The 280,740-nt window shown below is 49.9% G+C and overlaps 13 protein-coding genes across 39 annotated transcripts in view; 5 read left to right on the top strand and 8 right to left on the bottom strand.

Annotated features, from left to right (window-relative positions):
• NCF4 (neutrophil cytosolic factor 4) overlaps positions 1–1,217 on the top strand; it is an 18,265-nt gene extending 17,048 nt beyond the window's left edge. The window contains exon 11 of the mRNA XM_084643484.1: positions 1,029–1,217. The gene's annotated coding sequence lies outside the window, so the exon portion shown is untranslated. The remainder of the gene's footprint in view (positions 1–1,028) is intronic.
• A 3,961-nt stretch (positions 1,218–5,178) lies between these two features.
• Positions 5,179–29,194, bottom strand: CSF2RB (colony stimulating factor 2 receptor subunit beta; the record flags this gene model as incomplete). Its single annotated transcript, XM_084626086.1, is given in 14 exon segments — positions 5,179–5,346; positions 5,354–5,942; positions 8,845–8,948; positions 14,203–14,272; positions 15,689–15,779; positions 17,210–17,381; positions 17,480–17,625; positions 18,025–18,185; positions 18,276–18,411; positions 19,064–19,235; positions 19,668–19,810; positions 22,294–22,475; positions 25,841–25,970; positions 29,131–29,194. Coding segments are annotated over 14 exon segments (2,328 nt in total).
• A 16,308-nt stretch (positions 29,195–45,502) lies between these two features.
• LOC311521511 (cytokine receptor common subunit beta-like) lies at positions 45,503–82,934 on the top strand. The gene is made up of 15 exons (XM_084629839.1): positions 45,503–45,651; positions 51,506–51,636; positions 52,620–52,789; positions 55,924–56,053; positions 58,436–58,620; positions 59,279–59,436; positions 59,873–60,044; positions 65,559–65,694; positions 65,785–65,945; positions 66,345–66,490; positions 66,589–66,760; positions 76,123–76,213; positions 76,495–76,564; positions 78,043–78,146; positions 79,597–82,934. Exons 3-15 carry the CDS (start codon positions 52,720–52,722, stop codon positions 80,852–80,854), a joined length of 2,853 nt encoding a protein of 950 aa, XP_084485965.1. The 5' UTR covers positions 45,503–45,651; positions 51,506–51,636; positions 52,620–52,719; the 3' UTR covers positions 80,855–82,934.
• Positions 82,935–83,962: 1,028 nt separating this feature from the next.
• Positions 83,963–116,580, bottom strand: CIMIP4 (ciliary microtubule inner protein 4). Of its 4 annotated transcripts, none has more exons than XM_084617109.1 (7): positions 115,819–116,580; positions 92,613–92,759; positions 90,523–90,598; positions 89,264–89,916; positions 88,416–88,566; positions 87,059–87,169; positions 83,963–86,838 (listed from the first exon to the last, which is right to left on the bottom strand). In XM_084617109.1, the coding sequence occupies exons 2-7, from the start codon at positions 92,619–92,621 to the stop codon at positions 86,747–86,749; spliced, it is 1,092 nt and encodes a 363-aa protein (XP_084473235.1). In that variant the 5' UTR covers positions 92,622–92,759; positions 115,819–116,580; the 3' UTR covers positions 83,963–86,746. The 4 variants fall into 4 exon arrangements, with proteins under 4 accessions (XP_084473235.1, XP_084473234.1, XP_084473236.1 ...); XM_084617108.1 differs by lacking the exon at positions 115,819–116,580 and adding an exon at positions 103,176–104,291; XM_084617110.1 differs by lacking the exon at positions 115,819–116,580 and adding an exon at positions 93,087–93,141.
• Positions 93,327–99,888, bottom strand: TST (thiosulfate sulfurtransferase). The gene is made up of 2 exons (XM_084616888.1): positions 99,192–99,888; positions 93,327–93,830 (listed from the first exon to the last, which is right to left on the bottom strand). Exons 1-2 carry the CDS (start codon positions 99,784–99,786, stop codon positions 93,532–93,534), a joined length of 894 nt encoding a protein of 297 aa, XP_084473014.1. The 5' UTR covers positions 99,787–99,888; the 3' UTR covers positions 93,327–93,531.
• MPST (mercaptopyruvate sulfurtransferase) lies at positions 106,668–115,190 on the top strand. 6 transcript variants are annotated; one of them, XM_084617114.1, is made up of 3 exons: positions 106,668–106,713; positions 108,783–109,420; positions 114,406–115,190. In XM_084617114.1, the coding sequence occupies exons 2-3, from the start codon at positions 108,826–108,828 to the stop codon at positions 114,702–114,704; spliced, it is 894 nt and encodes a 297-aa protein (XP_084473240.1). In that variant the 5' UTR covers positions 106,668–106,713; positions 108,783–108,825; the 3' UTR covers positions 114,705–115,190. The 6 variants fall into 6 exon arrangements, with proteins under 6 accessions (XP_084473240.1, XP_084473242.1, XP_084473239.1 ...); XM_084617116.1 differs by lacking the exon at positions 106,668–106,713 and adding an exon at positions 106,826–106,850; XM_084617113.1 differs by lacking the exon at positions 106,668–106,713 and adding an exon at positions 107,028–107,231.
• A 2,115-nt stretch (positions 116,581–118,695) lies between the features above and the next one.
• KCTD17 (potassium channel tetramerization domain containing 17) lies at positions 118,696–129,640 on the top strand. Of its 10 annotated transcripts, none has more exons than XM_084641725.1 (7): positions 118,765–119,040; positions 121,120–121,228; positions 123,071–123,162; positions 124,931–125,026; positions 126,279–126,404; positions 127,156–127,219; positions 128,732–129,640. In XM_084641725.1, the coding sequence occupies exons 1-7, from the start codon at positions 118,822–118,824 to the stop codon at positions 128,797–128,799; spliced, it is 774 nt and encodes a 257-aa protein (XP_084497851.1). In that variant the 5' UTR covers positions 118,765–118,821; the 3' UTR covers positions 128,800–129,640. The 10 variants fall into 10 exon arrangements, 7 of the variants coding, with proteins under 7 accessions (XP_084497852.1, XP_084497849.1, XP_084497853.1 ...); XM_084641728.1 differs by lacking the exon at positions 128,732–129,640 and adding an exon at positions 127,461–127,587 and having other exon boundaries at positions 118,770–119,040; XR_014713373.1 differs by having other exon boundaries at positions 118,773–119,040; positions 127,156–127,287; positions 128,822–129,640.
• A 769-nt stretch (positions 129,641–130,409) lies between these two features.
• Positions 130,410–166,050, bottom strand: TMPRSS6 (transmembrane serine protease 6). 7 transcript variants are annotated; one of them, XM_084641648.1, is made up of 19 exons: positions 165,650–165,713; positions 164,202–164,269; positions 162,902–163,058; positions 162,533–162,675; positions 162,274–162,341; positions 160,801–160,985; positions 157,388–157,429; positions 156,405–156,609; positions 154,462–154,598; positions 153,246–153,358; positions 152,183–152,292; positions 150,184–150,329; positions 149,145–149,243; positions 139,936–140,049; positions 139,354–139,470; positions 138,678–138,846; positions 136,194–136,465; positions 132,401–132,537; positions 130,410–131,455 (listed from the first exon to the last, which is right to left on the bottom strand). In XM_084641648.1, exons 1-19 carry the CDS (start codon positions 165,690–165,692, stop codon positions 131,297–131,299), a joined length of 2,484 nt encoding a protein of 827 aa, XP_084497774.1. In that variant the 5' UTR covers positions 165,693–165,713; the 3' UTR covers positions 130,410–131,296. The 7 variants fall into 7 exon arrangements, with proteins under 7 accessions (XP_084497774.1, XP_084497773.1, XP_084497777.1 ...); XM_084641647.1 differs by having other exon boundaries at positions 136,194–136,468; XM_084641651.1 differs by lacking the exon at positions 165,650–165,713 and adding an exon at positions 165,529–165,615 and having other exon boundaries at positions 136,194–136,468.
• Positions 166,051–169,314: 3,264 nt separating this feature from the next.
• Positions 169,315–183,453, bottom strand: IL2RB (interleukin 2 receptor subunit beta). The gene is made up of 10 exons (XM_084641711.1): positions 183,026–183,453; positions 181,715–181,823; positions 181,215–181,335; positions 180,174–180,249; positions 179,296–179,404; positions 178,229–178,377; positions 177,537–177,705; positions 175,116–175,227; positions 173,100–173,184; positions 169,315–172,311 (listed from the first exon to the last, which is right to left on the bottom strand). The coding sequence occupies exons 2-10, from the start codon at positions 181,794–181,796 to the stop codon at positions 171,481–171,483; spliced, it is 1,734 nt and encodes a 577-aa protein (XP_084497837.1). The 5' UTR covers positions 181,797–181,823; positions 183,026–183,453; the 3' UTR covers positions 169,315–171,480.
• A 19,081-nt stretch (positions 183,454–202,534) lies between these two features.
• On the bottom strand, positions 202,535–211,491 carry C1QTNF6 (C1q and TNF related 6). Of its 4 annotated transcripts, none has more exons than XM_084646019.1 (3): positions 211,329–211,491; positions 206,643–206,892; positions 202,535–205,281 (listed from the first exon to the last, which is right to left on the bottom strand). In XM_084646019.1, the coding sequence occupies exons 2-3, from the start codon at positions 206,884–206,886 to the stop codon at positions 204,734–204,736; spliced, it is 792 nt and encodes a 263-aa protein (XP_084502145.1). In that variant the 5' UTR covers positions 206,887–206,892; positions 211,329–211,491; the 3' UTR covers positions 202,535–204,733. The 4 variants fall into 4 exon arrangements, with proteins under 4 accessions (XP_084502145.1, XP_084502148.1, XP_084502146.1 ...); XM_084646022.1 differs by lacking the exon at positions 211,329–211,491 and adding an exon at positions 208,365–208,540; XM_084646020.1 differs by lacking the exon at positions 211,329–211,491 and adding an exon at positions 207,818–208,253.
• Positions 211,492–213,710: 2,219 nt separating this feature from the next.
• Positions 213,711–224,241, bottom strand: SSTR3 (somatostatin receptor 3). Its single transcript, XM_084609849.1, has 2 exons — positions 223,740–224,241; positions 213,711–220,320 (listed from the first exon to the last, which is right to left on the bottom strand). The coding sequence occupies exon 2, from the start codon at positions 220,281–220,283 to the stop codon at positions 219,063–219,065; it is 1,221 nt and encodes a 406-aa protein (XP_084465975.1). The 5' UTR covers positions 220,284–220,320; positions 223,740–224,241; the 3' UTR covers positions 213,711–219,062.
• Positions 224,242–227,671: 3,430 nt separating this feature from the next.
• On the bottom strand, positions 227,672–237,900 carry RAC2 (Rac family small GTPase 2). Its single transcript, XM_084633303.1, has 7 exons — positions 237,687–237,900; positions 234,532–234,603; positions 232,607–232,724; positions 231,158–231,220; positions 230,131–230,290; positions 228,622–228,754; positions 227,672–227,916 (listed from the first exon to the last, which is right to left on the bottom strand). The coding sequence occupies exons 1-6, from the start codon at positions 237,719–237,721 to the stop codon at positions 228,624–228,626; spliced, it is 579 nt and encodes a 192-aa protein (XP_084489429.1). The 5' UTR covers positions 237,722–237,900; the 3' UTR covers positions 227,672–227,916; positions 228,622–228,623.
• Positions 237,901–245,101: 7,201 nt separating this feature from the next.
• On the top strand, positions 245,102–276,093 carry CYTH4 (cytohesin 4). The gene is made up of 13 exons (XM_084618022.1): positions 245,102–245,207; positions 251,744–251,826; positions 255,909–255,973; positions 256,469–256,535; positions 259,183–259,301; positions 259,793–259,873; positions 260,855–260,967; positions 263,356–263,504; positions 267,756–267,867; positions 268,218–268,294; positions 268,684–268,755; positions 274,230–274,384; positions 274,937–276,093. Exons 1-13 carry the CDS (start codon positions 245,189–245,191, stop codon positions 275,007–275,009), a joined length of 1,185 nt encoding a protein of 394 aa, XP_084474148.1. The 5' UTR covers positions 245,102–245,188; the 3' UTR covers positions 275,010–276,093.
• The last annotated feature ends 4,647 nt before the right edge of the window (positions 276,094–280,740 follow it).

Raw genomic sequence — 280,740 nt, forward strand, 5'->3', positions numbered from 1 at the left:
TGGAAAATACAGAAGATGTTTTTATACACACAGACCATGAAAAAATGGGTGTTTATCACTACAAAAGGTTTTCTCTCCTCCCACCCCACTCTCCTTCTGGTAATAGAGAAAACCTTTTGTAGTGATAAACACCCATTTTTTCATGGTCTGTGTGTATAAAAACATCTGTATTTTCCACGATATGCATCCGATGAAGTGAGCTTTAGCTCACGAAAGCTTACGCTCAAATAAATTGGTTAGTATCTAAGGTGCCACAAGTACTCCTTTTCTTTTTTCCAAATGGGAATGAATCCCTCAGAAGGGAGGAGATGAACCGTGGCTGGCGAGGGGGCATCACACAGTAACACTGTCCACTGGCTGGGGGTGCACTGGTGGTTTAGGATCTGCTCATGACTGTCCTGTCTGACATGGCTCCTCAGGGAACCCAAGGGCTTCTAGTGTTTGTTCCTTCCTGCTGGCCCTACACAGATCATCTACTTGCCACAGTTTGCAAGGGGAGAGTGTGACGTTCTGTACCTCATGGGAACACCTTACACCCCCATGTTCATCCTTATAATATGATTGTGTGGTATCTAATGCAAAGTTTGTCATGTCGGGTGTCTTTGGAAGGCTCATGGTGTACTGAGCATTGTTGTTATGGTAATGTTATAGTAATGTGATAGGTTGTAATTTCATGTATATAGTTATGAGGCTGTAACTGTGTCCTCATGGCTTAAAGCAAGCCAAGGCAAAAACTCTCCAAGAGCAGAGGGGCAGTTCACACCTTATCAGGGCTGAATGGGACAAACCCAGCCCAGCCTCACAGGAACAAAGGACACTGGCCTAGGCAACAACAAAGGATCTATTGGACTCTTGAGTGAGTCACCCCCCTTCCTTTGGTCAGTTTGGGATTGCAATGAGGTAATGCTCACCTGACTCTGAAGGGTGGGGGGGGGGGCAGGGGGGCAAAGCCAAGAGGGAAGAAAGAACATGATAAAAAGAAGAGACGTTTGCCATGCTCTTCCTCTCTCTTCCACCTCCATCTACAGACATGACCACCAAGCGACTGAAGTGCTGCTCAAAAGAAAGAGCCTGGACGAAGGTCAACCAGCCAGCCTGTGGTGAGAAGCATCTAAGTTTGTAAGGGCATTGAAAGTGTTAAGATCAGCTTAAAATGCGTTTTGCTTTTATTTCATTTGACCAAATCCGATTTATTGTGTTTTGACTTATAATCACTTAAAATCTATCCTTGTAGTTAATAAATCTGTTTGTTTATTTTACCTGAAGCAGTGCGTTTGGTTTGAAGCATAAGAGACTCCCCTTGGGATGACAAGCCTGGTACTTATCAATTTCTTCGTTAAATTGACAATCTCATATAAGCTTGCAGCGTCCAGCGGGCATAACTGGACACTACAAGACGGAGGTTCCTAAGGTTGTGTCTGGGACCAGAGATATTGGCTAGTGTCATTCGGTTGCACAATCCAAGGAGCACCTTACATGCCAGAGGCTGTGCGTGAACAGCCCAGGAGTGGGGGTTCTCACAGCAGAGCAGGGTAAAGCTGGCTCCCAGAGCCAAGGATTGGGGTGACCTAGCAGATCACCGGTCCAGATAACACCAGAGGGGAACATCACAAAAGAGAGGGACTCTCTCTTTCCCCAGCTGCCCCAGCTCCACCCCCAATTGATTATTTTGCCCGCAGATGTGAACTGATTCTGGGTATGAATTAGGGCTGTTTCCCCACTATCTGTCCTTGGGATTAGGTCAGAATGAGCTGACTGCAGAGGAATGCCAGGGGTTTGAAAGTAGAAGAGGTTAAAATGTAATCAGTGGTAACTATGGGAGGATTATCTCCCACCCTCAATAATTAACCATTACAGGTTCTGAGGTTCCAGGGTACACGGTGTGGGGTAAAAATAATTACTCACTGACTAAAAAGGGGGGGACCAAGACGCAGGTCACAGAGATCTCCTACTGGGCTTTCTTCTGCTTCAGTACGGAGTGCACAGGTCTCAGCATGCAGCGCGCCATCTCCAGCCAAGTAGCAAGGCACTGTATGTGTATGTACAGCGCCGAGGCCAGTGGGGCGCCCTTTAGGTGCTACCGCAATACAAGTAACAATGACAATGTGAACAGCTCTGAGGAGCAAAGTGGGGAGGTGCAACCACCCAAAGTTAGTGCTAGGGCTCTTGGGGGTTTCAAAGAATGAACGATTTGGGCCCATTGGCCTGGCACTGGTTTGTTGCTGTGCCAAGATGACATGTTTCTGTGCTCCTGAAGAGATCTATTTGCATCACTAATTGGGCCTCATGCAAAACACATGGAACTCAGTGGAAAGACTCCCATTGACTTCATTGGGCACTATGATCAGGCTCACAGAGATTATCTGGGATAAAGAAAACAGGGCAGCTCGGGGGCGCAACAAATTGATACACATCCAGGCATCTGGGTACATGGGCTGAGTTAATACATGGTGTTTTTGTGGTCTCATTCTAATGCCTACATAGACACATAACAAAACCACAGCACAGACTGGCACATGTGGCCTTCTCTATTCATTCAAGGCCTGGGACTGGATTAGAAAGTGAGGAATGAGTTGGGCTGGGAATGCTTGGATGGCACCTATCTCCACTTTGGTCGGCCTGAGGCAGTGCTGTCAGTCCCTTGCTTTCAAGAGCAATGAATTCACTTTTCACATGTTTAAAACTAATGAGTTTATCAGAAATTAAAATATTCAAAAGAAGAATTGCAGTGCACAATGCAGGCCTGGCAGTGTCTGATTATCATAGTGGAAAAAACAGAAACATACTCTCAAACTGCCCTTTCCTCACCTCATCAGCCTTGTCACATGATGCCCCAAACAAGTGAGACTCCAACATCCCACCTGGTAGGTGACACATCTAAATCAATCAGTAATGGAGCTGACCAATGGATTGAGAGCTGACTTTTACCAGGTGTGATCATTGGTTACAGCTCTGAGCAAATATTTTTTCCTTGCAATAGAGGAACTGGAAAGAACTGGCTTCTTTTTGTTTGGCACAGTTCATACCTTACAAGAAACTGCTCAGATCTTCACCAAAGCACCAGCTTGATGTTACCATCTTCCACAAACAGCCAATGCACTGGAAAGCCAGCAAATCGTAGTATTTTAGCAATCATACATTCATAGATTCCAAGGCCAGAAGGGACCATTGTGATCATCTAATCTGACCTCCTATATAGCACAGGCCAGAGAACTCCCCCAAAATAGTTCCTAGAATAGATTTTTGGGAAAACATCCAATCCTGACTGAAAAATTGTCAATGCTGGAGAATCTACCATGACCCTCAGTAAATTGTTTCAGTGCTTAATTACCCTCGTTGACAAAAACGCCTTATTTAAGGTACGCCTTATTTCGAGTTTGAATTTGTCTAGCTTCAACTTTCTGTCATTGGATTGCATTACACCTTTCTCTGCTAGACTGAAAAGCCCATTATTAAATATCTGTTCCCCATGTAGGTACTTATAGATTGTGACCAAGTCACCCCTTAACTTTCTCTTTGTTAAGCAAAAAAGCTTGAGCTCCTTAAGTCTGTCACTGTCATGCGTGTTTTCCAGTCTTTTAATCATTCTCATGGCTCTTGTCTGAACCCTCTCCAATTTACCAACAGCCTCGAATTGTGGTCACCATAACTGGATACAGTATTCCAGCAGTGGTCATACCAGTGCCAAATACAGAGGTAAAATAACCTCTCTACTTCTACCCAAGATTCCCCTGTCCCTGTTTATGCATCCAAGATTTGAATGAGCCCTTCTGGGTCCTGCATCACACTGGGAGCTCATGTTCAGCTGATTAACCACCATGACAAATCTTTTTCAGAGTCATTGCTTCCCAGGATAGAGTCCCCCATCCTGTAAGTATGGCCTGCATTCTTTTGTCCCAGATGTATACATTTACATTTAACTGTATTAAAGCACATATTGTTTGCTTGCTCCCAGTTTAACAAGCAATCCAGATTGCTCTGAATTAGAGATAGAAGAGACCAATGAAATCGTAGCTTGTCCATCTTAAAAGCCTCTTCTCCCCTAGCTTTCCCTGCAATAATGTATATTTTCCATTGTTTTCTCTGATCTAGTTTTTGTCTCCTATGATGGGTTTTCCACTGCTTTAAGGACATTTAAGGACACTGCTAATAAGGACGTTATTCCACAGGATAGTAGATGTCACAATTAGGAAAGGTTTCCTGATCCCAGCCAAATTTCCCTGTTTCTGTTTCAGCCCTTATTCCGACGCACTTTGTCCCATACTCAACCATTCCAATCCTTCCTTGGTATCTACACCCTTCCAATACCAATTCTTCTGGATGAGTATTATCTCTCTAAATAAACTAGACTGTTTAAAGAATGTGAGGCATTTCATTCCAGGTGCTTGTGACAGAATCTTATCTGTGACATGACGTTTGATCATTCATGCCGTGAAGTTTGCATTGAACTCAACGTTATGTTCTGCACCAAAACCATAGCAAGACGAACATGGTAGTGGCAGAGGGATTAGAGTGTGTGTAATGAGCAGGTCTCTCCAATGGGGATATATTTTCTGGTTTCTGTATCCAAATATATAATACAGCTGAGGAGGACATGGTGCTAATTGATGTCTTTTACCCCCTTTGAGAGTGGAGAAGGCTGGAAAGAAGAATTGCAATTTTTGTTTCCCTGTGTAAGAGGGGTGGGGAACAGTGGGGAAAACAATAGTGATGACATGCTTTGAATGGTGGAATTTTCATCCAATCACTAGCTCTCTTGTCTTCACCAGTCCTCTTGCAGAGTTAGCAGAGTTCCCTGGCCCTGACAACTGGTTCCCGTCGTTCCCATAGTGGCAATGCAAAGTAAGCGTCACACTTTAGAGTTCTGATGAGCTGAATGGCCTGCGTGTGGATTTGAGGCTAGGAAAGAAGCAGTATTCCTCCATCTTGTGTAGAAAAACTGGCCCAGTGTCATCGGGGTTGAACATGACCATGTTACTCTCGTGCACAGGCTCTGCTTTAGAAGTATCAACCCCCTCTGACAGGAACGATCAGGAAACACTGATGGGTTCTGAGGTGCCTTGGGGGGCCTTGAGGAACGTTACATGACTCCCAAATGCATGCTGGTGCGCTCCAGAGGGAGTGGCTAATGCTGGAGATGGAACTGGGACTGCGACATCAGTTGTCTCAGGGCCCAATTCAGGGCTTGGGGTGCCCTCTGTGGCCTGGGCCGTCAGGGTTGGACGTCAAGACGGCGGCAGCAGTGAGCATCCCCTCTTGCGGGGCCAGTGCAGGGGACAGATGGGCAGAGTCTCTTGTCGGCATCAGTGACAGACCTTCCGAGGTGACGTATCCCACTGGCCATTTCCTATCATCCCGACTGACCAGAGTTGTTTAAGATGGCAGCAGTTGGTGATCTCTGACCTTCGGTGTCCCCTTGCGCCACTTCCCCACCTGCTGGCTGGCCTTGTGGCCCTTCTTGCCCTCCAGCAAGTGGCTGCTTCATCTCTTTCTCAGCAGGAAGCGAGATGAGGTGGAGCTGAGCTGCTCCTCTCTCCTCCCCCACCAGCAAGGTCTGGGAAGGGGCCCCCTGGGGTAGGGACAAGTTCTTCAGGGATGCTGGACTCCCCTTCGTTCCCAGTGGGGCAGCTTCCTGGTCCTGATGAATGTCAGGCAGGGAGCACCCCTGGGGGTAGTGCAAGTATGGACCATTAAAGTCAAAGCAGGACATGGGTGCCTGAGAAGCAGTGACCTTAGCACTGCTCCTCCAGGGGAGCGTGGCTGGTGACAAGGACTGACTGGTGCTCTGACTCGAACGGCAGCTAGCCGGGGCTGCAGGATGTGGAGCTGGAGTTGTCATTTCAAGAGCCTGATATGGGTTCTCTGGGTCCAGTGCACCAAGGAAGCACATCATCCTCTCGGCCACAGCTGCAGGGAGCTCTGCTGAACTAACTTTCATTGGTCTGCAAGGGGGAAACAAGAGTAATCAGAGATGGCACCCTGCAGAGAACATCACATATGGACAGGGAGCGGAGCTGAGGGCCCCCTGGGAGAAAGGTCTCTTGTGGGTTAGAAGGAATCTTTCCCTGGTGGAAGATTATCCCATAATTGCCTATAGCAGAGTTTCTTGCTCCTTTCTCTGGAGCAGCTGGCACTGGCATCTGCTCCTGGCAGGATCCTGGATTAGATGGACCATTGGCTGGACCCAGTCTGGCAATTTCTGTGTTTCTGGAGTCTAAGGGCCCAAGCAGCACATCACCCTTCAGAGACCGTGATCACCACCACCCACATTATATAGCACCAGATCTTTGCCTGGCACTTGGCAGAGATTGTAAAAAGACATGGCCCCTGCCCCAAGGAGCTTACAGCCACTGAGGTAGAAGCTAGCGAAAGGGAGGGGACAGGCAAGGAGTGATGGGGGTTCAAAGCAAATACAAATAATGGCCTGCACTTTCCAAAAGTGACCAGTGATGGCTGGGCACCCACCCATGGGTGGTGGGTATCAAAGGCCAGGGGAGACTAAGCCAGAGAAGGGGTACAGCTATAAGTGTCTCCAAGTTGGGACTCAGGCTATTCTAACTGAATACGGCCTTCCTCAGGCTACTCTTCTTAACCCAGAATCCCTCACAGCATAGAGCATGATGGGTACCCTGCCTCAGCACAACCTCCCTATACCAGGAGCTGTGAGGAGGGCAGTCTTGGGCTTCTTACATTGGCCCCACACTTCTCTTGCACTGGGGGAATTATCCTCTGGCCTATTGCAACTCCTACTGGCTCTTGTATGCTGCCAGAGCCAGAATCAGCCCCAAGAGTGGTGAGGGCCTCACTTCCAGATGACAGGAAAATAGGGCGTGTAGGGAAGGGGGCATGTATGCATCTTTGTGCAGGGAGTGCTTATCCACCTCCATTTCCAGGTTGGAAAATCAAGGGCATTGAGGCAAGCCCATTTCCAGGAGCCCCTAAACTGAGTGGATCTCAGTTTCAGTCAACTGCAGAGGGGTGTGGCCCAACCTCAGGGTCTGTGCTGAAGCTGACTGGAGTGTCTAACTCAGCAAGACAGGAGTGGAGGGGTGCCTGTTCTGGCAGGAGGGGGTTCCCTGTGGTATCCCAGCTCATCAAGTGACAGTCTCAAGGGAAGACAAATGGAAATTGATGCGCAATTTGCCCGGAAAAGGCTGCCATGAAGGCAGAAGCAGCCAAACAAAGGGCTGCACACCAGCAAGTACTGGACTTAAAAGACAAAGAGATTGAAGCACAGAAAGATGCTCAGGAGGAGAAGAAAAGAGAACTGGGTAGCAAATGCCCTGTCCAAAAAAAAAAGGGAATTTTAGATGTACTGTCTCCACCATGGTCAGTGTCGAAGTCTCTGGCAGTAAGTTCAGGAAGAGGGTGTGATGCTGCACTCCATATGATTTTATGAAAATATGCTAATGAGTGTGAATATAATGTAACTGGAATATGCTTCATGCAAAAGGTCTCTTGTAAGGTATCATTACAAAACTTATAATCTACTGAGTGTGGTCATCCTATTTGTATAAATGTATCATTCTTGTATCTGAAACTAGAAATATGAAATATAACTCTGAGGTCCTATTGTAATTATGCAAATTGTGGGCCATTGATGGTGGTTTGGAATCTTGATGGTTCCCATCAACTAGGACAATTGGTTGTAAACGACTCTGTTTACTTGCAAGCCTTCCTGTGAGTCAGGCCAGGAAGAATGAAGGCTTGGGTTCTCACAGGACATGTGACCATGGCACCTGGTACTGGAATCCATCTTTCACCTGGTGCTTTTCCATTTAGAAGGAGGGGTGGGACGCCAGAGAGAGACAAAGGATTCCTGCCTTGTGCCAAAGCTATAAAAGGGGGTGGAACAGAAGAAAGGGGGCTGCAGTCATGAGAAATCCCCTAGCTACCACCTGAGCTGGAACAAGGACTGTACCAGGGGAAAGGATTGGGACCAGACTAGAAAGGAGTCTAGTCTGTGAAAGAAGCTTATTGGAACATCTCTGAGGGTGAGATTTATCTGTATTCAGTTTCTTAACTGTATTAGGCTTAGACTTGTGTGTTTTGTTTTATTTTGCTTGGTAACTTACTTTGTTCTGTCTGTTATTATGTGGAACCACTTAAATCCTGCTTTTTATATTTAACAAAATCACTTTTGCTTATTAATTAACCCAGAGTAAGCAATTAATACCTGGGGCAGCAAACAGCTGTGCATATCTCTCTATCAGTATTATAAGGGGTGGACAATTTATGAATTTACCATGTTTTAGCTTTATTCAGAGTAAAACAGATTTATTTGGGATTTGCATCTCATTGGGAGCTGCGTGTCTGGGTGCTAGAGACAGGAGCACTTGCTAAGCCATTTTCAGTTAAGTCTGCAGCTTTGGGGGTGTGGGACAGACCCTGGGTCTGTGTTGCAGCAGATTAGCATATCTGGCTTAACAAGTCAGGTTTCTGGAGTCCCACGCTGGCATGACAAATGGGCTAAGAGGTAATCTCAGCACATCAGGTGACAGTCCCAAGAGGGTTTCTGTGACCCAGCCTGTCACACACCTCCATTTCCAGATTGGGAAATCAAGGGCATTGAGGCAAGCCCATTTCTAGAAGGAGAGATCAGGGAGAAAGGGCTCAGGGTTTGGGACTGGTGTTTCCAGGGAGCCAGGGAGAGCAGGGGCTGCAAGTCCATCCATTGACATTTCCAGATGGTCATGTGGAGGATGTGCCAAGGTTTATCATTCACACCAGTTACATTTGCCATCCGTCCCTGATGGGATCAGCCACCCAGAGGAACTGAGATGCCACCATCACCAAGCAACGTCTCAGAGAGTATCACCACTGAGCAGTGCACTGACCACTCACCCATCCAGCACTTGGATGCAGCTGGCCAGGTCCATCTTCTCGGAAGGGCTCTGCTTGCCAAAGTCCAGCTGGCTGCTCGGCAGCGGAATCCCAAGTGCTACTTTCTGAAAAGAGACAAGGGCAGATAGCACTCCTGGCAGACAGAGGGTGATTCCTTGAGGGCAGAGGGGAGCCAGAAGCCCCATAGTGGAGATACCACAGTGTGTGGTAGCACTTTAACCCCTCTTGGAAGCAACATTGCTCCTGGGGACTGATGGTTTGATGGGGGGAATAGGTCTGGAGGCCTCCTGCTGGAGGCCTTGTGGCCCTGCCTCATCACACCCCAGAAAAGAGCAGAGGAGAAGTCCTCCAGGCAATCTAGAGTGGCTGCAGGGGAGCAGCTGCTGGAGTGACCAGTCAGGGGGCAGAAGGGCCATATAAAAGGAAGCAGCAGGGACACAGCAGTCAGTTGCTGCCTGGAGCTTGAAGAGGGAGAAGTGGGTGCATGGCTGGCTGGAAGAGCAGCAGGACCATTGACAGCTCATTGCAGGCAGGACTGAGCCCAGGGAAGGCTGCTGAAGACCAGGTGCCTGGCTGGCAGGAAGAGCAGCAGGACCATGGCCAGCTCAGTGTGGGCAGGCTGAGCCCAGAACCTAGCCAGACTGGAAAAGGGTACCATGGTGGGCTCTGCTGATCTGGTTGAAGACTGAGCCCAGGGAGGGCTGCGGAAAGGACACCGACTGAGGGTACTGAGGTGGGCCCCTTTTGGGCCATTAAAGAAGGCAGCACCTCCGGGGGAAACCTTGATGCTACAGCCCCATACCAGGGCCATGAGCAAGACCTAGAGACTGTACACCCCGGAAGGGGGAACAATGTGTATGATTCAGCTGGAGGGCTGAGCCATTGAAGAACCACCAAAAGAACCATTGGCTGAGGGCGTGCTCACGAGAGGCAGGTGCCACCCTGTTGTAAGAACTGAAAGAAAACCAGGCTCACACCCGACCAGGAAGGGGGCACCCACAAGAGGTGGGTGCTGCCCCGTTCAAAACTGAGTGTGATTGCAGGCACGTATCGGCCAGAGAGGCTCACAAGACATGGATGTTGACATTACAGGTGAGGTTTATTTTGTTCTCCCTAGGCCTTTCATTTCCCCAGTGCTGATCTCTCTCATTTAACTCCGCCCTTCGTCAGGTAGTGCCAGGTGTGTCATGGCAGCTCTGCCCAAGGAGTAAACGGCAACAGTGTGGGCAGGTGCAGGAGGGCAGCAAATCAACCATTGTGCGTAATGTCAGCCCTGCCCTGGAAGACTATGGGGATGCTGTAGGCAGGGACAAGGCCCAGGAAATCAGCCTGTGTCTATAGCATGAGAGCTCTGCCATCTCAGGGTGAGCTGGGGCACACCATTTCCTGGGATTTCCAGACACCTTTGGATCAGACACCTAATGAAACGTGACAGACACTTAAAACCATGGGGTAAGGAACAGAGTCCAACTGTGGATTGAAAACCAGCTGTACGACTGGGAACAAAGAGCTATTGGGAATGGCTGCTCCTCAGGGCGCAGAGAGCTCATTACTGAGCTGTCCTGGGGCCAGCCCTGGGAGCTGTGTGCATTATGGATTTGGACAGAGCACTGGGCAGCAGGCTGGTGACGTTTGTCAGTGACACAAGATTGTTTCAGTTAGAACTAGAGAGACTTGATAGCATCTCCGGGTGGATGTGACCCCTTTGAGGGAATGAGCAACACGATAGTAGGTGCAGTTCAGCTTGCACAAGATTAAGCTAAAACACAGTGTCAAAAATACTATCACCTGGGCTTCTCCTATGCACTGATGGGCAGGGTCCTCGGAGGACAATGTGTGATGTTATCTGATTAAGATAGGACCATATAGATCATTGTTGCAACCTCTGTTCTATATTTGCAACAAATCTCATACAAAATGTGGCATGTAAGATACCTATGAAAAGGTTATGATTTGCTGGTTCTGACTATGCTATCTGTATGCATGTTTCATTTTTTGTATTTGAAGTTCTAAGTATTGGCTCTATACCCCAGGAGCAAGCATTTGAAATCCAGGTAACTCCCACAAGGTAGTTAGCCAGCACATCTTGGAGGGATTATTCAAATTAAGTGGCTCATCAAAAAACACTTACTGGAAAATAGACCATGGGAGATGCTCATCTACACTGAAAGAACTGTCCTGCAAAGGTGCTCTTTGAGGTATAGGTGGTGGCTTCTTGTAGCGGGGTGGTCACCCCGCTCCGGTTAAGAAAGGGTTAAAGGCAGCCAAGGGAGGCTGGTTGGGTAAACAGCCACAGGTGTGGCCACACCCAATTAGGGTCCAGTTGACCCTGATGGGTCACTGAGGCGTGGTGGGCCATGGGGATTGGGGTTCCCCAGAGAGGGCTATAAGTGGTGGAGATCAGGAAGACACTGGCCAGCAAGAGGCGCTCCAAGGCTGGAACTGAGCTAATTCCTGGATGTCCAGCAGGAGATGCTGCAGTGGTGAGTGCCTGCCATGCTACACTTCTTCTGTGTCCAAACCTTCATGCATGGACATGTGACTTGCCCATGTGACTCCAAACACTCTCTTGTCACCTGTAATTTTCCAGTAGCTGTGCTGAGAGCTTTGTGTGAAATGATAGGTTCCCTCCACATGGCAGAAGATCTAAAAGGCCCTGGAAAGCCCTCCATTTTGCCTCTTTCCTGCCCAAAGCTCTGGACTATGAACTTCTATTAATGGAAGCATTCTAATGAAGGAATTGAGGACCTTTCAATGATTTGGAAGCAGCCAGAGACTTGACTTAAGCCAGTAGTTTATTCCATCACTGCTACAAGCCTGAACCAAGAACTTTGCAATTACTGTATGTATTTGATTCCTTTGAGCAATTTTAACTCTCACCTTTCTTTTTATAAATAAGCCTTTAGATTCTAGATACTCAAGGATTGGCATCAGCATGATTTTGGGGTAAGATCTGAGATACATATTGACCTAGGTGTGTGGATGGTCCTTTGGGATCAGAAGAACCTTTTCATTTTTTTTGAGACTGGTTGTAAAGAACCACTCCTCTCTAAATCCAGCGTTTTCGGTGGTGGTATAAGAACTGGAATGTCTAAGGAAACTGCTTTTATGACTTCTTGATAGCCAGGGTGGTGAATCAGAAGTTTACTTTTGTTTCTGGTTTGGTATATCTTATGGAAGAATACCCACCAGTTTTGGGCTGTGTTTGCCCTGTTTCTCAGCAGTTTGGCATTCTCAGTTGTGACCCCCTGTGGCACAGTTACACAATGTAATGGGGTATTTACTCTACAGGTGCTGTGAAAGGGTAAAGGCTTGAGAGGCCAGTTAACCTGCCTTCTTGAACTTGGAGGATGGGCCAGGACTAATTAGAAATAAAGCCCAGGTGGGGAAGAGAAGGGCTTGTGGCCACAAAGAGCTGAGTGAGCCTCGTGGGAGGAAGGAGACCCAGGGGAGAGGAGGTGGGAAGTGACCTGAGAGAAGGCTGAGAGGGAGGAGGCAGAGCAGATAGGCTACTCCAGGGGTGAGTGGGAAGCCTGACTGGAGACGTGGACCCTGAAGAGCAGTAGCTTGCCTGAGCCCCTGAGAGAGGGGAGGAGCGTGCCAGCCCCTGGACAGCGGGGCTGTTGAAAGCACAAGACCTGGAAACAAGCTGTGGGGATAAGCTACAGTGAATGAGGCAGGCCTGTGGCCACCTGAGCCCAGCCAGGCTGAGGGTTTTGTTTTGTTTACAGTTCTATCGGACTTGGTAAAGGAATCTGTTGGCCAGAAGGGGCAGGACTCTGTCAAGTCATCTGACTGGAGAGCCAGGGAACTCTTAATGGCTGGAGCAGGCCAAAGATTAGTAGGGGAAAACTAAGACAAAAGTTGCTGTACTGCTCCACCCAGCCAGGAGCAGGTGTGCTGTGGTGGCTACTTGCCACAGCCAAGCCTTCAGGAACAGAACAATGGAGTTGTCTGTCCAGTGGGGGGCAAAGCTGTGAAAGCTGATAGGTTGCATGGGAGCATTAAAAATGGAATGGAAATAGTGCCCTTCTGTCAGACCGAGGGAAGGGGGGGAGATGCTCTCCTTGGAGCACTACATTTCTGATCACCTCCCAGGATGGAGGATGTAGCTGAGATTGAAGAGCTTCAGAGAGGGCCAGTGGAGGTGGGTCAAGGTCTGGGCAGCAGTGACAGGACAGAAAAAGAGTGACAGATTTATTGAATGTCCTATTTAAGGACAAGGGGGGGGGGAATGGTGGCTAGTGTCAGGCATGGAAGATCTGGGGTTAAGTTTCTGTTTCTCTACAGAGTTTGTGCATGACCTTGGGCAAGCCATTTAACCTCCTTGCCTCAGTTTTCTAGCTGTAAAATGGGATAATAGTTCTGCCCTGCCTCATAAGGGCATCATAAGGAGAAATACACTAAAGGTTATGAGGCACCCCATACTGTGCTGATAGGAGCCATGGAGGAACCTGGCATAGATTTGGCTGAGGTCTTTAGGAATTGTGTTGTTGGGGAGCGCCACCACTTCAGGGTGGGTTGGGGATGAACTGTGTCCCCTTGAGGGGGACCTAGGCAGGGGCCACCACCCTGTACGGTGATTAAACCTGCTCACCGGGGTGCAGTTGGTACAGAGGTGGGACAGGACCATGACTCAGCCTCCTGCCTTCCCCTTCCCCAGCCTTTGGGGGCACAAGGAGGGAGCAGGCCCTGCGCTGCTGCAAATCAAACACTGTGACTGGCCCTCACATGGAAATGCATGTAGCTGGGACTTGCCCTGGAAGATCATTACTAAGGGGACTGGGCAGACTGGGTGGCGACTCCTTTTTTTCCCTTCTCCTATATCAAGAGAGGGTCACTCAATACAAGTAACAGCTGATAACATTAGGGGGAGGGGAGAGAAGAAATAGATCTTCCCACACTGTATTGGAAATCTCCCTGCCTCCGAAGGGCAGAGAGCTGTGGCTTTATAAAGAATCATCTAATGGCATGGCTCATAACATGGGAAGTGGTGCAAGTTACACAGGTAGTAACCGAATCTCAATCATAGGGCCAGGAAGTAATTTCCCTATGCAGAATGTTGCACTCTTGACCACATGCATTCTGGTCAGGAGCTGGTTTACTTCTGGAGCATCAGGTTTTGGCCACTGAAGCAGGATAACAGATGGGAGAGACAAATGGCCTAATCTGCCATTTCCACTTTACTCGTAGTGCTCCCATCATCCCCCAGGCGGAGGCAGTGGTTTGATCAGTATGTACAGGTTCCACCTGGGCAGCTACACACTCAACAATAAACCCCAGGGCAGCATTTCCCCTTTCTCTGACCCATGCAGAGCTTCCACTTCCACTTCTCCACGGTCAGCAGTTCTCTCTTACCTGGAGGTAGCTCTGGAGCAGCTGACTCTTGCCGGGATTTGGAATCTTTTCCTCCCATTTTTTCTTCTTGCTGTAACAAGACAGAGTTTGCAGGGTCACTTCTCTTGGGAGGAGGCTACACCAGACACACAGCCTTACCCTGGGCCCCCTTGTCAACCCAGAGGTCCTGAAACTCCATGGCCCTACACTCAAGCTGCAGCCCAGGCATATCCCCAGCTGGACTAAGCCCTAGATCATGGATAGGGGTGTGCCCATGCAGCACCTCCCCCTTGTTTCTCTGCCCCTCCCTGCGCTCACACGATCCATTGTCTACAGCCAAGCTCTACGATACAACCGCATTTGCTCCAACCCCTCAGACAGAGACAAACACCTACAAGATCTCTATCTATCAAGCATTCTTAAAACTACAATACCCACCTGCTGCAGTGAAAAAACAGATTGACAGAGCCAGAAGAGTACCCAGAAGTCACCTACTACAGGACAGGCCCAACAAAGAAAATAACAGAACACCACTAGCCGTCACCTTCATCCCCCAAATAAAACCTCTCCAGCGCATCATCAAAGATCTACAACCTATCCTGAAAAATGATCCCCCACTCTCACAGATCTTGGGAGACAGACCCAGTCCTCGCTTACAGATAGCCCCCCAACCTGAAGCAAATACTCTCCAGCAACCACACACCACACAACAAAAACACTAACCCAGGAACCTATCCTTGCAACAAAGTCTGATGCCAATTCTGTCCACAAATTTATTCAAGTGACACCATCATAGGACCTAATCACATTAGCCACGCCATCAGGGGCTCGTTCACCCGCACATCCACCAATGTGATATATGCCATCATGTGCCAGCAATGCCCCTCTGCCATGTACATTGGCCAAACCAGACAGTCTCTATGCAAAAGAATAAATGGACACAAATCTGACATCAGGAATCATAGCATTCAAAAACCAGTAGGAGAACACTTCAACCTCTCTAGTCACTCAGTAACAGATTTAAAGGTGGCAATTTTGCAACAGAAAAGCTTCAAGAACAGACTCCAACGAGAAACTGCTGAACTAGAATTAATTTGCAAACTAGATACCATTAACTTGGGCTTGAATAGAGACTGGGAGTGGCTGGGTCATTACACATATTGAATCTATTTCCCCATGTTAAGTATTCTCACACCTTCTTGTCAACTGTTTGAAATGGGCCATCTTGATTATCTCTACAAAAGTTTTTTTCTCCTGCTGATAATAGCTCATCTTAATTAATTAGCCTTAGAGTTGGTATGGCAACTTCCACCTTTTCATGTTCTCTGTATGTATATATATCTTCTTACTATAAGTTCCATTCTATGCATCTGATGAAGTGGGCTGTAGCCCATGAAAGCTTATGCTCAAATAAATTTGTTAGTCTCTAAGGTGCCACAAGTACTCCTTTTCTTTTTGCACTCTACCAATGCATCTGGAGAATCTCCCACTCCCAGTGCAGACTTACCTGAGTAAGCCTCTATAACCGCACCAGCCAAATGCTATCAGCACGATGGTGAAGACTGGGACCAGCAGCGGGAGAATCAGTGGTGACCAGACTGAGACAGATAAATGAGAGAGAGAGAACAGCAACAGAAAATGGCTTCATTCTATATCAAACCTTATGTTGTGGATGCTCTTGAGGGAAGATATTGAGGTCAGGAAAATGTAGGTTGCCTATCAAGTCACATGTCCTAACTGACAGTTCTGTTCAACCATAGAATAGTTGCCCATGTGGGATAGACTAAATGTGACCTAATCAGGACAATGAATCTGTGAACACGTTTGCTAAATCCAACTCGTGATTTGATCTAGCCATGCCTGACCCCTTTCTGTTGGGTTTTCCATGACCATCTAGACAACCAGTTTACTTTTTTGCAAACATCTGGGGACGAGCTTGTATTTGTGTTTTTTAAAAAAAATGAAGAAATTCCCAGAGCAAAGAACTTTGTTAAAGTGAAGTTCAGACTGAGAGAACAGATCAGCAACTTCAGGGTGAAGATCCTTATGAGAACATGGCAGATATCAACAAAAAAAGAAAAACACCCAGTCATTAGAAATGCCAGGAGACTTGCAGTTGAGCGTGAATTTACAGGAAACATTAACATTTGAGTCTGTAAATTCACAATTAAGGCCTATTCAGTCACCTCTCCTGTTGGTACAGGTTCAGGAAGCCAATCGGAGACCAAGAACCGCACCATCAGACCTAGTGACCAACCGCACAGTCTGAATTCCAAATGCTGAACAACACATCCATGAAGCAATGCTTCTCTGAATGACCAGAGAAACCCATGTAAACTCCAACAGATTTGCTTAAAATCAGTTGCAAAGAGCCCATCTTTTCATTATTTCACAAACATGAAAATGTTGTTCAGAATGAACAGTTCACCCAGCTCCACTGATTGATCCCTTTCTACCTTCTAGCATGGATCGTTCCTTCCCTTTTCCAGCCCTCCACGTAGATCCATGAACTTCTCACACTGGCTTTCAGCCCCATTTTCATCCTGAACATGCCCAGTGGGATCCAGTCTGCCTGGTTCCTCTTAAAGGTAGTAACCTGGACACCTCAAAGCTGGCAGTGCAGAGATACTACATGTAGGGGAAGATTACAGTCATTTTCCTGGGAATCATGGAACTAAAACCTCTGTATGACACTCTGATAACGTAGGCAGTTCATGCTTTTAAGCCTCCTTGTGGAGGCCCCGTTCTCTTCTCACCTAGTGCATCCACTTCCAACTCCTGATTTTCATACTGTTTCCTTGTTGCCATGGAAAATGGCAGCCCTGGGCTCCCATTCAGATAAGCCAATTATATTCCTTCTCTGTGAACTGAAGCATGCAGCCAGGTATCAAGGGGACCCCGGTCAGGCTCTTTGCTTAATTAACTGTATGAAACCCCAGTTCCCCTGAAACCCCAGCTAAAGGACCAGTTTCTCTAGGGAGGGAACTGACCCCCAACCCCCCAAGCCAGTAGCCCAGCTGGGATGTACCACTCTCAGTTTCCCAGGTGCACTCCTCACTCCACTCGCTCCAGGGCCCCAGGTAGCCATCCATGTGCACCCTTGCCCGCATTTTCCCCCTATAGTGTGTGGAGGGCTCCAGCATCTGAAGGGTGAAGATGAGGGGAGGCTCGTCATTGCTGATGTTTACACCCTGGGCATTCTGGGAAGAGAAAAGATGGAGGAGGGGTGAGGAACTCTCTGTCCCATCCACCCACCTCCCCAGCAGAGTCCTGGGCTCCCAGCAGTACCATCACCTACCTCCAAGGAGTCACCAGTCTTCCAATACAAGAATTCATATCTCTGGCCTATATAGGCATAGCTTAGGATCTGTTTTGTCCATCTCAGCTCATACTCCTTATCTTTCCTCTTTGTCATTGTCACGTTGACAGGCGCAAGCGGCTTGACTAGAACACAAACAACACGTTAGGAATATGCATCCATCTCCCAGCTTATCTTCCTGCCCATTCCCTTTCCCACTCTGGGCTGTGGGCAGGACTAAGGATATGCTGGTGCGAAACTTGTTGCCTGAGCAGACTAGCACCAAGGACGGCTAATAGCAGTGTCCCCGTCTGACACATCTCATCTCCACATGCCCATTCTGTACCTCCGCGCAGCAGTGCTCTGTCGGTGCCAGTCAGGAGCTCCAGTGCTGGGAGCTTCCTTTACCAGCCATCTGTTCCACCCATGCATCACTGTCTAGCTCTCTTGTTAACCATTCCACCTCTCTGCCAACCCAAGCATTTCCTAAGCTGGAGGAGAAACCTCCAGATAACCCTGGGCAGAGGATCCAAATGGGCTCTCACTGTTTTTGTTGGCTTTAATCAGTTTCTCCTCCTTCTTGGGCCGGACAGTTATGAGGTACTGGCTCAGCCTGCTGGGGTTGGTGACATTGATCTCACAGCAGTGGAACAGGTAGTGGCTGCCAGGCAATTCCTCCTCATGGACTGGAGAGCATTCTGTCTCTCTGGGGAAGAGAGCAGCCAGGCCTGAGTGAGCAGGAGGGATGGCCAGATACAGGAGGACAGAAATACGCTGCCATGGGCAGGTCACTTACTCTGATGCTGGTGGGGTTCTGTAGAAGAGCGTGAACAAGACAGAGCTGGTGACCTCTCTCCTCACTTCCCAGCTGCACGTTAGCCGATCAACCCCATTGAAGAGGCAGCAAAGGTTCTTGGGCTGAGCCTCATCCCCTAGTGAGGAGCCAGTGGTTAGTGCAGCTCTGGGAGGGGCAGGGTTGGGAGGGATGGGGAGGACAGTGGAGCGGGGACTGATTGTGACCGTTGGAGGGAGGAAGGGAAAACTTTTACTTTCAGGGTTCTCTAGGGCAGTCCAGAGCATTATGCTGGTCCACTCATCCAATCAATACAATCCACGTATTGTGAGAGACAGAGACTGGCCTCTCCTGAGCTCATATACCAAAACCCACCATCTCTACTGGCACTCACTGGCCCTTTAGCTGAGAGGCCGGATACTGAGCACAGCTCTGACTTCTAGAAGGGCCCCATCAAGGCTAGGGGTTTGAGATGCAGTGGCAGGGGAAGAGTGCGTAAGGACCCTGTACTGCCCCTACCAGTGCTGCACTGGGACTGGTGTCGTGCTCCTGGGCCGAGCAACTAAGCAGAGTGCTGCAGTCTCTGTGGCTCCTGCTCTGCTACCTGTCAGTGACAGCAAATTCACTTCAAATAAGAGAGCAACAGTGAAACGGGACCATTTTCATCAAATTCCGGAGATTCTCCAATGTCATCAGCTCAGCCCCCGAATCCTCTGGAAGCGAAGCACAATATCCTTTTGCTGCCAGCATGTCCCTACTTCCCCTCACAACCCTTCAGCCTCCAGAATTACCTTCCTGGGACCTCCAGGACACGGCAGTGCTCCATTTGTTGGACTGCCCAGACCAACCAGCGCCCTGGCTTGGCTTGGATCGCACACGAGCAACATAGGTGCTGCTTGACACAAGGGCATCACGCCTCAGCAGACAGGGGGAGGAGCTTGCGACTGACACCGAGGAAGATTTCTGTCAGTGGGGATGAGATAGCGAGAGGTGAGGGAAGGTGGAGGGAGAGAGAGAGACTTGTCAGAGAGGTGGGGGAAGGACCCTTTCCTTGGGAAATTCAGCTCAGCCAAGCACAGCCAGCGCTGTGATCCCTGGGTAAGGAGGAGCCAGATGCTCCTTGTGCAGGGCTCATTGTTCTTATAGCGCACAGGCTGCTTTTTAATTGCTAGATCTCTGGTCTTAACCAGCCAAGGCGATGGCTGGATGGCACAGGACTTCTAAGATGCACACACAGCTAGCTGCAGCGTGCACGGACCCACGGTCTAGGCCATTCAGGTTTCAGAGGATTGGCTGGGTTCAGCGGTAGCCAAGCAGGTTTCAGAGGATTGCAAAGGGTTGTCTTCTGCAACCAAGAACAGCACATGCCAATGCCTAAGCATATCTCATGCCTACCTCCCAGGATTCACACTCCCACTGGTAAGTCATGTCAAGCTCCAGTGCATTGTGCAGCCAGTGTCTTCCCTTTCTCCCTCCAGCTGCTTCCCAGGCTACTTCTGTGACATTGATCCAATGCTTCTGAGGTGGGAGGGTCTGGACTGGAAATGGGAAGGGACAACATGGGCTGTGGTTATTAGTGGATGGGGAGAGGGCAGAGGGTTTTTCCAAGTTTTATTTCCATAAGGAAGGACCCAGATCTGCCTAACATCAGGCTTTTGTGTGATTTCTCAGGACTGCTGCAAAAAATAAATAAATAAATAAATAAAAAAATCTAAGGTCTGTTGGCACTTGGCAGTGAAAGAAATGAAGTTGCCAAGGCCTTACAGAAAATAGCGATGAACAGAACAGAAGGAGAATAGGGAGGTGAGTGTTGTCAGGTAGACCCATAGCAGCCAGCATTCATTTAAAGATGGAGACATATTACTGTGTATTTTTCTGAGTGAAAAGGTTTGTTTGACATCAGTTTTTTCCTAATAGCAGAGAAACCCAGGTATAGCAAGGGTGTGGGTCAGTTGGGAGGAGTACATCCGCCTTTTCCATTGTAGGCAGGTAAGGAAGGAATCTATTTATCTATCTATCTAGAATCTTGTAAGTGAGAAGCTATTAAACAGGTGTCACAATGAAAATGAAACTCAGTTCCTAGCAGAATTATAGCTGATATGCAGAAGCAAGGTGAAGGGTTAGGGACAGGGTGAAAAATCAATTTTTAAATTAAAATTATTTTTTATTGAAATCATTTTTTTAGTTTTAATCAAATACAGCCTTTTTTTAAAAAAAAAGCCGATTTAAAATTAAATGTAAAATTATGACAACTATCTTAAAGCCTAAATTTACCATAATCTATTATAATCGCTTGAAGGATAACTCAGTGGTTTGAGCTTTGGCCTGCTTAAACCCAGGGTTATGAGTTCAATCCTTGAGGGGGCCATTTAGGGATCTGGGGCAAAAATTGGGGATTGGTCCTGCTTTGAGCAGGGGGTTGGACTAGATGACCTCCAGAGGTCCCTTCCAATCCTATGATTCTTTTAAGCAATACATATTTGCTGCAAGTTTTAAAGACTGTGAGACTGAACTGGTGGAAGTCACTGGCTAAGCACCTGGATTCAGAATTTGTTACAGTGCTAAAAGCAGCTTTTGACAGCAGTAACCTCTTCTGTTGGTGTTTAGAGAATATTTTCTTCATTTCTGTTTATTCAACTAGTTCATTCCACATTAAGAAACCAACTGGAGTTGAAAAAATAGGAAAGCTTGTTTTGCTCTTCCAATCTCTGTATAAAAATTAGGTGTGAGAAGACGAGATCTACTAGTTTTAAAATCTTGAAGAATGTGGGGATCCGAAACAATGAATTAAAGTCACTTACTACTTCCTTTGTTTAACAATTCTGTTAATTTTAAATGCAAAACATGTTTTGACAAACATTTTTTCTTATGTATCCAGCACACATAAAGTAGTTTTATTTAACTAATTATAGTAATCCTAATACAAACTAAAATGCTGGTTTTGTGCCTTTTTAATTGAATCTGAATTTCTATCCAAATTGAGCCTAATACCAATCACAAGTAAAAATGAAACGTAACCTAGTAAGTAAGAAATGTATCATTCACCTTTTTGTAACCTAATACAAAAAAGTAAAAAGGAGGAATCTGAATAAATGTGTTAGGCTATATAAATGCTTTTAAAACATGTATAGGTATTGTGATGCTGGTAAACCAGCTGCCAGCTCCTGTAAAGTCTGTAAGCATCAGCTGAGCACTGACAAATTCATAGCTGGAAACCAGACCAGCTCACTTATAAGTTAGTAGTGTTCAAGATAGGTGTTAGACTTGTAAGGATGTGTTTAGACTATAAAATGCTTGTAAGTTGCTGCATACATTAATCTTACTTGTAATGTCTGTATTCCATGCTACAAGGTATATTTATAAAAATGCTCACTCTGAACTAATGCACTCAGATGAGAAGGGTAGCTCCCCCCACCTATCCAGGTGGACTATCAAAATTAAGTGGACCGTTGTAGCACAAAATTTGTTGATTGCCCCATCCACTCATAGAGAAGAATGTGCAGAAGGCCTTGTCCCATCGGTTTGAATGCTGGAAGAGGGAAATCAAGATAGTGGACATGAAGATTTTTCATCTCTGCTGTTTGGACTCTGACAAGGGCTGGAGCTAAGAAACAAAAGCCGAGGTCCCTAGGGTCAACCTTGGATTAGCCCTGAAAGACATTCAGTGCTGATCGATTACTACATCTGTCACCTTTTGAAAGGCTATATTTAGTTGCAAAGCAACCTGTGTTAATGGTTACCAACCAATGAAAATCAACATCTCTTTAGAAAAATAACTAAAAAAGTACAAACACAAAACAAAATTAAAATCAAGCATTTAAATCAAGGCTTGCTGCTTGCTGATTTTAATCATGATTAAAATGGAAATTGTTTTGATTTAAACCAATCCACTCTGATTGGGGATCAGGAGTCTTGGTTAGGGTTGGGGGACCTGCACAGAGGAAAAAGTATTCATTTCAGAGAATCAAAAATATTCCTGGAGAGAAGAAATGTGGAGAGAAGGGTGGTGTCTCGCCCTTACCATTCTGGAAGAGGCTGACGTTCAGCTCAGCCTGCAGCAACCGATCAGGTTTGAAAGTGTAATGGTCGTGCACCCCTAATCCAAAATCGGTGCTGTTCCTGTGGCAGCTCCAGAAGACACAGGAGTCCTGGCAGAACAGCAACCCCTCAGGTCCCTGAGACTCACATGGGATCTGTATGCTTCTCCTATGTGCAGAGAAAGAGGGTGAGGAGGTGATGTAGATACAGATAGCTAATCCAAAATAGGTTCCTGAAATCTTCCCCACATCTATTCTATTCTAATCAATATAAGTTCTTTTACTGCACTCATTGCTGTAGTATCTGAGCACCTTCCAATAAAGCCTTAAGAAATGTGAATATGTCTCTGCTACAGTTATTATCTTACCCTAGCCTCAGGGGGAGAGCATATACACATATTGCTTTGCATTTATATTATATTTGTATTAGAGAAGGCCGGTCAAAGAAATGAGCCTTGTAGTTGGTACAGTAGGTGGTGAGCCAGAGGTGATGCACAGGGGGGCATGTGGGGTCATGTGTCCCCCACCATTCCTGGGTCACATGGTGCAGCCAGGCCCTCTCCCTGCAGGGCAGCTGAGCCGGGGAGCTGTGAGCTGCACCTGTCAGGGAGAGCAGAGGCAGGAGGAACAGCTGGGAGCTGCAGGGAGGGGCCACTGCTTTCCAGGAGGAAGAGCTGCCGGAAGCAGAGGATGACTTGAGGTTTTTCTGGGGTTGTGCTACCCATTATCAGCAGGCATGGGCCGTCTCTGGCATGAGCTCAGCAATACTGGCTGAGGTAAACATATCAGACCTCTCCTCAGCTCTATACACTGGCTTTCCATAAAATGTCAAATAAAGTTCAAGGTCTTGGACCCTATCTTCATGGCACCCCATGGCCTGAGCCCAGGGTATCTAACAGATCATCTAAAACTCCAGGATGAAGGTCAACAAATCTACTCCTCGGGCACACAGGCAGGGCCGGCTCTAGGCACCAGCAAAACAAGCAGGTGCTTGGGGCAGCACATTTCTAGGGGCGGCATTCCGGCACCGGCCACGCCACCCCTAGAAATGTGCTCCCGCCACCCCAGCTCGCCTCCGCCCGCTCTCCTGAGCGCGCTGCCACGGCTCCGCTTCTCCTCCCTCCCTCCCTCCCTCCCAGGCTTGCCACGTGCCAAACAGCTGTTTCGCGCGGCAAGCCTGGGAGGGAGGAGAAGCCGAGTGGCGGCGCGCTCGGCGGAGGCAGTGGTGGTGGAGCAGAGGCGCGCTGGGGCGGAGAGCGGTTCCTCTACTCCCCCCGTTACTTCCTGTGCTCCCCCCACCCTCGCTCACCTCCGCGCCGCCTGCTCCCCTGAACGCACTGCCTCTCCCTCGCCTGAGAGGGAGGGGGGAGAAGCGGAGCGGCAGCGTGTTCAGGGGAAAGGGCGGAGCGGAGGTGAGCCAGGGCGGGGGTTGCAGGGTGGGGGGGAGCTGCAGGAAGCAAGGGGGTGGGGGAATGCGGCACGCCTGGGGGAGGAGGCGGGGCTGGGGATTTGGGGAAGGGGTGGAGTTGGGGTGGGAGCCGGGGGGGGGAATGAAAAAAAGCAGGGGCAGACAAAATTTTTTTTGCTTGGGGTGGCAAAAATCCTAGAGGTGGGCCTACAGGAAGGGTAAAGTTGACCTGGGCAGAAGACCTTTCTCTGGCGCTACTGAGGCTGTGGAATGAACTCCCCCAAGAACTAAGGACCATCCCAAACCACATCACCTTCCACTCCAAGTGCAAGGTGAATTTCTTTGACTTACCTTCTCTAATACAAATACAGAGCAACATTTGTATATTAACACCCCTCCTCCCCCAAACAAAAAATGACTCAAACTGCACTGCACATGCTTCTCCCCCTGGGGGAAAGGATCAGAGAGCTAACCATGTGTTACAGATGTGTAGTCATGTTGGTTAAACGCGCTCCTGGAAGGCACTCAGATATGACAGTGATGAGGGAAGTGCAAAAACCCACATAGAACAGAATGCTTCCATTGACCCTGCTGCAAAGAAGGGAGGTGTGGAAGGTCTGTGAGAGCAGAGCCAGCGCTCACTCCTCTGCTGATGAATGAACCTCAACCCAGCTGTATTCTAATGCCTCTTTCTCCACTCCAGGTGCAGTAAGCTAACAGGCCCTGCCATCACTCACACCTGGGATCCCCCAGAAAAATCAAGGGAGAGTGACAGAAAAGGTAATAAGAAAAGGAGGACTTGCGGCACCTTAGAGACTAACAAATTGATTTGAGCATAAGCTTTCGTGAGCTACAGCTCACTTCATCGGATGCATTCAGTGGCAATGAATGTAATGAAAATAAACTGAGTAACGCACCCTCCTGCATCTCCCCATCCTCCCAATGCAGACCTAAAAGAGTCTCCAACTTCCACCTCCCAGCAGGGCCAGCACAGGTGTCCACGTGCGCCTCAAAGCCTGGTTGTCAACTTGGATCCCTTTCCCGCCTCCCATTCCCACCTCTGAGGTTCAGGAGCCACAGGCTTCCTGTGTCCTTCTGCAGCAGAATCATAGAATCATAGAATATCAGGGTTGGAAGGGACCTCAGGAGGTCATCTAGTCCAACCCCCTGCTCAAAAGCAGGACCAATCCCCAATTAAATCATCCCAGCCAGGGCTTTGTCAAGCCTGACCTTAAAAAATTCTAAGGAAGGAGATTCCACCACCTCCCTAGGCAACGCATTCCAGTGTTTCACCACCTTCCTAGTGAAAAGGTTTTTCCTAATATCCAACCTAAATCTCCCCCACTGCGACTTGAGACCATTACTCCTTGTTCTGTCATCTGCTACCACTGAGAACAGTCTAGAGCCACCCTCTTTGAAACGCCCTTTCAGGTAGTTGAAAGCAGCTATCAAATCCCCCCTCATTCTTCTCTTCCGTAGACTAAACACCCCCAGTTTCCTCAGCCTCTCCTCATAACCCATGTGTTCCAGTCTCCTAATCATTTTTGTTGCCCTCCGCTGGACTCTTTCCAATTTTTCCACATCCTTCTTGTAGTGTGGGACCCAAAACTGGATACAGTACTCCAGATGAGGCCTCACCAATGTCGAATAGAGGGGAACGATCACGTCCCTCAATCTGCTGGCAATGCCCCTACTTATACATCCCAAAATGCCATTGGCCTTCTTGGCAACAAGGGCACACTGTTGACTCATATCCAGCTTCTCTTCCACTGTAACCCCTAGGTCCTTTTCTGCAGAACTGCTGCCGAGCCATTCGGTCGCTAGTCTGTAGCGGTGCACGGGATTCTTCCGTCCCAAGTGCAGGACTCTGCACTTGTCCTTGTTGAACCTCATCAGATTTCTTTTGGCCCAATCCTCCAATTTGTCTAGGGCCCTCTGTATCCTATCCCTGCCCTCCACCGTATCTACCACTCCTCCCAGTTTAGTATCATCCGCAAATTTGCTAGAGTGCAATCCACACCATCCTCCAGATCATTTATGAAGATATTGAACAAAACCAGCCCCAGGACTGACCCCTTGGGGCACTCCACTTGACACCGGCTGAACAGGGCTCAGGCACTTACTTGTCTATATTGTCCTCATAGTGAAGAGTCACACTGAGGAAGCGACGTGCCTCTGTGCACTCCTGCCATGTGCAGGTCGTCTGGGAGGTGTAGTCATTGTAGCAGCGTAGGCTCTGCATCGGGAGGCTCTCTGCAGGGCGAAGGAAAGCACAACGCTGCCGATGGGTCATAGAGATGGGCAGTGAGGAATAACGGGATGTGCACACCGGTGCCATGGCGGGAAGGGCAAAGATGGGGGAAGGAGGCGCGAAAGGGTAAACTCTCCCGGGAGTCCCTCGCATGTCAGTTAGCTCACGTGTCAGGGATGGCATGGACAAAAATCTCCCCCTCCCCGACGCTCACAATCCAGAGGCTGGAAAAGAGAGATTTACTTACCAGGAGCTGTGGTAATGAGAGAATTGTCCCTGTGCATTCACAGTCTGGCTAACTTGTGTGAGTCTCTCATGCGTGTTGGGCTACTGAGTGTTTTTCTTAAAGCCCCAACGTCTGCATTGAGGTTATTATCCGAGAATCTCACTTTTCATGTACAAAAAATAAGTGTCTGATCTACATGGTTGGGAAGAGAAGCTTGAAGGATGAGCCCTAAATGCACCAATGACAAACGACAAATCACGCCCCTCCCCCCCCGCAACTGTATTCTCATTCAAATCTCATGATGTTGAAGTCACTCTCAGGATTTTTTGGGCCTGACCCTTGATTTCTGAACGCTGGGGGTTGGCAGTTCTGATTCGCATTGTGGGAGTTGTCCTGGTGGTGAGCACACACAACCCTCGTTGAAAGCCATGTCTGTGGGGGATGCATGAGCATCCTCACAGTGTCACGGGTCAGATGACCTCCGCTGCATACAGGAGTGCACCCACCAACCACCTTCATTCCTTCTCCTGAACCACACAGTCCTGATGTCCAAGGCCAGCTACGGCGCTGCAGGTGTGCTAGTGGAGGAAGATCTTATCCATGCAGGAACCTGCACTTTCCCAAAGGTGTAACATAGCCCTATGCACCTCTTCACCCACGGAGAATGTGTCTGTTTTGAGAGGTTTTTTTGACATCTTTCCCAGAGAGCTACAAATGTCTGTTTGGCTTTCTAACACAATGTCTAAGGTGTGCATACATGTTTCCTTGGGAGGGGAATGGGATCTAGGGAAGAATACAGTGAAGGAGATAGACTGTTTGTGATGGAAATCAGACACTGCCTTGTATTTAGCTGTGCCACTCTGAGTCCCTTTCCCAGCCCTGAAGAAGAGCGCTGTGTAGCTCAAGAGCTTCTCTCTCTCTCCCCAGCCGAAGTTGGTCCCATGAAAGATATTACCTCTCCCACCTTGTCTCTCTAATTCCCTTAGGCATGACATTCAACTGGGGCCTCACAATCATTTTGTCTTTGTGGATTGCTGGATAGGGTGGAGTGGAGATTATTGCTTGGAGTTCACTGGCCCTCCTAGCCGAGGCTATGGCAAATCGAAAGGCAGTTTTAAGAGATTTAAGGGAATGTGTGGGGTGAGAGAAACATTGATAAGGCCTTTTAAAAATCTAGCAAATGGAATGGGAAAATATAGTTCTCCCTTCCTGGTGCTGATGGGGAACAGAGATAGGTACTTGGTTCATTTTCTGAGAAGGTGCAGACGGTCCAGAGATCTCACAGGCAGCAGATAATCTACAATTGCTGGAATTCCAGTTTGAGATGCAATCAGTTCCTTATTAGTGGCTCAGGAGGGAAATCTTGTCCCTTCTGGTGTGTAAAATTTCCAGGTAGACACCACCCTTGATTGGAGTAAAATTGTCTGTGCTGTCTGTGAGCAGGGATAAAGCTGGGCCACACATGGAATTCCCATTGCATGGGACAGTTCAACATTACAAAATTGGGTTTCCTTCTAAACTGAAACGAAACCAAAGGCTTTTAAATTACTCAGCAATGGAAATTCTGAAGAGTTTGTTTTGCACATGTAGTACAAGAAAAATTTCAAAATTTTATTTTAAAACAAACTTTGCATTGAGAAACGTGTTTTGTTTTGTCACTGTTGTATTCTTTTTATTATTGTTACATTATTTCAGGAGGTGTCGCTGGCAGTAATGCACTGTAGGACATGTCACATGATGTCAAGCCATGCCACAAAATGCCTCTAAGGCCCAAGTGAAGGACTCGGCAATGAAGAGGGCTGTCCTGGTGTGAGCATGGGATTTGGACCTGAGAATAGATCACATAGCTTAATAGCCTCAGAGGTCAGATAGGCCTGGAGACTTGGGTGTCTTTCCCTGAGCGTGTGAGAGATGAAAGCCCTGCCAATAGCACATTGGGCTGGGGAGTGTGATTGCCCCAGCACATCAGACATCAGACATTCACATCCACCTCTGGAAAGAGAGATGTGCATGAGGCACCTCCTCTGAAACCCGTTTTAGGGTCTGTATGGGGTCTGGGCTTGGTGCAGAGCTGGGGCAGCAGGGGCTCAGAGGAAACATTGAGGAATTTGTAGAAATTCCTCCCTCTCTAAAGTACACTGACCTAGAAGAAAGCAACAAACAACTAGCTCTAACAGTGCGCAGATGGGAGATTAAACCTAGAAACAGGAGCAGTCAATGGACATGACAGAGGGTCCTGTTTGTTCTCTGCAGTGGTAAAGAAGGAATTAAGGCGGTTCAGAGGGATGGACACTCCTAGACATGGGCCTTTGACACTGACACTGGTGACTTACTCTGTCTCCCTGCCCCTCACATATTCCCCCCTCCTCTCTCTCACACACACCTCACACAGAGTCATCCTCCCATTTGTCCACATCTCCAAATGGATATTTGTTCACTTACACTCCCACCTGAATCTATGTGTCATTCTATCCCTCCATGCTCCTTCAGTGGTCTGTCTATCCCTGCACTGCTCCTCCAGTTCACCCACCTACTCACCAGCCAGCTTGTTCACACATTTGCACAATAGCCCACCTGTCCATTCATCCATCTACTCACTCTCCTGCTCTTCCATCCATCCATCCATCCATCCACTTCTCCATTCACCTACTTCTCCATTCAGCCATTTCTCCATTCAGCCATGCACCCTCCCACCTGTAAGTCCATCCACATTTCCATCCACTTACCATACCATCCATTCACATAAACAATCACCCTCTTGCCTGTCAGTCTAGTCACCAACATACTCATCTGGAATGGCAGAGGGAGCAGTCGAGCAGAGGAAAGGGGGAAAGAAGGAAAGGGAATGGAGGAGAGTAAAGGGACTGGAAGGAGGGGAGGGAAGATGATAAAAAGGGCAGGGAAGAAAAAGAAGCGGAAAAGAAACTGAAACTGACCTCGAGATTCTCCGACCCTGAAAGCCCAGCACAGAGCCAGCAGAGCACTCCAGAACGCCTTCATGTTCATGCCAGCCTGAGCCCACCAGCTCAGTCCCACTCCCTGTGCTCTGGGCTGGTCTCCGGCCTGGGGTTCTTGCACTCACACTTGTTCACTGCTTCTTTGTCACCTGTTAAATGCGGAAGCCAAGCTGTGATGGTCAGGTGGGGGAGGTAGGGAGCTTCTGTGGGATACAAAACTTCCCCTCCCTGCACTGAGGGGACCTTTCACTGATCCATCAAGGCCACAAGGGACCATTAGGTCACCTAGTCAGACCTCCTGTAGGAGGGAGGATGGAGAATAAAATTTCCTTTGCAGGACCAATTAATTGCAGAGCAAGGTCCCCATCTCCTTACTGCGGCGTTGCTGAATGCCCAGAGAACTGAGAGGCAGTTGTGATCTATTTGACTAACAGGCATTGTCCCTATTAACCTCATCAGCAAGAAACAGTCCTAGGCTATGGAGTGAGGGGAATTCAGTCTCCATGTTCATTCGTTCCCCGGACTTCCCCCAAACACAGAGACACACACCCACACTTCCCACATTGGTTCCCAAGCCTAGCCTGGAGACACACCATCCTACCCTACCCCGCCCCATCTCCCCCACTCATATACATCTCCCCTCTCTTGGGATGAGATGGGGATTCAGTCTTCATGTTCCTTCAGTTCTGGGCTTCTACCCCATCTGCTTCTCCTCCAGCAAGCCCGCAGGTGAGAATTGCTTTGAAGTGATTCCAACTGGCAGTTTGCAGCCAGCTCCCCGGGAATTGCTTTGGGACGCTGACCCACAGGCATAATCCCAAAGGAGCTTTAGTGTCTCTTTTTGTGGGATCTAGCATTGAATTCAGTGGTGCAAAGAGCATGGCCAAATTCTCCATGGGGGTAACTCAACGGAAGTTAGAGTTGCACCACTGGAGAATGTGCCCCCATATTACTGCTTTCTAAAGAGCATGACAGACGCCCCCTGCCTTGGCCCCAGCCACAGAGCCATGCCTCTGTGCTCTGGCGATGTCTGATCAGTGGCTTTTTCCCACTTTGCGGGAGCATGGAGATGGGGAGCCATCCAGAACAACCCCCAGCTTCCTAAATGCCATTTCCTTTGATAGAATCTGGTGTGCTAGACAAGTGAACATTCACCACAGAGAAGAGATCCCACTGTGACTGATGGCTCCAGAGCTCGTGAGCCCTTGTCTGTCTGGGGACAGGCTCTCTTTGCCACGTACCCTTCCCCCAGTAAAGGCGGAGTTTCCTCACCTGAGCCAAGAGCTGCCGGTGGGACAGCCGCCTCACAGCAGGTGGATCGCTGGCCCGCTCAGTTCTCAGTTCCTGGCAGCTGGAGCGCCTTTACGCATACAGGAATCAGCAATGACCACGGCTGTCCAAAACTGGAATGGATCCCCATGGGAAATAATGAACCTGGGATGGACATTTTGCCCTCTGAGGGCTTCCACACCCCCATCTGCCTCCCTTCAAGGAGCAGATACAGCCCTGAACACCATGGAGCTGAAGTGAGACTCAGACTCTGAACTTCCTATTTTTGGTGTGTTTCACACCCACTGGGTCCCTGCCACTGAGACAGCTCTTAAAACCTGGGAGGGGAAGGAAATAGGTCTCATTTCATTGTGACTTTTCACTGATTCTTATTAACCGGTTTGGAGGAATCAGGACACATTGTTTTCTAGGAATCAAGAGGCTGGCCTTTGCTTCCCATCTCCTTGCCTCCATACCCAGTGAGACAGTTACGAAGAAGAGAGAAGGAAAAGGGAAGTAGCGCTTGCAACAGGAGTTCTGTATTTCTCTCCCGCCCCCCCCTGCCCTGCCGTATCTTACCATAACCTCAACTGTAAGATTTTGGGGGCAGTGACTGCTTTTCACGACATGTGTGTACAGCACCTTGCCCCCTGGGCTCTCAGTGATTTCAATCAGCTTTGGATCATGCCTCCAATAGGAACTCACTACTGCTTATTTCCCTCCCTTCTAAAACTTGCAGACAGTGTCTCCTACGCCTCTTTAGCATGTGTCCATCTGGAATGACAACATCACTGATGTCTGCGACCATTGTCGTCTATCAGAGATATGCACAGTGCCATTTTCACAAAGTGGTTGCAGCTCCCAGGCCCCCAAATTATATTGATTTTTTTCATTTTGCCTTATTTGTCTCTATGCTTCTCCAATCCCCAGTTATTCTGACATCAGTGTCTAGCAATGCAGGAATTCTTGTTTTTAGTTTCCTGTTTAACAAAATAGCATCAGGTGACAGCCTATGCTTCAGTGGTTTCATTCTGTAATTAAACAGTTCTAAGTAGGATCAGAGTCTGACTCTGCAGCCTTTTTCTAGAGGCACTTTACTATTTTGACTCAGTTTGCCACCAGCCCATTGGATTGGGGATAATAAGGAGGCAGTCACCTGCCAAATCCCCCTACCTTATTGCAAACTACTTAAACTCATGCCTACTAAACTTGGCACATGGCTGTATAATACTGTCAGATATATCCATGTCGAGCAAAAATGGAGTTGACATGCACCATCACCTGTTTAGCTGTAGTATCTTCTTGTAGGGCTGTCTCAGGGATGTGAGAATAATAGTCTAGGACAAGTGGATAGTTTTTCCCCCCTGCCAATAGAAACATATCTATGCTTTCCTGATGGTTCCAGATCTCAGTGTGCAGCTCAGTAGCAGGGATCTGCATGGGCAGTATACTCCAAGAATGCGAGCTACAGGGAAGTAACCTCTTTTCTGTTTGGAAGCAGAACAGGAAAACAGGATGCAGTTGTAAACCCTGAGTTTATTGTGTAAATGTTGGTTGTTTCCCCGGGGCACTGTTAGACTTTCCTGGAATCAGTACAGTGGAGCTGACTTCAAGAAGGGAAAGTTGATCTATCTATGCAGCAGGATCAACAGAGACTCGAGGTGAGACTGCGTTTGGATCACAAAGCTGTTGGGGTACATAAGACATTAACCTACTAGGGACTAAGCCTCCATCTTCAAATTCCAGGGTTCTTAGCCCTGGTCTACACTACGACTTTAGGTCGAATTTAGCAGCGTTAAATCGATGTAAACCTGCACCCGTCCACACGATGAAGCCCTTTTTTTCGACTCAAAGGGCTCTTAAAATCAATTTCCTTACTCCACCCCTGACAAGTGGATTAGCGCTTAAATCGGCCTTGCCGGGTTGAATTTGGGGTACTGTGGACACAATTCGACGGTATTGGCCACCGGGAGCTATCCCAGAGTGCTCCATTGTGACCACTCTGGACAGCACTCTCAACTCAGATGCACTGGCCAGGTAGACAGGAAAAGAACCGCGAACTTTTGAATCTCATTTCCTGTTTGGCCAGCGTGGCAAGCTGCAGGTGACCAAGCAGAGCTCATCAGCAGAGGTGACCATGATGGAGTCCCAGAATCGCAAAAGAGCTCCAGCATGGACTGAACGGGAGGTATGGGATCTGATCGCTGTATGGGGAGAGGAATCTGTGCTATCAGAATTCCGTTCCAGTTTTCGAAATGCCAAAACCTTTGTCAAAATCTTCCAGGGCATGAAGGACAGAGGCCATAACAGGGACCCGAAGCAGTGCTGCGTGAAACTTAAGGAGCTGAGGCAAGCCAACCAGAAAACCAGAGAGGCGAATGGCCGCTCCGGGTCAGAGCCCCAAACATGCCGCTTCTATGATGAGCTGCATGCCATTTTAGGGGGTTCAGCCACCACTACCCCAGCCGTGTTGTTTGACTCCTTCAATGGAGATGGAGGCAACACAGAAGCAGGTTTTGGGGACGAAGAAGATGATGATGATGATGAGGTTGTAGATAGCTCACAGCAAGCAAGTGGAGAAACCAGTTTTCCAGACAGCCAGGAACTGTTTCTCACCCTAGACCTGGAGCCAGTACCCCCCGAACCCACCCACGGCTGCCTCCTGGACCCGGCAGGCAGAGAAGGGACCTCCGGTGAGTGTACCTTTTAAAATACTATATATGGTTTAAAAGCAAGCATGTGAAAGGATTAATTTGCCCTGGCATTCACGGCTCTCCTGGATGTACTCCCAAAGCCTTTGCAAAAGGTTTCTGGGGAAGGCAGCCTTATTGCGTCCTCCATGGTAGGACACTTTACCACTCCAGGCCAGTAGCACGTACTTGGGAATCATTGTACAACAAAACATTGCAGTGTATGTTTGCTGGCGTTCAAACAACATCCGTTCTTTATCTCTCTGTGTTATCCTCAGGAGAGTGAGATATCATTCATGGTCACCTGGTTGAAATAGGGTGCTTTTCTTCAGGGGACACTCAGAGATGCCCGTTCCTGCTGGGCTGTTTGCCTGTGGCTGAACAGAAATGCTCCCCGCTGTTAGCCACGGGGAGGGGGGAGGGTTGAGGGAGTAGCCACGCAGTGGGGGGAGGCAAAATGCGACCTTGTAACGAAAGCACATGTGCTATGTATGTAATGTTAACAGCAAGGTTTACCCTGAAAGAGTATAGCCATTGTTTTATAAAATGTGTCTTTTTAAATACCGCTGTCCCTTTTTTTTTCTCCCCAGCTGCATGTGTTTCAATGATCACAGGATCTTCTCCTTCCCAGAGGCTAGTGAAGATTAGAAAGAAAAAAAACACACTTGTGATGAAATGTTCTCTGAGCTCATGCTGTCCTCCCACACTGACAGAGCACAGACGAATGTGTGGAGGCAAATAATGTCAGAGTGCAGGAAAGCACAATATGACCGGGAGAAGAGGTGGTGGGCTGAAGAGAATAAGTGGCGGGCTGAAGACAGGGCTGAAGCTCAAATGTGCGGCAGCATGATGAGAGGAGGCAGGATTCAATGCTTAGGCTGCTGGACGATCAAACCAGTATGCTCCAGTGTATGGTTGAGCTGCAGCAAAGGCAGTAGGAGCACAGAGTGCTGCTACAGCCCCTGTGTAACCAACCATCCTCCTCCCCAAGTTCCATAGCCTCCTCACCCAGACGCCCAAGAATGTGGTGGGGGGGCCTCCGGCCAACCAGCCACTCCACCACAGAGGATTGCCCAAAAAACAGAAGGCTGGCATTCAATAAGTTTTAAAGTTGTAAACTTTTAAAGTGCTGTGTGGCATTTTCCTTCCCTCCTCCACCACCCCTCCTGGGCTACCTTGGTAGTCATCCCCCTATTTGTGTGATGAATGAATAAAGAATGCATGAATGTGAAGCAACAATGACTTTATTGCCTCTGCAAGTGGTGATCGAAGAGAGGAGGGGAGGGTGGTTAGCTTACAGGGAAGTAGAGTGAACCAAGAGGTGGGGGGTTTCATCAAGGAGAAACAAACAGAACTTTAACACCATAGCCTGTCCAGTCATGAAACTGGTTTTCAAAGCTTCTCTGATGCGTACCACGCCCTCCTGTGCTCTTCTAACCGCCCTGGTGTCTGACTGCGCGTAACCAGCAGTCAGGCGATTTGCCTCAACCTCCCACCCCGCCATAAACGTCTCCCCCTTACTCTCACAGATATTGTGGAGCGCCCAGCAAGCAGTAATAACAGTGGGAATATTGGTTTCGCTGAGGTCTAACCGAGTCAGTGAACTGCGCCAGCGTGCCTTTAAACGTCCAAATGCACATTCTACCACCATTCTGCACTTGCTCAGCCTGTAGTTGAACAGCTCCTGACTACTGTCCAGGCTGCCTGTGTACGACTTCATGAGCCATGGCATTAAGGGGTAGGCTGGGTCCCCAAGGATAACTATAGGCATTTCAACATCCCCAACAGTTATTTTCTGGTCTGGGAATAAAGTCCCTTCCTGCAGTTTTTGAAACAGACCAGAGTTCCTGACGATGCGAGCGTCATGTACCTTTCCCGGTCATCCCACGTTGATGTTGGTGAAACATCCCTTGTGATCCACCAGAGCTTGCAGCACTATTGAAAAGTACCCCTTGCGGTTTATGTACTCGCTGGCTTGGTGCTCCGGTGCCAAAATAGGGATATGGGTTCCATCTCTGGCCCCACCACAATTAGGGAATCCCATTGCAGCAAAGCCATCCACTATGACCTGCACATTTCCCAGGGTCACTACCCTTGATATCAGCAGATCTTTGATTGCGTGGGCTACTTGCATCACAGCAGCCCCCACAGTAGGTTTGCCCACTCCAAATTGGTTCCCAACTGACCGGTAGCTGTCTGGCATTGCAAGCTTCCACAAGGCTATCGCCACTCGCTTCTCAACTGTGAGGGCTGCTCTCATCTTGGTATTCATGTGCTTCAGGGCAGGGGAAAGCAAGTCACAAAGTTCCATGAAAGTGCCCTTACGCATGCGAAAGTTTCGCAGCCACTGGGAATCTTCCCAGACCTGCAACACTATGCGGTCCCACCAGTCTGTGCTTGTTTCCCAAGCCCAGAATCAGTGTTCCACTGCATGAACCTGCCCCATTAGCACCATGATGCATGCATTGTCAGGGCCCATGCTTTCAGAGAAATCTGTGTCCATGTCCTGATCACTTACGTGACCGCGCTGACATTGCCTCCTCGCCCGGTATCGCTCTGCCAGGTTCTGGTGCTGCATATACTGCTGGATAATGCGTGTGGTGTTTAATGTGCTCCTAATTGCCAAAGTGAGCTGAGTGGCCTCCATGCTTGCCTTGGTATGGCCTCCGCACAGAAAAAAGGCGCAGAACGATTGTCTGCCATTGCTCTGACGGAGGGAGGGGCGACTGATGACATGGCTTACAGGGTTGGCTTACAGGGAATTAAAATCAACAAAGGGGGTGGCTTTACATCAAGGAGTATTTCAGGCAGGACTTCATGGAGGGTTCCAATAAGAAATGGTGCACCTAAGTTATTGTTCTTATTGGAACAAGCTGGTTGGTCTGGCCTCTGATTGATACATGGCTAGATTTACTTCACTGCACCTTCTCTGTGAGTGACTGCAGTGTGACCTAGAGGAATGAGTCCCCTAGACGGGGGTGGGGGCGGGGAGGGGAGAGAAGCAAATGAGTACAAAACAAATCTGGTCTATTTCTTGTTTTGATCCACTCCATCTACCTTTTACATCTTTGGCTGGCAGCAGACGGTGCAGAAGGACTGCAAGCCATCCACATCTCATGGCTGCTCAGCAGAAGATGGTACAATAGGACTGCTAGCAATCCATATCACCTGCCTGCTCACCATAAGATGGTTCAATAGGACTGACTGCAGAACTAAAGAGAATGACCTGGTCAAGTCACCCCAAATTTAGTCCCTGCACCCATGTCTGCCCAGGCGCTCCTGATCAACCTCACAGAGGTGACCAGGAGCACCTCAGACATGACGATGACGGCTACCAGTACTACTGTACCGTCTGCTGCCACAAGGCAATGGGTTGCTGCTGCTGTGTAGCAATGCAGTACCACGTCTGCCAGCACCCAGGAGACATAGGGTGACGGTTACCTGAGCAGGCTCCATGCTTGCTGTGGTATGGCATCTGCACAGGGAACTCAAGAAAAAAGGCGCGAAACGATTGTCTGCTGCTGCTTTCACGGAGGGAGGGAGGGAATGGGGTCCTGACGATATGTACCCAGAACCACCCGCGACAATGTTTTAGCCCCATCAGGCACTGGGATCTCAACCCAGAATTCCAATGGGCAGCGGAGACTGCAGGAACTGTGGGATAGCCACCCACAGTGCAACACTCCGGAAGTCGACGCTTGCCTCGGTACAGTGGAAGCACTCCGCCGAGTTAATGCACTTAGAGCATTTTCTGTGGGACACACACACTCAAATATATAAAAACGATTTCTAAAAAAACCGACTTCTATAAATTCGACCTAATTTCGTAGTGTAGACATACCCTTACTTTCTGGGCTGTTTGAATTTCAGGTTTTCTCTTCTCTGGCATTTGGTTTCACTTGTACTCCTTTCCTGTAATACCATCTGGATTTTGTAGAAGTGAGTAACACAGAAAGCAGAAGGAAACTCCTGTTTAGATGTTTTTTAGATTGCTTCTGTTTACGTGGCTTGGTATGTGCCGTACTTCATCCACTCTCACACCACCTTATCTAAAAGGGGACTTGGGCAATTCCGGAAGATTGTGGAAATGGGCTGAGGGTGCATGCAAGCTGATTGCTGATATAGTATCTCTGTTATGTGAAAGAAAACAGCCTCTGAGCCTATGAGTACTTGTGTATATGAGACACTGCCCCAGTTCTTCTGCAGCTGACTACCCCATCCAGTAGTCCTGTTACAGGGATGGCATGAAGTCACTTCCATTGTACTCTTCTCCTTATGTGATCATCGTCACAGATCCAGTCAAAAACCTCCTCTTAGCTGCCCTCCAGATTGGTGTGAGGGGAATTCAAGCCTTTGAATCTCTGGCTATTAAGCCTCCCTGAGATCGAATGGAGTCCAGGCCCTGTCCCTGTCTTGGGGCCTTGTGACAGTGACTCATCCACCTGGCTGGGCACAGGGGTTTTCCCTCCTTTTGTTGCCTTGCCAACCAGCCATTCAGGCTTGCTGCTGGTGGTCCCCTCTGTCTTGCAACTCAGCCTCCTCCAGCCAGATCACACTCTGTCTTACCCCGAAGGGGTGGGACTGAGTCCAGTCCAAAACAGTAACTCCCAGGACAGCGTTTTCTGAACTGGGCATCTTCCTTTTTAAGGCTCCTCCCCTAAGAATGACATACCTAACAGGTGCAGTGGGGTGGGGCTGCCCAAGCATCAAACTGCTCTTAACACCTTCTTGCCTAGGGTGGGGTTTGCATGCCCTGACACAGGTCCATAGGTGCTCCTTTTGGGGTGCAGACTCTGTGTTATCCCTTCCTGAGAGCTTAGATTTCCCCCTTCCCATCCATGGCTAGCTACTTACCCTCTGGGCTCATGCTGACCCTTCAGACTCTGCTGTAGCTTAAACACATCCTCTCCCAGAATCCCACCAAAGATATGAGCCTTCTGGGTTACCGTTAAGCATTCTCAGGGGCCCTGTGGTAGGTGCAGCATGAAACACACACACTTTGCACAGGTATAGCACCTTAATACTCTTTGTTTAGTAGCACAAGATATACACATACATACAAAATAACAGCCCTACTTGCGTTTCACTGCCTTACATTCTTCACCACTGCAGAGTATCCTTTGGGCTAGGGTCAGAGCCGTCTGAAGCAGTTGAGGTCCTGCTGCTGCAGAGCATGGCTTGGATTCCTGGAACACGGAGACTTCTTCAACCCCCTGCCACACCACCCAGCTTGTGTCCTGTGACCTTGGTCTGTCCACTCCCTTCCTCTTGCCCCAACTCCCTGTATGCTTCACCCCTAACCTCTCTGTGGCTCTGTGTCCACCTACCAACACCTGGCTTTCTTTGTTCTGTTACGGTATCTTTCCACTGCTCCCAGAAAACCCTTCCCTCAGTTTCCTAGGATGCAGTTACTCTTTTGAATGACTATGGTCCACTTTAAGTATTCCCCTTTGTCCTCAGTCAGGGGAAGACATGCTTTCAGGCTTGTGGGACATGCTAGATTCATCTATGGAAGGGCATTCATGATACAGAGGTTTCATAAGAGCAATTCCATAATATTAACTACAATTTATTAAATTATACAGAAAGATCCTCAATCATCACAGTCAAACCTGGGGAGTTCTGGCAGTCATCTCCATGGAAATGACTCACATTTCCACAGCAGACCACATGTAGCCAAAATAGTGCCCTCTTTGTCATTCTCTTCTTTCCACTTGTCCCAGGGAACCGTCCACGAGGCCACTGGAATCTTCCCATGTGCTTTTGTGAAGATCATTCAAGACTTACCCCCGGAGGAGGGCACTATCAATTGGCTGCGCTGCTATTACCAGGATGACGCTGTCGGCAGCATCAGGTAAGGAGACGATGCTTTCAGGTGATGCTGGAGAGATGCCCGCGCTCCTGCAGCCCCGTCAGGGAACTGCTCTGATCATGTGAGATGACGATATCTTTTCCCTCTTCTAGGGACATATCAGTGGAAAAGGACCTGAGCAGCACCCCATTGTTCAAGCACCTCATGGCATTAATGAGGTACAGCACAGGCAGATGGAGGTGCAGGTGCTACTGGATGCAGAGAGTCACTCCCAGGCATATTTCCTGAGTTCCTCCCGCTCCTGGCTGTGTTAGGTCTCTCCAGCCACCCCAGTGTTCTGGGCCTGACATACTCCTCCCTATTAACCTGGAGAGTTGGCAGTTGTCACAACCTGGCCCAGGACCAGCCTGTATGGTCCCTAGTCTGTTGTGAATGGACCCAATGACTGGGTCCCATGTGCTTCCAAGCCAAGTGGGCCTGGGCAGAGTCTAGTCATTGCTTCTAGCTGTTGGACTCTAGGATACACTCCCAGGCTCAGGTCTCTTGTCTGACACCCTTGGGATGTGCGGGACCAGTGTCTAGCCACCCTAGACCCTGAAACTGGTGTCTGAGACCTCCTGAACACCCCAGTCATTTATTCCTGCTCCCCAGATCTCCTCCGAGATTGTGGGTCACTCAGGGATTCTAGTTTAACCCCTTAGGGGAAATGTGGCAGGAAAGCGAGGAACGCAGACTTAGCAGAGGAATTTCTTAACCACAGAGACTTTCTTCTTAAAGGACTCAAGAGTTACAGCTCTCAGAAAACAAAAGTCCTGAGACGCCTCTTCCCCGGTGTGAGCTCGCCTCTGCTGGGAATCTGAGGTTTGTGACAGTTTCAGGTGGAGCCGAGACCTACCTGCTCTCCCCTCCTTTGGTTGTGTGTGTGCAGCGATGATTGGCCCTCCTGTACAGAGCAGCATCCTGCTCTTACATAGATCTCTGTCTCTCTGCCCTGTGCTCCACTGGGAAGCTCCAGTCCCCCTAAATTCTTAAGCACAAGACTCAGCTTTTGAAGGAAATCTTTGTTTATCCTGGGGGTCCAAACCACTTTATTTCGGAGCCTCTTGCAGACAGAGACCTCCTCAGTGCCCAGCTGCAGGCTAGCCTCTTCTCGTAGCAGCAGCATTTACTCCCTCTGCACACCCAGTGCCCAGTGCAAATTTTGGTGTTTTTTACAATCACATTTTCCTGGGGTTTTTTTTAATGGCTTTTTTCTCTTGTTGCTGGGTGTAAAAGCCACACTAACAGGGGAAACTGATTAACTGACTAATAAGCTAATTCACTGTGCTTCCACATTAGGCTTAAAGGGACAGCTGCTATGTTGCTTATTATATATGCCTTGGTTGCAATCCCTCGGAAGGTTGTTACTATTCCTGTCACCGGGGGATGGCTAGGAACTCAGAGCTGCTCCTGGAAGCATTGAGGAAAATGTATTGTGCCAGTGCAGAGACTGCAAAGGCATTTTCCTTCCTCCTCTCTCCAGGCCAAAATATTTTAAGTTCCCTATCATAAAACCAGAGATCGTCAAGTTTCCTCCTTGAATGTGTTAAATCCCATGGCTTTCTGTAACTCTCACCACTTTTAGGAAATGGGGCGCATGATGATTGATGATAATTTCCATGACGTAGTTGCTCGATCAAATTTCACTCCTTCTCTGGCTTCCTCCTTTTTTAAGCAACTTTCGCAGCCTCACATGACAGAGCTACCAGCAAATTGCTACTATATCAAATCCTGCAATAGTTAAGAGTGGAAGCTCTAACTCCCTTTTCTCAGTCTCTTGTAACTTTCTGAAACTTTTACTTACGGGGCTGAAATTTCCCAAGCTTGGTCTTTGCCTGAAAGCGTACATTTTTTTTTGGAAAGCTTGAGCAAAATCAGTTTAGCCATTTTTAGCAGGAGGAATTTGGATGGAAGAAAACACTTTTATAAACATTTTCTTGCAATAATTGGTTTTCAGTTGCAGGGCTGTTCAAACAACAACAACAACAAACAACCATCCAAGAAAGTCATGTACTGCTCCTAACAAGGGCTACAAGGGCTAACAAGGATATATTTGAAAAATACTGTGCAGACCTGTAATTGAAGATGGTACTGTAATGTGCTTGCACCAGTGGGCAGCATGCAGCTTATGTGTGTAATTTTAAAGGGATGCCATGAATTTGAAATCTACGCCATTTGTAAAAACCCCAAACAAGTAAGAGTGGGTTCAGATACTTCACCAGCCCTTGAATCCCCTGCAAATTTTGGTGTTTTTTACAATCACATTTTCCTGGGGTTTTTTTTAATGGCTTTTTTCTCTTGTTGCTGGGTGTAAAAGCCACACTAACAGGGGAAACTGATTAACTGACTAATAGCTGGATGAAAAATTTCACATTTTCCCCGGCAAAAAAATGCAGATTCTGTCACACCAAAATCTTTGACAAATTTATGTCAATTTCACTGAATTATTTCAGTGGCGGAGGGTGGGGGGATTTTTAAAGAAATCCCCTCAAATCAAAATAAAATGTTTTGACATTTTTGAAACTAACTGCTTTGGGTTTTGTTTGAAACAATTGTTTCCAAATTCCCTCTAAGTTTATTTTTAAGAGGATAGATCAAAATGAAACATTTCAGTCTTGTCAAAATGTTTCATTTGACCCCAAAACAATTTTTTTTCAGCATTACCAATGAACCAAAATACCCCGTAATCACCCAGCTCTCTTGATTATACAGGGGAAACAGGAAAACAGACCACACACAAACTGGAGAAAAAAAGTAGGCAAGCTATTGCGTTCTCTAGTCTCTTTGTGTTCTTAGGTATTACTTGTAACAATGGGATATGCCCTTTCAACTAGGGCATTTCCTGACTTGTGCAGACAACTTTGGAGCTTGAATGTTCCATTAGACCCTGGTCCAGCAACGCACTTCAGCATGTGCTTAACTGCAAGCATGTGAGTAGTCCCATGGAAACCAAAGGGCTAACTCATGTGCTTAAAGTTAAGCAGGTGCTGAAGTGCTTTGCTCAATCAGGGCCTATATGTAGCTTTTTGTATGGGATTTTTCTATATTAACTGTACAGTGCCATCAGTGTGCTAGGTGCTGCTGGGCAGACAATATAAACATAGAAATGCAGGGCTGGAAGGGACCTTGACAGGTCATCTAGTCCAGCCCCCTGCTCTGAGGCAGTACTAAATATTATCTAGACCAGTGTTCTTCATTGCAAGGCCCGCAAGCCAGTTGCAGCTCCCATTGACCCTAAGTGTGGCTCCCTGTTGATTGCTAAGAGGCAGGGCAGGGGCAGGGACTTTGGGGAAGGGATGGAATGGGGGCGGGGTGAGGGCAGTGCAGGAGTGGGGCCAGGGGCGGGAGGGGGTCAAGCACCCACCGGGCAGAGGGGAAGTCGGCGCCTATGCAACCTGCAGCCTCTCGGGGCAAGCCCCCTATAGTGCCTCCTGCACCCCAAGCCACTGCCCCAGCCCTGAGCCCCCTCCCAGAGCCAGGCAAAGAAAAGACAAAGGTACGTGCTTTGGAAGATGAAAATTAAAAGTTTCAAGTCAACTGATGCATTTTTCTTTGTGCTTAATTAAACATGCATGCAACTTAGAATGCCATGACACAACAGCACAAAATTGCCCACCTGGAAGTAACCTAATGTAAGGGGACTGTTGTCCCCTTACTAGAACTTACTGGGGGTGTTTTGATTGCTAGCTCCCCGTACTCAAAGGGGAAGGGTCGATGGGAAATCAGGACCCTGAGACTGACAGTCCCCAGGAACAACGGGGAGAGGCCAATGCTGCAGGTCAGCCTGATTGACAGGGCGGGCAGGCTAATCAGGGAGTCAGGAGACCAGGGGGGTCCCGTCCTCTGTGAGAGCTGGAATTGCCTGGATCAGACAGAGTGGGGCCGAGCTAAGGAGAAAGCAGGGGCCCCGAGCTGAGCTGGGGAGCAGAGCTGTGCCAGCCAGAGGGGCCAGAGAAGCAGCCCAGGAAGCAGGTCAGTGCTGGGAGCAGCGTCACAGAAGAGGCCACTGAGCAGACCTGTGCTGGGAGCAGAGCTGCAGCAACCAGGGCCAGAGGGGCCAGAGAAGCAGCCCAGGGAGCTGGAGGCAGAGCAGCAGCAGCAACAGTGGTGCTGAGATAGAGTGATAGAGCTGGGCCTGGAGCAGTCTGGAGCCGGGTGCTGTGAGCAGCTGGCGAGAACAAGGGGGACCCTGGGCAGCGGGCCCAGCGCAGGGAGATGCCCCCAACCAAGAAGCCCTACAGGCCAGAATTGGAGGGGAATCGTAACCCCGACAGGGCGGGGGCAATGCTGGGAAGAAGGGTCCTGCCACCTAGAGCGTGTGGCCACGGCCAGAGCAAGTGTCCGACCCGCAGCATCCCTGCAGCACAGCCGGGGCCTGAGAAGGAGGCCTGGGACGTGTGAGGAACAGACTGTGAACTGCCCGGACATTCCAGAGACCTGGTTGTGGCGTCCCCGTGCCACAGAGCGGGTGACGTGTTTTCCTTTAACCTTTCCCATTTCTTCCTTATTTTTTTTTAATTGATTGCTACTTAATAAATTGTGACAGGTTTCAGAGTAACAGCCGTGTTAGTCTGTATTCGCAAAAAGAAAAGGAGGACTTGTGGCACCTTAGAGACTAACCAATTTATTAGAGCATGAGCTTTCGTGAGCTGGAAGTGAGCTGTAGCTCACGAAAGCTTATGCTCTAATAAATTGGTTAGTCTCTAAGGTGCCACAAGTCCTCCTTTTCTTTTTAATAAATTGTATTTGCTTTGAACTGTATGTAATGATCAGTGGGTCAGGGAAACATCCAGTGCAGAGAGAGCACCCCAGAGTGGGGACACCCTAGCCCCTACCTAAGTGACCACAACAAGGTTGGGGGTCGAGCCCCCCAGGAATCCTGGGCCCAGTCTTGTTGGGGTTATGAGGGCTCTGTCATACGGGAGAGTGGAAGGGGAGCCCTGGGTAAAGGAAGTGGGAGCGAGGGCTCAGATCCTTTCGCTAGCCCATTTCACCGGGGTGGTGTATAAGCCAGGAGAGTTCCCTACAATAGGGGGACCATTCCCCTCCCCACTTACACTAAGAAAAAGTAAAATTGAACAACTTGCTGTTTCACTAAAAGGCCAGCAAACAATAATACAGAGATCAAGGTCCATTGCAGGATGTTTGACAGGCGCATCTTGTGAAATCGCATGGATTTTAGCAAGACATAAAAAGGCATTTACTGACACAGAGGTCATTAAAGAGTGTTTTCTGGCTTCTGCAGAAATCCTGTATGCTGATTTCAATAAAAAAAATGCAATCCTAAAGCAAATAAAAGGGCTGCAAACTGTCTGACACAACCATAATGAGTAGGATGGAGGAAGTCAGAAAAGAAATCTGACAACAGTTAACCGCCAATATTTTGTCAGCACCCTGTTTTAGCATAGCAGTGGATGAAAATACAGATATATGTGATGTCACACAATTGTGTGTCTGGGTTTGTTTCCCCAAAGAAGAATTATTCCGGGAAGAACTGCTGTGTTTAATACCTTTGAAAGGTCTAACAAAAGGGGAAAACATTTTGACTGCCCTACTCGATTTTTTTGCTGAGAATAACTTGGACTGTGTACAGACAGTGCACCAAATATGCAAGGGAAGGAGAATGGATTGATTGGCCTGAAGAGGGAACAAAAGGAAATACCCTAATCGCCGTGTTTCATTGCATTATACACCAAGAAGCAATTGTGGGTAAACTAAAAAATAGTGAAATGCAAAGTGTCATGCAGTTGGTTGCAAAGGTGGTCAATTTTATTGTTTCAAGAGTGCTGAATCACTGGCAGTTTTGAGCATTACTGGAAGAATATAAGACAGAGTATTGTGACCTACTGATGCACAATCAAGTGAGATGGTTATCTTGTGGCAGGGTCCTTGAAAGATTTTTGTGTCTCCTTCTTCAGATTCATGAATTCCTTGAAAGCAAGGAGAAGAAGGAGAAAGACTTAGAAAATCCAGAGTGGATAATTAAGCTGGCATTATTGACTGACATCACTTGCCATCTGAATGCACTAAATCTCCAGTTGCAAGGGAAACAGAAACTTCCTAGTAACATGCTGCGTTTCGTAACTGCTTTTCAAAACAAGATTACGACATTATTCATTCCCGACACACAGTTTGTTCACTTTCCAAAACTCAGAGCAGTTACCTCAGAAAATCCCGAGCTTTTGAAACATTTCAATTACAATTCATTTGTACAAGTAGTGGGAGAATTGAGGGTGGAATTAGAGTCTCGATTCAAAGACGTAATGGAGTACAAGGAGTTTTTTCATTTAATTGAGAACCCCTTCCATGTGTCAGTGACATCTCTGTCACCAGTTATCATAGACATTTGTTCTGACTGTGCTAAACTGGGGAGTGAAATTGTGGAACTTCAGACAAATGACAACATGAAGTCTGAATTTAAGACAGGTGTTTATCATTTCTGGAACATGGTTCCTGATACACAATATCCATCTCTGAAACATCGTGTGCAAAAAATGCTGTCATTTTTTGTCTGTATGTATACCTGCAAATCCACATTTTCAACAATGAATATTATGAAAAGAAAACAGGGGAACAAATTGACCACGGAACATTTGGACTGTCTTACTAGGATTGCGATGACAGATTACAAATACCGCATGAACGAAGTCAAAGAAGAACAAGCGCACTTTCGCTCATCCAGTTTTTAAAGTAAGTTTTGCATTATTCTGCTCTTAAAAAGTTTACTAGCATAGGTGCCTTTTTAATTCCATATATTTTCCTGGTTATTATTTTATAAAAGGAATATCGTTTTATTGTACAAGTAGATTTTGTTTTAGTTACACGAGTGGCTCTGTAACATTACATCATTAAGGAGTAGCAAGCAGTGTGTTAATTTAGCAGTTGATGTGGCTCTCACATTGAAGGTTTTTTGCCAGAGTGGCCCCCACTTCAAAAATCGTGAAGAGCATTGCTCTAGCCCCTCCCTGACAGGTGTTTGTCTAGCCTGTTCTTAAAAATCTCCAATGAGGGAGACTCCACAACCTCCCTAGGTAATTTGTTCCAGTGTTTAACCATCCTGACAGTTAGGAAGCTTTTCCTAATGTCCAACCTAAACATCCCTTGCAGCAATTTAAACCCATTACTACTTGTCCTGTCCTCAGTGGTTAAGGAGCACACTTTATCACCTTCATCTTTATAACAGTCTTTTGCATACTTGAAGACTGTTATCATGTCCCCCTTTAGTCTTCTCTTTTCCAGACTAAACAAACCCAATTTTTTCATTCTTTTCTCCTGGGTCATGTATGTTTACTCATTTTTGTTGCTCTCCTCTGGACTTTCTCAATTTTTCCACATCTTTCCTGAAGTGTGGTGCCAGAAACTGGACACAGTACTGCAGTGGAAGCCTCATCCATGCTGAGTAGAGTGGAAGAATTACTACTTGTGTCTTGCTTACAACACTCCTGCTAATACATCCCAGCATGACGTTTGGTTTTCTTTCTTTCTTTCTTTCTTTCTTTCTTTCTTTCTTTCTTTCTTTCTTTCTTTCTTTCTTTCTTTCTTTCTTTCTTTCTTTCTTTCTTTCTTTCTTTCTTTCCAAGAGTATTACTTGTTGACTCATTTAGTTGATGATCCACTATAAGTCCCAGCTCCTTTTCTGCAATACTCCTTGCTAGGCAGTCATTTCCCATTTTGTATCTGTACAGTTAATTATTCCTCCCAAAGTGTAGTGCTTTGCATTTTTCATCCTATTTATTTCAGATCATTTCTCCAGTATGCCAAGATCATTTTGAATTCCAATCCTGTTCTCCAAAGTGCTTGCAATCTCTCCCAGCTTGGTCTTGTCCACTAATTTTATAAGTCTGCTCTCTATGTCATTAGCCAACTCATTAATGAAGATATTAAATAGAACCAGACCAGGACAGATCCCTGCAGGCAATGGCGCCGGAATCTATGTAGAAGTTGGGGGCCAAGGCCAAAGTACCCCTTCCTCTCTGGTTGGCGGTTTTGGTGGTGAGCCAGCTGCCCTCTCCTCTGTCACCACAGCAGCTCCTGGTGAGCCAAAGGTGTAATTGTAGCATCTCCCCTGCAGAATCTATTATTCTTGCAGGACCCCACTCGGTATGCCTTTCCAGCTAAACTGTGAACCATTGATAACTACTTACCGGGTATACTTTTCCAACCAATTGTGCACCCACCTTCTAGTAAGTTTGTCTAGGTTATATTTCTCTAATTTGTTTATGAGACGGTCATGTGAGACAGTATTATAAGCCTTAATAAAGCTGAGCATCCCTGCTCCAAAGGCTTGTTGCTTTGAATTATAAACACTTATTTCTCTTCTCTGAAGTTGGTCCATTGTGCAGTGGGGGAAGGGAAGAGAACTTCTGCTAATTAGAACAGCCTGGGGAGGGGCCATGGCAGATTGTGCTGGAAGTCTCTTCTTTGTTCCAACTTGCCAAGTGTGAAGGCGTTCAGCTGAAGGATCCAAGCACATCTGATTCCACAACCAATTAGCGTACACCCAGCCTGGACACAGGTGATGTCTTGTATTTTTCACGGACTGAAAGCGTGATGGAGATTGTGTCTTTTACAAAACTAAATCCAACTTCCACTTTCCAGGCCTTGCAGGGTTGGAGCGGGGAGGGGAAAGAAGAGGACTGAAATAACACGGGATGCGGTAATTGATTGGCTCACAATTTGTCCTCTGGGTGAGACAAGGGACCAGCCAGCCATCTGAAAGCTGATTGACGGGCCCAGGTTACAAAGCCCCCTAGAGGCTTAGGAGCTTTGTGCTGGATCACCTGTCACTTAGCCCTGGAGTTTACTTGAGCAAAGGAAACCTGAAGGTTTTTTTTGACTAGAAGAGACACATCCCTCCACCACCAATCTTGCAAGCCAATTCTGTGAATGCGGGGTTGTTTTGCAGGGGAAGGAAAGGGAGGGAGAATGACCTCTGGCAAACAGGAAACCTGTATCTGGCAAAAATCACCCTGGACTGTGGAGAATCATTTGATTCTGCAGTGTGATACAAAGCAAACCCTTCTTCTTCTGCATACGCTTCCACTCTGCTCCTTGCTCACATGCTTTCCTATACACACGCCCTCACTGCCTGGTCACAGACCCTTCTCCCTCCCCCTGTTCTCACTACAGTGAGGAACTCCTGTGAAATCTTTGCTACAGTACTGAAATTCCATGGACAGACGTCCCAACAATGGTACGGGTCTATTACTAGACAGCAATGGTAGAATTGTCAGTAGTACAGAAATGGCAGATGTTTTCTATGACTAGGGCTCTACCAAATTCACGGTCCATTTTGGTCAATTTTACAGTCATAGGATTTAAAGAATAGTAAATGTCATGATTTCAGCTATTTAAATCTGAAATTTCATGATGTTATAATTGTAGGGGTCCTGACCCAAAAAGGAGGGGTGGAGGGTCGCAAGGTCATTGTAGGGGGGGTTGCGGTGCTGCTACTCTTACTTCTGTGCTGTTGCTGGCGGCGGCGCTGCCTTCAGAGCCGGGCAGCTGGAGAGCGGCGGCTGCCGGCCGGGAGCCCAGCTCTGAAGGCAGCGCCGCCGCCAGCAGCAGCGCAGAAGGAAGGATGGCATGGTGTGGTATTCCCACCCTTACTTCTGTGCTGCTGCCTGCAGAGCTGGGCCCTCAGTCAGCAGCCGCCACTCTCTGGCCGCCCAGCTCTGCATGCAGCAGCACAGAAGTAGCGGTGGCATGGCATGGTATTGCCACACTTACTTCTGCGCTGCTGCTAATGGGGCACTGCCTTCAGAGCTGGGCGCCATGCCAACAGCTGCCTCTCTCTGGCCACCCAGCTCTGAAGGCAGCACAGAAGTAAGGGTGGCAATACCACGACCCCCCCTAAAATAACCTTGCGACCTCCCTACAACTCCCTTTTGGGTCAGGAGTCCCAACTGGAGAAATGCTGGTCTCCCCTGTGAAATCTGTATAGTATAGGGTAAAAGCACACAAAAGACCAGATTTCACGGGGTGAGACCAGATTTCACGGGTCCGTGATGTGTTTTTCATGGCCGTGAATTTGGTAAGGCCTTATCTATGACCATTTCTGTTCTGTATTTCTGGGGGGGGGGGGAAGGCAGGGTGATGTATTCATATTGTATGATGAAGATGAAAGACTCTCCATTCTAATAGTAACTGAGAAGGATGTTAAACAGCAGCTACTAGACCATAGGTGCCAGCTTCCTCCAGGCCCAGGGGGTTCTCAACCCCCGGCTCTGCCCCAGGCCCCTCCCCCACCCGACCCGTTCCCCCCACCCCCCACCCCTTCCCTACCTCTTCCCGCCCCACATCTTTCCCACCCAGTTCTTCCCCTCCCTCCATCATGCCCCATCCCCACTCTTCCCCCTCACTCCCAGAGCCTCCTGCATGCTGCGAAACAGCTGATTGCGGCAGGCAGTAGATGCTTGGAGGGAGGGGGAGGTGCAGGGGCAAGAGGGGGAGCTGGCTGCCAGTGAGTGCTAAGCACCCACTAATTTTTATCCATGGGTGCTCCAGCTCTGGAGCACCCACAGAGTCAGTGCCTATGAGTTAGATATCTTTAAATCAGCAGGTCCAGGAATTTACAAGAGGTGCTTGAGGACGTCTGGGCTGTTAATGTTGAATTTCAGTAAGTCTTAGAACACTGGAAAAGTTCCGGAAGACAGGAAGTAACCTAATGTTGTGTCAATACTTTAAAAAGGTAAACAGGATGACCTGGATATTATAGGCCTGTCAATCTGACATTGATCCCAGGTAAATTAATGGAGCAGCTGAGATGGAACTCAATTAGTAAAGAATTAAATGTGAGTAATATAATTAATACCAATCAACATGGGTTCATGGCAAATCAATCTTGTCAGATTCGATATTTTTTATGAGATTACTAGTTTGGCTGATGAAGCTCTAGTGTAGATATAATATACTTTGCTTTCTGTAAGGCATTTGAATTGGTACTGCCGGATATTTTGATTAAGAAACTAGACTGATTCAAAATCAACACGACACATTAAATGGATTAAAAGCTGACTAATGGATAGGTCTCAGAAAGTAACTGTAAATGGGAAATCATCACTGTACTGCAAGTGGGGTCCATAGGGATTTGTTGTTGGCCCTACACTATTTAACATTTTTATCAGTGAACAATTTAGCAAGGGCTGTGGCGGATTTGCCATTACTGGAAATGTTAAAATCAACATTGGCTGTTTTTCTAAAAGAGCTGCACTAGTTCATGGAGGAATTTAATTCAGGGAAGTCCTATGGCCTGAGTTAGGCAGTCAAACTAGATGATCACAAAAGTCCCTTCTGATAAGCTATGCAGGGAACGATTCCCAGGGTCTTGTTCCCATATACTTTCACTGTGCCTAGGGTCTTGGATGGGTACGTACTGGGGGCTGCTAGCTCTTCCCATTGCTCACACTGGTGTCGGTATTGTCTTTTAAACTAGCATTAGTATGTCTCCTGGAACTGGGAATCACACCCCAGCTTGAAGTGCAGATGTACCCTGTAGCAAATGGAGCTCTACACTTGGGTCTGACTCATTCTGGCCCCTTGCAGCCTGTCTCATGGGGCTGCTGGACTACAGTGCGTCCTAACACTCAGTCTGATATAACCTTTTATAGCCTGCCATTGTCGCCAGTAACCCCACGCCGTGCCCCTTACACACAGTCTCCCTGGGCACTGCACTGCAGAGTGCCCCATCCGTGGCCTATAAATGCCTTTACAACCAACCTCAGAGGAATGGTGGCCCCCAGTCTGCCTTCATGCCCCACCTTGACCCTTATAACCATGCCAAAGGGCTGCTAGGCTTTAGAGGGCCCCATCTTTGACACTCACAACTCTCCATAGCCCACTTCATGGGCCTCTAGGTTGAAGGCTAATTGGTAGTTACAGGAAGTTGTATTTAAAACCATGTGGGATTCTTGGGTGAGTTATCCTACATTTCCACCCTCTAATTTTCTTCTAGCTCCTCTTGTGCTCTCTTTATTATTTAAAGTATGATCCAAAGCTCACTGAATTCACTGGGACTCCAGGGGTCAATGTAGTAAAGAGTAATCCCTTCCCCCAAAGATCTACAATCTAGGTTATGGGAAGATACAGCAGGTGGATGAAACAAACAGGGGACAAGAAGGGAGGGAACGACTTCCCTTTTCCTTCTGTCTTCTTCCCAAGGGTCTGAGGGGGTGGCGGGAGGGGGCAAGGAGGTAGGAAGCAAGGGCTAGCCTCTGTTAGCAGCATATTACTCTTGATTTCAAGAAAACCATGTCCCCTGATTCCTGGAAACTGTTTAATCAGAAACAATACAATATAACAATGAAAAGAGAAATACTTCCTTCCCCGCCCAGATTTTAAGAACTGCATCAGTAGGCGCTCCGAGGGTATGAAACAAACTGCAAAAATAGGAAGTTCAGAGTCTGAGTCTCACCCTCCAAATCCAGAGTGCTCAGGACTGTGTCTACTCCCTGAAAGGAGGCAGATAGGGGTGTGGAAGCCCTCAGAGGGCAAAAGGCGTGGGGAATACCCCAGGTTCATTATTTCCCATGGGGATCCATTCCAGTTTTGGACAGCCGTGGTCATTGCTGATTCCTGTATGCGTAAAGTCGCTCCAGCTGCCAGGAACTGAGAACTGAGCGGGCCAGCGATCCACCTGCTGTGAGGCGGCTGTCCCACCGGCAACTCTTGGCTCAGGTGAGGAAACTCCGCCTTTACTGGGGGAAGGGTACGTGGCAAAGAGAGCCTGTCCCCAGACAGACAAGGGCTCACGAGCTCTGGAGCCATCAGTCACAGTGGGATCTCTTCTCTGTGGTGAATGTTCACTTGTCTAGCACACCAGATTCTATCAAAGGAAATGGCATTTAGGAAGCTGGGGGTTGTTCTGGATGGCTCCCCAACTCCATGCTCCCGCAAAGTGGGAAAAAGCCACTGATCAGACATCGCCAGAGCACAGAGGCGTGGCTCTGTGGCTGGGGCCAAGGCAGGGGGCGTCTGTCATGCTCTTTAGAAAGCAGTAATATGGGGGCACATTCTCCAGTGGTGCAATTCTAACTTCCGTTGAGTTACCCCCATGGAGAATTTGGCCATGCTCTTTGCACCACTGAATTCAATGCTAGATCCCACAAAAAGAGACACTAAAGCTCCTTTGGGATTATGCCTGTGGGTCAGGGTCCCAAAGCAATTCCCGGGGAGCTGGCTGCAAACTGCCAGTTGGAATCACTTCAAAGCAATTCTCACCTGCGGGCTTGCTGGAGGAGAAGCAGATGGGGTAGAAGCCCAGAACTGAAGGAACATGAAGACTGAATCCCCATCTCATCCCAAGAGAGGGGAGATGTATATGAGTGGGGGAGATGGGGTGGGGTAGGGTAGGATGGTGAGTCTCTAGGGCAGGCTTGAGAACAAATGAGGGAGATGTGTATATGTGTGGGGAAAGCCCAGTGGTGAATGAACATGGAGACTGAATTCCCCTCTATCCTGCAATGAATCGGTCCTGGAAGTAAATTCTATTCTCCAGCCTGTGTCCTACAGGTGGTCTGACTAGGTGACCTAATGGTTCCTTGTGGCCTTGATGGATCAGTGAAAGGTCCCCTCAGTGCAGGGAGGGGAGGTTTTGTATCTCATAGAAGGTCCCAACCTCCCCCACCTGACCATCACAGCTTGGCTTCCACATTTAACAGGTGACAAAGAAGCAGTGAACAAGTGTGAGTACAAGAACCCCAGGCCGGCGACCAGCCCAGAGCACAGGGAGTAGGACTGAGCTGGTGGGCTCAGGCTGGCATGAACATGAAGGCGTTCTGGAGTGCTCTGCTGGCTCTGTGCTGGGCTTTCAGGTTCGGAGAATCTCGAGGTGAGTTTCAGTTTCTTTTCAGCTTCTTTTTCTTCCCTGCCCTTTTTGTCATTTTCCCTCCCCTCCTTCCAGTCCCTTTACTCTCCTCCATTCCCTTTCCTTCTTTCCCCCTTTCCTCTGCTCGACTGCTCCCTCTGCCATTCCAGATGTATCTGTTGGTGACTAGATTGACAGGCAAGAGGGCGATTGTTTATGTGAATGGATGGTATGGTAAGTGCATGGAAATGTGGATGGACTTACAGGTGGGAGGGTGCATGGCTGAATGGAGAAATGGCCGAATGGAGAAGTAGATGAATGGAGAAGTGGATGGATGGAAGTGCAGGAGAGTGAGTAGATGGATGGATGGACAGGTGGGCTATTGTGCAAATGTGTGAACAAGCCGGCTGGTGAGTAGGTGGATGAACTGGAGGTGCAGTGCAGGGATAGACAGACCTCTGAAGGAGCGTGGAGGGATAGAATGACATGTAGATTCAGGTGGGAGTGTAAGTGAACGAATAACCATTTGGAGGTGTGGACAAATGGGAGGATGACTCTGTGTGAGGTGTGTGTGAGAGAGAGACAGAGAGGAGGGGGGAATATGTGAGGGGCAGGGAGACAGAGTAAGTCACCAGTGTCAGTGTCAAAGGCCCATGTCTAGGAGTGTCCATCCCTCTGAACTGCCTTAGTTCCTTCTTTACCACTGCAGAGAACAAACAGGACCCTCTGTCATGTCCATTGACTGCTCCTGTTTCTAGGTTTAATCCCCCATCTGTGCACAGTTAGAGCTAGTTCAGGGGTGGGCAAACTTTTTGGCCCAAGGGCCACATCTGGGTATGGAAATTGTATGGCAGGCCATGAATGCTCACAAAATTGGGGGTTGGGGTGTGGGAGGGGGTGAGGGCTCTGGCTGGGCGTGCGGGCTCTGGGGTGGGGACAGAAATGAGGAATTCAGGGTGCAGGAGGGAGTTCCGGGCTGGGGGAGGGGGTTGAGGGCTCTGGGGTGGGGCTGGGCATGAGGAGTTGTGGGTGCAGGAGGGTGCTCTGGGCTCGGACCAAAGGGTTCGGAGGGTGGGAGGGGGATCAGGGCTGGGGCAGCGGATTAGGGCGTGGAGGGTGTCAGGGGTGCAGTCTCCAGGTGGCGCTTATCTGAAGCAGCTCCTGGAAGCAGCGGCATGTCCACTCTCCAGCTCCTATGCGGAGGCACAGCAAGGCTGCTCTGTGCGCTGCCCCGTCCGCAGGTGCCGACCCTACAGCTCCCATTGGCCGTGGTTCCTGGCCAATGGGAGCTGTGGGTGTGGCGCTTGGGGCAGGGGCAGCGTACAGAGCCCCCTGGCTGCCCCTACACGTAGGAGCCGGAGAGGGGACATGCCACTGCTTCCAGGAGGCACACAGAACTGGATTAATACATCTGAAGGGCCGGATGCGGCCCACGGGCCGTAGTTTGCCCACCACTGTTAGAGCTAGTTGTTTGTTGCTTTGTTCTAGGTCAGTGTACCTTAGAGAGGGAGGAATTTCTACAAATTCCTCAATGTTCCCTCTGAGCCCCTGCTGCCCCAGCTCTGCACCAAGCCCAGACCCCGTACAGACCCTAAAACGGGTTTCAGAGGAGGTGCCTCATGCACATCACATGCACATGCACACCTTTCCAGAGGTGGATGTGCATGTCTGATGTCTGATGTGCTGGGGCAATCACACTCCCTAGCCCAATGTGCTATTGGCAGGGCTTTCATCTCTCACATGCTCAGGGAAAGACACCCAAGTCTCCAGGCCTATCTGACCTCTGAGGCTATTAAGCTATGTGATCTATTCTCAGGTCCAAATCCCATGCTCACACCAGGACAGCCCACTTCATTGCCGAGTCCTTCACTTGGGCATTTTATGGCATGACTTGACATCATGTGACGTCATATAGTGCATTACTGCTAGCGACACCTTCTGAAATAATTCAACAATAATAAAGCAGTTCAGGAGAAGGAATGGAGGCGGTTGGTGGGCACACTCCAGTATGCAGAGGAGGTCGTCTGACCCATGACACTCTGAGGATGCTCATGCATCCCCCACAGACATGGCTTTCAACGAGGGTTGTGTGTGCTCACCACCAGGACAACTCCCACAATGCGAATCAGAACTGCCAACCCCCAGTGTTCAGAAATCAAGGGTCAGGCCTAAAAAATCCTGAGAGTGACTTAAATTTCATGAGATTTGAATGAGAATACAGTTGCGGGGGTACAGGTGGGGATGATTTGTCGTTTGTCATTGGTGTATTTAGGGCTCATCCTTCAAGCTTCTCTTCCCAACCGTGTAGGTCAGACACTTACTTTTTGTACATGAAAAGTGAGATTCTCGGGTAATAACCTCAGTGCAGATGTTGGGGCTTTAAGAAAAACACTCAGTAGCCCGACACTCATAGATACATAGATACTAAGGTCAGAAGGGACCATTATGATCATCTGGTCTGACCTCCTGCACAACGCAGGCCACAGAATCTCACCCACCTACTCCTGTGACCTCTCACCTATGTCTGAGCTATTGAAGTCCTCAAATCATGGTTTAAAGACTTCAAGGAGCAAAGAATCCTCCAACAAGTGACCCATGCCCCATGCTACAGAGGAAGGCGAAAAACCTCCAGGGCCTCTTCCAATCTGCCCTGGAGGAAAATTCCTTCCCAACCCCAAATATGGCGATCAGCTAAACCCTGAGCAAATGGGCAAGATTCACCAGCCAGATACTACAGAAAATTCTTCCCTGGGTAACTTAGATCCCACCCCATTTAACATCCCATCACAGGCCATTAGGCCTATTTACCATGAATATTTAAAGATCAATTAATTACCGAAATCATGAGAGACCCACACAAGTTAGCCAGACTGTGAATGCACAGGGACAATTCTCTCATTACCACAGCTTCTGGTAAGTAAACCTCTCTTTTCCAGCCTCTGGATTGTGAGCGTCGGGGAGGGGGAGGTTTTTGTCCATGCCATCCCTGACACGTGAGCTAACTGACATGCGAGAGACTCCCGGGAGAGTTTACCCTTTCGCGCCTCCTTCCCCCATCTTTGCCCTTCCCGCCATGGCACCGGTGTGCACATCCCGTTATTCCTCACTGCCCATCTCTATGACCCACCGGAAGCGGTGTGCTTTCCTTCACCCTGCAGAGAGCCTCCCGATGCAGAGCCTACGCTGCTACAATGACTACACCTCCCAGACGACCTGCACATGGCAGGAGTGCACAGAGGCACGTCGCTTCCTCAATGTGACTCTTCACTATGAGGACAATATAGACAAGTAAGTGCCTGAGCCCTGCTCTGCTGCAGAAGGACATAAGAGGCCTGTGGCTGCTGAACCTAAGAGTTGGGAATGGGAGGAAGGAAAGGGATCCAAGTTGGCAGCCGGCTTTGAGGCGCATGTGGACACCTGTGCTGGCCTTGCTGGGGGGTGGAATTTGGAGACTCTTTTAGGTCTGCATTGGAAGGATGGGGAGATACAGGAAGGTGCGCTGACCAGTTTATTTTCATTACCTTTTCTATCACTCTCCCTTGATTTTTCTGGGGGATCCCAGTTGTGAGTGATGGCAGGGCCTGTTAGCTTACTGCACCTGGAGTGGAGAAAGAGGCATTAGAATACAGTTGGGTTGAGGTTCATTCATCAGCAGAAGAGAGAGGGATGGTTCCCTGCTCCCAAACTTTCCCCTGGCTCTTCTTTGTTGCAGCGTCAGAAGGAACATAGCTCTGGTGAGGTCATGTCTGCAAAATAAGGATGGGTGGAGAGGCTGTGAAAAGAGAAGTGGTTATGCCTAGTTATGCAATTGGGTTTCCTCCCAGAGTGACTGGGCTGTGTACCTCAGCATCTGCCCACCACATCTGTTTCCTTCTGAGAGGGGAACTGAGCCATCAGGCCCCGAGTGATGTGGTGGGCAGAAAGGGAGAGGGACAGAAAGGGGATGTGTGGAAAGCAAGAGATGGGGAGATAAGGAAAATAGAGGTCAGGGTTTAGGAGTGGGGGGAAGTGGTGGGGAATAGGAAGGTATCATCTCTATTGTCTTTTGGGGAAGAGATGCTGAAATCATTAGTGGCTTGATCCTATGCCTATTGAAGTCAGTGGAGGGACTCCCGCTGACTTCACTGGGCTTTGGATTGGGACCTAAGTGAGCCCATCACCTCTGGAAAAAGAACCCGCACAAGGACTTGACCTTGGAGAGAATGCTCTGGAGTCCAATCAGAAGATGAGCTGTGAGGATGGATCCTGGGATGAGTGTGAACTAGTCAGACAACATGGACACTAGTGCCAGCAATATGCCAATGAAACACAGCTCACTACTTACCCTTCACCGCACACAAGCACACCACTACCACCAAGACGTCCCAGTGCTTGGATGAGACCAGCTCATGGGTGAAGAACAGCTGGCTGAAGCTGGACCAGAGCAAGATAGAGGTGATGCTGGTGGGCAGAGGAAAGCATTTTGAAGAGTTTGCGCCCACAGTGCAGTCTCTTTTGGCTGAAGTCACATACCCACAATCGGTCAGTTCTGTCCATTGTTAAGGAGTACTCTTGGATTCCTTGCCGACCCTAAGCTCCCACATAGCAGCGCCAGTAAGTAACGCTTTTTATCATCTCTGGTTGGCTGGGAGACTCGGTCCCATCCTAGAGGACCTGGCTTCAGTTATTCACCCCTCTGTCACTTCTCAGCTGGACCACAGCAAGGCAAAGTACCTGGGCATGAAACCTTCAGTGTGTAGGAAACTCCAGCTAGTACAGACACTGCAATGTGTCTCCTCAGGCTACCAGGAACTCACCACCACTGTCCTCCGCTCTCTACACTGGCTTCCCACAGAATTTCAAATCAAGTTAAAAGAAAAGGCGTACTTGTGGCACCTTAGAGACTAACCAATTTATTTGAGCATGAGCTTTCGTGAGCTAGAGCTCACTTCATCGGATGCATACTGTGGAAAATACAGAAGATGTTTTTATATACACAGACCATGAAAAAATGGATGTTTATCACTACAAAAGGTTTTTTCTCCCCCCACCCCACTTTCCTGCTGGTAATAGCTTATCTAAAGTGATCACTCTCCTTACAGTGTGTAAATCAAGTTAAAGGTCTCGTCCTTATCTTCAAGGCTCTCCAGGGTTGGGGCGCAAGCCATCTAATGGGCCATCTAATGTTCTCGAACAAAAATTGTGGTTGACAACTCTGCTCCTCTGGCACAATGGAACTCTTGTCACTGAGAGTAATGCTCATCTGTGCTGGAGACAAAGCTTTCTCAGGGGCCAGTCTGAGACTGTGGAATCAACTTCTGTGGAAACTTAACAACAGTCACAACCTCACCTTCCACTCCAAGTGCGAGACTATCTCTTTGACATGCCTTCTTTAATATAAATACATAGCAACATGTGTATATTTAAAAAAAAATCCCTACCAACACAAGACACTGCACTTCACATGCTTTCCCCCCTGGGGAGAGGATGAGAGACCCAGCCACAGATGACAGAGGTGAAGTCACATTGCTTAATGATCTACTTGAAGGCGCTCAGATGCTACGATGATGAGTGCAGCAGAAGAATCTATATAGACTAGAACAGAATGTGGGGAAAGTCTCAGGAGCCTAATTTTGGATTTTCTATCTGTACCTAAATCAGCTTCTCCTAGGTCTCTCTTTTTACACACAGGAAAAGCATACAGATCCCATGTGAGCCTCAGGGAGCCAAGAGGCTGCCTGTCGGCCAGGACTTTTGTGTCGGCTGGAGCTGCTACAGGAACAGCACCCTTTTCGCTGTTGGAGTGCATGACAGTTACACTTTCAAACCTGATCGGTTGCTGCAGGCCAAGCTGAACATCAGCCTCTTCCAGAATGGTAAGGGCGAGACACCCACCGCTCTCTTCTCCCCAGGAATATTTGAGATCCTTTGAAATTAATACTTCTTCCTCTGCCTGATCCCCTAACCCTAGTCAAGAATCCTGATCTCTAACTTTGAACCTTACTTCTGTACGTCAGCCTATTATCTTGCCAGGAATAGTTTCATTTCCATTGTGAGGCCCGTGTTCCCATTTCTCACTTAGAGGATGATGGATGGACGGATTCCTTCCTTGCCTGCCTACAATGGAAAAGGCAGATGTATTCCTCCCAGTTGACCCACCTTCTTGCACTGGCTGAGTGTCTCTGCCATTAGGAAAAAACTGATCTCAAACAAACCTTTTTACTCAGAAAAATATTCATTAATATGACTTCACCTTTAAATGAATACAGCACTCAATTCCCTATTACCCTTCTGTTCCGCTCACCACCATTTTCACTATGGCCTTGGCAATTCTACTTGTTGCACTGCCAAGTGCCAACAGGCCTTAGATTTTTTTTTTTTTTGTTGCAGCAGTCCTGATAAATCCCACAAAAGCCTGAAGTTAGGCAGATCTGGGTCCTTCCTTACGGAGATAAGAACTAGACAGGCCCTCTGCCCACTCCCCATCCCCATCTACTAATAACTGCAACCCATGTTGTCCCTTCTCATTTCCAGTCCAGCCCCTCCCACCTCAGAAGCTCTGGATCAACGTCACAGAAGCAGGCAACTTCTTGCTGGCCTGGGAAGCAGCTGGAGAGAGAAAGGGAAGCCACTGGGTATATGATGCATTGGAGTTTGAAGTGACCTACAAGCGGGAGTGGGAATCCTGGGAGGTAGGCATGAGATATGCTTAAGCATTGGCATGTGTTGTTCTTGGTTGCAGAAGACAACCCTTTGCAATCCTCTGAAACCTGCTCGGCTGCTGCTGAACCCAGCCGATCCTCTGAAACCTGAATGGCCCAGACCGTGGGTCCGTGCATGTTGCAGCTAGCTGTGTGTGCATCTTAGAAGTCCTGTACCGTCCAGCCATGGCCTTGGCTGGTTAAGACCAGAGATCTAGCAATTAAAAAGCAGCCTGTGTGCTATAAGAGCAATGAGCCCTGCACAAGGAGCATCTGGCTCCTCCTTACCCAGGGATCACAGTGCTGGCTGTGCTTGGCTGAGCAGAATTGCCAAGAAATGGATCCTCCCATGCCTCTCTAACATGTCTCTCTCTCTCTTTCTCTCTTCACCGCCCCTGACTCCTCGCTATCTCTTCCCCATTGACAGAAATCTTCCTCGGTGTCAGTCGCAAGTGCCTCCCACTGCCTGCTGAGGCGTGATGCCCTTGTGCCGGGCAGCACCTATGTTGCTCGTGTGCGATCCAAGCCGAGCCAGGGCGCTGGTTGGTCTGGGCAGTCCAGCGAATGGAGCACTGCTGTGTCCTGGAGGTCCCAGGAAGGTAATTCTGGAGGCTGAGGGGCCATGGGGGGAAGGAGGGACGTGATGAGATGCTGGCAGCAGAGGGATATTGTGTTTTGCTTCCAAAGGATTTGGGGGCTGAACTGATGACATTGGAAAATCTCTGGAATTTGATGAAAATGGTCCCGTTTCACTGGTGCTCTCTTATATTAAGTGAATTTGATGTCACTGACAGGTAGCAGAGCAGGAGCTGTGGAAACTTCAGCTCTCTGGTTAGTCCCACGGCACAGGTACCAGTCCCAGTGCAGCACTCGCAGGGGCAGTAGAAGCTCCTTATACACACTTCCCCTGCCATTGCACCTCAAACCCCTCGCTTTGATGGGACCCTTCTAGGTGTGCTCAGTATCCAGCCTCTCAGCAACAGGGCCAGTGTGTGCCAATGGAGATGGTGGGTTTTGGAATGTGGGCTCAGGAGAGGCCGGTCTCTCTGTGTATTGCAATACGTGGATTGTATCTTTTGGATGAATGGACCAGCTTAATGCTCTGGGCTCCTATAGAAAACCCTGAAACAGAGGGCATCTCTATACTACTAAATTATGTTGATCGAAGTTACGTTGGCATACAGCCTCCGCAGTAATTAAATCATTTGTGTGTGTCCACACTATGCTCTTTGTGTTGGTGGTGCGCATCCTCATCAGATGCAGAGAGCAGTGCACCATGGGTAGCTATTGTGATGAGCGTTGTGAGCACACGGCGCTTGATCTTGCAATGTTTGCAGAGCTGCCAGAGGAGCCGTGGGGAAACATAGAATCACAGGGTTAGAAGGGACCGCAAGGGTCATCTAGTTTAACCTACTGCCAAGATGCAGGATTTCTTGTATCTAAACCATCCAAGACAGATGGCTATCCAGCCTGCTTTGAAAACCTTCAGAGAATGAGCTTCCATTACCTCTCTAGGTATCTGTTCCATTGTCCTACTGTTTTTACAGTTTTTCCTGAGATTTAAACTAAATCTGCTATGCTATAGTTTGAACCCATTGCCTCTTGTCCAGCTTTTTGTAGCAAGAGAGGACAACCTTTCTTCATATTTTATGGCAGCCTTTCAAGTATTGAAGACCACTATCATGTCCCCCCTTATTCTCTTTTCAAATCTGAACATACCCAGTTCCTTCAGCCTTTGCTCATAGAGCTTGCATTCTATCTCTTTGGTCTTTGTTGCCTGCCTCTGGCTCCTTTCCAGTTTCTCTCCATCCTTTCTATACATTGGTGACCAAAATTGGACATAATACTCTAGCTGAGGCCTAACCAGCACCAAGTAGAGCAGAACTATCACCTTCCTTGACTAACATGCTACGCCTCTGTTAATGCAACCTTTTTCTGCAGCAGCTTCACGTTGCTCACTCATGTTGAGGCTGTGCTCCACCACAATTCCTTCTCAGCAGTACTGCTGCCAAGCCGGTTATCCCCAAGTCTGTATTTGTACATTTTCCCCCCTTCCTTATGTGTAGCACTTTACATTGTCTTTGTTAAATTTCATTTTGTTGTCTATTGCCCAATTCTCCAATTTATCAGGATTCCTCTGCATCTTAACTCTATCCTCCAAAGTGCTTGCAACTCCCCCAGCTTTTATGTCATCTGCAAATTTGATCACTATGCTCTCTATTCCTACATCCAGGTCATGTAAAAAGATGTTAAATAACACCAGACCCAGAACAGATCCTCGTGGAACCCTATTTGAGACCCCCTTCCAATCTGACATCATTCCATTAATTGTTACTCTTTGTGGTTATTTAACCAATTATGCATGCACTTAATGGTAGTTCCGCTGAGTCCACATTTCTCCAGCTTACTTATCAGAATGTCATGTGGGACTGTGTCCAAAACTTTGCTGAAGTCCAGGTATATTATGTCCACTGCATTCCCCCATTCACCAAACCAGTTACCCTGTCAAAGAAGGAAATCAGGCTGGTTTGGCATGATTTGTTCTTAGTAAATCCATGCTGGCTGCCAGTGATCACCCTTCATCCTCCAGGTATTCAGAAACTGAATGTTTTAAATATTGCTCTAGTAGCTTCCCAAGAATTGAGGTCAGGCTGACTGGTCGATGGTTCCCAGCTCCTCTTTTTAAAGGTGGGCACTATGTTAGCCCTTCTCCAGTCTTCCGGGACCTCTCCTGTCATCCATGAGTTTGCAAATATTATCACAAGTGGCTCCTAGATTTCTTCAGCTAATTCCTACAGCACCTTGGGGTGAATAGCATCTGGCCCTGCTGACGTGAATTCATTCAAATTAGTCAAAAGATCTCTGATGTGTTCTTTATTCTGATCTGCATCCCTTCCTCTTTATTATGTATGGTAACTACACTAGTCATCCAGTCACATGTTATTTTCTGTGAAAGACTGAAACAAAGGAAGGCATAGCTGCTCAGTGCCTACTATCTTCTGTTACCAGCTCACCTTCTCCATTGAACAGCAGCTCACATCATCCCTGATTTTTCTGACACATTTGTAGAACTCTTTCTTGTTGTCTCTAACATTCCTTGCCAGATGCCATTCTTGCCTTGGCTTTCTTGATTTTGTCCCTACACACTCACACTATTCCCATGTGTGACCCTCCTTGGTGACACGCCCCTCCTTCCATTGCCTGGATGTGTCCCATTTGGTTCTTAGATAGGTAAAAAACTGCTTGTGCAGCCACATTGGCCTCCTGTGACTCGTCTTATCTTTCTTCTGCATTAGAATAGCTGGATGTTGAGCCTCTAATATTACATCTTTTAGGAACCGCCAGCCCACTTTGGCTCCTTTTCTTCCTAATTGGTCTTTCCATGGGACCTTGCCTACTATTTCTCCAAGTTGGTTGAAATCTATCTTTCTGAAGTCCAGTGTTCTTTTTAGGCTGTTCTCATGTCCTCCTTTCCTTAGGATCTTGAATTCTATCAGATCATGATCACTTCCTCCCAAGTTCCCGGCCACCTTCATGTTCACAACTAATTCATCCCTTTTGGTCAATACCAGGCCCAAAATGGATGACCCCCTAGTTGTTACTTCAACTTTCTGAATCAGAAAGTTGTCCCCTACACATGCTAAGATTTCGAAGGACATATTATGTTTTGCTGTAATAGTCTGCCAGCAGATATCAGGGGAGTTAAAATCCCCCATTAATATTAGCTCATGTGTGTTAGCTAATCTTGTTACCTGCTTGTAGAATGCCTCATCCACTTCCTCTTCTTGATTTGGTGCTGTATAATAGACCCCCACCATAACATTGCTACTATGCTTTTCCATTTTTATCCTCGCCCAGAAACTCTCAGTATGTGTGCCATTCACTTCCTCTTGGACCTCAGAGCAAGTGTCTACATTCTTGATGTACAGCACAATGCTGCCTCCTTTTTTCCCCCTACCTATCCTTCTGGAACAAACTATATCCCTCTAATCATGAGAGGTGTCCTACCAAGTCTCTGTAATGCCAATTAAGTCATAATTTTCTTCACATACCATGACTTCCAGTCCATCCTGCTTATTCCCCATACTCCTTGCATTGGTATACAGACACTGAAGATATTTTGCAGACCGCCCTGTTGCTTTTCTTCTTGCCTTTTTAATGCAGTTGTGGTTTCTATGATGATTCCTTGGAGGCTAGATTACTGTGGGACATAGAAAGAAACAATTCAAAGTTGTTGGTGCCATTTACGGAGCAGCTGCATATGATGGAGAGCTGGTTCTGGGCCTGAGAAATAAGCACTGACTGGTGGGATCACATTGTCATGCGTGTTTGGGATGATGTGCAGTGGCTGCAGAACTTTCGGATGTGCAAGGCCATATGCCTGGATTTGTGTACAGAGCTCGCCCCAGCCCTCCAACTCAGAGACACCAAAATGAGATCTTCATTGACAGTGGAGAATAGGGTGACCAGATGTCCCAATTTTATAGGGACAATTCCAATATTCAAGGCTTTGTCTTATATAGGCACCTATTGCCCTGCACTCCATCCCAATTTTTCACACTTGCTATCTGCTCACTCTAGTGGAGAAGTGAGTCATTTCAGTGAAAAAAATCCCAATGGTTATAGCTGCCTGCTGTGTTCTGCATAACATCCGTGTAGCAAAGAAGGGAAAGTTTCCACCGGGGAAGGGCGGAGATGGAATAGATGTCTGTTGAGTGGTGTGGGAAAATGTCCTACCATGGTGGAAGAAATAAGGCAGCCCTCCCCAGAAACCTTCAGCAGGGGATTGCAGACTACCTCCAGTAAAGTTTCCTTAAGATCTCTATGAAGGATTCCTGGGACATCCTGGTGCACATAAACAAACTGTTCTGTGGGGACGCTTCTGCCTAACTCTACAGGGGAATGAAAAGCAGATAGCAACACTACTTCTATTGGTTACTTCACTACCTCTTCTAACCTAAGTAAAAAAGGAGTAAATCAACAGATATGTCCTGCTACTTTGGGGGTTCCATCCCTCTAATTTCAAAGCAAACTGCAGCCTTACCAGAGGTTCCTTCCCCTGCATCAGACTCGCCTGTGCTGGACTGTAGGGACTGGCTGGACTGCCCAGGACTCAAAAACAGGTCCTGGCTCACTGTGAGGCTGGAACCACCAGTCGCCTGTCCCCCATTCTCCTCCTTCTCTTCTTCCTCCACCTCGTCTTCACTGTTCATGGCAGGGGCCTGTGACTAGGGCTCCTCTGAAATATCCATGGGGCTCTTTGGGGTGGTTGTGGGGTCTCCACTGAGGATGGCATGCAGCTCTTTGTAAAAATGTCCGGTCTGCGGCTACACACCAGAGTGATTTTAGCCTCCCTGCCACAGCTCCTTGGCTTTCACATGGTGCTGCTGCTGGTCCCTCCTGTAGCCCTTCTCCTCCATGCTCCAAGTGATCTTCTCCCAGATGTTGACATTTCTACGGCTGGATCAGAGCTGCGCCTGCACAGCCTCTTCTCCTGACAGACCCAAGAGATCCGACCCACCCCCCTGCATCCCAGTGTACTCCAGGCAGGAGCGTGTCTGCAGCATGTAGCCAGCATGGTCAGCGGGGTAGTTGCTAGGCATGCTCGAGAGTTGCTAGGTGATCTCTCCAAGCCGGGCAAACAGGAGAAGGAACTTCAAAAATTCACAGGGCTTTAAAGGGGAGGGGTGGCTTCCTGTGTACCTGGCTGCTAAGCAATGGAGTTAAAAATGGTGACCAGAGTGGTCAAAATGGAGCATTGCGGGATACCTCCTGGAGGCCACTAACAGCCGATGTAAGTAACGCAGTGTCTACACTGACACTGCTTTGACCGAACTACATCGACCTAAATTCTATGCTGCTCATGGAGGTGGAGATATTAAGTCAGCATAGCAGGTGCTTTAAATCAGCAGGAATGAAATTTTAGTGTAGACACTTATTTACTTAGGTCAATGTAAGCAGACTTACATCAACCTAACTCTGTAGTGTAGACTACGTCTAAAAGTTTTCCCTTTTTCCCTCAATGGTCACAATCAGTCCCAGCTCCACTGTTCTCCCCATCCCTCCCAGCCCTGCCCCTCCCAGAGGTACACTAACCACTGTCTCCTCGATAGAGGATGAGGCTCAGCCCAAGAATCTTCGCTGCCTCTTCAATGGGGTTGATCGGCTAACGTGCAGCTGGGAAGTGAGGAGAGAGGTCACCAGCTCTGTCTTGTTCACGCTCTTCTACAGAACCCCACCAGCATCAGAGTAAGTGACCTGCCCATGGCAGCGTATTCCTGTCCTCCTATATCTGACCATCCCTCCTGCTCACTCAGGCCTGGCTGCTCTCTTCCCCAGAGAGACAGAATGCTCTCCAGTCCATGAGGAGGAATTGCCTGGCAGCCACTACCTGTTCCACAGCTGTGAGATCAATGTCACCAACCCCAGCAGGCTGAGCCAGTACCTCATAACTGTCCGGCCCAAGAAGGAGGAGAAACTGATTAAAGCCTACAAAAACAGTGAGAGCCCATTTGGATCCTCTGCCCAGGGTTATCTGGAGGTTTCTCCTCCAGCTTAGGAAATGCTTGGGTTGGCAGAGAGGTGGAATGGTTAACAAGAGAGCTAGACAGTGATGCATGGGTGGGACAGATGGCTGGTAAAGGAAGCTCCCAGCACTGGAGCTCCTGACTGGCACCAACAGAGCACTGCTGCGCGGAGGTACAGAATGGGCATGTGGAGATGAGATGTGTCAGATGGGGACACTGCTATTAGCCGTCCTTGGTGCTAGTCTGCTCAGGCAACAAGTTTCGCACCAGCGTATCCTTAGTCCTGCCCACAGCCCAGAGTGGGAAAGGGAATGGGCAGGAAGATAAGCTGGGAGATGGATGCATATTCCTAACGTGTTGTTTGTGTTCTAGTCAAGCCACGTGCGCCTGTCAACGTGACAATGACAAAGAGGAAAGAGCAGGAGTATGAGCTGAGATGGACAAAACAGATCCTAAGCTATGCCTATATAGGCCAGAGATATGAATTCTTGTATTGGAAGACTGGTGACTCGTTGGAGGTAGGTGACGGTACTGCTGGGAGCCCAGGACTCTGCTGGGGATGTGGGTGGATGGGACAGAGAGTTCCTCACCCCTTCTCCATCTCTTCTCTTCCCAGAATGCCCAGGGTGTAAACATCAGCAATGACGAGCCTCCCCTCATCTTCACCCTGCAGATGCTGGAGCCCTCCACACACTATAGGGGGAAAATGCGGGCAAGGGTGCACATGGATGGCTACCAGGGGCCCTGGAGCGAGTGGAGTGAGGAGTGCACCTGGGAAACTGAGATTGGTACATCCCAGCTGGGCTACTGGCTTGGGGGGGAGGGGGTCAGTTCTCTCCCTAGAGAAACTGATCCTTTAGCTGGGGTTTCAGGGGAACTGGGGTTTCATACAGTTAATTAAGCAAAGAGCCTGACCAGGGTCCCCTTGATACCTGGCTTCATGCTTCAGTTCACAGAGAAGGAGTATAATTGGCTTATCTGAATGGGAGCCCAGGGCTGCCATTCTCCATGGTGTGAAAGTAGAATGAATTATTTTGAAATTATAATTCATTAAAGAAATGCTACTTGAAGAGTTTGTTGAAATATAGTTGTCAGGAAGAGAAACATTAAGGAGTGTGAGACAATGGGTCCTCAAACTAATTAACTTAGAGCTCCTACTGAGCTAGGAGATTGGTTAACGTTAGTATGCAAATAAGATATGTATGTATATTTGTCAGTTTCTGCTTCCTTTTGTCTCTTATGTTAAATTGGCTTTGGCTTAATTGTATAAATAAGTTAGCATGAGCCTCAGAGAGGGGCTCACATATATCTGGGTGCATCGGCAAAGCGCTTTGCGAATAAACAGGGTGGTCTGACAAATTCTGTGAGCCTTGAATCTGACTTTGACAATTGGAACAAGAAAACTGTATGAAAATCAGGGGTTGGAACTGGATGCACTAGGTGAGGAGGGAAGGGGGCCTCTACAAGGAGGCTTAGAAGCATGAACTGCCTACATTGTCAGAGTGTTTTACAGAGGTTTTAGTTCCATGATTCCCAGGAAAATTAGAGGGGGAGATGTGACATTCCTCTCTGGTGGTATCTGGACCGATAATCTGCTAGGTCACCCCAATCCTTGACTCTTGGAGTCAGCCTTACCCTGCTCTGCTGTGAGAACCCCCACTCCTGGGCTGTTCACGCATGGCCTATAGCATGTAAGCTGCTCCCAGCTACTTGCAACCAAATGACACTAGCCAATATCTCCGGTCCCAGAAACAACCCCAGGAACCTCCGACTTGTAGTGTCCAGTTATGCCCACTGGATGCTGCAAGCTTATATGAGATTGTCAATTTAACAAAGAAATTGATATGTACCAGACTTGTTATTCCAAGGGGAGTCTCTGCCACACTTCAAACCAAACACACTGCTTCAGGTAGAATAAACAAACAGATTTATTAATTACGGAGATAAATTTTAAGTGATTATAAGTCAAAGCATAACAAGTCAATTTGGTCAAATGAAATAAAAGCAAAATGCATTCTAAGCTGATCTTAACACTTTCAATGCCCTTACAAACTTAGATGCTTCTCACTACAGGCTGGCTGGTTGCTCTGGAGCTAAAATGGGGGGCCCACCATCCTGTCTTAGTTACAGCAGAGACCATCCCCTCCTTTCCGACATGCGAAACATCGTGTAGCAGGGCAGCCAGAGACGGGTAGCGTGAAAAGGGGTCTACAAAGGCGTCAGTAGAGGATCAGGATGTAGAGAGCAACCTTGGGCAACCCAGGATTCTTTCTCGGTTTCTGGGGCAGAGTCTTGGAGCAGGGTGAGGTCAGTGAGGGACGGCGGCGGTATAGAAACAGAAAGGGAACCTAGAAATGCATCTGGGGAAGGTTCTATGGCAGCAGCATGTTTAGCAGAGGCATCAGCAAATGTGTTACCCTTAGCAACATCAGTATCCGCCACTGAGTGGCCAGGGCACTTAACAATAGCTAGGGCAGACGGAAGTAAAACTGCATACAGGAGGGCAGCGATGTAGGGCCCATTTTTAATAGGGGTACTGGCAGAGGTAAGGAAACCCCGAGTTTGCCAGAGAGTACCAAAGTCATGTACAACTCCAAAAGTGTAGCGGGAGTCAGTGTAAATGGTGGCGGAGCGTCCCTCCGCCAAAAAGCAGGCACGGGTGAGGGCAACTAATTCAGCAACTTGTGCTGAGGTTACAGAAGGTAAAGGTGCAGCTTCCAGGGTTTCAGAGAGTGAAACTACAGCGTATCCTGCAAGGAGACGACCTTGGTCATCTCGAAAACAGGAACCATCAGTAAATAAAACAAGGTAAGAGTTAAGGAGAGGGACATCAGAAAGGTCAAAGCGCGGGACGGTGACAGCAGAGACAGTTGCAAGGCAGTCGTGGGGATCACCGTCATTAGACAAAGGAAGGAGAGTGGCAGGGTTTAACTGAGAACAATGCTTTATGGTGATATATGAAGCTGATAGTAGTAAAAATTCGTACCTGGTAAGGCAGACAGAGGAGAGGTGGCCTGTGTTACGTTGTAGCAGGAGAGTTTCTACAGAGTAAGGGACCAGGAGGGTAAGAGGAGAGCGGAGAACAAGGGCATCAGACATTTCGACTAGGTGCGCTGCAGCAGCCACAGCACGCAGGCAGGCGGGTAAGCCTTGGGCAACAGGGTCTAACGTGGCAGAGAAATAAGCCACTGGGCGGTTCTTTTCTCCGTGCGTCTGAGTGAGAACTCCAAGTGCACACCCAGATTGTTCGTGGCAGAAAATGGTAAAAGGCTTAGAATGGTCAGGCAGCCCTAAGGCAGGGGCAGAAGCCAAACCCTGTTTGAGGGAAATGAAGGCAGAATTGGCCTCAGGGGGCCATGACATGGGGTCAGGCACAGAGAATCGAGTGAGTTCCTGGAGAGGTTTTGCAAGGGAGGCATATTGGGGAATCCATTGTCTGCAAAATCTAGCCATGCCTAAAAACTTCCGGACCTGGTGTGGGGAGCGGGGTCGGGGAAAGCTAATGATAGCTTGGACGCGGGTGGGAGAAAGTGCACGGGAACCCTGGGAGAGGAGAAAGCTAAGGTATGTGACAGAAGCTTGACAGAGTTGTAGTTTAGAGCGAAAAGCTTTGTGACCCTTATTTGCTAGGGCAGTAAGGAGCACTAAAGGATCAGTTTCAGAGGCGGACAATGAAGGGGAACAGAGGAGTAGATCATCTACATATTGGACTAGTGTGGACCTGGACGGGAAAACAAGGTCAGCAAGGTCTCGGGCTAATGCTTGGGAAAAATATGATGGGCTTTCAGTATACCTCTGGGGCAGTGTGGTCCATGTGTTCTGTTACCCCTTGTAAGAAAAGGCAAACAGGAACTGGGAGTCACGGGGAACCGGGACAGAAAAGAAAGCAGAGCACAAATCAACAACAGTAAAATGAGTTGCATCTGGTGGGATAGAAGCCAGAATCGTCGCTGGGTTAGGGACAACGGGAAAGGCAGGTATGACAATGCGGTTAATGGCCCAAAGATCCTGAACAAACCGCCACGATTTACCATCAGCTTTTCGAACTGGGAGGATAGGGGTGGTACAGGGGCTGGAGCAGGGGATAATAATGCCTTGTTCCTGCAGGGCGGTCATGACTGGAGCAATTCCAGCCTCTGCTTTGGGGTTTAAAGGGTATTGAGAGAGGCGAGACAGAGGTTTGGAGGAATCAACAATAATGTAGACGGGGTCAGTATGTAAACGGCTCACTTCAGACGGGTGGGTTGGCCACAGAGAGGATGGGACCTGTGAAATTAGGTGTTCAAGGGACAGGACCAATGGGCAGCAGGGGACCGGAGTGGAAAGGGGAGTTTCAGACAGCAGGGAGGCTACAGAATCACACAGAGAGGACTGGGGGATTTGTAAGTAGACACCATCCGGGGAACAGTAGATGGTACAGCCAAGTTTACATAACAGGTCCCGACCCAAAAAGTTCACTGGAGTGGAATCCGAGAGGAGGAATGCATGGTCCGCGGAAAGGGGACCAACCTGAACTGGTAGAAGTTTTGAAAGGGGATAAGGGGTTGGGAGTCCCGTAATGCCCACAGCGTATATGGTTTTTTCGGAGCGGGGAACCTCAGGCAGGTCGGCAGTACGAACCGCAGAGAGCGAAGCTCCCGTATCAACAAGGAAAGGGAGAGAAAGATCATTAATAGTCAAAACACATTCACCCGTGGGAGTGAGAGGTAGTAAAGGAGCTAAAATTTCCCGAGGTTCCCTGGTGTTCTGTTATTGCTGTGGGACAAAGTAAGTCTGGGGACTGTCGGGCTATGCCGACAGGGGGTCTAGCTGGTTGTTTACAGAGCTATTAGGCCGGCGCGGACACTCGTTTTTCCAATGTCCGAGTTGTTTACAGTAATTACAAACACCCCCAAAACCCGAAAATCCAGTTCCACGTCCCCTCCCGTGACCACGTCCCCCTCCCCGGTACTGTTTATCTTGCCCTGAATAATGCTGTATTTGCAGGGCCATTAACTTTTGGGAAGATTGTTCCTCCTTTCCCTTTAGAGTGTGATGGCAGTGTTCTGCCACTGATTGCAATTTATCCATGGTTTCCGTTTCCCACCCAACACTTATTCGCTTTAGCATATTGCCAATAGCAGGTAGGAGGCCATTAACAAACGCATGAGCCAGGGCACCCTTCCCATTTTCACCCGGTTGCTGTATACCAGAATGTTGCAGAAAAACGTCAGTCAGTCGGGTGCGATCGTCACCCGGACTTTCTCCCTGTCGCTGTTTACAGCAATGTATGTATGGCTGTCCAGTTTGTTTTTGGAGTCCATACTTGAGGGATGGCCTCATGTAGGTTTTTAGTTCGGTCTTTACACTTTTTCCGGTATTCAGTGTCAGGACCGGTGTCTGGTAGAGTTGAATGGCGCTCACTGATGGGCCAGTTGGCTGCTGTGAGCCATTTTCCATGCTCGCTAGGGGTTACAAGTAGCTTGCACAGCTGCAGGAGGTCTGCCTCAGAGGGTTCATAGGTGTCGCACACTAACAAAAACTCCTCTGCAAATGTGGTAGGATTTTCCAGGGGTTTTGGAAAGCCTTTTACAATTGAAAGGAGCTCTGTATGAGTCCAGGGTTTATAGCTCCAAGTGGGACTCTTTTGTTGGCCCCCAGTATGCAGGATTCAGAGGGGAGCCTGGACAGGTTTAGAGCCAGAGCGTAAGTGTTGGGCCCAATCAGTGTCCAGGCTATCTTCGTATGTATGGGGAAAAACAGAGGAGTCAGGCAGACTGGAGGGTTTTGGGGGAACGGGGGGTGGGTTTCTTTGTGGGTCTGAGTGGTACCGGAGGAATGGGCCTGGGCGGTATTGGACAATCCGGACTGGTCTGAACTGGAGACCCCTGGGAGTTGTTGTGACCGCCTGTTGATCCGATGCAAGGATGCCAAGCCAATTAATGCATCTTCCTCATCGTCATCCCCAGAATTTAACAAGGGGTTTTCTTCGTCCTTTCCCACAATGAGATGGGAGTATGAAGGTGGATGGGATCGATCCTGGTTTTCTCGGAGAACGGGATAAAGGGGAGCGCTCGGTCTGGCAGCAGGAGAGGAGGCTTCTAATAAAGCTTTTAACTTATTATTTGAATCTTTGAGAAGGCAAGTTTTGATTCTGTCCACCAATGATTTGCCCACCACTGCATGAAACAACCAACCTTTCCTTTTGCCAATTTAGTTTTAGGTTGGCCGAGTTTATCTTTTAAGACATCTACTTGGTCTTTGTCCCAAGACCCTAACAGTGGCCACTGAATTTTGGGATTCTCCTGAGTTAGCCTAGACCATTTTTCCAGAAATTTACAGGAGTCCAGACCCTTCTTAAAATACATAAAATGAGCTGGTGTTCCTTTAGGGAACTGTCCCGACTTAGACATCTGGTTACCCATACAGGAGGACTTTACACACCAATCACACAAGAAGGAAAGTCGGGTTCGTCAGAGCGATACCCCGTGCAACACACAAAAGGAGCCCACAGGCTACTGCCTCCATCGCCCTTGCTTTCACACCAAGGGTTTTACCCAAGGCGCTGTGTGGCTGTGATTGTGCAGATTTCACTCACTCAGACCGTGGGGACAGGAACCCTTTGGTCAGCCGATCCCCGGACGAAGACGGCACCCAGACTCAGACACACCACAGGGAGGACAGATAGACACAGAGACAAGACAGTCCTCAGTCCGGACAAAACATAGAAATAATCACCTGACCAGATTCCTGATGTCAGATCCCGGGATCCCTACCAGAACAGAGTGGGAACCAACAGGTTCGATGGCGTAGACTTCACTGTGCTCATGCACACTTCCATTCTGGTGGAGGACCGCTCGGGCCAAATGCCCAGGTGCCGGCTTGCTACGGCCATCCTAAGAACGGTCAGGAGTCACATGGCCCCAGTGAAGACGGTTGCCATCTCGGTGGAACCTTCAAATTGTCAAAGTCAAATTCAAGACTCACTGAATTTGTCAGACCACTCTGTTTATTAGCAAAGCGCTTTGCCAATGCACCCAGATATGTGAGCCTCCTGCAAAAGCTCAAGCTAACTTATTTAAACAGATAAGGGAAAGCCAATTTAACATAAGAGACAAAAGGAAGCAGAAACTGACAAATATACATACATGTCTTATTTGCATACTAACGTTAACCAATCTCCTAGCTCAGTAGGAGCTCTAAGTTAATTAGTTTGAGGACCCATTGTCTCACACTCCTTAATGTTTCTCTTCCTGACAACTATATTTCAACAAACCCTTCAAGCTGCATTTCTTTAATGAATTATAATTTCAATATAATTCATTCTACTTTCACACAAACTTAGATGCTTCTCACTACAGGCTGGCTGGTTGCTCTTCAGTCAGGCTCTCCCCTTTGATCAGTGCTTCAGTTGCTTGGTGTGGTATCTGTGGATGTAGGTGGAAGAGAGAGGAAGAGCATGGCAAATATCTCTCCCTTTTATCATGTCCTTTCTCCCCTCTTGTCTTTGCCCCCTGCCCCCCGCTTCAGAGTCAGGTGAGCATTACTTAGTCTCTCCAAGCAAGGTTGAGCAATTCTCTTGGGTGTGGCCTCATGCAGGTGAGTCATTGCATTGTAGCTCCCTTGCTGAATAATGGCTGTTGATGGTTTTTTTGACACCCTGCCCAGGCGTTGGTTACTTTCCTTGCTGTTGCCTCTGGGGAGCTAATATTTGGCTGATTCCCCCAACTTACAGCATGTTTTAGTGACAACCATACTACACAATTCTCATAACTTCATATGCATTAATGATACACATCTATGGCTAGAGAAATGACTTTCAGCAGATCATAACCTTTCCCTGATACATTACAAGGCATGCTTTATACGTAAGATCACAATTATACAAAAATGAGGAATATGGGGGTTACAGCACGCTTCCCCAATGTATAGAATTTCACAGGAGGGTCACATGACTGTAATCTTCCCCTACACATAGTATCTCTGCACTGCAGCCTTTGAGGTGTCCAGGTTACTACCTTTAAGAGGAACCAGGCAGACTGGATCCCACTGGACGTGGTCAGGCTGAAAATGGGGCTGGAGGCCAGTGTGAGAAGTTCATGGATCTAAGTGGAGGTCTGGAGAAGGGAAGGAATGATCCATGCTAGAAGGTAGAAAGGGATTAATCAGTGGAGCTGGTTGAACTGTTCATTCTGAACAACATTTTCATGTTTGTGAAATAATGAAAAGATGGGCTCTTTGCAACTGATTTTAAGCAAATCCATCAGAGCCTACATGGGTTTCTCTGGTCATTCAGAGAAGCATTGCTTCATGGGAGTGTTGTTCAGTATTTGGAATTCAGTCTGTGTGATTGGTCACTAGGTCTCATGATGGAATTCCTGGTCTCTGATTGGCTTCCTGAACCTGTACAAACAGGAGAGGTGACTGAATAAGCCTTAATTGTGAATTTCTAGACTCTCAAATGTTTGTGTTTCCTGTACATTTACACTTAACTGCAAGTCTTTTTTTGTTGCTATCTGCAGTGTTCTTGTAAGGATCTTCACCCTGAAGTTACTGATCTGTTCTTGGAGGGTTGGTCTACACTAAAGCTGTAAGTCGACCTCAGTTACGTTACTTCAGTTACATAAATTATGTAAATTAAGTAACTGAAGTTGATGAAACTTAGGTCAACTTACAGCAGTGTCTACACCATAGAATTATAGGACTGGAAGGGACCTCGAGAGGTCATCTCTTCCAGTCCCCTGCACTCATGGCAGGACTAAGTATTATCTAGGCCATTCCTGATAGGTGTTTGTCTAACCTGCTCTTAAAAATCTCCAGTGATAGAGATTCCACAATCTCCCTAGGCAATTTATTCCAGTGCTTAACCTGTGCTTCCTAACCTGACAGTTAGAAAGTTTTTCCTTATGTCCAACTTAAACTGCCCTTCCTGCAATTTAAGCCCATTGCTTCTCGTCCTATCCTCAGAAGTTAAGAAGAACAATTCTTATCCTGCCTCCTTGTAACAACCTTTTATGTACTTGAAAACTGTTTTCATGTCCCCTCTCAGTCTTCTCTTTTGCAGACTAAACACACCCAATTTTTTCAATATTCCATCATAGGTCATGTTTTCTAGACCATTCATAATTTTTGTTGCTCTTCTCTGGACTTTCTCCAATTTGTCCACACCTTTCCTGAAATGTGGCACCTAGAACTGGACACAATACTCCAGTTGAGGTCTGATCAGCGCGGAGTAGAGCAGAAGAATTACTTCTTGTGTCTTGCTTACAACACTCCTGCTTATACATCCCAGAATGACGTTTGCTTTTTTTCGCAACAATGTTACACTGTTTACTCATATTTAGCTTGTGGTCCACTATGACCCTCAGATCCCCATGCTGTGTTGATGGGAGACGCTCTCTGGCCAATTTACCTTCTGCCTCCCAGGGAGGCGGAGTACAGATGTCGACGGGAGAGTGCTTTCCCATCGACTTAGTGTATCTTCACCAGACCCACTAAATTGACACTGCTGCACTGATCGCAACAAGGCCGATTTAGCCATAAGTACAGATAAGCCCTCAGTCTGAACTTCACTTTAACAAAGTTATTTGCTTTGGGAATTTCTTTAGTTTTTTTTAAATAGTCCTAACATGGGACTGGGGAGAACAGGGGCTTGAGGACTATATCCCATTTGGGGTTGACCTAATGAGATCTGTAGAGGAGAACCCCATTTCCACAGTACCTCCTGGGAGACCCTGTCCCTTGGAGTTATGCAGGAGAGGGAATTCTTTCTTGGAAACGTATGAGGTCTGTGAGCATATGAAGACTCACACAAATACAAGCTCGTCCCCAGGTGTTTGCACAAACAAACTGGTTGTCCAGATGTTCATGAAAAACCCAAAGAAGGGGCTCAGACCAAATCAAGAGTTGGATTTAGCAAATGTGTTGACCAATTCATTCTCCTGGTACTTTGCCCAGCTCTCCTGATTAGGTCACATCTAGTCTATCCCAAGTGGGTGAGTATTCCATGGTCTAACACACCTGTCAGTTAGGACTCGTGACTTGACAGGCAACCTACATTTTCCTGACCTCAATATCATCCCAAAAGAGCATCCAGAATGTAAGTTTCGATACAGAATGAAGCCATTTTCTGTTGCTGTCTATATCTCTCTCTCTCATTTATCTGCCTCAGCCGGGTCACCACTGATTCTCCCACTGCTGATCCCAGTCTTCACCATCGTGCTGATAGCATTTGGCTGGTGTGGTTATAGATGCCTACTCAGGTAAGTCTGCACTGGGAGTTGGAGATTTACCAGACACACCAATAGAGTGAGTGCAGGGAGGTGCTGCGTGGGCACATCCCTATCGTGGATCTAGGGCTTAGTTGAGCTGGAGATATGCCTGGGGTGCAGCGCAGAGCTCTCTCCATGTCAGACAGCAGCTTGAGTGTAGGGCCATGGAGTTTCAGGACCTCTGGGTTGACAAGGGGGCCCAGGGTAAGGCTGTATATCTGCTGTAGCCTCCTCCCAAGAGAAGTGACCCTGCAAACTCTGTCTTGTTACAGCAAGAAGAAAAAATGGGAGGAAAAGATTCCAAATCCCGGCAGGAGTCAGCTGCTCCAGAGCTACCTCCAGGTAAGAGAGAACTGAGCTTTCCCCTACTACCCTTTGGCCTACTCCAGCTGTAAGAGTATCCCGGCCCTCTGGTCTGACGACTTGACAGAGTCCTGCCGCTTCTGGCCAGCCGAGTTCTTGACCAAGTCCAACAGAACTGTAAACAAAACCAAACCCTCAGCCTGGCTGGGCTCAGCTGGCCACCTCGGCCTCACAGGACCTGGGCTTTCAACAGCCCCGCTGTCCAGGGGCTGGCACGCTCCTCCCCTCTCTCAGGGGCTCAGGCAAGCTACTGCTCTTCAGGGCCCATGTCTCCAGTCAGGCTTCCCACTCACCCCTGGAGTAGCCTGTCTGCTCTGCCTTCGCCCTCTCAGCCTTCTCTCAGGTTACTTCCCACCTCTTCTCCCCTGGGTCTCCTTCCTCCCATGAGTCTCACTCAGCTCTTTATGGCCACAAGCCCTTCTCTTCCCCACCTGGGCTTTACTTCTGATTAGTCCTGGCCCATCCTCCAGGTTCAAGCAGGCAGGTTAATTGCCCTCTCAAGCCTCTATCCTTTCACAGCACATGTGGGGACACATTGTCTGAGGACCCTGCCCATTGGTGCATAGGAGAAGCCCAGGAGATAGCAGGATTTTTGCCACTGTGTTTTACCTTACACTTGTGAGCGCCAATACATGACTGCAATTACTCAGTTTTGAACAGGGCAGTACACACCTCTTGCAGGTGCCCCCTTCCTGGTTGGGTGTGAGCCTGCTTTCTTTTCAGTTCTTACAATGGGGTGGCACCTGCCTCTCATGAGCACACCCCCCCCTCCGGCTGAGTCACACACACTGTCCCCCCTTCTGGGGTGTACAGTCTCTAGGTCTTGCTCATGGCTCTGGTACGGGGCTCTAGCACCAAGGCTTCCTCCAGAGGTACTGCCTTCTTTAACAGCCCCAAAGGAGCCCATCTCGGGACCCTCGGTTAGTGTCTTTTTGGCAGCTCTCCCTGGGCTTAGTCTTCAACCAGACCAGCAGGGCCCATCATGGTACCCTTGCCTGGTCTGGCTAGGTCCTGGGCTCAGCCTGCCTGCACTGAGCTGGCCATGGTCTTGCTACTCTTCCAGCCAGCCATGCACCCATTCTTCAAGCTCCAGGCAGCAACTGACTGCTGTGTCCCTGCGGCTTCCTTTTATATGGCCCTTCTGCCCCCTGACTGGTCACTCCAGCAGCCTCTCTGATTAGCTGCTCCCCTGCAGCCTCTCTAGACTGCCTGGAGGACTTCTCCTCTGCTCTTTTCTGGGGTGTGGTGAGGCAGGGCGACAAGGCCTCCAGCAGGAGGCCTCCAGACCTATTCCCCCCATCAAACCACCAGTCCCCAGGAGCAATGTTGCCCCCAAGAGGGGTTAAAGTGCTACCACACACTGTGGCATCTCCACTATGGGGCTTCTGGCTCCCCTCTGCCCTCAGGGAATCACCCTCTGTCTGCCAGGAATGCTATCTGCCCTTGTCTCTTTTCAGAAAGTAGCACTTGGGATTCCGCTGCCGAGCAGCCAGCTGGACTTTGGCAAGCAGAGCCCTTCCGAGAAGATGGACCTGGCCAGCTGCATCCAAGTGCTGGATGGGTGAGTGGTCAGTGCACTGCTCAGTGGTGATACTCTCTGAGACGTTGCTTGGTGATGGTGGCATCTCAGTTCCTCTGGGTGGCTGATCCCATCAGGGACGGATGGCAAATGTAACTGGTGTGAATGATAAACCTTGGCACATCCTCCACATGACCATCTGGAAATGTCAATGGATGGACTTGCAGCCCCTGCTCTCCCTGGCTCCCTGGAAACACCAGTCCCAAACCCTGAGCCCTTCCTCCCTGATCTCTCCTTCTGGTAATGGGCTTGCCTTTGATTTCCCAATCTGGAAATGGAGGTGGATAAGCACCCCCAGCATACAGATGCATACACGCCCCCTGCCCTACACATCCTATTTTCCTGCCTCCTGGAAGTGAGGCCCTCACCACTCTTGGGGCTGATTCTGGCTCTGGCAGCATACAAGAGCCAGCTGGGGCTGCAATAGGACAGAGGATAATTCCTCCAATGCAGTAGTGTGGGGCAAATGTAAGAAACCCAAGACTGCCCTCCGCACAGCTCCTGATGTAGGGAGGTTGTGCTGAGGCAGGGTACCCATCATGCTCTATGCTGTGAGGGATTCTGGGTTAAGAAGAGTAGCCTGAGGAAGGCCGTATTCAGTTAGAATAGCCTGAGTCCCAACTTGGAGACACTTATAGCTGTACCCCTTTTCCCAGGGCTTAGAGCGCTCTCCCCTTCCAGGTTGGGGACAGAGGCTCTTCACCCTCCTTGAGCCACCCCGGCCACCCCAGCCCTGGGCTGCCAGCACCAACCCCGAGCTCCAGGCCACTGGAAGGAGCTGAGCCCCTGCTGGCTTAAGGGGAGAGGGGGAGTGAGGGCATGGCCTAGGGGTGGATCACTGGCAAGGCCACGGCCTCGGTCAGGGGAGGCTTAGTCTCCCCTGGCCTTTGATACCCACTGCCCATGGGTGGGTGCCCAGCCATCACTAGTCACTTTTGGAAAGCGCAGGCCATTATTTGTATTTATTTGAACCCCCATCACTCCTTGTTTGCTCCCTCCCTTTTTCTGTCTTCTACCTCAGTGGCTGTAAGTTCCTTGCGGCAGGGACCATGTCTTTTTATAAACTTCGCCCAGTGCCAGGCAAAGGTCTGGTGCTATATATAATGTAGGTGGTGGTGATCATGGTCTCTGAAGGGTGATGTGCTGCTTGGGCCCCTTAGACTCAAGAAACACAGAAATTGCCAGACTGGGTCCAGCCAATGGTCCATCTAGTCCAGTATCTTGCCAGGAATAGATGCCGGTGCCAGCTGCTTCAGAGGAAAGCACAAGAAATTCTGCCATAGGCAGTTATGCGATAATCTGCCCCCAGGGAAAGATTCCTTCTAACCCGCAGAAGACCTTTCTCCCAGGAGGCCCTCAGCTCCACTCCCTGTCCATATGTGATGTTCTCTGCAGGGTGCCATCTCTGATTCCTCTTGTTTCCCCCTTGCAGACAGATGAAGGTTAGTTCAGCAGAGCTCCCTGCAGTCGTGACCGAGAGGATGATGTGCTTCCTTGGTGCACTGGACCCAAAGAACCCATATCAGACTCTTGAAGTGACAACTCCAGCTCCACATCCTGCAGCCCCGGCTAGCTGCCATTCGAGTCAGAGCACCAGTCAGTCCTTGTCACCAGCCATGCTCCCCTGGAGGAGCAGTGCTAAGGTCACTGCTTCTCAGGCACCCATGTCCTGCTTTGACTTTAATGGTCCATACTTGCACTTCCCCCATGGGTGCTCCCTGCCTGACATTCATCAGGACCAGGAAGCTGCCCCACTGGGAACCAAGGGGAGGCCAGTGTCCCTGGAGTACGTGTCCCTACCCCAGGGGGCCTCTTCCCAGATCCTGCTGGTGGAGGAGGAGAGAGGAGAAGCTCAGCTCCACCCCGTCTCGCTTCCTGCTGAGAAAGAGATGAAGCAGCCACTTGCTGGAGGGCAAGAAGGGCCACAAGGCCAGCCAGCAGGTGGGGAAGTGGCACAAGGGGACACCAAAGGTCAAAGGTCACCGATTGCTGCCGTCTTAAACAATTCCGGTCAGAAATTGCCACTGGGATACGTCACCACGGAAGGTCTGTCACTGATGCCAGCAAGAGACTCTGCCCATCTGTCCCCTGCACAGGCCCCACTGGAGGGGATGCCCACTGCTTCTGGCATGTTGTCATCCAACCCACAACTGCCCCATGCCACAGAGGGCACCCCTAGCCCCGAGTTGGGCCCTGAAAAACCTGGTGTCGCAGTCCCAGTTCCATCTCCAGCATCAGCCGCTCTCTCTGGATTTGGGAGCTATGTTATGTTCCCCAAGGCTCTCTGTGGCACTCCAGAACCCGTCGTTTTTTCCCCACCCATCCTATCAGAGGGGGTTGATTTTGCTAAAGCAGAGCCTGGGCAAGAGGATAATGTGGTCATGTTCAACCCCGATGGCACCGGACCAGTTTTTCTACGCCAGGTGGGGGAATACTGCTTCTTTCCTGGCCTCAAACCTGGTGAGAAGCCCCCCATGGGTGAGAAAGGCCCCCTGGCTGATCAGACATCAGAAGCCAGACAGGCATTTGGAAAGCCGCCCTGTGATGGAGGATCTGTCAATAGCAAGCGAGAGCCTGCTCTTCACATGCAGGCCATTCAGCTCTTCAAAACCCTGAAGTGTGACGATTACTTTGTGTTGCCTCCGTGGGCAGGACAGGAACCAGCTGTCAGGGCCAAGGAACTGTACTAGTGCTACAAGAGGACTGGTGAGGGCAAGAGAACAGGTGAATGGATTCGAGTCCCCCACTCGAAGCCTGTTGCCTCTTCTTGTCATCACTGTTTCCCCTCCCGAACCCAGGCAGGAAAAGCAAAGGGCAGTCCTTCTTCCCAGCCCTCCTTCCAAAGTGAGTGGCAGATGTCAATCAGCACCACATCCTCCTCAGCTGTATCAGCGTACTTGGCTAGAGAAACCAGGAAATCTCTCCCCTTTGGAGAGATCTGCTCGTTACACACAGCTCTAATCCCCCTGCCATTATCATGTTAGCTTTGCCATGCTTCTGCTGCAATGTAATATTGAGTTCAATGCAAACTTCACAGCATGAACGATCAAATGTCATGTCACGGATAAGATTCTGGTGCAAGCACCTGGAATGAAATGCCTCACATTCTGAAAACAGATCTAGTTTATTTAGAGAGATAATACGCATCCAGAAGAATTAGTGTTGGAAGGATGTAGATAGCAAACCTGTCAAGGAGGGATTGGAATTGCTAAGGATGGGACAAGGAGTCAAGGGGTGAAACAGCAATGGGGAAACTTGGCTGCAGCTGGAGAAACCTTTCCTATCTGTGACTCTATCCTGCAGAATGATGTCTCTAGGGAGGTAGTGGAAGCCCCATCACCAGGACACGTAAAACCAGACTGGACAAAGCCAGGGAGGACATATATTATTGCAGGGAAAACTAGGGTTGGGGCAGGGGAAAGGTTATGCGAGTGGACAAACTATGGTTTAATGGATCTCTTCTATCTCTAATTGCTCAAATACTATGACATGCTGGATTCCCAGTACACTGGCTGTTTGTAGGAGATGATAGCAACTAGCTAGCTGCTTTGGTGAGTAACAGTGCCGGGGAAAGAGAACTCAGTTCTTTCCTGCTCCTTTCTGCAAGGGAACAACATTGACTCAGAGCTGCCACCCAGTGATCAGACCTAGCAAAATCATCTCTCAATCCATGGGTCAGCTCTGTTACTGATTGAGTTAGATGTGTCACCTACCACGTAGGATGTCTGAGTCTGACTTTGGTATATTTGTGTGACACGGCTGATGAGGGGAGTGTAGTGGGGTGGCTGCCCCACTCCAAATTAAAATGGATTAAGAGCAGCTGAGGGAGGCTGGCGAGATAGTTGGCCCCAGGTGTGGATGGCTTAATTGGGCCACAGCTGGCACTGATATGAGGGCTGGAGGCCAGGAGCTGTAGAAGTCTCACCCTAGCCCTGGAGTGGGAAGGGTTAGCTGCCTGGGAGCAAGGAACCTGAGCTGGAGCAGTATTGGGGAAGGGCAAAGAGGAGCTGGCGAGCTCCAGCCTGGTAAACCCCCAGGCTGCAGGCCTTGCTGAAGGCCTACAAAGGTACTGGGGCTACAGAGGTGCAGCCTGGGAATAGGTAGAGGCTAGGATGACCAGATGTCCCAATTTTATCAGGACAGTCCTGGTTTTAGGAGACTTGTCCTGCATCCCGACCTTACATTGGTCGGGACGCCCTTTGTCCCTGTATCGGGACCATCCGGGCCGCAGCTGCGGCACTGCCGCTCACCGCTTCCTGGGGCAGTTCCTGGTGCCCACATGCCAGCAGGAGCATCGTGCACTGCAGGGGCGGGGCTTGCAGGCACTGGGAGGGGCAGAGAGCCCTCTGTGCCCCCCCCCCAACCTGTGACTTTAGGAGCCAGAGGGACCTGCCTGCCGGATGCTTCCCGGGATGGGAGCCGCCCCAGGTAAGCACCGCTGGGACTCCCCACTTTGCCCCCAGGCAGGTCCCTCTGGCTCTTAGGGTGGGGGGGCTCTGCGTGCTGCTGGTGCCTGCAAGCCCCGCTCTGCAGCAGCTCCCATTGGTGCTTTTCCTGGCCAATGGGAGCCACAGAGCTTGCGCTTGTGGCGGGCGCAGCACGTGGAGAGTCTGGAGTCTCCCCTTGCCGCTCTTGCCCTAGGAGTCAGAGACCTCCCAGCAGGGCTGCTAAGTGTGGCCAGGGAAGGCAGGGTGTGATGGTGAGTATCTGGGAGGCGTGTGGAAGGCACTGGGCAGTGGGGGAGGTTTGTGTGTTTTGGGGTGCTAGACAGTGGGGTCCTGTTGGGGGGTGCTGGGAAGTGGGGGAGATCTGTGTGTGTGTCAGGGCAGTGGGGGTCTGTATGGGGCATTGTGTAGTTGTGGTGGTGGGGCTGTGGGGAAGGGCCCTGGGAGGGAGGGGAAATCTGTGTGTATTGGGAAACTAACGAGTGGGGGAGGGTTCTGTGTGGGGAGCGGGGCAGCTGTAGTGGGGCTGTGGGCAGGGAGGTGCTGGGCAGGGTGTGTGTGTGCACATCACTGTGCATTTGTGGTGGAAGGGTTGTGGGGGGCTCTGGGCATAGTGGATCCAGGGGGTGCTGGGCAGGGGAGCTGTGTGGTGCAGCATGGGCGCATCCCCAACAGGAAGGGGAACGCTGGTAGCACCACAGGGCCAGGCGGACCAGTGTGCCTCCGGCTCCGGTCGGGGCTGTGCACCTGTGTCTGTCCCTTCCCGCCCCCCCGCGCCCAATGTGTCCTGATATTTCACTCTTGCGATCTGGTCACCCTAGTAGAGGCAGCTGGTCCTAACCCCTTGCCAACAAGGAGTGTCCATTACACACTGCAGTTTGCCCCAGTGAGCGGGGGCTAGATGATGACTGGCAGTACCCACTGAAGCAAGGTGGGCTTAGAGAGTTGGGGGTTCCCCTGAGGAGGGGAGACCCAGAGAGTGGGGGTACTACTGGGGCAGAATCCTGAGGTAAAGGGAACTGGGATCTGGGAGGGACATGGGGCCAGCGGCAGGTGGGACACCGGCCTGCAGAGGGTGCTCTGTATGCTGGAAAAGAGCTAACTCCCAGATGACCAGCAGGAGGCGCTGCTATGGTGAGTCTCAATCCACTACAGGGAGGAAAGGGCAGTTCGGGAGTGTGTTTCTGTTTTCCCCGCTCTGTTAATTGGATGCTGCCAGGCCTGCATTGTTCAGTGTAATTCTTCTTTTGGATAATTAAAAACAAATGAGTTTATCAGAATTTTAAACTTTAAGATATGTGAATAGTGAATTCATTGCTTTTGAAAGCAAGGGGCCGGCAGGACTGCCTCAGGCTGACCAGAGCAGAGATAGGTGCCATCCAAGCGTTCCCAGCCCAACTCATTCCTGACTTGTTGCACACCTTGTTAATCCAGCCCTGAGCCTTTCGTGAATAGAGAAGGCCACGTGTGCCAGTCTGTGCTGTGGTGTTGTTATGTGTCTCTGTAGGCATTAGAATGAGACCATAAAAACCCCATGTATTAACTCTGCCCCTGCACCCAGATGCCTGGATGTGTATCAACTCGCTGCGCCCAGCTGCCCTGTTTTCTGTATCCCAAATAATCTCTGTAGGCCTGTGGGAGCCCTGTTGGCCTAGGCACTGTACACATGTATAGGGTGACACAGTCCCAGCTCTAAAGTGCTAACAATGTAATTTAAGGCAAGGCTCTACAAGCGTGAGACTAACTAGAGGCAGGAGGGACCGATAAGGCCAATACAGGTAGTAATATAAGCAAGCAGTTACATACGCCAGTGGTGTGCAAAACTAATCATTTGGACCCTTTCCTTATTTATATGAATGAATAATTATCAGCAATTCTCACTGTCTCACTATCCGGCTCTCAGGCGTGGGCAACTTCCTGTAGGCTGCACAGGAGAAATTGGTTTATTATCCAAATCTCATGGTCTTGAGCAAACAGAAATGCATTGCTTCTATTTGCATAAAGCACAGGGCAGCGTCCTCGGCTGGCAGCAGACTCCGTTCTGATCAGGGCAGATGCTTGTCTGAGTTTCTGTTTTTGCCACGCTTGCTCACGTCGTGTGGCGCTGTACCCAATGTGCTATTCTAAAACTCACAAGTGGCGGGATCAGGTGCTGAGGTTTTACAGTCAGAGTGCTGAAGCAGCAGCATGGGCTCCACCACTAACTTGCTGGGTGCCTTGAGGGCGGCACTTAAGTGGCACATGTAACCTCCTTCTGCATCAGCCCCAGCATACAGTGTGCAGAGTGGTGGTGTCCTAGGGTGCTTTGCTACTTGGCTGAGACCTGTGCCACTCCATGCTGAAGCAAAAGAAAGCCCAGTAGGAGATCTCTGTGACCTGCGTCTTGGTCCCCCCCTTTTTAGTCAGTGAGCAATTATTTCTCCGCCACACCATGTTCCTTGGAACATCAGAACCCGTAATGGTTAATTATTGAGGGTGGGAGATAATCCTCCCATAGTTACTACTAGTTACATTTTAACTTCTTCTATTTGCAAACCTCTGGCATTCCTCTGCAGTCAGTATGCTCTGACCTAATCCCACTGACAGAGCATGGAGAAACAGCCCTAATTTGTGCCCAGAATCAGTTCATATCTGCAGGCAAAATAATCAGCAGTTCCAAGCTTGGAGGTGCGGCTGGGCCCAGGGGTGCTGGAACAATTTGCTTAGTGGGGGGTGCTCAGAGCCACTGAACCAAACTGTAAACCCTATAGCTGACGGAAACCACTTCAAGCCCAGGGGTATGGCAGCACCCCTAGTTCCAGCACCTATGGCTGGGGCAGCTGGGGAAAGAGAGGGCCCCTCTGCCCTTGCAAACTTTGTGGCAAGTAGGTGTTCTGTGGGGGGTCACCAGGAAGGAACAAGTACTAGAAGCCCCTGGGTTCTCTTAGGAGCTGTGTCAGACAGGACCGTCATGAGCAGATCCTAAACCACCTTTGCACCCCCAGCCAGCAGACAGTGTTACTGCGTGACACCCCCTTGCCTGCCACAGTTCATCTCCTCCCTTCTGAGGGATTCAGTCCTATTTGGATTTACTATCTGTGGGTGGACCTGGACATCAGAGCACCATGCAATGCTGGCACCCCTGCCCACAAAGAGACATTGTTATGGGGGATGGTGGGAGATGGGGCATAGACAAGAAACTTGTCAGAAAAGCCCCCAAAACAATCCTCCTCACTGTGGGATGACCCAGCAGCATGGCGAATTCCAGGGGCTCCCAGCGGTCCCTCTGCAGCCTTCTGGCTCCCTTTTGGTGGGATGGGCTTTTTGGCACTGGTTTGGGTTTTGGAGCTCCTGGGTTTGGCTGGGTGCCCTGCTGCCTCCAGTGCTGAAGTGAGTGCCGGCAGCGGTTTTCGCACAGTCACTGTAGGTCATTGGCAATGCAGGAGCTCTCCAAGTGAGTCTCTGTCTAGCCGCCTCAAAGCAACCAGAATTATGAGAGGGAAGGAAATTGCCTCCTGCCTCACAGTCTCCGCCCCCGACGGGCACAAGAGTTGCACCTTGATGCTGTACTGAGAGTGACTGGCCCCCCAGAAACACCTGCGAGAAAGTGTTCCCACAGAAAGTGCCCACAGCCTGATGGCTTTCTGCTGGGTTTGTACCGCTCACCAAGCAGCCAATGTGCTTTCCGCTGTGCAGGAGAACTGTGTACACAATCCAGGAGAGAGACGGAAAAGAGGCTGGCAGCCATCAAAGTGCCATCCGTGGCCATTCAGTCATGGGCATCCCGCCTCCGCCCGCACACATGCATGCACATATTCCAGCCTTGCTATTTCCTAAACACGGTCCCCAGTCTGCTGGATAGTCAGTCTCCTTGTCCCCCCCACCCCCAGTCTCACCTGCAGGGATTCCATGAGAACCGTTTCCATGGCCATTCAGTCCTCTCACACGCTGCTGCCCCCAAAGACTCTCCCTCCCTTTCCCTGTGATAAAAGGCTTTGCCATTGTGTTTCTGCCAGCTGATCGCCCAGTTCTCTTCCTGCCACTCGCATTGCCGCTGCTCAGCAAGCACACCGATCGAGGCTGCACAGAGGTTTATTCTAGCGTCAGGGAGAGCAGGGTCCCTCTTGGAGAGTGGCTCGCTTCTCTGTCTTTTGCCTTCTAAGATTTGGTACCTTTGGTCTTCTCCCCATATTTCTGCTCCAAAGCTTTTTGCAGGTTAAGGTTTAGGGCATTTTTCTGGTGCCATCGCCCTATAAAGAAGACAAACCACAGTTCAATCGCTGCTTCATTCCTAATGATACTGCTCTCCCTGTGGGTAAGAACCAGGCTTAATAACTTCCACCTGCCTGTGGCAGTGCTCTGCCCTAGCTCAATGGCTCTCCTCCTGTGACAATGCCCCTCTCTAACCCATTCTTAGTCCGAGCCCAGTTCTGAAGTGCATCAGTTGCTTGCTCATGACAGGAGCCTTACCTAGGTCATCAGTTTTCCTTCCATGCCAGTGTTTGGGGTCTCTGACTGCCCTTTGAATCACATCTGGAGTATAAGAATCCTTCATCAGGCTCTTACTCTCTATTGGGCCACCTGCAAGAAACCGAATGTGCAGGAATTTGTTACCACGAGCCACTCTGCTGCTGGCACCAGTGACGTGTACCCGCAGCCAAAGGGGGAGAGGAAGGGAGAGAAAAGGGATACACAGCTGACATTAGCACTTTCATTTGGATTTGACTCAGCCATGTGTTCTGATGGGGTCTGTGGTATGGCTCTGCGACCACTTGGCCTCTGTCCAGTGCATTCTTGCACTTTGTCTGCTAGTACTGCCTGCCCTTAGGTAGAGCAGGCCCATGATGGAGCATCATTTTGAGTCATGTCCCAAGGTCTACTTTTCCCTCAAGCACTTATGTGCACGCTCCCCTACTGCATGCTCCCTTACTGCTCCCAATACCTGGATGTAACTCACAAAGCCATCATCTGACCCTCTTAAATCCCTTCTTCAAACCTATCTCGGCCATGGGCCCTCCAGATCACTCCCATCTGGCCCTGGCTAGGCAATGGTGAGTTGTGACTTCTCTCGGTCCCTTCTAGCCCTGCTCAGCTCTTCTTGGTTTCATTATTCCCTCCTCCTCCCAAGCCACCCAGACCTGCTCTTGGCTGTTAGCCACTGGTTGATGCCAAGTGTGAGCTTCCTGAGGGAGGGACTGTCTTCATTTTACCTGGCTACACAAAGGTCCCAATTCTTGACTGAGATTCCTACATGCTACCACCAGGCACACTACATAATAATCATCATCCGGCTCGTGAGGCATTGGGTGCATGCACAAAAGGCACTCCAATACCATGCTGGTGAGAGCAGTATATCGCTCCCCAGTCTGATTTGATCAGATAGAGGGATCACTGAGGACTCTGGAGGCACAGTGACTTGGGGGAGAGGCTTCAGAACACCATGTCTGAGAAGGCCTCAAAGAGGAACAAGCGTATAATTTGAACTGGAGCTATTAACTTGAGACATTTGATTGCAAAAGCTACTATCCAGGCAGCTCTCGAATGGCGGGGAGATGGGTGGTCGTGCTGGACCCTCATGCCTCGCTGTTGCTGGTTGGAAAGAAGGAAGAGGGGGGGAAGATAAGGAAAAGGGGGAATGGGTAAAAAGGGGACCCATAGTCATCCCTCCTTTCCCCCTGTATCCTGCTACAGGAGTGCTCTGAACAAGAGGGGGGAGAGGAAGGGGAGGGAGAGGTATAGTTAAAGAGACACACAGACCAATGCAGGAACCCAGGGGCAATGCAAATAGTATAGGGACATCTAGGGGTAGAAATGGAAGGCCCCTCACCTTGGAAGATGTTTGACCTCAGGTTGTAACCTAGTTCATAATAATCAGCAAAGGGTGTGGTGGCCATGGGATTCTCTGGTGGTTTAGGGGTCCGGTTGCTGAGTCGTTTCTGCCCCTCAATCAGTCCAGCCTCACACAGAGCACGACGTGCCTGGCAAGCACAAACATCATGGAGTCAGTCTTGACCCAGAAACCCCAAGTGCACCCGACTCCCCGGAGGCACCTCCAGCCCTAAGTGCAGGCCCTGGATGTACCCAGGGGCAAGCGCTGTCCTTGAGTGTATCCCTCTCACCAATAAGAAAAGGAGGACTTGTGGCACCTTAGAGACTAACACGGCTGCTACTCTGAAACCTCTCACCAATGTGTACCCCGGTCTCTGGGTGTAGCCTAAATACATGGGCTAATTCAGACCTAGTATACATGGGTGCTGTTTAGCTGAAATCAGTGGAGTGTCATCTTCTTACAACAGGTCTGAATTTGGCCCAGGGATGGGTGCTATGACACACCCCCTCTCCCCAGCCTCTCACCCTCTAATGCTATTGTCTCTAATGGCCCTTCACCCTCTGCTTCTTCATCATGAGTGCAAGGAGGGAGAGGGAAAGAGAATGATGAGATAGATAATCAGGATGGGGAGACAGACAGAGAGAACACAAGACATGGTTGAATATCTGGTGCCTCTGGGTATGGAAGTTGTCACTGGACCTGCCCCCCAGTTACAAAGCCCAAATGCCTCTCCCTAAAACACCCTTCTCCAGGTGCTGTACTTCCAATTACCCAGCCCTCTGAACCCTTCCCCCCAAAGTATCCTCCCCCTCCTCATGTATCAGTGTCACCACTTCTTCTACAACCTGCTCCTCAGTGACGAGCTCATCCACGATGCTGCTCCCAAACTTGTGTTTGATGTTAATTGGGATTATGCTGCTTTTCTTCCCCTGAAAGAGCTTCCCCTCTGCTTTCACGTCTTGCCCTATTGATGCTAAGGATTCCTTTGCACTTAAGCCATTCGGGAATTCCCTCGCCTCCTTGTGGCTGGTCTTGGTGGTCTTTCGGGGAGATCCAGGCACCCTGGGCCCCAGCGGTCGATGTTGCCCTGCTGCTGGTTCTTTGCCATCTGAGTAGGCTTGGACACTTTCTGCCTTCTTCTGGGTAGACTTTGCAAGATGTAGGAGACTTCCTGTCCTCCCTCTTTGATGTTGCCTCACTGCTGGTTCCTTGACACCTGAGACATCCCGGGCTGCTTCTCCTTCTTCTCTGGTGAGATGACGCTGTGCAAAAGGCATTTTGGGCTGGAGACTCTGTTTACTATAGCTTCTGGTGTGGAGATGCTGTGCAGAGGGGGATGCCTGGGATTTGACTTGAGGAGAACTCCTGGGTGTTCCACTATCTGTAGGGTTCTTGGAGGTCTTCCAGGAGGTTCTACTGGAACTTTTCAAGGAGGTTCTCTTGCCACTGGCCCGTGCCCCAGCCAGGACATGCTCCTTGTTGCCATCTCCAGGTTCCACTTAAAGATAGAAGGAAAAGCTCAACCAATTTGCCATCATTTTGATAGAGGAGTGCGGCAATAAATGGTCTTGCACTGCACAGCATCATGGTTACACAAATGTACAGTGTACATAAGCTACACCCCCTGAGCTGGGTGGAGTCTGTGCGAGGAGCTCGGGTGTGCCTGTGATCACGTGTCCAGAAGCACGTGCGCGCACACACACACAGGTGTGGCTAGTCAGCCTGTGCACTTGAACCCAGGCTTGAACTTTCTCACACATCAGCAGGCATACTTCCTGTCACACACACACATCTGTTGCCTTTAATTGGCACGCACTCACATGAATGCCCTCTTAGGCACACACATACCTAAGCAGCGCAGGCTTGCTCGTGAGAACTCATTCCCACAGGTGTATGTAGCTAATCAGTTCACAAACCCACGTGCATCAACCTCTCATACACATGCATATCCAATCAGCACACATTCATGCAAATAAGCAATCCCACAGGAATACAGGGGTGTAAAGGGTGGAGGAAAACCCCCATGAATGTGGGAGCTAGGGCAGAAGTCTGAGTGCAAAGTGGGGGCTAGCGAACAAAGCAGCTGTTACACTGTGTCTCTTACCTGCTGGGCCGTTGGCTAGCACAGACTCATGTTTCGCTGCAGCAGGTGTAAGGGAGGCCGAGGTCATAGGCATCTCCTTGAAAGAGCAACAAAGGCGGAGTTAAGTAGGCATAGAGCAGGAGCCAAGAATGTGGGTTAGGCTGGTTGTTTGTCAGACGTAAGATATGGCACAACCAAATAACCTGGTGTGGCACCACCTTTAACATTGATCTGGTACAGCAAATTCTACCTAGGAATTACCACGCCAGAGCAGCCAATTACCACACCAGAGCAGTCCATCAAGTCCATAATCCTCTCTTATTAAAAAGCACTACCGTGTTCTACAGGACTGGCCCAAAAGGCTACAGCCCGTAATGCTGTATAATCAGTTTCTGTAGAATGCCATTTGCCATGGACATTATTATTTGTTATGTATATTACAGGGCTCAGTCAAGATCAGGACCCTGTTGTGCCAGGTACTCTACAAACACAGTGAGAGACTGTCCCTGCCCCAAAGAGCTTAAGGTCTAAACAGACAAAAGTGGGGAGGAGATGTGCATAGCACTGACCTGTGCAGTAATCATTTTATGCTTTGCTTTGACTACCCTCACCCAAGCTGTGATAACTGCAAATGCTAGTTGTCAACAAATTAGCCAGCCCTTTTGTTAATAAAAAGCAGCTACTGTATTTTACTCTGTGCCCTTCAATGGCAGCAGACTCCCCAGACTGACTGCATTCTGTGGGGAGGGAGCTGTCATGCAAATCCCACCCACAACTCTAACCTTTGTCCTTGCTCTTCTCTGCCCCCTATTCATCTTACACGTTGGATAGCCAAACCTGAATGCAGGGCTCCAAAGGCCCTGTTCCAACAGTCCATGGACAGGCTCCAATTGACTTTCTGGCCATTCGATCAGGCCCTGAGTGAGGGCACATGATTGCTCTATGGGACAGAATTAGGTTTTTTTTCTGTATTATTTTCAATCCCTTTTAAGAGCATTTTAATTGTATTTTTATCAGATTGCAGGACTCGGTGTTACTAAATGGATCTTTCCCACTTAGCGCCAATGTTAACTCCTACCTCCCACCTAGAGTTGAATCAAGTTACCACCATTATTGTTATGTCCATGGGAAGAGGGCGGCTTGTTCCCCAGACACGCAAGTCTCCCATTTGTGAGTCACCCCTTGACTTGGGGCATTGCCTCCACTGCTTTCCTTGTACTGCAAAGCACATTCCTTAGTAACTCTGATTGTTCCAGCTTCTGGTGAGCTGAGTGACTTTACCGTTCACATGAAGATCCTCTTTTCTGGGATTTGAACTAATTACATATTATTATTATTACTATTTAATATTTTTCTGACAGCAGTGCCTAGAACCTCTGACTGAACTTGAGGCCCCATTCAAACATGGATAGCTCTTAAGTCCATAAGGGACTGTTCAATCATCTAGCCTGACCTCCTATATACCGCAACCCACAGAATTTCATCCAGAGTCTCCTACTATGCCAGGCACTGTACATGCACATGTTATAAAAAACAACTCCTGACCAAAGAGCTATAAAATGACCAAATTTTTTTCTCTGCCTTTTTCTGAAGACGCCAAATAAAGTATTAATGTAATTCCTCAGGTATTTTCACCGCGTTCAATACTTTCCTGCCATTCTGACTCCCACTGACCAAGGAGAAAGATGGGACTTGTCCCAGTGGAGCTAAAGACTAACCTTCTCAGGCTGCTGAAGGTATTGCTGTGCCATTCTCACAAGGTCTCTGGCTGGGAAAAGCACTGTTATTATTATAGATGAACTGTACACCTGCCAGAAGTGGCCTGGTATCTCCTGCCAAATGGGGCTCAGTATCAGCTGCCAGAGATGGCCAAGAATAGCCCCACATGCCTGCCACATGTGGCCTGGACTGGCATCAAAAAGATAGTACACTCAGTGTGCTGCCTCAGGCCTGAAAAGCAATGTGGCAGTACATATGAAATGGTGTTTTTGATTGGCTCATCCTTTCTTTGTTTGTGTGTGTGTCTGAAGTGGGGGGGGGGGAGGTGAGGGGGGGCCGAGCTTCCAGATTGAGGCTCAGAGGTGAAGCCTTTCTTAAAATGTCTCTCTCACCTGTTCCATGGTCTCAGTTGAGATGACAAAGTGATTCTTCTAACCAGGCAGGTCCTGCTGAAGTCCAGAAGTGCAGAGGTGGAACTAAGAGTAAGCCTCAGGGATGGTTGCTAGGGAACAACCCTCCCCATCTATGAGCTGTAGTTACTATGGGAACCAAAATAAACAAGGCACAGTTAGGTGTTATCTTTGGGGGGGAAAGCTCATGTCGCAGAAAGAGCACAGGCCCAACAGTTTTCAGCACATGTGTAGGGTTCCTTGGTGGCTCTCATAATAAAACAAGAACAATTAATAGGACTTAGCACTTCTATTGCATCTTCCACCCAAGCATCTCCAGATGGTGTTAACTGTGCCTCATACACTCCCCAGGAGGGAGGCGTCATTACCCCCCTTTTACAGACTAAGACAGAGAGGTTAAGTGATTTGCCCGAGGTCACACAGTGAGTCTATGGCAAAGCTGGGACTAGAACCCACCATGTTTGATGTCTAGCCCTGTGCTTGCACCACAAGACTGTGCTCTCCATTTCTTTGGGGGAGTTGGTAACTTGGCTTCAGTAGTTCCCAACCCAGCTGGGATTTCTCAGAACCTCTCATGGGAGAGCCTAACTTTCCCCCAGGTAACGTGGCTGTTCTTCCTTCAGCTGCACATTGTAACATCACAGTATGATGAGGTCCCACAGTCACTGGGGAGGATTAGAGGCACACACAGACACGTAATCGGAAGGCAGAGATTTTATTCAGTGGCATCATTAAAAAAGAAAGAGACTAAAAACCACTAATTGTTCTTACAAAACTGGACTAACTGTAACATAGAATTTATTATGTTCCTTCCCCTCGTTTCCAGCTCCCTTGAACGAAGACAGTTGACAAACCCCACTCTCAATGAATGCTAAAGGACTGCATTGCAACCTCTCCCCCTTTATGCCTTGTTGCGCTTCCACTCAGAGAGCTTGTGCTCCGGCGGGGCCTGGCGGAACCACTCTGACCAGGATCCATCATAGATGGCCACATCTGGCTTGCCACAAAGGTATGCTGCCAGGGCGATGTGGCATGCCGTGACCCCCTTACGGCACGTGGCGATGAGTGGCTGTGAGAGGTCCACCTTCTTCTCCTGGAACATGGTCCGAATCTCCTCTGGGCTCTTCTCAAAGCCGGCTTCAGTGAGGAATTTAAAGAAGGGCATGTTCAGCGAGCCGGGGATGTGACCTGGTTCAAGCCCTAAAACACCCCCGGGGACAGAGGAAAGGACGTGTGAGGAGAGTGTTCAAAAGACATCCATATAACATAGCATGTTCATAGCCTATAAATCCCTTCAAGGGAATATTTCACCATCTGAGACGACATTGGGGGTACAGAGTGACAAGCCAGAAGTTACAGAAGTAAAAGCCTTGGCTAAGACACTATGGCCCAGATCCTCAAAAGTATTTAAGTGCATTGAATTCAAGGGGAGTTAGGCACCTAAATTCCTTTGAGGATTTGGGCCTAAGATTCTTCATGGCCAGAGGTACCATCACTGCTGAGATTCAAGAGCAGGCTAGAGCAGATATTGATGGACCTGGTGTAAAGAGAAACCTAACAAAATATGTAAGAAAGGTTCAGATTGGAAGATTCAGTGGCCTCTACCATTTCCTATATGGGCTAAATTCACAAGAGTTGCATGCGCTTATGTCAGTAGTGAATTTGGCTCCAAGAATCTATGAAATTATCTCTGTTGCCAGCAATGTTGGGTGAGGATGACGTGAACAGACAGGAGCCAGAAATATCATGAAAACTGTTCTGAGCCCAGCATTTAGGTGTGTCACTCACAGATGGTCTTCTAGAGAAGAGAGTTGTCAGGCCTGGAGCATTTAGGGTCACCACTGGCTAGTCATTTACAGCAGGGCCAAGTGTGGGTCAAACATCACCACTAGTGTGAGTGGAGAATTTAGATTTTTGTTGCATTTTAAATCCATTCTGCATTGATGTAAACGAGGGTCAGACTTTCTGCTGGCGTAAATTACTTCAAGGAAGCTCTGCTAATTTGTGCCAGCTGAGAATCTGACCTAAGGGTAAAGTCCGTTAGTGTGAGAGAGGCTTCAAAAATGATGAATGAGATTTTAAATGTCTCACTGAAACACACAGCAAACTCCATTACGGGCCTGATCCAAAGTCCATTAAAGTCAGTGGGAGTCTTTCCATTGACTTTAATGGACTTTGGATCAAGCCCTATAAGAGTAGGAGACTTTAAACACTGGCTTGAAATTAGTCTCCACTGAATGAGACTGGTTTGAATTTCTAAAGAGCCTGGAAGAGACAAGTCATGGGACAATCAGATAATAATCTACTTCTTAAAGACAGGTCGCCCCCAGTCCCAAAATCAGTGGGATGGTCCTGATGGTCATAGATTTGTCCCCCACAAAGACCGAGTCACCAATTAATTTCAGGCCTCACAATGCCCTGACCTTGCATCATAATGCAGCATCACAATGTTATGTCTATATGTGATGATGTTGCAGTTTCATCACTCATGGATGCAGCATTACAATGTGATGTTGCAAAGACTGTGGCAGGTTATTTTGTCCCACAGGTAAAGCTAGAGGGTTGGGAGGCAGAATCTGTGACAGTGCTAGATCCCTTTGGAAGACTGCTCTGTGATGGTGTGATCACCCACTGTTCCAGACGGACATTATTCGTCTCATTTGCTTCTTGATTTGTCTCCTCTGAGCTCCTTAGAAACTGGCTCCAGCTCCCAGCAGTATCCACGCACTTCCCTTGAAAACAGGCTCAGCATTGGCTGGCAAATGCTGAGCTGAGAACAATTTTCACTCCTGGCTTTTTTTAAATTAAGAAATATATATTGATTTGAACTGCTGTTTCAGTCCTTGGGTGTCTCCTGACCCAAGCCCACAGGTGGCCTACATCTAGAGATTTGATTTATTTTGATTTATGTTTTTAATTATTAAAACTGTGTCCTTCAGAGCAGGCTCAGTGTGCGTTCACACCTAGCAAAAACAATACAAAATGAGTTAATCAAATACTGTCTGAAAACAGACGCTCAATCCTCAAGCTGCTAAATAGCACAGAAATGTCCTCTTAGTCCATCCCTCTCTCCTCCCTGGGTCTTTCCGGGTGAGCAGAACGCAGCACGTGGAGCACAAGGAGCAATGGAATTCTGGAGAATGGGAGGGGCAGGGAAGCAGAGGAGTCAGAGAATACAGGGGATGGGGTTGAAGAGTAGCAGGAGAAAAGGAAAGTGGAAGGATGACAGGGATCTGCATGGGCCCGGGGAGGCTAAGCCTCTCCAAACAGCCAAGCCGTGGCCCTGCCCACGCTCCGCCCCGAGGCCCAGGTCCCGCATCCTGCTCTTCCCCTGTGGCCCTGCCCATGCTGTGTCTCTTCCTACCCTCATCTGCCTCTCCCCCGAAGCTGGTGGGGGCTTGGGGCAGCTGGGTACTTGGGGTGGCTGGGGCAGGCGGGCTAGGTTCGGCTCAGCTGGTCTCCTCTGGCCACAGTGGGGGCTCAGGGCTCCTCTGGCTCTGGCGGCTGAGGGTGAGGGGAGAGGAGGGTGGAAGCAGCAGGGTAGGGGTGGAGCCTCAAGCAGAAGAGGCAGCACAAGCGCTAGCATCCCCGAAGGGGGGTTCATGTGCCACCTATGGGGATCTGGGCAATAGTTCCTAACAAACAATTTATTTGGAAAGTTGACCCTCTTTTTCTGTTGTCTGCCAAGAAACAGAGAGAGTCTCAAGTGTATTTATTCACGAGTTCTTAAGCAAATAATTCTTGCTGGGCAGATGGTTTGTGCTAAATATTTTAAATGTGACATTGCTTGTAAATTAGTCATTATGATGATGATGATTATTGTTTATTTGATTTATGGTAGCACTGGGAGCCCCCACCCAAGATCGGAGCCCCATCGTGCTAGATGCTGTTTAAAAACAGTCCATGTCCCAAGGAACCCAATCTAACAGACAAAAGGTGGGAGAAAGGAGAGAATGATCCCCATTTTACAGAGGGGGCCTTGAGGCACAGAGAGGTGAAGTGACTTGCTTAAGGAAGATAATAGCAGAGCCAGTAATGGAACTTTGGTCTCCTAAAGACCAGGCCACTTCTTCAACCTCAGGAACACACTTCTTCTCTAAGCCAGATGCCCTTGTTTCAGTTCCCTGTAAGGGGAAATGAGGAAAAGAGTAACAAATGTGCCATAATTAATTAGCTGTTTCCTAACCTGAGGGGGTGGGACTAAAAGGTCAGGTGATAGTTTAATGAACATGTGGGCCTTATAAAAGGACTGAGAGAGCTCACTCTGCTGGTGGAAACACAGGGAGTGGGCAGGCTCCTATGGAAGGCCTTAAGACAGGGCCTATAGAGTTCAGGGAACCCAGTGCCCTATATCAGAGTAGGGAAGGCTGCAAGGAACAGAGCCCAGAAGGGACTGAGAATAGTATTTCAGGGGAGCCAGCCTGGGAGTGGAGGGCCCTATGCCAGAGCTATAAAAACTGGCCCAGGTAGCCCAAAAGGGGTTGGGAACAGAGTCCAGAGGCTGGGCTGAAAAAAAGCTCCTGAAGGGCAGAAGAGCTTTTTTTATTTGTTGGGCCTTTTAGCTGGTCTTTTGCTACCCTGTCTGTGATTTGGACAGAGGGCTATGCCACATCTCTAGACAGACTGGTGTGTGGAGAACTGAGGAAATCCCCCCTTGGGAGGGAAACTGAGGCAGGGAGTGCTGGCAGTGCTGCACTATGGGGTAGCTACGCACTATGGTAATGAACTGTGTAATCAGCCAACAACAGCAGGGATTTCAGATTGCACAGCTGAGTGTAAGTTCTTCATTTTACAACGTGCAGTTTGCACTCAGGGTGTTAACTGATTTGAAAACAGCTTTTAGCAACTTATCGAGCATGCCGTGCTGTGGGTGTGTATATGTGCCTGGAAGGCTCCTCTGCTGGAATACTTGCAGAAAGCAAACACAAAAGGGGGACCACCCGCTCCCAGGGAACTAATTCAAAACTAAGAATTAATAATCACTGAAATGTTCGAGTTATTACAGCATTTGCAGGCTGATGACAACTCCCTACTTCCACTCTAGGGAGAAGGAATATGGAATCCATCTGTCCCCAGCAAGGAGTATTTTGTGTGCATTTCAGATTGAATTTCAATCTCCACATACTGAACTCAGATGCAATCCCAGATCTTAATACTCTAAAAAAGGGAACTAACAACAAGCACATCTCCTGATTTTTCACTGCTGTAACCTTTGTCATGCCATACCTCCTCTTCCATCCTCATCCCACCTTGTATTAGTCCTGCAATTGGATCCACATATGTGGAGCCTTGTGCCTGTGTACAGCCCCACCAAAGTCAATGAAGCTCTGGATGGGCTCAGGAGTCTTCCTGCATGGATCCGACTGGAGGATCAGGACCTTAGATTGTAATCTTTTTTTTGGGCAGGCCCAGTGCTTAATTTGTAACGAAAGAGGTGCGGGGGCTGAAGCAATTAGGTGCTGGAACTCAAGCAATTTTTTTATTTTCATAAATGAAGCGGCAAGTCCAGAGGTGCCAGGGCTATGAACTTCCAAGCCCAGAGGTGCAACCCCTGGCACAAATTAAACTCTGGGCAGGTTTCTCTCCCTTTCTAACTGTAAAACACCCTGCACACACGTCTGGCTCTCCAGAAATAAGAACAACAACAATCTTGGTGCACATGCACAACTTGACTGCTTTCTGCTCCATGTTCAGAAATCAGAAGGCGGAGCAAAAAATCCTGATATTTAAAAAGATCTTGTGATTTTTAAATTATTCCTATGATTTTGGGGGTTGTTTTTGTGCTATGTGAACTCTTAGATTTGGCAATAAGGATGTTTTCCTTTAACTTCAAATTGAGCAAAATTCCATTCCAGGCATGCGTCTATATAAACTCTCCCCAAACATACAGCCTCTCCCACTGCGGCAGCTCTATCCCTTTGTTCAGGCTGATAATGTTACAGTTGTACAAACCATGCCACTTGTCTGGAAAAGGGAGGGGAGGAGGGTCTGAGCTGCTGGGATATGGTTTGGGACTCTCTCTCTTTAAAATGGTTGGGTTTATATGGTAAAGATTCAAAGGGCAAACAACCAGTCACGCAAGTTCTCTGTTGACTGGGAACTTGATTTATCCCTCAAGGGAAAACAGATCTCTCATGTTACAAGGAAGGCAAAGTGCAAGCATGAAAACCAACCACGTGTGCATGTGTTAACATTAGATAAGGAGGCCCTATTCTCCCACATCAGCGGTATGATTAACTCTGCAAGGGGGCAATAGGGCATAGGGGAAAAAAACACCTCCAGACTTCAGGGAAGTTTGTGACTGGATCTGAACTTCACAGCTGCCCATCTTTACAACAGGTCCAAAGAAAACCCTAAATCTGAACAGCCCTGAACTCAGAATAGATTCAGATCTGTTTGCTGAAATTTGGGCACCGTGAGTGCATATCAGTGAGGAGAGGTGTGTGTTAGTGTGAGTTGCAAGCATGCATTACTGCAGGTGTGTTTGTTAGCAGGGAGGAGGGGTAGTGCCTGAGCAAAAATCCAGCTGTAGTTGAAAGAGATGCCATGTGCTGCTCCTACCTTCGTTCCCTGGTTCTGGTTCTGTCCCCCGGTACCTCCCCTCAGACCTGGAATCCACCACCAGGAACCGCTTGGATTCCATGTTCTCTACCATGTCTGTGTAGGTCTTCAGCAGGGACCTGTTCAAGGTTGCCTTAAACACTGCTGGCTCTGGCCGGCTGAGCTCCGATGTCACAGGGTGACCCTCCTTCACCCAGTTCTTGAACCCGCCATTCAGCACGGAGACTGTTCTGTGCCCAAAGACCCGGAACATCCACCAGGCTCGGGGTGCATAGAAGCTCCCCAAGTCATCTCCATCATACACCACCACATGCGTGTCATTGCTGATCCCCAGCTGCCCAACATAGTTGGCGAAGTGTGCCTCGCTGGGCAGCATGAGCTCATAGGGTGACGACTTATCTTTACACTCCTCGATATCGAAAAATGAGGCCCCAGGTATATGCTTGTCTCGGAACTCCTGCTGGGCATCCCTCTCCCCAGGAGGGTACCAGGATACATCGAGCACCTGCAGGCTGGGCCCAATCCGGTTGGCCAGGACAGATTCTGAGAGCCACCTGGTGGAGACCAGAGCTCTGTACAGTACTTGCTGCACCATTGTGTCCAAGACTGTGTTTGTGCTGTGAACTGAGAGCTTAGCACTGTACGTGAGTGCAGGAACTGTACCACCACAGGGGTGAAATGGAAGGAGCCAAGTCTACTGGAATCCCAGCTCCTGGTATCTGGTTCTCAGCCAATCAGCTGGCTGGATTGAGACAGCTCTAAAAACTCCACCCCCTCTTCTCCCTCCTTCCCCCCAAGCCTCCTCTCCCCTGCTAGCTGCCAGTCCCAGAACACTATTGCAAGCAACTGGTGGATTTGTTCCATATCCCTAATTTCTTATTTGTGGTACCAGCTCCTTATTTAAAGGTCAAAATTATTTTTAAAACATATCTATGTAAGGGTAATGTTTTAGATATGTTATCAAATTAACGTAGTGGAATGTGATAAACATTTAAATTAGTAATTGGTACTGGCTGTATATGACAGACATTTCAGATCACCCCAAAATGACATGTCCCTGTGACCATCAAACTGCTATGAAGGAAGTGGGGCCTGGGACATGCCACTCACCAAAGATATGGGCAGCTGTGAAGTTCAGATCTAGATGCAAACCTCCCTGAAGTCGGGAGTTGATAGCCTCCTGTGCCCTAAATGGAGTGTGAATAAGGAACTGGGGTTTTGATTGTGTACGTGACAAAGTATGTTTCAGGTCACCCCCCAAGTGACAAGTTCCTGCAATTGTTATTTCATTATGAAGAGATGAGGAAATGCCATTCTCAGAGGTGACCCTTTATTTTTGGTCTGTCAAATATATTACCCCAATGTATTATTTTGTGTTATCTTTTTTAGTAAACATACAATATGCAGGTAAAAATCAACAAAAAGCAATATTCAGTCATGTGTTGCAAATCCAGCTGTGATGTTTTCACATAAATTATATGATAGTTACAAATGAAGAAATCGGTAGGAACTCTGGTGTGATAATAGAGGAATTAAGAAGCTGAAAAATAGCTAAATTTATCAAAAATCATTTAATTGGATTAGAGATATAAAAACATTTCTTTTGATTAGTATTGTGTCTTTTGCTCATTCTACAATAAAAATAATATGGAGACCCTACTTGGTCACAGCTGGCTCCCAAATAATCATGTTTATTACCTGCAATCATACAAGTTCTAGGTTAATACTATCCTGCTGCCCTGAGTGGTTTCTGGTGGCTTCTAAACCACAGAAAACAGTGAGCACCACTACTTAAAGGGATCCTGCCCTATACCTATATATGCTACAATTAGTCGAATCAGCCAGCGTTTTTACAGTTGCTGTCAGGCTTATACAGCAGCAATGTGGCTGGGTACACTTTAATGGAATTTGGGGGACTGGATTCTTTATCTGTGGCTAGAATATCTCTACCTCATTTCCTTTTTAATTCCAAAATTCCATCTTAGAAATGCCCGCCCTCAGTTTGACGAAGTTTGTGGAAAAATACAAAATGGCTCCCAGTGTTTTATGGTGTCCTAACAACTCTGGGCCTATAATAACAACACCTTTTCTTTTATAAACTTTACAGTTTATGCAAATAATTGTGATGACCTCTACTGAACTAATCAATATTTTAAATATGAAAGCTACATTCAAGTTACATGGAAAAGAGCTACAGTGAGGACAGATAATGGGGTTTTCCGAGGTAGGGGCATTTCATTTTTGTCTGAATAGTCGTTGAATGGTATATGAAAAGACCCCGGTCACTGCTTTGATTTGACTTCCAAAATGCATCTTGTTTTCTTTCAACTTATTTGCTATCATGCACAGAAATCTCTGATGGAAATAGCTATGGGTCAAAATTTTCAATCTTTCTATGATCAGACTAAATGCAAGTATAAAGAACAAGATGCATGGTTCACCATTAATGAAATGGCGTGTACTCAGCTGACACAATCCAGTGAACTTGTTCACTTTGACTGTGACATAAGTAAAGAAGTTGCTATTTATTATAATAAAAGAATGTTAATTAATTGAGCAATTGTTGCTGTTGTTAGTGCTGATCACTGGTGGCAGCTATATTTAAGTATTCCTAAAGATGTGTATAATAAGACCCTGTTTTGCACAGAAGGGAAGTTTCTTTGTGAATTTCTGCTTAAAATTGCTGCATAATTTGGTGCTGCCTGCTTCTCCACAAGGAGTATTTTATAGTCTGTAATCCTGACACAATCAACCTACTGCACCAAACTTCCACGGGGAGGGGGAAACTTTGAAAAAGGTGCGTGTGCAGAAGGGCTTGTAAAAAGGCTTCAAAAATTCAGAGATTTTCAGGCCAGAAGTGACATTAGATCATCTAGTCTGCTTTCCTGTATCACCATAGAATTTTATCCTGTTAGCCTGTATTGAGTCCAGTAACAACTTGTGTTTGACTAAAATACATCTTTGAGAATGGCTTCCACCCTTGATTTGAAGAATCCACCAAGGGCATTGGTAATTTGTTCCAATTGTTGATCATCCTGACTCGCACAAATTTGTGAGTAATTTCTAGTTTGAATTTGTCTGGCTTCAGCTTCCAGCCATTGGTTCCTGTTCTGACTCTCTCTGCTAGTTTAAAGAGCCTTTAGTATCCAATATTTTGTCCATGTGAAGTGGACCCCTGCACCTGACCCAAACCCGATAGGATCCGACAAGAAGTGTCAGGTTCGGGTCAGGTCAGATTGGAAAACAACCCAACCTTCTTGGGCTTGGGTTGGGTCAGCTCTGCTCCCCATTTCCTGTCCCTGCCTGGCCCGCTCCTTCCAGTTTCCACCTTGCTGCACTGTGTGTGCTGCGAAGTGAGCGTGCCGAGCAGTCACAGGGCTTGTGTTGACCGCATGGACAGGTCACAGGAGGTGGTGCTATCTCAGGTTTGATGGGTTGGGGTTGGGTTGGAAAATGACTTGACCCTCTTGGGGTTGGGTCAGGTCAGTTGGGCTTGGGTCCAGTTCAAGTCCAGTCAGGCTTAAAATTTAGGCCTGTGCAGACCTCTAATGTGAAGGTATTTATATACCATAATCAAGTCATGTCTCAATCTTCTTTTTGATACACTAAACAGACTGAGCTCTCTAAATCTCTCATTGTAAGGCACAAGCCTCTTCTACCAACTCTATACTTCCTAAACAGGTTATAACCATTCATGTGAATTGTCCCATCAGGCTTCAGTAATGCCAATTATATAATTTTTTTCTCCTCATTGAGAATTTCTACTTCCTGTTACTTGTTACCCAGACTCCTAGCACTGATATATAAGCAATTTAAGAATGTCTTCTCTTTGCGTTCTTTGCCACATCAGTCCAATTTTTTCAAGATGTCAAGTCTGAAGTTTTGTACTGCATTTGCCTCCTTAGCACCCTCCCCTTGCATTGGTAGTTTAATGGCCTCCTAGCTGCTCTAGTTCATCTGCATTTGAGAAGGTTAGCTCCCTACCTGTGAGATGCAGCCCATCCTGTTTGTACGGCTTCTCTCCCACTGAAAGGTTCAACAAAACCAACACCTTTAGCCTCACACCAATCGTGCAGCCAACAATTCACCTCCAGTATTTTCTGCCTTCTCTCATTCATGGGACCAGTATGATCTCCAAGAAGATCACTTAAACTTTCCTTTTCTTCCACTTGCTTCCAACATGTCTAGGGTCTTCTATAATAATTCTATAGTTCCATGTGATGCTTGTCATGGGTTCCAATGTGTATCATAATCAGTTGCCAGTCAACTTCATAAACCTGTCTAACTACAGTTACCTCTCATATCTTCACACCAGGGAGACAGCACACCATCCTATTGTCCTTCTGCCTCTTGTTTAATTTTCTGTCTGCTCTTCTTAATATGGAGTCACTGATGATGATGATTTGCATTCTTAGGATGACTGAAGAACTTCTCTTGGTAGCTTATTTCCTATTGTAAGGACACCCATCAGCTATGTCCCCTGTGGCTTTCTGTTCCATTCATCGGAGAAAAGGTTCTTCTATAGTAGATTTGCTACCTGAAAACATTTTGATACTTCTCATTGGGTTGAATGCCTCCTGACTCTCATTCCCCTCTTGGTCACAGACTGCCTCTTTGGTTTCTACTCTCTCATCACTGATCACCTTGTGGTGTCTGTGACAATGATTTCCAAATCTGGTTGTCCAAGAAGTCTTCATTGCCTCGGATAAATCTATTGTGGCTTCCAGCAAAGAGGAAAACATAGCACATCCAATGCAAGTCACAGCAGCTGTACCCTCATTATCCCTATCTGCTACCTTATGTAAAGACATATCCAGTGAAGAGCTGGCAAAAGCTGAAGAACCGGTTCCTTCAGTTGCTCCGGGTCTTCGGCGGCTCTTCGATGGCAGGTCCTTCAGTCACTCCAGGTCTTTGGCGGCACTGAAGGTCCCGCCGCCGAAGTGCTGCCGAAGACCAGAGTGACTGAAGGGCTCGCCATGGAAGTGCCGCCAAAGACCCGGAGTGCCGCCGGGTGAGTACAAATTAAAAAGAGATTCTCAGGGGAGCCTCCCCAGCTGAGAGCTCAGGTGGGCCAGACAGGATAGTCCCGCGGGCCGGAGTTTGCCTCACTGAGACCCAAAACCGGCTTTCAAAAGTTCTAAACCGGCTTCAAAGTTAACAACTGGTTCGTGCGAACCGGTACAAACCAGCTCCAGCTCACCACTGTACATATCTAAAACTGGTTTCACAATCCCTCTGTAAACTCCCAGTGAGATTTATCTGGTTTGTCTCTCCTGTTCACCTGGCAACTGATATATATTAAGCCTCACTGTTCACCTACCTCCCTCACAAACAGGGAGGGAATAACCACTCAGAGACATCAAACACTAGTTCTGTTCAAAATCCAGCCACCAGGCCCTCACTGAGACCCAAACAGATCTGTCTCACCCAGGCAGTTCAGGGACCCATAGCCCAGGTACACAACACTGATGGAGAACAAACAAACAGATGGAACAAACACAGCAGTCACCAAGTCCCTGTAGCTGCAAGCATAGGATCCACATATTCATCTTCTGAAATGGCCCTGTTTGCCATTCCTGTTCCCATTCCCTTCTAAAAGGTGTGTATGTGTTTGGGGGTCAGGGAGAGGGCTGGTGATATGGGCCACAATTTTTCTCATAGAAAAAGTTTCAAGTCAGGGAGTTGCATGTCTCAAATCCATCAGACCGGTTTAACAGTTGAGTGGCTGCGTCACCTGGGGTGACCCGAGACTTATTTTGTCAGGTACGCCCTGTCAAAACCCAGCTCCTTTTTCAAACTCCATATAGAAAATATAAGTAAGGTGGAGATGTGACATCTTATTGCACAATAACAAAGCTTCAGGTCAATGAATGGCAGGCCCCAGTTTCTTCAGTCTGACGGTTGCTGGGATGTATCACTTGGGGTGCCCCAAAGATGTATTTTGTCATGTACAGCCTGTCAAGCCCCAGCTCATTATTCAAACTCCATGTACAAAATGGAAATGGGGTGGGGGCATGACATGTGGCAGCATACTGCTGAAGAAGAACACTTCAGGTTGGCAAGCGGTGTGCCCCAGCTCCTTCAGAACAGTCTGACAATCATAGAGACATGTCACTTGGGGTGACCTGAGACTTATTTTGTCACGTGCAGTCAGTCAAATCCCAGCTCTTTATTCAAGCCCCATTTACAAGGTAGTAGTGGGGCAGGACCACGACATGTAACAGCATAAGTTGCAGGAACTACACTTTGGGTCAGGCAGCAGCCTATCCCAGCTCCTTCAGAACAGATTGTTGGTCACAGGCATGTGTCACTGCAGGTGACATGAGATTTAGTTTGTTATGTACAGTCAGTCAAATACCATCTTATTTGCTTATGTAATTAATAATTAACTAATGTATCTTTGTCACATTCCATCACATTAATTTGATGCCATTTCTAAACATTTACTCTTACCCTTCTATATTTTAAACAATTTTGGCCTTTGAATAAGGAGCTGGTACCACCAGTAAGGAACTGGGAATAAGGAACCATCTTCAGCCTCCTGTGGGGCATAAAACTGAAACCCTGATGGCAGGGGAAGGAGGTAACAAGGTGAAACCAGACTCCAGAATCATTGACAGTGCAGTCAGATGACTGGCTAAATCAGTGTTAGGGCAAAGGGCAAGTCTCAAAGAAGAAACTGTGAAGTGTTGCAGCTGTTTTGGTCCCAGGATATTAGAACAAGGAGTGTGAGGTACTACTATCTGTTATGGGACCAACTTCTGTTGGTGAGAGATGAGCTTTCAAGCTACCAGTACCAGAAGAACTCTGTGCTGCTGGCTGGAAAGCTTGTCTCTCTCTCTCCCACAGAAGCTGGTCTCATAAAACAGTGGGTTTCAACCCAGGGTACGTGTACCCCTGGGGGTATGCAGAGGTCTTCCAGGGGGTACATCAATTCATCTAGATATTTGCCTACTTTTACAACAGGCTATACATAAAAACACTAGTGAAGTCAATACAAACTAAAATTTCATACAGACAAGTGACTTGTATATACTGCTGTATATACTATACTGACATGTAAGTACCATATTTATATTCCAATTGATTTATAATTATATTGTAAAAATGAGAAAGTTGGCAATTTTCCAGTAATAGTGGCTGAGACACTTTTTTGTATTTTATGTCTGATTTTGTAAGCGAAATTAAGGACCTAAGAACGGCAATAGCGGGTCAGACCAAAGGTCCGTCTAGCCAGTATCCTGTCTCCCGAAAGTGGCCGATGCCTGGTGCTTCAGAGGGAATGAACAGAACAGGCAATCTCTGAGTGCTCCATCCTGTCGCCCATTCCCAGCTTCGGGCAAACAGTGAAGTGAGGTGTAACTTGGGAGTACGCAAGAGAAATCAGGCTCGTGACAGGGTTACAGTAGTCTGGAAAGGTTGAGAGCCACTGCCATAAAAGGTATTACCTCGCCCACCTTGTCTCACCCTAGAAGAAACTCTAAAGGGCTCTGCAGAAAGCTAGGACTGTGTCTCAGGCAAGGTGAGGGTCACAGTACAAGTGTAAGGGAAGCGAGCTAAAGACCAGCTGACACCTCACTACACAGCAAGACCAGGAGACTCCCTCCTCATGAAGGAAACCGCTGGACACAAAGGCCTCCTGCTCTAGGAAGAATCCTGGTGATGGAGGAGCCGCTCCCAGCCCCCCCCGCCTCAGAGAAACCCCTCAGGACTAAATCCCCGGCGGGAAACGCCCGCAGGAGGGCGCGCTCCAGAGCAGGATCCCGGGCCAGCACACGGGGCGGGGGGAGGGGCCGGAATCTGGGTTAAAGGGGTGTGTGTGGGGGGGGACGGGACGGGTTGCAGAGGGCAGCGTTGGCAGCGCAGCTCGCTCCGGAGCCCTGGGCCACGCAGCGCCAGTCCACACGCGCAGCGCGGGCGGGTGCCTGTCCCGGGCGAGGCCGGCCTTGCAGCGCCGCGCTCCCTCCGCATTGCACTCGGGGCACGCGTATTGCCCTGACTCGGCAGCGGCTCCCGGCGCCGCACCCTGGCGGCCACAAGGTCTCTTTGATTCATTTCCTTCTCGCCCCGCGGGCGGCTCGGACCATTGTTGCGAGGAGGGGGGTGTGTGTGTGTGTGTGTGTGTGTGGAAACCGCCCCCCCCCGGAGAGTGCTGCGCGGGGCCGCTCCCTCCGGCAAGCCCGCCCGCTGGTGGCTGGGAGCGGAGGGGAGCTGCTGCGGGTTGGCTCTGGGCTGGGAGGGCTGGTGCGGGGCGGTCCCTTCTGCCCCCGCCTCCCCCCACCCCCCCAGGAGTTGGTTTGGGCGGGCAGCCCTTTCCCGTATTGGGCAGCCGGGTGGGAGCTGGTGCTTCTCTCCTCCCAGGAGCGAACGTACGGAGGGGGCGGGAGCGCCGCGCATTGGGGGAGGCGGCCTGAAGCCCGTGTCAGTCACGCCGCTGAGCAGCCGCGGCCCAGCAGCGGGACGGAGGTCTGGGCAGTAGCCTGCTGGACGGGAGTCGCTCACTCGAAGGCAGGAACTTCTGCGGGCTCAGGGCCAGCGGCCCCCAGGCTCCCTAGGCTGAACCTGGCTGGTGGGCGCGGAGTGGTTGCGCCGATCCCCAGGCTCTGGGTTGGAAGGAGGCCGTGCCAGGCCTTGTTGGCACGCTGGCATGCTTTCCGCTGGAGCCCTGAGCGGGGGCTGTCCCTTAAAAGCTGATGGGGACCGTGCAGTTAGTGCCTTGTAGGGGCTGGTCAGGCCAGGGAGTGGCCTTGAGTGGGCATTGGCCACTCCTGTCTGCTTCGTGTGTAACACCCCTGGCAGTGGGAACCCAGGGTCCAGTACCGCCAGGGCAGGGGCAGGGGGGATGCTGCTGGCTCAGCCAGGTCCGAGGGGACAACCCTCTCTGCCTGGAGTTCTTTCTCAGCCTGCCGCGGAGGCAAGGGCTCTTCCCAAAGCTATGCTGCTTTCCTCTCTCGGGCCTGTGGCGTGGGGCAGGGAGTTGTAGGAAAGTCACAGTGCTGGCAGAGTGTGCAACAGCAAAACTTGGGCATAGGGAAACGAACAGCTTTTTTAATGGGGCGGTGGCAGTCCTTAATTCAGGACGCGGGACCCAACCATGCAGAGCTCCCTTTTGTGAGGTTCAGATTGCTGGCTCTGGTATATACAGCAGGTGCCAGGGTGCCTCACACGCAGGGTTCTCTCTTCCTGATCTTGAATACAGGTTCCTGCCACATGCAGCTGACTCATCTTGGGGTGAGGCAGGCTCTGCAGATGTTCCTCTCCCTAGATTTCGCTCTCTGTCTTTAACTGGGCTCATTTCATGATCTCTGGATCGCCAAACCGATTTCTGATGTAGCCCCAGTGGTGTTACAGAGCTGACTTTACCCTGGTGTGAACACAGTGAAGCAGAGGTGGGGTTGTATTCTGTAACCTGGGGCCCAAGTTCTTTTCTTCTACTATTTGTATTATTGTAGTGCTCAGGAGCCCATTGTGCAAGATGCTGTACACACAGAACAAAAGACAGTTCTTCCCCCAAAGAGCTCTAGTCTCTTTTTTCGCAGTAGCTCACCCTAATATCTCCTGTCACTAATTCCTGACTTTTCCCCCCTTCAGGAAACCCCAGAGACTGTCTGAATCTGGCCAGGACTCAGGAGCAATGTCTCAGCAGTTCCTTTATCGGGCACTGGTGTCGGCTAAGTGGCTCTCAGAAACCATCAAGTCCCCTCAGGCTGGGCAGGCTGTGAAGATCCTGGATGCGTCCTGGTACCTCCCGAAGATGAAGCGTGACCCCCGGCATGAGTTTGAGGAGCGCCACATCCCTGGTGCTGCTTTCTTTGACCTCGACCTATGTAGCGACCGTATGTCGCCATATGACCACATGCTGCCCAGTGCGGATGACTTTGCGGAGTATGTGGGCAAGCTGGGTGTGGGGAACGACTCCCATGTGGTCGTGTATGATGCCAGCGATCAGGGTCTCTTCTCTGCTCCCCGTGTTTGGTGGATGTTCCGGGCCTTTGGGCACCATGCTGTTTCCCTTCTGGACGGTGGGCTGAAGAACTGGCAGCGGGAGGGGTACCCACTGAGCTCTGGCAAGAGCCGAGCAGTTCCTGCGGAGTTCAGTGCCTCCTTGGACAAGTCACTGGTGAAGACCCATGAGGACGTAGAGGAGAACATAGAGTCACATCGCTTCCAGCTGGTTGATGCTCGCTCTGCAGGGCGGTTCAGAGGGACGGAGGCAGAGCCCAGAGAAGGTAACACCTCTGCTTAGCCATCGCTGTGACAAACATGGGGTTCATTTTAAGGCACAAACCCAGAACCATGACTCTCGTTCCCAGCTGAAGGTTGAGGCTGGAAACTCACTTTTTCCAAAGATGAGTTTCAAGAGGAGGATGCTTGGCTGATATCTATCCCTCTTTGTGGTTGCTGTCTCTGCTTACCTATGTCTATTTGCTACTCCCACTGTTCTGTTCTCTGTATGCTGCTGGAAAAGCTTGCTTAAAACACATTCACCCTGGGGCAAAGCCTTATGACACCAAATGATTAGGGGACTGGAACACATGAGTTATGAGCAGAGGCTGAGGGAACTGGGGATGTTTAGTCTATGGAAGAGAAGAATGAGGGGGGATTTGATAGCTGCTTTCAACTACCTGAAAGGAGGTTCCAAAGAGGATGGCTCTAGACTGTTCTCAGTGGTAGCAGATGACAGAACAAGGAGTAATGGTCTCAAGTTGCAGTGCGGGAGGTCTAGGTTGGATATTAGGAAAAACTTTTTCACTAGGAGGGTGGTGAAACACTGGAATGCGTTACCTAGGGAGGTGGTGGAATCTCCTTCCTTAGAAGTTTTTAAGGTCAGGCTTGACAAAGCCCTGGCTGGGATGATTTAATTGGGGATTGGTCCTGCTTTGAGCAGGGGTTGGACTAGATGACCTCCTGAGGTCCCTTCCAACCCTGATGTTCTATGATTCTGTGATTCAAACACAAGATGTTTAGTAGTTCAGCATCTGTGCCAGCAGTAAGCCCTGAGGACTTTAATCCTGTGTTAGGGGAAATCAGCCTAGTTAGCATATGTGACTCCATTTTGGGTTTCCTCTCGGCCATTAACTAGAAGCGAGCACATCACGTACCAAGGGAGGATCCTTCAGGGTAGACAGCTGGACAGTTTCAAGATAAGGGAAACAAAGGAGACAGGAACCAGCCGACATGCCTGAAATAGTTGCTAATTCAGCTTTTTTGCATGGGGAAGGTGGCTGCAGGGGATTGGTAATAGATAAGGAGAAGGCCTGTTTATTGGTTTAGGCCCCCCCACCGAGGCACACAGGCAGGATGTTTTGCCAACAGTATATAATCTTTGTGTAACCTGTAATCGGGGTCCCGTTATGCTCGAGCGTGTTACCGCTCTGTTAAGCGGAATAAACCTAGAAACTTTGAGATACTCTGCAGTCTGTCTTTATTTGGTTGCCTCAGCCTAGAAACGAACTGTACGTGTCCTAACTGGAATAATTCGTAACAGTTTTGGCGACCCAGATGGGACTCTAGGCTCGCCCTTGTAAGCGAAGCCGCACTCCTTCCCTCGGACAACTCCAGCCGGCACCGGGTGAGTTCACCTTCGAGAACTCCGAGGAACGGGAGTGTGGGCCGTCGCTTAGGCGATAAGGTGGCACATTAGGCGTTCTTTTGGTAGCCCTAGAATGGGCTCTGGGCAGAGTGTGAGCAGGGGAACCCCTTTGGCTGAGATTCTTGAGAATTGGAAAATATTTCTGGCACCCATGGGTTAGGTAAAAGGAGAGCTGTAATTTTGTGTAAAGTTGAGTGGCCAGCGCTGACTATTCAGACGCCCTTTGGATGGCCACCTGACGGAACTTTTGGACAGGATGAATTAACCTGCCTTAGACAACAACTGGAGGACAAGCATCCAGCTCAAATGGATTATTGGTATGTATGGGATAATTGGGCATACGCCCGAGATAAGGGGCGCCCCTCGACTTTGGGCTCTGGTACCAGATCTAAGGTTTGCATGCCGCTTGCAGGTTCCGCTCCGCCCTATGCTGCTTTTCCTCCTCCGTCTCTTCCCCCTACTCCTCCTCCTGTTGCCCGTCTATACCCGTCTCTAACCCTACCCCCTGTTGCGCTTCAAGCGCCCCGGATACAACAGCCCGTTGCGACAGGCACTGACTGTGTCACTATGATCATGGTCCACCGCCCTTTTGGCCCTGGTAACCTGGCAGTCACAGATGCGGAGGTTGTGGGACAGTCCAGAAAGAGTCCTACAGACTATCCGTTCAGTCTTTACGGCATTTAAGCCTAACTGGGCAGACATCCAGGCTATTTTGCAAACCCTATTTACCCCCGACGAGAGGTATTCTATTCTAGACGCTAATCGGCGTTGGGTGGGGGACGCTGAGAATCGCACCCCTTGGCCCGAAGCCGATCCAGGTTGGAATCCTAACAACCTCAATGGCCGGGCCAGCCTCTCAGCTGCCCGGGAAGGGCTCCTGGAGAGCATCCGTAGGGTGGGTAGTAAGACGGCAAATTGGTCAAAAATTAGAGTGCCAGCAAGACCTAAACGAGCATCCGTCTGCATTTTTGGCCCGTTTGTTTAAGCAGGTTACAATGTATGGGGGAGGGGTGGAGCCAGAAGCCAAGGTTAGCCGCACGATGATGGTCTCTTACTTTGTCGATCAAGCGGCACCAGACATAAAGAAGCATTTAACTAAACATGTTCCCGATTGGCCAGGGAAACCCCTAAGCGAAGTAGTTCGCCTGGCCACTTTCGTGTTTAATGGTAGGGACGAGGAGAAAGCTAAGGAAAAACGTAAGCAAAAGAAGGAGGAAGTAAGGATGTTGGCAGCCGCACTGCAGGTTCCCTTGAGGAATCAGCACTGGCAGGGACACAGGAATACAAGAGGGAGGGGATGCGGACGCGGGACAGGATGGGGAGGAGGAAGGGGTGGGACAAGGAACAGGAACTGTAATTATTGTAAGCAACCGGGGCACTGGAAGAGGCAATGCCCCGTGCTTCCACAAGGGGCTCCTTGGCAGGATCAGCCGGAGATCGGTTCTTCCTTTCCCCATAACGCTCCCCAGGACTTTGCTAATCCCCAGTGACTAGAGGAGGCGATTTTGGGAGCCGTGGGAGAGTTAGAATGGGATCTTGGATTGCAGTCTCAAATTTACTTGAAAATTGGGGAAAAGTTTGTACCCTTTTTGGTGCATACCGGAGCCACCCTTTCCACTTTAACTTTTGTTCCGGGCTCTCTTTCTAATACCAAGGTCTGGGTGCAGGGTATTGAGGGCAACCCATGCCCGGCTCCCCTATCCTGCCCCGTCCCTGTGGAGCTGGGTTCTTTAAAGTTGTCACATAGATTTGTTGTCATGCCAGAAGGCCCCGCTAACCTTCTTGGGTGGGACGTGCTTAGCAAACTGAGAGCCCACATATATTGTGCCCCCAAGGGGCTTCGCATGTCCATCCCGGACTCGGCGGTTGTTTCTCTTATGGCCTCGATTCCCGATCTCCCCACAGAACTGTCCGGCTGTCCACCCTGAAGGATCCTCCCTTGGTACGTGATGTGCTCGCTTCTAGTTAATGGCCAAGAGGAAACCCAAAATGGAGTCACATATGCTAACTAGGTTGATTTCCCCTAACACCTGGCAGTGAAGATCTCCATCTGACAGCCAGATTTACTGTAGATTATAATTTGTATTATGGTAGTGCATAGAAGGCCCGATTCTGGTACGTGCTGTACAAACACATAGTAGGAGACAGCCTTGCCACAAAGAGCTTACAACCTAAATGGTCAAGGCAGACAAATGGTGAGAGAAGGGGAAGATTAAGAACGTAAGAACAGCCATACTGGGTCAGACCAAAGGTCCATCCAACCCAGTATCCTGTCTGCCGACAGTGGCCAATGCCAGGTGCCCCAGAGGGAGTGAACCTAACAGGTAATGATCAAGTGATCTCTCTCCTGCCATCCATCCCCACCCTCTGACAAACAGAGGCTAGGGCCACCATTCCTTACCCATCCTGGCTAATAGCCATTAATGGACTTAACCTCCATCAATTTATCTAGTTCTCTTTTAAACCCGGTTATAGTCCTAGCCTTCACAACCTTCTCAGGCAAGGAGTTCCACAGGTTGACTGTGCACTGTGTGAAAAAGAACGTCCTTTTATTTGTTTTAAACCTGCTACCCATTAATTTCATTTGGTGGCCCCTAGTTCTTATATTATGGGAACAAATAAATAACTTTTCCTTATTCACTTTCTCCACACCACTCATACTTTTATATACCTCTATCATATCCCCCTTAGTCTCCTCTTTTCCAAGCTGAAAAGTCCTAGCGTCTTTAATCTCTCCTCATATGGGACCTGTTCCAAACCCCTAATCATTTTAGTTGCCCTTCTCTGAAACTTTTCTAATGCCAGTATATCTTTTTTGAGTTGAGGAGACCACATCTGTACGCAGTATTCAAGATGTGAGCATACCATGGATTTATATAAAGGCAATAAGATATTCTCCATATTATTCTTTATCCCTTTTTAATGATTCCTTACATCCTGTTCGCTAATGATTCCTAACTATAATAACTAACTATTCCTAATTATGGCTGTTCTCCTGCTGGGAATCTGAGGCACACAGCGATTATGATACACATCTAAGGTCAAACAGGAAATCTGTGGCAGAGGAAGGAACAGAAATAAGATTTTCTGAGTCCCATTCCTTGCCTTCACCCTAAAACTATCCCTCCTCTCAGCTGATTCACCTGTTGCCACAGCTGAGTCCCAAATCAAGCATATAGAAGTGATGTTGCATACATTGTGACTAACACATGCGGCTGAAAGAGGGTGCTCCTATCCCTACCCCAAGCTGTTAGAGCTGCACCCCAGAAAGTGACTTTCCGTCCGTACAAGAAGTGAAGAAAGCTGTGTATTTTAGTATGAATGCAGAGTCCCATGGTTCAGAGGCAGCAGTGCACTCAATCTCTTGGGGACCTGGGGAGGCGGAAGAGAAGGTAGCTCCCACACACCCCATCACTTTAATAATATTTAGCTTTGATATGATGCCTTGTGGTCAAACATACAGACATTAACCCTCACATAACCTTGTGCAGTGGCTGTAGAGGGAGGGTTGCCAAGGCATGAGTATGTGTGGAGGGTAGTCAAGAAGGGGTTGTGCGATGGAACCCTCCGTGATGTAAAAATTAACTCCTGTCTGCGTTGGTCTCCTTCCTCTTCCTCCAGGAATTGAGCCTGGTCATATCCCTGGCTCCCTGAACATCCCCTTCTTGGATTTCCTCACAGAAGCTGGCTTTGAGAAGACCCCTGAAGTGATCCGCAGCTTATTCCAGGAGAAGAAAGTGGACCTCTCAAAGCCAGTGGTAGCCACATGTGGCTCGGGAGTCACTGCCTGCCATGTGGCCTTGGGGGCGTACCTCTGTGGCAAGCCAGACGTGGCTGTCTACGATGGTGCCTGGGTGGAGTGGTACATGCGGGCTCGGCCTGGAGAGGTCATCTCTGAGGGCAGAGGCAAGACCCTCTGAAGCAATGCTTCTGTCCCTGCGGTGCAGACAGATTGCCTTGGAACAGGCTTTGGGAGATGGTCTTAGCCTTTCCTGTTTTTAAAATCATAGTGGTATTGAGTGAAGGTCTGGGGTGACAAATCTAAACACATGGTTCTAGTCCCTTCCCCCTACTCCCCTCCCCCTTCTTGCCTACAACCCATTTTTCTGGGCATGGAAGATGCCTTTTTACAGCGTCTTATTAGGGGGAGGAAGCACTTGTTATGGGTTGGTGGAATAATTGATTCAGGCTGGACTCATCAGCTGGGATGATCCCTCCTGATTAGACACTGAGTGAGGAAGATGAGTGGAGGAGCAATTTAGGTTTCTCCTCGTAGTTGGACTCTGATTTGTTCTCAGCCAGTTCTGCATCCACCATTGTTCCTGGGGAACTTGAAATCCTGTTTTTTTTAAAAAGAAAGTATCTATTTAAAAGGTTACATAATAAAAACATTTAATGAGTTTAAAGGTTTTTCTCCTGAACTGAGCCCAGGACAGTATAGCTGGGGCTTCTCCTTCCTAGATCACAGAGGCATCTTGCTCTGTACCCCTCCACAGGGAGTGTTTAGTTACCACAGCTACATATATCCAGCATACGTCTACAGTGGAGCTGGAGCAGGTGTAAGGTGTGAGCCGGTACGACATCGTGCATCAACTATGGGAGAGGGACTGAGAGACTTTTCCCATTGGACCATATGAACTGGAACCATAAACTCACTGAACATTAAATCCCACCAAATGAGGGTAGATCCATCCCCATCATCGTATCCACTCATTACACTCCACCCCTGAACATAACCAGTATATGGACAACATACCCGCATATCTCAGTGTCTGTACTTTAACCGGTTAAACTTTTACTACCAATGGGGGAGATTATGTATTCCTTACGCCACCCGTTCCTAAACCAAATTTCGCACCCCTTGATAATCTGTACCTTATTCCCTGATAACCAGAAACTTCTATGCTTAAACTCTGTACCGTTTTCTTTTTACTTCAACATCATCTTAATAAAATTATGAAATCCAGCTCCGACAGACAGACCTGCACCAGCAGTGAAGCTGCAGCAGTGTGAGCAGCCAGCCCGAGGACGTACCTGCAGTTTCAGACTGGATCATGCTTGGGGCTGCTAGGCTGTCATGCAGTTTGTGCGGCTGCGGCTGCAGCTACGCTGCTGTTTTTAGCGTGCTAACTCGATCACAGCTAGCGCAGGTATGTCTATCCAGGTGGCAAATTACACTTCCAGTGTAGACATACCCTTATTCTCTATGAAGAAAGCTGTGCTGATGAAGTGACTGCAGTATTTGTTTCATCCTTGGTAGGTATATTTCAGTTTCCCTGGGAGAGACCTGTAGACCAAATAAGAAAGGGACAGCATACCTCTCTGTTGTTTGTTTCAGGCTGTTAATGTCCTGCAGCCATGCAATTGTGCAACTTTCAGATGCTATGTTCCAATTCAGCATGATACTTACACATGCCTAATGCTAGGAATGAGAGTACTCCCCCTGTAGGCAGTGTTGCTCCCAGGATATTAGCAAGACAAGGTGGGTGAAGTAATAGCTTCTATTGGATCAGCTTTTGTTGGTGAGAGAGACAAACTTACATAGAGCTCTTTTTCAGGTACTTGCACTGACTTGCATGGGACTGTTCGTGTGCTTACAATTAGTTATGTGCTTCAGTACCTTGCTGAGTTGAAGCCCTAGTGTAATGGCAGTCATTTTCACAAGGCCACCACCTTAAGTCTTGGAGCTGAAAATCTCCCCCAGCAGACATCAGGGGTATTTGATTCAGTGCATTCGGAGAGTTAATCTGCTCTTGGTTACACCTGTACAAGGACAGTGGCCTCAATATATTTGATTAAAGAAAGGTCCCTGTTGATCATAACACCCATTGTCCTAGACAGCTTGAAGAGAGAGGTGGGTGAGGGGGTGTTTGTCTCCTGATCAATTCCCAGGGAGCAGCTGGGATGCATTACATATGGTGGGTTAGGTGTTAACAATTTGCCCTTCCTTCCATGATGACTTCATTCTTGTGGGTGGGCCAGATCCTGACATCTGGGCAACAAACAGAGGCCAGTGCTGACAGAAGAACTCGTGCTATGACTAAAGACCTTCCCTGGATCATCTGCAGCTGTAGAAGGAAAGAGATGGATAGGGAGTGGGGCAGAGAAAAGTGGGGAAAGAGATGCAGGCTAAGGAATTGAAGGACGGAGGCTGGAGAAAAAGGAGATAGATGGGGGGGATAAGAGGAAAAAATAGATGACAGACAATAAGGGTTTGGGCCTGAGTCTCCACTCTAACCAAGGTATGCCATATAGAGTTAAGGAGCAGGGGAGCAAAAGTGACTATGCCACCTATAGTTTATATTCTTTGTGCATCCAGGGGCCTGTCTATCTGTCTTCTCTTCTAAATTAGAGGAGACTCAAGGCTGTTCATATTTACACTCAGCAGTGGTGGCCTAGGGACTACTCAGCAGCTGAAAATAGCTAGAGGACAGCATCTTCCAGCCACATTACCTCCTACCCCCGGCACACCCCCTTCGCTAGAGAGGAGTGGGGTAGGCTGGCTCTGTTTTCCAGGGAACCCCTTTAGACTTGGTTACTCACCTGTGGGGAAAACTGTTGCCTTTATGCCCCTTATATGGCATAAAGGGACTGAATTGTACCAGAGAACTAGCTCCCTAAATGGAATAAAAAAAAGAAAGGGTGTGTGTGTGTGTGAGACCCAAGAAAAGACCCAACTGTAAGGTTAATAGACGTGTGCCTACATTTCAGCACTGCACTTTATGGCTATTGCCCTGGCAGGAAAGGGTCAGGTACCTGTTTGGGCGGGTGGCTTTGGGCCAGTGTTAGCCTTTGGGAGGGAAGCTACCTGTGTTTTTCTGCCTGATGTGAATACTGTTTGAAATGTTGGCAAAGGTGGTTGCAGTTAATAAGTCAGATGACCTCTGTTGGGCATGGTAGAAGCATAGTTGAGGGGATAGATAAAGTTTGCGTGTTTCACCTGGGCCAGGGGTCATGTGCAACTTAACTTCCAAAAGGGCACCCTCTCTTCCTTCTCAAAACCTTCCCCCCTCCCCCGCCACAAATGGGGCACTCAGAAGAGACAGAGGTAGGTCTTGTGAATGAGTTAATCCCCTGGATGGGGGTGCGGGCAAGGCCTGGGACTGCATAAACATAGAGACACCCATCCAGGAAAGGGAGGTTTATGCAAGGCAAGTTTGGAGTTGGTGATGGGGTAGCAGCCAAGGGGAAAACTTGCTGACTAGGTGATCATCACTGCAGATAAATTAAAAAAACAACAACAGGGCTTTGATAGTGGACACTGGTCCCCTACATGCATGAGCACCCACATAGTCTCAATGACCAAAATAGTTCGAATCCTCTATGAGTGTCTTGCTGCAATAGCAGAGAAGTGAATGCTATGATAGTTGGACACCCTGCTGGGCAAAAGGAGAACATGAAAGAGATCTGGCTGGTTCAGCATTGGAAGACTGAGCCACATCCAACACATAGGCACAGAGCAGAGAACAGTTTTCTCCTCAACCCAAAGCACCACTGACTGCAACACCCTGCTCAGAAGGTGTGTAAACTGCAGCTTCCAGAATCCTCTAGCACTCATCACCCCGTGCAGCAGCAGTGGCGGCATAGATAACACTGCAGATCCTGCGGCAGGCAGAGTGGGCTATGCAAAACTACAGCTCTCAGGATTCTTTGGTGACCAATCGCAGAGACGATGTAATGTGGTCATATTAACAGGGTTTACATATTATTTCAAAGTAATCTACAGCTATCAACTGAACAGCAGCGACCAGAGAGAGGCCCCAAGGCAAACCCATTATCCTGGCACCCCTGGAATTTGGGGAGTGTTCAGAATGAGGAGCTGGGTTTTGTCCCTTGTGCCCATCGTTAGTAATAACAGACATGCCATTGATACAGAATCGTTCTTCCCCAAAGATCCCATAGCTGCCCACTTTGAGCACCCGTGAAATGCAGCCACCTCTGGGGTGGAGAGCACCAGATAAACTACAGATCCCAGAATCCTCCAGTGCCCAACACCTGCAGGGGCGTCTCCAGCCTGGGAGGGACGGAGAGGGAGAGATGAGGATGGAAGGAGGAGGGGAGGAAACGCAGGCTCCAGAGAGGGTTTCGTTGACCTGGGAGAGCCACCCGCCGCAGCCCGCAAACAGCAGCCGGGCCAAGTGGGTCCGGCTGAACGTAGGGGGCACGGTTTTCCTCACCACCAGGCAGACCCTGTGCCGGGAGCAGAAATCGTTCCTCTGCCGCTTGTGCCAGGGGGAGGAGCTGCAGTCAGACCGGGTAAGCGGCGAGCTGGCGCCTGCTGGCCGCCCGGACCCGCACTGGGGAGGGGGGTGGCTGCGGCTGCGGCGCGCCCAGGGGGGCAGCGCGGAGCCCTGAGCTGGGTGGGATCAAAGCAGAGCGCAGGCCGGGCTGGGAGGAGCTAGCCCCGGCGGGGGAAGGCGGGGTCCTAGTACAGGGTCCAGAGGGAGCGGGATGGACGGAGCTGGGGAGGCAGCGGGACGGACGGCGCGGCGCGGCGCGGCGCGCGCGCAGGGGTGATTGGAGCGAGACCCCGTCCCTCTCCCCCCCGGGGGACTCACTCCCTGCGTGCCAGCCAGAGCCTCTTCGGGGGGTGGGCCCGTCCCCTCTGTGGAACGGGAGGAGGCTGTGGCTTAACAGTGGGGACCGAACAGGCCCGCCAGCCCGGGGCTGTGTGGCACACAGAGCACCCGTCTCTTCTGCCTCCCCGCGCCACCGGTCTGGGACGCTTTGCACCAGCCCCGCAAGAGGCGCCCTCCTTTCTCCCTCTGTCACACGCCCAGCTCCGTGGGTGGGACTCAGGCCTGACAAGGAGACTTGGCTTTACCATGTAGAGCCACAATAAGTAGCCTCCCGCCAGAGACACAAGGTGGGGGAGGTACGTTTTTTTTATTGCACCAGACAAGCTTCCCAGCTTACACAGAGCGCTTCTTCCAGTCTCCTCCTCCCAGTACAGGCTGAAGAGGTAGGAGCCCTGCTGAGACCAGAGTCCACATCACGTCTTTTTATTCCAGGATCTCCCTGCTAGCCTTATAGAATCATATTATATATAGGAAAGGCTTGCGGGGTCTGCACCTCAGGGATGAAATACCAAGACCTGGGGCCCCAGCAGGATCCGTTCAGCCCTTTGCTCTTTCAAAGGAGATAAATTGAGAGTACTGTGCAGTTTGCGCTGCATGTGTATTTAGGTTCTGCCTGAATGTTAGAAGTCCCAGGGTACTTTAAATTAGAGATGTTTCAGAGTAGCAGCCGTGTTAGTCTGTATTCGCAAACAGAAAAGGACTCCTTGTGGCACCTTAGAGACTAACCAATTTATTTGAGCATGAGCTTTCGTGAGCTACAGCTCACTTCATCGGATGCATTCAGTGGAAAATACAGTAGGGAGATTTATATACATAGAGAACATGAAACAAATTAGAGAATTGATTTAACCCATTGTACTTTCAAACATGCCTCTTCTCCCTACTGTTTTGCAGTGTGATGTGTATCAGCTGGCTGCAGCCTTCCACCCCAGAGGTGGCTGCTTTTCTGTAGTACTATATGCATGTCGTTTGGGAAGTGCTTTGGGATCCTAAAGTTAGCTCTTATATGCTACTTTTAATATTTAGCTCTCAGATCACTTTACAAAGGTGAGTAGGTATCATTAGTAGATCAGGTCAGGGATTTTTTGATAAAATGGTTTTTCCTTGGAAAATGCTGATTCATCAAAACCAAGCTGTTCCTGGGAAAGGGTCCATTTTTTTGAATTTCTTGTTTTTCAGGGAAAAGAAACATTTTGAAATTGTTGAAATGTCCCACTTTGACATTTTCAAAATGGAAAATACTGGGTTTGGGATTAAAATTATGTTTTGGTTTGAAATTTTAAGTTATTTTAAGATTAAAAATGTTAAACAAATGACACAGTCAAAGTTGAACTGAAATGTTTTGATCTCTCTGGTTTGAATGTTTTTCTTTTTGAATTTTCCATTCATAATTTTTTGTGTTGAGATTTTGACTTTTCATCCCAATTTGGGGTGGAAAAAATTATTGAAATCTCAAAAATTCTCACAAGATTGGAAAACTGTTTCCTGACCAGCACTAATCATTATCCCCATTTTTCACAGGGAAAACAAGGCACAGAAAAATTAAGTGAATTCCCTAAAATCAACAGCCAAAAGGACCCAGGTTTCCTCATCCTCAGTCCTGTGCCCTGTCCACTGGACCAAAGGAGCTATAGAAATGTAACCCAGGATTACTACAGTTATTATTTTATTGTACTCCATTGTCTAGAGAAGTTAGGGTCAGTGGCAAGTTTCCCCCCTGGGTTCTTCCCATCATGGCTTGTCTCTATATTGTTAGGATGAGACTGGTGCGTACCTAATAGACCGGGACCCCACATATTTTGGACCTATCCTGAATTTCCTCCGTCATGGCAAGCTGGTACTGAATAAAGACATGGCTGAGGAGGGTGAGTGTTGAAACCCAGAAAACTCCCTCTTAACACCCAATCCCTCTCTTAGAGGTGGGTTACAGTAGGTGCTGTTAACCCCAGTCTCCTGACCATATCCAATTCTGCTGTCTAAAAAATTCCCCCCAGTGGCGGGCCCTCTCCCCTGTGCTAGGATTTTTGAGACAGCTATCTTTGGAGCCCACATCCCGGGGAACTCTTTGTGTCCCATTTGCCATACAATAAAATGAATGAGAGTTGGGAGAAAAAGCTTGCTGGAATTTCCCCTTATTCCTAGTGATGGTATGATATTATGGTAGGGTGAACTCATGCTGATTCAACCCTGTGCACACTGATTTCCTCACCCGTGCTCCACTACTTGGAGCATGAAGCTTTTGTCACTGGGGCTGGGAAAGGAGTGGCTAGGCCATGGTAGTGGTGGATCTCTGGTAGGTAGGATCTCTGATGAATTAACAAGTAAGAAATGGATGGCCTTCCCTGGTGTTAACCCCACAGGGTTTGAGCCCTAAGTGACTGAGAATGCTTTACAGTATTATTGATTTCCTCCCCAGCATGCCATTTCTCCCAGTGTATGTGAGAGAGGGACTAATGGGGTGGGAGAATGAGAAGCTCTGAGGGAATCTCAGAGTATATCTATACTATGGAGACTATGCCAGCATGACAATGCTGTCAGAGTTTTTCTGTCATTGCAGGAATGCTGTCTCCCCGGACAAAGTTAGCTATGTTGATGGAAATCCACTTCTGTTGACAGAGCTGCGTCTACACTAGGGGTTTTGTCAGCATAGCTATGTCGGTCAGCTGTGTGGTTTTTTCATACCCCTGACTGACGTAGCAATGCCAGGAAACTTTTCAGTGTACCGTAGGCCTACGTGGGATGGTTAGGGGCAACTAAATCTCACCTGCTTGCCCTGTCTATGTACTGATCTCAAGAGAGAACCTGTGTAGTCACTGAATGCTGGTTCCTAGGCATCGTTCTCCCTTGTGGACCCATAAGGTGCCCCGCACCCTCCCTGTTAACAAACATGATCATGTTTGTCTCAGGGGAGCGGACAGATGCAGCTATTGTAGGTTAATGAAGTGAAACACACATCTTTGTTTACCTGCTTTGGGGTAAAGTGCTATTCAGAGATCAGCAACAGGCCCAGGATGGGGACCAGAAGACTAGGCTCAGTACCTACAACAATAAACAGGATTCGCTCCCAAGTGGATAGCACTCAGTAACTGAGGGGTCTGGGTTTAATCCCTGCTGAACAGAGCCTACAGGACAGTAACCAGCAGGGCAAGAATGAGCCCTTAAGTAGCTAGTGGCCTAAATTCACTCTAGTTCATAGACACTCTGGGTCAGTAATCAGGGTGCCTGAGTTCAGTGCCCAATAGGTAGAGCCCTGAACCCTCCCTGGGAAAATAACCCGCAAGCCTGGGATCAGGTATTAGTGGGTAGTGTCCTCCTCCTGGAATAACAGCCAGGGTAGGGATATGGATGCACTTCCCAGTAGGGTGAATCCTGGGAACATTAACCAGAGAAGAGTTAGGGTTCTGTCTTCACTTGTAGAGCCCTCACATCGTAACCAGGTTAGACACCCCTGCGCCTCCCCTTGATGCAGTAGTAAAAGGGGCCTGAATTCAATCCCCAGGTGTAAGAGCTTCCAGGCAGCAGAGAACTGTTAATGTGGGATGTTGTGGTGTCCCTTCTCCCCAGGGGAGAGAGTTCTTGGTACAGGCATGTGAATTCCTGAAGCAGCCAGATGGGGCTTTCTCTTCAGGAAGCTCTGAGTACTGGGAAATGGGACTAAGAAGGACAGATACTTATTCCCATGTCTTTTGCGCTCTGGGTGTGTCTAGGGGTTCTAGAAGAAGCTGAATTCTATAACATCGGCCCTTTAATCAGAATAATCAAGGACAGACTGGAGGAGAAGAACTACACCATAACACAGGTCTGAGGGGAAATGGAGAGGGGCAGGGTGGATGGAAAGCTAGAAGAGAGGTCAAATAGGGGAGGGACAGTGGGAAAGTGCCGTGGAAAAATAACCCACTGGTGGGTGACTGTTACTGATCCCACTCTGTGCCTATCTGCAGAGGATATGAGTTGTTACAGCCCCCAGCCACAGAGCTTTAGCTCAAGCTGTAGCAGCCAAGGCTTTTAGTTCTGGAGGTTCTTGGTTCAATTCCTGGTGTGTCAGCCCAGCTGGCCCGGTCACATAAATGGGAGTTGTTTGTTGGCACATAAATACGCAGGGATGATTCCACTGATATATGCTGTGTCATGAAATCTTCCACCAGCAGGAAACCTTCATTGTAGTTAAAATAAAATGGAAGTCCCAGAGGTGGCACTGGATGCTGTGCTTTTCTGATCTGGAAGGGTGCGATATCCTGAACCTCCAGACAGGGCATTAGTTGCAGGGGCTATTTCAGTGTGGGAAGGGGATGGTTTGTGGAAGATGCATTGTCTGTGTGCTCCTGCAACTCCAGAAAGAAGCCAGCCTGTTCCTTTTAGTGCACTTTTAGTGCTCTATCACTGTGGGAGGCAGGGATATCGGTGGGGAGTCACTGAGGCATTAATGCTGTGGGAGGCGGAGGGGATGTCTACAGTGGGGAAGATCACTAAGGCATGACTCCTCCATCTTTGGCTGTGATTACCTCTTTCAAATCGCTCTTTAATACCCATTTCTTCCAGTAATAATAAGAGTTAAAAATTGTTTATTATTTGCAATACTGTAACACATAGACTCTCACACTGAAATTAGAGCCCTATTGTGCCAGGCACTGTACAAACACAGTCAGAGACAGCCCCTGCCCCCAAAGAGCCTGCAGTTTAAGTAGACAAGACAAAGGGTGGGAGAAAAACAGGCTTATTACCCCCATTTTGCAGATTGGAAACAAACACAGAGAGTGTTTTCCCCCCCAGGGTCACTCAGGAATCCTGCAGCAGAGCTACTACTTGGCTTCACCAGTAATCTCTCCATGGTCTCTTTCCCTGTGCACTGATCCCATGTCTGAACTTGCATTCCTTTTTGTCCTGTCTGCCTTAGTTTGTAAACTCCCTGAAGTAGAGACTGCTTTGCTCTGTGCCTCCACACTCGAGCACAGTGGGCATTTATGGCACTATATCAGAGGTTCTCAAACTTTTGTACTGGTTACTCCTTTCACACAGCAAGCCTCTGAGTGCGACCTCCCCTTGTAAATTAAAAACACTTTTTAAATATATTTAACACCCTTATAAATTCTGGAGGCAAAGCAGGGTTTGGGGTGGAGACTGACAGCTCACGACCCCCCACCTAATAACTTCCTGACCTCCAGTTTGAGAACCCCGGCCTTATATCAGTGGCGTTCATTAACAATGATAACAAATGCAAACTTCCTGTAAGAATGAGCGTGGCCTATGCTGGGTGCTGGACCCTTCCCCTCCTCACGGTAGATCCTTTTAATCCATGTGCTCTCCTGCTGTACCTGAGGTGTGATCCTGCAGAAACCTTTGTCCTCTCATACCACCCCTTTTTGGGCAGGGCAATATGAAGTTGGGTTGCGGGTGTACCTTTTTGTAGGCCCCTCATTTTTATAATCCCAGCCAGAGGCGTATCAGCTTTTGTCACAGAATAACACTCAGAATCTTTTGAGGGTATGAAGCCACTTGGCTCAATTTCCTGCCGGAACATCTGCCCCCAAGGCAGAGTTCCTCAGCAACGTGCCTCACTTTCCTCACAGGGGCCTCCGAAGCATGTGTACCGGGTGCTGCAGTGCCAGGAAGAAGAGCTCACTCAGATGGTTTCCACTATGTCAGATGGATGGCGCTTTGAGCAGGTAGAGTAGGATGTGTGGGCTAGAGAAGAGACAGGGAACGTGCTCGAACACCAAGGCACCAGAATACACCACTTCCCCTGTGGTATTGTTTACTCACCAGGTACAATGCCAGTAGAGCCAGTGGTGAGCTGGAGCTGGTTTGCTGGAACCGGTTGTTAAAGTTAGAAGCCCTTTTAGAAGCGGCTCTCCCATGAGGGACAACTGGTTCTCAAAGGGCTTCTAAATTTAACAAGTGGCCAAAAACTGAACTTCCTGCTCAGGCCCAGGGAGGCGGAGGTGAGCTGGGGCGGGGGGGGGGGGGGCGTGAGGAAGGCCGCCTGCGCTGCAGCAGGTAACCCAGGGGGCGCGCAGAGGAACCGCTCCCCGTCCCAGCTCACCTCCGCCTCCTTGGGCCTGAGCCCGAAGCCGCCGCCTGCTTCTCAGCCCTCCCAGGCTTCCTGCCGATCAGCTGATTCGCAGGAAGTGGGAGGGGTGGCGAAGGAGGGCGGCGTGTTCAGGGGAGGAGGCGGAGTGGAGGTGAGCTGGGGCCAGGCGGGGAGCTGCAGGTGGGTGCTCTGCACCCACCAAATTTTCCCCGTGGATGCTCCAGCCCCAGAGCACTCACGGAGTCGGTGCCTAAGGTGCCACTTTTGATGTGATCATTGGGGGTGCAGCTGCTCCCCCTGCTTCCCCCCTAGCTTCGCTACCCCGCCCCTAGGAGCCAGAGGGACCTGCCGGATGCTTCCTGGGAGCCACCCCAGGTAAGTACCGCCGGGACTCCCCACCTTGCCCCCCGGCAGGTCCCTCTGGCTCTTAGGGGCGGGGCGGGGTGGGCACCCACTACTGTGGCCAACGATACCATCGTGCCCGGTTCTGAGGGCAGTCCGGAGACAGGGGAGGGGGGTGGATGGGGCAGGGGTCCCGGGGGGGCGGGCACGGGCCACAACCCCCTCGTGGGGAGAGGGGGGAACTGGTAAGATTTTGGCAGCTCATCACTGAGTCGATCTCATTTCTCTGCCACCTCTTCTCTGGGGAGCCTGAAGGAATCTGAGTGAGGTTACAGTTCTTTGTGTACAGCAACTCCACCCGCAGGTCTCTGTGTCACAGCCTCTGTTTAGTCCTCAGTCCCTCTGGTTTCTTGATGGGAGTAGCACATAAGTATCTGACTCCATGCTCCCTAAGGGCGTTGTTTATATCCCTGTTCCCAGTGAGAAGTGGACGTGTAGCAAAGCATGTGTGAGATCTTTGACTTTGTTCCTTTTGTGATTTCCAGTTGGTGAATATCGGGTCATCCTATAACTATGGGAATGAGGACCAGACAGAGTTCCTGTGCGTGGTCTCCAAAGAGCTGTACAACTCACCCAATGGTCTGAGCTCTGAGCCTAGCCACAAAGCCAAGGTGAGACCAACCTGCACTTCACCGTCCGTGTTAATGGCTTATCTTCATCACCATAAGAGCCTCTTCTCTGTTTCCTCCCTCCCCCTCAGCGGTGAGCTAACCAGGTGGTGAAATGTCATGGCCTGTCCCTTTGTTCAGAGTCATAAAGTGCTACCTCCTAATGAACAGGACCTTGTGTGTGTGGCAAATCACTATAACAAGGTACCTCTGTCCTTCTTGTGCCTCCCCAGTCTGCCTCCTCATCTCCTACCCACGCTGAGTGTGTCACTATCATCAGACCCATCAGTGTGTGAATACCCAGAATGCTTTGCAGTGGGTACCTTTGTTTGCTGACTAGAGCTCCATATCCTCTTTCTGGAGAGCGAGGAACGCTTTCTCCACTGAGTTGTGGTGTGTGGAAATGGGAGGCACCCTCCTCACCTTCAGGCCAGAGAGGGAGGTGAGAAACTCCCTTGGGGTATGCTTTCTTGGTAGACACAGAACATGGGAAGGACCAAAATCCATCAGTCCCTGACAACCCTCTGCATTTCTATGTGGGGAGACGTACCTGCCTGATTCCCATGGGCAATCTCCGGTCAGGGTTCCAGAGAGAGCCTGAATTTCTCTGAACCCTAAAGGTCTTCAGGCCGTTCCTCCCTATATCCAAATCTGGCCGCTGCTTTGAGCCCTTGCGCATGAACAAGAATCACCATGGCAGGTCTTGCAAGTGTCTCCGATCTTTCTTCCCTTTGTACTGCACGCTGGGCCGCAGAGCACAGAGGAGGATCCAGAGGAGGAAGAGCAGGAGCAGGAGGAGGAGGAGGCAGAGGAGAAAGGTGCATCAAATCCCTGAGGAAAATGATAATAATAAAAACCCAACCATAAAGCCGTCCGTTCCCGTCTGGTGAGAGTCCACACAGCTAGTGTCAGGGAAGCACTAGGGAAGGGGCTGAGGGAACCACTCCAGGGAGCAGGGGATGCAGTGGGGCTGAGGTCACAGTGGTAGAGGTGGGAGATCTATTACACATGGCTGCTACTTTATATTTAACTTATTGTTTTTTTTATTTTTATTTGCAGCAAATTAATCTACTCGGGATTCTGCTAATTCTTTCTCCTGTCCAGATTCCCTCTCCTGCTCCCTTCCCGCCCATGGGGTTCTTGTCACCTCTCTCCTACTTCCTCCCTTCCACACAGTTCTTTCCCCAAGAATCCCTCCCTCCACTCCCCTCTTCCCTCTCTCTCTCTCTCTCTCCTCGTGCACCTGGTTTCCTGCCTCCCCTGTCACCTTCCACTTCTGGGGTCCTGTGTGCTCCCTGCTCAGGATCCTGTCTCCTCCTGCTCCTCACTCTTCCTCCTCTGCAGGTGTGTTACCTGTCTGCACTCTCAGATATGACTCTGAGCTCTGCATGAGTGACTCTCATCGCCTCCCCTCTTATGGATCTGGCCCTGGTTTGTAGGTCTTTGGTGGGGGCAGGGAGTGGTTGATTCTTTCCTTACTCTGTGCTTTTCTGATTCTTTTTGTGTGTGTCTTACTTTTTAAGCAGGCCTTACAGTTCTGGACTAGAGGCTCTGGTAGCAGAAGGAAGAGTAAAGCTGTGAGACATTGAGAGGGATGGGAACAAGGGCAAGGAAGATAGATGGGGAGCTGGGGAGAATGCTGTATTTCTGCCTGGCATATGTGAACACAGGACTTTTCCCCAGAAGCTACTGTTTAATCCTCCTCTTGATAGATGAAAGAATATTTTGCATGAGGATTTCCATATATTTCCCTGCCTTTAAAAGCAACCTTTGCCAGGTGGGCGTTTCCCAACAGATTCTGACAGGGTAAGCGTTCTGGGGATGAAAATAGAAACTAGGCAGCTCTGTGTGAAGTGTGCCCCAATTTTTGGCAGAGAGAAAGAGAACTTGGGCTCGCTGCCCTAGTTGTGTGGTGAAGGGGGTGAGGAGGCCTGAGAAAGGGCCTTGCTTCAATCTTTTTAGGGTGTTTACAGGATTTGTGCTAAATTGGGGGTTCCTGAACCCCTCTTCCCACACCCCTTAGATTAGGGGGAGTCATTGGTTCTCTGGTATTTGCCAGGCTCTCTCCATCCCTCTGTTTAGGGGTCTCTCTGCCCTTAGCTGTGGGGCCTGAGAATTATACTGAGTCAGTATATTTTACTCACATGGATTTTCCTTCCTCTCTCTTTCTCTCCCTCCCTCCTTTTTCATGTCTCTTTCTTTTCTGTTCTCTCATCTCCTGTCACTTTGCTTTTCCTCTTCCTCTCGATTTGTGTTGCTCTCCCTCTCTCCTCCATGCTTGATTTCTCTCTGCCTTTGGTTTTGTTCTTTGTCTCTCTCTCGTTTTCTAGTTGTTACAAGCCAGAGGCCTCAGGATGTGATACCGACGATCAACTCCAGCCTTTTAATTTCCATTTAAAATCTTTATTTTTGTACTGTAGTTTATGGCAGCCCTCTGGGGGAAAGCGTCGCAGCGACTCCACTCCTCACCCTCAACTTGTTGCCTTTGTTTTTAAAGTTCTGTTTTGGAATATCGTTTCTGAAGCTCACACTCGCATCCCCCCGAGAAAGGCAGATACCCCCGTCTTTGTGTCTGACTTGCTGCAGGGGATGTAATCCACACCCTGCAATCTCCCCAGGCCCACAGGATTTCCCTTCCTTAGAGTCACAGTCAGTGCTTAATTTGTGCTAGGGCTGAGCCCCGGCATCTCTAGGCTTGGCAGTTCATAGCCCCGGCACCTTTGGATTTGCCGCATCAGTTTTGAAAGTAAATCATTGCTTGAGCCCCGGCACCTCTTTCACTCTAAATTAAGCACTGGTCACAGTGACCCCTGCTGGGGAGGACAGAACTCAGCAGCTACACGCTTCCTTCCTACCCCGACCTGCTGACTAGATTCAGGCCTGTGTGTCTGATTCACTGTCAGAGCCACTGTTGGGGAGGGCAGTTGAGCTGTGCTTGTCACCAGGGGGCAAATGGGGAATCCCTGCCTCTCTCCGGATAGCCTCTGTGCTTAGCACAAGGAGTAAAGGGGCAGCCTTGATCCTTTGCTGGGTAATACACACACAGAGGCCCTGCAGGGAGAGGTTTAATTTCAATGGGGGTGAAAGAGGCAGGAGTACGGCATGGCATACCTGGCTTCTGATGTAGCTTCTGACTGTTCTAGGAAGGAGATGCCTGCCAGGGCTTCTGGGCATGGGGTGTTTCTGCGGTGTCTGAGGATGCTGTGTTATAACTCCTGAATAAATGTCACTGTCCATTACTGGCTGTCTCCTCTCCTTTTTGCCAGAGCACTTTGGTGCTTGTGGGAAGGACCCGAGAGCTTGGGTTGAGGCCTCAGATTAACTGACATTAGCACGCATCCACTCAGGGCTAGTCTTCCTTCCCCACCCCTTTGTTCAGGAACAGCAGGTGCGGCAGGATGTGCGTGTGAGTGGAGTCTCTGTACCCAGCACTCTGTCGGCCAGGAGACTTATGGGTCCCAGTGGAATGATGCTGGGCTAAGGAAGCCATTTCCATTGCTCACGCGGCCCAGGATAAAATTCATAAACACGCATGAAACAAAAGTTGCTTGCTGGGTGTAGCTCAGCCTGGAGGCTTGGCCCTGGCCTGGGCTCCTGGTCACCTACTCTGACCCTAATGTACCTAAGTACTGATATTTATTGCATACGCATTGTCTTCCATTCTCAGGGGTGGAAGGGGATGTTCTCCTGGTTCCTGGCTAAAGTGACGGAGACATTCCCACAGTCCCAGGGAGCCTGGCTGGGCCTCCCTTTTCTGCCTGTAGTTCCCCAAGTGTGTATAGCAGGGCTGATGGGGGAACTTCTTTCTGTTGCAGTTCACACCACAGTGATGGGCACTGTATAAGCACCCACACAGATTACAGCTGGTTCATGCTGTCCCCAGGCTGTAGCTGAGAGGGAGGTGTTGGTCTCTTTTTGAGGTTCTCTAATCTGGTCTTATCAAGTTGCTTCGTATGGAATTCTAGGTTGGCAGACACATTCTCAACCCAGAGAGAGTTAAACAGAGAGAAAATTGCAGAGCAAAAAAGTAATTATTTTTATTCCCAATTCCAGACATTGGCCCATAATATTTCTTTATAAATACATAGCCATCACCATCTAAAATACTTTGCTTGCTGCCTTCTCCCCTCACTTGCTAGCAACAGAGAATGGAAGTGAAGGAAGATCTTTTGTGTTAAAGGTATTAAATGAATTCAAGGGAGCGGGTAGGAGGTTGCACAGATGTTATGTACTCAGTGGCCAAGAATTGTGCCTGGAGGGAGTCCAATTGCAGCATAAAATGATGGTGAAATTACAGCACCAAGGCAGTGACATGTACTTGGGAAAAGTGATGGATCATGTCTTGGAGGCTGTAATAGACAAATAATTGCCCTGTTGAACCTAACTACACCCTCTAGCTAAAGAAAGAAGCAATTATAGAGATGGGAGAGGAGGAGGCGTGGGGGGAGGAGAAGAATGAATGGCAGGGAAGGGGAGAGAGATGGATTGATATCACAGTTACTGGAATCTCGTTTCTATCTACATCAGTCAGATTTTCTTGCAGCAAATGTTCCAGTGTTGGGACTGGGGATGAATCATGTAGTTCATGTAAAGTTAGTCTCCCCCATGCTCCTGTCCAGAAAGCATCTGCTCAGGGCCCCCATCTTTCCGTCCTCCCTCCCCTCAATGCACCAGAGACCTTTGTGTGCCTGGCCTTAATACAAGACGGGGCATTTCTTGGAGAGGGTGGAGGGGCTTCCCACTTGTCCTCACATACCCCCAGGGGAAGATTTACTTTCACCCCATCCCAAAACATAATCTCTGTCTTTCTTAACACTCTGGAGACAAGTGATCAATGTCAGGAACAGGTAACAGAGCAGCCTGTGCCTAGTGGGGAAGGCACAGGGGGACATCCCTCAGCTCATTGTCTGTTTCATCCAGCCTAGCACCCTGGTGATCCTGGTGTAGACCCCGTAAGTATCTGGACGTGCGCAACCCAGCCCCCAGCTCACCAGGCCAGCCAGGAACCACCTGCCACTGGGCTCCTTGCAGACAAGGGGACCTCCGGAATCACCCTAGAGACAGAAGGAAACAAAGAACCATCAGAACACTAAAGTGATGGGGGTGGAGCATGATGAAGAACTAGCATGTACTTTGAGAATACATTTCCTCTACTTCCTCTCATCTTCAGGCTGCAATTCAACCCCTCCATCCCATTGCCCAAGGCCTCAGCAGCACCCCCAATGGAGCTAAGTATCTCAGGCAGATGAGTGTAGGACAGAATCAGAAACCCAAGACTTCTAAGAAAAGGTATTGGCCACTAGCACATCCTCGGCCATGTGTCCCCTTCCCCAATAAGTCTCTTGCTTATTCTTCTAGTCAGTGGAAGGGCCTCAGGAGGAAACAGGCTGGAGCAAGTCTAGGGAGGGCTTTGCCAATTGTAAATTTGAACTGGATCCTAAAATTAATGGAGTGCCAGTGGAATTCCCCGGGGATGAAGGGTAATGTAGGAGCAGGCAGAGAGCAGCAGCACCAATCAGCACATGCTGGGGTGGGGTGAGTTATGGGAACAGTCTTCAGGTAGATGACGGGGAAGTTGCTTGGAGTAGGAAAGCAGAGGAGTGGCTGAAGAGGACGTAATGGCCTGAAAAGGGAAAATCCAATCTATATTGTCACCAGCATTCCTGACTATGGGGAGGACCAGCAGGAGGAAGTGGATAATCTTCCCTATGGAGCTGTGTGTGGCTCCACCAAGGTTCCAGCACTATGTGGAGCTCATGGGAGACTGGATATAATTCTAAGAAACTGAAAAGTTTCTGTGTTTGCACCGGAGGATAAGCATGAGCAGGATGTGACCTGCAGTTGGGGCAAGAAGGTCTTTCTTCTAACCTCTTGGAATCAATATACACCTTATTCAAAGCTATAGCACATGTTCAGGGAAAAAAGACCCCTCCCCAGCCCTCATCCATTGCTGGATGATCCCCCTTTAAGGTGGAAGTGTCCCACATCTCCTCTGTCACCTGGCAGGCATCCTTCTTGCCCTTGCGGTAGCCGGCACAAAGCATTCTGGGAGAGATCTGGTAGTGATAGGCCACACTGCAGATGTCCTGCTGGATCAGCTGCACATCCACCTTCTGTAGGATGTTACTCAGTTGCCCTAGGTATGGAACAAGAACAGTGGGTCAGTAACAGCAGAGCTCCCTGCCTCTTCTTGTTATCCCCAGACCACAGCCACATCTCACCTCTCTCTGTCTCCAGTTCATGGAAAGAGCTGCCACTTGGATCACCATCTTGTCCTCCACTTGCATCACATCTTCCCCCCTCCCCTAATCCTTACCTTAGCTTCTCACCTTTTACTTCTCACTTCACCCACAAGGCTCTACACAACTGATCCCTATTCAGCATTACCCTGCAGCTCTTTGCACCAGCAGGGCAGGAGGGGAGTAGAGCTGTTGGGTCGCCCTCAAAGTTATATAAGTATGATAGAATTATAATTATGTAGTAGTAGAAATAAAGATAGACAAAAGACTATATAGGTATGGTAAAAAGGTATGAACATCAGTTCCATGCTGTTGAATTTTGGCTAAGATCAAGTGTAGTATCTGTTCTTATCAGTTTAATATCTGATATGTCCTCTATCTGAGGACTATATATTAAATGGATTTTTGGAACAGGGAGATGGAATAGGAGCCTTGAACTCTGTACCATTTTTTATTTCAACATTATCTTAATAAAATTATTAAATCTCTTCTTATTTCACTCTGTAACAAATGCAAGGCCAAAGTGCTAATTATTTCAGGCTGGTACAGGACAAAGAGACTGTGCTGGAAAGTGATAAGAACTTCGAGGAAACAATGCTGTTCTTCAAAACAACACCCTGATGCTCTTCCCCCGCGGGGGTCCCTTGTCATGCCTATGTAAATCTTGGTATCCAAAGAGGGAAAAATAGATAGTGGGATAAAACTTGTTAAATGAATCAAGATTCATAGATTGTGTTGTTAAGTAAAATAATGAATGATGAGTGCATGGAATTGAGAGCCTGAAGCAGGGAAATAATTGGTTAGTAAATGGTGCCAGCCTAATCCTAAGAATTTCAACCTTGATATCGATGGGCCGAAGAATATGCAAAGTGGAGATAACCGGATGACCCCCCAGAGGGCGAACCGGAATCCACCCAAAACGCATCAAGGAAGAACGAGAAGATAACACCTCGCCGTCATGGAGCCGTCATGGATGTACCACCTGCTGATTGAGCTGATTGATGGTCATCTCAATTGTAAATTCAGCATGATGAAGCAACTTCCATAGACTTGTATTGAACCAGAGACCTATAAAAATTGGGTCCAGGGACTGTGTTCTTTGAGTCTGGTTCTACGACCACCCTCCAGGAGCATCGGATGCGCATCTGACAATGACTCAGCTCCACTCTCGTGTCCAGGCCACCTGGCCAGTGACTTGGCACGAGCAACATCTAGGCTGGTGACTATAACAACCTTTATGTAGAACCTGTGTGTGAATGTCTGTGTGTGTGAATGGATCTATATAGAAATTGCATATAGGAATATTTTGTTGTATTTACAATAAACGTGGCAATTTGCCTTGTCCCTCTTACAAGATCCTGTTGGTATCATTTTTATTAGTGTAACAGAGCTATCTGGAGGATGACAATTCCATTTTGCAGCAACTTGTTGCGCTTTCAGAACTTGTTTTCGTCCCACAGTGGATTGAAAACATGGCCTTCTGAACATCCCCATGAAAACAGAATTGTGTTGAACTGTCCGGTTTTGGATCCAAACCAAAACTTTTCAATTCAGGAAGTAGCGTGGGTATGTGGCCTGGTGGTTAGGGCACTGGCTAGGGAGCTGGGAGACTCAGGTTCAAGTCCCTGTCCTCTCTGATTCAGAGCAGAGGTTTTCATCCCAGATCTCTCTGAATAAGGCAGAATCTTTCTGATGAAAACTTCATCCAAACTGCTAAGTCTCCATGACTGTCCCAACCAGCTCTATGAGGGGAACAGGAGGCCAGGGCCGGTGCAAGGATGTTTCGCGCCCTAGGCAAAACTTCCACCTTGCTCCTGCTATCCCCCTCCCCTGTTACTTGCTGCAGGCGGCCCCCCACCCCTGACCCCAGCTCACCTCCGCTCCACCGCCTCCTCGGAGCGCACTTTTGGCCGCCCCCAACCACTTGGCGGCTTAGGCAGCTGCCTAGTTTGCCTAGTGGTTGCACCAGCCCTGCAGGAGGCACATGGGCAATACTGTATGAGTGCAGCAGGCTGTAGTGACCCTCTCACCAGGGGCACAAGTTAGGACAGCCCTCAGGGGCTGCACTGGCTCCTGCAGCTGCTGATCGGAGGAAGTTCAAGCTGCAGCCCCTCCATCTGTCTGATGGTGCCTTATCCCTGCACAAGTGCAGGGCTATATCTGGGCCCAGTGTTGTCCCCGCAGCCAGCTCTGATCTTCTCAGGCCTCTCTCGTTATTGCGCTTTGGCTCCTTTTCTTGACCTCAGCTCCACACCTTCTCTCATGCCATCCCTTGTGTTCCAAGTCTGGAACATCTCTAGCCTTTTTGTCTGCCAAGAGAGCTCCTGCTCCTCCTTGCCCACTTCTTTCACAAAGCTGTCCAGCATTGATCTTCATGACAATATTGCCCTGGGAATTCTTTCTCCATGTTTCATACTTACCTGTCTGAATTAAACACTAAGCTCATTGGCAGGGCACTGCAACTGAAACCTGATATAACTGGGTTCAACACTCCCAAAGGAGTTGTACCAGTCTACAACAGGTTAGAATTTGGACCCTTTTCATCAGTCAGAGAATTATAGCTATTATATGGACGGAACCTGTCACTGTAGGTCATTTAGCCCAGTTCCCTGCCAGGGTAGGATTCTTCCTTACTATACTTTTACTAGTGCTTTGTCCAGTGTAGTTTTAAATGACCTAGGTTGAGGAGGGGTGACACCTGATTTTGGGTGCCTCCATATTTGGGATGCTCAACGTCTTGAAGGGGCCTGATTTTCAGAGGGCAGGAGCTCAGCTCTTTCTGACAGTCAGGGGCACCAGCCACTTTTGGCTTCTACTGCTTCCCTTGGGAGACTATGTTGTTGTGTGTGTAATACACCATGCACACATATAGCTCCCCGTAAAGAATTATAGCTACAAAAATCCTTCATGCTCCCTTCACTTGCTGACAAAGACCCTTCTCTAGGTCTTTGGACCCAACGCCTCCAGCTGAGAGCTGTCCCAGAGCAGTGCACCTTCCCATCCCAGTCCTCCCAGGATGACCCATACTGTCATGAGTTTGTCCTAGGTCCTGCAAGCCCAGACAGTTAAAATCTCTCATCTTTTGGGGGACTCGTGCTAGTCTGTCTTCATGCTGTGATGTTACATCCATATGTGATAATTCTGCATGATGCAATATGATGATCCACTAGGGAGAGCTGGAGGCACTATTAGGGTAGATTGCAGTTGCAGTAGGTAAAGGGGGAAAGGGCACTGACATATCAAAGCTTTCCATTATCTTTCAAGGAGCTTGGAACTGCAACATTCTCTGACTTTTGTTTGAGGGACCCCGCGTCAGATTCTTGCCAAGAACATTATGCCACACTGAAGCAACCAAGCCCTGAGGTGAGCCTCCTAGCGTCACAACAGAATTTATTTATTTGGGAGGAGATTTTCAAAGGCAGAAAGAGTAATTAGCCCAACTTTTCATGGGAGCTGGGTGTCTAACTACCTTTGAAAAATCCCCCCTTCCTCCCCCCGTAAATCCTGGAAGAAAGGTGGATCCAAACAAGAGCAGCAAACATCCTGCATGTACCTCCTTCCTTGAGAGCCCCCCATCCAGTGATCCAGCAACGGAGGCCAGGTTCAAAGAGGTGGGAGTGGGCGGGCAAGCAGATGGGCTGAATGAAGGACGAGTTGATAACTGGGTGGTCAAGCTGGAGCAGGGCCACGTCGTAGTCGTGGCTGTCCTCCTCATAATATGGGTGCAGGAGGAGGCGGCTCACCTTGAAGGACACCTCATTCTGGCTGCTGACATTCTGAAAGTACTTGCCCAGGTAGACAGTCCAGATGGATGGGGAAGCCAATCTACTGGGGGCAAAGGGAGAAAAAGTGTGTCAGTGTTAGAGAGACAGGTGGGGCGTGCAGCACAAAAAGGGAGAGTGAGAAATTGGGGGAAATGAAGGAGAGTGAGGGAAGTGAGGAGAAGGCTGGAAAATCAGAGAGACAACGGACCGGCAAAGGAAAGGAAGGGAGCATGGGGGAAGTGACAGCTCTGTGAAAAGGTCAGAGAGGGAGGGATGTAAAGGAGGGGAAAGACATAGCTGAGGGCTGGTCTACACTGAAAACGTAGGTCAACCTAGCTACGTCGCTCAGCAGTGTGAAAAATTCACACCCCTGAGAGACATAGGTAAGCCAACCTAAGCCCCAGTGTAGACAGCGCTAACTCAATGGAAGAATTCTTCTGTCAACCTAACTAGGATTTACTGCAGTGATGGAAGAACCCCTTCTGTCACTGTAGTGTCTACACTCCAGTGGTGCAGACATACCCTTCGGTTGAGCAAGGGTACATTACAAGGAGGAACAGCCCTAAATGGGAGCATAGATTAAATAGCACATACCTCCTACTGGGAAAAGCCAAGAGAGGTGGGGATTGGAGGTGGAGCAGTGGAGATGTTTAGATAGATTAGCTAGCATGCCTAAGGGGATGGGAGAGGGGAGAGCATGTTGCAAGTGGGAGGGTGAAGGGCAGAGAAGAAAACACAGTGGAGAAGACTGGGGAAAAAAAACTGTAAGAGGCCTATTGTTTGGACACACGGTCCCTTCCACCTCTGTGCCTTCTCCCACGCTGCCCCTAATGCATGTGAAATACTCCCTGACAAACGCTCCAAACAGCTGCTACCTTCAGGGCCGGCTCAAGGCACCAGCGTTCCAAGCAGGTGCTTGGGGCAGTAGTTAGAAAGGGGCGGCAGTGTTTCCACGGCGGCGGCAATTCGGCGGCAGCTCCTCTGTCTCGCCGGCCGCGGCAGCAATTCGGCAGCAGCTTCTCCCTTTTGGCATCCGCGGCTGCAGTTTTTTTCACCGCTTGGGGCAGTGAAACCTGTAGAGCCGGCCCTGGCCACCTCATCCTCCATCAAATCCCTCCTTAAGGTTCATCTCTGCCATGATGCCTCTGAACCCCAGCCTGCTGGTCCTAGCTGGGCGCATGCCCAACTGTAACTATTCCTCTTCCCCTTTTCTTCCTCCCTACCTCTAACCCCAGGACAAAATAATAATAGTAATAAAAACAAGCCCCACCCTACAAAATACATAACTAGCAAAGCGGTGCTAGTGTTCCACCAGATCCATCTGCTGGACTGTTGTAGCCATTTCCTCTACCCTTCGTCTGTGTGTGTCTCCGGATGGTAAGCTCCTCTGGGCAGGGATTTTCTCTCTTCGGTGCTTGCCCAAGTTCCCAGCAAAATGGGGCTCCGATTCTAATTAAGGCCTTTGCGGACTACCATATATAATTATTTACTACGAGTCACCTCTAGAGGGCTGTGACATGAGTGACAGCAAAGCTTGAGGCCCACTTTAAATGAGAAAAAAGAAAAGGAGGACTTGTGGCACCTTAGAGACTAACCAATTTATTTGAGCATAAAAGCTTTCGTGAGCTACAGCTCACTTCATTGGATGCATGTAGCTCACGAAAGCTTATGCTCAAATAAATTGGTTAGTCTCTAAGGTGCCACAAGTACTCCTTTTCTTTTTGCGAATACAGACTAACACGGCTGCTACTCTGAAACCTTTAAATGAGAAGATTCCCAGGGGGTTGCAAGTCATCACTGGCCTAACACCTATCGGGTGAGGGGCCAATGTGCTGGTAGCTTGAGCTCCACCAATGCTCTCACCACATAAAGCTAGGCTGGGCTTCCCCCTGTGAGTCCCCATTTACTCTTTTCTCGCATGAAGGAGAAAAGTCCAATTGTGTATGTTTTTAGGGTTCATGACCATTGTGGAACCAGAGCCAAGCACAGAGCGGATGGGAGCTATGCAAGCTTCCCTCCCCTCTATGCCTTCCCAGAGCACCTCAGCACCTCCCTGCTACCACAATCTTGCCCTCATACACACACATCTCCAGCAGGGCTTCCCAGGCCTGACTTCCTTGTTCCAGCTCTGAGCCACTACCGTCAATGGTTCCGAAGTGAGTGGCCATTCTGTGACGTGGTTCCAAGTTGGTTTAGGCTGAGACCCAACCGGCTTTGATGTGAAAGCAGTCTGAACTCGGTCTCCTCCACAGCGCTCTTCCCTCACCATTTACCTGTCATCCTGGAAGCAGTGAGCAGCCGAGACCACCCACCGATCGGCAATCAGCGTTCCACCACAAATATGGCTCCCGCGGACCTGAAGGCTAGCCTGCCATGGCCATTCCCCTTCTACAGAATTGGCGCCACCCACAATCCGGTTCAGAGGGGCCTGCCATCCACAGTCTAAGGAGAGGAAGACATAGGAAGACAAGGAGCAAAGACATCAAGTCTGCCCTTCCCCTTTGCTTTACTGACTTTCCAGTCTGCCATTTACACCATTTATACCCTTGGCCATTTACACCCTGCCTGGCACTGGCTGGAGCCATTTTATAGCATGTCAGGGCTGAGATGACTGAAAATTCCAGTGTGAGGTTTTTCCCTATTATTAACACAGGTGAACCCTGCACCACCTTTCCCACACACTTGAGCTCAGTCAGCAGCAGCTGGGACACCCGTGCTGTGAGCCTCCTCTCAGCAGTGCCCGGTCTGTGCCAGTCAGTGTTCTGTTAATGTGAGCTTCCTTGGAGCAGCATCCCACTACTGGCAACCAGGACTCCAGCAGTGCAAACCAGGGCTCTGGTAGAGCGAGGTTCCTCACAGCAGGGCCCAGCCAGCACTGTTCTTAACTCCAGGAGTGGGAGCTTCCCCCTGGCAATGCCTAGGAGAGTGCCCTCCCTTCTCACTCCTCACCACAGTGCTTCTCATCAGACGAGTCCTTGCAGTCAGTGGTGGAGTCGCACTGAGGGTTGGGTTTCTTCACGCAGCTCCTGTCTGCACACTGGTAAGTGAAAGGCCCGCAGGGGACTCCTGGAAAGATGAAGTTGGTTGGGGGAGTAAAGGGGAGAGACTTGAATGAGGGTTGGGGGATTTCAGTGGAGAGCATGGGGCAGCCAAAAAACTCCACGTCAACCTTCTGCCTGGGTGAACCCCTAGATTAATGGGTGGGAGTTCCCTCAGTAATACCCCTGTATTAGCTGGTAGGTTAAGAGAGAGAATGTTACTAGCTGTACTTTGGTGTTAGCTGGTAGCAGGGTCCTGATCTGGGACTCAGCACAGGAATTTTATCAGTAGCTTATTAGAGAGACAAGGTGGGTGAGGTAACATCTTTGATTGGACCAACTTCTCACCAACAAAAGCTGGTCCAATAAAAGCTATTACCTCACCTCCCTTGTCCCTCTAAAATCCGGGTATTGACACGGCTACAACAACACTGCCTGCATTGTTAGCTGATAGGGGGAAATTTATCGCTACCCAGCAGTCTCCCCTCCCTACCTTCATTGCACTGCTCCTCGTCACTCCCGTTGACACAGTCCAGGTGTTGGTCGCAGACCTTGGTGAACTCTATGCAAGTGCTGTCCTCCTGACACTGGAATTTCGCCGAGCACACTAAGACCAAAGCACCCGGAAGAAACGGGTGGGATTCAGAAAAGCAAGGCAAAGGGAAAGAGTGGGTCTCTTATCCCTCAGCAATACCCACCACTAGTCACAAGGGGGCTTCAACTGGAAACACCATGTGGTAGAGGAGAAAGGGACTTTGGGTATGTCTGCACTGCAGCTGGCAGCAAGCCTCCCCACCTGGGCGGGGCAGTCAGACTCACGCTAGTGGGGCTCGAGCTAACTGTAAATAGCAGTGGGAACGTTGTGGCTCCAGCAGAGACTCAGGCTGGCGCCCCGAGCTCAGACCCAGGGATCACGTGGGCGTGAGAGCCTGATCGGCAACATCCACACCGCTACTGTTAGCGCCCGAGCTCGGCCCCGCTAGCGCGAGTCTGTCTACCCAGGCTGAGAGGCCCACGTGGTGTGAGGGTTAAGAGACCAGCCCATTTTGCCTCTGGAGTCCTGGCATCAAATATAGGACAAGTCATGTGTGAAATGAATTGGGCGGGTGGGGAGGGGGACACTCAGCCTTGTCACATATTGTGCCCATCACACAGCCCCGTTTTTGGCAAAACTGGCCAGCTTTGTTTAAGAGAGACTAAGGGAGTACACAAGAATTTAGGTGTATCAGCAGAGCACCGATGTGGTATAGCGAACAGAGCACACCAGAAAGGTGCTGTGGGTCAGGACTGTAGTGCGTGGACAGAGCTCTAGGAGAGGCAACATGGACTTATGCACTGAGCAGAGGAAAGCAACAGAAAACAAAGTATGCATCTGATGAAGTGAGCTGTAGCTCACGAAAGCTTATGCTCAAATAAATTGGTTAGTCTCTAAGGTGCCACAAGTACTCCTTTTCTTTTTGCAAATACAGACTAACACAGCTGTTACTCTAAAAGAAAACAAAGAGTAGAAATACATGGGTAGCTTTTCATCATGGCAAAGGTTCCACAGAGTCAGCGATTACAAGGTCAGAAGAGACCGTTCTGATCATCTAGTCTGGCTTCCTGCATAAGACAGGCTACGGATTTTCACCCAGGGGCTCCTGCTTCAGGCTCAATAACTTACGGCTGAGCTCGAACCTATATTTTAGAAAGACGCCCCATCTTGATTTAAAGCAGGTTAATCACAGAATCATAGAAGAGTAGGGCTGGAAGGGACCTCGAGAGGTCACCAAGTCCAGCCCCCGACAGGTGTTTGTCCAGCCTGTTCTTAAAAACCTCCACAACCTCCTTTGGAAGCCTGTTCCAGAGCTTAACTACCCTTATAGATAGAAAGTTTTTCCTAATATCTAAATCTCCCTTGCTGCAGATTAAGCCCATTTATTCTTGTCCTGCCTTGAGTGAACATGGAAAACAATGGAAACAATTGATCCCCGTCCTCTGTATAACAGCCCTTAACACATCTGAAAACTCTTTTTAGGTTCCCACTCAGTTTTCTTTTCTCTCCAGTTTTTTTAACCTTCTTTCACAGGTCAGGTTTTCTAAACTTTTTCTAATTTTTGTTGCTCTCCTCTGGATTCTCTCCAGTTTGTCCACATCTTCCCTAAAATGTGACGCCCAGAATTTGACCCAGCACTCCTGCTGAGGCCTCACCAGTGCCAAGTAGAATGGGACAATTATCTCCCATGTCTTACCTATAACACTCCCATTAATAGACCCCAGAATGATATTAGCCTTTTTTTCAGCTGCATCACATTGTTGATTGATATTCAATTTGTGATCCACCATAACCCTATGACAGTATAAGGGATACCATTCCTTTGGGGTCAGAGGCCTGCCGCTAGCTGACTGGCTGATTAGCCTCACCTGCTGCACCTGGGAAAAGAGCTGGACCGTAACTGGCTAAGCCTCAGAAAAGAGGGCAGCAGGAAATGGAGGGGTGAGATGGCCAGACCCTCCTGGAAGCTGAGGGGGCTGTGTGCTTAATACTTTCTGCTGGAGCAACTGTACAGAGGGGTTGCTCCAAAAACCAAATGGACAGAAGGGAGACTGTGTGAAGTCCTCCTATTCCTGAGGCTCTGAGGTAAGAGCCAGGAGAATGGGTTGTGGCACTTCCCGATGTGAGGGATGGATTTGGGGAAGGGACTGCTTAGCCTTTGAAGGGGTTTTTGATTTGTTAAGGTGGCTTGAAATAAAAAACAACTAAACCTGCTGGAATCTGCTTCCCTGGATTCCTTGAGAGAGCTCAGACTGAATTACACTGGGGAGTGAACTAGCTCAGCAAGAGCAAAACCTGGCCTAGTGCTACCACCTAGGCAGCTAGTCCCCATTTTGTAGTTGTGCATTTGATTTTTCCCTTCCTACGTGAAGTCCTTTGCACATACCAACAAATGTAGTTCTGTGGCTTCTCTTTGAAGTCTGTTTTTAGAAGTTTTTTTTCCTGAGGAATGACTACTTTTAAATCTGTTATAGAATGTCCAGGAAGATTGAAGTCTTCTCCTACTGGCTTTTGTATGTTACCATTCCTGATGTCTGATTTGTGTCCATTTATTCTTTTGCATAGAGACTGTCCGGTTTGGCCAATGTACATGGCAGAGGGGCATTGCTGGCACGTGATGGCATATATCACATTAGTAGACTTGCAGGTGAATGAGCCCCTGATGGTGTGGCTGATGTGGTCGGGTCCTATGATGGTGTCGTTAGAGTAGATATGGAGACAGAGTAGGCAATGGGGTTTGTTACAGGGATTGGTTCCTGGGTTAGTGTTTCTGTGGTGGGGTGTGTAGTTACTGGTGAGTATTTGCTCCAGGTTGGGGGGCTGTCTGTAGGTGAGGACTGGCCTGCCTCCCAAGGTCTGTGAGAGTGAGGGATCATTTTCCAGGATAGGTTGTAGATCATTGATAATGTGCTGGAGAGGTTTTAGCTGGGGGCTGTTTGTGATGGCCAGTGGTGTTCTGTTGTTTTTCCTTGTTGGGCCTGTCCTGTACTAGGTGATTTCTGGGTACCCATCTCACTCTGTCAATCTGTTTCCTCAGTTCCTCAGGTGGGTATTGTAGCTTTAAGAATGCTTGATAAAGCTCTTGTAGGTGTTTGTCTCTGTCTGAGGGATTGGAGCAAATTTGGTTGTATCTTAGGGCTTGACTGTAGACAATGGATCATGTGATGTGTCCTGTATGGAAGCTGGAGGCATGTAGGTAAGTATAGCGTTCAGTAGGTTTCCGGTATAGGGTGGTGGTTATGTGACTGTCACTTATTTGCACTGTAGTGTCCAGGAAGTGGATCTCTTGTGTGGACTGGTCCAGGCTGAGGTTGATGGTGGGGTGGAAATTGTTGAAATCCAGGTGGAATTCTTCAAGGGCCTCCTTCCCGTGGGTCCATATGATGAAGATATCAATGTAGCGCAAGTAGAGGAGGGGCGCTAGGGGACGAGAGCTGAGGCAGTGTTCTAAGTCGACCATAAAAATGTTGGCATACTGTGGGGCCACGCGGGTACCCACACCAGTGCCACTGACTTGAAGGTATAATTTGTCCCCAAATCTGAAATGGTTGTGGGTGAGGACAAAGTCACAAAGCTCAGCCACCAAATGTGCCATGGATCTTGGGTAGCTAGTGCAAATTTAACACCATTAATTTGGGCTTGAATAGGGACTGGGAGCAGCTGGCTCACTACAAAAGCAATTTTCCCTCTTGGTATTGACACCTCATCAGGTATTGGAAGTGAACCACATCCACCCTGATTGAATTGGTCTTGTCAACACTGGTTCTCCACTTGTAAGATAACTCCCTTTTCTTCATGTGTCAGTATATTTATGTATGCATCTGTAATTTTCACTCCATGCATCTGACGAAGTGGGTTTTTTACCACGAAAGCTTATGCCCAAATAAATTGGTTAGTCTTTAAGGTGCTACCGGACTCCTCATTGATTTTGTGGATACAGACTAACACAGTTACCCCTCTGATACTTTGCACTTATCTTTATTGACTTTTATTTTGTTGAAATTGGACCAATCCTCCAATTTGGCAAGATCCTTCTGAATTCTAATCCTGTCCTCCAAAGTGCTTGCAACCCCTCCCAGCTTGGTGTCATCTGCAAACTTCCCACTCCATTATCCAAGCCATTAATGAAAATATTGAATAATACCAGATACAAGACTGACCCCTGTGGGACCCCACTAGAGACATACCCCCAGTTTGACTGCAGACCACTAATAACTACTCCTTGAGTACAGCCGTTCAATCCGTTGTGCACACGTCTTATAGTAAATTCATATTACCCTAGATGAGACTGTCATGTGGGACTGTGTCAAAAGCCTTACTAAAATCAAGATATACCATGTCCACAGCTTATCCACTAGGCCAGTAACCTTGTCAAGAAATAAATTAATTTGGTTTGGCATGATTTGTTCTTGACAAATCTATGCTGGCTATTCCTCATAATCCTATTATCCTCTAGGTGCTTACAAATTGATTTTTTAATAATGTGTTCCAGTATCTTTCCAGGTATTAAAGTTAGGCTGACTAGTCTATAATTCCTGGGATCCTCTTTTAGTCTTGTTCCCCCTTTTAAAGATAAGTACTGTTTGCCCTTCTCCAACCCTCTGGGACCTCACCTGTCCTCCATACATTCTCAAAGATAATTACTAACAGTTCTGAGATTACAGAACTAGCTGAAGCAATCACTTTAGAATGAATTTCATCAGGCCCTGCAGAAGAGAATGGCATGCCCAAGGTTCCATGCTAGGACTGGTGTTTAATATATTCATTAATAATTGAGGGAAAAGAGCGCAGTGAGGTGGCAACATTCGCAGCTGCTACAAAATTATTTTGGTTAGTCAAGACTAGAGAAGACTGCAGCAAATTTCAGAGGGCAGCTCATTAGCAGATTAAAGAAATTGTTAACAAATGCTCAGTAATGCATCTAGGAAGAAGAAACTTGATCTGTTTTAAATTCACTAACCATGCAAGAAAAAGTCTTGGATGTCACCTAACTAGTTTATTGAAAGCTTCCATTCCATGTACAGCCAGGCTCAAAGGGTATGTCTACACTGCATTGTAATCCCAGGTCGGTGGGACCTGGGCTTGTGGACTTGGTGTTACCAAGCCTGCGCTTGAGTGTCCACGCTGCATTGTAAACCTGGGCTTACAATTGCTGGACGCAGGTGTCTGAGCTGTGCTAATGTGTCCACACTGCACTACGCAGACATTCTGAATGGGGTCTGTGGCTTCAGCTGCATCTACACATCAAAATGACAGGGCCTGGATCTGAGTCACAGCAGGACTCAGACACTGAACGACCCCCCAGCATGGTCTTAAGACCCAGGTCCTGAGTGTTTTGCTGACCCAAGTCAGACTGATTTGTGTGTGGATGGAAGGGGGACTTGGCTCAAACCTGAGGTATAGCCTGGGCTTAGCATGCAGTGTGGACATACCCTAAAAAGACAAGCAAAGAGTCCGGATCTATCAGGAATAGGAATGAGAGTAATACTGAAAATATTCTAATGTTGTTCTATAAATCAAAGGTGCGTCTTCACTTGGAATACTGTACCCAGTCCTGGTTAGCCCATCTACAACAAAACTAGAAGACCACAAAGCCACTACATTACACATCTTCAAATCCTTCCTTAAGCCCACCTTTGTCACACTGCCTGCAAAACACTCAACAGTGGCTCAGGCACTGGTAAGCACTGGCCACAGCACATGACATGTATTACGGTCGGCTCACTGTTACCTCGTGCTCCCCTTGCTGTTTGTTGCATCTACTTGTTGTCTTTTGTCTTATCATTAGATTATAAGTCCTTTGGGGGCAGGGACTGTCTGCTTGCTATGCTTGTGTGAACAGGCCCAAACTCAATGGGGCTGGGGCCTCCAGGCACTGCCTCAATATATTTATTATTTATGTAATAATTAACACAAGGAGTTCAGATGATTAGAGGCCTGGAAAAATCTGGAATAATAAAAACAGAGATTTAAAAGACTAGGGCTGTTTACTTTAGAGATGAGATGAAAAGGAGGGGGCTTGACAGGCACACAGGACAATGAACGTGGTAGAGAAGGTAAATCGGGCTGCTTCTTTTTATCCATTTTAATAATACAACGACACAGAGACATTGAATGAAACTGAAATGCAGCACATTTGGAACTGAAAAAGGAAATACTGTCTTTTTACAGCCAACTCATAATTAGCCTGTGGAACTCACAGCCACAAGATATCAGAGGCCAAGAACTCACAGACTTTAAGGCCGGAAGGGGCCATCAGGATCATCTAGTCTGACCACCTGCACGTCACAGGCCACAGAACCTCACCCACACACTCCAATAATTGGCCTTTAATCTCTGGTTGAGTTATTGGAGTCCTCAAATCTTGATTTTAAAAACTTCAAGTTACAGAGAATCCACCATTTACACTACTTAAAATCTGCAGGTGACCCGTGCCGCACGCTGCAGAGGAAGGTGACCCCCCCCCCGCCCCCGGTCTCTGACAATATAACCTGGGGGAAAATTCCTTCCCAACCCCAAAAATGGCCACCAGTTAAACCCTGAACATGTGGCGAGACTCACCAGCCCAGAAACCTGGGAGAGAATTCTCTGTAGTAATGCAGGGCCTTCCCCATCTAGAGTCCCATCACCAGCCTTTGGAGATATTTGCTAATAACCGTCACGGCAGTCTCATCATACTGTTTCTCCCCTGTAAATTTATCAAGATCAATCTTGAAACCTGTTGTGTTTCCCCTCTACCCCCCCAGCACTACTGCCCTTGGAAGGCTGTTCCAGAACATCACTCTGATGGTTAGAAACCTTCATCTAATTTCAAGCCTAAACGTATTGATGAATATTTTATATCCATTTGTTCTTATTGCCAACATTGGCCTTTAATTTAAATAACTCCTTTCTCTCCCGAGTGTTTATCCCTCTGATGTATTTACAGAGAGCAATCATATTTCCCCTCAGCCTTCATTTGGTTAAGCAATACAAGCCAAGTTCCTTGAGTCTCCTCTCATGAGGCAGGTTTTCCATTCCTCTGATCATCCTCATAGCCTTTCTCTGCACCTGTTCTAGTTTGAATTCATCTTAATAGGGTTCTAAAAAGGATCAGACATTTAGAGGATGAGAACATCCACAGCTATATAAGACACCGGGGAGGACACAACTAGAGATAACAAACCCTCTTGCTTCGAATCAAGCACTAACTGATGGATTTAGAAAGAAACTTCCTCCATGGACAGGTTTAGTCAATAACTTTCCACAATAAGGTTTTCTGTACCTCTTATTGAATCATCTGGTGCTGGCCATGGTCAGAGACCAGATCCTGGGGTAACTAGAGCCCTGTGAGACCCAGCACTGTGATTCTTATGTTCCTGTGAGCACAGGACTGTGAGTTTCATGGGAGGCCTGGAACAGCAGGGAGGGACTGTTGCATGCCAGGACTAACAGGCATGGGCAGCGTTGCATAGAGGCACATAACTCCTAATCCCATCCTCAGGGCATGAGACCAAGAATGCCAGAGTTCTAGTGCTAATCCCTCCACTGATTTGCTGGGTGGCCCTGGGCAAATAATCTAACTTTCCTCTCTGTTTTCCCCCCCCCACACACACACACCCCATCTGTAGTAATACTAAACATACTTCCCAGGGCAGCTGTGAGAGTTAATTAGGTGATATTTGCCAGTGGTTTGACAATACAAAGAGTTTGTGATGGGGCTGTACTCCCCACACTGGCCCTGCCAGAGCTGAATTAGGCCAAGTGGGCCCAATCAGCCAATTAAACTGCAAACGACAGTGCTTTAAGCTGTGTGGAGGGAGCTATTTAGAAGGAAGCTCACCTGTGAGGAAATAGGTAGGGCATCTATAAAGACAGGAGGCCGGCAGCAGTGTATGAGGACAACAGGGAGGAAGCCTGTAGTCCCTCTCCCTGAGGTAAAGGAGAAAGAAAGGGGAGAAGAAGCACAGTAGGCAGAAGTCTAGGGCTGAGAGCAGTAAGGTGGTGAAGATGCCCATCTTCACTACAGGGCCCTGGACTGGAACCCAGAGTAGAGGGTGGGCCTGGGTTCTCCTACCATCCACTGCAGAATGGCATGGTTAAGGGTAGTGGATACAAAGACTGCCGGAGTCGGTGTAGGAATGACTTAGTCAGGGCAGCAGTGTGAGGACTGCCTGACGCTGCTTGGGGAGAGATTTTGAAAGACTACCCTGGAAGAGGAAGATCTGAGTGAACTGGATGGAGGGCCAAGTCATGAAGAGGAAGCAGTAGCTCCTAGGTTGAGAGAAGGGTGCAGACTGAAAGAGAGAGATGGAGTGCAACTGCAGGAAAGGGTATTGGCCTGATGGAGCTAATATCCAGAATGGCCAGCAGGCAGCACTATCCAGTGGTGAGTAGAGTACTCTTACACAGAGCTCTGCTGTGCGAGCACTCCATATGTTATGGGTGGCCAAGACTGTGGTGTGTTGGCAGAGCAGCGTGGGACACTCAGGCCTAGAACAGCAGGTGGGGCTGTAGGCCAGGACTGAGGATCACTGGCAGAGCTGTGGTGGGAGAGAGGAGTATAGTTTTGTTTGGGGGGGGGGTTGTTTTCAGGGGAGAGTGTGAACGCAGTCCCCCACTACCACAAATTATGAGGTCAAGTTTCCTGCATTTGGGGAAATTGTAGGGGTCAGCACACCTGCAGTGCAACGGATGAGCCTCATCCTTGGAAAACTACCTTTGTGGTCATGGCCTGCACTGTACTAGCAGTGTGGGGGTAGAGGAATGCTGCAGGTTGGACACTGATTTATTTGAGGAACTTGTAGATCTTGGCGTATGGAAACTGTTTCTACTGCCCCATTTTCTGGGGCCAACTGTCTCTGTGGGATATATGGCCTCGAGAGTGCGTGGAGGAGCCTGGTGCGCGTTGAGCTTTCAGTCTTGCTTCCTAACAGACTGAAGCAGTATGATTCTGGTGGACTGAAGACTGACTGCCTGCATGTAACCAGGCCAATGCCTTTGTTACTTTCACCCCCCTGACTGATGCAGTGAAGTCTCTGTGGGGTTCTCCTGTCTCCCCCAGAGATCCCCCATTAGAGAGTTGGATTTGGACCATGGAGACCCACTCCTTTGTGCAGGAGAGGGTTGAACTGGGCTGAAAATCGCTGAGGAGAGACAGGGGGTAGAAATAATGGATGACGACTCACCACAGTTCCTCTCGTCCAGTCCATTGGGGCAGTCTTTGATCCCGTCACAGGCTGGGACGCACAGTCCATTGACAGAACAGAGGAACTCCCCGGGACAGGCTAAAAAGAATCACAAGGGAATGTTTAGTCCCCATTACAGGACCTCCTAAAAGCAAAACACTGAGGCTCAAAAGTGTGTGGCTACAAGTGCTATTGACCTTGCCAGCTCTCCAGGGATGTTTGCTCAGTGCTTGCTATGTTTCCAAAGTCCTGTGTAATGGCAGCCCCTGGAATCCGTGCATATGCACCCTGGCTAGGCAATGGGGGTATTGAAAGTTTGTAACCAATGCAGGTCACATGACAGAGTCCAGGAAATCAAGGGCAATCTCTCACCAGAACTCCTGGGGGCTACACTGTTATTACATCCTGCCACACCAGGCATGATGCTGGGGGGAATACTGGGATAGATTCCCTGGGGGCTGTTACAAAACCCTGGTTAGGGACATGAAAGAGGTGTCCCCATGACATTCAGGGAGTATGTAGAGAGGGACCGTGTACCCTGCCAAGTACTGCACAGTGAGACAAGACAGACTTGGAGAGAGAATGTGTGTGTGTGTGTGTGTCAGGCTTTGTTTCTCACACACACACACGGATTTCAAGGAAAAGCCGGAAATAACTCTCCAGGAGCCTTTGTGATTGAAACAGTCATTTCAAATTAAAATAAGCTAAGGCATCTAATTCCAAGGCCAGCTCAGTAATACAGAGGCAGAGGTGAGTCTACCTGTGCCTAGGTGTACAGTCCCTCAGTACCTCTGTGAGCTGTGCATATGATCAAGTGTTGTGTGCTTGTGTGTCCATGGTTCAGAGTGGTGTATGCGCACACATTCATGAGGGTAACGTGCGTCTGTACCTATAGGTGAGCTTGTATCTAGGACTTGGCATGTGTGGCTCTCAACACGTGCCAGGAGCTTGAGAAACCTGCTGGTGACTGGGTAGCAGTGAAAGATGCAGACTACATTCTCAATCAGTGTCTCTAATCTATAAGAAGCCCCGTACTCACGATCAGATTGGTTATAGAGGCTGTAGGCAGCCTGCACTCCAGGTCCGGTTAGAGAGATCTGAGAGGTGAAGCTGATGGTGATGCCGGTAGAGGACACAACAGGAATTCGCTCGGCATAGGCTTGCAGGGTCCGCAGGCCACACAACCTGATAGAGAAGTACAGGCAGGATATCCAAGAGTTTGTATGAAGGAGAAAAAATGTCGTCGTCAAGGGAAAAGGGTGTTGGGGCAGGAAGGTTCCATGGCACTTGAGAATTGGGGTCTGGACCATGAGAAGGAGAGAACCACAAGGACTGGGATAGCAGAGAAGGGGAAAAACTCTGTATGTTTTGGGGATGTAGAGTGGTGATGCTCCTGGAAATGCAGGGGAAGCCAGGCTTTTTCAGCAGACAGGCCATCCAGCACCACGCTCTGCTCTCCACTGCACCAGCACTTAGCTACTTGACTGGAACATCCTGAGGCCAGAGCAACTCTGGAGACATCACTGGTTTTACACTAGTATAACCAAGATCAGGGGCTAGCCCCGAGTGCCCAGAGAAAATGAAATGTGTGAGGAAGCAGCCCTAGAGACTGATGGAGGGAAAGGAAAAGAGACATGCTAAGGGTGAGATGGAGAGAATTTGAAATGATGGCGAAAGTAAAACACCATTTAAAGTTTGTGAGAGACGTGTAATGGTTCTGGATGTTCCGGACTGAACAGCTTTGGGGAGAATATTATGCACTTGGTAACAAAAACCAGGCATAGGGAATTGGTGTCATGGTTGTCCTTCTGCAAACAGGCCATATTTTATACACAGGCCCAAATTCTGCTCTGCTACCTCGGCATAAATCCAGAATGATTCCACCTACTTTGGAGGCATTAATCCTGATTTAGCCCTGTCTGGGTAAGAGCAGAACTTGTGCTTTCTAAACCAGTGCTATTTCTATATTGTCTTTCCTATGAACTCATGTCCTAGATCTTCACATGGCTAAATAAGAGTTAGGGAGGTTGGACTAGGGAGAAAAGAAGGAAAAAGTACATGCAAGGAAGGGATGCAAATAAAGGGGAAGTTGGAGACATACAAGACAGCTGTTGCTGATGATAGGCTGTGACACCCATAGTGGAGAGTCTGAGGTCATTGGAACAATTCCCTGGATTGGGTCCAAAGACAGAGGTGGCTGAGGTCAGGTGAGCAGCAGAGACAAGGTCTGCATGGTAGGTTGGAAAAGGCCCAAACAGAGTTTTAAAATAAGAGCACAATTTTGAACAGGCTCCTGAAACTAAAGTGGAGCCAGCTGGAAGGATCTGAGAATGGCAGTGCATTGGCTGTGCTTCTCTGTACGTGGGAGAAAGTGGGCAGCGGCAGGCAGTGCATGACGGCAGCTGGGCTTAGGGACGCCATAGAGAAGTCTTTATAGAAGGGAGTTTTTAATAGGCAAAGCAAGAAGAGGCAGAGACTCGGAGGCAGATTTGTGCGGAGGAAGATTTGAGGCAGTAGCACACAGACGATACTGCAGAGGTGGTGATAGGCACATTTGCAAACACAGGAGGTGTGGGAGGACGCCAGGGCTGCACAAAGTGGGGGAAACGAGACAATCTGCTTTACGCAGCACGAGGAAGAAGGGAAGTTGATAGCGACATTGGAGAGGTTTGAGGATGTTGCCTTTGCCCAAAAGAAGCACGTCTCTCTCTCTGAGATGCTTTTCTGAAGGAAGCTGAGGCAAAGCAATACATTGACTTGATCAAGATAGGCAGTCAGTGGACAAGGAGGAGTCACTAGAATATTGAAAAAGATATGGACAACTGAGTGCCATCAGCACAGTAGTAGCAGTTACGGTTAATAGCACAGATCAGATGACTGAGTGGGAGCAAGAAGATAGAAGTTAGAGCTGGCAAATGTTTCCTAGCAGACCTGGGGACTGGCTAAACCAGAGGTCTGGGGGCAAATTCAGACTCATGGAGAAGTAATCTGGGGTTGGAGATGGAGAGTGATAATCCAGCAAGAACATGAGCACAGACCTTCTGTTCTGAATAATCCACTGGCCTTGAGTACACAGCAGATCATACTTCTGTCTCCTCAGTGTGTAGCCATCAAACCACAGGACAACTCCGTAGTCGAGAGATGGGACCTGCATGGAGAGTGGTCCAAGAGCAGAGATGAGAGAGCAGCAGCAAGCTGTTTCCAGCCAAACAAATGGGACCCGTTGGCATGAAAGGGGCAAATGAACACAAATGGGAGAGCAGTGAATTCACACAGTACCAAGCTGGCAAGAGTTAGGCACAGTCTACACAGGCACCAGGCCACTGCCCCCTCTGGCCACCACCTTAATCCTGAAGTGTGGCACCCTCAGTCATTCCAGGCCTGCCTCCCAGACCTCTGTCAGAGCCCCTCAGTTATGGCCTCCAACACTCCCTGCTAGACCACTCCTACCTCCCCCTAAACACCTTTCCCATTGCACCATCACTGCTGGCTGTTCCAGCCCTAGATCCTACTTCCAGCCCTGCCAAAGCACCTCAGCCCTGCAGGAACCCTGCTGCTCCAGTCCTGGGGCCTTGCACCTAGCTGTGCCAATGCACCTCTCTCCTCATCCCTGCTACTCTAATGCTGGGTCTTGGTTGAACTGAGACAGGCTGGATTTGAAGAACAGAAGGTGACTGCCTAGTGAGTTTGATAGTCACAAGTCCAGGGTGGAGATCTAGGCTGAGAGCCACAGCCAGAATTGGAAGTATTGTAAGGCAATGATTCCCAGCCGTTTCCTTACAGGAAACCTCTTCCCGCACGCCTCCCCGCAACCTTCCTCCCATCTAGCTGGGGATCTAGCGGGGACTCCCTCCCATTTAGCATTACAGGAAGAGCTGTGATCTCATGACCTTCTGTTTGAGACTCTCTGCTGTAGGGTCTGCAGAGATGAAACTGCAGGGCACTCAACCCCCGCCCACACATCACTTGAGTCTGAGTGGAGAGGGCATTGCCACGGAGCAGTGGTGTAGGGGAAAAGGTGCCCTGGCGCTCTGTCTAAAGCCACTACTGTGGAAAGGTTTGGCTAGAGAAAGAGGAGGAGCCACGGGGGGTGGGGCTCACCGTCATGAGCCAGGTGCACTGTGTGTTGGGCGAGTAGTAGCTCGGGTAGTGTGGAGTGTTGATCTTCCCCTGCAGTTCCAGGCCTCCCTGCAGCATTAGATTCACCTGGCAGTCTGAAAACACAGACACCCCCCACACACACACACATCACCTGGGAAAACTGGATCCTCAGAAAAAAGGGACATGCCTCACCCGCAAGAGAAGAATGGAGGAAGACACAGGCTACGCGTTTGCTAGAGACCCATGAAGCTGTTTGCTGTGCTCATGGTCTGTGTTCTCTGTGGGACCAACATGCTTTCCCAGCTGGGTTCACTGGGAGCACCAGAAACATCCCAGGGGAGCTACTTCCTGACGAGGGGGGGCCCTCAGAAGCAGACTGCCGAGACAATCAACTGCAGGTGTGGTTGCCTGCTTGGCTTCCTACATTGCTATGCCGCCTTCCCACAGTGCGTACGTGTCGGGAAGAGCTGGGGACGATAGGGTGAAGGATCATAGTGCAGGAGATGCCAAGAGACCAGAGCTGGAGAAAAGGGCAGTGGGTACAGCACAAAAATGAGTAAGTGTCTGAAAAAAGAGGAAAGGCCAACTGGGAAAGGCTACAAGCTGTGATCTCGTGAGCTAAGCCGGGGTCAAGCCTGGCTTGTATTAGCTTGGGAGACACAACAGAGAAGTGTCCAAAGCAGTGTTGCTGCTGTACCCGGCAGTGCTCTTCCCTCTGACTCTCTGCCATTGCTCCAGCCTGACGTTAGGGGTTACTGAGACATTAGTGTGGCCTTCTGTCAGTTGCCTTGGCAACCCCAGCCCTGACCGCTCATGGTTATTAAAGTTCCCATGGCACTTCGTGCAAATTAAGGTTGTTAACCTCCTTCTCTTGGCCAATTTCGAATAGGAATCTGTTCTGCTGACCTAAATTCCCCTGTGACTTTAGCTGAATGCAGGACTCCTCACTTCTATCTATTGCCATCCTTTTTTTGGCTGCCATCACTGGAGCATCTAAGTGCCTCACAATCTTTAATGAATTCCTATTCCAAGCCATTGTGTGGTGGTTCCATGTGCTGTGAAACAGCTACCGTATTCCATCTCCATGGAGGAGTATCTTGTGATGGTGGGTGAAGTGACCCGTAGAATACGTGTGAGGCTAACTGACAAGGGGTCTGCACTGTGTGAGCTCTCCCAGCTCCTCCATTCTCCACGCTTTCCCTCCAGCCTTCCTCACCTTCAGAGGGCACAGCCTGGGCAGTGAGGATGAAAGGATCGTAGTAGCTGTACATCGCTTTCTTCCATACCACGGACATGACGTGGCCCGAAGAAAGGACTTCCACCATGGGCTCCTGACGGCTGCAGCCATAGAATCTGAGAGGAAAGAGAGAGCAGGAAGTGTGAAAGAGGATGGGAATGAGTAAAAGCAGTGAGGAAAGGAGAGGAGTGAAGTGGTGGTAAGAGACGGAGGGGAGAGAGGGGATGCGATTATTCAGACCTTTAACTTCAGTATGTTGCTAGACATTAAGGCCCAGATCCTCAAAGGTGTTTAGGCTTCTGACTTTCATCAAAATCAATGAACATTAGGAGCCTACATACCTTTGAAGCTCTGGACCTAGTAACCAAATCAAGGTATAGCACAGAGAAAAGGGCTCAGATCAGGGTGGGGGAACATGTCCGCACCCCTTGTTAGGATCTTCATCTTGTCTCAAACCAGACCACCTTCATGAGGACTCTGAGACCATGGGGTCCCCCTTGTGACGCTATGCCCCATATTCTTCTTAGAGAGATGCTTATGATATGAATATGGCATAACTAAGATATATTTTATGCAAAATGGATCATGTGAGGTATCATTGGAAAGGTTATGATTTACTGTATATGATTATTCATTTGTATGCATATATCATTTCTGTATCTGAAGTTAGGAATATTGACTATAACAATTACAACTGTGTTTACGCTTGGGGAACACCCACCAGACAGTGTGCAATCAGCCTGGATGGGCCATTAGGAAGGACAATAGGACTTTAAAGATACTAATCTCCCTCCTTCCTGAGAAGTTTCCTGGGAAGTTGCTTTGACACTACAGGGTCATGTGTTCATGTCACCTAATACTGGACACCATCTTGGACTGCTGGTATTTTTCCACTAGGAGGGGGTGGAGGGTCAAACTGGGAAACAAAGGATTCCTGCCATATGCAAATCCTATTTAAGGCTGGGAAGTGAGTTAATCTTGGTGGTTCTTCACTGCCTCCCTGCCCAAGAAGGAAGACTGCTGCAAACACCTGAAGAAACAAAGGAACCAAGCTGTGGGGCAGGGAGCGCAGGTGAGAAAGGTCTAGCCTGTGGAAAGAACACCTGGAGATTTAAGCTGCAAGCAGTGCAGCTTACTTTCAAGAAACTCTAATCTGCATGAAACAACATTTAGGGTGAGAATGTGCTACTATTAACTAGTTAATTTAGTATATTAAGCTTAGGTTGCGTGTGTTTTATTTGCTCAGTAATCTGCTTTGATCTGTTTGCTATCCCTTATCACTTAAAATCTACCTTTTATAGTTAATGCACTTGGGTTTTTTGGGTTTTTTTGTTCTATAACCAGTTTGTGTAATTCATAATGGGGAGGGCAAAAAGCTGAGCATATCTTCCTCCACATTGAAAGGGGGAGCGAATTTCATGACCTTATGCTGTATAGATCTCTCCACAGTGCAAGGCAATATAATTTTGGGTTTACACTCCAGAGAGTGTGTGCACCTGAGTGCTGGGCAATCCCTGAACTGAGTCTTCCCACACAGAGCTGATCTCTGTGTCTGTTTGCAGCTGGGTGTGTCCCTAGCTGTGTGTGTGCAGCAGGACAGGGTGAGGCAGCCTAGGCTGGTGGTACGCATGGGCTCAGTGGAACCGCAGTGCACCAGGTGGCACCCCAGAAGAGGGACCAACCCCTCATCCATAAATCAGTTATTTTAGACCCTTCAGGAGCCCTAGTTCTCCCTCTCATCTTAATTTGTGCCAGACCCCATTCCTAAGGAATCTTAGAGCCAGATCTTCAGCTGGTGTAAAATCAGAAGAGTTACACTCAAGTCAGTGCAGCTACACCAATTTATACTAGCTAAGGAGCTGACTGACCTTCTTCCTACCGCTCACTGTATTTGATATCAGTGTCGTACAAAAGCTACCTACGAGGTGATGAGATGGTTCTCCAGTGGCCCAGCTGCATCATACATGGCCAGCCGGTCCCTGCACTCTGGGAGGGTCCACTCCAGACGTAGTTTGATCATGTGGCCTTCGGGACCACGGAGGTGCCAAAGACAACTGGAGGCCAAGTAGTCAGGGCCCTTCAGCCTGAAGACTTCCTCTGCCCTGATGCGGCTGTACCTGTAGCAACCTGAATCCATGAGACAAACCGAACCCCAGAGTGCTGTTAGCTGAGTGTTGGAAGGGCTCTTGCCAACAAGATACCCTAATGATGACCAATACAAACCCCTACTACAGGGTTAGGTTCTGTGTTAGCCCAGTTCCTCCCAGTGATCTCAGTTTACTGTCACGCTTTACCCTAGTTCCTCCCCGTGACACCAATCCCCTCTCACTAGCTAACTCCATGCTAATTATCCCCTTCTTCTAGGCAAACTCTCACTCTCCTATTTCTCTTCTGTTTGACTCATTTTCCTTGTTCCCCTGGCCCCATCCTCCGTTTACAGTACATGCTGCCTGTTCTCCTGCTGACCCTTCTAATTCTCTTTGCGTTGGCAGCTCTGAAGGGGGACGGTAAGCGAAGGGAAGAGCGTTTCCAAATGCACACATTCATGCACACGCAGCACCTGAGCGCAAATGTCCAGCTATTAGCCAGAGAGTTTGTGAGAGTTTGTGATAAGTGTTCAAAAGTACCTATGTGATTTAGGCACCTTAGCCCAGATCCTCAAAGAGATTTCGGTGCTTAACTTCCATTGAGAGATAAATACCTAACACCTCTGAGGATCTGAAAGTCACAGTGGTGCTTTTGAAAGTGTTCTTCACTGTGTGCAGCATCAGTGCTTCGTGAATACAGTTCTCTTCCTGTCATTTTCCTTGATCTCACATCTCAGGACAGTAAACAATAATTCTGGCCCCTCACCAAATCCCCCCAAACAAAATGAACTCAAAGAGCAAGGGAAAGGATGGCCTACCCTGAGTGGATTTCAGCACTACTATGTCTTTCACACTGGATTCTGTTGGAAAGGAAATATATAAAAGAAAGACAAAAACATAAGAATCTGTAGTACCTAAAATCTAAGCTGTAGGATGGGCCCCTCTTCTCCTTTCTGTGCCCAATGGTTCTCTCTCCCCCCACATCAAGCACTACCCTGGGTGCCTTCGTTCCTTCCTATGCCTGTTATCAAGATCTACCTTGGTCACCTCCTCTAGCTCCCATTCCTCCTATCCTGGGCCCTGTCCCTCTTACCCATGATGCCTCAGCCTGCCATGAGCCTCTCTCCTTCTTTGCTTGCCCATCATCTGGTCCTCTCTCAAGTATATTCTTTCCTTCCCACACAAGTCAGTCATTAACCTAGGCCACCAGTCCTTATCCTTCCCCTCCTAACCGTGCTCATTGTCAAGCACTAGTACACCAGGGAAGTGCCTTGCTTCCCACACCTCCCAGGTTCTACCCTGGCTGCCTGCCTGTGACCCAACCCACTTTCCACCTTCTTTCTCTCTTTCTTTAGGTGGAAAGAAAGTTCCTTGGGGTGAGCAGAGATGTGGGGGTAGAAGGATCCAAATCCCAAAGGGGATTGGGCTCTTCTCACTCAGGGACTAAAGGCAGGAGGATTCTTTCCATTGACTTCAGTGGGCTTTGAATCTGCTGTCAAAGAGTTATGAATGGGGGAAAAAAAAACCCTGAAAATGTGAGGATAATAGGGAGGATTGGTACAAGTGACCACAAGGTATGTGAGTTTGGCACAGTGAATACTAGGTTAACAGAATACTGCAGTCCAAAAGGATTCTTTAACAAGAAAACCAGTTATGGGGAATTAAGAAATCTGGGGCCCTATTCTTCCTGTTACAGGATATGAATAACTTTCATTGGAAACAGTGGGAGTTTCTTGTAGTCTCTGAGAGACAGGGGTGGAGAGATAACAGGGCCTCCGGTGAGTGATGCCCAATGGATACTGCTTTATTAAATGTACTTTTAAAAAGGAACATAAAGAGAGGACAATCCACAAGCCTGTTTAAAAAAATAGTGTCATAGGGTGGTTGGCTCATTTAGGGGAGTTGGGCCCAGCCCCACCTGTGACTGATCAGCTGCCTCCCAGCTCATGCTAAGAGGCAGTGATCATGTGATAGCTTGTAGATCACCTGGTCCTCATAAAGGCCAGCAAGAGGTTTGTTGAGCAGAGGGCTGCTGAGGGGTGGGAAGAGTGTAGTTTCAGGAGTTCCTAGGGCAGGGAAAAGAGGCCAGGTTATATATGATTCCAAGGCAGATGGCCTGCTAAGGGTAATCCTATAGGGAGTAGACAGGCTCCTACAGAAGACCTTGAGTCAGGGTGAAAGGATGTGATTGATCTTTTTGAACCTGTGTTAAATAGATTTTTATTCTGGAGAAATAAAAATGAGTTCCTGAAAGAAAAGGGGCTGAAATCCTGTGGCTAGAGAGAGATTGCGGGCTTACAAATAGCTATTAGTAAAGTGAGGGAAGACTTGGACAATCTTACCACATACAAATCAGTGGGCTGATAAAATAGGCACCCCATGATAGAGAGGCAGCTAACAAATTTAGTAATATTAAGAGTCTTCACGTAGGAGCATTTGGTTGAGGGTTTTAAAACACTTTACCGCTGTCAATTAATTACACCTCAACAAGCTGTGAGGTTGGAAAGTGTTGTTAACTATCATTTTATTCCCACTTTACAGATGGGTAAACAAAGACCTAGATTAAGTGATTTGCCAAAGCAGTGTCTATCCCAGAGATAGAATCCTGGGGTCCAGATTTTTGCCCCCTGCTCTAGGTGCTAGGCATACTTCTTCCCAAACTGTCAAATCTTATTCAACTACAGACATTACATTTTGAAATTTCATGGAGAAACAGGGAAACCCCCATGGATGATCGTGGCAATTAGAATTGAGCAAATCTAACTTTAGACCCTAATAAAATAATGAATAAATGTGAAGGGGATGAGAGGAAAAAACTGAAAACCTTTAAAAGATAATGGTACTGACAAACTCAATTGCTAAATTACTAAATTAGTGGATAAAGGGAAAGCAGAAGATGCAATATAGCTTGATTTTTAGTGAATCATTAGGCATGTGTTTCATGAAATCTTAATTTAAATTGGCTTGAATGTGAGCTCTGTCACATACAGTGCACCAGAAACTGAAAAGCTGCAAATAAAAAATAATTATAAATGGCAATTTAATAAACGGAGAGAGGTGTTCAGTGGGACGTTAGGTTTGGTCTTATTTAACATCCTCATTAATGATCTGAAAAAGGGAGTAAAAAGCATTTTAATGACATTCCCCAATACTAAATTCAAAAACAGCCATGAGAACAGAGAGAAAAGGACTGTGTGAAATGACAAATAGGGTAGGGATATACCAAAATAAGATTAATCTGGGGAAAATGCAAAATAATGTATCTAGGGGGAAATGGTTGGAACATATTATTTAATGAGAAACTTGGAACTGGCAATAGTGAAAGAGACCCTGGGAGTAACAGTGATAGCAAACTTACAGATGAGTTTGCAATGCAATAGGGCAGAATTTAAACAAACAAACAGTCATTGTGAGCTCTATGCACAGAGGTATCGCAGCACAGAGCAAGGAGGGAGCAATCACACCATAAGCCTGATCCAAACCCCAGTGCCATCAATGGCATTTTTTTCCATTGACTTAATGGACTTTGGATCAAGGCCTAAAAAGGACCTGAAATATCAAGGGCAGTTGTCAGGACCTCGTTCCCAGGACACTTTAACAAGCTGTGATCTCTATTTTGTGCACTGATTAAAAATAAAATCTTGAAGTCAATATAAGGAATTGAAATGATGGAAATATTACAAGCATCATGAAGCAGAAACAACTGTAATCTAAGTATGTTGCATTCAGTTCTGTTCTCAGTCTATCGGAGAGTGGAATAGTCTCCCAAGGAATGTCATGGAAGCCCAGTTGCTTAGGACACTGGAGTAAAGCTACAAAGCATATAGTGTAGGGAACAACTCAGTGTTTGCCAAAGTTGAAGGAGGAGGTAGAGGAAAGGACAAGATGCTACCTAGTCAGTCACTGCTATCTCTTACTCCATGAGTCTGTAATTCTTCAGGGGAATAACCAAACTTCATGAAAAGTGTGTACAAGGAGGAAACATTTGTAATTCATTCCCCTGTCCTGTTCTGTCTTTTGCCTTTCCCTCTAGCTTACACTCTACCCTTCCTCTCTTTTTCCCCTCACCCCCCTTCCTCTCCCTTCTTTAACACACTCCTCTCCTCCTTTCCTCTCTTCTTCCCTTTTAGTAATGCCATTCAGCCTAGCCTCTCAGCCTGCCGGCAGCAACTTATAGGCCTCAGCCCCTGATCCTGAAAGCTTAGGTCACACTTGGGTGGCTGATACATACCCAGCAGAACCAGAGAATCTGGATCAACCTTGTACTCTGTCTGGTAGGAGAGTCTGCCTGTACCATTGGCACTGGCGAGAAGCTCTCTGCAGAGAGTCATGTTCACCCTCTCAGCAGTCATCTCCTTGTGCTGACTCTTGGGGACTTGAAGGGCGAACCAGAAGAAGAAGGTCAGGGACCCCTCCCTAGCAGGGAGATAGCACATTAATTTCCTTCATCCTTTTCATTTCAAGTGAGTTCAGCCCTGGAGACAGATGTCCTCCTCTCTTTAGCTACAGATCAAGCACATCAGTGCAAATGTCCCAGAACACACTGCCCCACCAATGTGCCTCAGCCCCAACCTAGAGAGACCACCTTTAGTGGAAAAGAAGAGCCAGTGTATCAATGGTCCATTCAATAGTTGGTCTTTCTGCTGAGGAAGCCATCTTGTGCCACTGGGAATGGTGGGTTTAATGATCTGGATACCTGCCCCACTAGAAACTAAAATGAGATCATTTAAACTTTTTTATAATCCACTTGAATGTGCTTCAGGTGGAAATGACTTGTGGTCGCTGCTGCCATAGATTGAAAATGTTGACCTTTAAGGCTCCATGTCCCATCTCCCAGTAGTGACAAGTGACTGATTCTAGACTCTGTTCAGCTGATCAGAATGAGCCTTTAATCCTGTGCAGGGACCATTGATACATTGCAGGAGATCACAACTACTGTAGTTTGTCAGCTAAATGACGGAGAAAATGGACCAAGCCAGGAAGCCTGAGTGAAAAAATGTGAATGAAACATTCTCCTGCTGGAAAAAGGTGTTGGGTTTGTTTTTTTTTGGTGTGTTTTTTTTGTTTTTTTTTTTGCTGAAATAGACATTTTTGGTGGGCAAAGATCACTGTTGATGTAATTTGCCATTGGGAAAAGCAAAACAAAATGTCAGGATCGTGTTGACACTAATCTCCACATCTGTCCTAGCCACCACAGTGTTCTGTGGCAGTTGTAGGTCCAGGTCCCTCCTACTCCACTTCTCCCTTCCGGGCCCTGCCCTGTGCAGAACTACATCTCCCAGGATGCATCATGGTCTTTCTCTGTGGTATTTCATTTTGTGCTGACAGTACAAAATGAAACATTTCGATTCAAAGAATGCCAAAACATTCTTTCAAAAGAAAATGCTGAGACTAAACCTTTTGACATTTCTGAATTAATTTTCTTTCTGGACTTTTTGTTCCATTAGAAGTTTTGATATTTTGATTTTCATCTGAGTATGGGCTGACAAGCAATGTTAAATTATTGGAATTTCCTCTGGGATGGAAATTCCACTTTTCAATAGGCTCTAATCCAGAGCCCATGTGGAGTAAGAATGGAGGTTGCAGCAGCTCTTGTCTGATGAATAGATGGCTACTGAACAAGTTCACAACCTAGCTGTAACTTTCACATGGGACAGAAGAGACAGAGTCCTGAAAAGCAAACAAATGTGGAAGTAACACTCACCCGAAGGCATATACTGTGCTGGAGTTGTAATATGGATCCAGGTCCGTGACACGAATAAGTTCCCTCAGCTGTAACGAGAATGCCAACTGATAACTAGCCAGCAAGAGTACAACAGCAAACTTCCCAGGGAACCCACCCAGTGCTCCAGCCCCCTCTGTTTTGGTATAACCTGCTTAGGCTTCCATTCACAGAAGTACCTGTGGCCCACTTCTCCCACTCACTGACCTGCCTCAGCCCCCACACATGAAACCACCCTCACCATCTTCTGTAGCTTTGCTGACTCAGTCCAGAAGGCTCTGGATTCTGGCCGTCCAAGATCCAGGGAGTACTGACAATTGAGGATCCGGAGGCTGCCAGAGTAGAACTGCAGGACGGTTGATTCCAAGTGTCGTGGTCTGTAGTCTGACAACAAAAGACACAGACAGCTTAACCCATGGATGTGGAGGACAGAAGGCTCTTTGGCTGGGTGGAGGAACTTAGCTAGCTCCCTAGGGAATCAGTGCACAGATGGGTGACCCATGGCAACCCATCCAGGAGTCACTGATTCTCTTTGGCATCTAAATCAGCTTCTTCCTTGCTAGGACACATGATCACCAGTGTAAAAGACAAAACACGGTAGAACTGTTACCTAGGAAATACCAGGTCAGCACACCAGCTCCAGCCAACAGCACAAGGACTATCCAGAGGGGTGCATAGCGCAGGCAGTCGTGAGCCTTGCTCTTGGGTTCATCTTCAGATGGGGTGTTTGCATCTTCCTCCTGCTGCTCAGCCTCCATCATGGGCATCTAGTCAGGCAGCAGACCATCGGTGAGGCTGAATTATCTATGCATCCCTTCCTCCCTTCCTATGTGTCCTTTACCATCTATATGCTCCTCTTCCTATCTGTGTATCCCCTTATTATCTATGCCTAGGGCCCTACCAAATTCACGGTCGTGAAAAACGTGTCACAGACAGTGAAATCTGGTCTTTTGTGTGCTTTTACCCTCTACTATACAGATTTCACAGGGGAGACTAGCATTTCTCAAATTGAGGGTCCTGACCCAAAAGGGAGTTGCAGGAGAGTCACGGTATTGCCACCCTTACTTCTATGCTGCCTTCAGAGCTGGGTGGCTGGAGAGCGGTGGCTATTGGCTGGGTGTCCAGCTCTGAAGGCAGCACCCCGTCAGCAGCAGCACAGAGGTAAGGGTGGCAATGCCATCCCATCCCATCTCTGAAGACAGAACCCTGTCAGCAGCAGTGCAGAAGTAAGGAGGGCATAGTATGGTATTGCCACCCTTACTTCTGTGCTGCTGCATGCAGAGCTGGGTGCCGGAGGATGGTGGCTGCTGACTGAGGGCCCAGCTCTGCAGGCAGCAGCACAGAGGTAAGGGTGTCAATACCACACCGTGCCATCCTTCCTTCTGCGCTGCTGCTGGCGGCGGCGCTGCCTTCAGAGCTGGGCTCCCGGCTGGCAGCCGCCACTCTCCAGCTGCCCAGCTCTGAAGGCAGCGCCGCTGCCAGCAGCAGTGCAGAAGTTAGGGTAGCAGCACCGCAACCCCCCCTACAATATCTTTGAGATCCCCCTACAATAATCTTGCAACCCCTGAACAACTCCTTTTTGGGTCAGGACCCCTACAATTACTACACTGTGAAATTTCAGATTTAAATAGCTGAAATCATGAAATTTATGATTTTTAAAATCCTATGACCGTGAAATTGACCAAAATGGACTGTGAATTTGGTAGGGCCCTATCTATGCCAAATCCCTAGGACCTTGCTCATTGCTTTCACAAGCAAAACTCCTGTTGAAGTCCCGCAGGAGTTTATTCAGTCATTTCTTAGGCAGCAGCTGACTGAGACCTTTAGGATCATGCCCTATCCATCCTCCTGCTAGCTCTGTGCCCCTAGCGTCTGTATGTCCTAGCTTTTTAATACATTCCCCAACATACCTGTGTCTCCCCACAAATCTCACTGAATGCAACAGTATCACCGTTGCAGACTGCTGAGCTCCAGGGTTCTGCAAGGCAACAGGAATGCTTTCAAATGTTGCAAAACCCACACTAAGGTACCTCCTTGCTACCCCACCTCTCCCCACTCCTCACTGATGGATACTAGGGAGCGGTGACCCCCCAAATGTAATTCAGCCCTCTACCTTCTACATCGCCATCTTTACTCCTCCTCCCACAACACTTGATTGTCTGACTTATTCCTGCCTTCTCCCCTTCCTGTAATCCCCCGTGATTCTCTGCAAAGAAGTACTGTAGCCTGCCAAGACTGGATGCTCCTGGGCTGGCCTCCTCGGACACTTTCCCTCTCCTGTCCCTTAAGAGGCCCTGTGAAAGTCCTGTCACACAATAACATACTAGCAGAGGCCAAAGGATTTGCATGTCTCCTTCACTGAGAAGCGATGTATGAGTGTGTGTGAACGTGAGGGGGTGTCAGAGAGTGCCTGAGTGTGTGTTAGCATGTTCCAAAGCCTGTTTACATGGTGCTCTGCCTGCCTGGAGGACACACGTGTGTGTGTGTTAGTGAGTTATGTACATGCATGGGACTGTGCCTGTGTGTGTTAGAGTGTAGGTGTGAGGGGTCTATGTGAGTGCCTGTTAGAGGAGGTCCCTAGGGGGTTGAAGCATGTGGATGCACATACATGTGCTCACATGGAAGTCTGTATTACCATGTATGCTGCATGACCACATGAGAACAACAAAGGACAGCCAACATTCCTTATTCACCCCGATACTGAGGCTCCTCCCAACCCTCAACTTTGCTCCTCAAATACAGAGACACATGTAAAAAGAACAGGAGGACTTGTGGCACCTTAGAGACTAACAAATTTATTAGAGCATAAGCTTTCGTGGGCTACAGCTCACTTCATTGGATGCATTCTATGAATTCTATGCATCCAATGCAGTGGGTTGTAGCCCACGAAAGCTTATGTTCTAATAAATTGGTTAGTCTCTAAGGTGCCACAAGTCCTCCTGTTCTTTTTGTGGATACAGACTAACATGGCTGCCACTCTAAAAAGAGACACATGTAAAAAATGTTAAAAAAAAAAAAGCAACTCAGTGGAAACATCTAACTTAACAAGAGTGGGCACAAAGACAACAATGAATCCATTAACGCCACCACTTCCTGTCTCCTACAACCCTCTCACATGCGGTAGAGATCGGAATACACCGATGTTGCTCTTCACTGTGGTCTCCTTTCAGCTGACGTTCCTCAGGGGTATCCCCCCACCCCAGAGCAGAAGGGAGGAGTCGAGGGTCTCTACTCCACCTTCAAGGGATTCCTTCAAAACAGCAGCCGCATAAAGAACCACAAACTGATCAAAAAGAGCCTCCCTTTGCTAGAAGATCAATTCTAGGCACTGGGGTTTCCCCCAGAGCTACAGACCTACCTTTGAAACCTCCAGCTCTGCGTGTGGCCAGGCGCACACACATTGGTAGACATGTGTTTACTCAAGCCCCTGGCCTCTCTGGCGATCAATAATCTGAGGCCATGTCCCTTTGTTTTGGCCTTTGCCCTGTCCTGCCCTACAGAGAGGGCTGAGCTTGCCCAGGAGAGCCACAGCTTTCTCTAATGGAGGATGACTCAGAGGGAAAGGAGGTTTGCCAAGAGAGAGGATCTGCAGGCTGTGAAGAGATGATGCTGTAAACAGCCAGGGTAACAGTTCCCCTGTCCCCTGAGAAGCCTAACCTGGAAAGCAGGTGCAGATGGATCACAGATTCCCTCTATGGGGGCAACTAGTTGCTCAGCAACCGCTTTCTGTCTTAGTTACGCTCATGGGTCCCAGTGGAGATAAAAGGCACAAATGGCACTGAGAAGAAAAGACTTGTTCAGACAGGGTAGGGTGGGGGACGCTCTTGCTGAAAGCAGTGGGCTGTACAAAGGCGGGACAATGGGAGGTGGCAGGGGCTAGCACTGTCCAAACTAATAGCACTGGTAAGAACTAGGCAAAGCTTTATCCATGCCCCTCAGTCCTGTCCTGTAACGCTCCCTGCCACTCCAATTATCAGCCTCCCCCTGTCCCTTCTTTGCCAATTCTCCTCACCTTCACCCTAGAGCACCCACTGCTAATCCAACCCTTGGCTCCCACGCGGATTTGCCAGTGCCCCTCACTCCAGCTTGGCACATCCCATTTCTTTAGCCCCAGGCTCTCCATGCAGCTCTGACAATACATCTCACCTGACTCACCTTCTGGCGTACAGTCCAGGGACCCCACCCTACATGCACCCTTGTGCTCTGAAAATGTACCTCGTTTTTTTTTTTTTTTTTACCAGAAGTACCTATGCTTTAGCCATAAAGAAATAAAGGCCAAGGCAAATGGGGAGACAGTTATATCTTTTATTGGACCAACTTCTGTTGGTGAGAGAGATGAGCTTTAGAAGTTGGTCCAAGGAAAGATGTTACCTTACCCACCTCATCTCTGTAATATCCTGGGGCCAACATGGCTACAACAAAGTAAATGGAGTCACCTCAGTGATAATCATTAGTGGAAATTCCCTCTTAGCCGACAGAGGTTACCTTGATATAGCTCTCCCTTGGTATTGTCACTAGTCTGTTATTAGCTGGTGAGGAATAGTCTTTCAGCAGGAAGTCAGGGGTTCAAATCTAGCCTCGGGCCAGCTGAGAATGAAATCTGTTACTATACAGTGTCTTTACCGCAGTTTTTAGTGGACAAGTACTCAGATCACCAAAACTATGTGTTTATTATACAACTCTGGTCACTGTACTATCTGAGCACCTCTCACCCATGAATGAAATTACCCTCCCTACAGCCTGGGACTCAGGGAAGGATCATTATCACCACCATTTTACAGATGGGAAACTGAGGAACAGAGAGACTAAGGGTAAACATTTTAAAAGTGCCTAAAGGACTTAGAAGCCTAAGTCCCATTTTCAAAAGTGATTTAGGGTCATATTTTTAAAGGCATTTAAATGCTTAGCTGCCTTTCTAGGTACCTAATACCTTTATATATCTGGCACTTGAGCACCTAAGGGTAAAATTTTAGAAAACCCCTACATGGCTTAGGAGCTTAAGTCTTATTGAAAGTAAATGGGATGTGGGCTCCTAGGTGCTTAAATTCCTTTTGAAAATGGAACTTAGGCTCCTACATGATTTGGGTGCTTTTGAAAATTGTGCTCCAAGGTCACATGGGAAGTTTGTGACAGTGGGATTGAACCCAGATGTCGTGATTCCCAGGCCAGTGCCTTCAATACGAGATCATCCATCCTTCCTTCCAGAAAACAATTGCCTTGCCTTTGTTTATAGTCTTCGTAGAGAGGCCAAATACTGAGTCCAGGCTAATGTCTACATTACAATTTATGTCAGCAGAAATTATGTTGCACAGGGGTGTGTAAACCATCTCACTGACATAAGCGCCAGTGTGGACAGCAGTGTGTCAGGAGGTGGTTTTGTTATGCCAATGGGAGAGTTCTCTTCCATCAGCATAGAGCATCTTCACGAGACACGCTACTGCAGCACTGCTGCAGCACGGTACGTGTAGACATTAATCTAATCTAACCAATCTGAGTACCACATTCATCACTGTGGTATCTATGAATAAACCAAGAACACAGACCCAAAAGCAAATCTGACTTCAAAGGAGTTGCACCATCAAGGCTGAATTTGGCCCTGAATTACCACTTTCCCATGGTGCGGGATGGGGACTGGCTGTTGTGCAGTTCTCCGCAGGTCAGAAATGAGGTACGTTGGTAGGGATGTCAGGGTAGCGTGTGTGTGTAAACCTGCATTGATGCTATCTATGTTGTACCTGTGCTCCAGATAGAGGACTCTGTCTCCAGGACTGCTGGCCCAGCACTTTTCACTGGTGCTGGAGTTCAGTTTAATAAGGAAACTATAATTGATGGACACTGTCCTGTGTTGTACTTTTTCTGTGGCTTTGTCCATGCTACATTTGGATCAGCTGGGGGCCCTTTAGACCTTCATGGCACTTCCAAGGAGTCTTCAGGACTCAGCAGAAAAGGGTCGTGAAGCAACTGGCAATGGCTCTTCTACGCCACAACTCAACTAATCTCATATCTGCAGCAACTTTAGACCACATGACCTGGTTTCCTGGAATAAAGGTCCAGTTATCTTCAGATCTTACGCTGAGCACTTCCTGCAACAACACATCACACATTCACACCCCAGAGTGGCTGCTGTCTCACTTCTAGCAGCTTACATGCTTGAAAACCATCAGCATTTTCAGAAGACATTTAGTTGGCCAAGTGATTCTCAGTGGCCTGCGGCAGTTTCGCTGCCAGCAATACTTCCTGAGTCTATCTGGAGGGGATCATAGTGACTAGGTTCTAAAATACAATTTACGTTACTTCTACCCTCCCTATTGCTGTCTGTGACTGAGGGTTAATTCCCCTGAAATGTCTTCCCCTTCCCCTGAAGCTGCTATCAATTACCCAGCTGTCTGTGACTGAAAACTATTCCTCCCGATGCCTCCTTTCTACTCCCTGAGCCCAGTGCTCAGCACATGAATGTCTGTGAATGAGGGTTCATCCCCCTGAAACTGCTATCTGATCCCTACATCTGCTGTCCAAAGGATCTAATTCAAAGCCCACTGAAGTCAATGGGAGTCTTGACATTCTTTTAATAGAGTCATAGAGTATAAGGTAGCCAGAAGGGAGCACAACTAGTCTGACCTCCTGTATAGCCCCAATACCAGCCACACCCTCACATTAAACCCAACAACTGAAATTAGACCAAAGGATTGCAGCCCACAGGAGACTAACTTTGGATCAGGCCCAACAGCTGAACTATCTATGAGTGAAGGACAATCCCCTAAAATACCTCCTTCTGCTCCCTGAGCCTAATCTACCAAGGTCCAACAATCTTTGGCTAAAGGCAAATTCCCTTTCTGCCCCCTGAACTCATTGTTTAGGCAGCAGACTATCTGTGACCAAGAGCTAACCCCCCTCATGCCATCTTCCTGATCCCTGAACTGTGATCAAGAACTAACTTCCATCCAACCAGTAGCATTTGTTAATATCCAAGTTCCCCTACCAAATGGCAAGGAAAAATGTACTATTTTGAAACTGCATTGATTTTTATTTTATTGACAAAAGGGCTGGTATTTGTTACTCATTTTAGCAGCAAGAATGATTAAAAAGCTTATGAAGAAATACGTAGGAACAGAGGAACCGCTATGGGATCATTGGCCATCTAAGCTAGCATTCAGCCTGGCAGTGCTTACTCTTTATGGTGCATCTTGAGAGCTTCCCATAGCACAGTAAATACACTGGGCGGCCTTGTCCTCACTCAGCTGGGAAGCAGTTGTTTCTTCTTTATCCCCAGTCTCTCTGAGATGGTGGGACAACAGGCATCCTGAGACATGTGCAGTGGTTTGGAGAAAGTGATACAGGAACGGGTTGGCTCCCTGCAACCTTCTCACTGCTAACCAGGCCAGGCTCCATTCTATTGCCATATCAGCAGCACTTTAATGACAAAATCAAACCCAATGGACACCCATTTATCTGACAAGCACAGCGTTCAATTTAATAACTCAGGAGAATGAAAACTGGGAGAATAATTTTGGTGCTGAAACATGAGTACCAGGACAAAGGGGGAAACTCAACTCTAGTGTGGAAATGGGGAACGGTGAATTAAATTTGGGTGAATCTTGGAAGGTTTACAGAAGCGTCCTAAAGATCTGGATAAGTTCCTCAAAAGTTTGGATGCTTACCCAAATTTATTTGGTTTGGAAATCTCATGTGAGAGAGATCAGGTCTTTTTAGCATGAGGTTGGTATTTCCCATGTCTAGACAGGTCTGGAAAGATGGCAAGAAAAAGATACAATAGATACAAAGGATGGTCACAGGAATGGATGGACGGATACCATGGAACCAACATCAGCAGTCTTCCCTCTATCCCCAACCTCCCTGGATATTTCAGCACTTCTGTCCCAAATCAGAAAATATGGAGGCACTACAAAATGCTATCCAAACTTTTTTTGACCCAAATGAACGGACTGAGTTTTGGTTTTAGGCAAAGGTGAGGATCTGTAGTCATTTATCTGGAGCTGATTTACCTGCCTTTACTGCTAATTGGAGAATGATTCCCTCCAAACAAAGGAAGGAATGGGGATTACCAATTAGATGATTTCTACTTACTACAGGATGTGGGATGGACTCTTCCGCAATTATCTTAACATAGTCGAATGACAGGGTTTTGGTTTGTAGGGCAAAGAGGCTTTTGATTTCATTGAAAGATTGCACCAAGAATGGGAAATGTTGTACTCTATTTTATTGCTAGCATCTCGCTTGCTTCCCCCACACCTCATAAGATGGGGGAATTTTCCCCAGTATTTTTTGCCGATAGTAGTGATTGTTTTTTTTAATCACATCCCTTGCATGACTTGACTCATTTCTAGCTTTGAATTGTCTTTGAAGACCCAAGCCCAAACCCAGATATCTGGTTGGGACCAAGCTGATTAGAATATTCACTTCACACAGTCTGGAGTGGGAAGGATGCAGGAAATGAAGTAAACCCCAGGCCAATCAGTAAGGACCATCCTTAACCCCTTCCATCACCCCCATCTTCAGCAGCCCCCAGCACTCACTAGCAGCTTAAGTATTTCTACTCCCCTATAGATGCTTACATGCCCTGTAAATTGGTACTTGAGGAATGGAAAGTTTGGCTGCTCAGCCTCAGAGTTTGGTACTATCCTTAAGCTGAGTTGCAGAGCAATCCAATTTCTCTTTCTCCACTTGTCCTATGTACTTTAATAGTTGTAATGCCCCTTTCTGACTTTCTCAATTTCATCTCTATCCATCTGTCTACCCATTCATCTATCTAGTTCTCCTTCCATGGTATCCATCCAGCCACAGTATCTACCAAGATGTTAGCATACCCATGGTGTTGTAAGTACCACAGAATCCATCCATGCACACATCTCTCTTCCTGAGCATCCTTTTTCTTAGGTTTTCATCCCTTCATATGTTCACCCATCCCCAATCCAAAGATGATCTATTAGGGCCTTTACTTTCCCTTCAGGTTGTAGGTTTGGATCACGCTTGTTCCATGTGCCACTAAAGGTCCCATTCCCTTGCAACAGTGAAAAGTACAAGGGTCTCTCTCCACGCTAGTAAAAAGATAGGTCCCACTGGGTTTGTTAAAACTAATGTCCAACTTCTTGTTCTCTCAGACAGTTTGTCTGTTTGTCCATCCCTCCCTCCAGAGAAGGCCTCAAGCTCAGAAGGTTCTCGAGGCAGATCTTAGACCGAATGATGGTTGTATTGGCTTTGGAGCTCACTCAAAGATAGGTAGGCCTCAGTGTTTGGGACCTGGCTGGAGAAAGCTGTCCTGTGGAGATCATCAGTTTGACTTTGCCTCAGAGGCATGGGCTGGGAAAACAAAGAGCTAGCATCTGCCATAGTAGTAGTGGAACTGATTTCAGGGCCTGCGTCCCCAGCCTCTTCTGTGGTTTGAATGGCATCGTTGTCATGCAACCCTGGGATATCTGAGAAGACCATGCCAGGCTTCTGTTGGGATTCAGAGAGCTGTAAAACTGTGACGTTTCCATTCACCTTCTCATCCTGCTCCAATACCGATGCTGGGGATGAGCTCTCGGGTGACAGAAGAGCCTCAGGAAGTGCCCCAAGCCCATTGGTTGTGTTCTGTATCTCTCCCACAAAGGAACTGTTCTGGAAACCTTGGTTTGCTTCGATGCAATGAAGAAATCCGGAAGAGAACAGTGGCAGGTCATTCTCCAGCATGCAGAGATCTGGGGAAGGGAGTGCTCCGTAGGAATCACCATCTTCACTGCCACTGCTCTTCCGGGCGAAAGGCTCGTAGGTGAAATACACCTGGCAGGGCTCAATCTCATAGGAGTCAGGGAGGTGGAAAAAGAAGTAGCCTTGGTTGGTGAAGCAGCTAGTCAGTGAGTGCCCGCTGGTTTCTGGGGGGGCACCAGAGGTGAGAAAAGCCTTGGGAAGGAGAAGCTGGGACTCCTGTTTCTCCTTCTGAATTATCTCTAGCTCTGAGATCTCTGGGGAGATACTGCTCATGCTGAAGAGAGACGTGGAAAATGGAGAGGAGAGCCATTTCTGAAGCGGAAGGAAGGGAAACACAGAAGAGATATTATTATGTTCAAAGTGGCAGCAGTATAACACTCTCACAACAGAGACACAGAGGCCTAGGGTCTCTTTTCCTTCATGCCCATGATGAATACACTCCGGACATCTCCCATACAGAATATACGCCCTTATCATCACTCCTCTGGGATCTCCATAGGGAATAGGTCCCTGGGGATCCCTCGCCAGGCTCTGAGCCATTTTAAAAGAAGGAACCAGCCTCAAGAGCTTTCCATGCGTGATCTCCATAAAAAAAGGGAGGAAGAAAAAGAAAGGGATCTAGAAATAGAGAAAGAGAGAGAGTAGCAGAGAAAAAGAGAGGAGTTGAAGGGAGAGAGAGGAAGAACATGACTAACAGCCAGAGGAGGGACTAGAGGAAGTGAAGAAGAAGGCATAGAAGCAGGATGGGATGGTCTCCAAGAGCCTTGAGCTCTCCTATACTCCTGTGTGCTCTCTCAGCCCTTCCTGTCAGCAGAGCAGAGTGCTGAGGTTTGGTGGTTTGTACTTTCTTGGTTCTTTACTTAGAGATGCAGCAGCCAAGTGGCAGCTTAGAAAGGTCAAAAATAAAACTAAAGCAAATCCCCCAGCAGCAACCAGTGCTGGAGGGTCCAGTGATACACGCACACACTAGATCTGGGAGCCGGACATCCTTCCCATCCATCTGCAGCATGAGGGAGGCAGCCAGTCCTCTCCTTCTTTCCCTCCTCGTCCTTCTCTGACCCCCCTCCCATGAACAGCCCGCCTGCCCCTGGTCCCCATACCTGAACGTCGCCTCTGTGCACAGTGCTCAGCGGGGGAAAGAACTTGTCTGGGTCTGGAATGTAAATCTTCAGCACCTTCTTAAGCCTTCACCAGAGAGAGAGAGAGAGAGAGAAGTGAACGTGATATGTAGACCTACGGTCTTCCAGGGGCCTGACCCTCTGCTCACTGGCACCAGTGTAAATGAATAATATCTCCACTAAAGTCACTGGAGTTATGCTGGTATAAAAATGGTGTAAGTAAGGGAGAACCAAGCCCCAGAGCTCCTTATCCCCCATCCCGCACCCGTAGCCTGAGAAAATCTCTGCATTTGCCGATGGATGTATTAGGGACACAGAAATTGAGAGAGAAAATGGTATTGCAAAAGCTATTTCCCTCAGCCCTATCCCCAGAGCTGATAATGTCGCCATTCACCAACATCCTTGCCTGCCTCTCCCTGTTGCCCAGGCCTGTCCATTCCTTTCATTAGCTGCCAAGCTGGGAGAGTCGCCATCTTTGGTCCAAATTCCTGGTATGGTTTCCAAGGCCTGGTTGCCATGAGCTGATTGTGCCTCACTTGGTTGCCATCACAGCGATGCAGAGATTGCAGAAATTGCAGTGCCATCATGAAATGGCAGCATGAGATGGCAACACTACAATCTCCATGTCCTGTCATCAGGATTCAGCATGGCAGTGTTGTATGGCGTTCACACTGCAGCACCACTTCATGACGCCTTACACCATCATGACATAACAAGCTACACTGGTATTACCAGACCATACCAGAGCCAAGTCATCCTGTCTGCTTTTCCTGTCTCTCAAAGTGGCCAATACCGAATCCTTCAGATACTTAAAGGTCTCCTAATGCACCTTTACTGTGCAATAATCTATGGTGAGGGGAATTCCTCCTGACCCCCTTCAGCCTGTGCTCTGAAGCAGGAGGATTTGATAGTCCTTGTACATTTATACTAGCTTGCATCACTGCAGATGCTATTTTCATTCCTGCATGACTAATCCTTTTCTGCACAGCATTATCCTGCATCATTGAGTTCCACAGGTTAATTATACATTCCGGGAAGAGGATTAGCTGTGTTTATATGTGTTGTAAACAGAGTGCTCCCTTGCCCTTGCATTATGACACAGGGTAAACAGGAGAGGCCAGTTGGCTTTCTCTAGTCCCATAATCATTTTACACACTCCTAAAATCTCTCCTCCTCTGCAAATGAAATAGTCCCCCTCTGTAATCCATCTTTATAGGCAAGCACCTCCCCCCTCTGATATTTGGATTGCTTTTCCCTGTGTCTTTTTTTATTCTGCTGTGTCCCTTTCTGAAATGAGGTGACTAAAACTGAAACCATTTTCAATGTCCATGATGCTGTCAGGCTATTCTCTATATTATTGTACCGGGTGCCCTTGTGCGGCATGTTCAGCATTAATTCAGAACAATATCAGGACAGAAATGATGGACAGGAAGAGGTTTAAATCAGCATCCCACCAAAAAAAGGTAGAACTATCCTGAGTGCAGGGGCCTGTCCCATGACCTATAATCAGAGGGTGAAATCCAAACCTTACGCAGTGGGCCTGCATGCAGTCCAAGCACTAGTCATGTCCCACTGTAGCACTGTTTTGAGAGATTAAGGGGTGCATAGGCCTTGTTCTGGTTCTTCTACACAAAGGTGAATTTCAGCTAGACGGTCAGATTTCTAAAGGTATTTAGGCACCTAACTCCTATTGATTTCAATGTGAATTCCTTTAAAAATATGGCCCAAAGAGAGAGTGTCCTGTGGCTATTTTGAGCTTGGTGATGTTATGACATCTCGCTGTGTCACAGTGTCTCAGCATCATGGTGCAAACACTGAATTCCCTCACTGTCAGGGCGTCCCTTGGGACAATGCCAGTAGCAACCCAGAGAGGCAGAATGACTCAGCTCCAACTCAGACTAAGGAACTCTGGCCTCATCTGAGAGACAGAAAATGAGGACAGAAAGGCACTCTGGGCTTGGGACAGGGTCTGGAGGGGACCATTCATGTCCCTTTTACCTTTTCAATGGCTGTGAGGTGATGATCAAGACAATGATGACAACAACGAAGATGGTGCAGATGGTCCCCACAAGGGCTGGCATCGTAAGCTGAAGGTCCCCCGGGGCTAGTTCTGCAAGAGGGGAGAGAGAGTTACTGGAAAGAGCCAGCCAGAACAGAGGAAATGGGAACCCCAGTCACTCCAGTTGGTTTTTTTTCACTTCTGAACAAAGAGGTTTGAGATCCAGGTCAGATAAGTGGGTGACTGGCCTTTATGATTAGGAACAGATCTGAGCCCCCCGAGCCTTGCCAATGCACCTCACAGCTCACCTGCAGCCTCTCTCTGCTATTCCTGTCCTGGACTGCCACACAACTGCAATGACCATGCACTTCATCCTTGACTTGCCACCCCCCTGCTATTCCCTCTTCAGCATAGCTCTACAAATGCACCTCAGCTCCGTCCTGCCCCACTCCTGTTACTCTTCATCTTCTGTCCCCTCTGCCAGGGCGCCTCATTTTGGACCTGCCGAGCCCCCTGGAATAGGGGAAAGGGTGCAGAGGAGAGAAGAGGGAAGGGAGCAGTGGGACACCTTTGGAGAAGCTTCTCCCTCATGTCCTTGAGATGTTAATAAGATCCCTTTGTTTCCTCCACCTCGGGGAACTTTGGCTCCCAGTTGCCACGACAGCTGGTTGTAGTTGAATCCTTTTCACTGACATCATATGCTATCAAAGTTTGATAGCCACAGCAAAACACTGCCCCTTCTAAACATAGCTGCTCCGTTTATATCATTACCTGCCTCAGCATGGGGGGACCCACGAGCTGCCTACTTCCTGTGAAGAAACTAAAACTAAAAGGAGCCAAGGACTCACCAGACACTCCTGCTGGAGATGGGATTTGCCAAGGCTGCAGGCTGCACAGGCTTCTGACTGGCCTGGACAGCTAGCCCTGCTCTGCACTGCCCACAGAGGAGTCCTGGGGTAACATTTTGCAGAAGCTGTTTAGACAGCTAACTCCCATTGATTTCAACAGGCGTTAGGCACCTCAGGACATTTAAACATCAGGCCCCACGGCACTTCAGAGCCTAGGTCCCACTGATTTTCAGTGAGCCTTAAGCACTGAAGGGCCCAAGTCACTTTTGAAAATGGGACTTAGGCTCCTAAGTTACAGGGGCTCTCTGGAAAGTGTTCCCCAGGCCTCTTGCTCCCCTGGTCAGGGAGTTGCTCTGCTGCACTTAGTGAGGGGAGGCCCCCACTGGAGTCTGTGACTGGAATCATGGCCCACTCCCATTGACTTTAATGGGGCCAGGCTTTCACTCTGGGGCTCTTGTGCTTTGGACCAGCAGGCCCTGCTCACCTGACCTGGGTCTAGGATTACAGGAAAGGCTCCTCTCAAGCTATTCCCCATCTTTCTATTGTACTTTGATTTGTGCATCCCTCCACTCCCCTACTTTTCCTGCTCCCACATAACTCCAGCCCTTGTTGTCCCCTGTGCCTCTCTCCCAGGGCCAGATTTAGAGGAAGGCGACCCAGGGGCGCCGGGCTTGGGGTGCTGTTTTTGTTGTTAGCGACAAAAGGGAAAATAGAATGTTTGAAGTAAAATGTTTCAGGTATTCCATATGTGGATTCATTTTTGACTGACCCCGTACAATGTTCTGGACCTTTGTAGAATCTCATGGAACATTCCAGACTTTCTGAGAACTACATTTTCCTTGAACATCCTAGAATGTCGTCAGCCGTGCCCTCGTGGGTATATACGGGATGGGGCATCGCCAGTCAGTCAGTGAGATATAAGAACGAAGGGAAGTGATGTGAGATCCCAGCTGCGATACTGTGAACCTTGTTTTATTGTGTAATTGTGAAAGTCTACTTTTGTTTTAAGACTTGAAGAGAGTAAGTAGCGACTAATAAAGGACATATTTAATGAAACATCAGAGATATCTATCAAACCCCTACCTGTTGGGGTTATAATATAAAAGAATATATTGTTACTTCTTTTGAACTAAAGGACTAGCGTTAATAGTCTAAGGCTGTCACCACTGTAACACTAGTTAATACTGCCCCATCCAATGTTGGTGCACTGTTCAATTTCTTGACGTTAGTACACTTCAGTTATTCTTAAAATTAAAAAGTTTCTATAAGCTCAGAGGAAACAAATGTTTTTATTTGCTTATATATAGCATGAATAAATACTGATTTATAGATCCTAGCTTGCAAATTTATCATTTTGTATGCCAGCGACAAATCATGCAGGCAAACCATGCATCAAAGTTATGATATGCCCTACACATTCAATAAAAAATAAGGTACTCAAAAGTTTAACAAAGGGGGGAGGGTGCACCAAAGACGCCCCTCACCTGGGGCACCATTTGGACTAGGGTTGTCCCTGCTCTCTCATCACCTATCTCCAAGCCCTGGCCTACCCACTCCTCTGAGTCTCATTACCTGAATATCCGCTATGATTAGTCCTCCATGCAAGCGTCTTGCTCCAGTTGCTCCACACACCATATGTGTTTGGCTTCACGCGAACTGAAGCCTCATACTCTGAGTCTGGCGAAAGGTTCTCAAGCCTCACCCATTCCTGGTCCTGCTTGATAGAGAGGAGCATGGCAGGCTGGAATGGAGTAAAAGTTACAGAGTGATTGCTATGTTCTCCCATCCACAGTCTACACCATCACACCTCTCCGCTGTCTAATCAGAACAGAATTGGCTCGGGGCCTCTCCCAGCCAGCATATCCTATATCCAAAGCTGTACCAGGAGGGCACCCCTTGCCCACATCAAAGCCCCTCTGCTCCACAGTGGGAGGAGACCCATTCTACCTTTTCCATCGCCGCAGTCTTGTCTGTCCCATACTGGGAGGACACCATTCTGATGCCTCTCATCCCAGCACTGGGCAGACTGGAACTTCCCTTTGCTTCCCTGCCGTCACCATACGCTGGCAGATAAAGCTGAAGTAGGAGTCACTGCCCCCTTTGGCCTCTCCTCTGAGGCAAGGGCATTGCAGCCATCTGGGGAAGGGTCTAGAGCACAAGCGGGAATAGCAGGTTCTTTGCAGTAAGGCGGCTCTGTCCTCCTCCACTAGTTACAGGCCTGAGGCCCATCAGCAGGAGAAGCTAGTCTGGGATCCTGCACTCACCTCCCAGGGCTTTGTGCGATCTCTGCACAACACTTCAAATTCCCGTTTCTTTTTTAAGTAGTGAGACGAAATAGGAATTCTCCAAGTTAAATTGTAGCTGGAGTCACTGGTGTTTACCACTTGGAGGTTGTCAGGTGGCCTCAGCTGTACTGGGGAGAGAAGAGTGAGAGAGGCATTGGGACACACACCATGGGAAACAAAAGCAAACGCTACAATAGCGTTTTGCGCTCTCTCTCTCTCTCTGTTATGTGGCTTCATTGGCAGACACCCCTCTCCGGGGATGATCTCTGGGCCGTTCCACTGGGTGTGCGCATCTGTGAACCCACCCCAATCATTTGTCCCAAACAATTCATTTTGTGAAGATTGTCTCTTTTCCTGTTCCCCAGGGCGCTCTGCTTCTGCCCCCATTGAAATAGATGGCAAAAGTCCCGATGACTTTAGTGGAACAGGATCAGAGTCAAGCAATCTGTAGTCTTGCTAGGATTTTTTCCCCCACTAACTACAGAGGGCCAGTTGCTCAGCTGGGGTAAATCGGCACTGCCCCATTGCAGGCAGTAGTGCTGCATAGATTGACACCAGCAAAGGATCTAGCTCAACTTTTGCCACCAAAGGGCACAGCTTTAACAGATGAAGCTCTTATCCCCAGATCAATGCACCCAGGCTGGGGGCAGAGGGTGGTTGGTACCAAGCAGTATGTCAGAGCCTGTGCCCAGGGGAGCGGCAGTGCAATGCTGGAAGCAACAGGAGGAGGCATGGCGAATCTGTGGCAGGTAGTGTGACTAGACAGCAAATGTGAAAAATCGGGACAAGGGGTAGGGGGTAATAGGAGCCTATATAAGAAAAAGACCCCAAAACTGGGACTGTCCCTATAAAATTGGGACATCTGGTCACCTAGTGGCATGGCGTGACCGAGTGAGCATACAGTGGCAGTGGGGCAGGGAGACGAGGCAAGCCTGAGATCAGGCATGGGGTAAACAGAAGGATGCCTGGGGCGGACAAGGTGGCACAGGGGACAGATCTAACCACAGACGGAAGCCTTGGAGGATCAAACACTGATTAACACTCACTGTTGTCCCATGGTTTGAATTCCTGCTGTTGCATCACAGTTGTCCAGTTTTCCCCAACTTGGCAGGACACAGTCAGGTTAAGTGAGTCTGCAATGGTGAAGACCTGCCACTGCAGGAAAATTTGCTATTCGCATTACTAGTCCCCCACTATGTATTGTTCACATTTCTAAGGCCTCTATCGTCACAGGGATGTTAATGCATGACCATCATGCCTCCCATCCTAAGGCTCTCAAAGTGCTTTTCACATCTTAATAAGCAGGGCAGTGTTAGATTAGCCCCACTGGGGAAACTGAGGGATAGAGATTAGATGAGTTAAATATTCAAGAAGTGTTATCTCTTTTTCCACAAGGAGTGGAGTGTAAAGCAGATTGAAGCTGGGTAGGGGTGGCAGGGGCTTCTCCTTAAGTACCATCGGTCCTGCAGGATGCGATAATCAGGTTGTGTCACAGCTTCTCTGCCTTTATGCCACAACAACGCAGCCTCAGAGAGCATCACCCTGTGAGTACACACGGTCAGCACCTGGGGAGGCCATAACTCTGTGGGCACCATAACAGACCTGTGACCTCAGGCTGCAAGGCTCTGGACTGACCCATGGAAACAGGCACTGGGGCCTGCGTAGTTCTTGATGGGCTATGACTGGCGACGCAAGGAAGGGAGCTAAATACAACTATAATAACAGTGTGACACCTCCTGGGGTTTGTAGCAGATTGGCTGGGACGGTGACTGGATACTGACCCCTTGGAACCCTGCCCCAAGTCAGGAAATAAAGTTTTCTCTCATAGCACCACTTCTGTGTGCCACACTGTTATTACAGTGATAACCCATATACCAATCACCCCCAGCCCCTTTTATTAGCCAGTACATTTCAGTTGGCTTACCTCAACAATGTCTTCACTGAAGGCTAGTTCACATCTCCTGGGTGCCATGCTAGGAAATTCACAACTCTTTAGATCCCTGTCAGAGAGAAGACCAGAATACTGCTGAGCTGGAGGGGCTTGTATGCATGTAATTATTTATTTAGATTGGAAATCATCACAGGCACCCATCCAAGGCATTAGGCACCCAGACATCCTTGCTACTCCAATACAACGGAATCCCAACAGCATTAAACTAATGGTAACAGGAACTCAGCCAGCCACCTATATCACCTTCACTGATGTGAGGAGCACACCCTCAGCCTCCCTCCAAAACCCATCTCAAACAGATGTCTTTGACAGCGTGCCCAGAAAGTCATCAGATTCAAAGTATTATGGACCAGGCAGGGGGGAAGTTGCAGAGTCCTGGTGCTCTCACAGGCAAAACCCTGCCAGCCACCCACTCTGTTTTATGCCCAGCACCGCTGTGGCAGCTGCTGCAAGAGGAACTGTCTCCTGCATCCCTCCCCAGTGCTGCAGGGAGCACTGAGAAGGTGAACCACATTTTCCCTCCTACACACCTTGCAAGGCACTACTGCAAGAGGAGGGGAGGAGATGGAGTCAAACTGCTGCTCTACTCAGTGGGAGTCCTCTAGCCACTGCCACCTGCCTCTCTCCCCACCGGTGCTGACCTGCCCAGTTCCTCACCCAGCTCAGAGTTCAAAGACCTAGTACTGGGCGGGCGCCTGGAGCCCATTTGCTCTGACTCACTGTCCCCATTCAAGGGAAACTTGCTCTGCTTTCCACCCCACACATCAGCCCTGGCGAGCCCACTACCACAGTGGACACACCCATGCAGTCTCAGGAAAGCCAACAGCCGTCTGTGGAGACCCACCAACCACAAGAACCAAAGCAGACCTGTTCCTCAAATGAGCACCCACCTAACCACCAAAGGGGGTCTGGCTCCTCACCTGACCAACAACCCCATAGCTATAGACCACCGAGCCAAGATGATAATTAGAGCCTGACATTCACTGGCTTTGCTAAATAATTTCAGCCACGTACCTCTCATCAGTGTGAAACAAAGCGTCAAGTTGGCACAGTGCTTCTGTGTCATTCCTGTCTGGAGCCCAGGTGCAAAAGAGAGTCGCCCGCGAGTCATAAAAACAAGTTAGATTTGAGGGTGCTATGAATGGAGAAAAGATGGCATTACATCAATCCTGTCATGACAAAGGCATTAAGCATTAATGATCATTTCATCCAGTTCCATGCAGTGCCCAATTCATAGGCTGGCTAGTGCCCTGAAGAAACATCCAAGAAACACCTCCAAACAAGAATGGAAGAAACCTATGGCCCTTCTCACTTCTTCAATGCCCCAGAATGAAGAACCCCCAATAGGAACATGTATATTGCGTCGCTTTTGCTTAGTGCTTCCTGCCCTGTTGCAAGACATGGACAAACCTTCAAATTTCAGTGATCTTCCCATATCACATAAGGATAAATAGTGTCCCCACCCGCACACATCCCTAATTCTCCTGCTGGGACATAGGAGGACATTTTCTTACCCTGAGTGATTTTTGATGCCAGTGAAACATCTAGAAGGATGGACAGCCAGAGGCAAAGCAGAAGGGGAGGAGAAGGCTTCATCTCTGCCGTACACAGGAAGGGCTCGCACTGGAAGAGAGAAGAAGACACACACCCCAGCACAGGTGAGGATGACAAAGTTCCACACTTCTCTGTGGAGGAGGTCCCTGCAATAATCTTCTCCCTTGGTGCTATTACCAGGAGTCTGAGGCACTTCCAAGGTCTGCCCCCAACTGAAGCTCTGCATACACCCCAAGCTGCCCATGCCTGATGCCCAGATTAAATCCCACTCAACAGATTGCACCTATCTCCATAATCTGACCTGTCTCCTTCCTTGTGTGCTTTGCTCCGCAGTGAAACACTTTGCAATGCTAGCATTTAAACTGATAACGAAGTCAATGCCTTCTTGAAATGAATATGAGAGCACACCACTCAGAGCTGTTGTTTCAGGGAGGCTGCTGACTCAGGCAGACAGTACTGCCGGAGTCGCACCCAGTTTACATTATGAAGGGGTTTCTTTTCAACCCTAAGAACTCGCGACTTCAGGGAGTGGTTGTAGTTAATTAGCTGTGGGGTCAGGGGCCTTCTGGGTGGTCGGGAGTGTTAGTGGAGGGGCTAGGGATTAGTGGACGGAGTCTGAAGAACCTGAGTGGGACAGGGAAAATTAGGGTCATAGAAAGGATTTCATGTTCGGTAAATCTAGGTTTCAACATACTGACACACCCCGGGTCTCCGTGTTTGGACAGTCCTGAGCTACACCCCACACATAGCTCCAAGGATGGGCCCCACCCAGCGCAGCCTCGGAAGGAGCATTCGCTCTCCATATCCGTACCGCCCCAGGCTTCACCCACACTCATGCAGCTCCTCCAATGGCACCCCATTTTGCCCAGGGTCGTGGCAGGGGGAATAGCCCTCTATGTGCTCGAAAGGGGAGCCCTGGGTTGGTTGTACAAAACGAGGCGGTGTCTTGAGCAAACCCCGGACCCTTGTGGGAGGGGGCAGGACCTGTGATGGCTTGCCAGAGGGCTGCCATAGGGCACGGTCAGATTCCAGTTCTGATAGAAGATTTCAGTTCAGAGAAAGAGAGCAAACAAACAACAACCATCCTGTTCTTGGGAAATGTGGGGCATGATGAGAGGAGGGATGTGGAAACAGAGAGAGAGAGAGACAGAGATAAATAAACGATCAGACCTGGCCAATAGCTAGAAAAATATGTCAGACTGAAACTCCTTCCAAGAAGCTTCTCAGTTCAGCCACCCCCGTGTGGGAGCCGCTTGACATCGCCCCATTACCTTCCTATGCGATGGCCTCCTTAGCTGTGCAGTCGTGCCAGAGATGGCCCTCGGGGACTGGACCAGTCCGTCCAGTGGAGCTCAGGTGCCAGCCTTCAAATGGCAAGAGGTGGGGTGGGGCAAGAGTGGCTTCCAGTTCAGCACATGGCACTGCTAGTGGGAATGGACAGGGGCCGGAGCCGGGCAGCTCTGCAAGCACAAAGGGCTTGCTAGCTATCTGTCGTTTCTTCACCTTGAGCACAGGAAGCTGCATCTAGCTTGCCCCGTCAAAGCGAGACTAAGCTCCGGAGTCCCGAAATGGCTAGCGAGGCCGAGAATAAAAAGCCCCAAACCACGTCCACTTCCTGACGGTAAAGGTGATGAGAGGGGGTGGGAAGGAATCAGGTATGAGGCTGCAGCACTAGGCTGAATTGGAGACTGGTCTGTGCGCAGTGCTACGCGAAGATATATCTCTGGGTGCGTGCCCCCTGCACACAAACACGCCCACAGTGACACGTGGACATGCTGATATTGGTTTAAGACTAGTAACACTGGGTTTGCTTGCCCCTACACATACCCAATACCAAACCCGATATAAGCCAGGTGTAAACTGATTTAAAAGCAACCCCACATGCACACGTTATACCAACTTCACTAAATCAGTTTGAAATCATGCCTGTAGTTCAGCCTGTGCAACTTTGTGTGTCTAGAGGGCCTCAGAAACAACCTCCCCACTCACACACGCAGTTGCACCACACACAACTACACCCTTCCCGCACACACAACTCCTCTGCCCACACGCCACTCACACAAACAAACAGACCCCTTGCCCCACAGAAATAATGATGGTTGGCTCTGTGCGTCTACACTGGCTGCTACCTGAGGGGCTCAGTTAATTAATCCACACAACACAACCATGAGGCAAGGATAAGACCCATTTTACAGATGGCCCGGAGAGGTTATGAAGCAACTTGCTCACTCAACAGGTAAGCAGTAGTGCCAGGAATAGAACCCCAGGAGTCCTGGCTCCTTCTCCTCTGTAGTGACCAGGGCAGAAGGCTCCTTTCACGCTACAGCCCCCACAGAGATGGCTCCTTAAGATGCACTCCTGCACATTTTCACAACACCCAGATATTGCCTCCACCCCACACTACACACCCAGATAGACACAAACGCAACCCGATTCTCAAACTCCCCACACTTCACAACAAACACCGGCACACACGCATCCCCCGACGCCCACTCCTCCCCCCCGTCCCTCATACACACAAATAGCATTCTCTGAAGTACAACCGATCACATTTCCTGTCTGGTTAGGGCTGCACAAACATGGCCCATGGTGTTGGAGCCTAGCTGCGGCACGTCTGCAGTGATCACTGAGCTGAACACTCCCTGCGTCCAGGCCTCAGCACCTCTGAGGTGTGAGCACAGGTCCAGCAGAAGGTTTTGCTGAGCGTCTGGGAGATGAACCCTAAGTCACAGAGAGCTCCAGGATGGGCAATTTCAGAGAGCAGAATGCAGGGATGTTGTGGGACTGGCCCTCTGCGACGGCCAACCTGGACAAGTGGGTTCAGGGAGTGCTGGGGAGAGGGTTAGCTCTTTGTCACGGACAGGCCAGCACAGAAAGTGGGTGTGAGAGAGGTTAGCTCTCAAATACAGAGAATCCAGGAGTAAGACAGTGGTTTGAGGGAATGGGAACAGTTATTTTTACAGAGATTGCAGTTGAGGGCTGTGTGGGGTGTAACTCCTCACATGAATCCTGAGAGGGTAAATTAAGCCCAGCAGCAACAGGAGGGGCTTGTATAAAGCCAGCTGTTGGAAAAGGCTGCAGTCACTCCCCAGGAGAAGGGAGGAGTGTTTGGAGGCTGCAGAGCCATGTAGCCTGCAGTAGCTCTCTGGGAGCAGGGAGTGGTGAAGCTGGCTGACCCAGCGAAGGAAGGTTAGGAAAGGGATCAGGGAAAGGCAGTAAGGTCTAAGAGGGAACAGATCTTAGCTGCTGGCTAGAGAGTCCCTAAGCCGGAACCCGGAGTAGAGGATGGGCCCAGTTTCCCCGACCAGACACTGAGGGAGTGGCACATTGGGGCAGTGAAAGGGAAGACTGCCTGAGACTGCTCGGGAGAAGGGACTTTGTTACCCCGGAAGTGGAAAACATGTAAAATGACCTGGCCGGAGGGCTAAGTTATGAAGAAGAAGCAGCAGCTCGTGCAGTGAGAGAGGGGCCGCAAACCCAAAGAGAAAGGCGGAGGATGGGAAGGGGCATCAACCTTGCGAGCTATTCCCCAGAGTGACCAGGAGCCATCCTAGCAGGGCATGGAGCACCCTGTCACAGGGGCTCGAGGGCACCATTTCACACAAAGCATTACAGTCCAGACACCAAGGAGGCATCAAGCTCCTGGTCAAAATGCTGCAGTAGAGAACACAACACATCAGCCTCCAATAGAGACAATCTGCTGTGAATGCCATGGGTCGCAGCGCCCTGCTCCATATAATCTGGCAGTGCAAAGGGGCCATAACAGGACATAAGCTTGGTATTCCTGAGCCAGGGAAATCTCTGCATGGCATAGGCAGACAAAGAATCTGGCCAGCTACACCCTAGTGGAGAGGGTGTAGCCAAGGAGTGGGTGTGCGGGCTAAGTGCTACCACGTTCCAGCAAGCCCTAGCTCAAGGGGGGCCAACGTGTGGCTCCGGAGCCCCATGCGGCTCTTCAGCAGTTAACATGCGGCTCCTTGTAGAGGCACCGACTCCGGGGCTGGAGCTACAGGCACCAACTTTCCCATGTGCCGGGGGGTGCTCCCTGCTCAACCCCTGGCTCTGCCACAGGCCCTGCCCCCACTCCCCCCTTCCCTCCCCATCCCCTGAGCCTGGCGTGCCCTCGCTCCTCCCCCGCCCCGAGCCTCCTGCATGCCACGAAACAGCTGATTGGGAGGTGCAGGGAGGAAGGGGGAGGTGCTGATCAGCGGGGCTGCGGATGGACGGGAGGCGCTGGGAGCTGGGGTAGGGGGGAACTGATGCGGGGCTGCTGACGTATTACTGTGGCTCTTTGGCAACGTAAATTCTGGCTTCTTCTCAGGCTCAGGTTGGCCACCCCGATGAAGCTAGTGTAATGGCCACTTGGGGACTGTAACCAGCCAGAGTAAATTAGACTAGCCTACTCTAGGGGCTGAATTGCCCTGGAAATTGAGAAAAGACAAAGCTAGGGTGGAGAGCCCTTAATCATAATCAAATACTTTCAATATTTATGGTGCAGATGCCGAAACTCTTTCCCCACTTGGAGGGCTTTTGTTTGCACCGGTCGTAGTGAAATGGCCAGCATACCTGTGCTGCCCTGGTGAGGGTTGCCAACCCTTCACGGTTGTCTGGGAGTCTCCAGGAATTACAGATTAATCTTTCATTTAAAATCACATCATGTGATGAAACTTCCAGGAATAGATCCAACCAAAATTGGCAACCCTAGCCCTGGAGTAAAGCAGTGTTCCCTCGGCACAACTTATCCTGCCTACATTAGCGATTTTGTAACAGTGTCATTTACATCGGTGCAAAAATCTGTAATGCGGACAAGCCCCATGCAGCAGCCTACTCTGTGATTTAGTTCCCTGGGTATCAAGGGGACTGCCTGCAGACAAAGGTACTACTCGGTGGGAATAAAGGTAATGGAGCCAGGTCCTATGTGTTTGGACAGCACTGCAGCCAGGGCCGTCCCTAGCTATTCTGGGGCCCTACGCAGCCTCTGCGGGGGGGGGGGGGGAGCTGGCTTGGGGGGCAGGGGGTAACCACCCCCCAGCACTCACCGGCAGCGTGGCTGGGGCCGGGTCCCTGCACTTCCTGCCGCCAGTGAGTGCATGCCTGGCCGTGCTGCACTCCTCAGGGGCAGGAAGAGGCAGGGCTGGGGCGGGGGTGGGAAGAGGTGGGGCGGGGGGGGGCTTTGGGGAAGGGGTAGAGTGGGAGCGAGGTGGGGGCAGAACAGGGGAGGGGCAGGGCTGGGGGGCCTGGGGCTAGAGCAGCACGCTGCTGCGCTAGGCACCTGGAAATCTGGTGCCCCAAGTTTCCTGGAGCCCTATGCAGCTGCGTACTTTGCGTATGGGTAGGGACGGCCCTGATCGCCGCTTTTTCAGTAGCAAAACTTCTTGCTAAACTTGCAATGCAGCATTTATTATACTCATCCTCTCCCCCAGTTCCCTTTCGGGCCGGGCCTGCTCTCAGCCCAAATATCAATCGCTTTGGAAAGTTGGAGCTCACAGCAATTTAAGCGAGTTGGCCAAAAAAACCCTTTTTCCTCTTTCCAAACAATGCATACAATGTTAGCTGAGCACAGATGAGGCCAAGCAGAAGGGTAAGACATCCAGCTTCATGGGCAGTTAGTCCTCCATGAGGAGCACCTGCTGGGATGGCTGAAAAAAATACATAGAAAGTCACTCTTGTGCATGCATAGTACAAGAATTGAATCAGCTCCACCGTGGGCATAGTTCCATTGCCTTCAATTAGCTGCATTTGATTCACACCAGCTGAGGATCAGGCCCATTACCTTTGGTTGTTAGTTACATCATTTCCTATGAAATTGCGCTAATGAAGCTACGGGCTGTTTTTTTGTGAAGCTGAGCAACACTCCCATCCTCATCGAGCCCCAGTGAAGATGTTCTCCTTTTGGTTTCTTTTCTGTCTTTAAAACAGATTATCAGACATGGGAATTCAATACAAAAACCTTTGTTAATGCAACATCAAGGCTTCATATTTGAACATAGACGTGCAAAAAGTTGAGGTTCAGATTGGATGTATCAATGGGGCCTTTCCCTACTTAAGGGTGAAGCACAGTTGTTCGTTAAAAGCCTGGTTTTGATTCCCCCTTCTCCTACCTGACTGAAACAAACCAACCCCCCTGAAATTTCACATGCACAATCACATGTCAGTGTAGAATTTCTTTGGAATGAGAAGTCATTTGCGTGGTATGAGAGTGCAGAAAATTGCGTGCAAATCATTTGCGTGGAATTATTCTGTTCTGGGTGGTTGTCGGCTCATCATAGCATAAAAAATGGTTTGGCCTAGAAACTCTGCGTTTGTTTTCTTCTGTTGCCCTTGTGGAGGACCGAAGCCCTGGGCTATTTTTGGAGACGTTGAGTATGGTTTATTAACAATATCATCTACAGGGAGGTTCGTATGGCGGGCATGCCATTGGTGCATGACCATCACCATGTATCTTGGAGGAGAAGCTGGAAGTGTGAAGGACTCCTGAGCCTTCCTCCCACCCAAAAGCATTAGTGAGGTTTCTCGACACCCCTGGGGTTAGTTTTGGTACCTTCCAAAGAATGGGGTTTTTTTAAGTGTAACCTTTACTTTGAATTTCCTGTCTTTCAGACATTTACATTTCTTAAAACTACAACCTTCTGTCAAGCATATTTTCCCTTAAATTGTGGTTCTACTCTGAAAAGTGTCTCTGTTAAAATGGGGGTAAGGGAAGCTCTGCTTGTCATCTCAGGGAGGTCTATAGCGAATGTGCTCCCTTTACAGTAAAAAGATGCTTTGGTTTGTTTCCTAACGGCCAGTCTTGCAAACTCAGCTGTGGTTCTGAAAGTCAAGTTGACGTCTTTCCTTCTCGTGCGTCAGTCCCAGTAAGAAAGTTTCTGCAGGCCAATTATGCCCTCCGTTACACCTCTGCAATGCCACAGGGGCTGCTTGGTCCAGTAATAAGACATGAAACCAGATTCTAGTCCTGGTCATGGCACTGCCTCCCTCTGTGACCTTGCCCAAGTAACTTATGGCCAGGCTTGGTGCCTGAAGAACTTTCCTGAAAAGCTGTTGATAAAGCGGCATACGTACCTATGAGATGACCATCGGGTTTATGCAGCATTAACCTCTTGACCTTAGCCTCAATTACTCTACTGGAAAATGGTGATAATGACCCTCACCCAGCTCTGTGAAGGACTGAGACCTGCAGATGAAGGGCCAGATCCTGCATCACACTCAGCCCTCTTGTGCTGCTGCAGCTTGGACATTATTATTATTATTGATTTAAAAACTGTTCTAACCTGAGGATCCCTGCAGTGGGAGACAGCCTGGCTAGAGTGCCGCCTGGAACTTCCCACCTGGACCTGGACCGAAGGGTCCCACCTGGCAGCAGCAGCAGTACCAAAAAAATGGGTCCTGTGCAAGAGTCAGATCTTCATGAGATGGCCAGAGCAGCTCCACACAGCTGACTTGCACTAGGAGGCCAGCATTGCATCAAAGCAGCACCGTAGCCACCTAATCAGTGAGCATTCCGCTGGCTGGTCTGGCGTTAAGTCAGTTACCTGTATTGCCCTGAAAGGAGATTATGATGACCTTGTTGCATGGATGAGTTTAGAAGTGTCAGGTGTGACATGCTGTACCTCAAAGGAGCATCCTGTAACCCCCATATTCATAACTGGTAGATGGTTGTGATATTTCATACACAGCATGCCATTTAAGACACCACAGGAAAGGCCATGATCTGCTGAAACTCACTGTTCTGTCAAAATATGTATATCTTTAGTATGTATGAAGTTATGAGCTTTTGCTATAGGGTTGTTATTGAAACATGTTGTGACTTTGGGAGTCGCCCACTGCTACTTCTCCAGTGACAACAAAGGAGGTGACCCACACCCAGGCGGCCGTAAAACAACCATTGACCAATGGGGGAATTGTAATCAAGAAATCTACAATTCAATTCAAACACCACACAAAAGGGATTTCTCAACTCTGTGACTCAGCAAAGCTCACCAGGACATTCCCAGGCCACTACCTTTCCAGGGACACAGATTAAGAGTATAAAATAAGGGACAGTGACATCATGAGACCACCTCTTTCCTCCAGCACCTATGCTGAACGCAACATAAACAGAGATTTGCTGTTGTTTCCCTGTGTATAGTTCATGAGTGGCGTGGAGAGTATTCATGCAAGTTAGCTGGCTGTGCCTCTGCATGCTGGTGGCTGAGTGATGATAGTGCCTGGAGGGGTTTGCTGTTGGTCACTGGCAAAGCAATGTCAGAGACAACCCAGGCTGGAGTGTTAAGGGGGCACAGTGGTCCCACAGTTCCAGGTTGTACCCCGAGGATCCTGTCACAGTGGTGCAGTGAGCAGGGTGAAATGCACAACCTGTTGTACTGAGTGAGATTTGCACTTTATGCGCTGGTGTAGCAATTTTAAGTGGGATCTTAAATGTGGTGGCAGTCAAAAAGAAGGTTACAAGTTTGTTATTTTCTGTTTGCTTATTTCAGGGGAAAGAAATAGTGACAGAAAGGCATAAAGATGAGCGAGAGTGAAGCAGCTGCAAAGTTAGAGATATACCTATTACAGATAAACAACGAGGAGTCCGGTGGCCCCCTAAAGACTAACAGATTTGTTTGGGCATAAACTTTCGTGGGTAAAATATCTACTTCTTCAGATGCATGGGGTGAAAATTAAGGATACAGGCATAAATATATATTGGCACATGAAGAGAAGAAAGTTACCTTACAAGTGGAGAACCAATGTTGAAGCCCAATTCAGTCAGGGTGGATGTGGTCCACTCCCAATAATTGATGAGGAGGTGTCAATACCAAGAGAGAGAGGGAAAATTGTTTTTGTAGTGAGCCAGCCACTCCCAGTCCCTATTCAAGCCCAAATTGATGGTTTTAAGTTTGCAAACGAATTGTAGCTCTGCAGTTTCTCTTTGAAGTCTGTTTCTGAAGTTTGTTTGTTGAAGAATGGCTACTTTTAAATCTGTTATTGAATGTCCAGGGAGATTGAAGTGTTCTCCTTCTGGCTTTTGTATGTTACCATTCCTGATGATCCTCTTTGTAAAAGGATAAATGGAACATACAAAAGCCAGTAGGAGAACCCTTCTATCTCCCTGGACATTCAATAACAGATTTAAAAGTAGCCATTCTTCAACAAACAAACTTCAGAAACAGACTTCAAAGAGAAACTGCAGAGCTACAATTCGTTTGCAAACTTAAAACCATCAATTTGGGCTTGAATAGGGACTGGGAGTGGCTGGCTCACTACAAAAACAATTTTCCCTCTCTTGGTATTGATACCTCCCCATCAATTATTGGGAGTGGACTACATCCACCCTGCCTGAATTGGGCTTTAACACTGGTTCTCCACTTGTAAGGTAACTCCCTTCTCTTCATGTGCCAATATATATTTATGCCTGTATCCTTAATTTTCACTCCATGCATCTGAAGAAGTGAGTTTTTTACCCACAAAAGTTTATGCCCAAATAAATCTGTTAGTCTTTAAGGTGTCACTGGACTCCTCATTGTTTTTGTGGATACAGACTAACACAGCTACCCCTGTGATACCTATTACGGATAGCGGAAAAAGAGAGAGACTGTGAGCGTCAGTTAAGAATGAAAGAACTGGAGATAAAGGAGAAAGAGAAAGAGGCTTCTAAATGGGAGACAGCACATCAGTGGGCCCTAGAGCTGAAAGCCAAAGAAGCTGAGGAAAGAGAGAGAGAATGAAAACACCAACTGGACTTGCTAGAAAAGCAGAACCAGAAATCACGAAACCCAACTAGTCCCATCACTCCAAGAATCCACAATTGGGACCAGTTAGGTCCTGCATACAAGGAAACAGATGATATCACAGAATATTTTACTACTTTTGAGAGGCTGGGTGCAGTTCATGAAATTCCTGCTGATAAGAAAGTCCCCACCCTGATTGCAAAGTTAACTGGTAAAGCTCTAAATATATTCAATGAAATGCCAATTGAGGCTGCTTTAGATTACTGCACATTTAAAAATACTGTTTTGCAAAAGTTTCAAATCACCCCTGAAATATATTGGGTAAAATGTAGAACTCTTAAGAGGGGTGCTGGTACGAATAATGGTGAATATGTAAACAGGATGAATGACTCAATCAGAAAATGGGTGAGGGGGAAAGGAATTGAAAACCTTGAGCAAATGATTGATCTCATTGGTCAATAACATTTCCTAAGTATATGTGAAGAGGATGTAAAACAGTGTTCCTGGGATACAGATGTGATCTCTGTGGAGGAGATGACTTCTCTAACTGATGCCTTTGAGTAGACCCAGGCATCTACTGAAAGTAAACAACAGAAAGAGGAGTTTAAACCAGTGGGAAGGGAGGTTCCTGTTTTACCCCTGGGAGAAAGGAGGGTGGCTGGGTATTCACCTTCCCAAAACCATTCCTCTAATCCCCATCTCAAACCTCCTTTGAAAACAGACAAGCCCAACAGGTGTTATCACTGTGATTCCACTGATCACCTGAGGAATAAATGCCCTGTGCAGGCAACACGTAGCCCATGTTAGTGCTGCTGTCCTCAGCACAGAAGCCTCTGAGGTGCCTGAAACTTATCGTATTGGTTTTGTGGGACTGGATTCTGCAGAACCAGACATAGAGCATATAAAAGTTGTCAACATTAATGGCAGGGAATACTTAGGATGGGAAGATACAGGTGCACTGATTTCTGTGGTTAAGCAGAGTTTAATTCAAAAAGGTGACATATTGCCAGGACAGAGGGCAGAGCTTTCATTAGTAGGAGGATTCAGGATTCTTATGCCTTTATCCAAAATGGACGTAGAAACTGATGGGTTAGAAAGTGAATTAAAAGTGAGAATAGCGGACAGTATCCCCATTGACATGCTTATTGGGAATGATTTTTCTGGGTAGCTCAGGCTGTTAAGGTGTTTGCCCACAGCAAGAAGGAATACTATGCTGGGACCCCAGAGGGAAAGAGTAAAGTCCCATAAACTGCTGAAGGAATGAGAGAAATTCCTCTGCAGTATGCTTCCAGGTGTGGGTGGGGGGGTGGGGGGGGTGAGCTGAGACCGGCTCCTGCACCACAGCTAAAGGCAGCATCTCCTCAGGAAGGGAGATGGGTGGAGTACCTGTCGCTGTTCCAGATGTTAGTTGCGAGCCCTGCAGATGAACCAGGGATAGATCCCACTCTAGTGAGCATAGAAAGATGTGTCCTAGAGGGGGGCCCAGAGAAGGAAAACAGGGAAAGGATTTCTGTAGGAGATAACAACTCTATAAGCAATTGGCTTTGCCTAGCCAGCATCATGGGGAAAGAATAGTGAGAGCACATAAATGTCTCCACAGTGGTCACTTGGGAGAGAATGCCCAGGACAAAGTGGCTGATTCAGCATCTGTGCACCCACAGCCTGTAACTCAGCTTCAGGGAGGGAACTGTGTAACTGACCTTTCAGAGGGAAACAGTCACACAGCTGACTTCTCGGGGATAGAGAAGGGGTGATGGGTGGTGCCCCAATCCAGGTCCCAGTTTTCCAGGACACTGGTCCTGACATGCTTGTGGAAAATAACTGTGTCTCTTTAAGTCAAGATGCAGCTCACACAGCTGTAACAGCCGAGAAATTGAGTCCAGGAAGCTTCCAAGCATCGGTTGTCTGTGAGCACACAAATGACCCAGCTGGCCGAGGGGAGAGGGTCTTCCTCCAGGCTGGTAAGGCACAGAAAGCAGCAAAGGAAATGCTGCTGAGAACAGAAACATCTGGTCAAAGAGCAAACACTCTGAACCCAGAGAGCAGGGATCACAACAATCTAAGGAAAGGAGGTGGGGAAGGACTCAGTGCTGGGAATGGGGAACACAGGGTGATCCTAAGAGGGGAGATGGATTTTTTTTTATATGTACAGTCCCAGGGTAGGGAGACAGCACAACAAAGGGTCAGCCAATATGCAGGATCCCCCTTAACCCTTACTTCACCAGGCCCTGAGGTTCCAGAATCCCAGAGATATGAGTAGATTAAGAATCCATGCAGAAGGGGACATGGTAGTGAAAGCAAAGTCAGTAAATGATTACATGCAAAGGTTCAAGAAGGAGAAAAAGACACAATGGGTATTGAACAAACAAACCTCAAAACCAGAATGTCTGACCAGAAGGCATGGTATGATAAAGATACTTGTAAACACCCATCTGTGATAAAAAATATGGTATTAATGTTAAATCTTGTGATAAGGTATGGTATGTTATGCACAGTTTTTGGGAAAAGCCTTTGGACATGCTAGAAATGGTAACTGAGAACATATGTAATGTCAGAAGCTTACAGCCTTCTCAGCTACTACCTGTAAACAGACTTAAAGCTTGTCACAGCAGAGAAAACCATAATAAACCTGGACTGCTGTGTGGAAGGGAAAACTGAGGCACACCGCCTCATTGCTTTAGTGACTGGATGCCAAGATAACTACATGTTGGAAAACATTAATATCTATATTGAGTTAACACTAGTTGGGAAAGCAGAAGTGTTAGCAGTAATGCAAAGGTATAAAGAGATGCTTTTTAGTAAGCCAGAGAAAACACACTTGTTAACTTATGAGTTCACTAAACTAGTCAACAGAGTGCTAAAAAGTACACAAAACTTTGCAGGAGCATATGCGGTTAACACTACAATGTTTAGCAACACTTGGGAATTATGTTGTTAAAATTCAAAAGAACCTTAACACACACTGCCTTCGAGTTTGTCAGCAACTGACCATCTTGCAATAAAGTAAGGAGGGAGCTGTAACGTGCTATATCTCAAAGGAGCACCCTGTAACCCCCATATTCATCACTGGTAGATGGTTGTGATATTTCATATACAGCATGCCATTTAAGATACCACAGGAAAGACCATGATCTGCTGAAACTCATTGTTCTGTCAAAATATGTATATCATTAGTATGTATGAAGTTATGAGCTTTTGCAATACGGTTGTTGTTGAAACATATTGTGACTTTGGGAGTCACCCACTGCTACTTCTCCAGTGACAAAAATGGAGGTGACCAACACCCAGGCAGGTATTAAACAACCATTGATCAGTGGGGGAATTGTAAACATGAAATCTACAGTTCAATAAGAGACAGTTGGGCAAGCACCACATAATGAGAATTGCTCAACTCTGTGATTCAGCAAGGTGCACCAGGACATTCCCAGGCCAGTACCTTTCCAGGGACTAAGAGTATAAAATAAGGGACAGTGACATCATGAGACCACCTCTTTCCTCCAGCACCTATGCTGAATGCAACATAAACAGTGAGAAAACAAAGACTTGAACTGAGGAGACTGGTCCCAGGCTGAGAAGGAAATGCCACCTGTGTACTAAGAACTGTAACCTACCTGCAACATCCAGTGAGGCGAGAAAAGCTGTTTGATTCAACTTTTGCTTAGTCTAAAAGTTTAGGATTTAGAATGCCCGTTTACTTTTTATTTTCTTAAGGTAACTGTCTCTGACCTTTAAGCCTACCACTTATAAACACTTAAAATCAATCTTTCTGTAGTTAATAAACTTATTTTAATGTTTTATCCTTACCAGTGAGTTTGTCTAAAGTGCTTGGGAAATCTGCTCAGGTTCCAAAGGTTAGTGCATGTCCACTTTCCTTTGATGAAGTGGCAAACTATTTAATAAGCTTGCACTGTTCAAGAGACGGTCTTGAGCAGTGTAAGATGGTATATTTCTGGGGTGCAAGGCTGGGGCTAGGGAGATTTGCTGTTGTTTCCCTGTGTATAGTTCATGAGTGGCGTGGAGAGTATTCATGCAAGTTAGCTGGCTGTGCCTCTGCATGCTGGTGGCTGAGTGATGATAGTGCCTGGAGGGGTTTGCTGCTGGTCACTGGCAAAGCATTGTCAGAGACAGCCCAGGCTGGAGTGTTAAGGGGGCACAGTGGTCCCACAGTTCCACATTGTCCCCCGGGAATCCCATCACATAGGGTGACCAGATGTCCCAATTTTATTGGGACAGTCCCGATATTTGGGGCTTTTTCTTATATAGGTGCCTTTTACCCCCAAACCCTGTCCTGATTTTTCACACTTGCTATCTGATCACCCTACCGTCACACGATAGCCCCGGGATGTTAGAGCCTTGTGTGCTTACAGTAAGAATAGCTTGTGTTCAACTACACAACAGATTTGTTATGCAGTAACAAAAGGCTCTAAGGCCTAATAAATTAAGATAATTTCAAAGGTTTATTGTACGTTCAAAATGACTTCAAGAAAGTACACGCTGCTTCAGGGAAATGCAATGGAAATAAACCCAGAGCAGTTATTACAAGGGCCTATTTGATGTTTAATCACACTTCCTTTCTTTCTCCAGAGGAGTTTTTCATTATAACCAGAGTCCCCTTTCTGCTTAAAACCTTCCTCCTGCCCCTTTTGTCCCATGAAAAGTCTCCCCCTCTATTTGTCTGTGGGGGCAGCTTTAGAGAGAGAAGATTAGACGGTTGGTTTCTGAATGGGGGAGGTGGCTCATGAACACAACTATTATTACTCTTAATGACATTAATGTGGTTGAATAGAAACTATTTATTTTCAGCAGTGCAAGAGGTGAGTGTGCCTCCCTAAAGCCCTGTGATTTGCACTGGTGGCTCTGAATGTTTTGCCTTTACGGCTCCTCATTGGTGCAGCCTTTTACCCACGCCACATAAGTCTATGGTTTTGCTAATGTAAGGGTGTGGGCTGTCCTTCCAGATTCCATCTGTGTTCTCCTAGGGCTCCCATCACTGCAGTATGGGAGCACCTCACAGCGCCCCCGGGAGGTAGGGAACTATTCGAAGGACAGTGTTACAGGCCACTCTGCAGGGACCTGGGAGGAAGAAATCAAGAAAGAAGCCCTGGGACAACGCACAGATCAAAGAGCTGAGTGGCCTGAAGACCAGTGGCATGTAGACCAGACACATCCTGCACGTCAGAGCCCAAAGGGCTATGCCAGGCCAAGAAATATGATGACATGAAGTGCCCCTCATTTGTCTTCAGTGCCTGCCCCTTGGCGGCACCTATTGTCTTAGTAGCTCTGCTGAGCTGCCGGAGGAGCTGCCTCATGGCAGACTTTTCCCGTGAACGACGCCAGTTCTCTGCCAGCGTAAATGGGTGTCAGGGAGCCAGTGGAGCTGCAGCAGGGAGCTGGGCCCTGGAACTCTACCGCTTGCAGCTGCACACGACATGACACGTTGCAGGCACAATGGCTACTGGTGGTTAGCCCTGAGTAAGTCTCTTTGCAGGGCCTTTGCATATGTGTCAGCTCTGTTGTGAGAGTGGTGCGGCTCCCAGGAGGAGAAGGCAGAAAGGGTGGGGATTATTTTTATCCACATGTGGTCACCGAGGAGCCTTCAGGCTCTGCTTAAGTGGAGGAGTGACATAGAGCCACTTGCAGGTAACATTTCAGGGGTATTATGCTAAAAACTGCCTAAAGTGCTCCACTCACCAGGCCCACTTCAGGGGAGCACCATGGGGGAGACTTGCAGGAGATGTGATTTGACCTTCAGGGCAAGGGGAGGCTGGGATGTTGCTTAACCCATTATCTGCCAGCTCCTAGAAGGTGGTGGTGGGGGGAAGGTGTCTTTTGCAATGCCAGCATCCTATGAAGTGCTGGCTACTCAAGCGAGACAGGTGGTAAGTGACAGAGCACTGAAGCCGTTAATATCTCCTTCTCCCTCTACTCATAGCTCATCAGCAGACTGAGCAATTGTGTCCCCTGTGGCGCCCCCACCAACCTCTCTGTGGAGGTGATCACAACCAGAGGGATGCAGCCAGAGGGATGCAGTATGCCACTGAGGGTGGGGTGTGGAGAAGTCCTCCGGGGTCCCCTACTGTGCATGCGTACACACACGCACACCTGACTGGTGAGGGAGCATCAAAAAAGTTCAAAAGTTTGGCTCAGCTTGAATGCTTTGCTTGGAAACAGACCACGGACAGAATGAACTCTGGGGATTGCTCACCCTTTCTATGTGGTCTCTCCATGTCAGGATCGGGATTCCTTGGGCAGGGCGTGTGTGAGCACACTGCCGCAGCCCCTGCCGCACTAAGCCCGGTACAGGGATCAGTCATGAGTTTCAGTCTCAAGGGCAGCCAGGCTGGAACCTTTCACCAGCACTGACCTCCACCCTAGGAGATGGGCCCATGCAAAATCAACACCCCCCCACTGAATGGGGATCAGGGTGAAGCTCTCTGCGAACTGTTTTTGTCCATTTGGAAGTGATGCTGGCAGCCTGGTGAAAAATCCCCCTTCCCCTGCTGTAAGCCATAGGAGGGGGAGGAACAGCGTGGGCGGTGGAAGGAGTTGTGGTTGCCAGATGTGTGAATTGCTGCTGAGCAGAACAAATGCAACCCAGCCACTTTAACCAAAGAGAAGCAGCTCAGGTGAGAGAGCTAGGTCTCTGACCCTTTCCTGTTGCTTTTCTCAGTCCTCATCTGACCCTCTGATTGCTCCCCCTCCACTTCACACCCAGGGCCCTCCTTTGAGGGTCTTTGAAATGACAGAGCCAGCTGACACTGGAATGAAACATAAAACAAGGGGAAAGTGGGCCCACCAGAATGCTGGCCAAGCAGAGTGCAATGCAAAAGAGGGTTCCACCCTCTCCCCCCACAAGAGCTGTCCTGTGCTTGTTTTTAACCCTGCAGGAGAAAAGAATCATGTGACACAACCGAATCGCACACCAGCGCCCAGGGCATTGTCATCACTTAGTGCATAATAATACTGATGCTGCCTCACAATACGGGGAGGCTGGATTAAAGCATAAGTACCTCAGGCCAATGCCTGCGGCCCAGTTCCTGGAGTCACATGACAGCAGCAGACTCTCAGCTTTCATTAAAAAAAGGTTCTAGCCCTCACAGCTGCAAAGCAAAGCTTGAAAATGTGTAACCAAAGCAGCACTGTCTGCCTGAGTCTGCAGAGAGCCTGAAACAGTCGCTCCACCTCAATGGCTGTTAACTCCAAGACCCACTGCTTAGGGGACAAGGCCAAGGACTCCGTGGGAGGAGCAGAAGGAGTGCTGCAAACCTAGCCCGGCCAAAACGTACACCCCATTGCTGGGTAAGTGGGGGGCGGGGTGTGTGTGTGTGCAGTTTGCTGCTACCCTGCCTCACAGCCACCACTGCTCCATGTAGGGGGTGGGGCCACTGTCATGACTTGCCTGAGGATGTGTATTGCTTTAACACAGCCCCGGGAGGCCCAGTGTAGGTGTCACAACAACCAATACACATGCTGGACTTTTTAAATGACCTACAAGCTGGGCTTGACAGATAGATGACAGGCCCCCGAAAATCGTGATTGACCTGCACGCACACACATACACATGTTTCTGTTGTGGTAGGGTTCCTATCCAGAAGAACCTGGAGATCTGGTCACCTCTGAGACTCTGCCAGCGGAACCCGGGACTCCTAGAGAGCAGTCCGTGTCAGAGTCATTTCACTATGTTTATGGAAACAGGCCAGAGTTAAAGTGGGGACTGTGGGGAGCTCCCCTCCTGAAAGCAGAGGGAGGGCTCCCTAGTTGAGATAAGGGGCACTGCCCCAAAGCTCCCCGTTCCCCTCAGACAGGGTCTGATCCTAAACTCAGTGAGGTCAGTGGAAAGACTCCCAATGACTTCAATAGATCAGGCCCGCGGTGTGGCAAGAGCCCCTCATTTTAGGTCAATCTACTTTAACCACTGACAATAGGGAATGAAAAGGGCTCTCAGTCTGCAGTGACGCCCTGGCAGTTTGTGTGGCAAGTGTCTCAGAGGCACAACAAGACAAGCCCGTGGGCTGCAAACATGTCACAAGCCTGAGTGCATGTCCTCTGTCCTGCCACTCAAACCTGGGCGAGGGGGAGATCAAAGTGACCCGGGGAGCCATTCACACAGCGCCCCAGCCCCTCCCCTGCCTCCTCCTCAAGTCGTCTCAACGGCAAAGCTGGGCTTGAAAAGGGCAACTGTTTCTGTGGGTAAAAGGTGAGATGTGTCCACCTGGGGATGGGAGATACCAGACTGCGGCTCCGAGCTAGACCCTGCAGTGCTGCTGGAGAGTCTGCCCTTCACCACCTGGCCGTGCTCCAGCCCCCAGCCTCCTAGCACAGGCTCTGAGCTGCTGCCCTCTCCCTCCATGGTGCGCAGGGTCACACTGCTGATGGAGCTGCTCTCTCTCTCTCACCTGCCACGGCCCACCTCCAGCAGCCCAGCCTGGTGCCAGGAGGGGGCGCTCTGCCGCTGGAGGCTCTCGCCTGCTCCCTGCGCTCAGCATGGAAAAGAGAAGGAGGCGAGCTGTGCGGTGATTAATTCGCCACAGGCACCAAGTGGGAACGTGCAGGGAGGGACGCTGGGGCTGCTCAGCCTGCTTTTATACCAGCTCTCGGGGCTGCTGGCCAGAGCATTCTTCCCTGCTCCCAGCTGTAAACCTCGCTTGGGTTCGAGCAGCTCACAGGGGCGGGGGAAGGGCAGGCTGGGCTGGAGGGAAAACCAGCCACATCACAGCACAGCTGGCCCCCACGCGGAATGCGCTGAGCAAAGCTCCCCGGCGGGCCTGTCAGTAGAGCCCATTGAACGCCCTGACACGCATACCAGTGCTCCCCTCGGGGCCGACCGCGATGCCCAGCTAGGCCAGGGGGCCAGCTGACAGCTGCCTTGGAGTTTGCAACAAGGGGCCTGTGGACCGTGTTTGGTGCTCCTCCTCCCCCCCACTGCATGTGTGGCACGGCTGCTGAAGGTGGTCCCCTTCTGGGATGCTCTCTTTGGTGCTGGGCTCTCTCTCCCTCCCCTCCCTGCTTCTCCCTTGATTTTTTTTTCCATCTCTTTTTCTTTTTCTTGGGGGTGGGTAGGAAGGGGGAGTAACACGTGGCAAGGAGCTACTGCACAGCTCTCCAACTGGGCTGGGGCTGCAGCCACCATTTCTTCCTCCAGGATAGCCTGTCCTCACGCCTCTGATCTCTCACTTCCCCCACTTTACCTGTTAGATCACAAAAGGGGCAGGAAGCCAATTAAAGGGACAGTCCTTCGGCAGGCACCTTTGAACACTAACGAATAATAAAACCCACCTGTTATAGAGGGCTTTTCAGTCACCACTCTCAAAGTGCTTTACAAAGGAGACCAGTATCCTTATCTTACAGATAAGGAAACTGAGGCACACACTGACAGCCTGACTTGCACAAGCACCCAGTAAGTCAGCAGCAGAGTCAGGAACAGAACCCGCAACTCTTGAATCCCAGACGAGTGCTTTAACCACTAGGCTACATTGCCACTCTTTCACCACGTTATTCATGTGATCCCTCAAAACAGGGTGAGCCAGATCCTCAGCTCCTGTAAACCAGAACAGTTCCATTGAAGTCAATGCTGTTTACACTAGCTATGAGTTTGGCCTGGAGACCCTGAGGTGAGTCAGTGGCTGGTGAAGCAGCCTTGTCAGTGGGTCAAACAAGCTATTTGAGCCCTGATGCTCTGACAGGCACTAACAAAATACTATGGCTATGCAGCCAGCTGGGCTGTGAGATCCCTTTAAGGCTTGGTATCACTCATTCACCTTGTATATGTGGAGTCATAAAGGAAAATGCCATGGTCCACCTGAGATTAGGACACATCACACTGGCTAGTAAATGGCTGACTCACAGGCCAGCCCTCACTGGTGTGCTGGGCACCTTCCTTCTCAGTCAGTCAGGATGGCCCGTCACTCAGTGCCAGGTGGCCAAGCTAGCTAGGCCATTAATGCAGCTTCCCCTTGTGTGGAATGAAGTGGGGGTGATTAGCGAGGGAGCAAAAGAAAGGGCATTATTTGCTCAAATCACACAAAGGCTGAGCATGTCAGCCCCTCACCCCACCCTACCGAATGGCTCCTGCAGGGGCTACACTGGGGTGCAATAGACATAGCGATTCTAGCAGCATCTCCGCTAATGGCACTGAGATGTGAGCATGCTCTGCGCTTCGTGAGGATCTTCCTGTTTGTTTCGTTCTATTAAGGGTGGGGTAGGAGAGAAAAGCCACAGCGGCTCAGGCAGGACCTGGAGATGTGCAAGGTTCCAGCCTGGAGTCCGGAACTGGCACTGGGACCATGGAGAGAGGGAGGAGGAATGTAATTATATCTGCCCCATCCCATCCCAAATGAGTTAAAAACCAATCAGAGGCTCCTGGCACATGAGGCAGCTGAGACCAGGGTCTTACATAAGACCCAAAGCTGAGCCATCCCCAGGCCTCCACTTTCCCCCACAGATCTCCCCAGCCTGAGCCATCACCTCAACCTGGCTCTCAAACTCCCCCCTCACCCCGCCCCGTAACATTACCGACGTTTGTAAACGTTCATTCAATTACTTCATTTCCCTCCGCTATGGTTCAGACGTCACATCTTCCTGGAAATACCACAGGGAAAGCCCGTTCTTCCTGTGTAGAGCAACCAACCAGGACCAAGATCAGCAACAGCACAAGAAAAAACATCTGTTCTCTTACAAGCGACTTCCAGCTCCTTCCCCATGTTCAGCTAAAAAGACCCCTCAAACAACTTGTACTTTTCCCTTCGCTAGTAGTTTATTCTCCAATAACTCCTGCACTGTCTTGGAGCTTTGGTAGCTGAGAACATTTTCTATGAAGGATTAGAAATGTCCTACTAATGACAAATCTCACATAGCGCCTTTCATCCATAGATCTCAAAGCCCTTTACAAAGGAGGTTGAGCATCATTATCTCCGTCTGACAGATGGAGAAACAGAGGCACCGAGAGTCACTCAGTGGGTGAGTGACTGCGCCAGGAATAGAAGCCAGGTCTTCTGGCCTCCCAGACCAGTGGGGCCCCTTGCCTTAACCTGACTGGAGACAGAAAGAAATGATCCTATAAGGGAAATCATCTCAAAGTGCAAAAAAAGTTTTAATAAAACTGAAAACATATATACAAAAGTTCTTGGTAGTTTTCTGTAATGTAAAGCACCATTAAGTCCACAGTACTGTGTGTCTCTGCTACCCTGACACCCCACCCAGTAAGCACCAGTGACTCTTGAAACCTGGTTTAGCACCAAGGGGCTGAAGCTGGCCCACAAAACGCACATTCCCCTGCCCCCCAATGTATTTTAAGCACCGACCAGCTGCCCCTTTGGACTGTTTGAGCTGGCCCTCACCCTGCAGAAGTAAACAGTGACATTGGAAAGGGAGGGAGTTCAGAGCTCAGGTCTGGAAGTTATTCAGCATTAGAGATTCCTGCTGCTCTCTGGGGAGACACAGGGACGCCACACACTGTAAATACACAACAGCTGGGTTGGCAGTCTGTGGCTTCTAAAAAGAGAGGGAGAGGAATTCAATTGCTAGTTCCTTCACTCCTAAACCTCACCCCCAGCATGTGGCTCCCTCACGACTCCCCCAAGCCCGACTCTGGAGTCTTTCCACACTCCGCTGGGCCGGGAAAGGGGAATTCCAGTCTCCATGTTCCTCACACATCACACCCTGGCATTCCATCAGACACACGGGGCCCCTGATAGGACCAACCTTCCTTGGAGGGACCCTGCTTTTCATACCAGTTGTGCTAATGCAAGCGGTTATGAGGGTCATGTGGGGAAGGTCCTGAGACTCGATCCTTTCCCCTCAGCTCCTCATCCTGAGGAAATGAGGGGCAGCAATATGAACAAGAGAGAAACTGGCCTGCAGTGCCCTCGAGTTCACCTCTCCTTTTCTTTCCCTCTGATGTCTTTCTGGTGTGAGTTCCGTCCTGTGGAAAATGAACCCAGTGATAGCCTGGCATCTCATCTTTAGTGTGTCCTCAGTACACGTAGCGTGGGGTTTGCAAAAGCACTCAGAGCTGATTCTGCTGCTAGTGAAGTCAGTGGCAAAGCTCCCTTTGATGTCAGCGGGAGCAGAGCGAGGTCAGCACTGAGGGCCGCTGAAAACCCCAGCTGTCACGCACAGGCCGTGGAAGCACAAGCTTTGCCGTGCAGCCCTGCCAACGTGTCTGACCCGACTGCGAGGGGTGGGCGTGTATTTCAGTCTCCGTGGCTTCTCCACTGAGATCACCAGCAAAGGAGACAGAGTCAGAGGTGGGGATGTTTTTGATGATGTGGACACCTGTTCACTGGGAGCAGGACTGAGATGCCCAACTCACCTTGTACAGGCTACCAAGCAACCACTGGCTATCCCTCTTCCATTGGAGTAGCAGGGAGGTACTGGACAGAAGCTGACCCTGTGCATTAGTAGTAGAAGGTGTTACCTACCACCAGACTCAGCCAGTCCCTCCCCATTGTGTTCTCAAATGGATTGGAGGTGGGATTTTAAAGGAATGATGGTCTCCTAGCAGAGCTGTTCCAGTCATGCCCAGGGGACTGCGGCAGTGGAATCCAGTGGCTGACCACTGGGCCGGATTCTCTTCTCACACCAGCGTGCAGTAGGGGGAATGCTGCTGAAGTCGATAGAGTTACGCTGGTGTAAATCTGGTGGGGGTGGGGGAGCAGGTCTGCTTTCAGCCTCCAGAAAAGGAACAGTCCAAAGCTGGCATGGCTTTGAACCCGACACGAGAGTTGAGACTGGAGAGCACCCCATGGGAGGCTTGGAGGGGAGCTTTGCTGATGGCCGACAGGGTCTCGCTCTCTTTCAACACTTAGGGCTAGATCCACAGCAGGTGTAGCTGGGTGTGACTCTGTTGACTTCAGTGGAGTGACACCGATTTACACCAGCGGAGGATCCGGTCCTCTACGTCCCAGATGAGCGACAGTTTCCACAGCCGGGGACTGTACCATCACTCCCTTGCTTTGTATCAATTCCTGTGTCCCTACTGCTGTGTTAGGCCGTGGGAAGGCTCACATGGCCTAGCAAGACTAGTGGTGACCTGAGGCACCTTCTATTCAAGGCGAATGGGGCTATCCTGGAAGCCAATGACACACTTTGAATGAGGATGGCCCTGATTTGGAGAACTGGTGTTTTCTTTCGGGCTCCCTGGTGCCCTCCCACCCCATGACCCTCCCAGGGAACCCCCAGTCCATTTCCTCCCCTGTAGTTTGCAGTGATTATGGGCAGTGAAAAGAGAGAAGGAGCAAGAGAGAGAAGGACAGACAGGGAGGAGGGTGGTCATTCCAGGCTGGGTTTGATCAAATAGCCGCTGAAGGTGATGTAGATGTCCACATCATCACTGTAGATGGCGTTCTCCCGCTCCCGCTTGTAGAGGCGCACCCAGACCTCATCGTTTTCCCGCAGCTCCAGCATGAGGCTCTGGCTCTGCATGATACTGCGGTCGCTGGGCTGGGCATACAGGATGACCTGCTCCTGGTCGTTGTGCATGACGTGCATGTAGGTCTCCTTGAAGTTCCAGGTGTGGACGTTTAGGCTGAAGTAGTAGAGGCCGGCCGTGTAGCAGTAGAACTTGCCTTTGAACATGTCGAAGTGGCCGTAGAGGTTGACGAAGACGGTGTCGAAGATCAGGGCCTGGTAGCCCTCGCTGCTGTGCAGTGCCTTCTTGCGGCCCACCGAGAAAGCGGCATACTGGTGCTTGCAGGGATCCCCCGGGGCACCCATCTGCCCCTTGCTGCCTTTCTGACCCTGGGAGCCCCGCTCGCCTGGTGCCCCCTCTTTTCCCCATTTCCCTGGAATCCCAGGCTCCCCCCGATCTCCTTTGTCTCCTAGGAAACAAAGCAGAGGGATGCACTCCATGAGATGTGAAAGCTGCCAAGCAAGATGTGAAAGCTGCCAAGCACTGGGCTGTCTTGAGGAGGCCAAGGTTGTGGCCAGAAACTAGAGCTGTATACAGAGAACCTGATTCTTCCCTGTGCAGACACCAGCACAGGTAGTCTGTGCCTTCCCTGTTCAGGGGCTGTGGGGGCCAGTGCAGCCTCCCACACAGGCTAGGGCACTCCTAACTTGTTACCCTGTTTCACAGGCCTCTTTGGGCCTTTGCAGGAACGCAAACTTCCTTGAGCACCGGTTCCCCCGGCCACCCCCTCCCTGCTCTGTCCCCAGAATGCCCCCACTGCTGGGAGCTGTTCTGGAGGTGGTTCTGAGCACCCCTATGCCTAGCGAGCACAAAGGGGCTGCAGAGCAATGATGAACTGGGTCCAAAGAGCAGAATCTCCCATTCGGTGCCAGGACTCACCATGCATGCACATCCTATGCATTAAGCACAGCTGAGATTCAAATGGGGACCCTTGAGGAAGTAGCTGATCTGCACTGGGGAGCCACCCCCATTCCACCCTGAGCTAAGCCAGCAGGTCTGTGGCTGGAAGTCACACTTTGCAAATATGAGTGTTGGGGTGTTCATGCAACCATCCTCCTAGCTGCCTGGGGAGAAAAGTGAATGTTAGGGCTCACGTCATTCCCCTCCTCCCTCTCCCAGATGACATGAGATCCACGGAGATGGCCTCCCATTAGCCTTCCCGGCACAGGACATTAGTACTGACACTGTGTCTTTGTTAACAGCACGCCCTCTCCTTCTTCCTGGCTGGGGAAAGACCCGCTGCTCCCTCCCTCTGCACTGCAGGACAGCCTAATCCTGAAGTAGGTTCAGATTGGCAAGAGGCAACTGCTGATGCTTCTCCCCCAGTGGCAATAAACAGGAGCCAGTGGAAAGCAGGAGAAGACGTGGCTCCCCTGAATTCAGAGGCTACAGCAGGACGACTGCTGGGTTCAGGGGAAAACCAGCATTCTACAGGCTGATTGCACCTCTCTGGCGACATGAGCCCAAGTCTACACGTACCAGCATGGGCACATTCCCTTGATAATGACAGACAACTAGACGTCCATCAGTCTGGACATCAGGAACTGGATATGCTGGGGCACGCCCTTCAGTCTGGCAACTGGGAGTTTGATGGGTATAACTGATGCACTGGCTATGCTAGCATGTACCAGTTGCCCTTCTGTATGGTGACACTGAAGTCACTGGTAGTCTGTGGGCACTGGTATGCCAGCACAGAACCTTACCTTTCACTAGGGTGAAGCTGGTTCCCAAGCAGACCTTGGGTCCCAGGCACACCGGCTTGGCACTTACCCTTCAGTATGGTGATGTTGATGTACGGACGCACCTCCGGCATTGGGTACAGTGACGAATGGCGTCCGGCAGTGCCGGGGGTGACCTCTGAGGAGCCATGGGAATCCAGTGGGTCGCAGCAGCGTCTGCAGCCATTTGGGAGGGTGGTTGCTTCTTTGGGGTCGGGCTCATCAGCAGGTGCCCCAAATACAAACAGAGGGAGCACAAGGAAGGCCACGCGAGCTCGTAGCTGAATCATTACCATAGTGACCTGGAAGACATGAGCCAGTAAGAGAGAGAGACAGAAGAAGGGGATGACTGAGCCAAGGCAGAGGCCAACATGAAAGGGCAGGGCACTGCACCTCCATTCTCTGTGGCTAAAGCCAGTTCATTTCATCGCGGGAGCAGAGAGGGAAAGAAGGAGACAGAAAGACAGAGTTAGTAACTGTTCTGTAGAGAGCTGCTACTTTGGAATCTAATACATGGCTGTCCCTGGAGGGCTAAGGCTGCAGGCCAAGCCTCAGTGGTGTCATGGCTAGGGCATGCCTGACTCCCTGGAGTCCTGGCGCTAAGAGGAGGCCTGTCCTCCAGAACCTACAGCACCAGCACCCACAGTGCAACCAGTGGAACCCAGGGCACCAGTGCCTGGGGATTCAATCTTCAGGCTGCAATAAAAGGAGAAGAGGCAAATCCAGAAGCCCCTGGTGAGGAAAACAAACTCAGGTCTGAGGTTAGCTCTGCGATAAGGGTCGTGACCTTACAACACTAAAAACATCCTGCTTGGGTCATTTTCTCACCTCATACAGCTGGCAAAGCCGAAACCATACCTACTTCTGAGCTGATGCCCTGACATATTGGGGGGTGGAGGGAAAGCACATTACCAGGGTATTCCTGAGCGGTCTGCTGCTATCAGGACGGACAGGAGATCTTGTAGGGGAACGATAAACCTGTTAGCTCATGGGAGCCTCAAATCACCTTAAGAAAAGGAGGACTTGTGGCACCTTAGAGACTAGCCAATTTATTTGAGCATGAGCTTTCGTGAGCTACAGCTCACTTCATCGGATGCATCCGCTGTAGCTCACAAAAGCTTATGCTCAAATAAATTTTTTAGTCTCTGAGGTGCCACAAGTCCTCCTTTTCTTTTTGCGAATACAGACTAACACGGCTGTTACTCTGAAATCAAATCACTTTCTAACCTTGCAGGAGGGTCCCAGACAAACTTCTTGCGGCTCACTCAGCAATGGGTGTTTTCTTTCATTGGAGCCTTGCCCTAAATCCCATTAGAGAGCATCTAGCCAGCTCACGCCCCAGTGGGTACTGTTCCATCGCGGCCAAGGTCACAAGGTGCGGCCTGGTGACCCGCTCACAGGACTAGAAACCGCATGCTGCTGAGTCCTCTCCACTGACTGAGTCTGTGACCTTGGCCAAGTCACTTCCCCGCTCTCTGGCTCAGCCCCCCGTGGGGGAGTAGCAATATTTACATGCGGGGGGGAGCGGCGTTGGAGGCTTAGCTAGCAGTGGCCAGCTTCTGCTCTCAGCGGCACGAAGCCGGGGCAGGCAGCCGAGGGCCACCTCTGGCCCTGCGGTGCTCCCACAGCAGGAGCCTTCCGAGGGGCAGCGCGGAAGGGGCCGCGTGGTTGCTCAGCTCCGCCTGGCCGCGCCTACGCCGGAGCTGGGGGGGGCGCAAAGGGCCCCGGCGAGCCGCGCTTGCGATCCAACCCGCAGCCCTCGCCCCCGGCTCACCCTGGAGGAGAGGCGACAGGCCGCCGGCGGAAGGGTCCCCGGGCGCTGCGAGCCGCTCACGCCCCGCTGCTGGCCGGGCAGCCTCTGCTGGCGCCGCCCGCCCCGAGTCGCAGGGCGCGGGGAGCTCGCTCGCTCGCTCGCTGCCGCCAAAGGCACCGCAAACCGCTGGCTTCGGCGCAGAGCCGGTCTGCGCCTCCCTCCCCGCCCCCGGCGCGCCCCCTTCTCCCCGCACCGCCGCCTTTAACCCTTGCGTGCGGCTGGGGAAGGTTGGAAAGCGAGGAGACCCCCCCCTCGCCCCAGCCCCGGGCCCTGCCTTCAAGCCCCCCCGGGGGCAGTGGCAGCAGCTCCCTGCTCGGGTTTGACACGCACAGGGGGTGTCCCTCGGGAGCAGGGGCATTGGGCAAGTCCCCGTCCATCACTTGCCCTTCTGGCCGAGACAGTCCCTCCAGGCCTGACCTTTCCCTGCCAGCCCCCTCTGCTCTGCTGCGGCACAGCGGGCCCCGAGCCCTGCACAAACACCCCCCCCCCCCACCAGCATGACCCACTCCTCGCTACTGGCCTGCCCATGCATTAGCCCCCCTGCTGCCACTGGGGCAGAGCTGATGCTCACCCCGAGCCCCTACTGGGTGGTTAGGGCAGGCTTTCCCCAGTGTTCCCTCCTCTGCTCCATTTCCTTACAGCGCCTCCTATTGACTGGGGCAGGGATCTGTCTTTTCCCTGTTTTGGTTCCCTCTCTGGCACGCGGGTCATGTCCTCTGCCTGAAATCTTGCCCAGAAAGGGCGTCTCCAGCTGGAAACGCTCTGAAACGTGACCTCGCTGGGGAAAGCCCACACCACCAACTCTTCCCCAGCTAGCACTCTCGAGCCAGGTGTGTACATGGCTCTTTGTAGCCAGCCCTGGGCTAGCTCATCATGCCATCTGCAATGGGCCTTACGTGATGGGTCTGGGGCCAAGATGCCGTGCTGTTGCAGGATTCCCTTTACCCTCAATTCCCCATGCAGCTAAGCCAGAGGCCTTCCAGGCTCCTTCTCTAGTCAGACCTGGCTCAGGCCTGCGGCCGCGTTCCTCAGGATGGACAGCCAGGGGTGAGCAAAGCGATTTCCCCCTCCACCCTGTGAGCATAAGTGTCGACTCAGCAGGTTTGCTCCACTCCTGTAATTCCAGAGGGAAGCCGGAGAATGTTTAACAGGCCATGGGAGCCTGAGGAAAGGAAAAGTTTTTCCAATTTGTTTAGTTTGGGAGTCAGAGGCGGTTACAGCCGGCTCGCTTCCCGAGGAGTAGCTGTGGCTTGGCAAGAACCCCAGCACCACTGGTAAAGCAAACGGAAAGTCTGGGGAAATATGTGCAGAGAGCGTGGGGCAAAGGAGGGAGGGGGAGCACTGGAGATGTTATTGCCCTGCCTATTCTACTGGAACCCCCACAAGTGAACGCACATAGACACATGCCCCTTTCGTCCCAGCCGGCAGGGTGGACTCACCAGGGCAGAGGTGCTCTTCAGCAATTCACAACAGTACTCCTGACTTCTAATCCAGGTTCTGCCATGGACCTGCCTGGTCACCTCTCTGTGCCTCAGTTTCCCCATATGTAAAATGGGGATGCTAGGCCAAATTCCCTGCTAATGGAGTTGTGCTAGTTGATAGTGACAGAGATTATGACCCTGAATTAGCTACCTCCCATATCTAGTGGGGAGGCTTAATTAGTTAATTTTTTGTAGAATGCTAAACATTATTATTCTTAGGGTTGGGAGCCTACTGCGGGGTGTGAAAGTGAAGCCACAGCACTGAGTGAATATGAAGGTAGAGCCAGTCTCCGAGTCATCTTGGCCTAGCTCAGGGGTAGGCAACCTATGGCACATGTGCCAAAGGCGGCATGCGAGCTGATTTTCAGTGGCACTCACCGTGCCTGGGTCCTGGCCACCGGGCCGGGGGCGCTGCATTTTAACATAATTTTAAATGAAGCTTCTTAAACATTTTTAAAACCTTATTTACTTTACATACAACAATCGTTTAGTTCTATATTATAGACTTACAGAAAGAGGCCTTCTAAAAATGTTTAAATGTATTACTGGCATGCGAAACCTTAAATTAGAGTGAAGAAATGAAGACTTGGCCCCCTACTTCTGAAAGGCTGCTGACCCCTCGCCTAGCTCATCTGGGAGCTATTGACTATTTCCAAGTAGGATATTTTCCATCCCCTTTTGCAGCTCAGCATCTTATCTATGGGAGACATTTTTCCTTGGAGCAGTGGGAGAAGGTTGGCTTCCATCTTCTCTCCAGTCTTCTCGCTACACTCTTGTGAGCTAGCGGAGTGGGTAAAAACACGGTTTACATGGGCTATTTTATCGTCTGATCAAGAGCACATGGGGAATCCACAGGGCTTTGCGCACGCGCACACATATGCTTTCTCTCTGCCTTGAAGCCAACCCAGGAAAGCTCTTGCCAGATTGGATTCCAGTACTCTCTGCTGAAGTGCAGCTGCTCCCCCGCCCCCCACTGGACAAAACCTGGAGGGTGAAAGAAATGAGCTTCCCCACTGTCCCCTTCATTACATTGTCCCTCCCCACCCATCACATGCACGACTCCTAACCTATCTACAGAGACTGACCCCTGCCCTGTCTCCCCACCACCCATCCCCTGCAAGTGTCCCCTAACCCATCGAGAAGGACTACTGTCCCCTCCCCTGCACTGACCCCTTCCTAGCCTAATCACAGGAGCTCCTCCAACCCCCTGCAGTCCAAGCACCACACGCACAAACACACGCTTCCTTGCATCATCCACAGTCACTGAGCAGAGCTGGCTCTTTCTCTAGGCTAGAGGCATTATGCATATCTGGAGGAAGGCAAATAGCCCCTTCCCACTTCTTCCCAGCCACTTATCCTTTATCATTAAGTAGCTTTTCTATTTCCACCCCTTCCCACTCTCCAGGTGCTTTGCCTTGCAAGTGGAAGACAGGGAACCCCTTACCTCTGAACCCCTTAAGAGAGGTCCTGCACTGAGCTACGTGTATCCTCAGCTGCTCCTTGTTAGCACTGCAAGAGGAGCCCCTGAGAGGAGGCCCAGCTGATTGAAACCAGCTGCTGGCCAAGGACTCTTATGTAATTACTGTCTTTTCCATCCTCCCTTGGAGGAGGGTCTGGTCCTTTGTGAGTCCCTCCCTCATGCTGTGGACTGTACCAGGCTAAGCAATCTCCTGCCTTTCTCTCCTCCTCCCCCCCACCCCGCCCCCATTACTTGTTCAACTCAACAGCTGATTCCCCTTTTAGAGCAGGGCCTACTCCTTAGAAGCAGAGCTAGCTCTGTCCTGGAAAGGAGTGAGTGCTTTCTAATAGTCAGCGTAGGGAGTTGTTAGTCCTCTGTTATCTTCCCAGCCCTGCCACTGACTCACTGTGTTACAGGCAAGTCACTTAGGCTCTCCTGGCCTTAGTGAAATGGGCCAATAGGCCAAGATATTGAAAAATGACCAGTCATTTTAGGTGCCTGAATATTTGGGTACCCAAAAGACACCATAAAGGGGCCTGATTGTCAGGAAGTGCTGAGCTCCTGCCTCTGACAGCCAGGCCCCTTTAAGGCAGCTCAGGTTGGGCCCCCAGAATGACTAGTCACATCTGATCATCTCAGCCCTAATTCTTACCTTGCAGGGGTGTTATGAGGCTAAATTACTTCATGTTAGTAGACCCTCCGAGGCCTGTGTTTTATGCACCCAGTGCAGTGCCATCCACAGCTCTGCCGGAGGATGAATTAAGGCTAGATGGAGCCTGAAATGACAGCGAAGGAGAGCCCCAGACTGGTCCATGTCCTAGGGAGGGCAGCTGCAGGATTTTAGGGCGCCTTTGGAAAATGTAAAGCACTGCCTGAGTCCAGGTTTGCTTCTGCTTTCGTCTGTTCTTCCTGTGCAGCAGCTCAGCGCAAACGCACTTGCTTCGTGGTGCACAGACGGTGACGTTGCACCCCTGCGTCTGCCCCATTTGCAGGGCCTTTCGCCCAGGCCCCGCCAGCAAGGAGCACATTAAAGTCACCTAAATGAGAGGGGTCTCACAGATAGCTGGAGTGCAGGGCTGGTTTGGGTTGCCATCTAAGCCGTTTGCTCAGTCCTGACTCTTCACACAGGGGTCCCATTTGCTCACATGACCCACTCTCCTCCCACTCGCCTCATGCCCAGCCCCACAGTCAGCTGCCCTGCACAATTCCACATTTTCAGAGTGGAGGAGACTGTGCCCCTCCCAGCACAGGGCGCCTCCAGGTGGGGAGACCCCACTTCTGCAGGACAGAACTACCCACCTCCCACCCTGAGGAAATATTCTGCTTGCTTTGTGTTGGCCAGCACGTGTGGTAGTGTTACCTTGGCCACCGCTAGGAACTGTCTGCAAGGGAGTAATGGGAATCTCATGGTTTGGGCCTTGCTCACCCCTACTCCTGCCCCCTCAAATCTGCCTTGACAGCTGTGCTGGGAACTGGGCAGCCCCTGATATTGCAGGGGGGGGCAGGTGTAGCGGGATAGGGGCCAATGTGAGCAAATAGCTCCCCCTGCAGGAGAAACGGGGAGCAGCACTTACAGGCATGATTAGATTTTCTCTCTGCTTCAAGCCTTGTCCACACTGGCATGTTCTGGGCCCGGTTGTGAGCAGGAAGTGCAGCTGCCTGTCTTGGCAACGCTGTAAGTCTTCTTCGCATGGGGCCCAGCCCAAATCCCACATGGTCAGTGGAAAGACTACCACTTATTGCAGTGAGTGTCGGATGAAGCCATGGTGCCCAAGCAGTTTAGCCCTGCCTACCGCAGGCCTTAAAAACATGGGTGCAGCTGTACCTATGGCCGACAACAGGCACAGAATGTGCTAGGCAAGGTGTCTTCCTGTACTACAGCCCCTTGCTCCTCACTTAACTGGAGATGCCGATATAACACCATTTGCAGGGAACAGGATGTGTTGCAAGCGTGTTTCTAAATGCCTGCCTAGGCACCATACATGAGTTAGCATGCACATATATGCTTTGAGCAGGGGGTTGAACTAGATGACCTCCTGAAGTCCCTTCCAACCCTGATATTCTATGATTCTATGATATGTTTTTACATGTATGCATCTGTGTGTATATTTTTAGGGTTGCATTTGTGTCCCACAGGGGGAGTGTATACTTATTAGATGGTACCTGTTACGCTGAGCGTGCATGTGTTTAGATGGGCGCTGCGTCTGTGTTTCTGTGCCGGGGGTTTTGTGTGTCTGGGTGTGAGATCTGTGCAAGGTGGGTGCCTTATGTTTGCATTTGCATATTTTAAGCTTGGGAAGGCAAAGAACACTAAGTTTTCATGAGCAAATATTTGCATATTTTCCCCTCGTTCAAGCAGATAAAGGGTTTCAGTTCGCTATTGCATTCCCCAGGAGATCAGGGAGCATCTAATCTGTTCACATCTCTCTGCATTTTTGTGTGTTTGGTTCTCCTGCATCAAGAACTGTTTAGAAACCACCCCCAGCCTGCAGCCTTGACCCATGCTCCAAACAATTCAGAAGCGAAGGCACATGCCATGTGCCTGCGTGGGTTTGCCATTCACCTTATCGGAGCTGCTGTTTTACCATACGGATCGTGTAAACAATGGCTTCCTGAAAATAGCTGAGAAGGATATCAAGTGCAGGCTGTGTAAGCAGCACAGCCTTGTAACGTGCCCTTCCCTCAGTGAGGCTGAACCCCTCCACGTGGCCCTTTTCATCTCTGCAAAGTTCTCTTCAACAAAGTTACAGCAGCAGGGTATGGTCGAGCAGGGAGTAGGTACAGCTCAGTGACTGTGTGGGTGCAGACTGTGGCTTAGTGGGGGTACATAGGGTGTTGTGTTGTGAGTATATTTTCAAGGTCAGTAATCAGAGCCCTGCTTTAAATACACACACGCATGCGCATGCTGGCAAGCGCACACACACATTCTTGCAGTGCCAGCAGAACGGGGTCCTTTTATTTCTAAGCACCCTGACTATGATCAAATACAAGCAGGAAAGAGGCATTGCAGGGGCTGCTGGAAGAGCTGTGGCCTCTGCTAGACTTGCAGCTCTAGTCTCTACGTGATAAGAATGAAACCCTTTGTGTGGCGGAGGGTTTGATGGCACCCTTATCTCTGTTTCTCTGCAGCCAGAATAGAAAAATCCATTTCCACGTCTGATTAGAACAAATCCCCCTGAACATGTCCAGAATTCAACTAGCTGCTGTGCATGATTTCAGCCCCTATCGTTCCCAGAGCCAGCCCAGTGCAGGGCCCAAACCAGAAGGGATGCACAGGGCCAGCCACATGAATGCAATTTGCACACGGCAGCACAAGCAGACTGCAGCTGTGAACTCAGCAGTGAGAGGAGCAGGGGCAGGTAGGGCTGTGGGACAGAACTAGCTGAAATTTTTCACTCCCCTACCCCCTCAATGAAAACCAGCCTTTTCATCAACAAGGGAAAATTCTGCAGACAATTTTTTATTTTAATTTTTTTTCTGACTTTTTGATGAAAAAAGTAAAAAAAAAAAAAAAAGGATTTGTTTTTCATTTTCTATTTGTTTTCTCCACCCCCTTCTCCCCCCCACCAATTTTGCAACTGGAAAAAAGAGGGGAAACCAGGAGGGAAAGGTAGAAAACGTGGGAGGGCGAACTTGTTTCCGTGCAAAAATTAGAACGTGTTGCAATTTTTCACGAAATAGCTTGAAAAAATAAAAATGGTTGAATATTTCCCCCCAAACATACCGTTTTTCAACCAGCTCCATGTTGGGAGACAAAGAGCGGCCTTTCCAGTGGGCACTCTGAGTCCCGTCTGCAGGGCTGAGCAGCCTAGTGTTTCTGCACCTAGGGGTTGCAGGCAAAAATGTCTTTGAGGTTTCATTCCTGATCTCTTGTAGCAGAGGGGGCTGCAGAGGTTGACCATGAGTTCCCCCTAATCCATGAATCTGGCAAAGGGTTTCTACTTCATCCTATGGCCCAGGTGGCATGCATAGTACATTGATAATATAATTGACAGCCAGGGATCCCTCCCTCCCCAAGCCAGGAGCTAGAGCAGTCATGTAGCCAGTCTAAAAGGAGATGGGAAACCTTCATGTGTCTGCTCTCCAAGTACTCTGAGCTGCCTCTCTCCTGCTGTGTCCTCTCCTGGCTGTTACACTCATTCCACTCACTGCTCAGAAATAAGCCATCAGCTGCCTCCCTTCCCAGAAGTCCAATGCTATCTTCACTACTGTCTTCCAGCAGTCCTTTTTGCTTCAGAATTACCCAGCATTGCCCTTGCTGTGATACCACCTAATAGCAGGATCAAGACATCTACCTATTTACCTCTCATAATGACAGGTTTCAGAGTAGCAGCCGTGTTAGTCTGTATTCGTGAGCTACAGCTCACTTCATAAGCTTATGCTCAAATAAATTGGTTAGTCTCTAAGGTGCCACTAGTACTCCTTTTCTATTTACTTCTATCATTGTGGAATCTAGGCCCTTTCCTCTCCAGTACCTGTTGTCTCTTATACCATGCCATAGACGGGAGCTCTGGAAGATCGTCATGGTTTGGTGGGGATCTCATGATCCCGTCTCTTCCTGGTGACCAGATGACAGCTGGAATTCTTTCCACAGTCAGAATGGCCTTTTTGGCTAGCCACTGAGATTGGCTAACTCCCTGCAATTGCTGTGGGTTTGCTCCTTAGACTGCAGACTGCATTAGAGTCCATGAGAGTGTATCTCTGCATGGATTGAGCCTCCAGAGATATAGGAGAAAGGAGGAGACATGAAGAGTCACCACAACAAGTGATTTACAAGGAAAGAGATCAGATGCTAAGGCCCTGAAATCTCACGTTGTGATATATACCTATCTTTATACGTGCACCCCTTTCCCAGCCAAGCAAAGGGAATGCATTTCACCAAAGAGAGTCTTGCAATATCTGGCACAAGGGTGGATGCTTCAGGAATCAGAAAAGGGGATTTGTGGGGATTACTCTTCACTCATGGATTGTCTGGTACCAAGACACTGGGTTCAAAGAGAAGAAACAATGGGCCTGGGGTGGGGGGAGGGTTATTACTCACAGAGAGTCCAGTGCTGGGACTGCAGGGTTAGGGGTATCAGCCCCAACCCCACCCCCAGTCACAGACAATCCAGCACCAAGACAGCTGGGTCAGTATCTGTTAACCCTCCTTGACAGCCAGTCCAGCTGGAAGACACCCACCCTAGTACACTCCTTGCCCAGCCCTGGCTGCTTTCCCTGGGCTTGGGTATCGCCACAGTGACCGACAAGTTCTCATTTAGCCACATATTGATTCTGAGTGAATTTGTTCCTCAGGAATGTGATTCCATTGTGCGGCTGATCTTACCATTCAAGCCTGCTTTCTCTGCTGTTCCCACTGCATTTTTCTACCCTGGCTTCAAATCTGTTCTGTGTTTTTGGTCTTGTGGCTGCTCCCTACGATGATACAACTAGCCCCTCACAGTCTTGCCCCCTCCCTCTCGGAGGTGCCCCTTGAACTGAAAAGTATTTCTGCCCCAGAGAGACACCGTTTACACATCCCGCAGGATCTTCCTTATCTCTTGGAGCACTTTCTCCTTTTGGCTGGTCTTTAACACACACACGCCCACACTGCCTCCAATTTCCCCAAAGCCGCCCCTGGAGGAAGGTGCCCAGAATCCTACCGAAGACTCTGGATTTAAAGTCGCTCTTACTGATTGCTGTATCTTAGCAACAGCATTTATAGAAAAGTTCAAGATATGGGGAGAGGCATTTATCAGAACCTGCAAGAATGGAGCAAGGGAGAGGGAGAGATGCTCACACATACACCCCCATATGTAGCCACCTCTCCACCACACACATGCAGATAAATCCACCTTCGTACCCATGCGCTCCCACCCCTGTACAGACACCCCACGGACACTGCCAGAGACAAATCAACCCCCTGCACCCATACAGACACCCCCACAGAGACAATCAACCCCCTGCACCTGTACAGACACCCCCACAGAGACACCCAAAGACAAATCAACCCCTGCACCTGTACAAACACCCCCACAGAGACAAAATCAGTCCTTGTACCTATACAAAAACCTCACATACACACACCCACGGAAAAAACAGTCCCGAACCCCTGTACACACACACACAAATCTGCCCACCATACAGCTATATGGGCATTACCATATTCTCAAAAATTCACACCCTCACTCCCAGTATGGTTGCCATCTTTCCAATTTTTTAAAAACCAGACACTACAGCCTCCTCCCAGTCGCTCGCTCCACTCTCCCATGGGACTCGTCTGCCACCTGCAGAGCGGGCTGGGAGGAGCTGACATGGAGCCTGCCTGCTTGCCCAATTGGGGCATGGCAGGGCAGGGGACAATCAGGGGCCCAGCAGAGTGGGGTGTCAGTCCCTGGAGCAAGAGTGAGGGGACATGGGAGGGTGGAGCGGGGCCCAGCTGAGAAGTCGGTACCTACCTCCTCTCCCCCGGAGCTGGGAGCCAGTTCTTAAGCTTCTCTCCAGTCCATCAACTGAGCTTTTCCAGCAGCAGCTGCTCTTCCCACCCACCCGGCAGCGGAGGCTGGTCAGTGCGGTAACCGGACTTTTGGTGTCCAAAACCCCCAGACACTGCACAGGTCGTCTTTTGACTGGACTTTCCAGTCAAAAGCCAGCCACCTGGCAACCCTAACTCCCACACAGCTGCCCCCCTGCCCACAGCCACCCCCGTTTTTCACACATGTGCCCTCATCCTCCCAGCACAATCATACGCACACCACACAGACTGATCCTTTGAAATTGTTCACGGGGTCCTAAATCTTTATGTCTATTCATGATAAGATGGAGGAGGGTGGTGGAAATTACAGCTTGCAGAACGCCCTGCCCCCAACCCATGGCCTCTTGGTCTTCTTCAGTCGTCCACCAGGGCACAATAACACCATGAAACCCTGGGATCTCGAGATGGGGAAGGGTGTGTCTCATACTCTGCCCCACTGTCCTAAACCAGCCCTATCAGAACAGTCTGCAGGTGGGACGTGAGAACCCTTTAAAGAACCAGGATATTCCATGCAGTTGAGACGGTATCAGATCATACAGGAGGTGGGGAGCTGTCCCCAAGAGATACTAGAGCAGCTGGGGAGGACAGTGCAGAGGGATAGCTCAGTGGTTTGAGCATTGGCCTGCTAAACCCAGGGTTGTAAGTTCAATCCTTGAGGGGGCCATTTAGGGATGGGGCAAAAATTGGGGATTGGTCCTGCTTTGAGCAGGGGGTTGGACTAGTTGACTTCCTGAGGTCCCTTCCAAGCCTGATATTTTATGATTCTATGACAGCCCTAGGGGGCAGACTTTATGTGTTTGTTGGGGGGTGGGAATTGTTCCCATGATCCTGCCCCAGAGTGTCTGGTTCCCATGGACACTGGAACAACTTGGGCAGTGACGAGGGCATTAGAGTAATTGGCAACCACTCATAATACTCTATGTGGGTTACAGGGGGATTCAGTGCTGGACTCCTCTCTGCAGCTCCCCACCCCCGTCTGCCCTTATCCGGTCCCCCTTCCGAGCCCAGCCCAGATGCTGTTGCCCCGCCCCTCCCACAGGGATTTCTGAAGTCACAGGAGGCGCTCTGCCCTTCCCGACACTCCTCGAGCTCGCCTCATCTTCAAGTGGAACCTTAGACCTTGCTGCCTCGCAGTCCGCAACCCCCCACAGATACAGACTGGAGTGTCCAGGAGACCGAGGGACAGAGCCTCCCCCTTCCGTTCTCTACAAATAACTGATGTGCAGTGCATTGGGTTTATCACAGCTCCCAGGCTCCTCCGGGAGTGGCTTCTGCTCACTGCCTCCTGCTGCTGCACTGGCCAGGGGACACTCCTGTCTGCCATTGCCATTCTGGGCAATCTTGCTGACCCCGCTCTCCTCCGCTTCCTCCTCCTCCTCTTCCGTCTTCTCTGGGGGGCGTGCCTGGCTCTGCACCTCCTGGCTCTGCACCCGGCGGGACGGCCTCAGGATGGCCCTGCGGAAACCCTGCTTGAACCGGTAGGAGAGGAAGCCGTAGATGATGGGGTTGGCACAGCTGTTGGCGTAGGGCAGCACCACGACGAGGAAGTAGACCCCGAAGAGAGACGGCTCCTCGGGCAGCGGGCAGACCACGTTGATGATGTTGAGCACGTAGAAGGGAAGCCAGCAGAGCACGAAGACGGCCACCACAGCCACCACCATGCGAGTGACCCTGCGCTCTGACCGCTTGCGCTTGGCCGAAAGGGCCCGCACCCTCCGGCCGGAAGAGCGGACCTTGACGACGATGAGCAGGTAGCAGAGGCAGATCACTAGCAGCGGCCCGAAGAAGCCCAGCGCGGCCGTGTAGATGATAAAGCCAGCTCTCCACATGGAGGCTGGCTCGGGCCACTGGATGTGGCAGGTGCTCATCCCCAGGGGGACGTTCGAGAACACCACCACCGGCAGCACCACGACTGACGACAGCACCCACACCGTGGCGCTAACGGCCTTGGCCACGCGGGCCGTCCGCCACTTTGACGATTTCCCTGGGTGCACCACGGCCAGGTAGCGGTCGACGCTCATCACAGTCAGGCAGAAGATGCTTGTGAACTGGTTTATGGCATCCACGGCCATCACCAGGCGGCACATGAAGGAGCCGAAGGGCCAATAGGAGAGAGCGTTCTGCGCAGCCAGGAAAGGCAGCCCCAGCATGAACAGCTCGTCCGCCAGCGCCAGGTTGAGGATATAGACGTTGGTCACCGATTCGCTCACCGAGTGGCACAGGACCACGTAGATGACCAGGGAGTTCCCAACCAGCCCAACCACGCAGACAATGAGGTAGACCAGAGGGATGAGGACTCCGCTGACATCCATGCCCGGGCTGGCAGCTGTGGATAGGTTCCCTGGGGTAAAACTTGCCCAGCTGGTGGAGATGTTCCCCTCCTCAGAAGCCACAGGAGTGGGGAAGGCGAAAGCAGGAGAGTCCATGGCAGAGGAAGGATGGGGTGATCTCCCACTGGGTCAGCTGGAGAGTTGGAGGCAGGAGGAGAGGAAGAAGAAAGGTATTTACACTTTAAAAGTCAGAGCCGAACAAGCCACAGATAAAACAGCAGGCATAACGACACGTGGGCACAGCCACAGGTGGGAAGGAGAGGGGGGTTCAGATGCCAGAGTCTCTGGAGCACATGGGAGAATGTCAGATGTGACCAGCTGTTTAAGAACCACCATTGGGTGATCAGGACCAGCAGGAAAATGGCCTGGTATACAGCCAAGGGACTTCCCAGGGGAAAGAGACCAAGGGAGCAATCACAGGCCTCCGTTTCCTATTGAAAATGGCTCAGGGGCTGGTGAAGTTAGTTTCAGGGGGCCTGCTTCTCATGTATGCTGAAGCCTCTTTACACTGGCCCAGGAGCATATTCCTTACGTCTGTCCTGGGGAAGAACTCCCAGGCAGGGTCCCTCATTGGAGCTGCCCCACCCAGACCTTGCCTCCACATTGCCTACGTGCTCTCTGCATCAACACTGCTGCCTGGGCAATTGGACCAGGACATTATTGTCCACCCCCACCACTGAGGCTGAGAAATCCCCTTGAAGTCCAGAGCAACTGTCAGAGGCTTGGCTTAGTGTCCTGGAAGAAGGAGAGGCAGGTTTGCATCATCCCTGCACATGAATAAGGGAGGAGATGGAGTATTTATAACATTCCCATTGGAGGCAGATGGCGTTATACATCCAGTGACCACCCGCTCTCACTCTCCCTACACCGCAGCAGCAGCTCTCAGCCTTCTCGAATCCAAGTCCCTAATGGAAGGGGCAGTCCCTGCCTTACCACTCCACAGCACCAAAATAAACTTCAAGGGCTCTTAATCTTTTGATGCCCAATTGCCCATCACATCAGGCTTTGGCATGGAAACGCTTAGAGTGAACCCTGCACAAACAGGCAGCTTGTGTGTGTGCCAGATCTCCACCGACAATGGCAGAGATTGAACATGGGACAGGAGGGACACGATTCTTTGCGGCGGGGCTGGGGCCATGTGGGAGCCGCAGCCCAGCACAGGGCAAAGTGTGGAGACACAGCCTCTTGCCCCAAGCTATGCCAGAGGCTTCTATGGTGGCATGTCTGCGATGCTCTTGGATTAGCATCTGGAAGAGCCCCTCTGAGATTTCAAATGGCAGCCCCATGCCTTTGTCACCCTTTGGTGTATTGATCCCACTGCTTGGTTAGCTCCTCAAATAGCCATATTGTAAGTGGGGAGGACTTGCATGGAAGGGGATGGATGCTTAGCCCCAGGAATAGATGGCACCTTCCCCACCCCAGTCTCACCTGAGGGTCTGGGCCGGGAGACCCCTCAATGTTTCAAAGCTTAGCCCAGCTTTTCCCTAGTAACAAGGGCTGGGAATCTCAAAGGACACGATTTCCAATCCTACCCATCTCCAGCAGTTCAGAAATTAGCTAAGAACTATTTTCCCTCATGGTATTTTTCAAACTGTACAAAACCAGGGCAGGCAAAATTTGATATTAAAAATCTAAAACATTAATCAAACTTCTGGAAGCCTCAGGCAAAGTCTGAGGTTTGGGCTGGTTCTTATCATATCGGAATGTGTTGTGATGAACCTCTCAGATACACCTCCTCTGGTCACCACCGCGCCTCCCGTGTTTCACACCTTCTACTTGTGCCCACATTCCAGCAGACACCCTCTGCCCTGATTCTCTAGCAAACACAACTAGGACATCCTTACGTTATCCTTGTTATCTGTGTTGAATGAGCTTCTGGTTTATGACAGGGATAGAGTGGAAATGCCCAGAGAGGGAGCTGAACAGTTTAGGGAAGTCTAAGGGGGGTGTAATGGGATGAAATTGAACAATGGGAAGCTCAAGTTTCCTGACAGTGAAGTCCATTGGACTGTGGAATAACTTTGCAATGGAAGCCCCATCACTTGGGCCACTTAATACGAGGCAGGCAAAGCCCTGAGAATACACTGCAAGGGGCTGCCATGCGCTGGCGGGAAAGATGGACTGAATAGAAAGCTTATCCTGCATCTTGGCAGGGGGTTAGACTAGATGATCCCTGAGGTACCTTCTAACCCTCTGGTTTTATAATTCTATGATTCAATCCTTTCCAATTTCTAACCTTTATGATTCTTTGAACTCTTCTCCAAGCTTTTCCAGAGCCTTCTCAGTGGTGTATATACATGTTCATTTTTTCAGGGGAGTGGCAGGCATGGGGGCCAGGTAGAGTGATAGAGGGTATGTCCCCACTGCACAGTAAAGCCCAGGTCTGTGGGACCTGGGCTTGTGGACGCAGTGTTTCCAACCTCACACTTGAGCATCCACCCTGCATTGTATGCCTGAGTTTACAATTGCTGGCCCCAAGTCTTACAGCTGTGCTAACATGTCCATATTGCGCTACGCAGATCTTCTGACTCAGGTCAGTGACTTGACCTGCCTCCCCACTGCACAATGACAGGGCTTGGACCTGAGTCTCAACTGGACTCAGGCTCTGACCCACCCAGGTCCTGAATGCTTGCTGACCCAAGGCAGGCTGATTTGTGTGTGGACGGAAGGGGGCTTGGGCTCAAACTTGAGTCAGAGCCCAGACTTAGTGTGCCATGTAGACATACCTAGAGAATAGGAATAGGCTGATGGCAGGAAGTAAGGAGTGTTGAAATCTAAGTCCCATAAAGAGCAGCAGGTAGAGGCAAGGGATCTCAGTGGGCGCTCTGACTGCAGGCATGGGGATCATGGGAGTATTGGTGTGGTTGGACCTCTGGGAGGGGGGTGCAGATGTGGTGGACCCAATGAGGCTGAGGAAACTATTGAGGTATAGGATCAAAAACCTGGTTACTTAGCTTATAAGCTCTTTGGGGCCAGGACTTTTTGTACTGGGGCACCTGATGGGGTCTCTAGGTACTCCAGTAATGCAAATAAACAATAACAGTGGTACGAGTGTGTTTGTGCTGAGGGGTTGGGGACCCAGGGAGGTGGGGGTTTGTGAGGTAAATGCCAATTTCTATTTTTATCTAATAAATCCAAAGTCTTTAGGAATAAGAAACCTTTTTATTCCACATTGTCAGTGGGAAATGAGGAATCAGAGGGAGAAATTGGGGGGGGAGGGGAATCACCCAAGTATAGATCAGCTTTGTAAGTGATGGGAAACCCACCTAGAATTCCCTGCAACAATGTACATAGCATCCCTCTCGAATCCTGCACCTTCTCTGTCCCTCCCACCTTGCCTTGCCCCCATTCATTCCTACTCCAGTTCATGACTCTCTCACCCCCTGCACTGGGTACAGACACCATGGCCGTCGCCAGCCCCCAGTCTGTGGGGACAGAGCAGGGCAGGGGAGGCAGCAGGTTCCATGTGGGGGGACGGCAGAACCAACTTCTGCACATGAGAGCGCCTGGAGGAGAGGGCGGAAAGAGGAGGCAGATCTGCCTGGTACTTACGCGTCAATGGAATTTACGTGTTCCTCCACGCGCAGGGAGAATGTGTGTCATATTGTTTCTTCTCCTTTAAAAACAATTTCCCAGTGAAATCTCTGTGTGGTTTGAGTCCTTGAGGGGCTGGAATTGCTTGTCACACTTCTCTCCAGAGGTGCCTGCTGCCCTCACCTCTTCTGCTGTTCCAGAGGTGGTGGGACTTTTCTGCCTTCCTCCAGCACTGCCTCATCTGGATGTTCACACTCTCCCATCTGGTCTCCAGGGCTTGCCTGCTGCAGGGACCAGACCCAGCTCCCAGCACCGCTCAGGGGAGCCAGGACTCACCTCTCCAGCTCTCCATCCACTGAAGTGGGGGCTTGGTGGACAGGGTTAGGTATATCAAGCGTGTCAGTTACTCCTGGGAATGATCCCATCAGCCAATCAGCATAGACTTGGTGGGGTGGGGGGGAGAGCGAGCATGAGAATAAGAGAGAGAGAATGAATGGTAGGGGAGGGAGAACGGGGAGAAGGAAAAGAGGGGAGTACCAGAGTGATTATGATGGAGAGAGAGAGGGAGGGAGGGAGAAAGGAAGAGGGGGAGGGAGAGAGAGAACAGGAATGAGGGGGTGGTTGTGACAGATGGTGACGGAGGGCAAGCCAGACACGGAGAAGGAATGAGGGGGAGTGGAGGAGAGTGAAAGCAGGAAAGGAGAGATGCAGAGAGCGGCTGGGTGCTGTGAGAACGCAGTGCAGGGGAGGCAGGCTGGATGGAGCAGGTGGCTGATCCCTACTCTCTAGGGGGAGTTTTTTTATAGGGCCGCAGGCGAGGTGGGGGATTACGGACGTGCAGCAGAGGAGTTCCCTGCCCCAAGGGGCTTACAGTCTAGGCAGGCACAATTGGTGCCCTCAGGGCTTCATCATGATCACAGCGCATTGGTATATGTAGGGGTCTCAGAGGGGGGCATGAACCCCAGCTTCCACTGCCACCCTTCTCCCCGCCTCTGTCCCACAAGCATCTCCAATAGGACAAGGGAGGGTGAATGGGGGAGTAGGGATCTTTCTGTCTCTACCACCTACCTATCTGAGGGCATATTCCATTTCCCTGCTGGAGCAAACAGGTGATCGGATCTCGGGCTCAGAAAGGGATTGGCTCCAAGGGGAGAAATCCAGCCCCCTCTGCAAACACGTCCCTCTGGATAAAAACAATAACCCCACATTGCCAAGCATTGTTCCTTCTGCGGGCCTCCCACTAATGGCTTCTCTTTCCCTGAATCCTTTCCTCACCTCCTTCATGAGAGTGATTTCTGTTTGTTTCCTATTCCTCTCTGGGGGCGCATCTGAGATCCTGCTGGTTGCCACTTCCCACCTTCAATATCTGAGCTCCTAGGGCCAAATTCGGACCTGATACAAATGGGCACAAGTGCAACTCCATCGACTGAACATAAAATCACAGAAATGTAGGGCTGGAGAGGACCTTGAGTTGTCGACTCAAGTCCCGTGTCCCATGTGCTGAGGTAGGGCCAAGTAAACCTAGAGCATCCCTGACAGGTATTTGTCCAACCTGTTCTTAAAAACCTCCCGTGATGGGGGATTCCACAACTGCCCTTGGAAGCCTGGTCCAGAGCCTAACTACCCTTGCAGTTAGCAAGTTTTTCCGGCTATCGAACCTAAATCTCCCTTGCTGCAGATTAAGCCCCATTACTTCTTGTCCTACCTTCAGTGGGCATAGAAAACAATTGATCACCGTCCTCTTTATAACAGCTCTTAACATAGCTGAAGACTGTTATCAGGTCCCTGCACCGCAAGTCTTCTTTTCTCAAGATTAAGCACGCCCAGTTTTTTCAACCTTTCCTCATAGGTCAGGTTTTCGAACCCTATCCTCTTTGTTGCTCTCCTCTGGACTCCCTCCCATTTGTCCACACTTTAGGAAAGAACTGGACACAGTTCCCCAGGTGAGGCCTCCCCAGTGCAGAATGGAGCAGGACAGTTACCTCCCATGTCTTACATACAACACTCCTGTTAATACACCCCAGAGTGATATTAGCCTTTTTTTGCAACTGCATCACACTGCTGGCTCATATTCAATTTGTGATCCAATAAACCCCAGATCCTTTTCTGCAGGACTACCGCCTAGCCTGTTAATTCCCATTTTGTAGTTGTGCATTTGATTTTTCCTTCCTAGGTGTAGTACTTGGCACTTGTCTTCATTGATGTTCATCTTGATTTCAGAGCAATTCTCCAATTTGTCAAGGTCATTTTGAATTCTAATCCTATCCTGCAAAGTGCTTGCAACCCCTCCCAGCTTGCTTGCAGCTTACAGTTTGGGATCCCAGTTCTGGGCTCTGCTGGAACCTTTTTGTGTCAGCTGAGCTGCAATAAAAGGACCGCAATGCTGGCTTAGGCCTGGTTTACACTTAAAATGTAGATCAACATAGCTATGGCGCTCAGGGGTGTGAAAAAGTTATTTGTTTAATTTATCGATTAGTTCCCAAACTTCCTCTGCCGACACCTCAGCCTGGGATGAGTCCTCAGATTTTAAGCCACTCTCATGATTTGTTGGGGGGAGGGGGAGGCCTGCCTGACTCATGAGTTTTGAAAGCTTGGGGTTGGTGATAGATTCTGGTGTTTACACCCCCCATACATATGCGTGTGTAGGGAACTTGAGACCAGACTCCACTGTGTTGTGCCTACCGCACCCACACCAGCTGTGACTTGGGCCCAGGCACTTCATCTCGCAGTGCAGGCATCTGCGGAGCCCACCGCCACTGAATGTTACCAGGAGTTAATGCATGAAACATAGTGCCACAGGCTGTCTCTGAGGTGCGCCTTGCCTCTGAGCTACCCCTGAAGTAACCTGAGGAACTCCCCACCACCAGGGTTTAACCCATGGAATTTTCTGTTACAGACCTTAGCTGACATTAACCTGTGAAACTCTTTGTTGCAGAGTGGAAAGCTGGTTCAATCCAGTCCCCCTGCCCTTTCCTATTACTGCCTCTGGATTTTTCTTTACCGTTTGCTTTGTCCTGAACCCTCCTCCAGCTCGTTAGACTCCTGGTAATGGGGGTGGGGAGAAGGGAAACCTGGGTGAGCCAGGATCTGCAGTGCTCGGGAGAAGTCTGCTCGGGAATCTGCCCTAACAGCCATCACGTAATGTTGCTTTCCCTATTCTTAGCAGCAGCCAAGGCTCCTGGTGCCCCTGCAGTGAATCAGTCACCCAGGTGCCGTCAGCTGCAGATTCCATCGCCCTGCTGGGGCAGCTCTCATCTGCTGGATTTCAGCAGATCGGTGGGCTATTTGCCTTGGTTGATGACTCATCCCCACCCCGCCCCCCACTTCCTGCTTACCGCTCTGTATGTCTGGCTATGTAAGTGAGTGCCAATGTATGTATAGGTGTGTGTATGGGTGTAGGCATAAGTGACGGTGTGTACAGGTCCGTTGAGGAAAGTATGTAAGCTCTGACAGACCGTATTAGCAGGCGCTCTAGAGGATCCATAAGTTCAGGTAGTCCTAGGCTCCCTTCCTGTGCCCCTCACAACAGACTTGCTAGCCTTACCTTTCCTCTGCCTTTGGGGAAGAGGCTTGCCTGGGCTCTGTCAGGCTAGGCCCTTTGGCTGATAGGTCCCTGAGGAGAGGAGACTTTCTCCCACAGAAACAGGCAGATCTGAAGGAAGGTTAGCAACAGCTAAATGCAGGCACCTACCAGCTCAGCCAGAGATAGGAGGCCACTCCCTTTCAGCTGACACTGCCTTCAGAACCCCCCGCCACCGCCACCGTCCCCAGCTTGAATCTCAGCTGCGGTGACGCCCAGCCAGTCTGACGGCTGCAGGAGGGATTCAGCTGGTTGGCTGTGGTCCCTCCGAGTGTCCAGAGATGCCACAGCCAGCATGGTGCAGCCACAGCATCAAACCCGGACAGCCAAGCTTGCAGCGAAGTGCCAGAGAAGGGACACAAGACACCAATGGCAGGAAGGTACAGTTGGTTTATTAACTCTCATTCCCTATACAGAAATTGACGGGAGGAGGGAGGGAGGTTGTGCAAAAGGACAAATGAGTGCTACAGACCCATATTGGTCCTTCTAGGCAGCAGAAACAAACAAGCACTGTGACCACCAAGCAGTACCAAGGTCCAAGACGCTGAAACCTTCAACCACTGTTACATCAGCAGAGCCTGGTGTCATGAGCGAGCTGAGGACTGGGGCTGGAATCTGTGTATGGAATAACAAGAGGAGGCAGGTTGTGACACCAGCTTGTACCCTTCCATCCTGCCTTCCCCACCTCATCCATCCCTCCCATTCCAGCCCAGCTGTGGTGTGAGGAGAGAAGAGAGCCTTTTTTCTCCCTCACCTGGCCCTGATCAGCTCTGTCTCCTGTCCCTGGCCACTCTGTGCCTCTCTCCTGCCTCCCTGGGGTCTTATGCGGAGGGTGGGGGAAGAGCAGGGGAAGCAATGTGAAGGGGGAGGAGAGGCAGCGGCTGCCTGGTAATGGACAGCTACAAAGCAGCCCCTAGTGACCAAGCAGGAAAATTGCAGGGGGAGGGGCTTTTTTGCTGTTTTCCGTATATGTCGAGTTGATTTTTAAGGGGAGGGGCTTAAGCTCCACACCCCCCACAACAGGTCGCCCCTGTCTCCAAGGAAGCACTGAGGTCCCAGATCAGAGGCAGGTTTGGGGGTCCCATTGGGGGAAGCTGGCAACAGCAGCCTCTCTTCAGGGTAGAGTCAGGAAGTTCATGAGAGTGGTGCGGCAGGAAGGGGAGTCCTGCAAGGGGTCTTCTTCAGGGCAGAGGGCTCCCCCCAGGCAGCATCAGGGTCCTTTCAAGGGAGAGAAGGGGCGAGGGGGTTATCGACAGAGACAAATCCCCTTAGTGCTGATAGACTGGGGTCTGGAGGGGAGGGGAGCCATTTTTCACCTACCCCTAGAGGAGGCTGCACCCCCGTTTTTTTGGTCTGGTGGGCTGGGGACAGAGAACTGCTCGGATCGCCTCGTCAAACACCGTTTTCAGGCCACGTTGCGTCAGTGCCGAGCACTCGAGGTATTTCACAGAATCTGCCAGGAGAGAAGACTGCACCATCACTGGGAGGAAATGGGAGTGAATCCAGGAGGTCCCCAGCCCAGCCCTGCAACTCTGAAGGGTCCTCACCCAGAAGAGACGCCATCAATGAAGAAATCTCAGGGGCCAATGTCAGCCAGAACAGATGCATCCATCTGTCTCTCTCTGTCTGTCTGCTCTGGCCCCCAACACTGCCATGGCTGAGCATCTCACAATAAATAACACATCAATCCTCACAACACCCCTGTGAGGTAGAGCAGTGCTATTACCCCCATTTCACAGTTGGGGAACTGAGGATCAGAGAGACTGACTTGGCCCTAGCCCTGCCAAACCTGCTTCACAGCCATGTGAGACAGATTTGATGGATCCCCAACCCTGGTCGGGCTGTCAAGATATGTGGCCAGGCTGGTGGAGCGGAGAGCATCCTCGCTCTGAGAGGGGAGGATGAGGTGGCTGTGTGGAGAATGGGAGGTAGGTTGGGGGCGAGTGCTTGTGATTCGTCCCTGGGGGAATGGCTGTGCTTCACTGACTAGCCCGCTCTTCTCTGAAATCCCAGCTGAAAACACCCCATTTCTCCCTACCTTGTGCCTCTGCTTCTCACCCTCTCCTCTCACCTAGCTACGTCTCGGGTTCAGGGGCTACACGAGGCAAGGAAGTGCTGTACCGTGCAGCGGAGCAGGGGAAAGAGACACACACAGATGAACAAAAAAGGATGGGGCAGAGCTACCATCTTCCCCGAGTCACTCGCACAAACGCCAGATCACGGGGACAGGAAGAGGAAGCAGCGGTTGGGTCTCTCTGAGACAAATTAAAGACCTCACTGTCCCTCCTACTTCCGGACTTGGGGAGGAGGGTTCTGCCAGCAGAGCAGCTGTGGCTTTCACAGAAAAGACTGACCAGCTAGAAGAGGCCGGGGAGGGGTAGCTGGTGGGGGATGTCTCAGCAAAAGATCCTGGCCAGAAGAGGGGCAGAAGACAGGGAGCTGAGGGGTCGGACCCCTCACAAAGAGTGTCACAAAAAGAAAAGGTTGAGGCCATGTGTTGGGATGGGGGACGGGCATTTTCCGGGGCAGGTGTACAAGGCCCACTGAAGCACGAACTATTTGTAGGTTGGCCAATCTCCCCTAGATGAAGGTGTCGCCTCTATACACAGCCTGCCCTTCCAGAGCCCCCAATACCCTGTTCTGTCACACACCCCTTGGCATTTCTTCCAGGTGCCCGGTAGCAGCTCCCGCTCAGCTTCATGGGATCCTGCCCATGTTCCCCATCCCCTGCCAAGGAAGCGCGTGCCAAACTGGTGGAGAGCTTACACACACACACCCGTTCTCTCCCCCAGCGGCCTCGGCGTATTGCCAGTAAGGCCTTCTACCTACCGATCTCCTTGGCCAGCGCAAGGCCCTGCGGGTACGTGATGGGCGACAACTTCTTCTCCTTCAACTTCTCGATCGTATCCTTGTCATCACGGAGATCCAGCTTGGTGCCCACGAGGATGATGGGGGTGCTGGGGCAGTGGTGTCGGACTTCAGGGAACCACTAGAGGGAGGTCGAGAATGGGCCGGGAGGAGAGAGAGAAAGACACACACCCACACACCAAATAAAATCCAGCTGCCACTGTTTTCTCCTACACTGTCCTGTGTGGTAGTGTGGACAACTGCAGCCAGACTCCAATCAGCTCCATGGTGGGGTCCAGAGGCAAAGCCCCTGACAAGAGAGCCCAAAGTGGGACTTCCCTCCCCCGGAGCTGAGACACCGGAGTGGCAGAAGGGAGAGAGCTATGCAACAGCCTCAGGCTTCGCCCCCCAGCTGCCTCCCTCCCCTTTAGGTGGGAGCTGAAAGTTGTGGGGAAATACACTGTTGGTTCCCACCCCGCCCCAAGCTGAATGTTGGGGGAACGTATCCCCATGCCCCAGAAACTACCCACGCATAAGAGCTGTGCTGAGCTGGTCTTGGTTGAAAGTTGCCCCCTGAACGTGCAGGCTGCAGCAGTGAAAGCTGCTGGGGCCAGGGCAGTAAAGGGGCAGGAGTGGGGGGCGGGTGCTAAGGAAGCACCCAGGTGAGAACGGGGAACAGTGTGTTACCCACTCTCATGTCCTGGAGCAGCACAGTTGGTGGGCCCTAGAATCTAGCCCGGTTTGTTCGTTAATCTCTCTTGGACAACCCAGAGGCTGTGGTAGGCCAATATTCTAGCTACTCCTGAGAGAGACACAAAGAAAAATAGCTCTCAGGATCCAGCTAATCCATCAGCTGTTACCGCCCACACTCACTGCACAAACGTTCCTTTTTCAAGGCCAGCGTCTATTTGTGCGGCTCTCGCTGGCTCCTTGAGCTGCACGTGGCGAGTTAGTGCCTACCTCGGCCCTCTGCGCACAGATACCTCCACACCAGCCATGATGCGCTTACCTTGGCGCGGACGTTTTCATAAGAGGCCGGGCTGACCAGAGAGAAGCAGATCAGGAAGACGTCCTGTAAGGACACAGCAGCATTCGAGGATTAGGCCGTGCACGTCGCATTGCGTGAGGGGGACCCCTCCCAGCACTATACTGGAGCATTCTGTCCAGCATTGGAGTGGGGGTGGGCCGGTGAAAGGGGCTGGATTGACAGCCCTGGAGACTCAAGCTCTCTTGTTATCCCCCCCCCGCAAAAGGTACCGCACCATGCACTTTCCCTCCATCCCTCCCAATCTGTGCAACTCAGTCCTGACATTTGTGAGCCGCCTGGAGGGGAGAGAAGGTTGTTCAGTCTCCTGGCGCAGCCAGCCCTTGGTAACAGCTGACGCTGTTACTGAGGGAATCTATCATTGCTAAGTGTGGCAGTGGAGCTTTTGTGATGGGGACTCCTGTCCTCCTGGGAAATGGACTGACGCCCCCTCACTCACTTCCCACAGATCATCAACCAACCATCAGATGGGGATGGTTTGGGTCTCTGCCAAGGTGGGGCCAGATTCAAACTGGTCACTATAAATGCAGGAGTGAGACCCAGTGGGTACTTGGGTACTCAGAAAAATACTTCTCTGGTGGCCCCATCACTGCAGAATTTAAGCTTTAGTTTAAAAACAACAATTCTGAGCCTATGTTTCTAGCCCTTCCAAGTTGTGAAGGAAACCTGCTGAATGTGAACTGATACAGTGTTGTCTTCCCGAATCTGCAGCCGGACTGCCTGGGGCAATGGCACTAATGTGTGTTGACTCTGAATCCCACTGATGACCATATCAACACAATTAACTAACATCATGCATCTGATGAAGTGAGCTGTAGCTCACGAAAGCTCATGCTCAAATAAATTGGTTAGTCTCTAAGGTGCCACAAGTCCTCCTTTTCTTTTTGCAAATACAGACTAACACGGCTGTTACTCTGAAACCAACAATTAACTATTTCACTCCTGATTGTTTTAGCAGCCTGTGGATGGAGCTTGAGTAAAGTACCACCATCCCCGCTTCTTAAAGGTAAGAAGCTCTGTTTCATGGACTCGGAACGCTCCAGTCTCACAATCAGGACACAAGAAGACATGAAAGTCTCCATACCTCATTTGCAAATCCCCAGAGTCATTCAAATCCTGTGAGAGACACCTTAATGCTGAATGATACCGTATGATATTTAGATGGCTCTCCAAAATATTCCCCATAATCCCTGCACCCTTTTGGACCCCCAAATGCATGCATATAAAATAATGGGGATGGGGTCTTCGGGGGCTGGTGAGCTCTGAGATAGGAGCAAATTAAGAGTGGAACTCTAGCTCCATCACAGGCCAATAGTAAGTCCGACTTCTCCAGCACAGGGAGGAGATGTTGCCAAGGGAATGTGCCCTGGATGCAATGAGTGGGGGAGCAGGGCACAGTGAGAAATGACCCACCGTCTGCGGATAGGAGAGGGGTCTTAACCGGTCATAATCCTCCTGTCCAGCTGTATCCCACAGCCCCAGGTTTACGGGCTTGCTGTCAACCATCACGTTGGCGGAATAGTTATCGAACCTGCAACGCAAAGAGAGAGAGAGAGTCGGTTCCTCAAACAAGGGAGAAGAGAGCTCAGGGGGCAGGAGGCCATGGCTACAATGCGCCTCTTCCTCATGCGCCCGGGAGGGAAAGAGACACCCCCCTGCAGAGCTCCGATGCTGCTGGCTCACCGAATGCCTGCACCCATCCCACCGCAACCTACCTCCCCATAGCCCAGCCGTCCCGAAATCCTTCCCAGCTCCAGCTTCTCCCACTGCCTTTGGGGCTCCATCCTGCCTGCGAAGTCCCAATCTCTTACTTCCCCTCAAGTTCCCCTCGCCAAGCTCTCCCCACGCCCCACTCCAGCTCTGTGCTCTCTAAGCCTTCGTCTGTACCCTTTTGTTTTAGAAGCCAGATTGCCCTCTTAACCGGATTCACGCCATCCGCCTTCTCTGTATCACACAGGACCGTGCTCCCTGCCAAACCCCCACTGGAACTGGGTCAGGACGCCATGGCTTGCACCCCTACTCGTACAAAACACGCTGTGGTATCTCTAATGCCTATAGCCAGTGAGGCTTTCCTGTCTTGGGGCAGAGCGTCCCCTGGCACCGTGCTGGGACACAGGGTCACTGGCAGCACAGAGAACAGTTGCCACCCACACAGGTGCTCCTCGTAGGTCTCCCATCCTGACCCCATTTGTTATATTTTTCCCTATGCAGAGAGCAACCACAAGCTCTCAGTCTAAAGTGAAGGAAAAAAGCAACAAGAAAGAACCAAAGTAAAGTCCCCGTGAGGGAGCACACCATGTGCATGTCTCCTCTGGAACAGGCAGCCCCAACTCAGAGAACAAAATGGCTGCCTCTCTCGGCACACAGGGCAGGGGTCCTAGATACGAACCGGTGTGGTGCACAGCAAGTAGAAGGAGTCGCACAGCTACACGCACCACACCGTTTGGCACGCAGGAGGTGACAGTATCGCAGCACAATCCGGCTGCCAAGAAGAGGCGGCTTCTCGTGGCCAAAAGCTCAGCTCAAACTGACCGTGCCAAAGGGCGAGGATTTCAGGTGCTCCCAGCCCTGTCTGCACAGTGATTTATATGCAGCTTCCCAGGACACTTTCCTTTGCTACTGTAGTATAACAGCAACACACACCTGGCTCTTCCAGGGAGCTGGAACCCCAAGGGCCAGATTCTGACACCCTTACCCCCACACACAGGGAGTAGCCCCAGTGACTTCAGTGGGACTTCTTGTGCAGTACGGTGCTATTCACTGAGAACAAGGGCACATGCCAGCGGTGGTGAAGGGAGAGAAGAACGTCAGCTTGCACCATCCCTAATCAAGAGCTGCTAGTAGCCTGTGCTTGGGGCCATCCTAAATTGCATCCCCGATTCAGTGGCCCCTAAAAGAGTTTGCAGTGGTGCAGATCTGTCCTGGCCTTGCACCTTGCTGCCTGGACACGCTCCTTGCATCCTTTACCCTGTCCCCTACAGCTAGGGTTCCCCCTGAGGCAGCACAGAATTGGCTCTGCACCAGGTATGAAGGCTCCCTGTGCCAGGGCTTATGTCTTCCTTGTGGTCCCTTTAGGTCAGGCTTCCTGGTGTAAAGGAGTCACAGGGCAATGATGAAGTGGGCCCCTTGTCCCTTTCACAGCTGGCAAAATGAAGGCTGGGACTATCCAGATGCCGGACAACCCCATAGCCTACAAATGAACAGCTTTCTGGTGTCGAGGCTTGACCCAATACTGACTTATGGGTGCAGAGAGCTGGTCCTCCCGATGGCTGTGTGTTCCTCTGCCCTCCTGCTTGCCCTCTGCCTGGCCCCCAGCCCTCCATCTGCTGGATACTCACACAGTGGGGATGTATTCGCCTGGGAAGGCATTGGTGGTGTAGCTGATGAGGAGACAGGTTTTACCCACAGCTCTGGAAGAGACAGAAAACACACCCAGGATCTGTTACTGTGATTCCTGCTGGGGGCGGAGGGGCGGGGGGGATGGATATCACGCCTTCCCTGGCCAGAAAGCCAGACATAGCAGAGGGCTGGAGGAGAAGAACAGAGAAACCAGATTCCCAGCCCTAATCACTGCACAAGCAGGGTTAGAGTGTTAGAGGGAAAGGGAAGGACAGAAGATGTTACATTGCTCTAGTGTTCTTCTAGTCTGAAAGCTGAGGCATTTTATAGACCTTACACAGGGACCGCTCAGCTGAAATGCAGCCGTACTGGGGTAGAGCACAGCAGCTGCTTTTCAGTGCACAGCAACAAAGAATTTCTGACAGGAGACGGAGGAGTATATGTGTCCGTTTGATACAGCAGTGACAACGTAGAGTAACAGAATGCAATTGCCCAGATGGCACCCCCGACAGGACAGCACCTTCTAATGCCACACTGGGACATGGCGTCAGTACGAGGGAAAGGACACCTCATGCTGTATGCGCACGGCACCATGTTGGCTTTCCTGAGGCTACCTACCAAACGTCATCGCTCGCTCCTTCCAGCTGACATGGCACTCGTGAGCTAGGCTGCCAGCAGCGAGGCTGCTCTTGGGGCTTCTGAGCAAGCAGCCAAAGCTTCCTCCCCGCTCCTCCCCTTCTCCTCTCATAGAGTCATAAGGTTTAAAGCCAGAATGGGCCATCAGATCATCTAGTCTGACTTCCTGTATAACACAGCAACTAGACACCTGCGGCTGGCCTGTGCACGCCAACTCAGACTCATAGAGCAGGACTGTTTCTTTGCTGTGTAGACTTCTGGGCTCGGCCTGGAGCACAGTGGGAGGGTCCAGAGCCCAGGGTCCAGCCTAAGGCCAGAAGTCTACACAGCAATGAAACAGCCCTGTAAGCCTGAGTCGGCTGGCACGGGCAACTACGGGTTTTTCTTTGCTGTGCAGACCTACCCTTGCAGGCCACCAGCACCACCCCTCTTTCAATGGAGCATCGTGGAGCACTAGGTGGCCAGAGCCACAACACATCCCAACCCATCCCAACCCCAGAAGAGAGTGCTAGTGTGAGAGAGACCAGGCCAAAGGGACTTCAAAGAAATGCAAAGAGAGCAGGGACTCGAACCTACGTCCCCCACAGCCTGAGTGCTCAAACCACTAGGCTATGGGATATTTGGGGGAAACCAGGCTCTCTTTGTGTCCAGAAATTCCATCCTGGACCCGAGACAGCGTTTCAATGAGTTGGTCACACAAAAAAAGGTTCCACAGAAAAGTTTCCAACCATCTCTAGTGAAGGGCAAGGGAGCCAACTGTGAAGGAAAAAAGAGATTACAGAGAGGGAAAGAAATCACAGCCAGGATAAACAGGGGAAGGATGGCCTAGTGGCTAATGGACTGGCCTTTCCCAGCTCTGACTCGCTGGGTGACCTTGGGAAAGTCATATAACCTTCCTGTGCCTCCATTTCCCCATCTGTAAAATGGAGATAACAATACTGACCTGCCTCCCAGGTGGATTGGCATCACCTTAAAGCAATGGAATTAGCAGAGTTCCTGAGGAGGGTTATAGGGTTATTGTGCTGGGGGCCGGTTATGGGGATAGAGCCGTTGAGCTGAAGGAGGGATATGGGGCTAGCAGAGCTATGGGGGAAGGTTATGGGATTATTGTGTTGGAAGGCAGTGATGGGGTCAGTGGGGAGGGATATGGAGCTAGCAGAGCTATAGGGGAGGGTTGTGAGATTATTGTGTTGGAGGGCAGTGATGGGGTCAGTGGGGAGGGATATGGGGCTAGCAGAGCTATAGGGTTTATGGGGTTAACAGTTATGGGGAGGCTCTGGGGGTGGTAGAGTTATGGGGCAGAGTACTGGCATTGTGTTGGGGGGTTAGCAGAGTTCTGGGGAGAGGTTGTGGGGCAACTGTGGGGTTAGTCCCAGGGTGTTTCCTGTGCAGGTGGTTTCAGGTACGGCTCTGTAGCCCTTAGTTTCTGGTCTTTACGGTATTTTTCTGGCAGGTACCAACATTTGTTTGGGGTTTGCCCTGTATTTCTTTGTCCCTCCCCCACCCTCTCGCCTGCCCCTGCCTCCAAGGTGGTTTCTATAATTTGATCGTTTGTTTGCAAACTTCCTCCTGGGGCCAGTTGAAAGGAGGAAGTGACTGCGGGGTGCAGGGCCTCTGTAAATGTCACTTCATATGCTACCGATAGCTGCCCCAGATAACAGCATCACCAGCTCCTAGCCTGGAAGTGGTTTAACCCTCACAGTGCCAGACACTACTCCCGCCTCGCAGATGCTCTCCTGGGCCCTGGCTGCTTGTCTCTTAGTGCCCCTGCAGGGGCAGTAGCCCACTGGGGCCCGCCTTGAGGAAGCTCCTGCTGTTGAAGGCCTTGGCCGGGCCATATCCACTGCCAGCAGGGTGCACACTGGCCAAGCAATGGATAAGCCAGGCTACGATTATGCTGTGCTCAGATGCCCAGGGTTTCATTGCCTCACATACCTAAGGCAGACGGAGGGCATGGTGTGTCTCGGGGACGAAGGGGAAAGGAACATCTCCTCCCTGCTGCGTCCATGGGAGTCCCACTCAATGATCTCCTGGACAACTCATGGAAAGAGCATAGGTTCTGAGATCCACAGAAGAGGACCCACGGCGCTATCCATGCATCACTGCCATGTGTCAGTCACCCACACCGATGGCTTGTGGCGTGGCCCAGTAGAAGGGAAACCACAATTTCCCCCACTGTATGTTAAACCTGACTCCCATTCTACCAGCAATAGCTGCAGTGAGGGAGGCACTGTAGAGGCGACACCTTCATCTAGGGGAGATTGGCCAACCTACAAATAGTTTGTGCTTCAGTGGGCCTTGTACACCTGCCCCGGAAAATGCCCGTCCCCCATCCCGACATAACGCATGACCTCTGTCGCAGGCTGCCCTCCTGCATGCCCTGCCTGGCAGAGAAAGAGAGCGAAAGCAGTTCAGAGGAAGTCAAAAGCAAAGAAGGTGAAATGTCACCAAGAAACAACCTTCCCCCTTCTCTGCCCTCCCCTCCCCCACCCCCACCAAAAAATAGAAGGGTACGTACCCATCTCCCACCACCACACACTTGATGGCCTGCATTTCTCTGGCCTCGAGGAGGAGGGCGGCTCCTGGGGCAGGAGGAGTCAGGCAGAGCTAATGCTCTCAGGTGACCAGAGGAAAGACCTGTACAAATGTAATGTCAAATCTAGCGTTGAAGGGAGCAGCAGACCGTGGGGAGGGAGGAAGTGGAAGACAGAATGTTACTTAACCCTCCCTTTCCCATCAGTCCCTCCCCTCTGGTAGTCGAGGCCACTGGCTGAAGGCGGGGCATGTGCAAGCAAGCAGTTTGAAAGACAGTTTCATGAGCCAGATGACTCAAGTAATTTCTTTTCTATGCTTCCTGTCCCCCAGCTTTGAGCAGCAGGGGGTGCTGTGCTGCCTCCAACCAGGGGTTCAATTAAGGCAAAGAAAGAGGGAACACCATTCCCGCCCCTTTGCAGAGAGCAGAGGGTGCGGTCCCCCTTTTCTTCCTGTCTTCCCCAGTGCTCCCTTTCCTCTCGGGCGGGTGCAGTGAGGACTCAGCAGTCAGGGTAATCTGCTGTGGGTGCAGGAGGAGGAGCCAGCTCCTGACTGAGGAGTTTCAGGGCCTCCCAGTTGTCAGGTGAGAGCGGTAAAGAATCACAGAGAAAGCTGAACAAGGAACTTTACTAGAATCAGGAAAGCAGCATTATCCCTACTGCTACTCTGCCTCTCCCTCTGCTTCACTACTCAGCTTCTGCCTCAAACCTTCCCCACTCCCCCTCCTGCCCGGCTTGCTACTGTGAAGAAACAGCACACGTATCCTCATACTCACCCATACGTGAAGCAGCAGTAGCAGCTCCTGATGGAGGAAGAAGAAGTGTCCCAACCTAGACAAGTCTCCTATCCATCTCCTTTCACCCAAAGGAAGAGCTATCTGTCCCAGCTATGTTTTTATACTGTGCCAGTCACTGTAGTATCTAAGTGCCTCCTTGGCTAGCTTCATGATATATGGAGACCCAGTCCATCTCAAACAGGAGACTGTTATTAAACAAGTCAGCTACAACTACAGTACAACCAGGCTTCCCTGCAGCTTGAGCCCCAGCTTTGTCTCCTTTGTTTACCAGGAACTACTTCCCTGCCTGGAATCCTATACAATCCACAGAGACATCTAGTGGCTGAATAGCATAACTGCAAGTGAACATATCTTTACAGACCCCCTTCCAGCCACTTTGTCCTGTGATCCTGAGCAGATGGTCTCCCTTCCATCCAATCTGCTTGCATTATTCTTAAACAAGGGACCCCCAGCTGGCTGGAAGGGATATGATCGTATAACAAAAGGGGAAATTAGCTTAGTCTGTGAAACACACGCACACACTCCATGGAGGGCCAGACTGTGAGCCATTCAATGAAAATATAACAAACCAAATAAAGGAGGGGTTGGCAGTTCACTAGCTGTATAAGCATCTCAGACCTCCTGCCATTGTCCCAGCCAGTATCACATGCCCTAACCTCCTGTCCAGCAGGGCAGGGCAGACCCTTGGACTCTGGGTCTCAGATGGTGCTCTGTGTCTCTCTCTCAGAGGGCCCAAGGACTCCATCCTGGTACTCTGTACAATGCAACATCTTGAGAACCAAGCCAGATGGAGGCAGGGACTGCAGTGTGACCACCTCTACCAGCCAGCCTTGCCACCTGCATTGGAATTTCAGCCTGGGATGGGTGATAGAGCTCCCTCTGATTGGCTGCTTCTGGGAAAGAGCAGCCAATCACAACTGCTGCAGCAAGCAGGCAGAGCTTTCCCCCTACTCCAAAGGAGTTTTTGGGTAGGGGAAGAGTTAGAGGGATTAGCCAACACCATTCTCACAGCAGGGGAGGAGGGACTAGAAAGCACCTAGCAGCTCAGGGCAGTTCTTCACCTTCCTCCCTCCCCTCCTGTGAACAATGGGTCAGTCTGCTCTCTGCTCCTCCTCCTGCACCCCCATTCCTAGTGCATTCCCAGGCCTGGAAGTGGGCATGGGATGCCTGGAGCTGCAGGGGGAGCAGTGGTTCACTGAGGAGCAAGGGGCAAGTGTGGGACTGGGGGGACACAGAATTAATTAATTATAATTTTGGGGCACCATCAGGCAGCCAGAGGTAGCCCTGTAGTGGGGACAAAGGCCATCTTAGTATATAAATTTACTGCACCCCATGCCCCCCCCACACACACACACACACTACACTGGGGCTGGGCCAGGGGAGTTCAAAAACCAGCAGGCAGACCAAAACCACAATATTAGCTATAAAAAACCTTGTGATTTTGGGGCTAATCTCCTGATTTGGGGGGCATCTGACTCATAATTCTTGAACTTTTGGAGTTAGCAAGACTGGGCTTGGGAGAGAATGGGGTCCTTGGGAAGGTCGTTCTCCAGTGTCCTGCCTCCCACAGCGGCCGGTCACTGATCTTTCCGAGGGAGGCGTAAGAATCCCAGCAGGGAGTCACGGGATAACCTGCCCCCAGGGGAAGTTTCTCCAGTTGCTAGAGGTTGGCATTAGTGCTGAAACATGACAGTGTGCAGCCCTTCCAAAACTCCTGGTTACTTATTCTACGTGGAGCTACCAGCTGTGGCTATGTCTACATTGCCGCTGGCCGGTGTTATTCCCAGCTGAGACATACACATTCCAGCTCACGCAGAGCTAGCCTGCTGACAATATCAGTGTGATGATATTGCCCCGTCGGAGAGCAGATGTATAGTCAGTGGGCTAGCCCAGCCGCTACACTGCTATTTTTAACACACTAGCTTGATCAAAGCTAACGCGTATGTTTAGGGTGACCAGATGTCCTGATTTCACAGGGACAGTCCTGATATTCGGGGATTTTTCTTATATAGATGCCTATTACTCCACTTCACCCCCATCATGATTTTTCACATTTGCTGTCTGGTCACCCTATGTATACATTTACCTGAGCTGGAAATTGCACCTCCCAGGTGCAGCGTACACGTACCCTGTGGCTCCAGGCACAGGAGCTGAGAGCAGGGACCCAGTCCCTCCTACACTCTCAGTGCTCCCTCTGCTGGCACCTAGGCAGGATGGAGCAGAAGGAGGAAGCTGCCTGTCTCAAATACAAAGGAGTGGGGAGGGAGGGAAGTTGGAGCAGGAGCAGAGGGGGACAGATGTGGCGGGATCGGAGCAAGGGTGGGGAGGGGCAGGATCCAAGGATAGGGGAGGGTAATAGCATGGCGGAGGGGGACAAGAGTCATGGAAATGGGAGGATAAGAGTGGGGCGTGGTGGGGAAGATGTGCAGGAGCTGGGGACAAGGGCAGGAGTGGGAGGATGGGACAAGGGCAGGAGCCAGGGGAGGATTGGAATGGGGGGACAGGGACAGGAGTTGGACAGAGGGAGAGCAAGCTGCCAAGGGGGTAGCAACAAGGGAGAGGACAGGGGCAGGAATGGGGACAAGGGTAGAAGGGGACAGGGAGAGGCTGGGGGAAAATATCTGTAACCACTAGAGCACACTCCCCTACAGAACTTGAAAGTTTACAGAACCCAAGAGTCCAGAGTTTCACCATTCCTCTGCTGTCTAACAAATAGCTGTGAAACCCCCTGGCAAAGTATGTGTTTCCATCCCCCTCTAGTGGCAGGTCCACAGAGAAGGTAACAGACTTTTACTGCTACCAGTTACGCCATTACTTCCGGCCTACAGGACTGTGCTGTGAATCTAAAGATAACAACCTGGCTGATGACCCATAGGGAGGTGGAGAGGACAGTCAATATGGTTCCATGTGATTAAATTGTTGGCTTTTAAACATTTAAAAAGCTTAGAAATTTACATTCTGAAAAATCTGTGCTAAAAGAACATTAAGGTTGCAAAGTCAAGCACTCCAGCGTTAAGAAAGGCCAACACTAGACTAGGGGAATTGGTGGCATCTGCCCCCTTAAGACCTATTAGTGCAGGTGCCATGGGCTTGGAGGCCCATGGGAAGAAGAGGCTTATATCCTGGAATTACTTGGCGCACCTATATCCTCAGCATGCTATGATTCACCTTGTGCCCCTCTCCAGCCACCAAGGGGTGCTCTTGGCCAGGGTTTGCTGCCCTGGAGATGGGGGGGAAGGGGAGGCTGGCTTCCAGCATGTCTTGTTTCTCTCACAGAGTTTGAGGAAGAAGCTGGGAGGAGGAGGAAGAGGAATTTGTCGGTGTGATGGCTGCGCTCTGACAGACTCACCCAGGCCTTGCTGTATCGTCTCTGCAGCTTGGTGACCCACGGGAGGTGGGATTCCTGTGGAACCCAAAGGGGAGCAGGGGTCAGGTGGTGGAGGAGATGGGGGTTCAAATATGAGGCTTCCCCAGCCTACAAATCCAAGGGAAGGGAGAAACCTGAATTACCCCATTGCTCCCCTTTCCTGTCATCCCAGATGTCACCCTGCCCCATCGCCCAACTGTTGTCCCTGCCCTTCCTTCTTACCTCAGTGTACCCTGTCCAGTCATCCCCTGACAGCTCCCCAGGCCAGGAACAGCATCCTTCAGCAGAGCATGCATGGCGAAGAAGGGCTCTTCCGGGGGAATGTAGGAATGACTGGGAAGGGGAACTCCTAGCCCAGCACAGAGACATGGGGAAAGCAGGAAGTGGGAGCAGATGAAGAGGCCTGGACCCTAGCCCAGGAGATGGGAAAGGAACGTGGGAAGAGATGAGGAGGGGGTGTCTTGTATCCCGGCACAGGACATGAGAGAGAGGACTCTACCAATCAAGGGGGGGAAGATATGTGTACCCAGGGCTCAAATGGCAATTACTTCACAAGGAGGGATGCAGCCTTCCCACATCCCACCCCACCCCGGGAGACTGAGGCATCCTTGACTGCGTGCCGGGTCTGTGCAGAAGGGCAGGGTGATGGGTTCCAGCCCCAGCTTTATTCCCCTTTTGCCTGCCTCACTTCCCCACCGGCTCAGCTTCCCATCAATTGCCTCCTGCTTTTTGTTCTTCCTTTACTTCCTCCCCTCCTGCGGCTCTTTCCTGCTCGACCGCTTGCTGTCTGTGGTCTTTGATTGACTGACATGTTTGTTTCGCCTGAGTTGAATTCAGATATAAGGTCACTAGTGAAATGAGTGCAGGGGGTTCTCAGACCAGTCATTCCTGGATGTTTAGCTGCATCGCTGAGACCTCATAGGATTCCCCAAGACTGGCTGCCTCCAATGAGGAAGGAACCTGGAACTGGAATAGCAGAGGGGACGCTGTCAGAGCTGGTGATGGGGCCAAGAGTGGCAGAGTCTAGGGGCATTGGCTGATCTGTGTCAGCAGTTAGCACTGGATGAGCAGAGAGAGCTGCAGGCCAGGTCTGAGGTGCCTCTGAAGAGCCGTGTGGGGATCCCAGTACTGCGATAGGAAGGGGTGCTGCAGGCCAGGATACAGACTAGCAGAGCTGTGGGAGGACTGGAGAGCAGGTCTGAATGAGGCTTATTGACAGAACTCGGCCAGGGCCTCTGGGGCTGGAGCGACGGAGTGTGCTGAAGGTCAGGACTGAGCTGCATTGTCTGCACTGTGTGGGTCTCATGCAGGGGCTCCTCCCTTTGTATGGGGGACCTAGAAATCTCAACTTGCATTTAATAAAAGCCCCAAACAATAAGTTTCTAGCCTTTTGCCTTGTGAAAATGGCCTTGGACATGAAAACCTGCAAGTGGAGGGGATTTGTTACTGCTTCTTCCTAAAAATCGTGGGTTATTCATGGTCGTCCCCCACCCATGGCTGCTTGGGTTTAGTCTTTGGGATGCCTGTAATTCACAGCTGTGGGGTGCTGGATTTCTGGGAGGACCCCAGAACCCACCTGGGCTGCCACAAGCTCCCTTCCCCCTCAGTGAGCCCCAATCCTCCAGTGTAGTTGGAAAATTGTCCCTTGAAAACCTGTTTTACACGGTAGCAGCTGTGCAGGGAGTTCAGCCCAAGCGACCAGGCTGTGACACTGCAGCAGGAGGCCGAGGGTGACCTGAGGAGCTTTCCAATCTCCCCATTTTATATAAAATGAGTCCGTTAGCTTTGGGGTTGCCCCATGGAACCATCTTCCAAACCCTCCCCACAACCCTATGGCCAGTCCCGTGCACAGTGCAGTAAGTATAGTAGGCAGGGATTGGGGAAATGGCTTTGCAGGCGGCTCAAGAGAGGTAATGTTAAGGCAGTAGCAGGGGGTGCTCTTGGACCAAGGGGCATGGGCATAGTTGGTGGAGGGCAGAATTGGAACAGCAAGGCATGCAGCAGCGAGGTGCACAGGCAGAGTTGGGGTGGGCTCAGGGCTGGAATAGAAGGGGGTGCTGCAGGGCCGGAGTGAGGGACCCAGGCAGAGCTGGGAGGCAGAACTGAAGAAGCATAGAGTACGGCCGGGCAGGAGTGAGGTGCTCTGCCAGAGCTGTAGGTTGTGTGGAGGAGAAGCCTGCCAGACACCTGCTCAGGTTGTGCTCGGCTTCAGGACATCTGGCATTGTCTCACCATCCTCAGCCGTAAGCCTGACACAGAAGTGAGAGGAATCCTGTGGCCAGACCACCAGATCACTTCTACAATGAACTGTCCCTGTGAATCCCTTGCCCTGCAAGAGGAGCTCCGAACATTGATGCCAGCTGTCGAGCTCCCCCTGTGGGGACAATGCCCTCCCCTCCTTCCCCCTCACAGCATGTCAGGGCCATCACATAGCATAGACGTGGCAACCAAGTGCAATTACCTCAAGGGGAAGTGTGCAGCCTTCCGGGGCTGGGGGGAGGGGAAGAGAAAGCTTGACACTGACAGCCCTGGTGGTTAAAGTCCTATACTCTCCAGAACAGACACAGCACAGGCAGGGCCAGGGCAAGCTCCCGCCACTGCCCTGCCGGGGGCAAGGCTTCCACAAGGGAGAGAGCGACTCTAGGGTTGAGAGGGGAGCTCACTCTCCATGGCCCAGTCAATCCTTGCTGAGGAGCCTGCCCAAAAGGGACCAATTTGGGATGGGGAGAAAGGAACCTGGTCTGGATAAAAGACCATCAGCTGTCAGCAGGGGGCAGTGCAGGATCCAGCACACACCAATTTTGGAATTCTCACCCACCCACCACCTTTTGCTAATTTCTTTTGGGCGCTTAGAGCAGGGGCGGGGTGTGTGTGTGTGTGTGTAAATCTGTTTCCTTGCACAAAACCATCCACGAAGCAAGTTGGCTCTTTGAGTTGCCAACTTCCCTCTTCCTCACTCCCCAGAGTATGCTGGATCAAACCAGATGACAGTGAATCTCGAGACCAACCCCCCAGCAAAGACCTGAATGGCTGCCCATGTTAAAACAGCATGGCTTTTGCTCGTGGCTTGGTTCATTTTATTTTTAGGAAGTAACCAATAAGGGTTTGTACGCTCTGAGAAACATGAGTTCCTCGCTGCCTTCACCATTATGAGCAATGTGGGGAGGAGATGGGGGTGGAGCCTCTAGACAAAGCGGTCCATCCAGCCGACACACTTTTAGCTACTGGGTTGAAGTAGTGCTAATTGTGACAGGCACCCACAAGAGCAGTGGGGAAAGAGAAACTGACGGCTGTTGAAAGAATTCTCCTTTCAGCAGGTATCACGATGGATGTTTGTCCCACCGGTAAGTCTTTCCTTTGGCCGCCTCTTTCTCCTGTCTTGTTGCTGAAAGTGGTGCTAACCCACTAGGCTCTGTCAGGGCAGTGTCACCAGCTGGAGTGGGGTGCTGGGGAGGAAAGGGGAGATGAGGAGTTCCCCAGATGCTTTGGGTGGGATTTATAGCTTGCAGGTGTTGTGCTGTTTTCACCTCCCTCCATCCCTCCCAGTTATTCAGGATCTGTTCCGGCTCCCTGCAGATGTCACTGGGGGCCGACCCACTGACATTAATGGGACCAGGGTCAAGCCATTACTGAGCTTTGTACAGACAGGACATCTCTGAGGAGGAAGGTTAAATCCCTCATGTCAGTGACCCTCAGAGTAGCTAGATAACAAGGAGGCATGGAGTAAGCCAGGCCCATCCTGAGGCATCAGAGGTGCATGGTGTTTGGACTGAGGGTCAGCATATGACTGTAAACAACAGATTCCTTTGATGCAGCCTCGGTGTGACAGGAACAGAGGTGCAAAAGCATGACTTGCAAGTTCAACAGCGAAATTGTGAAAGCCTTTGCTTCCCTGCCCCAGCTGGGGCTAGTGCAAAGTGAGTGTGTGTAAACCCCCAGAGTTCTGATTGGGCAGTGCGTGGCAGGGGTGTAAATGACTCCCCATGGGGCACGGTAACAGTAAATCAGCCCCCTGAGCGGAGGAGAGAGGGAATGGCCCACTTGGAAATGGGGAGTGGGGGAGAGGGAGCCCAACGACCAGTAGCTCAGCTCAGCAATAAAATCAGAGGCCTGGACATATCCCTGTGAACCACAGAAACACGACGGATTCCAAAAGAAGTTAGAAAGACAGAAGTAGCCGAGAGGCGATGAGCAAGATAAAAACGTATTTCCTGGTTTGGTAAGTGGTGGGCAACAAGCGGAGGGAGCTGACAGACAAAGGGATCCTGGCTGGCCTCACGCTAGAAGGTCATTTGTCCAAGGAAAACGTGGATCTCAAAACTGGTTGTCCAGCACGAAAATAGGGTTGCTCTCATGTTGTTAATAGCCACAGTGAGTTACTTGACGTTATGAATATTGTTGTGCTTTGTACTGTTGTGCTTCGTAGTAGTGCCTGGGGCCCCATTTGTGAACCGGGGCCCCAGTGCCGGGTGCTGTACAAACACACAACACAAAGTCCTTGCCCCAAGCAGCTTAAGTGGAGTCATTGTACTTCTGTGATTCGCATGGATGTATCCAGGCCTATGATTTTATTGCTGAGCTGAGCTATTGGTCTTTGGGCTTGGTTTGACACTGGCAGACATTTGGGGAAGGGTCTTCACTGGCAGGAAATCTGCCTTGAGGCCTTTGGAACAGTGACCCCCAAACCCACCTTGCCTGGGGACCCACGGCTGGCTGGCACTGGTTCAAAAGTCAGCTGTGCTGCCTGGGGAGGAGGCGTGGTCAGGGGGCCAAGAGTTTGCCCCTATTGAGTGTGTCCCTCAGGCAGCTTTCAGTGAGGAAGCTTCTGCAGTTTAAGGTTGCCCAGCACAACCCCAGTGAGGGGTGAGGGTGTGAATACTCCCTTGTCTTCTGTCTGGAGTGAATCCCACTGCGGCGCAGTGACCCCTGCTGGTGCTAGGGGATGCCATTTGCACCTCTCTGGGCCAACTCCGGGGAATTAAGCCCATTGTCTGTTTCTGTGGAGAAAATGTTCGACTTCCTCTCCTCCCTCACAGTCCATGGATGACTGACAGGGCGAGCCTGAAAGGTGGAAACTCCCACCCCTTTCCCTTGGGGGGGCAAGGTGAGCGACTTCATCTTGTGTGTTCCTATGTGGGAGAGAGCTACGCCGGCAGGGCCATGGGCTGGGCTGTGCAATGGAGCATGGGGAGATGATCATGTCAGAATCAGAACAGTGGTGAGGCTGGGAGAGAGATCCATGCGAGGAGGAGGGTGAGGAGCTCCAGGGTCTGCTGCCGCCTCTCACTGGCTGTAAACTCAGCCTCATGCCAAGGTAGACCAAAGGCTTGTGTACTGTGGATCCTGCATTTAGCCTGGCTTCTAGTATTGCCAGCACAGTTTTGTACCCATTACTAATGGAGGGAGGAAATTGCAGATGCAGTTGTTCGTGTCTGCAGCGGTATGCATTTAGATGCCTAGCTACAGTATGTGGTTTTCGGTGTGGCTGGCTAAACCATTGTGTTAATTATTTGGCATTTGTACTGTGTGGTTACCAAATTTGCACCATCCACGCCAGAGGTGAGTTTCGAAAATACAGGTCTGAGCATGTCTTGGGGAGACGATAGGAGCTCATGAACCTTTGAGGGCACTGACTCCCTGGGGCATTGGACTTGACTGAACTAATTCCTGTTCAGTGTGGGTGAAATTTATCCCTGGGCAGAGGGCCTGTACATGGTCTATGCATCATTTAAGTCAAGTCCTCAACACAGGGCTTACGTGGAACTTAGCTGGTACCTAGACTCTGTGTGGCTCCTCTGTGCCAGATGTGAACTTCTTCACCCTCTGATTGCATTGCTACGCCCAGGCTCATCTTGGAGTGGAGTGGACCAGTGAGAAGATCCACTGGGCCTCTCCCTTCCCAAGTTCCCAGGCTCCGTTTTCTAGAAAAGCAGGAATTGAAAGAAAGGGGAATCATTGTGCTGCTGTCAACCTCCTCTGCTGTTGGGAAAATAGAGGCCAGCTGCCTGCACGTTATTATTATTGATTACCACAGTGCCTAGGAGCACTAAGCATGGACCAGGACCCCATTGTGCTAGGTGCTATACAAACACTGAACAAAAAGACGGCCCTTGCCCCAGTGAGCTTATCATCTAAGTAGCATAATTGCCCTCATTTAACCATTCAATTGATTCAACGGATAGTTCTTCAAATGAACCACTCGATTCTGGCTCATTGCAGGATTTTGTGGGCAAAAGGGTGACTTTTAGGTTATATTCTCCCCTTTCCCCACCGATTTAACTATGGAATCCAAAGCAGGCAACAAAGGACTCAAACTAGCCGTCTCGTGTCTCTGCTACCAAAATGCAGAGGTTTGGAATGCCTGCTAGGGAAGCACAATGAAAGAGAGGCGCATACATTAAATTCACTTACTTATTAAGTTGCTTCCAATCGGAGTTAGGCACCTCACCTGCTTAGGTGCTTCTGAAAATCCCACTAGGCACCTCTCTGCATCTTTAGGTGCCTAAATCCCTTCGTAAATGTGACCCACCTGCCCCGTTTCTTGCTCACTCTCACCTTGATTCCTCTTGTCTCCCCTACCATGTCTGAGTCAGTCTGCCCATCACTTTCTCCCTGCCCTCATCCTTGTCTACCCTTTTCTCTTCCAGTCAAGGCAATTCATTTGTTTCTTCGGCTGTTCGGCAGCATTCGCAAGGAGAGGGAGCCCTGTTATTTGCAGCCTCAGCTGGTGGGTCAGTGGATGTCCTCTGGGGGCCAGATCCTTGGGCTCGCTACATGCTTTAAGTTGTTTCACCAAAGCAAAGCAGCCACAGTGCCGGCTTCACTGGTCAGTGGAAGATACCCCCAGGTGATGCAGACCATCCGTAGCAGCACATCAGCTGTAACAGCACCACAGCCATCAGGGTATGGAGCAGAGCTGAGGGCGAGGCTAAGGAATATGTGCCCCCACTGCTCTCCTCGGCTGCCCAAACAGCCCCAGGCAAAGATTGTAGCAGCCCTGAGGTTGCTCTTGCTCACACCAGGGGCTGTCCTGGTCTCTTCTTGACCCTGGGATAAGGGGGCATAAAAGTGACATCAAGCCACCTTTGCCCCTTTCCCCTTTTGAGCTGCACTCGGCACAGAATTGGGGCTGGGATTTTGAATTGGAGTTTGGCAGCCCGTTTGCCAGGCAGTAAGCCATCATAATTCACTTGTCAAGCCTGCAGGTCTGGTTGGCACAGATTGCTAATGCTGCCCTAGGATGTATGACAGGAGGTGTTTCCAGTAGAGATAGGTAAGTGTTAGAACCGTTATACAAGCCACTGGTGAGACCTCACCTGGAATAGTGTGTGCAATTCTGGTCTCTTGTGTTTAAGAAAGATGGATTCAAACTGGGGCAGAGAAGGGCTACTAGAATGATCAGAGGAATGGAGAACCTGCCTCACGAGTAGAGACTTAAGGAACTTGACTTGCTTAACTTAACAAAGTGCTTCCTATAAATACATCACAGGGATAAACACCAGGGAGGGAGAGGAGTTATTTAAGTTAAGGGCCCATGCTGGCACAAGAACAAATGGATATAAACTGGCTATTAATAAATTTAGGCTAGAAATTAGACGAAGGTTTCTAACCATCCGAGGAGTGAAGTTCTGGAACAGCCTTCCACGGGCAGCAGTTGGAGGTTGCCTACAATGTCATATGGCCCATCCGTGACCACTAATTAGCAAATATCTCCAATGGCTGGTGATGGGACACTAGATGAGGGAGGCTCTGAGTTCTACAGAGAATTCTCTCCCAGGTGTCTAGCTGGTGGGTCTTGCCCACGTACTCAGGGTCTAACTGATCACTATATTTGGGGTGGAATTCTCCCCCTGGGTCAGATTGGCAGAGACTCTGGGGGGTTTTCACCTTCCTCAGCAGTGTGTGGCCCGGGTCACCTGCAGGTTTGAACTAGAGTAAATGGTGGATTCTCTGTAATTTGAAGTCTTTAAATCAAGATTTGAGGGCTTCAGCAACTCAGCCAGGGGTCATGGGTCCACTACAGGAGTGGTGGGTGAGGGTCTGTGGCATAGCGGTCGGCAGGAAATCAGATTAGATGGTCATGATGGTTAGCCTTCTGGGCTTAGAATCTATGAGTCTATGAGAGCAGGCATTTTCCCATCCTATCTTCGTTGCATGGGGGCTTGGACAATGCAGCTTCCTCCAGGTCCCCACCAAGGCTGCCTCCAGAGTTGGGGGATATGCTCCTTCCCAGTCCAAGTTCCCGTCCACACAGCTCTCCCCAGTCTCAGTGGCCTCAACTCAGTCAAGGCAATTTGTGTGCATGTGTACAACTGTCTGCAGGAAGCTGGCTCAGGGCTACTGCTTGGGGTGACTCTGCCCCCTTAGTCTGTGTCGGGCATCCCCAGGGCATGTGAAGCCTGGAGGGAAGCCAGTAGAGTTCGGTGAGTAGCACTGGGGGAGTGTAAGAACATGTGGTAAGACTCCAGTGGGGCTGCCCCGTCCCTCACTTATCTGGGACGCTTAAGGAAACAAGCCCCTGTGCTCTGAAATTACTGTTCTTTCTCCCCCTTCTCTTTTCTCTCCCCTGCCACAGCTGATTCCTTCCCCTTTTCCACCCTATTTTTAGACATTGTTCCGTGTGTGTGAGGCACACTCAGAGAGTTTCCAAGACAGCTGGTCAGACTTCCCCTTTCCCCCCCAGACAGGAGAGGCCCAGGGGATTTTGGTGTGTGCACCGACAGGGCAGGATACCTGCTGGACTGACCTGACGCAGGGGTGGGGGAAGGTGTTTGCCTAGAGAGACGCTCCTGGCCTGGGGCTGAGTGAGAGCTCTCCACACGCGGCCCATGTGCATGGGTTGATCTGTGGCTCCCTGAACTCCCTTGCTGCTGACGTGGGCTCTCAATTTCTGCTGCTGCAGCTTCCTATTTCTCCTCTGATTCTTGCTGAATGCTACGCTCTGGCCACAGTGTGTTTAGCCGCTCTGCTACCGTTCCATTTCTTCTTCTAGGTCTTTTATTAATCATTCTGCGGTCTTCTCATCTCTGTCATCACTTGTCTTCCTGTGAAGAAGAGGGGAAGCAAGAGCAGCCCTAGTTATATCTGTGTTTAGCCCGTGGTCATTGGAAGATCTTCCCAGCCCCATCACTCCTCTTCCTCAGACGACCCCCCCTCCAAATTCCCTCCCCTCAAAATGGCATCAACTTAGACTCTCTCTTAAACCATTTCTGTGTCCCATTTGCATTAGTTTCTTGCATCTGTTTCTGCATTTAATGGAAGGTCTTGAATTTCTGAGAGATTGAGAGAGATCAAGCCAATGGCTTTTGATTGGGTTAGATTTTATATTTAGGTCACTGCTTTATCAAAAAGAAAAGGAGGACTTGTGGCACCTTAGCGACTAACAAATTTATTTGAGCATAAGCTTTTGTGAGCTACAGCTCACTTCACAGACTAACACGGCTGCTACTCTGAAACCTGCTTTATCAAGTTCATTTGTCCTGATCTTGCTCATGCTCGTTTGTATGAGAAACCACGAAACAAAATTTGGCAAGATTGAACACCGCTACTTGGGAGAGTCCAGGGAGTGAAACAGGGGGGTTGTTGCAAGATCAGGGCTGAGGGACATTGGCATTGCGGTGTAGTGCCCAGGACTGGTGTGTCTGGGGGTGCTGCAGGGTCAGGAGAAGCATTGGCAGAGCTGGGATTGGGTCCCAGGACTGGAATAGGAGGGTAGGGTGCCGGGCAGGAGGGAGGTGCCATGGCAGAATGTTATGGGAAGGAGCAGCTCAGGACTGGAATGGCAGGGGTTGCTTTGTCCTGCCCACAATATTGTGGGGTTCCACTTGGCCTGAGACAGCTCCCGTTCTCACTGGCATTCATTTTCCTTTTGTATTTCCAGGGTCATCTGATCTGAGCGAGGCTGAAGAGGCTGAAATAGACACTATCAAGAAGCACAGGGTGGCACTCCTGGAGGACATTCAGGTATGGGCCATCCCGCCCCTTCCCGTCACTGGACAGACAGGTCTTTCCAGAACCTGCTCTCTGGGGGAACTTTTTACAAACATCCCATCCCATCTAGAACAGTTCCCTGGCCTGGCAGGAGATACTTTCCCAAGCACCATCAGATCTGGAATTCTGAGGTTCCAATGGCACCAGTCCCACCAATAAGCAGCCTCCAGCCTGGGGAACTCCCTGTTGCAAGAGATCATCCAGGCAAACACTATAATGGGACATTTTGAAAAGGCTGGCGAACTTTATGAGCGATATGATTAACAGCCCAGATCCTCAGCTGGGATAAATCGAGGTAGCTTTGTTGACATGAATGGATCTATGCCAATTTACAGCAGCTGTCCCAATATGTGGAGTTACTATTAATTAGCACGTATTACTTGTCTAGTACCATAGCTGTGCGTGGCAGCGTACAAAACCAAAACAGATCGTTTCTGTTCTATTCCATGCCCATTGTCATGGCATCTGAGCCCCTGCCCTGTGTCGGGCTGTCTGAAGTGGCTCACAAACGCAGGTGCCAACCTCAGGACAGCTACAAACCAGGGCCCAAACCCCAAACCGGTCGTGTGTTTCTAGCATTAGATTTAACCACCTGTCAAGTGTGAACTCCAGAGGCACTATAACTGCCTTAACAGGGAGTCACAGGCATGCCTCTTGGGCACTCCAGTCTATCTTGCCACCCGGGCAAGCCTGCCCTTGTGACAGACGGTCCCTAACACCAAAAATCACAATATTCAGGTTACTCCCAGTCCCAAAGGGCCAGTCACTTACCCCAGGTCATCTGTACCTTATATCCTACACCAAAGACAATGCTTTTAGCCAATCCTATATTTAGGGCCCTACCAATTTCACGGCCATGAAAAACGTGTCATGGACCATGAAATCAGCCCTCCACCACGAAAACTGATCTCCCCTGCTGCTAGGAGCCTAGGGCTCTTAACTGCTAGTCCAGCCACGCTGGGGAGGGACAGGAGTTGTCCTTCCCCTCCACAACTGCTCTTGGTGGGGAAATCAGACCCACCTCCAGAGGCAGCACAGAAATGAGGGTGGTACACCCTCACTTCTGCACTGCAGCAGCCCAGGAGCTAGGCTCCAGGCTTCCATCCCCCGCCCTTCCCTCCCGCCCAGCTCCTGCCGCAGCATCAGATGCCAAGCTTGGGGCTTCCTTCCACAGTGGCTCCTGCCAGGCTGGGAGCTTTCGCTCACAGCAGCTGCAGCTGGGGCAACCTGGGCTCTGGGCTTCTGCCCTGCCCTCCCGCTCCAGCTGGAGCTTGGGGCAGCTTGGGCTTGGGACTTCCGCCCCCCTGCCACTCCAGCTGGGGCTCGGGGCAGTCCGGGCTCGAGGCTTCAGCTCTGCAGCTGCAGCCATGGCTTGGGGCACCCAGGCTTGTGGCTTCTTCCCCTGTGGCTCTGCCAGGTCTCAGGGTGACCTGGTAGGGGCTTCTGCCCTGGGGCTTCTTCCAGGGCTGGGGCACCCATTTTTCCTGGGGGGGGCCTAAATTGGTCAGGGCCCCTGCCTTAATCTGTCCCTGGAGTGGACTAGCAGCCAGGAGCCCCCAGCTGGGGTGCTCCCAGCAGCATGGGGGAGATCCTACCCATCTCTAGCTCAGGAACCTCCTCTAACTGCAGGAAGCTGGGAGGGAGGTGCCTTCAGAGCTCAGCTCTGGAGATAGCATAGAAGTGAAGGTAGCAATCTTGGGACCCACCTACAACTTTGCAACCCCCCCCCGCATCCTTCATGATCCCATTTTGGGTGGGGACCCCCCATGGTTACAAACCTTGAAATTTCAGTTGTAAACATCTGAAATCATGAAATTGACCAATTTTAAAACCCTCTGGCCGTGAAATTGACCAGAATAGATGGTGAATTTGGTAGGGCCCTACCTATCTTAAACTAACTAAAGGTTTATTAACTAGGAAAAAGAAATAAGGGAGGTATGACAAGGTTAAAGCAGGTAAACACACACACACACAAGTTACAATTGTAGATTTCAAAAATAGAAGCTGCTGTAATGTTCAGGTTACTCCCAGTCCCAAAGGGCCAGTCACTTACCCCGGGTCAAAGGTGCTATCTGTCCTTTAGGGTTAATCCAGCTAAGCAGTTTGGGGATCCCTTGCTTATGCTTAGAAATACTGCCCTCTCCAAATTCCAAGCAGCACAGTGATACAGATTCTTCTGGTCAGGGATTTTTATTCCCTTCCCTCAGAGTTCAAACTGTGATGGGATGAGGGTTTGTGCAGTTCCCCTCTTCATGGGTGTGGGGGGCACAGTCAGCAAAGTCTTTTGTCCACTGATGTTCCACGGTGGTTCATCTGCTGTCTATAGGCCTTCTTCTGTTGAGCAGGAGATGACATCCTTTGTGGTAAACTAGTATTTTCATGCTTGGTAATGCTTCTTTCCTGACTGTGGGGGTTTCCAGTTTCTTAGCAAACACTTAAATATTACCTTATAGCATGGGGTACAGATAGTGCCAGTGAGATTAATGCATGCGGCAACTCACAAGCATTCCTTAAAGTCCAAACACATCTCTCTAAATCTAATACCCATATTAACAATACTAATACCCGAGTGAGTCAGACTGGTTTCCAGCTATGCATGTGTCAGTGTTCAGTGACGCCTAGGGGCCTCCCCAGGAGCTGGCACCTGGCCTGCCAGCATCACATGCTGAAGAGCTTATTGAGCCAGATTGGTGGCGCTATGTTGACTTGCATCAGTTGAGGAGCTGGCCTACAATCTGCAGGTGTCCAAATGCCCAGGTGACGAGTGCAGTGCAAGGCCTTAACTAGGACAGAAGGTTAAGCCAATTATCTACCAGATAAATAATCCCATTTCATGCTTCTCGGTGTGAAGTGATTGCCACAGAGTCAGGAATGCAAACCCCCCACCCCCATTCCAGGTACAGCTTACATAATTGTCCGTTTGCATTGTTTGTTTGCCTTGCCACTGTCAACATAGGAGGCAGGAAACCTGAGTAGATGGACCAGAGGGCCGACCCAGTGTGGCAGGAGACAAGATACTGGACTCGATGGGCCAATAGTCTGAATCTGTCATCTCCCCAAAGCTGGTTGGTAACCAGTCACTGCCCAGTGGAGCAGGAGGTGCTTAGGTAACCGGGTCCCAGGATGGAGTTTCGTCCCCTGGAGAATTTCTGCAGCAATCTTAGTGCATTATCACTGCAGATAAACAGCTGGTAGATCTCAAATTGCCTATTGAGCAGCTGAAAGATAGTGCCAGGAAATAGTAATAATAACAGTAAATAATTTGTATTACAGTAACCAAGCTCAGGGCTCCGTTCTGCTAGGTGCTGTACAAACATGTTCTCAGGGACAGTCCCTGCCTTGAAGGCCTTAAAATCTAAATCAACTCACCAGGCAAAGGGTGGGAGGGGAAACAGAGGCATGGAGAAAACCCAAAAAACTTGGCTCCCTTTGTAACCCGGAGGCAGCCAACCAGGGGCCGGGATGTGTCCAAGTGTCCAAAGGAGCAGAATTCCATGTTTAACTGGTAGAATATAGTGAGGAGCAGCCCCACCAGCTCACCAGTCTGTGCGGCAACTGCTGAATGCCAGGGGCTCAAGCAGCTCCCTTTGATACAGGATCAGCACACCTAAGCCCAAGGTGACTCCCCCTGCTTGGTAGCTGGTTCCACTGCCTCTCTGCACAGCTTTCCTGGCTGCATGGCTCGGCTACAGCAGGGAAAGGGGCATGGAACAACACCCAGGATCCATTCCAGAGTGGGCACAGACATGGGTCCCTGTTCTCTTGCTCCCTGGCTCTCTCTACACTCCACTTTTCAGCCACTTTTGACAATAGGGGTCAGAACATTTACTCCCCGCCCCTGCCTTCAGCCAGTGTCCAGCATGGGTGGAGAAGGCCACCTAAGATCAGCGCCCTTTTTGATAAGACACCCTGGCTGGTCCCGTGACAATGGCCAGTGACCTGGGCTGGCCCTGCCCACACCAGCCGGGCTTGGCAGCTGCCCAGGGATGAGGTGAGACATCTGGTCTCTCTCCCATCCCCTGGCTCGCTCTCACCCCCGTCTCTTCCTCCCACAGAAGCTGAAGGAGGAGATTGCGCAGGTGTTTGCAGAGATAGATTGCTTCCAAAGCACAGAAGAGAGGTGAGGATCCAGCCACATGCCTGCAGGGAGGTGGCGATTGCATGGGTGTTCCTCTGGTGCATAGGTGGCATGGCTCTTCTTCAGGGTGGAGAAGGAACCACCCCTAGCTGGAGCCTTTCCATTGACATCAGTGGGCTTTGGCGCATGTCCCAGGAGAGAGGAATCTTTCTGGACACAGGAGAAATTATGGAGACAGCTCACTTGCATGCGCAGTCTCTCTCTCATGAGATTTCTCTTTACTAGAGAGCAGTGAGGTCAGTAAAACACCAGCCCCTTGAGAGATTCCAGGCTCCATGGGGGTTAACACCCCCTGCCTTAGGATGGACACATTCTAAGGCAGGGGGTGGCTTCTCTTCTTGGCCCTGGAGCAAGCCAGAGCTGAGATGTGGGAACTCCTGTTGGGAACTTAGCCCCACTCCTGCCCCACCCTGGAGGGGAATACAGCTGGCTGCTTCTCTTTGTGCCAGGCTTGATTCTCCACCTTTGCATCTGCAGCAAAATGGTCCAGAGGGACAAAGATCTGTGCATGGGCCGGAAGAAATTCAACATGGACCCCACAAAGGTAAGGTGTACTGTTCCGACTGCTGCTTGTTGGCATCCCATATGGACCCCTCTTTACTATAGATCAGATGCGAATTACCCACTCCAAAGACATTCATTCTGCCATCAGGGCAGACACACGTGGGGTGGGTCCCAGGAACGGGCGATGAGGTGGAGGTAAGCTGGTTTCCCAGCCTGACATAGCACTGCCAGGCCATGCCTTGCACCAGGATATCTTCTGAGAGCTCTGAGCAATGCTGCCTCCCCATAACACATTGTGCTGACACGTGTCAATCAAAGCACCCCCAAAGCAGAAGAGAAATGGGAGGAGGAGAGACAGGGCCATGGGATATTAGATGGGGTGGGATCTGAATTACCCAGGAAAGAATTTTCTGTAGTATCTGGCTGGTGAATCTTGCCCATATGCTCAGGGTTTAGCTGATCGCCATATTTGGGGTCGGGAAGGAATTTTCCTCCAGGGCAGATTGGAAGAGGCCCTGGGGGTTTTTCGCCTCCCTCTGTAGCATGGGGCACGGGTCACTTGCTGGAGGATTCTCTGCTCCTTGAAGTCTTTAAACCACGATTTGAGGACTTCAATAGCTCAGACATAGGTGAGAGGTTTTTCGCAGGAGTGGGTGGGTGAAATTCTGTGGCCTGCGTTGTGCAGGAGGTCAGACTAGATGATCATAATGGTCCCTTCTGACCTTAGTATCTCTGAATCTATGAATCTAGGGCCAGACTTAATCCAGCCACTAACTCTTCTGTCTGTCAAGGGAGCCCAAGTCCAGAGAGCCCCCAGCCCAGGCTCTCTCACCCCCGTCAGCTGATTCCTCTAAAACCCATTCCTGGGTTGGGAGGGAGGTCACCCAACAGGATGTGAGGCTTTCTCGCACTCAGAGCAGGCCCGGCCAGGCCAAGCAGCCCCTGCTGCTGGCCTGGGAATGAGAGTCTAAGACTTGGACTGCAAAGCAAGTCTGGGTCTCCCACCCACTGGATAACTCCCCCCACCCCCGGCGCAACCCGCACTCCCCACCCCACCATCAGGGGACTCAGAGCAGGGTGTAAAGGCAGAGGTGAATGTGAATAACAAGAAGCGGCTGCTTTCTCTCCCCTCCCCTGCTCTGCTGGACCACTCAGTCTGCAAAGAAAACCACAAGCTGCAACAGTAATATCAGCCCCCATCATTTTAACCACAGCAACCGTCTCACTGGCTCCGGCTCAACCGCTGCTGCTCTGACCAACTTTCCATCACGCCTCCGCCCCCTCCAACTAGGACACATAAGAGGACCCTCCAGCAGAGCCGGTGCTAGGCAGACTAAGCAATTGCTTAGGGTCCCGAGCAGCTCCAGGGGCCCCCATATTCCCTTTTTATTATGTGTTGTATTGGGGGGGGGGTATTCCTGCTTCAGCCCCCAGTGGGCTAACACTGCCTCTGCACTTCTGTACCATCACAGCAACTGCAGGCACCACCCACCAACCCACCAAAGGGTGAGCACAGTCTGGGTGACATTCACTCCAGAGTACCGGCAAACCAGCATTAGGACTCCTCTCTATTTACCTCCCGCCTGGCAATCCAGCCCCTTGCGGTCTCTTATGTAGAGTTAAATCAAGCCCTGTTTTGAGGCCCTACGTGGGACTTTAGTGATGCCTGGTCTTTGTCCTGGTCCCTGTGCGCAGAGGAGGATTGCACCCATAGCTAGTGCAGACTCCGCCCAGGGGTGCCAGGGCGGGAGAGGGGCAGTGGGTGTTACTCTGGGACAGAGATGTTTGGGAAAACGTAGAGTGAGCTGTAGCTCACGAAAGCTCATGCTCAAATAAATTGGTTAGTCTCTAAGGTGCCACAAGTACTCCTTTTCTTTTTGCGAATACAGACTAACATGGCTGTTACTCTGAACCCTGTAGAGGGAGCTATTTTCCATTGGAAAACGCAGCTCTGTCGAAATCAAAATGCTTCACAAAATCATGTCGATTTCATCAAAATTCTGTTTCAGAGAAAAAAAGGTGTGGGGGGGAAGGGAGGGGAGTTCCAACGGTGTTGAAACACCCCATTTGGACCCGTTCAGAATGGAATGTTTCCATTTTTCCTTTTGAAAAGATGTTTCGTTTCGGAATGTTTTAAACTGTGCATGGTGCTGTACATTATAATAGAATATGCCTTTTTAAAAACAGTCAGAATGGAACCAAACCAATTTTGTGGGCACGAAAAATTTTGATCGACCCAAAATGAATTTTTTGGGGGGGAGGGGGGTGTAATTTTCTTCTGCGGAGAATTTTGAAATTTTGGGGTTCCGTTGGAATGAAACAAAGACAAACTTTGAAATCTCAGAATCCTGTTTGAAACGGACTTTCCGTTCTCCGCACAGCTCTGCTCAGGAACCTGGCAGCACCCCAACAGTAGGTTTCTCGGGCCGGGCCAGGATCGGGAGGGGGATGGGTACAGCATTAGCACCAATGTGGAACATGAGGGGAGGGATTAAGATAGCAAATCTAGCTGTGTGCTCCCCAGCTGCGTTCCAAGGGGGAGGGGGAGTAGCTGGATTTGGGAGGAGGCCTGTAGAGCTGGGGAAACATGATGTCCAGAGATGACTGGGCTGGACCCCCCATTAAATTGTCCTTCCCCAGCCCCCCAGACCCCCCTCACTCACAGCCTGGGTGTGCTTTTCCCTCAGGGGATCCAGTACTTGACCGAGCACAAGGTGCTGTCCTCAGACTTGCGAGAGATCGCCAGGTTCCTCTACAAGGGAGAAGGCCTGAACAAGACAGCCATTGGGGATTACCTGGGAGAGAGGTGAGTCTCCCCTAGCTGATCCAGCTCTCTTAGGCCTTAGGCCCAATTTCTGCCGCCAGTGTAGCTGAACTGTAGCAACCCCTAGCGTAGACAGGCAGAGCTGCGACTTGCACGGAGGGAGCTCGGCCCTGCTTGAAAGGGAGATAAGCCCTGTATAGCTCAGCTTCCGGCTGTTTACCCTGTAGATCCAAGGGGTTAGCACTGGGGCAGCTGCACTAGTTGCTGATGGCTGTACTTGGGGCAAACCCCCCGGTGCAGAAAAGGCATCAGTGTAACAACGTTGCCAAGGGTCCTGGTGTCTTTTTGTGGGGGAAAGGGAGCTGAATTTTGAAAGCAGGGAGAGGGGGTGTGCAGAGCTGTTCCTGGGGGAATCGGAGCTCTGAGGGGTCTGAGCCCAGCTCTGCTCTAGGTCACATAGTAAGGCTGCATCATAAAGTCACAGTCTCCTTCTCTCCCCACACCCTCCCACTTGGCCCTGTTCCCTCAACCAGGGACCCGGCGAACCTGCAGATCCTTCAGGCCTTTGTGGAATGCCACCCGTTCGCCAACCTCAACCTGGTGCAGGCACTACGGTGAGTGAGCACACAGGCAGAGAGCAGCAGGGGCCTGGAGTGGGTGCTCAGGCGTGGCTGCAAAGGCAAGCGAACACACACCAGAGGGCCCGGGGCTAGGGAGACAGCTCAGAGCAGGGACGGAGCTTCCCAAGCATTCGTCTGGGAGGGGACCCCTGCCCCCATTTTCATACGTGGGTGTCCGACTGCACCAATGCAGGGGAAGCCACTTCCCGGGGCAGTGTCCCATTGCTGTGCAGTGCGTTGAGGAGTGTGACCCCCATTTCCCTGGGGGGATCTTGCTGCAGTTCCCTGTATTAGGGAAAAGCATCCTACTCTTTCATAGGTTGGCCCCCCTCCTTCCTCTTGAGGTGTCCCAGCATGGGGGGAGAGGGCCTGCTGTTTTCAGGGGTGGCCACGTGGGCAGTGTCTGTGTGCTGTGGGAGAGGGATCCCCCCACCACCACCCGGGCGTCTCATTGAGCTCTCACATTGCCCATGCGGGCTTCTCCTCGGGCTCTTGTGCACTACCAGCAGAGGGAGCCTGTGTCCTGAGGCAGGCGTCTCATTTGAGGCTGTGCACTGGGGAGCGAGGTCCCCGTTTGCTAAGAGAGCGTCCTGCTGGATGCCCACGTGGTGGGGAGAGAGGCCCTGGGCTCTGGAGCAGGCGTCTTGTCCTGCTCCCTTGTTTTGGGGGAGGGTTTCCGTTTCTGAAGGACAGTGTCTAGTTGTTGCCCTAGGAGCTGAGGGAAGGGTTCCCTGTTTCCCAGGCTGGGTGTCTCATTGGGTGCTGAGGGAAAAGCTGCCTGGGTCCTAGGCTGGGTGTCCCTAGGCTTGGGAAGAAAGGGGCCCCTGTTGCACATGAGGATGTCCTGTTGCCTTCCCTGTGTGGAGGGAGGACCCCCGCACATCCATGGGAGGAAGGAGGGCGCCCCAGTGTATTCGGGGCGTGGAGCCTGCCTGGCCATTCCGTGACTAGCCCACGGGCCTGGTGTCCTTGTAGGCAGTTCCTGTGGAGCTTCCGGCTGCCCGGGGAAGCCCAGAAGATTGATCGGATGATGGAGGCCTTCGCCAACTGGTATTGCCAGTGTAACCCAGGAGTCTTCCAGTCGACAGGTAGTTGCAGAGGTGGGGAGTGGGGATGAGCTGCCAGCATTGGCTCAGTTGTTTGCTAAAGAGGGGCCATGATCCACCACTCACAAAATATAGTGTTTGAGCAGTAGAGGCGGCACCTCCAGCTTTAGCTTCCCTTCGATCGGGTGATTTGGCCCCGGTCCCCTGTCACTTCTGCCAGTTCCTACCCTTAGGTGGCTTTTCTAGAAACAGGGGACAATCCTGCTCTCCGCTTCACTGACAGAAACCCACTGGGCCATGCGTGGAAGTCAGTCGAGTCTACGTGGATTGACCCCAGCTGGGGATCATTAATGATTTGGATGATGAGATGGATTTCACCCTCAGCAAGTTCGTGGATGACACCAAGTTGGCGGGGAGAGGTAGATACGCTGGAGGGCAGGGATAGGGTCCAGAGTGACCTAGACAAATTGGAGGATTGGGCCAAAAGAAATCTGATGAGGTTCAACAAGGACAAATGCAGAGTCCTGCACTTAGGACGGAAGAATCCCATGCACTGCAACAGGCTGGGGACCAACTGACTAAGCGGCAGTTCTGCAGAAAAGGACCTAGGGGTTACAGTGGGTGAGAAGCTGGATATGAGTCAACAGCGTCCCCTTGTTACCAAGAAGGCTAAAGGCATATTGGGCTGCATTAGTAGGAGCATTGCCAGCAGATTGAGGGACGTGATTATTCCCCTCTCTTCGGCACTGGTGAGGCCACATCTGGAGTAATGCGTCCAATTTTGGGGCCCCCCACTACAGAAAGGATGTGGACAAATTGGAGAGTCCAGCGGAGGGCAACAAAAATATTTAGGGGGTTGGAGCACATGACTTATGAGGAGGGCTGAGGGAACTGGGCTTGTTTAGTCTGCAGAAGAGAAGAGTGAGGGGGGATTTGATAGCTGCTTTCAACTACCTGAAAGGGGGTTCCAAAGAGGATGGAGCTCGGCTGTTCTCAGTAGTGGCAGATGCCAGAACAAGGAGCAATGGTCTCAAGTTGCAGTGGGGGAGGTTTAGGTTGGATATTAGAAAACACTGTTTCACTTGGATGGTGGTGAAGCACTGGAATGGGTTACCTGGGGGGGGTGGGGTGGAATCTCCATCCTGATAGGTTTTTAAGGCCTCGCTTGACAAAGCCCTGGCTGGGATGATTTAGTTGGGGATTGGTCCTGCTTTGAGCAGGGGGTTGGACTAGATGACCTCCTGAGGTCTCTTCCAACCCTAATCTTCTATGATTCTGTGATCTAGCTCTAGTTTGTAGTCTCTTACCTACAAAAGGAGTTGCCTCTTGTTGCCTTGATTTCCCGTTTCCTCCCCTGTTATGTCTGATCTCTTCTTCCTTCTTTCCCCTGGCCAATCGCCTCTCCTCCTCCTTCTTGCCACTCTCCTTCCTTTCCCCTCATGCCACACTCCATCATCACTGTCCCTCTTCAGGCAGTTGGCTCCAGAAGCCTTGCCAGCACCCGACAGCTTAGGATAGTGGCTCCTCGCCATCTGACAGCAGCAGTGCTGTTGGTGATCTGCACTCAGGTAGCTGAGCCATTATAAAGCCAGCCCAATCCATCCTGTCCCAGCAGTGAAAAAGCCTGTCACCACCATCAGGCTTGTGTCTTTGGCCCACAGCTCCACATCCTGGAATGATCGGCCCAGGCCACCCCTCTTTCAGTGTATTCCTAGCACCCACCAGTCATGCTGCACGTTCCAGCATTTCATACTGTGTCCCAGCGACTGTGTCCTCCCACCGCGACGCTGTCCTAAATCAGCATCTGTGCTGCAGGTCAGACAGTGGTTCTCAACCCATTTACCATTGTGGGCTGCATCCAATACTATCTGTGTGGCCCCGAGGATGTCATATGGCCCACAGCTGTGTGCTGATTGGGCCGCAAGCAGCCCATGGGCCACAGGTTGAGAACCACTGGTGATCATGATGGTCCCTTCTGACCTTAAAGTCTATGAGCATCGACAGCCACCTGTGCTAAATCAGTGTCTTCACATAATGGCGCAAGGTTAAGGAGGCAAATAAATGTCACACCCTCCACCTGGGATTTGTGTCCCCTCCACACGCACAATGCGGGCCTTTGACAGGCCCCGTGTGCCAGCCATCAGACCCCAGTGGGGTGAGCAGCCTCTCCCTGCTTTCCGAGGGCTCCATGGGATCCAAGTGCTCAGTACTGGAGACCAAAGGAACAGGCAATCCAAGGGCCATTAGCAGATCCCAGGCAAAGGGAGACAGCCTCCTCCCGCTGCAGGAGAAACCTTGCTAGAGCCCCAGTGGGAACGGTGAAGCCTCCCCTCAGAACCCCAGGAGCACGGTTCCCTCTGCAGGGGTGTCTGGAGTGGTGATGCTGCCAGGCACCCACACAGCCCTGGGCGCTCTCTCGCTCACCGGCAGATACGTGCTATGTGCTCTCCTTCTCCGTCATCATGCTGAACACCAGCCTGCACAACCCCAACGTGAAGGACAAGCCCCCCTTCGAGAGGTTTGTGGCCATGAACCGAGGCATCAACAATGGAGGGGACCTGCCTGAAGAGCTCCTGCGGGTAAGTGCTGCTGCCTGCTCACCTGGCCTGCTGCCGGGTACTGAGCTGGGAGAAATACCCAACCCAGCCAAAGACATCATCAATACCTCTCCCTGGGGCATCGTGCTGATTTCTGGGTGGCCCCTTCCTGGAGCATCCATGGTCTCCATGAGTGGGAGAGTCCATATATTCCTCCTTCCTCAGTGGTTCTGGAAGTGCAAGGAGACAAGGGCCTGCTAGGCCTAAGGTGCGTCACCCCACAGGGTTGCCAGGTGTCTGTTTTTTTACCGGAACTCCTGGTAGAAAAGGGACCCAAGTGGCTCTGGTCAGCAGTGCTGACCAGGTCGTTAAAAGTCCGGTTGGTGGCACAGCGAGACTAAGGCAGACTCCCTGCCTACTGTGGCTCCCCGCGGCTCCCGGAAGCAGCGGTATGTCCCCCAACCCTAGCTCCTTGGCGCAGGGGCAACCAAGGGGCTCTGCACACTGCCCCTGCCCCAAGCACCAGCTCCACAGCTCCCATTGGCCGGGAATTACGCAGCCAGTGGGATCTGCGGGGGCAGCACCAGCGGACATGGCAACGCACAAAGCTGCCTGGCCATGCCTTCACTTAGGAACCAAAGCGGGGACATGCCACTGCTTCCAGGAGCTGCCTGAGGTAAGTTCCACCTGGCGTCTACTCCCCTCATCCACCCCACGCCCTGCCCCCCGCCCCAGTCTTGATCCCCCTCCCACCCTCCGAACCCCTCGATCCCAGCCTGAAGCACCCTCCTGCACCCCAAATCCCTCATCCCCTGCCCCACACCAGAGCCTGTACCCCCAGCCAGAGCCCTCACCCCTCCACCCCAACGCCCTGCCCCAGCTTAGAGCCCCCTACTGCACCCTGAACCCCTCATTTCTGGCCCCACCCCAGAACTCACATCCCCAGCCCAGAGCCAGTACCCTCTCCCATACCCCAACCCCTTGCCTCAGCCCGGCGCCCCCTCCCATACTCTGAGTCCAAACCCCTTGGTTCCACTCCCCAGCACGGAGCCCTCTCCTGCACTCCAAACCCCTCATCCCCGGCCCCACCCCAGAGCCCGCACCCACAGCCAGTGCCCTCACCCCCTCCCACTCCCCAACCCCCTGAGCCAGCCCGTGAAAATGAGCAAGTGAGTGAGGGTGGGGAGAGCGAGCAACGGGGGGGGGCGGGAATGGAGTGAGCGGGGGCAGGGTCTCAGAGGAGGGGTGGGGCAGTGGCAGGGCAAAGATGTTGAGTTTTGTGCGAGTAGAAAGTTGGCAACCCTAGTCACCCACTCTCCCATGCTGGGGGACCAGGTGTGCTCCAGGAGGGGGGTATGGGTGTCTGGAAGATGAGAGAATGTGCTGTGGCTGGTGGACAGGGAAGGTGCATTGGAGAGAGCCTGCCAATGTGGCCTTGCTGGCCAGGGTGTGCTGCAGGGCAGGAGAGTGTGGGGCTTGTGTGTGTATGTGACAGAGAGAGAGAGCATCGCGTGCGCATGTGTGAGTGTGGTTAGCGGTGGGTGTGTCTGTCGGGGATGTGTCGTGGTGCGTGTCTGCGAGTGTGTATCCGTGTGTGGCCATGCCTGCCTTTGTAGGGCTGGGACTTTCAATTTGCCTAATGGAGCGAGGCACCCAACGCACAGTAACTTGCCAAAAGAGCTGGGCACCTGACTCCCTTAGCCCCAGCCTTTGTCTGTAAGCTGTTCAGGGCATGGTGTGTGTACACAGCCCGGTGCATCTGTGGGATGATGATGATGATGATGATGATGATGATGTCATTGTGGGCCAAATTATGAACCCCTTACTCACACTGAGTAGCACCCAGGAACATCCCCATTGACTCCCAGGGGACGACTCACGGAGTAAGGTGCTGACGGGAATAGGGGTCTCAGACCCTGGCTCTGCGATGCCATGTGTCTTTGCTGAGGGGCATTTGCTCAAGGAAGGACTCTGGCGTCTCTTCTGCACACGTCATGCCATTTGTAGCTCAGGTTTCTCTGATCCCGAATGGCCTTGTGCCCCTGGCCCAGCCTCAGAAAGCCCCAAGGGATTTATTTTACATGGTGAATTCCTGCATTGCCCGAGGGCCATTCTCCCTCTCGCTAGGCCTCCCTCTTCTGAGGACCTTGGTGGCACCCCCTGCAGGTTCACCCCCTCTGTCTCCCTTGGCAGCATCAGTACCCAGACGGGGATCCATACTTACAAGAGAGCATCGTTAGGCTTGGGCAAGGAAGAGCCTTAATGGCCAGGTTTCTAAAAGAGCAGAGCAGCACCCCGTGGCCCTTGTTCAGGGGCCTAAATGGGGGCAGAAAGTCTGGCCCTAGGAGACCAAATGCTGTGTGCGTACCCTGCTTTTCTTATGCAATTCCCAGAGCTGTGGAGCCCAGCCACCGCATGGCTGAGTCTCAGGGAAGGCAGCATGACAGCTCCTCCCTTCTCACACGAAACCCGGGGGGGGGGGGTAGGAGGGGGGGGTGGAAGGTTTAGCGACTCCTGCTCAGGTTTAGCCTGCGGAGAGGGGCCCTGCACAGTGCCGCGATTGTGACTCTTTCTTGGGTTGCCCAGAACTCTAAACCACTGTGTTACCCCCCTGTCTGTCCACCTCACCAACAAACTCCTCCAGACTCTGCCAGTCTTAGCCTGGCCTTGCTGGTAACATTCAGTGAACCCGTTCCCAAGCCCCCAGGAAAAGTGTTCCTCTGGAGCAACTAGCCCCAGCCCTGGATGCCCACTGAAATGCCAAGTTTGCTGCTGCCTGCAAAGAGATAGAATCCACACCAGCCAGCTGAGGACACTCTTCACCTTAATACGCAGCACTGAGCTGGTCTATAGGAAAACCAAGTCTAAGTGTCTGAACAGAGAACAGAGATTGAAGAGATCCTAAGCAAGAGGGAAAGATGGTTACAAACAAAACAAAAAGCTCACGTTTTTCTAGTGACTCAAACTTAACCTTAGCAAGCAGCGATCTTCGCCTAAACAGCTGTCACATCTCCCATCAAGCTATCAGCATCCCCACCCCTCGGGCAGGAGGACCCACCGTTCACAGGGTCAGAGCGCGCTTCCCCCTTTGTTCCCTAAGGAATGGATAATGAAAGAGGCTCCTTGCTTCTTTTTATAGTCCAGAAAACCTTTGAAACGTATTCTCTGAAAAGTAACCCCAAGGCTCCTCTCCTCAGCTGCTTGTTCTTTGGGGTGCAGGCCACAAGCCCGCTCCGCATCCTCTGGTCAATTTGCTTTCTCAGTTGGCTCACTCACTTTGGAGGCAAATGTACTTTCCTTGGCCTTTGCTTGTGATCAAGCCATGCTGTTGTCTCAGAGCTTGATCCATGCTGACAGGTAAAGCCACATTCCTTTCTCCAAAGCAGGCTTGCTTATCAACTGCCTCCACAAAATATTGTAAGAACGTATTGCCAGCATGCATACACAACTCTTTATACACAACTTGTACATACATCACAGAGTGATCTTCATGACCAGCATGGCATCAGTTTTCATATGATACCTTACAAGACAGTGTTTGGCTAAATAGTCTCACAGTCATGTGTTGGGTGTAGTGAGTTTGTCAGGCCTGCTGGAATTTATTGTTACATAACCATGCGCTCTTTGCTGGTTGGCATCAGGGCCCTTGTACAGGCCACAGTGATGATTTGGCATCCAGAACCCTGTATACTGCTCACGACACCCACCCACCCCAGCAGCAGCCCTGGCTTTGTTTAGCACCCCTCCGCCCCACTCCTCCATCAGTGTGAAGGGCTCAGCTTTCTGGCGTCATGTCACTTCTTGACAGTTGTTTGGAGGAAATTGCAGGAACTTTTTACTCAGAACTTTGCATAATAAATGATGTCAAACCCCAGTAGCACAGTGTCATCCCCGCACAGGACGAGAAACTGGAATCCCCCTCCCACAGCTGGGCAATGCACTGGGGCGTGCCTGGTAGGTCACATGTGTGTTTGTGTCTGCTTCTAATTGCTACCCTCTGCGCTTGTGTGTCTGTGCAAAATAGCATGCTGGCCGCATAAGCATACGTGTGTGTGTGTACCCACACCTGATTGCTCACTTACAGGTGTGGGTACACACATTGAGTGTGTGTGTGTGTGGCACAGGAATGTTGAACGAACACATACCACTCCCATTTTGTCCCTGTGAGATGAGCATTAAGGGGTACCATGTAGCCAGCAACCCCTGTCCATCCATACGTAGGGAATGTCAGTGAGCTAAGTCAGGTCACCCTATGTCAGCTTTTTTATTTCTCTCCCTCTTTCTGTGGGGCAGAATCTGTTCGAGAGCATCAAGAACGAGCCATTTTCCATCCCGGAGGACGATGGGAATGACCTCACGCACACTTTCTTCAACCCCAGCCGCGAGGGCTGGCTCCTTAAACTGGGTACAAATCACCTCCTTGTGCAGCTCTCCCCCATGAGCGTCACCCCAAGGGTTACCTATGCATCCATGTGGAGGTCTGCAGCAGCCGCCCTTCCTTCTGCTGCCGCGGGCTGAGCCTGACCCCTAGGGTTCAAACCTCCTGGCTGTTCTCTAGCCAGCCCACGCCTGCGCCTCCCAAAGCCAGTCTGCTCAGAAGGGTGCCGCCCCTCCCCCAGTTCTGAGCTGTGCCAGCTCCCGGGGTGCGTTCAGCCTGGGGCGGAGGGTCTATCCCGGAGCACTGATCTCCAGGGGGTGATTGCAGTGAGCGGGGGCTGTCAGGGACTGACACGCTTTGAATCTTGCTGCCCCTAGGAGGCCGGGTGAAGACCTGGAAGCGCCGCTGGTTCATTCTGACTGACAACTGCCTGTACTACTTTGAATATACCACGGTAAGGCTGCACTCCAGTCAAGCAGATCTCTCCAAGGGGGGCTGTATTTTCCAGGGGTAATGAGGGATGGGGATACACCCCACTCTGTCACCCCTGGACTGCGGTCAGACTGAGTCCCCCCATTCCCACCCCCAGCCCAGGCTATGACCCACAGCTGCCATTCCAGACTGATTAGAATCAACTACATGGTACCTTCTGTCAGGCAGAACTCTAGCCAGGTATAGCCATGGGCACCAAGCGCCCCTTTGATTTGCCAGTGTGTTTCTGTTGGGGGCCTGCTTTGCCATAATGCTCTGGGGTGCATGCCAGGGCAACGGGGAGAAACACGTCATTGGGCTGGGTGCTGGGAGCATGTCAGACCCTCATACCTGCTTCTCATTGGCTTCCAGGATAAAGAACCTCTGGGGATCATCCCCCTGGAGAATCTATCGGTTCGGAAGGTGGACGACCCCAAAAAGCCAGTAAGTCTCCACCATTTGGTACCGCAACAAGCATGTGTCATCAGAGACGCTAGCCGGTTTATCTCCTCCTGCCCTGTTCAGTGGCATTGTCCCAGGCAGCGCTCTGCTATCTTGGAAGGCAGAGTGTCTGAACGTTTTCCCCAGGAATTGAAATTGGGGGGGGGGTGTCAAATTTACAGCGGGGGGCAGTCAGGGCCAATGAGGGGTGAGACCATGAGGGTGAAGGTGGGCTGTATGGCACCATAGTAAAAACTGAAAAATGTTTCATGAGCATTTTATTAGACTTTAAAATCATCACACAAATTAAAGTTGGCTACTCAACTTTATGAAGCACTACATCTACATCCTTCTTGGTTTCTTGTTATAATTTTGCACAACTCTGTTAATGAACTTCTTGAATGCAATGCATTCATCTTTGGTGGCTTCTCATGTGTCCGGTACTTCCATTCCTTCAATTGATATGCTCATTAGTTCATTCACATGATCAGGCAGAAGGCGACTTCTTTCAAAACACAAAATTCTATTCAATGATGAAAAAGAACGCTCAGCTGTAGCTGTTGTGACTGGGAGTAGCAAGAGATGAATTCCTACTTCTTTCAGCCCAGGAAACATAGCACAAAGATCGGGTTGAGACACTAGTGATGATAAAAAAGAAGTTGAAGTCAAATCTTCATTCACTCGTCGTATGATATTCCACTCTATGTTCAAATTCTCTATTCTGTCCTGAGCCCATGGCAGCCCCATTGCTGGTAGTGCCTCACTCCACTCAGCTGTCGGTGTTTTATAAGACAGGGATCTGTTAAAGCTACGTAGAGGTTGAGTAGAATCTAGAAGTTGCTGTTGTAGATTTTTAAGAATCAAGTCTGTGTACTTTTTCAGTTGTCTTAACAAACACTTCTTGTCCTCTTCACTTAAGGATTCAATATAAATGCCTTCATTAGTCAACTTCTGGACTGAAGTCTTTGCTTCTTCCAGTACTTTTTCAATGGATAGCTCTCTGATTGATCCAAATGTAGCTTCTAGTGCTGGACAAAGATCTACTATTCTTGTAGCAGATGCCTGGATGACATTGTTTAATGACCCAAGTGGTTTCAACAGTAGACCTACAAATGAGAGAATGGCAATAGTCTACTCTGAACATAGTAGCAAAAGTAATCCACCAGCCTCACTACTTAGATCCATCCCATCTTGGTAGATACTTTCCAAAGTTAGTAATAATGGCTGGAGTAATTTTAAGACAACAGCCAAGGATCGCTCATGAGAAAGCCAGAGCGTTTTCCCAGGTTGGAGTAATTTGAACTTCAGTCTCAATGTATCTTCTGTATTTTCCAAGATATTCAGTCTTTTTGGACTCTTGCTGAAAAAAGAATATAATGAAGACATTAAATTTATAGCTTTTTAAATGTCTTTTGAAGAGTCTGCAGCTCATACTAGCGCTAGTTGGACTAGCTGGCCTCTGCAGTGTGTATAGGAGAGATTAGGGTTACACTTTTCTCTGAGCAAAGCTTGTGCTCCACCATGTCTTCCAGAGAAGTTTGCAGCTCCATCAAATGCACAAGCAGCCCTCTGTTTGGGGTCCAATGGACAAGCATTTAACTCTTCTAAGATGTGGGTTGTCACAGATGCAGCCAATGTGTCTTCTATAACTTGAATATCTAGAAATGCATCTACTGGCCTACCACTGACATCAAGATAACGTACACAGTGACTTAATACTTGATGCCCATTTGCATTGGTGCATTCATCAGCCATGTATGCACATTTTTTGAATGCGGTGAGAGAGTTCTTCACTTTTTCAACTGTAGAGTCTTTCACTGTTGCACCACATGTGTCTAGCCAGTCAGCTGAGTTTCTTGCAGACAGATAGTGAGCATTTGCTGGTCTTGTTTGGAACCGGTGTTCAACTTCAGGATGAAGAAGTGACAATGCACTTAACATTGGCCTCCAGTTTGTGGTGTGTGGTATCTCTTGCTTAAATAGAAAGTATGATGCCACGGCCATGTTTGTTCGCATGAACTGTCTTGTGTCTCCAGCTTTCTTAACAGCCTCATTAACACTCACCAGTGTTGTCCTTGGTCAGTGGAGACTCAGAGTTCAGAGGTGCTTTCCCATGAGTTCATCTCCCAGGTGGGGGGCAAGAAGGCACCTTGCTCGTTCCTCCAGCTGCTCACTGTTCGCTCTGGCCACTGTTGTTGGTTGTGCCACCGTTCACGCCATCGCTCTGTTGCCAATGGCCCTGCGCTGTCACCTTCCTCTGCCACCTGCCACTGTGACCTCTGCGAGTTGGTCTCTTGAGGTTCCACCCAGCTCTCAGTGATTTCAGCTGAGCTCGCAGTGGGGGAACCTCACTGCTAGTGCAGACTGGGCCGTCTCTTCAACAGAAACACTGTCCCACAGCAGGTCTAAGCACTTAGACTTGATTATAAGTGATTTCAGCTGTAGTGATCACTTAACAAAACAAAGACTATCTATGGAGCCTAATCAGCTCTGTCTTTAAACAGTGGAGAGGGGCAGGTACTTGTGACTCAGGCAAACCATCAAGCAAAACACTTGTCCCCACCCTCTCTCTCTCTCTCTCTCTCTCTCTCTCTCGATGTCCCTCAATCAGCACAGGCTAAGTGCAGTTCTACTGCCCTTTACTCCTACAGTAAGAATAACAACATTTCATTACACCTCCCGCCCCTCCCCGCATTCAAGTGATTTGTAACCCAACCCCAGCCAAAATCTATTACTTGGGCAACACAGCTCTGTTTGCTGGATACCTAGGTAGATTAGGTGTGAATGTAAATACAATCTGGTCCTGAAGCCTTTCCCCCCGCAGCTCATCACTGACTGTCAGGGAGAGCTCATTTAGACTTTGCTTACAAAGCATATTTTGAAATTATTAGGTTGGCCAACATCACCGAAATGAATGCACTGACATGGTCATAAACAGCTGTACAAGGAAGCTAGTTTATGTTTCAAATCTATTAGACATTTTCAGATACACATATTTTATCATACACGGTATATGCTTTTAAAGTGTGTATTAATGTTTCAATTTCCATTCAAATGTCCAAACAATCACTAAAGTGGCAACCCTGCATGTAACTAATTCACAAAACTGGGGGGGGGGGGCGTTGGGGAAATTCAGGGGGGGTAAACACCCCCATGGGGGGGGTGTAGGGAAATCCCGCCCCGGGAGCCAACCCAAGGCAGATTCTCTTTAAAGCTCCACGTGAGTGCAGGTGAGAAACACGGGCTCAACAGCCACAGAGACCAAGCCCCGCCTTTACCGCCAAGACAGGGGCAGGCCCAGCATGGGCAGCGGCAGGATAAACTTCCCACACACCTTAGCCCTGCTGATGTGCTTCAGGTCTGTCTAGGACGGGCTGCCACTACTGGTGACAGGGGGAGTTCAGTCTCCATAGCCTGCTCAGCGCTTGGCCTCTCTGCTGAGGTTGTCAGCGAGGCTGCAGTTCTAGTCTTTGTTTCGCCACTATAGACCAGCGGTAACGCGTGGAAGTCAATGGCTCTTTACTCGGGTTACGCTGGTGGAAAATCAGTCTCAAGCTCAGTACGATTGAGATGCCTATTGGCAGTCGTGTCCCTCTCTCCAGCAGCTCCTGGTACACTGGAGCGGGGACTGGAACAAGACCTGATTGCTCAAGGCGCAGGGGTCTTGACTTCAGGCCAGGGACGCTAGGGTTCTGTTAGAGCTGGGTGGAAAAATTCCTGTGAGGTTTTTCATGGCAATTTGCCAACTAGTTGAAATTGAACCCTTCTGTGGCGATGGTTCAATTTGGACAGAGTTCCTCCAGAAACCAGGCAGCTTTCGAAACCCGCCTGGCCATCCTGCCCACTCACCCACCCAGCATCTCTCCAGCTCACTGTCTATGAGTTGGGGACCCTGGGCTTTCCCTTTCTAGGACACTGCTGAAATGTTTGGGTTTTGTTCTGAGTTTGAATGGAACCAGATTTTGAAATATTGCAATCCTCCCCAAAACTAAACCACCTTTCTCTGCCCGGCTCTGGGTTTGGTGCCTTCATCAGGAGTTTGTGCCACACCACAGTGAGCTACTTTGGAGAAAGTGTATAAACTGGCCAGCAACAAGTTTAGGCTTGAAATTTGATGAAGGTTTCGTACCATCAGAAGAGTGATGTTCTGGAACAGCCTTCCAAGGGGAGCAGTGGAGGCAAAAAACCTAACTGGCTTCAAGACTGAGCTTGATAAATTTAGGGGGACGGGGGGATGGTGTGACAGGACTGCCTAAAATGGCAGATCTGCGACTGCTAGCAGCAAATATCTCCAACGGCTGGTGATGGGACACTAGATGGGGAGGGCTCTGAGCTACTACAATAGATTCTTTCTAGGGTGTCTGCCTGGTGGGCCTTGCCCACATGCTCAGTGCCCAACTGATCTTCATATTTGGGGTCAGGAAGGAATTTTTCCCTGGATCAGATTGGCAGAGACCTTGGGGATTTTTTTGCCTTCCCCTACAGCAGGGGTCCCCAATGCGGTGCCCAGGGGCGCAACGGCGCCCATCGGGGCAGTTGTGTGCGCCTGCAGGACACTGCACCACTGAAATGCCGCTGACGAGCGCGGCCGCGGGAGAACCGCCTGCTGAAATGCCGCCGAGAAGCATTGCCTTTCCTTGGCCGCATTTCGGCTGCGATGCTTCTTGCCGCTGCTGCTTCTCGGCAGTGGGGTGTCTGGCGCCCGCCACAGTCTTCTGGGAATAGGAGTATGCTATTCCCACAGAAAGGTTGGGGACCACTGCCCTACAGCATGGGGCACAGGTCACTTGCAGGTTTACACTAGTGTAAATGGTGGATTCTCTGTAACTTGAAGTCTCTAAAGCATGATTTGGGGACCCCAGTTACTCAGCCAGTGGTTAGGGGGTCTACCACAGGAGTGGGTGGGCGAGGTTCTGTGGCCTGCGATGTGCAGGAGGTCAGCCTAGACGATCCTGATAGTCCCTTCTGGCCTTAAAGTCTAGGAGTAAGAAATAGCGCTGAGCTGTTAGAGAGGCTCCCCAGGAAAGCTTACCTCAACCTGCTCTCCTTTCTGTCTGTCCCTTGTGCAGAGCCAGTGTTAAGTGCAGTATGGCAGGTGATCCTGTACTGTTAGAGGTGCCCAAAAGCTGCTAGGCAATGTTCCCGTATGACTGTCTCTGGCAGGGTGCATGCGACGCAGCACAAACCACCGGGTGTTTTCCAGACTCTCGGCCATCGCTCTCACTCTCTGTAAAACATGGTTGGTGGCCACGGCGGCGCAGGCATCACTGAGTGCAGAGTGGGGAGGTTTTTACTTGTGACGCCTCTGAGCTACTGGAATCTAACTCAACGATGCTGAGATCCCTGGAGCATGACAGGCAAAATCCTGGCCCCAGTTCAGGAACAGACGAGCCCACTGCCACCTCTGCAAACTCCCTTAGCATGCCCTCCGGAACAATGGACTTACTGCCTGACCCCCTCCATGTCTCTCCCTGCAGAACTGCTTCGAGCTCTTCAATCCCAACTGCAAGGGGCAGAAGATCAAAGCCTGCAAGACAGATGGGGATGGGAAGGTGGTAGAAGGCAAGCACCAGTCCTACAAGATCTCGGCAGCCACAATGGAGGAGCGCGACCTGTGGATTGAGGCGATACGGTAAGGCGACGGGCCCTGCAGGAGACAAGAGGGCTCCCCCAGGCAGGGTGAAATGGGGTGGAGTGAGCTCAGGCCAGGGGAGACATGGCACTAGCAGAGGCCAGAGCTACCTGTGATGCGCCGGTGGGCAGAGAGGTGAATGGCTACGCTGTGCCAGCATGCAGAGCTGGAGGCCTCACCTTGCCTCTGGGGGGCACTTGGGCAGCAGCTCTTTTACATGCAAGGGAGCAGAGGGGCATAGGCCCCCAGGGAGATAAACGTTCACACTTGAGCACCTGTGGGCGTCCCTGACCTCCTCGCCTCTCCACACCTATGGCTCCAATGGATTAGCCATCTAGGGCCTGGAGGCCCTTGCTGTGAACCTTCAGGCTCCTCCTCTGGCCTGCAAAGCCTGACTACACTAGTTGGAGGCGCCGGGTGCTGCTGAGGGGCCTGCAGATCCCCTGTTCTGGGGAGGGAGGGGGTCCATTGTTTACAGGTTCAGAGAGACCCTTGTGGTTTTCCTTGTCATTTCCCAGCCCTGAATCTCTCTCTCGTTCCTCCTCTATCCAGGACCAGCATCACCCAGGATCCCTTCTATGACCTGGTCTCAGCCCGTAAGAAAAGGATCGCCAGCAAAAACTGAGCCAGCTGCCAGCCTGCTCGTTGCTGACCAGATGATCTTTAATCGCTGGGCCATCTCCTCCCCTACTGGGCTCTACCAGTGAAGGACGCTCGGGGACCAGCACCTTCTCCTACCTCCTGACGGGCCAGAAGATGACTGATGGCTGGCAAGCCCCATTTGGCTTCTCCCTTTCCAATCCGGGAGTTCAAATCTGAAGGGGAGTAGGTTGATGCAGATGTGGATCTGGAGGCCGGGGCTATGGGCACAGCCTCTCCCGCCCTTGAACTGACAGAGGCTCTACGACAAGACATAGCCTTATGTACACCTCACGCTGGCCTCCTCACGTTGGACAGGCTGCAGGGGTCTCCAGCCCCCAGCCTTGGCCAGGACAGTCCTGCAGAAGTCTGGTTTCTCAGACTCCCTCCCCAGCCACTGAGCTGGGCAGCAGGCCTGTGGGCTCTTCTGGGGGAATCCCAAGAATGTTTCCTCCCCCCCAGGATTGTCCAAGCCCGCAGCAGACTTCAAGAGCCAGCTGCATCTCTTCTACGCAAGTAAAAACCTGAGAAGTGAGAGGCCTGTGACCATGGAGAGGTCGTCACTGGGGTTCAGAACCCCTGTGTGAAACCAGAGCCCAAGGGACGTGACCCCGTGCACTGGGGAGCCCTCTCTGCACGCTGCCATTCCAGGTTCCTCCACACTGTGCCCCTGAAGACAGCAGTAATAGTCTGAAGTCCCCAATGTGTATATATGTGTACATTGATAATGGGTTGCAGGAAGGAAGCCAAGGGGGTTTGGTGGGGACAAGGAGAAATGGTGCACTTTGCTTTGCTCTTCTACCTCCCTAGTCTCTCGTACTCAGAGCCTGGCAAACAGGTCTCTGTCAGGGGCAGAGGCTCTGGAGAGAAGCCTTCAGGGTCTTCTCCCAGCCTGCAGCGCTCCCGGGGTTCGCTCAGCTGCACCGTTTCAGGGGGGCAGATCTCTGCATCCCAGCTGCCCCCAGCCAGAAGCAGGGAGAACAGGAATGCCCAGCACATACAGTGCCCTCGTGTTTTGAACTCTGGTCTCTTGTGTAAAAAACCCAAACAAGCCGCAGGGTGGAATGATCATTAAAAGGTAAGAATTGCACAGACGATACCAAAGGATGTCACGTTGCCTTCTCTAGTAAGCTGCACACCCAGGGTGATGATTCAGCACAGTATCGGGACACAGAAAGGCACTGAGCAGCTGGATGCAGGCGGGAGGGGGTGTGTGAGTGTCGTAACAGGCCAGGGGAGAAGTGGCAGGGAGCCATGGAAGACCATGATGCCCACTGGGAGAAGTCCCCACAAGCCAAGGGGTGGTAGGTAGGAGGGGAATTGCAGGTTAGACTCATACACGCTCCCCACCTTGTAGTTTGCAGGGTCCCTGTGTCTCTTCCTCTCTCCTACCATCCCCGTTTTCTATAACCTCTCCATGGCTCCTTTCTGTGCCCTCCTTCCTCCCCCTTTCCTCCTGCAGGGGGCTCTGTCCACCAGGAAATCTGCAGCAAACCCAGCACAGCCAGATTAGTTATTTTGCCAGTGCACCAGGGATGGGGAATTAATTTCAAGAGGCAGGGACTGTATCTCGGAGTCGAAGCACGTGCTCACCCACGAGAAGGAACGTGAAGGTTTTTGTCTGGTCTCTTTTATTAATGTCTCCAGGATTGAAAGTCTGAGTTGCTCATCTGTAGGGGCTCCAGCATGGGGAAGGCTGGATCATGGGGGGCAGGGGTGGGGTTGGAGGGAGGGGCTTAGAATCTTGCCCTCAGCTGGCAACTTCTCCAAAAATCCACTGTGAATTTTAAAAGATGCCACCGGCTTCCCGGCCTTGCCCAGAAGCAGAGATTCTGGGGATCATTTTCAGTCCTTGTGCCCCAGTACCTGCCATATTCCACTCCAGGGGCCACAGGGCTCCAGTTCAGGTTCTGCCCCTCCTCCCGGGGGCACGGGCCCGACTCCATTCTAGGGGCACAGAAATCTAGTGCAGGGCTCTTATCTCAGACCTGGCTTGGTTAGCTCCTGCAGTTCCACTTGTGCTCCAGAGCTAGTTCTCTCCAGAGCAGGATTGGGGGGGGGGGAGGACAGGGGGCAGAGTTTGTCATCCTTCCAAGGCTCCAGTGTAAAAATCTCATCTCTCAAGTCGTTCATGCACCACCCACTCTACCCAGCACAACGCCAATACACTACTCACATAGTGCATGCCACCCACCGACAACACAAGGCGCACTAAGTTCACTAGACAGGCACACTCGCTACCCACACACCCTGCCTGAACACATGCCTACCGAGAGCCCACTCCAGCCCCGTGCGCACACAGAATGGGCACAAGTATCAACATTGGCCCCCTGGTCTGGGCTGCCCGGTGCTGGATAGCCAAAACTCGAGTTCCCCCCACCCAAAATCAGCACACTGTTGGCACACACGTTCACAGCACCCACAAACTCACTACATGAATGAGCTGTGTGGCTCCAACAGCCAGACCCTGGACATTTGCAGTGTCGCTGGCCACAGACACCCATCCTCCTGCATCTCACTGCTAGAAATCACAGCACGTGCACACACGCCATTAGAGAATAAATCTGACAGACTGATGGCTAGAAAAACGCTCCGCTCGCTCGTCACCAGCGGTGCGGGTGACGCACATACACACATCCAAGCACACACAGAGGGAAGGCTGACACTTGCCCCCCCCCCCCCCCCGCCATCAAGGAGTCCTGCACACAGGAGCTGGTCATTTATTTTCATAATAAATGGCCATCGATCTTGGTAAAAGGCCAGGAGGAGAACAACGCAAAGTCAGGAAATATGGCAGCTCACTGCATTATGTCTCCTGCACCTGCCCCTCCCACGCCTGTTTATCGGCTCCTCCTTGGAAGGATAATACATTTTAAACGGCTTTCTAGAAATCATTTGCAAGCAAGGGAGGTGAAAGCTGGGAGGGAAGCCAGGGGTTTCAGACACTTCAGCTTAAAGAGGTGTGTATAGAGCAAGTCACATAAAAAGCACAGCACAAAGGAAGGTGTGGGGAAGCTTATGAGTGCTGAACAGATGGATGGGCTCAAAACTGTATTCTGAGTTAAACTTCAGCTCCGGAGCCAAATGTCATTTGCACCGATCGCTATAAAAAGGCCACAGTGGCTCCTCAAGCCCAGCCATGCCTGAACTCAGGGGGGTTGGATTCTGAACCAAATTTAGTTCTGAGGTTTGTCACCAGGGGCCGTTTGTCCTCCAGTCTAATGAGCTGATTGGTGCATTGCTCTCTGAGGCCTTGCTATAGTGCCCCTCACTACAGTATCTCAGTGCTGCTGTCGCATGTTAGCCCCCTATTGGGTGGAATCAGCACTGCTCAACTATGTGTCATATGCCCTATACTGCTGAAAACAAACAAGGCTTCTCCTTTGGCAGAGAGGTGGGTGCTTTTGGAGTGGGAGAATCTGAGTTTTAGGGGTAGCACAGGGGGAAGCTCTGACTGGGTCAGGGGTTGAGGGTGATGCTCAGTTGTACTATGAGCCACCCACCCTTCCCATTCCTGAATGTCACAGGGCCTGAGCGGCTTTCCCCACCCCACAGGGGAAGCTGGCTCCCGGAAGTGGGGGAGAGCCGTGCCCGAGGTTCCTGAATGGACAGCATCATAGGCGCCCACGCTCTCACACAGTGGCGAGGTGGCGGGGATCTAAATGACTGTGACAGGGATGGGCTGCAGTCTAATCTTGCCCTGCCATTTCCAATTCTTCCCTCACCCATTGACGAAGATGAATGGGGCCTGTCCCAGGGACTCACACGTCATTTCATTCTCGCCGGGCCAGAATGTGTCCCCTGGACCTTGTCCTCCCACCATGTGCTGCCCCAGGAGATCAACCGTGATGTAGTGGAAGGGGCGGGGGGAGTGCTTGGATCCTCATTAGCCACCCAGCACCCCCATGCTACCCAGGGTGTCTGGGTTGCCTGAATGGCCAGGAATAGCAGCAAAAGGCCTTCCTGGCTATGGGTCCTTCTGCTTAGCTCCAGCAGGCTGTGCTTCCCCAGGGCTTTGGGGCACTGTACAGACCATGAGACTGGGGCACCAGCCATAGCCTCCTCCTGCCAGCCTCTCTGTGCTCTTGGGGCTGGCTGGGATGCTCCCTGCTGCCACCAGGGGCATTGCCATTCTGCAAGCGCTCGCTCCCCCCGCCCAGCTGGGGGCAGCCGCAAAACCAGCAAAGGCGTCACTGTCAAAGTGCAGCAGAGAGCCAAGAGCTGGCCCCCTCCTGGCAAGGTGAAGGAATGAGGCTGGAAACCTGCCTGGCTCCACTCCTCACCCCAGCTCTGTCTGCGGGCCCAGACGCAGCTCCCATCTCACCTCCCAGGGGGCTGCAGCCGAGGTGAGACTCACCCCAGTGCAGGAATGGGGAGTCCAGGTTAGTGAGAGGGCAGCTAGCGTGGGGCAGAGGGGAGTCAGAGGATATGTCTACACTGCAAAAAGGCATGGGCTTAACTCCTGAGTGGGGCATTCTACAGTGTAGACACATCCCAGCTGAGTTAGGTGGCGAGAGAGATCTATAGACACAGCACCATTCCAGTCTGGCACAGGGGATTCTTGGGAGGGGGCAGCTATTGAGACAGGCCTATTCCTGGTGTGGGGCCTGGGGGCTAGTCTGGGACAAGGAGCTGCGGGGTGAGAAGGTCCAAGACAGACTTTTCCTATGAGAGACAGAGACCTCCTAATAATACCAGCAGGAGAGACACTTCTTGCTGCTGTCTTTTCTCTCCATGCGGGTCACAGGCTCATTGAGCTGGGTGAAGAGGAGGTGATTTGGGTTGTAATTATGTCTAATCAATTATATGAATATTTATTTATATTAAGCAAACTTGTCAGCTGCAGTCACAGCCCTGACAGGTTGGCATCTCACACACACACACAGCACGCCCCCTCCCCCCGACACACACTTCTCTTTGGGCAGCACAGGGGCCTCTGGAGGGAGGGGTCCGAGAGCTGTAACAAGTGTCCAATCTCCCCACATGCCCAGTGTGTCTGTGTGTGTTGGGGGGGAGGGGGCGGGGCTTTGTGAGCTGGTTGATGTTTGTGGTGCAATGAGAGTGTGTGAAAATGGCCTTTTTCTACATAAATTTGCATGTGTGTGTAAAATGGTTATTTTTTTTTCCGAATTTTTCTGCTCTTTTATCAACTGCCCCATCCATTCCTCCCCCCAAAAATCTGGTTTTGGTTTGTTTTCTTTCCCCCTTCCCCCACTTCTCTCCCTTTCCCTGTCCTTTTTCAGGGGCAAATGAGAAAGGGAAGGATGGGGGAGGGAGAGAGAGAGAGAGAGAGAAAAAAGGAAACAAGGAAAAAATCTGGGGAAAATGTTCGGTTTCAATCATCAAACCAGGTTCCGTGCTCAAGGGGAGTTTGAACCAAAACGGGAAGTATTTTTGTCACGATCACTTTAAGAGAACAAGTGGCTTTTTCATGAAACACCCTTATAGTTTCTCCGCTAGCTGCTATCTCAAGAGTTTGTACCCTCTGCCCCCACCCCTCCACGGAGCCCCCTCTGGCCCCCCAGCAGGGGTGGTGCTGCCTAGAGCTCTCTGAGGTCACAGAAGTTTCCCCAAGCGGTCTGCATTCGGGGAGTGGAGGCCCTTCCTTGGCAGAGCCCCGGGAAAGCCCCCGATTATCGCCAGAAGGAAAGTCACTGAACTGGAGCCAGACTCCACAGCCCTGGCTGATCACCTGCAGCTCAGCTCTGTGCTGGAGG

This window comes from Lepidochelys olivacea, assembly GCF_965140295.1.
Source record: "Lepidochelys olivacea isolate rLepOli2 genome assembly, chromosome: 1".
Lineage (NCBI taxonomy): Eukaryota > Metazoa > Chordata > Testudines > Cheloniidae > Lepidochelys > Lepidochelys olivacea.

Excerpts from the sequence above, each read along its gene's own strand:
- C1QTNF6 (XM_084646019.1), bottom strand. The coding sequence starts at position 206,886 with ATGGTAATGATTCAGCTACGAGCTCGCGTGGCCTTCCTTGTGCTCCCT. Across the intron at positions 205,282-206,642 it reads CAACATCACCATACTGAAGG|GAGACAAAGGAGATCGGGGG; the intron begins GTAAGTGCCAAG and ends TTTGTTTCCTAG.
- IL2RB (XM_084641711.1), bottom strand. The coding sequence starts at position 181,796 with ATGAAGCCTTCTCCTCCCCTTCTGCTTTGCCTCTGGCTGTCCATCCTT. Across the intron at positions 181,336-181,714 it reads GGCATCAAAAATCACTCAGG|CACCCTCAAATCTAACTTGT; the intron begins GTAAGAAAATGT and ends CTCCATTCATAG. Across the intron at positions 177,706-178,228 it reads ATCGCACAAAGCCCTGGGAG|CCTGCCATGCTCCTCTCTAT; the intron begins GTGAGTGCAGGA and ends ACTCCATTCCAG.
- TMPRSS6 (XM_084641647.1), bottom strand. The coding sequence starts at position 165,692 with ATGTGTGTGCGCCTGGCCACACGCAGAGCTGGAGGTTTCAAAG. Across the intron at positions 160,986-162,273 it reads AGCACAGTATATGCCTTCGG|GGAGGGGTCCCTGACCTTCT; the intron begins GTGAGTGTTACT and ends TCTCCCTGCTAG. Across the intron at positions 138,847-139,353 it reads GTCTGATGAGAAGCACTGTG|ACTGTGGATGGCAGGCCCCT; the intron begins GTGAGGAGTGAG and ends TCCTCTCCTTAG.
- CYTH4 (XM_084618022.1), top strand. Across the intron at positions 256,536-259,182 it reads TCAACATGGACCCCACAAAG|GGGATCCAGTACTTGACCGA; the intron begins GTAAGGTGTACT and ends CTTTTCCCTCAG. Across the intron at positions 274,385-274,936 it reads CTGTGGATTGAGGCGATACG|GACCAGCATCACCCAGGATC; the intron begins GTAAGGCGACGG and ends TCCTCTATCCAG.
- RAC2 (XM_084633303.1), bottom strand. The coding sequence starts at position 237,721 with ATGCAGGCCATCAAGTGTGTGGTGGTGGGAGATGG. Across the intron at positions 232,725-234,531 it reads GGCGAATACATCCCCACTGT|GTTCGATAACTATTCCGCCA; the intron begins GTGAGTATCCAG and ends TTTGCGTTGCAG. Across the intron at positions 228,755-230,130 it reads TGCGCTGGCCAAGGAGATCG|ATTCTGTGAAATACCTCGAG; the intron begins GTAGGTAGAAGG and ends CTCTCCTGGCAG.
- KCTD17 (XM_084641723.1), top strand. The coding sequence starts at position 118,822 with ATGAGGATGGAAGGAGGAGGGGAGGAAACGCAGGCTCCAGAGAGGGTT. Across the intron at positions 121,229-123,070 it reads TAAAGACATGGCTGAGGAGG|GGGTTCTAGAAGAAGCTGAA; the intron begins GTGAGTGTTGAA and ends GGGTGTGTCTAG. Across the intron at positions 125,027-126,278 it reads ATGGATGGCGCTTTGAGCAG|TTGGTGAATATCGGGTCATC; the intron begins GTAGAGTAGGAT and ends TGTGATTTCCAG.
- SSTR3 (XM_084609849.1), bottom strand. The coding sequence starts at position 220,283 with ATGGACTCTCCTGCTTTCGCCTTCCCCACTCCTGTGGCTTCTGAGGAG.
- CIMIP4 (XM_084617107.1), bottom strand. Across the intron at positions 89,917-90,522 it reads GCTAGCCAACGGCCCAGCAG|TGGAACCTGGAGATGGCAAC; the intron begins GTAAGAGACACA and ends TCTATCTTTAAG. Across the intron at positions 88,567-89,263 it reads AGCTCGTCACTGAGGAGCAG|GCACGTCGTGCTCTGTGTGA; the intron begins GTTGTAGAAGAA and ends TGTGCTTGCCAG.
- MPST (XM_084617114.1), top strand. The coding sequence starts at position 108,826 with ATGTCTCAGCAGTTCCTTTATCGGGCACTGGTGTCGGCTAAGTGGCTC. Across the intron at positions 109,421-114,405 it reads GGAGGCAGAGCCCAGAGAAG|GAATTGAGCCTGGTCATATC; the intron begins GTAACACCTCTG and ends CTCTTCCTCCAG.
- TST (XM_084616888.1), bottom strand. The coding sequence starts at position 99,786 with ATGGTGCAGCAAGTACTGTACAGAGCTCTGGTCTCCACCAGGTGGCTC. Across the intron at positions 93,831-99,191 it reads ACCAGAACCAGGGAACGAAG|GGCTTGAACCAGGTCACATC; the intron begins GTAGGAGCAGCA and ends GGGGTGTTTTAG.
- LOC311521511 (XM_084629839.1), top strand. The coding sequence starts at position 52,720 with ATGAACATGAAGGCGTTCTGGAGTGCTCTGCTGGCTCTGTGCTGGGCT. Across the intron at positions 65,695-65,784 it reads AGAACCCCACCAGCATCAGA|AGAGACAGAATGCTCTCCAG; the intron begins GTAAGTGACCTG and ends TCTCTTCCCCAG. Across the intron at positions 66,491-66,588 it reads AGACTGGTGACTCGTTGGAG|AATGCCCAGGGTGTAAACAT; the intron begins GTAGGTGACGGT and ends TTCTCTTCCCAG.